The sequence below is a fragment of the Ambystoma mexicanum genome, chromosome 1p (assembly GCF_040938575.1).
Source record: "Ambystoma mexicanum isolate Mex_15411 chromosome 1p, UKY_AmexF1_1, whole genome shotgun sequence".
Lineage (NCBI taxonomy): Eukaryota > Metazoa > Chordata > Amphibia > Caudata > Ambystomatidae > Ambystoma > Ambystoma mexicanum.
In genome coordinates, this window is record NC_090921.1 from 39,855,846 (window position 1) to 40,144,203 (window position 288,358).

Sequence of the window (288,358 nt, forward strand, 5' to 3'; positions counted from 1 at the left end):
AGGTCACAGCAGCGCGAACCAGGCCAGCGCCTCCGTGGGAGTCAGGTGAGCGTTACAGGTGGTTGATCGTCATCTAGTGATCAATCTCGGAGAGGCATGAGGACAGGTCCGGGCAGCTGGGTCCTTCAGGATTTGGGATTTTGAGGATGATCTGGGTATCATCTGCGTAGTTGTAGCAGGTAAGAATGTACGAACTGATTCCGGGGATAGGTTGTATGTAGAAATGAAAAATTAGTGGTGACGTGGATGCTCCTTGGGGAACCCCTTTGCAAACTGGACGTGATATGGATGTGAATTGGTCAAGAAGGATGATTTGGGACCAGTTAGAGATGAAGGAGGAGATCCACGAAAGGGCTGTGCTTGTGATTCCTAGTGTTCGTAATCTGTCTAAGAGAATAATGTGATCGATGGTATTGAAGGCTGCGGAGAGGTCTAGAAGGATGAGAACTGTGCAACCATCTGCGTCAGCTGTTCTTTTTAGGTCATCCCAGATGGAGACTAGGGAGGCTTCTATTCACCTTAGTGGTCGGAAACCTGATTGTGCTGGGTCTAGGAGGTTATTGGATACAGCAAATTGTCTGAGCTGTTTGTAGGCCGCACAGTCAATTAGTTTGGCAATGAAACGCGTATTGGATATGGGTCAGTAGTTTTGGGGAGGAAGTGGGTCAAGCTTTGGTTTTTTGAGGATGGGTTTGGTGTAGGAGGTAGGGTAATGCAGAAGTCCTGAAGCACCCCAGAGTGGGCTGGTATCCTTGGCGGTGTGCAGCACCCGATTAAAACTACTGGCTGCACAGTGAAGTAACACATCAAAGTGTCCCAAAGAATTGGCACACTGTGACCACAAAAAAAGTGGGCTCCAATAGCATTTTGGGCCTGCACTTCGGGTAATGCCCTTTAGACCAGTCTGAGGCCTGCCCTCTCCCCCCCCCAGCTTCCCATTAGGGATACAGAGTGGAGGCAAATCACTCCTTGGAGGTACCGCATGGTGTGTGGAAAATCTAGGAGCAAGCAATAGCCGTTTAGGAGGCTGGTTATGCTCTAGGCAGCAGCGTGGCCCCTTCAGGGCACAACTACAGTGAGTTAGCCTTGGACACAATTCAGGATACCCAGGATAAATACAGTGGACACCACCTGTGCCTACCCGTTGCCATGGGTCTGAGAAGGAAAACCCCCCTTGTACCTCACCAGGCAGCCTGATTGTATTGGATCCCAGCATTGCAGGTTATATTGCAGTGGTATGCGAGAGTAGGACCAATACGCCAGAAGAAATGTACAAAGATGTGTTCAGAAAAGTACTAGGGTGCTTGAAGAGGCATCACCACCGGATTAAACTGAAGTTGGGGGCAAGGCCAACAGTGACAAAAGTCAATCTCGATGAGGAAGGAGGATGCCTCAGAGATTAAAAGGTTGGAAATTGAGGGCATGATTGAGCCTGTAGAAGCCTCTGAATGGATTTTTCCCGTTGTGGTGGTTAGGAAGCCAATTAAGGAAGTCCACTGGTGCGTAGACGTCAGTGGATTTAACAATGATTTTGTAGTGGATGGGATTCCGCTACCTTACATAGGGGAGATGGTGAGTTTAGCGGCTGGAGCAAAGATATCCAGCACACTAGACTTAGCCTCAGCGTATAATCAAGTGAGGTTGCATCCAGATTGTCGAGAATTGACTACATTTGTGACCCCAGAAGGGACATTTAGGTTTAAGAGAATGCTGTTTCGGTTGGTATCATTGGCAGCATTTTTTCAAAAGGTGATGCACTCAGCCCTACATATAAGGTGTGTATTGGCTACGTCTATGCCCTGAAAATATGCATGGAAACATATCCATCTAGACTACGTGGGTCCACTACCAAGAACAGCAAAAGGACACAGATACATATTGGTGATCATTGACACATTCAGTAGATGGACAGAGGCATTCCCAACAAGAAACTGCTCTGCAAAAACAACGGTAGACATCCTACTACAGGACATAATAGCAAGGTTTGGCATCCCATCAAAAATGACATCAGACAATGGCGGTCACTTCTCCGCTGAACTAACAAACATTGTGTGCCAAACTACGAATAGAACAAAGATTTCACATTCCATATCGGCAGGAGAGTGCAGGAATGGTGGAGAGACTTAATACGGAAATTAAAAAGGAACTGTTCAAAATAATGGATGAAGAAGGATCACAGTGGGACTTACTGCTTCCATTCGTACTACACGGAATACGATCCAGACAACACTCAGCTACCGGGTACTTGCCCTATGAAATTCTGTTCAGAAGAAGCATGCCCAGCACTGAAGTTATTGCTGCCACTGACAACGGGGGCACCCAAAGATTATGAAGTTTTAGATGCAGATTACATATCAGCATTGGTAAATAGATTACAGGCCATCCGCAAAATGACAATAGAAACATAGGCAGAAACTGACATTGACACAGCAAGAAAACACAACAAAACAAGAAAGGAGATGATACTACACATAGGGGACACTGTGATGTTACGTAATGAGGGTAGAACTGCAAAAAGTCAACCTAAATGGAATGGACCCTACACTATAACAGTTTGGATAAGTAACGTTGTATACTGTATTGACCAATGGGACAGTAAAGGTCTAGTTATGAGACACCTCAGTCAACTGAAAAGAGTGAAAAAAGGAAGGGAATACATGGAAAGCAATGTGCACGACAGGGGCAGAAAGGAGGGTGTGAGAAAAGTACGGAAAGTACGTACCAAAAAAGGTACTACAGAGGCATCTGGATAAATGTCTATTTTTGTCTTCCAGATGCGCCTGTGCATACGGCTCATGATCTCACTACTGTCGATCTCCACTGCAAAATGGCATATGAACGGCTTCCTCAACATCACCCAGGCGGTGGCCGATACTTTCAATATATCCTGTTGCTGGTTATGTTCACAGTTCCCTACGGATGCACAACAAGGGACACCACTGGTGGCAGAACCATTTACTATGGAAAAATGGGTGGGGGGTGCAAGGGCAGGGACTAGAAAGGATGAAACAGGACATGGTGTACCTTCATTTACGTTCCAAGAATCACTGTTTGCACCATTTTACATTAAATCAGGGGGTGGGGGAGGAGAGAAACCACAGGACTATGCGGTAGGAAGATACGAGCACTGTGCCATGACAATCACAATAGACGCAAGAGAAAGTTACATATATGGATTTAAAAGAGTAATATGCACGTATTATGATGAGGATGGGCGCAGAGAGCAAAATGTAACCATGTATGACATACACAAGGATATAGTGGATGCAAGGGGATGCCTCATGAGACAAGATGATTGTAAGTGTAAGGACACAGGGAGTAGAAATGAAACAAGCTACTTTGTGGGCCTGGCGATATACAACGGGTTACTGTATAATGGAAATAGCTACCGAATACACCTATACACACCAGGGGTGTATTGGCTATGCGGAGGGCGGGCCTATAAAACATTGCCAAGACAATGGGAGGGGGTCTGCACCATAGGGCATTTGTGACCAAATGTGACCATTTTGGTATTAAATAAAGGGGTACACAGGACAAAAAGGGACAGCAGGGAGAACCTACTGGTGGTACGTAAGGAACAAGTTACTTACCTGTAACTGTTGTTCTCCAGCATGGGTCTGGCATGGATTCACATGCTCATGAATATTCCCCGTCAGGCTCGGAATCCTCGGTAAAGAAAAAAATCAGTATCAGTTTCTTTTCTGATCTGTCTTTCTTAGTAGTAACCAATCACTGATCTCTGGGTCATACTGCCCCCAGCCAATGACTGCCCTCTCCCTAAGCCCCGCCTCTGGCAGCCATCCTCAGATTTGGTAGCACGCCAAGTGGCAGTATGACCAAGTGAAGAGCCGCAGAGGGGTAGGTGGGAGGGTTCGCATGTGAATCCATGCCAGACCCATGCTGGAGAACAACAGTTACAGGTAAGTAACTTGTTCCTTCTCCAGCATGGGTTCTGGCATGGATTCACATGCTCATGAATATAAGAATACATAGCAGTACACACATGCACAACCACGGGAGGTGGCAAAGGCTCAACATTAAGGATTACATCCAAAACTCAACATTAAGCAATTCTTACCTCCTCACCAGGCTCACCTTAAGCGAACAGGTTGCGCAGCACTGCTTGGCCGACCCTGGACTCCTCCCTGGAGTCCCGATCGAGGCAGTAGAATCTTGTGAAGGTGTGTGTCGACCTCCACGTAGCAGCCCTGCAGATGTCCAGCAGGGGCACACCAGACAGGAACGCCGTGGTAGCAGCGATCGCTCTGGTCGAATGGGTTCTCGGACGGCCGAGCAGCGGTCGGTTTGCCAACCGGTGACAGTGCATGATGCAGCCGGAGAGTCATCAGGAAATGGAAGTCTTCGAGAGAGCCTTCCCTTGGTTCACAGGTCCAAAGTTCACAAACAGCTGTGATGTCTTCCGAAAACTCTTTGTGCGGTCCACGTAGAACTTCAGCGCTCTAGCTACATCCAGCGAGTGCAAAGTCCTCTCGGCTGGCGTCTAAGGCGACGGGAAGAAAACTGGTAACACCAAGGGCTCGTTGAGGTGGAAGTCCGACGGCACCTTGGGCATAAATGAGGGGTGCGTCCTCAGCACCACCCTTTTGTCATGGAAAGTCAAGTATGGAGGCTTGCAAGATCGGGCCTGGATCTCTCCCACACGTCGTGCGGAGGTGATGGCCATGAGGAACACTGTCTTCCATGACAGGAACTTCAAAGGCGCCGAATGCATAGGCTCGAATGGGGACCCCATGAGCCTGGTCAGCACCACATTAAGCTCCCACGCCGGGGCAGGAACCTTCACCGGCGGGAACGATCGGAATAGTCCCTTCATAAATTCCTTCACCAGGCGATGAGACCACAAGGACGCCCGTCCCGTAGTCCTGGTATATCGGGAGATAGCAGCCAGATGTATTTTTATGGAGGCGTGAGCCAGACCAGCTTTGGCCAGCGACAGTAGGTACAGCAGTACTTGAGGGGCCGTAATCCGCAGAGGGTTAATCTTCTGTGCACGGCACCAGACAGAGAACCTCTTCCATTTATGTCCGTAGCACTTGAGAGTTGACAACGCCCTGGCCTTTGCAAGAACCTCTCTGCAGTCGGCCGGGATGTCGTACCCTCCAAACTCTAGTGCTGCAGGAGCCAGGCCTGCAAGTTCAGCGACTCCGGGTTGTGGTGAAGAATGGCGCCTCCTTCTCTGGAGAGAAGGTCTGCGTCCGTAAGCAGCTTGATTGGTGGGGACGTTGACAAGTCCAGAAGGTCCGGGAACCAGATCTGCCTCGGCCACGCCGGTGCGACAAGGATCATCCTGCACCGGGACCTCTTGAGCTGGTTTATGAGCCGGAGCAGCAACGGCAGCGGAGGGAACGCATAAAGAAATAGGCCGTCCCAGGGGAACGAGAAAGCATCGCCCATGCTCCTCGGCTGGGGGAACCTGCTGACGAACCTCCGGCACTTGGAATTCATCGCCGTCGTGAAGAGATCGATTTGGGGTTCGCCCCATCGTCAGAAGAGTCGATCCACTTGATCCCGGTGTAGTTCCCACTCGTGGCACGAGCGCAGTTCCCTGCTGAGTGAGTCGGCGATCGTGTTTTTTATTCCTGCCAGATGAAGAGGCAACAGAAACATCCCTTGGGTGATGGCCCAATGCCACAGATCCTGGGCTTCATTGGATAGGGCCGGGGACCTGGTTCCGCCCTCCTTCCGGATGTAGAACATCGTGGTGGTATTGTCGGTGAAGATCCTCACCACCTTGCCCTTGAGGGACGGAAGAAAGGACCTGAGGGCCCAGAACACCGCGCGGAGCTCCAAGATGTTGATGTGGAGAGACTTTTCCTCCGGGAGCCAAAGGCCTCTCGCGTGAAGATCTCCGGAGTGTGCTCCCCAACCTTCCAGGGAGGCGTCTGTCATCACCGTCACCTGGTGAGCTGGGGTCTGAAAGTCCATGCCCGCCGACAGATGGGCGCGGGTACTCCACCACCGGATCGCCTGACGGAACATCTCGTTGAGAGGGATCCTGTCCTCGAAGCTGCCCGTCGACTGGATCCAGCGGGCGTCGAGGAACTCCTGTAAGGGTCTCACCCGAAGCCTGCAAAGGCGCACCAGATAAATGCAGGAGGACATCATCCGAGGAGGGACTTGATAGATCTTACCCTGGCCATGTCCGTGGCCAGCAGACGCTGCACTTTGCCCAGAATAGTCCTGGTCCTTTCCTCCGACGGCGAGGCCAGCCGCGCCACTGTGTCGAGCTTGGCTCCCAGAAACAGGGCGACTTGCGACGGAACCAGGTGGGATTTCGGAAAGTTGGAGAATCCCAGGTCTGTGAGCAGCTGGACGGTCTTCGCAGTGTGCTCCATGGCGAGCTCCCTTGTCCTTGCCCGGATGACCCAGTCGTCCAGGTAGGGGTAGACGTGGATCCCATGTAGGCACAGCCGCACCGCCACCGGTGCGAGGCACTTGGTGAACACCCTGGGTGCCGACTTCAATCCGAACGGGAGAGCCTTGAACTGGTAGTGCCGCCCTTGGACCACGAACCTGAGGAACTTTCGGTGTCTTTTCAGAATTGGGATGTGGAAGTACGCATCCCCCCCAAGTCCAACGACGACAGGAAATCGCCCTCCTCCAGCTGTCCCAGCACATGCTGGAGGGTGACCATACGGAATTTATGTGCCTTGATGTACTTGTTCAGTCGTCGTAGGTCCAGGATAGGGCACCATTCTCCTGTCTTCTTTTTTACGAGGAAGTACCTTGAGTAAACTCCGGAGCCCCGAAGCCTCTTTGGGACGAGCTCGATGGCACCTTTCTTGAGCATCGCCCTTACTTCCAACAGTAGTTGAGGGACGTGATTTTCCTTCCTGGCCACGGGTGGAACGCGAGGGCACTTCTTCTGAAACTCGAGGGCGTGCCCTTGGGCCACAGCGTCCAGCACCCAACGGTCGGTGGAGATGGACTCCCACACGCTGATGAACCTCGCCAACCGGCCTCCCACCGGGGTGCTTCGGCGGGGGCCCGACCCCACGGTCGGTTCAATCTTGTTTGGAGGCCGCCTTGCCTCCTTAACCTCCTTGTCGAGGACGACGGGCACCACCTGACTTGCCACGTCCCCTGTAGGCTTCCTGGGACGAAGATCTTGCCGCTTGGCGGTAAGTGGAGGAGCCACTGCCGGATCCCTTGGAGGCACCTTGTCTACCTCCGGAACTCCGAAAGGACGGCCGTCGTTGTTGGAGCACTCCCAGTGCCCGGGCAGTCTCTGCGTCTGTCTTGATGGCCTGAAGGGACTCATCAACCGCCTTCCCAAACAGGTTGTTCCCGTCGAAGGGCATGTCCAAAACCTTGGTTTGTACGTCTTGGCGGAAATCCGTGGCCTTGAGCCATCCTCGTCGTCTCATGCAAACGCTGTTGCCCAACTGACAGAAACCGGTGTCGGCGATGTCCGTTGCCACCGTGATGGCGTGGTCCGAAGCAATCTCCCCCTCCTGTAGGATTTCAAGGGCCTCAGCCCTTTTGGCGGCCGGAAGGAAGTCTAACAGAGGGGCGATTTTGAACCACAACTCCCTGTCGTAGCGGGCTACGAAAGCCAGGGCGTTGGCCGCCTTGCTAGTCGTCGCTGCGGATGAGATGATCCGTCGTCCCATCGTGTCCAACTTCCTGCCCTCGCCGTCCAGCGGGGAAGTTGATGTTGAGGCCGATGCCCCCCCAGCTTTCTTCTTTGCCGCCGCCGAGACGACCGAATCCGGATTAGGTTGTGCCCGAAGGCACAAGGGGGCAGTGTCGGGGACCCGGTACTTCTTCTCATACCGGTCCCTCTTTGCCGGCGCCGTGGCAGGGTTCTTGAGGAGGGCGAGCCCCTCATCCCAGATGTCATCAAGAAGCGGTACGGCGAGGACCATCTTCCTTTTAGCCTCGCGCCGTTGGTATAGGAACCCTTCTTTCTTCTTTTTTTCTGGGCAGAGCTGGAAAAGCTTGGATGCCCTGGAAATCATGGCATGAAAGGATCCAATCTCGTCGGGCGGAGACGCCCGAGCAGGGGGCGATGGGGGAAACGTCCCGTCGTCGCCTCCGTCGTCATCTGTACCTGTCGTAGCCGTGTCTGTGCCTGTATCATCCCGTGGGTAGTAGACCGGGGGGAAGGCAGAGCAGGCCGCAGAGGTGGGAGAGGTGGCGTAGGATGCGTCGTCCTCCTCTTATGCGGTGGACTCTCCGAAGGTCCTGGCTCCGGTTCCCCCGTCGGGTCTGGCTCCGGTTCCCCCGTCGGGTCTGGCTCATGTACCTCCGTCGGGGGGAGGGGCAACCTTGTCCTTATCTCCGAGCATAAGGACTGAATCGCTGACAAAATGGCCGCCGAGGTGTCCTGCGGCGCCGGAAACAACGGGCGCGAGGGCTCTTGAGGAGCCAGCTCTCGTCGTCGTCCTCGTCGGGATCCCTCCCGATGGGCTGGGCCTCTTCCACGACTTCGATGAGCTCTTCTTCAGAGGTCGTGTCCGTATCCACGATGGCCACCAGCCCCTCCCCCACCTTTTCCAACGAGGACTTCGTGGGGGTCTTCTCAATGGGCTTGAATGACGACTCCCTCCGCGGTGGCAGGGAGACTGGGTCCTGAGGGCGCCTCAACTGGTGCAGCCTCCACAGGCTGAGCCAGGGCTGCGGCGATATCCTCAATCGAGGTCTTAGCAGGGTGAATTAAGGCCATCGTCACCTTCTGGACGCCTGGGGCCTTCACCTTGGGGGGAGGGTCCGAGCCTCGCTCCCCCTCTGCCAGAATCTTCGAGATCGACCGGGGCCTCTCCAGAAGCTTCGCCGGGTTCTCGGACTTCCTCTTACCCGAGCCAGAGCATTGGCTCGTGGTTGATGGCGCCGGGGAGGATGCGCCCTGCCTGGCAGCCAAGGAGCCCGACCGTTCGGCGCTCCATGTGCCCGCGGACTCACAGTGCTTAGCCTTTTGTTGGGCCCCCGTCGCCGGGGCACCCTCACAGGACTTAGAAGACCGCTCGGACTTCTTTTTCTTCTTCTCGCCTGACAGGCTCTTCCCTTCCAGCCAGTTGGCGAGACGGAGGTGGCGATCTTTCAGGGTCCGCTCCGACATGTTCCCACAAAACGCACAGTCCTTCTCCTTGTGCGTCTTGTCCTCATGGAGACAGTAGAGGCATAACGAATGCTCATCCTCCTTGAAAACATTCTGAAGCTGGCATCCAGGGCAGGTCCTGAACAGCTTCCCGGGCGTCGAGCTTCCTTTCTCCTGGGCCATGTCCGGGGTAGGCCTCGGAACTTCTGGAATCCTCCAAAAGCGTAACTCGATGAAATCTTCACCCTTGAGGGGCGTAGAAAACTCTGAAACGGATCCCCGTTGATCGGATGTAGAAACGGTGGAGCTTGAGGCTCTATTTAACCGTAAAATGAGAAAAATCTCCTGAAAAAGCACGAAAACGCAGCAAAAGTTCGAGAGCTACAGCACGAGGACTCCCAACACTTGAACGTGTGGTAAAAATCTGAGGATGGCTGCGGAGGCGGGGCTTAGGGAGAGGGCAGTCATTGGCTGGGGGCAGTATGACCCAGAGACCAGTGATTGGTTACTACTAAGAAAGACAGATCAGAAATGAAACTGATACTGATTTTGTTCTATACCGAGGATTCCCGGCCTGACGACGGGGAATATTCATGAGCATGTGAATCCATGCCAGACCCCATGCTCGAGAACAACAGGTATGTCCATCAAAAATCATTGACTCCTTCAACAAATCAAAAGGGATGATCATTTCCAACATCTTGCCCTTTATCACCGGTGTCTAACATTGTCAACAATGTCCTGGAATTGTATTCTAAAGACCTTTCCCTGTCGCTCAGCTTTATCATCCCTAAACCTGCTTTGCCCCAATGCAGTGTTCCCAGAAGGATCTTGCCTGAAACATTTACAGTTTACCTGTGTAGACAGCCCTGTGATCCATGCGATGGACTTGGGAACAGGTAGAACTTGGTAATTGAAAGCAGTTTCAGGAAAGGAGAAGGCATCTTTAATTGGCCATCTCTTGGCCCTCGGGCACTTGCAAACTACTGCACCTGTGGGGGGTCTCCTCCAGATTGCCCACATTTCCCAATACCTCGTCACTAAACAGATGGACATGGTTTGGTCCCAAATGCAAAATGGCTAGAAATTCTAAACCAACACCGATGGGTTTAAATCCATACATTCTCTTTGCTGTTTTGGGACGTCCCTTCCCCACTCTCCCACTGGATTTCCATTTTCTTCACCCTCGCCCCACATTCTAACTCTGTTCCCCAAGTGTTAAATGTATTATTTGATTGCATTTCTAATTCTACACCTTTGCAGGGCGTACCTCTGATCTGTACTCCTCTCCGGAAGTCCTTCAAGGATGGAAACCTTCTCCATATTGCGACTCTAAACTCTCACTCTGCTGTCAAACACTCCTCTGATATCTGCCGCCTTCTGGAAGAACTTGACCTTGATGTCCTCGGTCTCACCGAGACATGGTTCACGGCCAGCTCTATCACGACCTTTGATACGCTCCTACCTGACGGCTACAAGATCCTCTCTGCACCCAGGGCCAACCGCTCTGGGTGGAGTGTAGCCCTGATCTTCCCCGAGTGGATTCCTGCCTCTGTCACTCCTACGCAGGCCTACTCCCCTTTTGAATGCCTCACCTGCAGGTTCTGTCTCTCCCCTAGCCATTCACTTAACAGTGGCTACTATCTATCGGCCACCTGGTCAGATTTCATCCTTCCTCTCTGAGTGGGTGGACCTCTCCGCCTCACTCCTGGCCTCAACTACTCAACTCCTCCTTCTTGGAGACCAACATCCACCTGGATGCCTCCTGTCCTCCCTCTGGACTCTTTCGTGACCTCCGCGACTCTCTCTCACTCACTATTCTCCCCTCTGGCCCAACTCACTCTGCAGGGCACACTCTTGATGTTCTGATCTCCTCAGACCTTCCCCTCTCTGTCCCTCTCTTTTGGAGTGATCACTTTCTCCTCTCCTCCCACCTCACCCTACCTACCCCTCAAGCAAAGCCATTTCCATCACTGCCACCCATCTTCTCGGTCATCCGACCCATGAAGCGCGTGTCAGCTGAGGCTTTCGCTGCCACCTTCTCACCCCCCACTACCACTCTGGCTGACTCTCATCCAGACACAGGCCTCTCCACGCTCCACTCTGCTATATCTGATACTCTTGATATCCTTGCCCCCGTCATGAGAATCTGCCTGAAGCCCAAAGCCAAATGCAACTCCTGGTTCGACTCAGACCTCGTCACCCTAAAACGCAAGTGTAGGGTGGCCGAGAGGAAGTGGCGTGCTTCATGTACATTCTTTGACAAGCTGGCCTGCCACCTGCTGCAAAGGAAATACCGGCTCTCTGTCCTAACCAAGAAGAGAGCGCATATCGAAGCCCGCGTCTCTGCGGCATCTAACAACTTGGCTGAACTCTTTAAAATCTGCAAGGAACTGGCCAATCCTGCCGCAGTCTCTACCTCTCCTTTCCCCTCTGTACGGCATTGGCTTCTCACTTCATCTCTAAAACTGAGGACATCCTGTCCTCTCTCGCCTCCTATCCCCCCTCCTTCCCCACGCTCCCTGCTTTTCCTCTGGCCTTTCTGCAGCCATCTCTCCGCCCTCCTTCTCTGCCTTTCCCCTGTTCTCCGCAGACAAGGTTTCTAGACAAGTCCGGTCTATGAAAGTCTAGTCGAAACAGGTTCACCCCTGTTCCTCCAAAACTATCAAGGACCACATCGACTCCCTGGCTCCTGCCCTGGCTGATTTCTGCAATCACTCATTCGCCACTGGAGTCTTCCCATCCCCCCTGAAGCACTCCCTTGTGCACCCCCTTCTTAAGAAACCCACTGTCGAACCCACCCGGCTAACTATCGCCCATTCTCCATCACTTGCTTCCTGGGCAAGCTCCTGGAGAAACTGGCCATATCCCATCTTAATCTCCATACTGAATCTGTTGGTTGTCTTCATGACCATCAGTCTGGCTTCAGCGCTTCCAGAAGCATGGAAACGGCTCTCCTGAACATCCGTGAAGACCTGCTCTCCAAACTTGACTCTAACACCCCTTGTGTCCTCATCTTGCTCGATCTATCCTCTGCCTTTGACACTGTCAACCATGCCATCCTGCTCAACCGTCTCCGTATCACTGGTCAGGCTCTGGCGTGGCTGTCTTCTTTCCTCTCTGACAGACCCTTCCAGGTCCAACTGGGATCCTTCCTCTCTATCTTTTTCTCTACCTGTGGTGTTCCCCAGGGGTCTAACCTCTCTCCCTGGCTGTTCAACCAAAACCTGGCACTCCTGGCCCACCGCATAGCCGCTCTTTGCCCCAACATTCAGTGCTATGCAGATTACACCTTGCTCATCTTCAGGCTGCCCTCGGCCTCCTCCTCTAATTCCCTCATCTCTGACTGTCTGTCTGCAATCCAGGAGTGGTGTGCCACCAATGACCTCTGCCTTAATGCCAGTAAGACTGAGATTCTCCTCATCGGCACACCCACTCCCTCCTTTCCCGTAGCTCTCTGGCCGGCCTCTCTTGGCCCGCTTCCTGTTCCCACCTGCAAGGCTAAAAACCTCAGGGTCATCTTCAACTCTACACTCTCCTTCTCTCCTCACATCTCTGACGTCTCTAAGAAGTCACACTACTTGCTGCACCTCCTCAGAGGTATTCTTCGTTTCCTCTCCTTCCTCCAGAAGCTCACTGTCTCCAGAGCTCTTGTTCTCTCTAGGCTGGACTATTGCAACAGCCTCTTTCTAAATCTGCCTGCTTCTACTCTCCGCCCTCTGCAACTTATTCAGAACAGGACTGCAAGACGTGTCCTTGGCCTCAAGCCCCGGGATCGTATCTCTCCAGGACTGAAATCTCTGCGCTGGCTTCTAGTGGCTGAGAGGATTAAGTTCAAAACCCTCTGCATCGTCCATAAGGCCTTCTGGGGCCTCAATACCTTCAACTCTCTCTTCCTAAATACTTTCCTTCTCGAGCTCTTCCCTTATCTGCCTCAAACTCCCTCAGGGTCAGTCGCTTCTCCAAGCAACGAGTTGGTGGTAGATCTCTTTCTTTGGCTGGGGCCACCCTCTGGAACAGCCTCCCTGCCTCCCTGAAACTTGAGGAGAATCAACTTCGGTTCCGGATGCTCCTCAAAACTTTTCTCTTTGTGTCTGCTTTTTCTCCTCCTCACCCTTGCTGACTTCCTGGCTGACACTGAAACTGCACTGGTTACCTGGCCACCCTCTGATCTCGGGCTTAGTTCCCCTCCCCCGCCAGTCGCACTCCTGCACTGCCTTCCCAGCAACGCCTGCACTTCGGGACTGTTTTCTGTAGCCCTACAGTCCTACTACCAGCACTTGACACCTGACGTCTGCGCTTACCCTTGTACTTGCCACCTGCTGACCATACTTTTACTTGTTATTTATTTTCTTATCCCATGTACTGCACTGTCCTTTCCCCCTTTCTCCCCGCACTTCTCCTTCCCCTTCCCATGCACTTGCACAATCTGAAAGACACCTGGTCTAGTAGGATCGTTGTCTGTCTTCCCTCTGTTCCCCCTCCCTTGCCTTGTCGCGCCATGAAACACTAGGCGTGTTATAAATGCCATATCATATATCAAATAGTGCTCCTTTTCCATTACTTTTATCTGTTATGGGCATACACCCTACTGAATAACTACAAAAGTGTGTAGAACGTAATACTTACGGACACCTCTAAATAAGACATTAGACCCAAACATGGTACCGAACGAACACTGGTCAATGGTTGGGATAATATTCTGCCCTGAGCTGAAGAAACTACTCTCTATCCATGCTCATTCTCCTTGGTAGGTCTCCTGCCTTTAACATAGTTAACCCCACTCACCCCCTTCAATAGGTAGCTGGGTTGGCGGGAAGACCTTGAGATCATTTCTAAACCTTTTTTCCTTACCTTCAACACAGAGAGTCTAGAGGACTTTGCCAGACCCTCCTCTTTTGTGCCCTATGAACTACTACAGGGCTCTTCACTCTCCCCATTGCAGCTTAATCAGCATATACACTTGGAACCACTCATGAATTTCCTCTCCAACCCTCAAATCAAATGTCAATCTTAAGATGAAAACACTCAGATCTACCTATGAGTTCCCATTGATGAGAACCTATTCCTTAAACAATAAAGAGCTTTGGGTCATAACGCATTAAGCTGAACCATGCCAAAATGTTCACACACGTCAAACAGGATTCCAAAATGGCCACCGACGAGTGAGGACGTGGGGCCCTGGCCCAGTCCCGGACCGAAAAAAAGCAGCCCTTGCATGTCCATGCAGGGCTAGCATAGTGCTGGGGTCTGAAGCACAGTAGCGACAGGGGCGCAGCCTAACAAGCGGGGAGGCAGGGGTTGCACTCAACCATGGCACAGGTAGCTGACAAAGGTGCATATTGGGAGTTCGGGAGCCCGGAGATGGGTCCGAACCGAGGAGAAGCAGGTACACATGCACAAGCTGAGCTGAGGAACACAAGTGCAGGCTGATGCCTAATATTATGAGGCGGCACCCGGCATGTAGCATCTCCTCAGAGGACCGCCTGGCTGAGCCTCGGAGGCAAGACTAAGGAGCCGAGGGGAGTCACAGCGTGAACACTGGGCCAGGTTGCAAAGTGGGTGGTGGTGTCAGGAGGGTGGGGCACTGGACGAGAGCAGCACAGCAGGGCTAGGACCCCTTGAGGTGGAGGCTGTGTTGAGTGCTGGTCTCAGCCTGGATCGCCTAGAAGACATTACACTCTACTTAACCAAATGTGGCAATTTTCTCAGTCAACGAGATACCCTTGAATTTGGTCAATGTTTAATTTTACGTAATACAATTGGTTTATTCAATTTGTTGGTTTGTAAAATTTAAAACGTATTTGGAGATAATTTGCTAGGGAGCCCACAAAAGTTTGACTGCCTAGGGGCCTGCACAGGGTTTAATCCGGCACCGATTTTATATCTATAAACATACCAGATTATAACCAGCTCTGACCAAACCCCTCCTAATTCCCAGCAACCTCAATGTGGGTTTTCTGCCATCTTATAAAACACGACAAATGAGTAAAAATATGAAGATACTCTTTGAACGTGGCAGACGCGTCCTCGCCAAAACAGATTCTTTGATCGTTGCATACATTAGATATAAAGCTTTTAATACACTCTATATACTCCTACAGGCTTTCCTAAGTATGAATCCTCTTATGTTTGATAAGACTGGATTTCTTAACGTAGCTTTTCTCACATGCAGGTCACTTGTATGGCCTTCCCCCGTATGGATCCTCTGATGTGTGTCTAGACTGGATTTATGAGTGAAGAATTTCTCTCATGCACTCGACTGGAATGGCCTCCCCCCAGTATGGATTCTCTGATGTTTGTCTAGACTGGATTTCTGAGTGAAGAATTTCTCTCATGCACTCGACTGGAATGGCCTCCCCCCAGTATGGATTCTCTGATGTTTGTCTAGACTGGATTTATGAGTGAAGAATTTCTCTCATGCACTCGACTGGAATGGCCTCCCCCCAGTATGGATTCTCTGATGTTTGTCTAGACTGGATTTCTGAGTGAAGCTTTTCTCACATGCAATGCACTGGTATGGTCTCACCCCAGTATGGATTCTCTGATGTTGGTCTAGAGTGGATTTCAGAGTAAAGCTTTTCACACATGCCGTGCACTGGAATCGCCTCTCCCCAGTATGGATTCTCTGATGTGTGTTTAGGTTGGCTTTCTGAGTGAAGCTTTTCTCACATGCAGTGCACTGGTATGGCCTGTCTCCTGTATGTATCCTCTGATGTATGTACAGATTGGAGCGCTGACCTAAGTATTTTTCACACTCCTTACACTTATAAAGAGTTTGCCCTTTGTGCATTGTCTTGTGTATGTTTAGATTTGACCGATTAGAAAAGCACTTTCCACAGACCCGACACCCAAATGTTTGCTCCTGTACGTGGTCCCTCACATGTTCCATAAGTAGTGACTGACGGGTAAACGGCTTTCCACAGTACATGCATTTTTGGGGTATCTCTTTAATAGGAGATGCCTCGTGTCCTATGATGTTGGATGGATCTGTAAAGCTTTCCCCATGTTCGGTACATGCGCCGGATGTTCGACTATCCTGCAAGCTTGTTGATTTCTTGTCCCATTCAGTGGACTGGTCATGTCCATCTTCACAAACAATTCTCTTCTTCCTCTGGACAGCACTCCATCTTGGGTCAGCTCGCAACCTCTTAGTTTTGGTAATGGCCCAACTTTCTGTTGAAAAAAGAAAAGATTACAGAATCTATTTTACCACAATTGACAGTACAAAGGATAATTTGTGTTCAGTCACTACAACAGATTAAATAAATTACAACCTCTACTGACGCAACTATCACACAGAGACACTTTTGAATGTCTTTTATGATGCAATGAGTAACGCTTAAAAGGACAAACACTTCTTTGGGTGAGCGAAGGGCGACACCAACATGGCATCAGGTCTATTTTTTGTTTTATTAAACTGCATGGGCACACACATTTTGTTTGTGGGTGTGCATTTTTTTTATCCTTCTGGGATCAGCTACCAGAATGTGGTCTTTCACCCGTCAGTAATGCCGGATTGTGTGCTAAATGGTGGTGAATTCATACATATCTGGAGCATAAGAGGCAGAAACCAACAAAGATTAAACCCCGCTTCCAGCCGCACATGTCTACTGGTATTATCTGATCATTGGTGATATAGAAGCCTAAACCCTGCTTCCAACCGCACAGGTCTACTGGTATTTTCTGATCAGTGGTGACATAGAAGCCTAAACCCTGCTTCCAGCCGCACAGGTCTACTAGTATTTTCTGATCAGTGGTGACATAGAAGCCTAAACCCTGCTTCCAGCCGCACAGTTCTACTGGTATTTTCTGATCAGTGGGGCCAGCTGAGCAGTGGCACAGAAAGCCGCTCTGGTAATATTGCATTCTGGTACGAGTGGGCCCTTTAAGGGACACGTCCAGCTCTTATTTAGCATCATGTACTAGGTGCAAAGATGTATGGAATATAAACACATCTGTTCTAGAATTAAATATCTTTCCACTCACAAATAAGGGTCCCATGGGAATCGCGATTTACCTATTACTCCAAACTTCAAAAATAGGGAGTAAAATACTTGCACTTAATTCTATTTGATGCAACTGGTGGAACACGGTCATAGGAAGTGAAATGACTGGGCGCTCAACATGGACTACAGTGGTCTTGCCCACCCTTCCTCACTCCAGCATAAATAAGAGCCTCAATGAGTAACCCCAGGAAACCATTCAAAGAACTAATCAGGTTTGCCTTAAAAGTTAATACCTGTACTTCCCAGCAGAATAACTGATACAGTACCCGTTTCTGTAACCTGCAGTACTTCTGCAAATCATAGTTAACAGTTATACAAGATATAGTAGATGGAAGAAGCTTCACAGATGTGATTATTCAAACGCATCAGCAGTTGCACACAGGTAGAAACCAAAAGGTGCAGTATCCTAGACTGTTATTAGAGGTCTCCACCATCCATTAATGCAAACAAACAGCACATTTCCTTAATGGCAGTAAACTGCTGAAACTTCTGACTGCATTTAAAAAAAAGCTAATTTGTCCATCAGCACCAAAGATTGGGTCCCCAGCCTACATAATCAACCTCCCTCGATTGTCTCCTCCCTTATTGTAATTGTAATGGGTTATTTATAAAAAGCTTAATACCCGGAGGTTTCTAAGCGCGGACCCGGGTATCGAACCTGTGTTGCGCTGCATCGGCTTGCTTCCAAGATGAGCACGTTGTTCCTGAGCTATCCTCCCTTACTACTCAGCTCCTGTGTTGACCTACAATACTAGTTGACAGGGAACATGAACAGAGGAGATGGGCTCCCCTGGGGATTGCAGCAGTAAACCACTCACTGGGTATTTGCATACTGTGACGAATCATGGGATCACGTCACTTCTCCCCATGGGGAAGCCCTTCCATGTGAGGCTGCTACCCAACATTCCCCATAGAGGTGGTAAAATGTGGAAGGACCTCTCAGAGAGAGACTTTTGTCATGGGGACAAGGACTCGTATTCCATGGTGAAAATCCCTAGCCCTCTAACTCCTGAGACTATCTGATAATACTTCTGTATGTAATAGTAATGTTTCTTCCCTGCTTTCTATAACACCTGGCTGAGCGGGAGACCGCTGCTGCTGCCGCCGCCCCTCCTGCACTGGTGAGCCCCTCATGGGTATTTTGTTATCTTGTGGGCGGATTGCCTTGATTTTCAGGTGCCCAAGGCCTGCTTCCTTCTCTTCCCTCCCCGAACCTCTGTTGTTGTTCCCTGCCTCCTTCGTGATTGGCCAGTGCCTTATTCTTCCTGATCCACCCTGGGCAGCTGTAACGCTCACCTGATTCCCGTAGAGGCGCCGGTCTTGACTGGGCGTATACCGTATCTTCAAAGGTGATGTGTAACACACGGCTGGCTCTTTGGGCTGGACCTCTGTGCACTGTATGTCTGACTCGAAGGGTAAGATGTCTGCAGATAGAAAATATGGGATTAATGAACTGGGTTATTGAATGTCTCTCTCTTCTTCCCTTTCTCTTCTCCTGTAGAACCTTAGTTCTTAGTTAAGTTAGTTAGTTAAGTTAAGTTAGCACCTTAGGTAAGTGAACGCCGTGCTCTCCATCTGCCTCGGGGCAGGGTGCTGTAACCAGTTTCTTCACTGGATAAGGGGAGCAGGCCTCTTGACTTCAGAGGACTGCTGTCCGTCGTTTACTGCACGAACGGTAAGTTTCGAGTAATTCTAATGTCTTTAAAAGTCTTTAGTAATGATGTCTCTTGTTTTTGCAGGGTTCCGGCGATGGCGGATGACGGGCTGAAGTGAGTTGAAGATGGAGCCCGTGTGATGAATGGAAGCGCCTGGAAGCACGTAAGCAAGCGCTTGTTGCCTGCTTCACGATGCGCTCTAACTGTCTTTTTATTTTGCAGGTACAAGTTCGGAGCGACTGCAGGGTGCCGGAATACCCACTGGGTTAGATGTGGAAAGGAGTAATGGCACGTGAGTATTAAAGTTCTCCAATGTCTTTAAACGCACCTTGTTTTGACTTTCAGATGCGGGATGCAGCGCCGAAGGCCTCCGGAGCGTGCGAAGAGCTGGTAAGCTTTTGTCTTTCAGATGCCGGAATGCAGTGCGAAGACCTCCGGAGCGCACGAAGAGTAGGTAAGCCTTTGTCTTTCAGATGCGGGAATGCAGCGCGAGGCGTTGGTGACAGCCGATGGACCAGGTAAGTGAAGCGCTGTCACTGAAGACCATAATGCTAACCTGTTCTTTCTTGTCTTTATAGGTGTTGCTGAAGACTGGATTCAGGATGGTAAGCCTTTTTCCTTAGGCCCAGGATCAGATGCAGAAGACACGATGAGCGTTCTGCTGCAGAGGATGCAGAATAACGCAAAGCAAGATTCATCCATCGGGTGTGGTTTAAATAGCCTCCTGTAGTGCTTAGGTGTCTCCTTCCACAGCCACGCCTAGGTAAGAAAAGAGTTCCTGCTTTCCAGAAGAGTTCCAGTGTTCTGAACCTAGGGAGTGGCTCCTGCCCCACCCAACAGGAAAAGTAGTTCCAAACAGAAGAGGATCAGAGGCTCAACTGGCAGGCAAGTAAGCAGCATGGTCTGCTGGAGGTAAGTCCACCCAAGCATTATGAGCCCGGTGCCACCGGTATATTTATGAGCCTGGTGCCACTGGGTCCAAAAGGTCCCAATTGGGACTGGTTGGCACTCGGAACCTGGGTTATGGATCTGCTTCCAAGGGAGTTGGGAAAACCCTGACCTTTTGGAAGCAGAGATCATGACAGCAGCCCTCTGCCCGGTAGCCCCCTACAGTAGCGTCTCCTGTTGTGTCTGTTGGTGTACACAGGAGACCCCAGTTGTCAGTCTATCTACCAGAATAGCTCACAAGCTTCCCTGCCTACCCCCCCTCCAACTTCAGTCTCTTAATCCCAGGGTCCCCCCCCTTACTTGTATCTGTATAATATTCACCTATCAGTATTATATTGCATTGTGAAACCTAGGCCTTTCCTCCGTCTATTCAGGATTCTTAAACTTAGGTGCGTTATTCCCGTTGTTTTTATAATACGCATTGTATCACTATTTAAAATTGTTGAATTGTGAAACCTAGGCCTTTTCTCCCTCCATTCAGGACTCTCAAACTTGGGTGTGTTTCTTCCCGTTGATCTTATAATATGCACTGTATCAGTATTTAAAATTGCATTGTGAAACCTAGGTCTCCTCTTCCTCCATTCAGAATTCTCAAATGGTGGTGTGTTTTTCCCGCTGTTTGTATAATATGCACGATTTAAAATTGCATTGTGAAACCTAGGCCTTTTCTCCTTCCATACCGGATTCTCAAACTTAGGTGTGTTTTTTCCTGTTTCTATAATATGCACTGTAGCAGTATTTAAAATTGCATGGTGAAACCTAGGCATTTTCTCCCTCCATTCAGGATTCTCAAACCAGGTATGTTTGTGTGCTCTATAATCCTGCGCGTCGTTGTCTTGTCCTACTGCTCACCCTGCTTGCCCCGCACTGTCTTGTCTGCACACTCTATTGTCATTCTCTAGTGTTTCCCCCCTCCCTTCTACTTCTCTCCTCTCCCACCTACCCTATGGTGCTCTCTGTCTCCCCAAACTTTTCTAACTGCTTCTCTATCGACTATCCTGCTCTCCTCACTAAATCTGGTAGGAAGAAGTTTAAAAAGGATATCCTCGTCTCCAACCCAGGCCTCCCTATTGCCGACACCTACACCAGTGCTTCCACCAAGGAAACTCTTACCGACATCCTCTTTGTTGTTCCTTCGCCTGACCTTTGGACCCCTCATATGGTCTCTGTGCTCTCTCCCTTCTCTTCTCCCATTAATGGTGGCACCCGGCGGGACGCCCTCCTGACCTCCTTCCACTCTTCCAAGGTCATCATTAATGTTTACTCGAACGGGACCATCTTGGAACAAGGCCCTCAGGCCAACCGTCACCTCTTTGATAGACGCTTCCCGCTCCTCATCAATTTCCTTTCTTCTCCTGCTGTCCCCTCCCCCCTTCCTCGGCTACCTTGCCTCCCCCTTCTGCCTCCTCCGTGGCAACCTTACCTTCTCCCTCCCTTTCTGCCCCCTCTCAGGCTCCCTCTACACCTCCGAAGGGCGTACCTCTGATCTGTACTCCTCCCCGGAAGTCCCTCAATGATGGCAACCTTCTCCATATTGCCACTCTTAACTCTTGCTCTATTGTCAAACACTCCTCTGACATCTGCCGCCTTCTTGAAGAACTGGACCTGGATGTCCTCGGTCTCACCGAGACACAGTTTATGGCCAGCTTTGTCACTAGCTTTGTCACGCTCCTACCTGACGGCTGCAAGATCCTCTCAGCGCCCAGGTCCAACTGCTCTGGAGGGGGTGTAGCTACTACATCCGGTGGCCTTTTGGTCACGAAATTTCACGCCAGCAGAAATCAATTACGCCATTACAGACAAAGAGCTATTGGCCATTAAAGCTGCCTTCAAGGCCTGGCGACACTACCTGCTGGGGGCCAGGCACACCGTCACCGTGATTACGGACCACCGAAACCTCCAGTATCTGAAGGGAGCGAAGGCTCAATCGTCGCGGCAGCTACGCTGGGCACTTTTCTTCACAGAGTATGACTTTGTGATTACGTACAGACCTGGGGTTAAAAACGGCAAAGCTGACGCACTCTCCCATATGGGCACTGACGAAATGGCGCTCGCGCCTCCGGATCAGGTGACCATCATTCCAGAAAATAGAATTCTAGGCATCACAACCACCATGACCCAGGATGAGCTCCTATACGAAATTCGGCAGGTCCCAAGAATAACCACAAGAGTGGAATTCCAGGGGGGAGCACTACTGTATTAAGAATCAATTGCTGTATTACCGTAACCGGCTATTTGTACCGGTGAAGGAATTGCAAGAACAGGTAATCTCCAAATACCATGACTCCCTCATTGAAGGCCATCCGGGAATCGCCAAAACCTTGGCCAAGGTAAAAAGGAATTACTGGTGGCCAACTTGGCGGAAGGATGTAATCGAGTTTGTGTTATCTTGTGGTATCTGCGCCCAAAATAAGGCGTCAAACAAAGACCCGCCGGCCTTCTACAGCCATTGGATATCCCGCCACCCCCATGGCATACATTATTGTTAGATTTCATCACTGATCTTCCTCCGTGTCAAGGATACAATACCATCCTGGTAATCGTGGACCTATTTTCTAAAATGGCTCATTTCTTCCCATTCAAGGGTCTGCCGACTGCATCTGGCCTCGCCAAGGTCTTCCTTGAACACGTAGTGCGCCTGCATGGATTCCCTTCAGTCTTAACATCAGAACGTGGAACCCAATTTGTATCCAGCTTCTGGAAGAAATGCTGCTCATTGGCCCAGATTGACATCCGTCTGTCCACTAGTCACCATCCTCAGACCGACGGCCAAACGGAGAGAACGAATCAGACTCTCGAGCAGTACTTATGCTGCATGCTCCACCAAGGAGAAGGGGATTGGAAAGAACTTCTATGGGTCGCTGAATACGCCTATAAGAACTCTCTACATAGTAGTACTGGACAAACGCCATTCTTTACGGTGTATGGGAGACACCCACGCACTTCTGAACTAGATCTCCCCACAACCCTGGAAATGCCGGCTGTCGAGACTCTGCACACAACCATCACTCAGGCCTTCACTAAAGCTCAAGAACACCTGCAACAAGCTAAGGCGTGCCAGAAAAGGTGTGCGGACCAGCTTCGCTCCGAGGCCCCTGTCTATCAGGTAGGAGATATGGTGTGGCTAACCTCTGAAGAATATACCAATAAAAGGGAACACAAACGTTTCGCCCGCGGATCTTGGGACCATACCCAGTGGAAGCCATAATTAACCCAGCAGCTGTGAAGTTGACACTACCAGCCCGCATGCCAATACATCCAGTTTTCCATGTATCTGTCTTGAAACCAGTCAAGCCTGGTACCCGAGTAACTACCCCACCTGAGCCTGTCATCGTTCAGGGGGGAACCTGAATACGAGGTAAAGGACATTTTGGACTCTAAGTATGTGAGGTCTAAACTCTACTACCTAGTGGATTGGAAAGGGTACGGACCACAGGACAGAACATGGGAACCCAGTGAGTACATCCATGCTCCACGTTTACTTCAGCGTTTCCATTGAGAATTTCCTTCCAAACCAGGACCGGGCCGGAAGAACCACTTTGAGAGGGACCTTGGAGGGGGCCGGGGGGGGGGGGGAGTGCTGTCACGACCTTATCCTCACCGAGTGCTCATGCGGCCCTAAAGACTCTATTCGGTCCCCCTCTGATCCCTTGGAGCCAGTCCTGGCGCTGTTGGCATCGGAGGCGCATGCTAGGACGGGGTTTCAATGGGCAATGGACAAGTATGGCCGCCCCCATGAGGAACGTTGGGGAACTGCATTCGGCAGTCTAGCATCCAGGGCGGGGCTCGCCCCGAAGGCACCTGGGATACCTGCTGGGTATTTCAATCACACCCGCTTAGAGGCACGCGCTTCGCGTTATTCTGCTCTAGCAGCATGACGTTCACCGGGTCCTGCTCAGCATCCTGGCCTGCAAGGGCGAGAATAGGCAAAGAAGCATTGCCACCCTTACCTGTTCAGCGGCATCCTCCGACAACCGAAATCGACCAACGCTTTCCTCCGGCACCATCTCCGACATCGTGTGAGCTTCTTACCAGCCCATCAGGAAGACCATCTTCTCCACGACATTTTCCTCCTCCTTGGGTTCTTGAGAACCACTTGTCTTCTATTCTTCTCGACCTGCAAGACAACAATAGCACAGGTAAGCCATTAGCAAGGACGCTCTCAGCGACGCTTGGCGTTTCAGCTTACCTTCTCGTACCGAGCTTCAGCATCCACCTCAACCTCCAACATCTGCAAGAAAAGTGGAGAAGGTTATTTGCGTTTAATCCACTAAAGACATTGCTCTCATCTTCATCTTCAAAAAACGTACCTGAAGAAAACAACAGAGTCGCAGCCGGTCTGGACTCCGGCCCTCGCCAGTGAAGATACTTAGCAGAATGGTGCCATTGACGACGCGCCCCTGCCCAGCGCGGCAGGGTGGAGAGCTCATCCTTATAAAAATCAAGGTGAGAGTCGTTCCAGGGGAACCGCAAGGGGAACGGGAACCTGGGAGGTGGGTCGCAAGGGAAGGAACAGTAGTTGAACTTCACCTCCTGTCTTCTAGAGCCAATCCTCGACAGCACGAGCTCCAGGGAATGGGAAGGGACCGAAAAGCATCCCGGCCAGTCGAGAGGCGTCCCCGTGGATACAAGGTGAGCTGTACAAAAACTCAGGACATCCTGTCCTCACTCTCCTCCTATCGCCTCCCTCCCCCCATTCGCTGCTCCTCCTCCAGCCCTTCTGCAGCCACCCCCCCACCACCTTCTCTGCCTTTGCCTTTTTCTCTGCAGATGAGGTTTCTAGACAAGTCCAATCTATGAAAGTCTCGTCGAAACAGGTTCACCCCTGTTCCTCCAAAACTATCAAGGATCATATTGACTCCTTGGCTCCTGCCCTGGCAGATTTCGGCAATCACTCCTCTGCCACTGGAGTCTTCCCATCCCCCCTGAAGCACTCCCTTGTGCACCCTCTTCTTAAGAAACCCTCTGCCGACCCCTCCTGCCCAGCTAACTATAACCCAATCTCCATCACTCCCTTCCTGGGCAAGCTCCTGGAGAAACTGGTCATCTCCCAGCTTAATCTCCACACCGAATCTGTTGGTTGTCTTCATGACCATCAGTCTGGCTTTAGAGCTGCCAGAAACACGGAAACGGCTCTCCTGAACATCTGTGAAGACCTGCTCTCCAACCTCGACTCCAACACCCCGTGTGTCCTCATCTTGCTTGATCTCTCTTCAGCCTTTGACACTGTCAACCATACCATCCTGCTCAACCATCTCCGTGATAACCTGGGTATCACTGGTCAGGCTCTGGCATGGCTGACCTCTTTCCTCTCCGACCGACCCTCCCAGGTCCAACTCGGGTCCTTCCTCTCTGAGTATCTTTTTCTCTACCTGTGGTGTCCCCCAGGGATCTAACCTCTCTCCCTGGCTCTTCAACCAATATCTGGCACTCTTTGCCCACCGCATCGCCGCTCTCTGCCCTAACTTTCAGTGCTATGCAGATGATACTCAGCTCATTTTCAGGCTACCCTCAGCCTCCTCCTCTCCTTCCCTCATCTCGGACTGTGTCTGTTATCCAGGAGTGGTGTGCCGCTAATGACCTCTGCCTTAATGCCAGTAAGACGGAGATTTTACTCATTTGCACTCGCACTCCCTCCTTCCCTGCAGCTGTCTGGCCGGCCTCTCTTGGCCGTCTTCCTGCAAGGCTAAAAACCTCGGGGTCATCTTCGACTCCACACTCTCCTCCTTCTCCCCTCACATCTCTGATGTCACTAAGAAATCACACTACCAGCTTCACCTCCTCAGAGGTATTCTTCCCTTCATCTCCTTCCCCCAGAAGCTCACAGTCTCCAGAGCCATGGTTCTCTCCAGACTGGACTATTGCAACAGCCTCGATCTAAATCTGCCTGCCTCTGCTCTCCGCCTGTCTTGAAATGGGGAAAACTTCCTCGGGACCAGCCCTTGAGAGCAAAAATTACCCAATTCAGCCCAAAATGCAGGTTCTATTGTGCCGAGCAGTGAACTCATGCTAGTGACAAATGACACCTTCAAAAAGTTTAGCATTTATTAGAAACAGTGAATTTTAGCAGCATCTTGGGATTCAAGTTAGAGAAGATTACAAAACACAAAACTTAGACGAATACAAAATATAGAGAAACATAGAACTTAGAGAAACATAGAGAAACACAGTCTTACGCCCCTTCAATCAGCACTGGGAGACCCTGGCCCTCATAAACTAGCTGTTGCCAGCCCCGCTCAGAGGACAGCGCTGCAGGGTGCTGACAGAGCATCAGGTTCCGGACACTCGATCTTGCTCGAACCAAGTCCACGGATCGATCTCCCACCTGAGTCATGTGGGCATGCATTTTTGTAATCTCATGCTGTCAGTCCATGACACACAGTTCCAGAACTTTCCCTGTGCAAAATATAGGCTTGCTCATGGAAAAACCCAACTCTGTGATGCTCCCTGCTCGCTCCTACCCCTCCCTTGGAGCCCTCTCTGCGAAAGCACTGGAATGTTCTTATCAGCGTGTGGGCAAGGCCGTACCAGGCCTTCTCAGGGAAACAGGATTTGTTTACGAAGCCATGCAGGGCTACAGTTAGAAAGGCAGAATATTCTACGAGAAGCCGAGATGAATTAACCCCATGTGAGCAAGCTCTAAAAGGCATGTACTCATAGCTTAGTGTTCATAGCGCTTAAGATTGGCTATCTAAGCGCTATATAGGTGCCATAATGCTCCAAACACTCCAATAATGTCTCTATTAGCTACAGAACTGGGGCCTTCACCCTGCCTGTCTATCTACAATGCATAATGTGACCTACCACCCCTACTAGGCCTGCATATTCCTTGTAGCTCACTACTGCGTAATGGAGGTGCTACAACAGACTACTGTCAGCATTTAGCACATACTTTGAATAAACTATTGGCTTTCAGCGGCTAATGCGGTCATTCAAAGCCCCGATTGGCAAATTTCCATTTTGTGTATCACAACACCGCCCTCTGCAACTTTTCCAGAACAGGACTGCAAGACTTGTCCTCGGCCTCAAGCCCAGGGATCGTATCTCTCCAGGACTGAAATCTCTGCACTGGTTCCCAGTGGCTGCAAGGATTAAGTTCAAAACCCTTTGCATTGTCCACAAGGCCTTCTGGGTGTCCGGCTCCAGTTCCACCTCCCCTTGCTCCTCACCTGATTCTTCGGAGGCTTGTTCCTTGAGAGAACCTTTTGTCCTTGGAGGCTTCTTTTTCTTGTCGACAGTCTTGTCCTTAGTAGTACGAACCTTTCGCTCGTGTAGATGAGGTCTAGCCACTCTGGAGGCCACCTTGACAGTAGTGGGAACCTGTGTTCGGAGGCTCCCAGGGGGGCCAGCCTCCCATCCAGGCAAAGAGCCAATAGGCAGAAAAAACCCTGTTGATCTTGATTGGAGGAGATGGCGTGATAAGTCTTTAGGAACCAAGGGTATGCGAAGGAAACACCTCTAATCAGCCGAGTTGCCAGAAGATTACACTGAAGGCGGATGGTGGGAGCTGATGAGTAGACCTGGACGAACTTATCGGGGGTAGAATCCTCTACTAAGGCAGATGACTGGGGGTTGTAAGAAAACACTATCTCTCCCGCAAGTAAGTATCAGGAGAGGAAAAGAGACTACAAGGAATAGAAGGGATAGAGAGGAATACTGCACAGCGACAGAAGTTAAGGAAGACTAGTACACTGAAGAAAATAGAAACCAGACAGAAGGCAGTATCCAGGCGGAAAGGAGGAATGGCAAGATGAAGTGCAGAGGATCAGTCAGTGGAGAGGCGAAAGGTAGGGCCGCGCACTGCCGGAAGACCGCAGGAGGGGAGCTGGAGACAGCGAAGTACACCGAAGCAAAAAGGTAAGGAAGCAACTCTGCGCGCTGTCGGAACAACCGCCGACTGAGAGCAGAGAACGGCGAAGGACGCCTAAGGCAGAGAAGGCGAGTGTGTACAGCCACGCCGATACAGAAGGGCAGAAGGAGGAAGGTAAGAGATGCCAAGCAGGTAGGAAGAATGGGTAACACTGCGTGTAGTCAGAAAACTGCAGACGGGGAGTTGTGATCGGCGAAGGGTGCCGAAGAAGTAAAGTAGACAGACAGGAAAAGGAGCGAAGGAAAACGAAGTCAAAATTACGTACGAAAAGGCACCGAAAGGAACAGGAAACACAGGCTGGAAAGCAGACAGGCTAACCAAACGGCTACGAAGAGCCAGAGGAGAAAACACGAGCACTAGAGTAAACGGAGCCTTAGCATGAATAAACAGATTCAACGCACCGGACCAGGGGGTGGAGTCAGAACTTATAGAAGACTCCGCCATGTTGGGTGAGGACTAGAGCGAGCAAGCAGCTCTCTAGTACTTCCAGCGCCTCCATATCTTCCACCCTTGGTTCCCGACACTAGGGCCTGGGGGCAGCAATACCTTCAACTCTATCTTCCCAAATATCTTCCTTGTCGAGCTCTTCACTCATCCGCCTCCAACTCCCTCAGGGTCCGTCGCTTCTCCAAGCAACGAGTTGGTGGTAGATCTCTCTCTTCTGCAGGGGTCTCCCTCTGGAACAGCCTTCCTGTCTCACTGAAACTTGAGGAGAACCATCTCCGGTTCCGGAAGCACCTCAAAACCCTTCCTCTTTGCTTCTGCCTTTTCTCCCCCTCTCCCCTGCTAAATTCCTGCCTGAAACTGCACTGGCTACCTGGCCACCCTTTGTGACCTTGGGACCAGGCCCCGCCATTTGCACACATGCACTGCCTCCCTGGAAACCCTCGCATTTGGGGACTGTATTCTGTATCCTTACAATTCCCCACCGTGACTTATGTCTGCTCTTACCTTGCACTTGCCACAATCCGGCCGTTATTTATCCAAATATTCTACTATCCCATGTACTGCACTTTCCCCTCTCCCATGTACTGCACTTTCGCCCCCTCCCTTCCCCCTTGGACTTTCCCCCTTCCCCTTTCCCATGCACTTGCACGATCTGATTGACACCTGGCCTAGGAGGATGGTTATCTGTCTTCCCTCTGTTCCCCCTCGCTTGCCTCATCGTGCCTCGAAACACTTGTGTATAGGCGTGTTATAAATACCATATATCATATCATCCCTAATGTTGTATCTTTTAAAAGTACTGTGAAGAAGAATGAAAGAGTTGTGCTGGTCACTCCTTTAGTGACGATTGGAAGTAATGGTAAGAGGCGGCCCCAAGGAGGCCTGAAGAATGCATCACAGACACAAACAAAGGACTATGAGTCTCCGCTGGGGTAGACCCAGCCAAGAAGAATAAAACTGACAAAGGGCTGCAAATAGGAGAGCGCTGCAGGGCTGAGGCCTGGTGAACCCGGGAACCCTGGAAGTTTGAATTCAAAGAGAAGACCGCTGTCAAGAAGAAGCAAGTCTGTACAGCCGCAGACTACAGAAGTCTTCCGCAAGCCAGCAGAGGACTCAGCGATGTGGAAGCTGAAGACTGGGAACCGGTGGTGCGCCCGGTTGAGGTGGACCCAGCGATCTGACAACTGCGCCAACACAAGATGCCTAGAAGACATGGAGCCAACCGGTGATGTATCCCGATCCAGAGTCAGGTAACGGGAGACCTGGTGTGGGCTTGGGAAGACACAGAGACTGTAACCAAAGGGGGCAGAGTCTCAGGAGTAATCTCCCTCAATTTAATACTTGCCCCAAGATTGAACAAAGTGTGACAGTTAAGGAGTGCATCGGGTGTAATCTCCTTCATTGCAGTGCTTGCAAGGAAGAGTGCATCAGGAGTAGTCTTCTCCTCCCTAGTATCCCGTCGAGACTACTGTATCAAAATTTTGCATGAAGAATAATCTCTCTCGATATAGCAGTGACACCAAACCTGTTGCTATTGGGAAAAGGCTCAGGAGTAACCTCCCTCATCTCAGTACTTGGAACCAATCTGAATAAAGTCTGATACATGGTAGAAGCAGTGGGAGGAAGTTCCCTCAGAGAAAGATGGAGTGTATTATTTTTTTAAAGAACTTTCAAAGAAGCTTGGAACAAGTTGCAATGTCTGATAAAAACTATACTAGGAAGAGTGATTAAACCAGGAGAAGACGAGAAAGGTAGAATGGACCATCTGTGGAAGTGACTAAGATTTTACTAAGATGGCGAAGCATTAGGACGCATGTCTCCGTCCATCCTGCTCTGACCACCAGCCCATAAAGATGCTGCGTGGCGGTCCAGGTGAGCTACAAGCGCAGGGAAATAGCCGTCTGCGTTACAGAACGCTGTGGTATGACACAGCTTTCTTAAAAACCTCGAAGCTGTGATATTGCCAGCAGTGGAGTGAAGTGGAAGGCTTAGCGAACCAGGTTGGAGGGTGCAGCCCCAGGGCTAGTGTTCCCGAGCCCACACTGAAGCCATGCAAAGTGCAGCTGAACATAGGAGGCTGGAGGCAAGTGGCGGGTGACTGGTTGGCAGCGTCCTCGACCCTGGGGGCTGGGCGGTGAGTTGGCACCTGCACCATCAGAGAGCAGGTGGGAGCAGTAGCTGTTGAACGCATGTGTGCAAGTCGCAAGACGGTGGCCCGCTGCAGAGTGAATGGAACGTGGTTGTGAAGGAGTGGCAGTAAGCCAGCATGACCGAAGACAGTGAGTGCTCGCACTGGACATCTTGATGGTGATGTGTATGCCCCTCCCCACCCGCAACGGTGCCCCAGTGTGCTCTGCTGAACTCCGATGGCTGAAGCTCCTGCTGATATCGGAGGAGGAGGTGCGGAGTGTCTGGTCTGCTGCTGTCAGGCGGCCACCGATCTGAGGAGCAGAGGTGTTGGAGGTACAAAGCAGGCGAGGGAACAAGGGATGGACTGCCTAGCGAGTGCGGTCAGGGTGCACAGAGGGTAGGAAGGTGATTGTGTGTGCTGAAGTAAACACTGGACCTGGGGTTGTGGGCCCGATGACCACTCGAGATGGTGATGTTGCCTGTAAGACCTCATGAGGGGGGCTGGCGGTCCACCGGGCACCCTATATAAAGAAGGGTAATAATTATCACAAAACACTGTGCAATCAAACAGTTGATTGTGCCCCTCAGAAACCGTTTGGAAGAACATCAAAATGTCTGCTATTACAACATGCAAGGGAGAATGTGCTATGAGGTAGCCGGTGGTACAATGAGCCGAGCCATCACAGTGGCAACCTGCTGAATAGTGCACGGCACTGCGGTGGCCACCAGATGCTGAAGGAGCACCAAGTCACCTGATTTGTCTGGCCTGTCTTTCTGCTAGGCCGCTGTGCATTTCTCTGTCCGTCTCCCTCTTTCCATAGCTCTGCTCTCCCTCTTCCATGGTGCTCTACATCTCCCCCAGCTACTCTAACAGCGAATCTATCATCTACCCTATCCCTCTTTCGAAGTCTGAAAGGAAAAAGTTCAAGAAATATTTCCTGGTCTCCAATCCAGACCTGCCCATCGCTGACACCTACCTCAACGCTTCTTCCAGGCAGACTGTCACCAACATCCTCTTTGACGTTCCCTCCCCAAACCTGTGGATTACCCATATGGTCTCAGTCCTCTCCCCTTGCTCTTCTTTGACCATTAATCCATTAATGGTGGAACCCGATGGGTAGTACTCTTGGCACACCATTTCTCCTCTAGGAGCATCATTAATGTCTATCAGATTGGCATTGTCATGGCCCACTACGTGCAGCCCAACCTCCCCCTCCCCGATAGATGTCTTCCATCTCCCTCATCAACTCTCCCCCCTTCTCCTGCCACCCCTCCAAGCCCTTTGCTACCACCAACAGGGGTACCACATTCCTATACCCCTCCTCGGAAGACCTTCACAGTTGGCAACCAGCTCTGCTTGGCTACCCTCAACTCTTGCTGTGCCGTTAAACACTCTTCTGACATCTGCCATCTTCTTGAAGACTTTGACCAGCCCTCTAGATAAGGTGGTTATCGTGCCTTTTTACGCATCTAGTTGTAGCCAATACAGATTATTTCATTTTCTACTGTGTACCGTGTACGCTGTATTTATTCATTTAAAAAACATACTTTCCACCACTAGATGGCACTGTAGCGTTTCTTTTGTCATAGCCTTTCTTATGCATGATACTTTCCAACTGAAAGACCACAAGTCCCCTTGCAAATGTGTGACAGTTAAAGAGTAACACAATAAAGCATGCACTCTTTCAAAATGTGTTCATACCATAACGTCTAATTTCTTCATATGCTAAAAAGTAAAGTTTACTTCAATGTCTTTAGTTGAATGTTCTTTAACCACACATAACACGGTGGAGGTTTGTGACGAATCACCAAACCTAAGTGAGTTTATGGCCGAATTCATTTTTTTGTGTGTTTTTAAAGCGCTGAAAATAAAGTGGGTGAATCAGGATGTTTTGCCTTTTGCATTTTATAGTTTTCCCTTCAGGATGTGGAACAGTGATATTATTTTGGCCCAACATGCTGCTATAAGGATTTACATGTTGTCATGATGCTTTACTATGCAATTTGTTTATTTTGCAAGTAAACACTATAGGACAGTATTATTGTAGGTTTTGACACCCAAAATGTAAATTTTTGTTCCAGGTAAAACGCGGAAGAAGGTGGCTGTTCCCAAACTGAAAGAGTGGGTTAAAATCAAAGCTTTGCTGTTCAGCGTAACTGTGTGATCCTGGGCAAATAATGTAATCTCACCCTGACTTCAATTGCAAAAATTGGAATGCTTATAAATGATAAAGTTTACACCCTTACAATAGGACCGTTTTAATATGTGTAGGGACACATTGGTGTATCCTGGTGCTCCTCTGCTACTGGCTCCAATACTGCTGCATAGAATTGCATTATTGCTGCACTAGCCCTCCCAGAGTCTTGTAACACTATATTTGACAGGCCGACATAGTCTCACCAGCCAATCAGTGCACCAGAGATTCTACTATAGCGGACTGTGGTAGAACCAACATTACATTTTCTCCCCTGTTGCTCCCAGCCACTGAAGATGCTTGGGCCGTGCAGAGTACTGCCCCACACTCTGCAACGTCCTGTTTTGCTATGATATTGAGTATTTCATTGCACACCATCACCCTTTTTCACATTTCCTATGACCTTCAAGATCTGCAAGAAGTGGGTGTTTCAGACTCAAAGGAGAGAGAAGTTAACTGATTGTAACATTGAAGCTGCACTAGAATAGTCTTATATTAAAGGTTAATAAAGGTAGATCCCCTACACAAGTAGGTTTGCCACTCCTCCACAGTCTCTGAAGTTAGTGCCTCTCCCAACATTTGAAGGGTTAGCCCATCCCTACATTTTAGCCTAGGTGCACTCTTGGATGGGTGCACTTGCATTTTGTTAGGCAGAGACTGGCAGCGTTAAAGTTTTATTGTGTTTGTTCAGAAAAATGTACTTGAAAGTAACAGCTTTAAAGTTTTACTGCGTTTGTTCAAGAAAGTCCTCCATCACCCCTCTGCATATTGCGCTTTAAAATATACTAATCGATAGTTGGTCCCCACACCAGACATTGGGGGGGAGGTGGGTAGAACAGTGGGGGCAGAGCCTCCAAGTTTGCCTTGCCTATTTTAGTGGCCCCTTCCATCACAACCTAACCCCCCCCCCCATCCCCAAAATGTAGGTTTTGTTGGGCACCTGCATGGGAGGGAGGTCAGGTAGGTTGGCTAACTCTCACAAGCCACCAGCCACCCCAACCGCTCCCCTCACAGTGCTGAAATAAAGGGACGGGAGCCAACACATCTGCAAGGATTCCTTTACTTGCTGCACCATGGCCTGTTGCAAACCTGCTCTGTAATGTATAATTCATAAAGTTATGCTGGCTGTAGTAAGACGTGTGCTTGCTGGTTGGCTATACCACGAGGGATGGGCTGTTACCCCATGCAGGAATGAACGGTTCCATTACCCTGCAGGAGAGATGCGGGGCAGCCCGGGAACTGTATATATTTGCCATTAGCACATGCAGGGAGGCCATGTGCCACTAGTACATACAGAAAAGAGATGCTCAGTTAGCATGTGCAGAGAGGAGATGTGCTGCTGCATGTGTACGGGGGCTATGCCAATAACATGTGAAAAGGGAGTAAGTGTTCTTACACATCGCTTTTAGCAAAATTCCTTCAGCTTTTAAGCACTGTGGTAACAGTTATTATCCCAGTTCGAATTTTATTACAGCAAAACCAAGCAGAATGCCAGGGGAGCACTGTTGGGCATTGTGGTGGGGGCTGGTGAAGACATGTTCGAGTCAGGCTGAATAAGGAAAGGGGTGGGGGGAAATCGGGTACATTTGGCCCCAGTACATTTTGTCCATTTCCAGCACCAATATTAACTTATGTGAACGGTTATTCTTAATTATTGCATGTCTTATAAGAAAGAAGAAGTGACTCCTCGGCAGTCTTCCCTCTGTGCCACACCCATCAAGTCTGCGTCAGCCCTCAATGTTATTTTAACTTGGGAAGTTCAGGCCACCCTCCTGCCTGATAGCTTTCCAGCCTTTCTTTGGATGCAACGTTAGCATCTGCTTTGCCAACATTAGCCTGTGCAAAAGGGAGCCCTGCAATTAAGACGGTCAGAGAGGAGATGAGCCATCATAGCATGGGCAGAGGAGATGCTACGTTAGCACTCACAGAGAAGAAATGTCCCCTAGTATGTACTTAGTAAAGATGTGTCATTTGTATGTGCCAAGAAGAGTTGTGCCATTAGTATGGAACAGAAGTGCAATTGGCATGCAGAGCCGAGATGTGCCGTTTAGCATGTGCAGAGACAGGATGTGGAGCTTGCACATGCAGGGATGGGATGTGCGGTAAGCATGTGCAGAGAGGGTATGTCCCTTTAGCATATGCATAGAGAAGGCGTGTCGTTAGCATGCACATCTACTCTGTGCACATGCGCGCAATTAGTATGCATGTATAGACAGCTGTCCCACTAGTTTGTGCGCAGAGAAGATGCACCATTAGCAGATGAGAAGCGATTTGAGGTCACTATGGGTAGAGATATGGCCTGTCAACGTGTACAAATATCAGGCTTGCTAAACAGAACATGTTCTATCAATACGTGAAAACAATGTCTGCCATTAGCATATGCACAGAGATGTGCTTGCTAGCATGCGCACAGTGTAAAGGTGCAATTTACACATGCAAATGATACAAATTTGCTCTTCAAATGCTAACAGCACATCTCTGAAAATGCTGAAAGAAGATGTTCTTTTGCCATGTGCACAGAGTACATGTCATACTCGTTAGTATGTGTCAAGAGGAGATGTGTAGCTAGCATGTTCAGGGAGGATGTATGCCATTATCAAGTGGAGTGATGTGCTGCTATTATGTGCCCAGACGGGATGTGCCGTTTGCAGATGGAGTGAAGGGCTCTGCACAAGCCAGACAACTTTGATCTATAACTCTTTTGGTCCACGGGTCTGATTTTACGTATGCATTGGGTATATGTGTTGGATACGTTTTACTCTTGCAGATGAGAAAACTCATTTTTACTCTCTTGTTTTTGCATTTACTCTCTAATCTGAAAAATCATGCGTAAAATACTCCCACCTCAAAATCCTATCTGGAGCACTGACTTTGGCAATGACATATTTGCTCTCACCAAGACTTGGTTCACTGCCAGCTCTGTCACTATTTGTGACACACTCATTCCGGAGGGCTACAAGATCCTCTCTAAGCCCAGGCCTCGTCTGCAGGCTTGGTGATCCTCTCGCTGACTCTTGCCACCATCTACGGGACCCCTGGTCCGGTCTCCCTCTTCCTCTCAGAATAATCCACTGCCCCCATTATAGTGTGGAATTGCCCATCCTTAGGGAGATCTGTTAACAATCCATGGATATACGAGTCTAGAGATCATCTGGAGTCGGAAGAGGCTGCAATAATCCTCTCTTCCTAGCGATTAGCTTTAGATTGCATACATTGCTGAAAGTAAGCACAAGTGTGAGAATTAATTCCTGCCCATCAAAGATCTCTCTGCACCATCCTCAAAGTTTTCCTTTCACCTGAATGACCCGCCAACCGAGACTTGTGGCACCAAAGCAGGGCCTTCGCTACAGAGACTGGGTAGGTAGATACAGCCTGCCTGCTTGGTAAGGTAAACCATTCCGTGTAATGAAGATTTCCCAGAATAATTTATAGAAGAATCTTGATTCTATTAAAGACACAGAGGCAAGCATTATGCTTCTCTTTCTTTAATTCCACTTGAACATCAGAGGCTCAGCAGTAAGAGTTTAGCAAGAGAAAAGTCCACAAATAAAAACTTGCATATGTGGTAAAATCCGAAGAAAAAATGTCCAAAAACAGTACAAAGGTAGCTTGAAGCTCCTGAGAAAAACTTTTTCCTAAAGGTCCTTAAAACAATGAAGTATGGCCACCAAACATGTGACTTAAAACCAGCCAACCCAACATCCACACGGCCCCTCTTCCTCCACTTCCTCTTTCAATGCTGCAAATTCTGAAAACAAACTTGGTAGCCCATGTGCTGTAACCATTCGCCAGCTTTCGCTGCTGCGCCAAGTTCTTGCTCACTTCAACTGGGCTTATCGGACGTTCCGGACGGAAAAGAGAAAATAATCAAAGAGTCACTGAAGGAGAAAATAACCTTGTATCAGATGACCAGATATAGAGATTAAGGAGGGGAAAAATTCAGACATTACAAGCATGAAATAGCAACCTAGATGCTTTGCAACATATACATTAGGAGATAACAGGCTAATTAGCCATATCCCCTCCCAACAAATGCAGTGGACTTTCAACCTGAAGTTATTGTATGTCGAGACCGGAGGCTCGCATAAAGCTTGTTTAAAGCATACTCGCAACTAATGTTGCTGGTTGCTCCACTGGTTTCAAGTAAAATTCTTTAAAAATTGATTCTCCGGCCCAGGCGGCCTCATGATGTCCTCCAGTCTGGCCCCAAACTGGAAGGCTTTGGAGGTCATGGCGCCCCTGACAAGAGTGCGTGCTGAACTGGGCGATATCGATCCCCGCCTGCGAGAGCATCCACCATACCCAGCGAGCTAGCGTAGGTGTGGAAACTGACCTAGGCGGTTTCTTGGAGAGTGATCAGTAACTGGCCCCTATGGTCAACCCTTAGGGCAAAAGTCACCTCCTCAGAAGCCTTCAGGCACTTGCACATCCTTTAGGCTGCTTGCTGGATATGAGATCACTCTTGAATGACATTTAGTCCTCCTGGACACATGAAAGACCACTCCATCTGGGGAGAATACCATGCCAGCCAAATCCAGGGCTTTGACATTGGAAGCTCTCCTGCAAGATACTAGGCACGGCAGAGTCATGACCTTGCCGGTGAGAGCCCTGCAGGATCATTCCTTGTTGGGCGGGCAGGAGAGGAAGAGGTTATTCACATCCCAGAACCTGTTGTTAAGGGCCGGCAGTGGCACTGACACCCGTACGCCTTTAAGCATCCTGCATAAGTGGTGATGCTCACCGATGAGAACGCCTTCCACAATCTGAGCGATAGGCATTTGCGGTCCTGTAGGCTAAGCCGCGCTCAACCAGACCGGCAATGAAGTTCAGAATCTTGGTGCTGAAACTAGATGGAGAACCCGTTCCACGCATCAGCGTGTCCATGCACCCAAAGAGTTTGCATATCTCTTGGACGTTGAGGGAGCCCAGCTCTCCTCAATGAGGCCAACAGCCTTACATGAAATGCTGGGGACTCCATCTTGCCCTGAAATCCCTGATGCTGCTAGAGAATCGAGGACCCACACTGGAGCAGGGGAGGGTGTTCCCTGCTCGGAGCCAACAGCAGATCCTGGGTCTGGGGTAGTAGGATTGGAAAATCCAACGTAAGTTCCAGAAGAACTGGATTCCAGGACTAAGATGCCCAGACTGGGGCTATGAGGACTAGCTCCGCCTGCTCCTGATGGACCTTTACCAGGGTCCTCGCTATCATCTCGAAGGGGGGAAGTGTACGCGATCCCTTCGCTCCACACAGCTGCTGCTGGGTCCAGCCTTCCGCTGAAGAATACTGGCAACTGGGCGTTGAGGCGAGAGGCGAAGATGTCCAGGGCTAGAGGATACCACCTTTGCTGTAGGTGAAGGAAGACCTGTCTGCAGAGTTTCCAGTTGCTATAATCGAACAGGTAGCGTGAATGCCAATCTGCCACTCCATTCCTCAGCCCAGGGAGGTACTCCACTGTCACCGACATCTGCTGTTGTAGACAGAAGTGCCAAAAACCCTTGGCTAATTCTGTCAGAGGCCACGACATGGTGCCACCCAGATGATGGATGCATCTTGCTGCAGATACGCTGTATTGTTTTGTTTATTTATATAGCGCACCTGACCCTCCGGTATCTGGGCACATTACGTAGGTTACAGTGTTAAAAGGTTAGTTGCGGGCTGCATATAAATTATAAACAGCAGTAGAACTATCAACATATACACATTAAAAGTACAGGTCTGATCGTAGAAGATTAACAGTTACATAGGCTGGCAGGAGGGAACAGACATTTATCAGATCTCAGGAGTAGTTAGCCAGTTTTTTTACATTTGTCCTGAATCAGGAGAATGCCTGTTCAGCTCTTAAAGCAATGGGTAAGGAGTTCCACAGTTTTGATGCTAGGACAGGGAAGCTGCTGCCTCCTGCCTTCACTAGATTAAATCTAGGGACTCTGAGAAAATGCAGTTGTGCAGACCTGTTAGGTCGGTCTGAATGACATGTGGTGAATCGACATGTCCGGTATTTGGGTGCTGAATTAGACACGCACTTGTGGGTGAGAGCAAGAGTTTTGAACGTGATTCTATTCTTGACTGATAGCCAACAGGAGTTGTGTCTGATTACTGATATGTGATGGGATCTCCGTATATTGAGGGGGGATCTAAGCGCATTATTTTGCAGTATTTGTAGTTTTTTAAAGTTTTGCTCGTTAGTTCCTAGGTATAGTGCGTTGCAGTAATCCAATTTGGATAAAAGGAGTGCCCCTGCTAAGGTAGAGCACTTGCTGTTGATAGGAAGGTTCTGCGGGCGTTTATTCATTTACAGGTATAGTCTGTGGCAGAGGCTGTTGCATTCACTTGTCTGGTCAGGGTCAGGGATGAGTCAAGATAGAATCCAAGTGTCTTAACTTCCCTGGACACCGTATGTTGGTGTCATCTATGTTGAAAGATTTAAACCTGATGTCAAGTTGATTTAATCTGGTGTAATTTGGTCTTCTCATTGTTAAAGCAGAGGCCATGTGTGGCCATCCATGCCGGAACGGTGAGGTACATTTTATTCAGTAGTTTAGTATCAAGGTAATGGGGGATGAGGACTTAGGAGTCATCTGCATAGTTAGTGTAGGTGACACCCAAGTGGTCAAGATCATCAAACAGGGGCTTAGTGAAAATATTGTACAGCATCGGTGAGTCACAGGACCCTTGTAGTACTCCACATGTCACTGGTACTGGAGTAGCCGATGCGGTTGGTGAGAAAACTCTCATTGTTCTATTGTAGAGGAAGGATTGTATCCAGGCCGTCGCTTTGCCAGAGAAATTAGCTGATGAGGTAAGGTGATTACACAGGACTTCATGACCGATGAGGTCGAAGGCAGCAGAGAGATCCAACAGTAGAAGGAGTTTTATGTTACCTTTGTTTTTTTGGTTGTCTATTTGCATTTTCAGGTCTATTAAAGCAGTTTTGGTGCCGTGTCTGGGTCTGAACCCAGATTGTTGCAGTCCAAGAAGATGGTTAGTTTCTAGGTGTGCTTGTATCTGTAGATAGGTATCCCCCCGTCTAAAATCTTCAACAGGAATGGCACTGTGGCGATAGGTTTGTAATTTGTGGGAATTTCCAGGTTGAATTTAGTTTTTCTTGTAACAGTGGAAGGACCCAAGCATCCTTCAGATTGGTTGGGACTATGCTAGTTTCAAATGAAGTATTTATAAATGTGGTGATGAAAGGGGCAATTTCTGTTGCTGCCTCTTTGATGATGTTGGCAGGGCATATGTCACCCTGACATCTTGAGAATCCTAGTTCTGTGATCGAGTTGGTTACAGTAGTGGCAGTGTCATCATTTGCGTCTAGGAAGCCTAGGTTGAAGTCTCCAAGCAGCAAGATTTGTGAACCTGGTTTAGTGTTGGTGGAGAGGAGTTATGAGATATCCTCCTGGAAGGTGGATATTGGTGCAGGTGGTCTGTACACAAGGTGTATTTTTAGTGTACGTGAGGCTGAGAGCTAGTGCTTCTTAGATGGGAGTTCATCTGATGGGAATGGTAGGTGCTGCAGGGCTCTTTTGCCAAGGTGGGTCTTAGAGATAACAGCGACTCCACCGCCTTTTGAGGTTTCTCTGTCAAATCTGGTGATGGTGTAATTATCTGGGATGGCTAACGAAAGTATTGGGTCTGCTGCAGGGTGTAGCCAGGTCTCGGTTATGGCCAGGAAGTCTAGTTTGTTTAAGAAAATGAGGTCAGCAATATCTAAAACATGTACTATTAAAGACCTTGCATTGATCATTGCCCCTTTGATGGGTGTACCTGTGTAGTTAGATCTGCCTGGAGGCACTGTGATATTGGTTGAATGGATAGTCATTTTGGGCAGTTTTTTTGTATGAGTTTAGAGTCTTTTTCCTAATGGGCGTGGATTTGGTATTGATTAGAGTTTTACAGTTAGATTCGAGTGGGTAGGGCTGTTTAAGTCTAGTTCTTAGTCTGAGGTTCCGGATTGTTGTAGGGCATGGTTGGTTAGGTACGGGTTGAGAGGCATAGCGTCAGAACCCTAGGATGGGTGTAGGTAAGTTGGTAATGTTTGCTGTTGTTGTGGCAGTAGAGCTGAGTTTGGTAGGTTGTACAGGCCAAGGTGGTAAGAACTTGGTAGGTGCTACAGTATCGTAGTGGGGTAATGAAATAGACATAGTGAGTGAGATCCTATTCTTACTAGTTATGGGGGCATGGTTGCATACTTCTCAATGCTAGCAGTAGTGGCTGAGGCAAGCAGGATCAGTGTGGTCAATATGGCGGCTCTAGAAGCTGGCCAATTGAGCATAAGTATGCAGTTGTGCATAGGCATGACTAGCCGGTTGTAGGCTGGTTTAGGTTTGAGCACTAGACAATTATTTGGTCAAATGAGGAGGAGATAACTGCTAGGAGTGTCCATGAAGATGGTTCAGGTACTTGCTGGCGCTCCACGTGGCTGGCAGTGCACAAAGGATGTCTGCGGCAGCGAAGTACTAAGGGACCTGCTTTTAGACACGAGAAGCAGGAGTCTTACGCAATTGATGGGGCCTCCGAGGGTCAGTACGTGTGGATGGCTTCTTGCTGTAGGAGCTGAAGGAATCCTCTGCAGTGTCCGCTCCAGCAGTAGTGGAGGGTATTGGGGCTCTAGCCCTTGATGCAATAGTGATCAAAGCAGGCTCGGGACAAGGCCTTTTATGGCGGGCATTCGATGAAGGGCCGACTTCCGCCTGCCGGTGGCTGCCAAGTAACTGGCATCACAGCTAGTTGCTTAGCAACCTAACAAAACAGCATCACAGTGTGAAAGGGTCGCATCGAGTGTGGCGTGGCCATCTTAGATCGGTGGCGAAGTACTAAGGTACCTGCTTTTAGGCACGAGAAGAAGGAGAGTTACACAATTGATGGGGCCTCCGAGGGTCAGCACGTGTGGATGGCTTCTTGCTGTAGGAGCTGAAGGAATCCTCTGCAGTGCCTGCTCCAGCGGTTGCAGGGGATTTGGGGCTCCAGCCCTTGATGCAGAGGTTGAAAGGGCAGCATCTACACCACAATCTATCCTATTTGAAGCGTTGTCCATCTTGAGTAGTATACAACAGCTTACTCTGTCTCTGGCAAAAGATCCAACTGTGAGGGAACCAGTGAGAAGCTCCAGGCAGTTGATATGCATCTCCAGTTGTTGAGGGGACCACTTCCCACCCGTGGCTACCGGACATTACCTTGCTCCCTAGCCGGTGCAGCTTGCCTCCGATCCTTTAACTAGGTCGGGTGCCGAGCCAAAGATCACCCGGCCATTTCAGGCCTCCATGTGTGTCAACCAGCAGTGTAGCTCCATTCTTGCTTCGGGCGCCAGGGCTAGCCACTGCAAATAGGATAGACTAAGGCGTAGATGCTGCCCTTTCAACCTCTGCAGCTCGCGATAATGCAGTGGCCCCAGAAAGATGGCCTGAATTGAAGAGGATAGCAGGCCAATCGCTCTCACCAATTCTCTTAAGAGAGATGGTCTCCTTCTGCAGGAGCATGCGTATCTTGCAACATGTAGTGTGCACTTTGGAGGACGGGAGCCGGAGCTGGCACTCCTGGGTGTCCACAACAAAGACCAGGAACTATAGTCACCTTGAGGGGAATAGGGCCGATTTCTCCCAATTGATGATAAATCCCAGGCTGTGCAACAGCTCTATGGCTGCCTGGGCTTGCTCTCTGGCTAGTGCTTTGCTCTAGGACATGATGAGAATGTCGTCCAGGTACACGATGAGCCTTATGCCTTACTCCCTGTGGTATGCGACTGCCGGCTGCATGAGCTTGGTGAAAGCCCAGGGCACCGATGAGAGCCCGAAGGGCAGGCTCGTGCATTCCCAGTCAAGACCTTTCCAGGTGAAGCTCAAGTATTTCACATGCTGTTCACAAACTGGCACTACTAGATAGGTGTCCTTGGGGTCTAAGTGAACCAGCCAGTCGCCGAGCCTAAGAATATCCCAAAGCACGTAAATTCCCTCCATCTTGAAATGATAGTAGAGAATAAAATCGTTTAGAGATAAGATTTAATACAGGATTGACCTTCTCCTTCCTACTCACCAGGAAAATGGGGCTGAAGAATCCGCCATGATCCCTGCATAGAGGAATTGCACCCTTCCCTCTGCAGACTGTGCACTTCATCGTCCAGCGCTGCACTGTCTGCCCTTGACATCTCTATGGGAATGGGGTGGCGTGATTGGGCAGGGTAGGAGAAGAAGTCTAAGTGAAAACACCTTGTGGTGTACTTGACCCAAGCATCTCCTGATAAGGAGTCCCACACCTGTTCCAATTGCGCGGTCGTGCTGCCCATCGCACTTGTGGTGCTGGAGCTACGCAGATGACACCCACCTGTATTCTGCTGTGCTGGCTGTCTCGCTGCTCTCCTCCAGCCGCGACCCCTGCCTCTTCCTCTGGAGGTAAAGACGGTGTTAAGGAATGGGGCTCTTGGGATCATCTGTCCAAGGAGTAACTGCCAGAGGAGCAGCACCTGCCTCTTCCAGTCCGAGAAAAAGCAGTGAAGGTTCCCAGGAACTTAGCAATATCCTTGACAAAAGGATCACTGAATAGTAATCCCATGGGTTGGGGTGTCTTCTTGTCCTATATATTACACAGCCACGATAGTGGCTGTGTAGTTCTGGTTAAGTTGCTGTTTCCATAGGAAGAGCACTTTTTGGGCGGCCTATAACTCCCCCTGGACAAATCCTCACCAAACTGTGCAAAAAAAGTATATGGGCCACTCTGAATTTTTTCGCAAAGTCGGCTGATATTTGGTCCAGGGGACGTCTTTTTTTTCACAGATTGAATGGGGGAAAAACTTTGCGCACGCGTATAGGTCAAACAGCTGGACGGATTTTCGCCAAATTTGCGACAGGGGCTTGGTCCCGAAAGCGTGCTTTTGTAAATTTGGTGACAATACGTCCAGTAGTTTCCTTTAAAACGACCAAAAATATGTCTAAAAAAATTAGTGATATCTATGTCCGCTCCGCGGTCACACTTCCCTGTTCGATCCGCGGACAAAATACCGATTGGCTAGGGGGTGGCATCATGACCGCGGACAAGCAACGTCTTCGCTGATTGGCTGCAGTGAGCTGTGCTGTGAGTCCGAATGTGTGGATGCGCCCGACATCTTGGATCCAACGACAGTGCGGTCGCAACCAGAGGCGAAATGCTGTTTCGGAAACTGTTTTTGTCTGCTACAGTGTTTGAGGAGGTCCAGAGAGTAAGGGATGGGTGAAATACTGTACTTGTTTAGGCGGCAGGTGTTAATGATGTATTCGCCATACCCGCCTTGTCTGGGCTGTTTGTAAGTAGTGAAAATGAGGGGTCTCATAAGGCTAGTACTTCAGTCCGTGCTGTGCGCAGGCAACTTCAAAGCAAACACTACAGTTGAGTACATACTGTAGTTCCCATTTTTGTTTGTATGGATGTGCTACTAATGTATGCGCCGCCATGGGTGCGATATGCTGCGGTGGTTGTGGCCAGGGCCTAGAGTCTTGGGTGCATGGCCATAGGCCGTAGGCCATACCCCCAAGACGCTAGACCCTGGCCACAACCACTGCAGCATATCGCAGCTATACCTACACCTGTAGTCTCGCTTGTTGATCAGGTGTTTGCGAGGAGGGACTAGAGTCTTGGATGCATGGCCAAAGGCCATGTACATAAGATCAAATTTGTACGTAGAGAATTTATAAGGCACTATGGGTGTGATATGCTGTGGTAGTTGTGGACAGTAAGAGTCTTGGCTGCATGGGTGAAGGCCATGCACCCGAAAACACAGTTATAAGCACTGCAGTTATAAGCCACTACGGGTTTCTTATAATGAACACCCATGCATTCACATATATATGGCCTTACACCCAAGACTCTAGCCTCCGGCCACAACCACTGCACCATATCACAGTGTAGGGATTTGGTATTATCCTGCATCCTAATGGAACCTTTGGTCAGTGTCTTGATTGACAATGGAGTGTTAAGGGTTAGAATGTTTATGTGTGACTGGGGTTCTATGTGAGTCAGTTGGGAGATGTAAGCCTACCTGGGAGGATGCAGGTGTATGTTGCCCTGTACCCAGATGTACCGGACATTATATTACCATCATAATGTGCTGGAACTAAATAAAGAAGTTACTGGAACTTCACCTGAAGTCATGGTCATCTGTGGGGAACAAGGAGTTCTACATTGGCGACGAGGATGCTGGCTGTGCTAGGGGGACAGCATTGAAGATGGCACATACACCTCCCCCCAACCCAAGAAGAAGACCTCCCAGGTAGGGCGAGCGCTTAAAGCTGTAGGCGCAGAAGGGCCCAGCGCGTGGAGCTCAGGGGCAGAAAGGAAGGGGCTGCGCCAGAGCCAGGGGCCAGCTGGCCTGTCACTAGCAAGACAGGTCAGACAAACAGGAAAGCAAGAGTCTGAGGAGGGGATTGAGGGCCCAGAGACCGATGGCTTAAGGGGTCTGGGACCACTGGCTGCAGCATGGAGGGCTTGGTGCCCATGGCAGTAGCAATTTGAAGAGGCCTGGGGTCTAGTTACGCCTGGAAATTATGAGGAAGCCATGCTGGGCAGCTGAGGGATATAGCCAAGGCAGTAGCAACAGGAGAGGCTTGGAGCCTAAGCTGCGCCTGGAAATTAAGCAATGAGGAGGCATGCTGTGCAACTGAGGGCTATAAGCCCAAGGCAGTAGCAACAGGAGAGGCTTGGAGCCTAAGCTGCGCCTGGAAAAGAAACAAGGAGGAGTGATGTTGTACAGCTTGAGGCCTGGAGTTGGGGCAGCAGCAATAGAAGAGGTTAGGAACCTAAGCTGCACCAAGATCTGACAAGGATGTAAGATAGAAGAGCTTATGGCTAGAGTGTATAACGCATGGAGCAGAGGAGGGTCCTGGGGACCATCCCAGCGTTAAAGGGGGTTTGGAAAGCATACCCGCACGTAAAAGAGACATAGCCAGTGAAAAGGCTTGGAGGGTTGGAGCCGATAACACTGTTGAAAGAGTTGGAACTCGTATATGTATTTATGTAGGGGCTTGGAGCCCATTTGCAGCATCATTGTGCAGTGCCTGGAGGAGCTAGGGGCTAGCATACAAGTCACAGCGAACATGCACAGGTGTTTGAAGGAGCATGTGCAGTGTGCAGAGACTTAGCTTATAAAGTTGCAAGGTCCATGTCCTGGGTGCTGCGGATTTGCTTGGAGCAGGCTGTGGGAGCGTGGCATAAGTCCTGTTGGGGAAGGGAGACACATTCTCCCTTGCAGGCAGCCAGAGAGGTGCTCAGCTGGAAAATGCTCTTCTTTATAAGAGAAAAGGTACTGTAAATGTGCTGTGAAGTGGCTGGGCGAAGAATGCTGATATTCCAAGTGAACAAATGGGAAATCAGTTGGAGCCGTGTTAAAAGGGAAGTGGCAAGTAGGGGTAGCCTCAGAAGAAAATTATGATCAATTTTCTGTGAATATTCTGGGGGCACTGCTTCATGTGCGCAGACAATCCTGAATTATGGCACCCCAGATGAATTATGGCACCGTCGCAGGATGCAGTGTTCATTCAACTTATGGAACTTCACAGTGGAGTAATTATCGTGAGGGGTGAGGTGTTTGTACCGAGCCTCAATGACCTTTCACAGTAATGACATTTTTTTGGAGCGCGCGCTCACCCTGTGAATGTGGGACCACTAGGTGACTGGAGCGCAGTTCAAGTGGAACGTTTGGTGTGGCCGTTGGGAACTGTCCCTGTATGGAGCTCTCACCAGTTCATCAGCTGAAGATAAATGATGACGTGTTTGAATGTGATGAGTGTTGGAGGAACTCTGAACGCTGTTGCCTGAGCGTTCCCAACACAGTGTTGCTTCTTCGTATGAATAAAGGAGAAAGGATGAGAGGAAAGGCCATGCTAACATGACCTCAACGCGATGATGAATGCGGAAGTAATGTAAAAGAGGAAGTCAAGTTTCTGACGCAGGGTCCATTTGAAGAGCGTGGAGTCAATGTGGTTACGTCGGCTGTTTTAGGTTTTCCTGTGCAGCAATGAAAAGACGCGTTTTTGACTTTAAACATATTCCGCATATTAGAAGCTGCATAAAGATTAAAAGGGCTGCGGTTGGAAAAGAGGATGAGTGAAATATGTGAAGTCACCTTCCAGGTACCCATGAACAACTTGAATTTCACGGATATGTTGTTTCTATGGAACTGGTTTAGACAATTTTTAATGGATGTGTTCTGTCACGGCAGCGAGCAATTTATGGACATTGTGCAAGTTATATGCCGTTTAAGGAGCAGTGAAATTCGGTTATCTGATGCATTTTGCCAGTAATAGAGTGACGCATATTAAGTGTGTTGCAGCAAATGAAAATTTGGCTTATTTGCGAATATGTTGTAGGTACATTGGTATGAGAGGTATCTTGCAAGTGGTAGTTAGCATGTTTGATAGGTGTGCACGGATGGTGTGTAAAAGTCGTGGCCTCTGTTACCTCTGTCAACAAATACTTGGTAATGATATGATGCAAAGACAAAATGTGGTACAGTCATGGTTAACTAACACGCTTTCCTTCCACAGATGGACTTTTAATTGATGTATAAGTTGCACATTCAGCATTGATGGAGTTTGGTATGTGGAATCTGAAGTATAGTTATGTGCACTAATGTTTTATATCCATAGGTGGGACTTTTGTAATCCAGATGTGTAGAGACCTTATTTAATACTAAAGTTTAGAGTACTAAGTGCTAAACAAAGTTTGGTTTGCTGTGTTTCATGATGATACAGAAAAAACTTTAGTAGAGTTATTGATGTTTGTATGATGCTGGTGTGAATGAAGTGGGGTTTTCCCTAATAGGAGCTGTATTGTATTGAGGAATACTTTCAACATGGTCAATTTAGGGGTAATGGTGGCACTAGTAGTAAAGTAGTTACCCGGGTATCTGGGATACTCAGTCTAGTTGGAGGTGGTGTGTGTTTAGGTACATACCGGTTTGCATTGTTGGGTGTGAGGGAGAGGTGTGTGTGTTCTTTTGTGGGACGACAAGTCAAGTTTAGGAAGAGAGGTATGGGTGCCTCTAATTTGTAAAGGTATTAGTAAGGATGTTGAGCAGTTGGGTGCCTTTTCCTCACTTGGTAGAAAGAGGAAGGGGCATTGATTATAATTGTGTCCCACGGCTGTGAGGACGATTTTGGAATATGTAATGAGACTAGCAGAATGTTCTCAGTTAGGAGTGATGATGCAAGTGCATTGAACGTGGGGTTGTTTGTGTGCGTGTTGTTTTTAGCCGTTATGGTTAAGTTATATACTTGTGTTATTTATGTCCCTAAGGAAGGGAGATATGTAGGGATTTGGTATTATCCTGCATCCTAATGGAACCTTTGGTCAGTGTCTTGATTGACAATGGAGTGTTAAGGGTTAGAATGTTTATGTGTGACTGGGGTTCTATGTGAGTCAGTTGGGAGATGTAAGCCTACCTGGGAGGATGCAGGTGTATGTTGCCCTGGACCCAGATGTACCTGACATTACATGACCATCATAATGTGCTGGAACTAAATAAAGAAGTTACTGGAACTTCACCTGAAGTCATGGTCATCTGTGGGGAACAAGGAGTTCTACACACAGCTATAGATACAACTGTAGTATCAAACATCAATTTATATGTAGTAGACTTACAAGACACAATGGGCCTCATTCCGAGTACGGCGCTAACCAATGGCGCTATTAACGCCTTGGTTGACGCCGTACCCGGAACGGCAGCGCCTTGGTGGATGGCGGAATCACCGCCCTATTCCAAGGTTGGCGGGGCGGTAATTCCCCATTCACCAAGGCTCTTCCCCATTCCCAAATGAGCCCCCATAGGCCTCAATGGGAATGGGGAAGATGCAAATAACGGTGACCGTTCATTACGGTCACCGTTATTGGCTTGAAGGCCCCTTTGCGCCCTCGACTTTAACACCTGCTCAAAGCAGGCGTTAAGGGCGAGGGCGCAGAGGGAACTCGGAGTATGGCGGTAAGGGAATACCGCCACCGGTCTCGTTACCGGTGGCCGCTATCCCTTACCGCCATACTTGGAATGAGGCCCAATGGGTGCAATATGCTGTGGTGGTCATGGCCAGGATGTAGACTTTTGGGTGCATGGCCTTTTTATAAGCAGTGAAGTTATAAGGCACCCTGGTTTTCATATAGTACATTGATTGTGGGCAGGATGTACAGTTTTGGCTGCATGGCTGCAGCCCGTGGGCCGTGCGCCATACTTTCAAAACTCTAGGCCCTGTCCACAACCACCACATCATAGCACAGAAATGCATACACCCATACTATCGTTTATCGCACGGATGGTTCTGGGGAGGGTGTACAGTCTTGGGTGCATGGCCAAAGGCCATGCACGCAAGAACAAACTTATAAGCACTGGAGTTATAAGCCACTGTACACCCATACATTTAAATATCTATGGCCATACTCCCAAAACTCTAGGCCCTGCCCACAACCACTGCAGCATATTACATAGCCACGGTAGTGGCTGTGAACTTATGGTGAAGTTGCTGTTTCCATAGGAAGAGTACTTTTTGGGTGCCTTATAACTCTGCTTCCCCATGGACGAATGCTCACCAAACTTTGTACGAAACATTTATGGGACACACTGAATTTCTTTGGAAAGTTTGGGGATGTTTGGTCCAGGGGGGTCTAGGGGGTGTCCCAAAATGTCTCTTTTCCCCATAGACTGAATGGGGGAAAAAACTGTGTCGGTTGACATGTGGCACTTTCACTTATTGGTTGTGGAGCAGTGTGAAGTACGTCTCTTCGCTGCCCCCGGCATTTTGCAAAAAAAGTATGTGGTGCACTCATTTTCTTTGGAAAATTCTATGGCCTTACACCCAAAACTCTAAGGTGTGGCCACAACCACTGTAGTATATCATAGCTATAGATGCACCCGTAGTATTAAACATCAATGAGGTGGTTGTGGGGAGGGCCTAGAGTGTTGGGTGCATGGTCTTAGGCCGTACGCCATACTCCCAAAACTCTAGGCCCTGGCCAGAACCAGCATATCATATGACAGCAATGCATACACCCGTAGAATTGCTTAGTGGTCAGATGGTTCTGGGGAGGGTGTACAGTCTTGGATGCCATGAATCCAAGAACGACCTTATAAGCAGTGGAGTTATAAGGCAATGTACACCCAAAACGTCTCTTTTCCCCTTTGACTGAATGCGGACAAAAGTTTGTGTCCGCAGAATGTGGCGCTTTCCCTGATTGGTTGTGGAACAGTGTGAAGTACGTCAGCTTTCTTCGGTGCCTCCGCCATCTTTTATTCATGTTTTGGTGTATGCGGCGATCGCCAGAAACACAAATAAAACAAGACAGCATTGCACTTGTCACACTTATGAAATACTATTTCAGAAGGTGACCTTTAAGGAGGCTGGGATGGGATGTGGCAGCACAAACTGAAAAAGTGGAGTTTTCTTGTCACGAAAGTCATACGGTTAAATGGAAGTTGGTGCTCACTGTACCACTACCAATTACTGCGTCTGGGTTACAATGTTTTTGGAATAATATTGCCGTCAGATTGGCGTCTTATGTTTTGAAACTAAGCCCGCCATCTGCACGGTTTGCTGGAAACAGCGATTCTGGAGGTGTATGGGAGTAGCGGTTCTCATAATTGGATTTCAATATGTTGTTGCAAAGTAAGAATGTATTTGCCTTCTGAGTGAAGGTCACACAAGATGTTTTTTTGGTTGCACACTCAATAGGCCCACGCATCTGAGTGAATGTATAAGGGGCAATTGTTTTTTGACCTTGAGCGTAAGGGAAACTTTAGAAGCAATTCAAGGAATGTAAGGTTAAAAAAAAAATTTGCAATTGATAAGGTTATGTTTTAATAATGTTTGTAAGGCACATGCAATATCAGTCAACGAAGATTCTTCGGTGCAAATATGTTGGTGTCTGATTCGGCGAAAAAGAATGGAGGCAGTACATATTATGTAAGTTTACTTTTCACCACTCTACACCGACCCACATTTTAATTTTAAATTACTGAAACTGTACTTGTGTCAATATAACTGAAGTATTATCTTTCTGCGCTGTTTTTCCTCCAATAATGGAGAGAGCAGAGTTTCCGCGTTTGCAGGGTATGACTACACTCACCTTTTTTTAGCGTTATTATTTCTTGTTTCAAACGTTATGTTTGCCCACATAGCTTTGTATATCACTTTGAACGTTCTTTAGGTCTTGTTTAAAATCACGAGATGTAATTTCTTTTTACGTGTCCATTCATTTTGCCTTCATAACTAATTTATCGTCTTCCTGTGTAGTTGCCATTTTTTATTTTACCTTACGGCACATGCAGAATATCGGCTTTTGTAACCTGTTACTATATTTACACAGGATCAATAGCAACATTTCACAAAAATGTCATGTTTGACCACTTACATTTGTGTATTACTTTGCACATTCTTTGTGTCTTTTTTGCAATTTTTTGCTAAAGTTTGGTTATCGAGGCATATTTTCTGTTACGTTTTCCACCCAGGTACATCTTGCCATACTGTCCGTGCCATGGTTTCCAAATGCCGAGTGACAACTTTTTGGACGGAAAATACAACTGCTCGTGAGCGGTTACCTGTCCATCACAATTCTGTGGGATGAGAGCCCAGGCCCGCTTTGCCCGTACGCCGAACTTGCTATTCGGAGCATCATTTATGGTGCTGTAGGCCGAAGGTCATGACGCCTTCTTGGAGAGCACTCTGGAAACAAAGCGGCTGCTTTAACGAAGAATGCATAATTTTTGTATGGGAAAAGACCAAAGTGTGCCTCATCTTTAACTTTTGCAATGACGCCCTTAGAACCATTGTTATCATTCCATTAAAAATGGGATTACTCCGATGGTCTCTGACAGTTTTTTGTTAAATAAACCTACTTTACGAACTCTAAAATGTTAACGTTTTCTTTTACAATCCAGTGTATTATTTCAAAATGTAAGTTACTACGTTGTACGTCGCTGTATGTTTATTTACAGGTTCTGCGTCACGTCACGTACTTGTGCTTTTTTCAGGCTACCATGGAAAGGGAAGAGGGGCTATGTATGAAACAACCGCCTTCCCTTTCTATGGTGGCCATCTTGAAAAAGGATTTTGTTTTGTAATCCAACCCGCCAAAGCTGCGCCGGATTATAACCAGTAATCCTATTTTTTAGTAGCACACGTTACTGCTTTGCAAACCTAGACTATTACTGGCAAAGATTATTGCGTCTTTGTACTTTACTGAGAAATAGGAAGTACATGGAGTGTATGCAATTTTTTTTATTTAAATGTATTTACACTGTGAAAGGTCGCTCTTAACGGAATATTTACTTTGCTTACGGGTGGCTTTATTTTTTGGTACGACAGCTAATAAGGCAATTTGCAAACGGCAATGAGGAAAGAGACAAGAAACGATAATATGGGTTTCTTGGGGAGGAGGGATGGCTTTAGCTGATGTCATTTTCAGATAAGTAGAAATTTTGCTAAAAATATATAATGTGTAGTGCATTGCTAATCACTGCGTACCAATACGTGTTGGCTCTGTGTAAGGAAATATTGAAGGTGGACGTTCCTACATCAATATAAAATCTATTTCCACACTGTCCATGAGGCATAGATCTTACTGTTAAGTATGTACTGATTCTGGGACACGTCACCGTGCTGTACGCCAGCATACTGTCATGTGACATTCTTCGCAAGGTGTATACTGTGTAGCAAAAGAACCTTGTTAAAGGGAAGTTATGGTTACGTTGCCCTACTGAAAATCTGACATTCAGTAAAAAAAATGTTTTATTAAAATACCCTACTAAAAACCTGTAAAATTCACTAAAAAAAAAACTTTAAGGGGACGCTATGGTGTGTCATGTCCTGGGTGTTAGTGTTAGCAGTGCACAGTGCGGGCAGGTATGGTGGCTTAGGCTACCATAACTGGCGAATTTCAGGAGTTTTTCGTTTTTACTTTAAACCATAATGTCACGTTTCTAAAGTTTATTTAGTGAATTTTACAGGTTTTTATTAGTGCAACTTAACCATAACATCCCCTTAACATTTTTTTAGTGAATTTTACGGGTTTTTAGTAGTGCAACTTACCCATAACGTCCCTTTCACAAATTCCTCCTTACTCATTTGGACATGTTTTCAGTACAACAACTTAACCATACCGTCCCTTTTGCAAAGTTTTTTTGGCAAAGATGATCAGTTTATAGTAGTGCCACGTAACCATATTGTAATGCAACTTCTGACTTATTTGTACTCCTTGTGGAGAATACCACTTGACAATATGCTTCTGCACAGCACAGTAACGTGTCCCAAAATGCGTAACCACTTAAGAGTAAGATGTTTGCCTCGTGGACAATGTGGAAAGAGATTTTAAATTCATGTATGAACGTCCACCTGCAACATTTGCCTTGCACAGCGCCAACACGTAGTGGTGTCAGCCTGTAACGAAGGAGCATGACAAACAGTGCCCCAGCATTATAAATAACAAACACACAATATTTTAGCACTGGCCTCCCACCCCCCCCCAGATCACTGTTTGATGCGTCTTTCCTCATTTCCGTTCGCAAAAAAGGCGTTATTAGCTGTCTTACCAAAAAATAAACCCATCCGTTAGCAAAGTAACTGTTACCTTATAAAATACCTTTCTCAATGTAAATGTATTAAAATAAATATTCCATTCACTCCATGTACTTTAAATTTCTCAGCAAAGTATATAGACGCTATAACATTTATCAGTAATAGTACAGATGCGCAAATAAGTAATGTATACTACGAAAAAATAGGATTTCTGGTTATAATCCAGCCTGCCAGAGGCGGGCCGGATCACAAAACAAAATCCTTTTTCAAGATTGCCATCATCGAAAGTAAAGGCGGGTGTTGCATACATGGGCCGTCTTCATTTTCCATGGCAGCAAGCTAAAAGCAAAAGTACGTGGCTAGATGCAGAACCTGTATGTAAACATACAGCGATTACAAAGCAAAATCCTTTTTCAAAATGGTCACCATAGAAAGGGAAAAGCGGTTGTTATATAAACTGCCCCTTTTCGCTTTCTATGACAACCTCCAAAAACCAACAGTACGTGCCGTGCGGCAGAATATGTAAATAAACATACAACAACGTATAATGTGGTACGTTACTGAAATAATACTCTAAATTTTAAAAGAAAACGTTAACATTTAAGAATTTCTAAAGTACTTTTATTTAACAAACAACTGTCAACCAACAGACTAATTTCATTTCCAATTAACTTGTAACAATGGGTCTAAGTGCAACATTGACAATGTTTATGGTGAGACAGATGTTGTCCTTTTCGCATACACAAAGTATGCATTTCTGTGAAAGTAACCGCTTTGTTTACACAGGTATTTGCAATACGGCACCGTGACCGTTGCCTTACACCATCATAAATGAAGTTACGTAACTCAGTTCTGCGCAAGGACAGAGGGGGCCATGCCTTTCATCCCATAACATTATAATGGATAGGCAGCCGGTGACAAGCAGTTGCAGCTGGCGGGGAAAGAAGCCGTCACTTGGTAATTGGAAACCATGACATGCACAGTACCGGCAGTATGTAGCTAGGCGGAAAACGTAAGAAAGAATCTGTGTCAATAACCAACCTTTAGAAAAACATTTCAAAACAGACAAACATTAGGGAAAGTAGTACACAAATGAAAGTGGACAAACATGACATTTTAAGGAATTATTGGCGTTGACCATGGGTACATATAGTGCAAGCGTAGAAAGGCAGAGAAACGGCAGTCGCCGTAAGGGTTTAAGGAAACGTCAACTACACAGTGAGAGGGTAATTAAGTTATGAAGGCAACATGAATGGGCAGGTAAAAAAAATGTACATGTCTTAATGTTACACAAGACCAAAAAAAGTGAAAACTGATAGACAAAACTATGTGGGCAAGCATAACATTTGAAAGACGACGAAATAATGGTCAACAAGTGAGACTCTACTCATAGCCTTCAAAGGCCAACAATGTGCATTCTCTGTGATTGAGAGAAAAATATAAATGCGCAAAAAAAAAAAAAAAAATCCTTCAGTTACATTGTCACAATTAGTGTTGGGTAATATAAAATTAAAACGCGGGTTGGTGTACAGTCGTCAAAATTAAACTTGCATGATCTTGACAGGCTCTATTACTTTTCGCAAAGTCAGACAGCAATGTATTCGCTGCAAAGAGTCTTTGTGAACTGATATTTTACGTTTCTTACAAACGATTTTAAAACATAACCTTATCAAATGATATGTTTTTCAAAGCTCTCATTCCTTGCATAGCTTTTGAAGTTTCCCTTTCGCTCAAGGTCAAAAAACAATAGCCCCTTATGGATTGACTTGATGTGTGGGCCTACTGAATTCACAACCAAAAAAGCAAATGAACTGACCTTCACTCAGAAGGCAAATAAAATCTCACTTTGCAACAACATATGACAATCCAATCATGAGAACTGCTACTCGTATACGCCTCCGGAACCACTGTTTTCAACAAACACTCCAGGCGGCGGGCTCAGAATTCAAAATGTAGGACGCCAGTCCGACTTCAATATTAATTTGAAAACATTGCAACACAGACACAGGCATTGGCCGCCGTACATTGAGCAACAACTTTCACTATAACGTACGAATCTGGTAGGGAGCAAACACCACTTTGAGTTTCCGCTGCCACTTTCCATCCCAAACTAATTAAAGTTCACCTTCGGAAAAAGTAAATCAGAAGTATAACAAGTCCATAGGTGTCTTTTGTGTGTATGTGTTACCAGCAATGTCCGTGTACACCAAAACATGAACGTGAGATGGCGGGGGCAGCGAAGAAATGTGACGCACTTCACGCTGTTCCACAGCCAATCAGTGAAAACGCCACATGTCCGCGGACATGACGCTACAGATTAGCCAATCGATTTCTTGTTCACGGAGCGAACAGGGAAGTGTGACGGCGGAGCGGACATAGATATCACTAAATTTTTCTGACCTACTTTTAGATAGTTTAAAAGGAAACTACTGGACGGATTTTCACTATATTTACAAAAGCACGCTTTCAGGACCAAGCCGCTGCCGCTGCCCCTGCCTCAAATTTGGGGAAAATCCATCCAGCGGTGGTTTGGCCTGTAGGCGTGCGCAAAGTTTTTCCCCCCATTCAGTCTATGGAAAAAAAAGACGTTTTGGGACCTCCCCCTATAACTCCCCCGCCCCCCGGACCAAACATCACCAAACTTTGCAAAACAATTCAGAGTGGCCCATATACTTTTTTGCAAAGTTTGGTGTGGATTCGACCAGGGGGAGCGGAGTTATAAGCCGCCCAAAAAGTGCTCTTCCTATGGAAACATCAACTTAACCATAACTACACAGCCACTACCGTGGCTGTGTAATATATATATCTGGTTCATGTCATGCAGAGCTGGCTTCTCATTTAGTTTTCTGATTTCTATATTATTTTCTTTTCTTTTTAAACTGTTCTCCAAATAGCTGCACGTTGTACTTCTTTTCCGTGTGTGCGATGAAAAGGAACATGCTGTGATAGCCTCCGACATTCTGTGAGTCCTTTGAAAATGAAACGAAACACATCACTGAGCACCAGAGTAGGGAGGAAAGGAACCACACTGTGTGCGGGCTCCCTCTATTGGGCGCTGGTCCCGATGCCTGCTGAGGAAAGAATCTGGTGGTCGTGCAAGAGCTTCTGTGTGTTCTCCCTGCACCGTGAGACACGGATCTGTTGGCCCGAATATGCTATAAGGCCCATAAGCCTCCAGGGGTGAAATGCACGCCGAACACGGACACACTTACTGCAAAGAAAACGGTGCAACGCATTAGGATTAATGACATATCGAAGGTATACGATATTATTCACAGTATCACACAGGATACTATTTGAAATCCGAAATATATAAAGAGAGAGTAAAGTAGCACTTCACTCTTGCTGTGAGCAACAAAGGAAGAGGAAGTGGAGGAAGGGCTGCGCCCATTTGAGGGGCCATGAGGACATTAGATTGGCTGGTTTTAGATCACGTGTTTGGTGGCCATAGTTCATCATTTAAAGGACCTCTGGGAAATTGAGTTTTTTTTCTCTCGGGAGCTTCAAGTGGACTGTTTTTGGGCGTTCTTTCTTCAGATTTTAGCACTTATGCAAGTTTGGTTTATTTGTGAACCCATGTCTTGCTAAATTCTTGCTGCTGAGCTTCTGTTGTTAATGTTTAATTAAAGAAACAGAAGCATAATGCGAGCCTCCGGTCTTGAAATGGAATCCTATACTCATTACTGTCCTTTCAGTTCTGCAATTCTTTTGTGGAGATACTTCTCCGCATCGCGTACCTCTGTTAATATGTCTCTAGTAACTGCCCCAACTATTCGGTCCACTGCTATTATATTTCTATTCTCCTGAACAGCAACCACAGCATTCCCTTGTCCAGTTACTTTCCTGACAAGTGACTACAAAATCAAATTCCCACAAAAAACTGAGGCCAACGCAGCTGACGTGGACTCAAGGTCGTCACAGATATCAAAAACTGTAAATTCTTGTGGTCTGTAAGCACTGTTACCGAATGACGTGCACCCATCAAATAATGCTGCCACTCCTGAAACGCTGCCCGCATTGCCAACAACTCTTCATCCGTAACGGCATCATTTTGCTCACAACTGTTAATTTCTTGCACAAGAATGCCACTGGATGCATTACTCCATCCTCTGTTCGTTACGACAAAATTGCTCCTTTGGCTAGGTTGGAAGCATCAGTTTCCACTTGAAAATGTTTCTCTAAATCTGGATGCCGCAGAATTGGGGCTTCCGTAAAAGCGGTCTTTAATTTCACGTAGGTGGCCTCAGCCTCCTCTCATCCCACCTGAAGCTGGTGCATTTCCTCAATAGTCGTGTTAATTGGGGTAATGATATGTGAAAAATTGCTCATGAAACGCCGGTAGAAATTGGCAAACCGCAACCAAGACTGAACGTCCTTCACACATCGAGGAGATGGCCACAGTGGGACTAGATGTACCTCCCATCTATAACCACTGCCGCTGGGGTAAGGAAAAACCCCTTAAACTCTACTCTGGTGGTATGGAATTCACACTTTTCCAATTTTGCAAATAGATGATACTCTTGCAATCATTGCAGCATGGATTTAACATGTTAGACATGTTGTTCCACTCACTAAGTTGGAGTAAATCAAAATATCATTGATGTACACAATGAAAGAAATATCCAAAGAATCTCGCAACACCTCATGCATGAAATGCTAAAAAAGCCACAGGGGCATAACATAATCTAGTGCGGAAAGCCATCTTCCATTCATCTCCCTCCTTTATAAGATCAAATTATAGGCCCCTCTCAAGACCAACTTGGTATAGTTCTTGGATGTCTTCAATTGCTCAAGTAGAACAGATATTAAAGGTAAAGGGAACCAATTCTTGATGGTAACCCTGTTTAACACGATGTAGTTAATACAAGTCCTCAATGTACCCGCCTTCTATGGAACAAAGAATAAAGGAGATGAGACTGGTGTTTTGAAGTGATAAATGAAACCGCAGGCTAGCTTCTCATCCAAATATTTTCGTAAAATGCTGTGTCTCCTTGTCAGAAAGAGCTTATATACAACTGCATGCTAACTCTGCATTAGGCTTAAGATCAATTACACAATTGTATGGTCTATGAGGAGATAAAGTCTCCGCCTTTCAATTGTCTAAAGGTTCTGAAAACTCCTGATCTTCGTCCACCAGTGCAGTAGTAACCACCACCCCAATAATAGCTTGAATCGCTCCCGTCACCAAGAATGAGGTCGGTCCCAAAGCCTCCCTTAAATGATCACCACACCTACAGAGTCAAACGTCAGTGTACGCTCCGCCCAATCAATCTTTGAATTATGTGTCACCAACCATGATATTCCTAGAATCCACCCATATTGGATAGCTGCTATTTAATCAAAGGTGATGTTTTCCTCATGTGCTGTTGCACACAACATTTTCAAAGGTTGATTTTGTATAGTTATTGGACCGGACAATAAGAGAATGCATTACTTACCGTAAAAGCATTTCTGATGGTTGTATCTGCTTAGATTCACATGCTGTGCATAGGTCCGACATCCAGTGGTCAGTGCGGAGTATTGCATTTTGTTTTTCGTAGTCGAAAAGGGGACGTCGACAAGGCGTGTCTGAAACACTATCCCTATAGTGACGTGCGTTGTACCCACAATCCCTCACGCGTCGAGGTCCCTCTGTTTGTATTTTTTCTGCCCTGAGGGAGCCTTCTAGACGTGAGTGAGTACAGAAAAGAGAGAGAGAGAGATATATAAAGGAAGTCTATGTTCCTTCCATCCGAGCGGGGAGGAAGGGTGGGCGCATGTGAATCTAAGCAGATACAACCATCAGAAATGCTTTTACGGTAAGAAATGCATTCTCTTCTGATGTTTGTTAATCTGCTTAGAATCACATGCTGTGCATAGACTAGCGAGCAGTACCCGGAGTTGGCGGTGGGTTATGAGAAGGAACAGTAGAGAAAAGGTGTCGTAATACTGCCTGTCCCACCTGGGAGTCAGATCTAGAGTGTGTATCTAGACAGTAGTGTTTTGTAAAGGTGTGCACAGAACTCCAGGTAGCCGCTTTGCAGATGGACTCAAGGGGAACATTTGCAATGAATGCTATGGATGCCCCCGTGCCTCGAGTAGAGTGTGCTCTTGGCTTAAAGGGCAGTTCTCTCTTAGCAAGAGTATAGCAGAGAGTGATGCATTGAACAATCCATCTAGAAATAGTGGATTTTGAAACCGCATCTCCTTCTCTTCCTGCTGCCACCGAGACGAAGAACTGATTAGTCTTCCTCAATGGTTTGGTTCTTTCCATGTAGAACATGACCGCCCTGCGTACATCAAGTGTGTGCAGAGTCCTTTCTCCCAAATTGGAAGGATTTTGAAAGAACGTTGGTAGTTCTATAGATTGGTTCACGTGGAATTTAGAAATAAATTTCGGAGCAAACCTAGGGTGAGTGCGTAGAACCACTTTATCTCTGTGAACTGTAACGAAGGGGTCTAGAATAGAAAGAGCCTGAAGTTCACTTACTCTCCTGATGGAGGTGATAGCTATTAAAAAAGCAGTCTTAAGAGTGAGGCGTTTAAGAGATGCTTTGTGCATGGGTTCGAATGGAGAGCCCATGAGTCTTGTAAGTACCACATTAAGGTCCCATACGGGAGCTGGGTCAGCTATCGGGGGGTGTATTCTTTTTACTCCCTCCATGAAGGCCTTTATAACCGGGAACCTCCACCACGACACCTTGAGTTGGGAAGTGGTGTATGCAGAAAGTGCCGCTAGGTGGACTTTAATGGAGTTAAATACTAGACCTGAATCTAAAAGGTGGGTCAGGTATAGTACCACATGTGTGGGAGAGCAGTCAATAGGGTTGATGGCTTTACTCCTGCACCAGATGACAAATCTTTTCCACTTGCTAGAATAGCAGTGGCGAGTGTTCGGTTTTCTGGCTTCCCTGAGGATGTCCATGCATCTTTGCGGGAGTTGTAGATGTCCGAACTCTATGATCTCAGGAGCCAAGCTGCTAAGTTCATGTTCTGGGGGCATGGGTGCAGAGTCCTGCCCTTGTCCTGAGACAGCATGTTTTACGGGCAGGGGAGTTTTACTGGGGGAGATAGAGACATCTCCATCAAGTGAGCGAACCATGGTTGTCGTGCCCACATAGGGGCCACTAGTATCATGGTCACTTGTTCCTGGTGCATCTTGTGCACCACCTTGTTGAGAAGGGGAGCCGGGGGAAAAGCGTAAACAAATTTCCCTGACCATTGCATCGACAGACCGTTCCCCTTGGATTGGTTCTGGGGGTACCTGGAGGCGTAACTTAGGCATTGAGAGTTCTCCAGGGTTGCGAACAGGTCTATCTCTGGGAAACCCCATTGTGTGAAGACGTCGAAGACGATGTCTTCGTGCAGACGCCATTCGTACTCTTCGGGCAGGGGGAAATCTCTGCTGAGTCTGTCTGCCAGCAGATTGAGTTCCCCGGGTACATGTAGTGACAGTAGGAACATGTCCCGTTTGAGAGCCCACTTCCATATATTCTGGGCCAGTTTGGACAGGCCTGGAGAGTGGGTGCCCCCTGCTTGTTGATGTAGTACATGGCTGTAGTGCTGTCCGTGAGGACCATTACAGTCTTGCCTTGTAGGTGTTCTTGGAAGGCTTTCATCGCCTTGAATACCGCTAGTAGCTCCAGTAGATTGATGTGTTTGGATGCTACGTTCGGAGTCCACACTCCGTGAGCAGTCTGATGGGATAGGTGAGCCCCCCATCCTGTAAGGGAAGCGTCTGTGGTTAGAGTGGCTTCCGCCGCGGGTGTGGCAAAGGGTTTTCCTTTTTCCATGTTTCCCTTTGTCCACCACTGTAGCGAGAGAACCAAGGCCTGCGAGACCACCACTAGATCCTCCCATAGTCCGCTGGCCTGACACCACTGGCTGTTGAGCCACTCTTGCATTGGGGGCATGCGCAGGCGTGCGTGAGGTACCAAATAAATACACGACGCCATCATTCCTAGTAAGCGCATTGCTTTGCGTACCGTCACCTCTTGGCCGGTTACATATTGGGGGATCTGAAACAGCATGTTTTGGACCCTCTCTCTGGAGGGGAAGACGAGGCCGTCCCTTGTTTGAATTAGAGCCCCTAGGAATTGTTTGATTTGACTGGGGTCTAAACTGGACTTCTTTTCGTTGATGGAGAAGCCCAGCTGGAACAAAAGGTCTACCGTCTTTTGGGTATTGGAGAAACATGTTTCGTAAGAATCCCCTGTTATGAGCCAGTCGTCGAGGTAAGGGTAAACTGGGATGGACAACCTGCGCAGGTGGGCCGCTGCCACTGCCAGCACCTTCGTGAATACCCTTGGTGCTGATGCTATACCGAAGGGTAGCACTTTGAACTGGTAGTGTTTGCCCTCTATCATGAACCTAAGGTATTTTCTGTGCGCTGGCAACATTGAAATATGAAAGTATGCATCTTTCATGTCCAATGTTGTCATGTAATCTCCCTGGGAAAGCAGTGGGATCACTTCCTGTAAGGTTACCATACGAAACTTTTGTGGTTTGATAAACTTGTTCGCTGGGCGCAGATCTAATACAGGGCGCATGGTTAGATCCTTTTTGGGTACAAGGAAGTACACTGAATAAATACCTTCCGTTACCTGAGATAGAGGCATGACCTCTATGGCTCCTTTTTCCAGCAGTTGTTGTACTTCTTGCAGAAGGATGGCAAGATGTTCCGGCGTCATGCGACGTCCCCTCGGGGGTCTGTAGGATGGGGAACTGTTGAATTCGATACAGTATCCGTGGGCTACGGTGGAAAGTACCCAACGGTCTGACGTTATCTCCTCCCATGCAGGAAGAAAGGATGTTATCCGGCCCCCGACCGGTGTTGCATGGGAGGGGACGCGAATCTTCGCGTCACTTGGAGTTGTTGGGGGCTTGGGAGCCTCTGGGGGTGGATCCCCGACCTCTCCCTTTGCCCCGGCGTTGGCCTCTTTGGCTGTACTGCCCACTATTGGTTTGGTAATTGGTGGCAGGGTATTGCTGATGTTGACTCTGTTGTTGGTGTTGGCGTTGGCCACGAAAAAAGCGTTTGTTGCCATAGCCGCGTCTGGTAGTGGGCTTAGAGATTTGGTCAAGAGTCTTGATAGTGTCGAACTCTTTTTTAGCCATCTCTAGGGCTTCATCTACCGCTTTTCCGAAGAGGTTAGCGTCCTCGACAGGTTTATTTATCAAAGACGCCTGTGTCTCTGGTTTAAAGACTGAGTTGCGCAGCCATACATGGCGCTTTAGGAGTATCCCTTGTACCAGGGAACGTCCTGCTGTTTCTGCCGCGTCCAGAGAGTTTTTAACAATGCTCTGGTTCACTTGGGTTCCTTCGCCAATAGTTGACAGTAGGCGTGTACGTAAAGGCTCCGGTGCTTCCTCGGCGTCCTTGCGCAGTTTGGCCCACTGCGCGTCTGCGTAGCTCGCAAGCAAGGAATTGTTGTTGGCAATTCTTGCTGAGAAGGCAGCCGAGGAAGTAACTCTTTTTGCAAGGGCATATAGCCTCTTGCCCTCCTTGTCAGGGGGTGCCTCACTGGTGGAAAGTGGTACCCCTGCCCGCTTTCTAGTATTAGATACCACTAGGGAATCCGGTATGGAATGTCCCCTAATGTAGAGCGGGTCTGAGGGTGAAGGAGTGAAAAGTTTTTCAATCCGTGGATTGACCCCTCTGATCATTGCGGGAGTGGACAGCGAAGGGATGATCCTTCTTTTCACTGAAGCAAGGAGGGGAATGGTCTGGCTAACCGGGGGTTTTTCTTTAATCACTCTTTCTACAAAGTCCAATTCTGGAGAGAGTTCCCCAGTGTCCAGTTCGAAATGCGCTGCTGCTCTGCGCAACAGTGCATTGAAAGTGGGCTGATCGTCAATTGGAGACGTGTTCCTAACTGGAGAATTGTCCGGAGGAGTTAGGTTTAGGACATCAGTGTCGGAATACACTGATGGTGATTGCCAGGGGTGTGAAGGTCCTTCTTCTGGGTCAACCCCGAAGCCTTCTTCTATAATGTCTGTTCTGTCTTCCAGACATTCCTCCTGGTTCTGTCCTTCTTCATTGTCCATGAAATCATCTTCTTCCTCGAAGTATTGTTCCTCCCCAGTGAGGTCATATACATTCTGGAAGTCTGAGGCTGTGTCCTGCTGGGGATCGGATTTTTGGCCCTGGGGTCCTCCTGAGGCCCTTCTCTAGTCCTCTTGTGAGCTTGAGAGGCCTGGGTATTCATAAACCTTTCCATCCTCTCCATACAGAGGTGGAGTCTTTCCATTGTTTCATGGGGTACCCCAGAGCGGTCTGGCGGGGGAAACAGAGTTATCTAACTCGAAATGGCTCGACCTCTCCCAAAGCGTCGAGGAAAGTATCCCGTTGCCCTCCGAAAAACCTTCAGGTGTGCCGGGTGACTCCCTGACTGAAGGGGGTAGTCCCTGCTTTTCTTCGGGCTTTTTCGGCGTATCCTTTAACTTATGCGTAACGCTCGACGAAATCTTCGGCGTACGCTTTTGGGCGTCGGCTACAGCGATCCTCGCTAAGCTATCGGCGACTCGCTTGTCGGCGACTCGTTTGTCGGCGGAAGCTTGAGTTTTCGACGCTATGGGTATCGAGCGCTCTACGGCGGTCTGCGCCTTCTGTTGATGCGCACCGGCCGATGGTTTGGTAGCGGCGCCCTTGTTTGCCGAAAGCCCAATCGCAGGTCGCGGCTGCGGTTGCGAGAGGGGCTTCGAACCCGAACGGTCCGAGGAGGCCGCCGGTGGAACCTGCGTCTCCTTGGGCGCCGAAGCTCTTTTCGACTTAGACGAAGAAGAGCCGTGGGTTGTGTGCTTATGTGCATCTTTGTGTGCGTCAGTGTCGCCGGGGTGTTCATCCCCATAAGCAGGGCGTGAGCCGAGCCCGTCGGGGCCGGGGACAGACGACGAAGCGCGTAAGCGCTCCTTAGAGGGGGTTTCGACTTCCGTAGCGGAGGTCGTGTTATCGCGTTCCTCGTCACTGTCGGTGGTAGCAGCGGCGGGTGAACCTTCGGCCTTCGACATCGCGTAGGCCGCCCACCTTTTAACCCTACGGTCTTTTAGAGTTTTAGGCTTAAGAAGCCGACAAGCCGCGCACCCTTCCTCCTTGTGATCGAGGGGCAAGCAGCGGTTACACCGTGAGTGCTTGTCCTTCCAAGTGAATTTGCCTTTACAAAGTGGGCAAAACCTAAACGGTGTCCTCTCCATAGCCGAGGCAATAAATTGCGATAAACACCCCAAGGGAAAGGAAGGGGAAAGGGAAAGGCATTCTCAGAAAGACCCAGAGATGTCCCACGACCCCACTCTCCCTACTGTATATGGCCAGCGAGACCAGGCCACGTGTTCGGCAGCGCCGAAGATTTCCTCCGCTCGACCCTCCGTCGATGATTTTGCTCGGCGGAGAACAGCTACAACTGCGTCGAGGGAGTGTGTATTAATATTATGCAAAGAAACGACCAAAAGGTCGAGGGTTGCAATGTCTCTCAAGGAGCTCCGCGTGAAGGCGACCAGAAGCTGGGCGGAAAAAAACAATCTGAGGGACCTCGACGCGTGAGGGATTGTGGGTACAACGCACGTCACTATAGGGATAGTGTTTCAGACACGCCTTGTCGACGTCCCCTTTTCGACTACGAAAAACAAAATGCAATACTCCGCAGTGACCACTGGATGTCGGACCTATGCACAGCATGTGATTCTAAGCAGATTAACAAACATCAGAAATAAGAGCCATCAACTGCTTCTGTCACCCCCTTCGGCCTAGTAGGTACCCCTAAATTGGTTGCCAGAGAGATATCTAGGAAATTCCCTGTCACTCCAGAATCCACCATTGCAGACAACCCTCCATGTTCGTGAATAGCAACGTCACAAGCAAATACAAATGGGGAGTCTTATCTTGATTTGGGTTTGCCACCAAACTCGGGCACCCATGTACAATAAGGCTCAGTGTAGTCGTTCCCCCATCTACTGAACAAGCTCTTTTCCTGAATCAATCTTTTTCCTGTCTGCACTACATGCAGGAGTATTGGGACAGTTTCCAATGTAATTACCTGATTTACCAAAATATAAACAGGTTATTGACCCTGCGAAGACAACAGCCCCCTTACACTGCCAATCTGCATAGGTGCCCCTTAGATGATTTTGCTGCAGTTTCCCTGCTTCTGTCTGGCCGAGCAAAAAGGAAACCCTTCCGACTTCTTTTCCCCTTTTCTCTCACTGATTCCATGATCCAGTCTGAATGCTAAAACAATCAATGTACTGCATGAATCAGGTTATAGGGCATGTGGGGCCATAGCATCCTTTAATTCATTGCAAAGGCCCTGGTAAAACAATACCGATTTTTTTAGGTTCGGCCCATTCTGTCTCGACCACCAAAATGTTGAAATGTGTGACGAAAGTTACCAAGTCACTAGTTCCCCGTCTCAACCCCAATAACTCCTCATCCTGGGCTAACGACACATTCCTTCGGTCAAACAAGCGATTGAACTCTTCCATGACTGACTCCAATTATACAATATCGGATCACCCTTGTGTACAAGAGGAATGGTCCATGCCGCTGCATCCCCAGACAAATGGACCATTTCAAAAGCTGTCCTCGCCTGTGTGGCCCTGAAGGCCGTTGGTTTAAATAGAAAGTGTAATTAGCATTGGGTCAAAAACATAGCATTTTCTTAGATCCCCTGAAAAATATTTTCGGGTGTAGCCAGTGGTACTCTCAATGATTGCTGAACTACTACGGTGTTCGACCAATTGGACGAGGCAGCACCCTGCAAAGGGGTACTCTGTACTAACAATCCCCAACCTGAGTCTAACATATTAGTCTACTGACTCGCATGTACTAGTTCTGTTTAAATCTCTTGTAATGCCTTTAGCACGTCGGCTAAAGGCGGAGTGGTGGACTACATTTGACTTGGGAGGCGTTTATGTTCCTGTATAGAGGGCTGGTGATTATGTCAAGCCCACTTGCGCAAGAACACAACTTCACCCTGATCACGGTACCCGAATGGAAGTCGACCCTCCACCCTAGGTTGGCACATGTTCCTGGTTATGAGTAATAGGGCACCAGGTGGCATCCAGAAGGGGGGGAAGAGAGTTAGGGAGAAGTTGTGGATAGGTATGGGGAAGTTAGGAACACCAGAAAGAGGTTTAGGAAACGTAAATGGATGGGTAGGGGAAGTGAGGGAAACAGACATACATAAATCCTAGTGACCTGAAGGACTGTTGCTAAACATACCCTCACACGCTTGCGCCACCTATGACCATATTTCCATCGGGCTGGACTTTTAGCCCCGTGGAGTCTAATACAGCTCATTCGTAACTGCCTCCGAGAGAGCTGCCTAACTGTTTCTCATTACTGCTTCTTAATACCTGCTCGCTCCCTGCCCATGCAGCCCAAATACGATCTTTCAAAACAAAGGGGGATCTGGGAGCCTCTCTGGGTGGATGGCCCCCGGGAGAGTCTCAACCAAGTCTTTAGCTCACTGTCCCTTTCACATAGAAGAAATATCCCTGCATATCAGTCTTTGTCCTGCTCAGGGGCAGTCCAGCACCGAAATGCTAGGCAATTCTCCTCTGAACAAGAGTACCAACAGCAACCCCATTCACGTGTTTCAGCCTTGTTGGGTAAGAACAGGTCAATGGGCTGTGTTCGTGCTGGTAGAGAGACTCCCAGAACCCCCTTTGTTTTGCATATTAAGTAACTTTGGGTCTCACCCTAAGTTACCAGGGGAATCCAGACGTGGACCCCTTGCTCACTGTTCTTAGAGAGGCACAGCTCCACCTCACTGATGATGCCTAACAAGGCTGAAACACGTGTATGGGGATGCTGTTGGTACTCCTGTTCAGAGGAGAATTGCCTAGCATGTCGGTGCTGGACTGCCCCTGGGTAGGACAAAGACTGATATGCAGGGATATGGGCTGTGTTCGTGCTGGTAGAGAGACTCCCAGAACCCCCTTTGTTTTGCAAATACGATCTTTATTGGAAGATCGCAGTCCGACCCTTCTATGCCTGACAGAGACATGGCTGCAGGCTACCTCCGCTCCCTCCCTTATGCAGGCTGTTCCTTCTGACTACTGCATTATGCTTGTTGACCGTTGGGCACCTCACCATGGAGGCGGGATTGCAGTTATCTTCAGGGCCGAACTCGCTATAACTCAGCTCAACTATCCCCATGATATTCCCATAGAGGCTCTTCTTTTTAGATGTGTTATGTCATCCACTTCCACTTCCCATTTATTGCTCATATTGTCCCCCTGGCACCCAAAGCATTTTTCAGGAACGCTTCCCTGACATATTAGTTAATCTTCAACTGCAATACTCACACCTGGTGATTCTGGGTGATTTCAATGTGAAATTTAACCTTCCCTGACCCCCAGCTGTTAATCTGTTCGTTGACAGTCTGTCAGGCCTTGACTTCTTTCAGCACGTGAAACGTCCAACCCATAAACTAGACAACATACTAGATCTGATCTTTGCTAAGGAATTATTCCTGACTATTCAGTCAATTGAACTTATACTGTGATCCGATCATTTTTTTATTTCCTGTACCGTAGAAGCTGACCACCCAAGATTTTAATGTGTAAAATCTGACAGCGCTCATGGCGCGCCGCAGATACCCAAAGTGTGGTCACTTCTATCCGTGAGAAATGCAGCACTACCAAAGTGGCCTCATTGTCCCTTCTCTCCCAAGCTTTTCAAGAGGCCGCCAACGTGGGCGCTCCTTTACATCTGGTGCAGCCCCGGAGGCTGCCATCAGCGCTGTGGTTTACTGATCATCTTAAGGACACCCGGCTCAAACTGAGACAAGCCGAACGTAAATGGCAGAGGGCATATGTCCCATCTCTAAAGATACACTATAAAGCCTGCTCAGTATCTTACTCTGCTGCTATTAAAGCGGCTAAAACTTCATACCAGAACACTAAAATTGAGTCTGCACTCTGTCAGCCTAGGGCCCTCTTCTCAGCAGTTAAGGCTCTTTCCTCTTCTGAGAAATTGACTCCTAAGGTTACTCTGACTCGGGAGTTATGTGATGCCCTCTCGCAATATTTTATAAATAGGATTGATATTATTCAGCGAAATCGCGATGACCATCACTGCCACTCGACTCATAGCAAGCAATCTCAGCGGTCCTGTGGATTCTTCTCACCTTACTACGAAGAGCTGGTCCACCTTTCCTAGGTGCAATGATAGTTCGGGCAGCTATTCAAAAGATGAAATTGTGTTCCCCTTCTGACGCAGTTCCACTTCGAGTCATGAAGGAGATCTCTCCAGACCTCCTTTTTGAGATCACAGCTGCCATTAATGACTCATGTCAGTCTGGACTGGTTCCGCAGGAAGCAAAAGCAGCTAGGGTTATTCCCCTTCTTAATAAGCCCTCCCTGGATCCTGCTGTTCTTTCTAACTTTCGGCCTATTTCTCTTCTCCCTCTTTTATCTAAACTTCTTGAATCACTGGTGTCCCCCTTACTTGCTACATTTCTCGAATCTTCCCACCTTCTGGACTCTGCCCAGTCCGATTTCCGACCTGGCAGGGGCACTGAGAGTGTACTAGTCGCTGTCCAGGATGATATGGCCAGGATGGTCGACTCAGGCGGAGTGCGGGCCCTGATTTTGTTATATCTATCAGCGGCATTCGACAGTCGACCTCTCAATTCTGTTGACCCGGCTTGCCCAGTTAGGAATATCGGGTCAAGTTCTGGCCTGGTTCACTTCGTTCCTGGCGGATCGAACACAGACTCTCTCTATGCCCCCCTTTCTCTCGGTTCACTGTCACCTCAGCTGTGGAGGCCCTCAAGGCTCCTCTTTGACTCCCATTCTATTCAACATCTATATATGGGCCCTTGTATGTTTTATCCGCTCCTTCGGCGTCAGATGCTGCTCGTACGTCGACTACACCCACTTCCTGATCCGATTAGAACTTGATCGGGCTGAGGTGTCGTCAGGCCTGCAAGAGTGTCTGGCAGCCTTGGGATGGTGGATGAACTACAACTGGCTCAAATTGAATAGAGACAAAACTGAGGGGATGCTGGTGGGTTGCCCTCCCGATCCCACCCTTTAGGTGTCCTCTTTCTGGCCTTCATCTTTGGGTTCTCGTCCTGTGCCGGTCGATAAGGTGAAAACCCTGGGAGTTATTTTGTCTGCGTCACTATCGATGGACAAGCAAGTCATTGCGGTTTGCCAAGCCGGCCACTTCCAGTTTAAGATCTTAAAAAAGGTGTTACCCCATGAATCCTGCCCCACTGCGTCCCCAGTGGTGGCAGCCATGGTGTTATCCCGGCTAGAATACTGCAATTCCCTGTACCTAGCACAACCGAAGGGCTTCATCCAGCGGCTGCAATGCTTGCAGAATCTAGCGGCTCGCGTGGCCACTGGCACATCTTATGGTGCCCATATTTCTCCTGTGCTCCGAGCCCTTCATTGGCTCCTGGTTTTGAAGCACTATGTTTAGTTCACCATGCACTTCATGGCCAGGGCGCTGAATACCTCCAAGCTAAGTTCACTCGATATCTTTCCAGACGTAGTCATCGCTCTGCCTCGACTAATCGGCTAGTTATCCCAATCTATAATAGGGTTCAGGTCAGTGGTCGGGCGTTCTCCATAGCTGCGGCTACTCTGCTTGCCATCAAGAAAACTACTAACTATCTATCCTTCAGGAAGGCCGTTAAAACTCATTTATTTTAGGCTGAGCTGGTTGTTGGTGTAGTTCCAGTCTCCCTCTCTTAGCGCCAAGATGCCCCAGGGCGACTGTGCACTTAATGCTAACATAACATGGATGTCCAGCTACTCTCTGTCAATATCTCTCGACACTACTGGCCACCTATGCAGCCAAAAAACCCTCCTTAATCAAGGGCCTCAGCTCTCCATTTTACACTCTCCTGTTCGCCTGTCTTGGCACACTTATTCCTACACAGCATAAGCAAATGATTGCGTGATAGTGTACAACACGTATTCTTACATAACATGACCAGAAGCAGATGCTGCAGTGACAGTGTACAAGCACATGTAAGCACATTCATTGGTCTCATAGAGACACTGAGGCAAGCAGCACAAGGACATGTAGCACAGTACAACATGGAAGCATAGCCATAAATTAGCAGTAACCGAGATACTTTATTGAGGTTGTCTCAGTGAATGACACCTTGACACTACGTAGGGATTCAGCTACCCATATTTCTGACCTCTCGTTAGAGTCTTTTGCCCTTATCTGCCCCCAAACGTTAAGCGTTCACACCACTAGAACAGTTTTCAACATGGTACTTGTCTCTGGCCTGGGGAACCGTCCTCAAGTGTCCCCAGGCTGTCAAGAAAGGCGTGTTTTGCGAACTGGACCCACCAGCCTGCGGTTGATGCTGCGATAAGCGAGCCTGGACTGCATCAGTTACCGCGTGAATCACGAAGCGGGATCAACAAGGAGCAAAGCTCCACATGCATGCGGTCACCTCACCCACTCTTCTGCTGCTCTCGCTCAACTTGGCCTCCTCACCTGCTCCTGCCATCCCAGCAGCCTCCTTTCATGTGTCCTGTCACGTGCCGCCGCCCAGCCTGATGGAAACTATAGTTTCCCTGGAAATAACAGGCTCCTGCCGCCTGATAGCTCCAGAACCTGTTGGCTCTGATCTCCTGACTCCTTCCACAGCACTCCAGTCCCGCACTCCACTTGGCAGTCCTCACACCCTCCTCACACTTAGCATGTAGACCCTCACCACCTGCACCCCATGCAATTCACTTGCCCTCCTGTCCTCCCCTTAGCACTCGCATAGGCCCTGTTGCCCTCCCCCCGCCCCTCACCCACCCCACTTTCACTTGCGCTCTCTCCTCTTTACCCTGCACGTCCCTTCCCACCCTAGCATATCACGTTCACGCAGACTGGCACTCCCCCCACCGCTTCGCTCCCTCGCCCTTCTTGTTACTGCCCTTGCATGATCTGAATGTCGCATGGCCTAGTAGGAACGTTACGGTTATAATTCTCCCTTGCCCCCCCTTTTTTTGTCTTGTGGCGCCTTGAGACACCATTTGTTGTATAGGCGCTGTACAAATATACAATAAATAAAAATAAATTAATCTTCCTGACCTTTATGCAATTGGCAAGTCAACTAACATGACAGCTCAGCAGTTTAATCAGACTCATTCCGCCATGCGTCCCCTGCATATTAATACAAGTACAGTACGTGTGTGACTAACCTCGCATGTCATTCCACAATACTGAATAAGGCATGCCACCAAGTATTTGTAAACTGTAAACCCCAATTGTTCCCTTTATAGCCCCCCTCACTGCGCTCCCACAACTCACAGCGACATTGCCCATCCCACTTCTCACTCCCACTAACAACAGGGTAGCGCTTTTCTTTGGAATCTTATTCCATAATTAGTAAATTCAGCCAAATTACAGCTTTATGCATTACCAGCTACCAATTATACAACAGAACCATTGGAAACTTAAGTAAAAACTCCACTTCAGGTGATGGGAGATCCTGAGACAGACCAGACTGGATAAACTTGACTGCCTCCCCAGGCACTGTAAAAAAGGCGCTGCCTGGCTGGATACAGCATAGCATGCTGTATATTGCGTTCACAAAGCAGTTTATTCACGCCCATGAATTGGCAGCATTCTCGCTGGACTGATAGAGAAGTCCGGAAACCAACGGATTACCTGAGACCCAAGATGCGATTCCTGGCTGTCCCGGGCCAGCTTCAACAAGAGAGCTCTGTCCCGGTAGTCTACCATTTTAGCTATAATTGGCCGTGGGAAGTCTCCCGGCTTGGGCTTTGGGGCAAGCACCCTATGCGCCCTCTCAACTGCAAAGAAAAGAGACAGGGAGCGATTTACCTGCAGCTGCCCGAGAAGAGTTTTGACCGCCTGCTCAAGGTTGCGAGACAAGGCTTCCTCCGGGACCCCCACTATGCATACTTTGTTTCTGCTGGATCTAGATTCTAGGTCATCACATTTGGACTTTGAGATGCTACATTTCCTTCACCTGGGTGCTCACTGTGGTTTGCACTTCATGTACAGTGTCTTCTGTTGCACCAATGCACTCCTCCAATTCATTAATATGCTGTACTTCCTAAACTAGCTGTGCCCGGATGGTGGTGACATTAACTGTAATATTGTCCAGTGTTTTGTGCACAGCCGTGAACCCCTTTTGCAGAGTTCCTAGCATTTGTTGGATTTCTGAGATCTCAGCACCGGCTGCGTCTCAGATGGAGAGGGACACAGATGTTTGAGCTCACCAGCATGCCGAGGGGGTTGCTTTGGTGAATCTGTCCATACTGACAGTTTCATTGCCGCCTCCTGCCCCCCTAGTCATGCTAACGCCCTCCATGCCAATCATCCACGTTACTTAATCAAAAGCGTTGGTGGTTCACTGCTGAGCTGGGGGTCTTTGGTGGAATTTCTGAACCGTTTCCCCATCTCACCTTTCTTGAGAAACCACCATTGGCTCCCAGTTAAAAAAGGGGTCTCATTTAAACTGTAATGACTGACCTAAAATGCCTTCACAGATAAGCACTTGCTCACGTTGGACACAGGATTGAGCAACATCACCTACCAAAGACCAATGCTCTGCTGATCAGCTGCTCATAACACCCATATCTAGATACTCCAGTAGAGGAGACAGGGGTGCCTCAATGATAGCAACAGCCCGTTGGAAATATCTTCCCACATACACAGGCATAAACTGTCTTATATTCCAGGAAATTCCTGAAGACCTCCATTCTTTGACTATTTATACCACTTCCTATTTTAATTTGCATTTAGAAGCAACAAACAACCATTATCGTGATGAGCCATCTCATCTGTCATGTAAACATATAGAAGGTTTGCAACAAGGACACAGCCCAATGCCATTTGTTTGTTTGTTTGTTTAGTATTTATTATGCGCACCGGACCCTGGGGTATAAGGGCGCAGGAAGTAAGAAGATGTACAGCTTAGAGCATAAATTACAGGTTACCGTTACATGTTACAGATAATTACCAGTTACAGATGCAAGTTTACAATACAAGTTTACAATCATATGGTACAGATGCTATGTAGCAAACAGGCGTGAGCATTATCATAATTTCAATTAGCAATAGCTGTCGTCAGCCAGTTAATTACAATTTGCCTGAATTTGGAAAGAGAATGTTCTAGCCTCGCGGTAGTGGGTAATTCGTTCCACAATTGAGCAGCTTTGACTGGGAAGCTAGCTCCGCCTATGGTGGTCAGTTTAAAGCGAGGTACTTGGAGGCGATTGGTGTAAGCAAGTCTGGTTTGTCTTGTGGGGTGTGATCTGGTGAATCTGTCCTTAAGGTATTGAGGGGCTTTGTTGTGTAGAGATTTGTATGTGAGAGATGCAGTTTTAAGTCTGATTTTCTCATGGGTGGAGAGCCATTTGTGTTTCCTTCTTGTTTCTGTAATGTGTTCTCTCCTGGGGATGTCCAGTGCCGCTCGGAGGGCCTTGTTTTGCTGTATCTGGATTTTGTTGATGATGGATTTAGTGGCTCCTATGTACAGTGCGTTACAATAATCTAGTTTAGAGATAAGGGCTCCATTAAATGAACAATCCTTATGGTGAATAGCAGTGCTTCGGAATACACCCACTCCAGTGCTATTCCTTACAACCGATCATACACACTTCATTCAGATAGCACCCTAGGAGTAGTCAGGATTACATATTTGGGCAATGAACTGGATGCAATACTGGAAATAATTTTGTTTAAAAGAAGCATTGTACTGGCCACCAGGGGGCGCACGGATGAGTTCTTCCTCCGTGTAGGCTCCAGTCCCGAGGTCCCAGAAATGATGGGAGCCCCTGTTTCTGGACCCCCCTAACACCCCATGGGAAGAAAAGTGACTCCGAGGTGTGTGCGGGTCCCCCCTCCCACACACGGGAGAAATTACAGAGAAAATCAGATGCGAGAAGCCACTGATATCGTCGAGAGACGGTGGGGACATCTTTGCGCGGTGCGCCCAATTGAATCTGAAACTTAGACTGGCCCTGGCTTCGACCTTCGGAAAAACCCAAGAAACTGCCTGTTCTGCGGCAAACTTAACTAAAACATAAGTGATGTCCGACGTCATCAATCATCCACCGCCACTATTCGGTGCAACGAAACAGTGCCATCGTGGACAGAGACAATAGCAGAAAGGCTGCAGTGGATGTACCCACACAGAATTCCTAACTGTTCCCCGACACGAACAAGGACTCCCTCAGGCCAGGAACACACCAGAGTCTGACGTCCTTAGGTGACCTGCTGTTTCCACAGGCAGGAGGGTGACCCTCCGTGTGGTCCCGCAGCCCCGGTGGGGGTGAACAACGCACCGCCCGGTGCCCAAGCGGTACCGCAGTAAGTGCTGACTGCTGAGAATCACGCCAGACTGCGGGCGCATCACGACATGTATGAACAGCGGCTCAGTCACAGCCCCCGATACGCGCGGTGAGTGGATTCCGCCAACCCCCTCCTGCCACTGTATAACGCTAACGGCGGAGGTGCCAGATATCCTCTAAAAGGCCCTGGGCTCATTGGGAATCACATTACGTAGTCAGGCGGTGTCACTTGGTTGACAGGGGACTGCGGATACCTTGGTCCACAGACTTCAGTGAAACGCATTACTCCAACACGAGGCACCCCCATGCAAACAGCCCCATATGGACCTCTGCGGAAATAAAGTGCGCCACACTGCACTGATCAAACAACAGCCCGGGTGGGGAGAGAACGAGTTCCCAACTCAGCACAAATTCAAATTGTGCCATATATTACGACCCAGGGGGCTCTTCACTCACATCTCGGCAACGGCCTCAGCCATAGCAAACGCCTTGTATCACATGGATTAGAGATACAAACTTTGTGAAAAGGCCACCCGTTTTTATCAACATATTTATTTTATTTGTATTTATATAGCGCGCCTACAGCTCAAGGGCATTGAGGCACCGTTACTTGCAAGAGCTTAGTTACAAGGACACAGGACACATAGTAGCATTCAATGGCACATTATGAATACTGCAGGCATAAAAATATGGACTCCCTTAGTGTTGTGTGCCACGATACACGATCTCACACGCCCCACTTCAAAAACACGTGGGAGATTCAGGTCTAGCCTCCTGATACTTGAACACCATTCTACAGACTGGGCTTGGGTTTGCTGGCACACCCACCAACATCAGAGAGAAGAGCACACGTGGACTATCACTCTCATGCCAAGGTGAAAAGGAGAATATATTCAGAAGCGCGAACAATCACGCTTCGTATGCATGTACACCGTACTGGTGGCCCTCAAATGCTTGTTTAGATAGCGGAAAAGGTCCGTGTATCTCTAAGGTCATCGAGACAGCACAGTGATCTCCCCCTGGAATCAGCACGACGCACTAGAGTTTGAGAGATCACCTGAACCTGCTAACATTCTTCTCTGCCCTCCCTGCGCTCATATTGATTGAAATTCCGAACAGACCGTCATCTCCCATTTGCTCTTCACGAACGCCACATCTCTGTCTCTGACAGACACCCGGGGTCCCCTTCTTCCAGGAATCAGCCTGGAGGCACATGAATACATCTCTGAGCAAGAGCAGCATCATAAGTGGCGACTTCCATAAAGGAAGAATACAACAGTCCTCCCCAAGTACAGAGGAACATAACAGCGACCCAACTCCCTTGGCGGGGTAGGGGTTGAGCAAAATGAATTAGGAGAACCCGTGCACTGTTCTTCGGCCTCTGCCCTACATAGACTTCTTGAATATCGAAACACTCATGGAATCATTTTGGGGCCATCAGCTGTGACTTCTGATATGCAAAGTAGGTCCCCCGATATTGGCTTGTGTGCCTTCTCTAGCATAGCAGATACTATATCGACACTAAACTGAAATTGGCCAAATACGCCTACGCCCCACCACCACCTGCCGCAGACAGCACAAATACGGTGAACATGGAGACCTCCGGGACAGAAGCAGCAGCGACAAAAGGAAACATTGCGGCTCTCCTGAATGAGAAAGATTTTGGGAACCAATGTAGGTGGGAAAATAGACACGATAACACAGCGAATCGATAAGATTGAGGAGAGACTTGATGGTGTTGAGAACAATCAAGCCTCCATAGACACCCTTGAAACCAAGATGGATCTACGATTAAGGGAGGTGGAGCAAAGGGAGGAGGAATTTCGATTAAAAATTGATGATTTGGAAAATCGAGAAAGGAGAACTAACCTATGCTTCTTTGGCATCCCTGAACACGAAGGGGAGACAGAAGGGGACCTCAGGAAAACAAACCATGATATTATCAAAATATTGGTAGCAGACGAGGAGATCGATCAGCCCAAAACAGAGTGGATACATAGGGCCGGCGGTCCATCGGGAGGCCCAAGATCTGTCCTTGCCAGGTTTCATAGGTACCAGGATAAAGCCAAAATTCTCAAAAAAGCTAGGACTGGAGGCTCTATCACCTTGCGAGGAGCACAGATCACCATCTTCCAGGACCTATCGCCATTGACCCTGACCCTGAGGCGAATGTGCAAGCCTCTTACGAAATGGCTTAAAGAACAAGGAACTCGATACAGATGGGGTTACTCTTTCTCCCTCTCCTTTGAACATGTAGGCAAGAAAATACGATTGAAATCAGAAAGGGAGATTCGCGAGTGCATCGATGAACGCTTGGAAACGCGTCCAGAAGATGGAGACTAGGAGGAGGCAGGACAGGGCACAAGGCATTGGGAGCTCCAAGGGCCACGAAGAAAAAGAGTCAAGGGATTGAGGAAATAAAGGCGAGGCAATGTCACACCCGAAGAAGATAAATGAAGGAAGTGATCAGTTAGAGGAAACTCTGTACATCTGTTACTGAGATACAATGACGGATGGTTCGAGAAGCCCTGAGTGACCTGAATCGCTTGTACCTCAGATACAGGCGGAACACATTCTATTTGAAAGCTTCTCCCTGAATTAACCGCCGACAGAAGACATGCAATGTCCCATGGGATGCCACATATCCTTCTAGAGTGTTCATGTTTTGATTGGGGGACGGGGAGGAGGAACCGGGAAGGGGGCTCATATGGTATTATGAATGTTTTTTTGAGAGGGACCATGAGATAACGGTTCCCACTGGTGGTCCGACACTGGGTCAACACTTCCACCAATCCTGATCGGACGCCATCAACAAAGCATGGGGGACATATGGGGGGGGGGAGGAGAAGGGGACGGGGAGGTGAAGGGGGGCGGGTTTGGAACAGAATCCTCATGGAAACTTGTAGGGGTGCACGCATGGTTGACCAACATCGCACTAGTGTGTAATTCATTACTGTAGGGTCCTTTGAAAATGTATGATCACGAATGGCGGTTGATATAGGCCAGAAGGTAGGAGACCTAAAAAGGTGGGAACATTAAATGTCAAAGGTCTTAACTCCCCGACAAAGAGGTCATTAGTACATCAGGAATTCCGTAGAGATAAACTAGACATTCTCTTTCTTCAGGAAACGAAATATGCCAAGGGAGAGGAACGGAAACTCCTGGGGCCATGAACGGGGCTTGAATTCTGGGGATCCGGACCTTTGAGAAGGGGAGGAGTGGGGATACTCATCAGAAAGGGACTGGGCTTCACGATATCCAAGACGTGGAAAGATGTTGAAGGACGTGCTTTGCTTGTTGCTGGTACGGTGGGAAAGGCTAGCATCACATTCGCAACCACATATGCCCCTAATACGGGACAAGATAGATTCCTCGCCAAGACGGTCCCTACAATGATTCTTGAAGCCACCGGACACGTCCTCCTCGGAGGTGACTTCATTATGTGGGCGGACCCTAACTTAGATAGGAAAACGGGCAAAACTGAGGTGAGAGACCCCACCGCGGGAGGAAGCAGCGAGGTCGTAAATATGTTCAAAATCTATGGCTTGAGAGACACATGGCTGGAACTTCGCCCAAACGATCGGGGGTACACCTTTTACTCTGCCCCACATAACACCTTCACTAGGATCGACTACATATACCTGTCGGAGGAGATGTATAATGCTACAATAAGGTCCGATATCGTCCCAATCACTTGGTCGGATCACGATATGGTCTCGGACAAAATGGACTGGGACAATCTACCCAAGAAAGGGGGCCACTGGCGGTGTAATGAGACACTCTGGAAGGATCCAGTTTTTAAAACAGATATGGAAACTGAGATTATGGAATATATTAAGGTTAACAACACGGGGGAAGTTTCCAAACAAATAGTGTGGGAAGCGGGGAAGGCCACATGGAGGAATCCCGATTAGAGAGGGAGCTAGCAAGAAAAGAGAAAGAAACCTAATCTTACAAATTGAGCGGAAGGTGCTGGAAATAGAAAGTCAGGACACCTCACACATTGAAACAAACCCAAACATTCCCGAGGCTTTGCCACATTCTATGAGACCCTCTATAGATCAGTGGTCCAGCACGAGGAGTCAACAAGAGGAGTCTGAGATTGAGCGATACTTATCCTCTCTTAAAATCCCACAGATAACGTATGATGAAAGTTATGCATTGGAGGGTCTGATAATAGAAGAAGAGATCAAGAATGCGGTTAAGAGACTTTCCTTGGGCAAATCTCCCGGGGAAGATGGCTTCACAGCCGGATTCTATACATCTTTTATCTCCTCCCTCCTTCCTCTCATGCTAGAACTCTTTAACGAGATCCTAGACACCGGTAAAGCACCAAACTTTTACACTCAGGCACTTGTTTCGGTGATCCCCAAAGAAGGTTGAGATCCTAAGCAATGTAGCTCGTATCGCCCTATATCCTTAAATATCGATGCAAAAATATATACTAGGATTTTGGCAGCCCGACTGGAGTCGTATATGCCACGACTAATACACATTGACCAGGTCGGATTCATACTGGGCAGACAAGGAGCTGACACCATGAGGAAGACCCTGCACTTAATTAATGCATCACGAACCATGAGGAATGAACCAGTTCTCCTCTCCGTCGACGTGGAGAAAGCTTTTGACAGGGTCGATTGGTGCTTTTTGAAGGCAGTCCTCCGCAAGGTGGGGATAGGTCCGAAATTCAGGAAAGGGGTTAAGGCGGTTTACACATCACCTACAGCCTCAGTCTTCGTTAATGGTGAACATTCTCGCTGGTTCGAATTAGGTAGGGGGACGCGACAGGGATGCCCGCTCTCTGCAATACTCTTTGCCCTCTCTGTAGAATCCCTAGCCCAGAAACTGCGAGACGACCCTCAGGTTGAAGGACTCATGCCGGGAGCCACAGAATATAAAGTAGCCCTGTATGCGGATGACCTGCTTTTGCATATCTCGAATCCCATATCCTCCATCCCCAAGCAATCCAGCTAATCAAGGAATATGGTGTCCTCTCAGGCTTTAAAATTAATAAGGCCAAATCTATATTGTTTCCCCTTTACGAGACCACACAAGCAGACATGGACAAACTCTTCCCCCTGGGCCTCATCCTGGAAACTGTTAAATTTAAATATTTAGGCATACAGGTCACAAGGGACATTACCAAACTCTACAAAGCCAACTTTCCACCCCTCCTCCTAAAGTTTCATGCGGACCTAACCAATTGGAAGAAGCTTACGATTTCGTTGATGGGTAGACTTAATGCGGTCAAGATTATATTTCTCCTCGCTTCCTTTATCCCTTCCAGATGCTCCCCATATGAATGCCAAAGACCTTTTTTTATGAGACCAAAAAAGCCATTTTGAAGTTCCTTCTGGAGGGCAAAAGAGCGAGAGTAGCCTATGACACTTTAACATTACCCAAAGATCAGGGTGGGATGGGGCTACCAGACCTGAAGAAATATTCGGAGGCTGCTCAGCTCCGAATTCTGATCCCCCACCTAAGAAACTGGAAGGAACCTCAGTGGGTTGAGATGGACAATCACTATCTCTCCCCCACAACGGTCTCTGAGTGGCTATGGGTCTCGAGAAACAAACTAATGAAGAGATTGAGAGATCATCCGATTCTGGGTACCATTTGGGAGATATGGAGGGTGAGAAGCGACATGCAGAAATACTTCTTGGCCGTCTCTTCTGAGTCATCTGTGGGCCCCTGGCTTTAGGGAACACATTCCCAATTTAGACAGATTCCAACCTTGGTTCGAAGCGGGCCTGGAGAGGGTGAGCCAGCTTTGGAAAAATGGGTCCTTTGTTACTATCGTGGAGCTATGGGAGAAACTTGGGTTGGGCCCTCTCCCTGTCTTCCACTTCTTGCAGAGCAAGGGGGTTTTGACAAGGAATGAATGGAAAGATAGAGTGGATAGAGACCTTACCCACTTTGAGAAATTGTTGAATTCCAGAGCAGAAATGAATCGTTTATTATCTGCAATGTACAGGGAATCAGTTGAAGCGGGAGGGGGTTCCACCTCTCACTTGAGGAATAGATGGGAGAAAGATCTGGAAGAAGAAATTGACCCGATCATGTGGGGTAAGATGTGCAGGCCTGCCCCTCATGTCTCTATAGCTAGCCAATACAAGCTCCATGCAATCAAATTGCTACACAGGTGGCAATAGGACCCCCTCAGGCTCTCTAGAATGTTTCAATCACTAAGCCTGCTATGATGGCGTAAGTGCGATGGGATGGCTGATTATTGGCACATGTGGTGGGACTGCCCCAGAGTTAAAATCTACTGGAATGAATCAAGGGCCTCGATTGAATCCAGAGATCTGCAGACCCCTTTTTGATTCTCTTTTGATTTGAACAGTGCGATGACGAAAGAAAGAGTCAAGGGACTAGCAGCCCACCTTTTATTGGCAGCCCGCGCTACAATAGTTATCAAATGGAAGTCTGAACACTTACCAGGAAAGGTTGACTGGGTAAACATAGCATCGAACATTGGTGTTATGCAACAAGTCACTGCAATCCTGCATGGAAAATCAGCTCAATGTGACACGTTATGTGAAGACTTTGTAAGTATATGCCGGAAACCAATCAGTGAATGGTGGTGTGAAATTCTGAGGCGGTTTTAAATAAAGACTATTTTCTCAATAGGGAGGTGAAAACGTTTCCCATACAGGGGAACCACTGTGTTTGTTGACCAATGTTTTGTAATACTCCCTGTTTATGACCTTAAAATTTCAATAAGGTCAAAACAAAAAAAAACAGGTACGGTACCTTACATTCAATCTGCTCCAGACCTTCCGTCAAATGAGGAACGACTATTAATTTGGTGGAAAGTGAACTAACATCAGAGAAAGGTAGTTCCCGATTAGAAGAAGGTATTGTGGTAAGTCAGAATCAGGAGACGGACAAGATGACATCTTTGGAAGTGTAGTTTTGTAAGAGCGCAACAAAAACCCCATGCTTTTCCTTGGTTTCAAGGCACTACACCAAGGACAAGAAAGTGTCCAAGCGGATCTAGGTCACCTGGCATAAGCCCCACATACCGTCTTAGCCCTGCCTCTTCCTCTACGCACTTAACTCTGAAATCAAGGGTGTCTCTCGCCAGGGCGTCTGAAGTGAAGGGTAGAAAAAGAAAAGGGCATTTCCTGTTTGGATCGGGAGGACCCAGGGCTCGAACCCCTGCTCAGAAAACAGGTAAACACGCACCGACATGTGTTTCTCCATTTGTCCTCACAGGCCATCCCCACCACCACTGAGCAACGCCATCGCCACTCCTCTAAGACATGGACTCCGTAATGCAGCAACCTCACCAACATCAGCCTCAAGCCCATCAACACCCCCTCACCGTCCACACCACGGAAGGTGATGATCGCCAATGTCTGCCCAGCTATCACCTATGCAGCAGATATCGCCAACCTCATCACTATCCATGACCTTGATGCCATCTTCATATCCGAGACCTGGCTGACACTCACATCCTAGACTTCCTTACGGCTACAGCATCCAACACAGAGACTGGCCAACAAGACAGGCGGAAGCCATGCATCTGTAATGTTGTACACCTCTATAAAGCGCACCGTTACAAATATGTATTGGTGTATACCTCTGTAAGGTGCTCAGTTGCTTCTCGAAGCTAGGTCTGTGCTCAATAAATAGCATAATAAAAAATAAGGTATGATTGCCATCTAAAACCTTATCCTAAAACCTTAACGAGTCACCCCTAGGCCCCCCTCTTCGGGCTGATCCTTCTCAATCGTACTCAGTTCAAAATAGGGTGATGGCCTCACCCCTGGGTCCCCCCCTTCAGGGCTGACCCTTCTCATTGGTAATCCACAAATCGTTATGTCTCTTGTACAGTTCCAAAACACACCGTTTCTGGGGACTCTATACTCGGCCCCTCCTGGGAATTTGCTTCCTGGATTTTCGGTCACTGCAGGATTTACTTCCCTTTCCCTCAAATACCTTTCGGATCAACGTCTTTCGATTGCACTGGGTTTTTGCTCGACCCTCACGTATAACCACTTTGCTTCTGTTGGTGGCCCTCCTATGGCCTTCAGGTTTCTGTAGTTTCTCAGTATGGGGCTTGACCAGGCTTTTGAGTTGGCACCCAGATGGTGTCACTTCCTACCTGAAGCTGGTCTCCCCATCACAATTTACACAGTTCAACAAAGTTCATTAGCTATGTTTCAAATTTAGCGACTCTACGATTCTTATTCAACACATCCTCGTTCATATCGATTCTCCCCTCGACTCACCGGCTGTCATGAACTGCTTGGCCTTCAAGCTTCTATGGAGTCAAGGCCGGTACTACGGGTGCGGGAGTCTCCTCTGCTCCGATTAGCAACATAAGTTTGACCTGTGTACCGCTGATATCTGCAGCAGGACACTTGTGCTATTGTTTGCGGTTTTTAATTCTCCTCCAGGATGGTCATGTGGTTATGGGATGAAAAGGGCAAGGTCTCTACTCTCCTCGCCACCCTCTCGCATCCCACCGCCTTTCTCCTTCTCTTGAAATGCCGCGTTGTAGCCGTCTTGATGTGCTGTTTGCTGTGTTCGCCTCTCTCGTACTGTGCTCTCTGGCTCCCCTGTGAGACAGGGAAAGGGCTGCCAGGTGTGCGTGATTCGGATCAATTGCCTGAATTTGCCTGACCCTGCTATTGGGACACGTAAGGTAAACGGCTCTTGCGTTAATCTGTTGTCCGTGGTGTTGTGTAAAAGTGTTTATGATGGAAAAAGGGGGGTCAGTAGTTTGGAATGTCCTACGTGAGAGGATGGGGAAAAAGTGTTAAAGGGAGGGGGATACTGCATCTCACGCCTCAGTGTCCCACTCCCACTCCCCGAGGACCCCACCATCCAGGTGAACCTCCCTCACTGGTCCACCCCCAGGAACTGGATTCAATAGTGATGTCCATGCCTGGCCACCTGGATGACAGATCCCCGGGTACTAGGTAGGGAGGCACCTTCAGGTTTCTCACACAGGAGACCAACGACAAATGGGGAAATCTCACTAAAATCTACACATATAATTTTGCTAAAGGAGATATTTGTTTTCCAACGTCAGAGAAGGTTGGCAAGTGTCAACAAGAAATCAGCGGAACTGTGTTTGAAGAACAACTATGTGCACGTGCCCCAAGCACATGCACCAACATGACCAAAACCATGACGTAATCCTACAATTGTAGCCGCTAGTCATGTGAACCATGTTAAAACGTCCAGTACGATGGTTGTTCTTGTGTGGGAATACTACCTTTACCTTCATTTCTGCTAATATCTCTGGAGGTCCAGGTGCAGTTACACGACTGGCACTAACTTGGTTTCCTTTCCAGGCAGCATTACCTAGAGTTAAGAGATACATTGTTGAATCTATAGGGCTAACCCCAGATTGCGATTCAAATGTGCACTAATTGCCAGAACCAGAAGTTCTAGCTCTTGCTTATTCTTTGGTAGGAGTCTGGGGATTAGCTACCGGGGGCTATACATCTCTAATTAGGTTAGCATCTTTAGCAGTGAAAGGGTTGACTCATACTTCTGAAGCCTTAGAAGAATTGCTTTAAATAGCAAAGTTATGAGAAAAACAGTTTTGTAGAATAGAGCTGCTATTGATTATTTGCTATTGAAACATAATTTAGGGGGTAATGCTTTTGAAGGTGCTGCTTTAACTTGAGTGACCATTCCCAGTCTGTGCAAAACCACATCAAAAAATGTAAGTATTTGAGAAAGGAGGTTACTTATTTTCATTCCTGGGATCTGGTGGGATTGGCTATTTTCATGGATCCCAAATATTGGCCAAGGATTGTTTTGAATTACTGTTTAATAACGCTGCAAGAAGCAATAGAGCCCGCAAGCGAAGATCTCGCTTGGATTCATGGAATACCAGGGGTTTTGGCCACTTATACTCTGGAGAAAGCAACTTCTTAGGAGAGTTTGAAATAACATGCTTACAGGAGTCTTGGTTATGAACAAGCCCACTCTGCGAGAAATAAGTTTTCATCAACCCTGCTATCAAAGGACCCTTGGGAAGGCCTAGTGCTGGGCTCTTGACTTTAATTAAAGAGGATAGTGATCTTCTGGTATTGGACCATCAAACTCCTAACCCATATGTCCAGGTGCTAAAACTGGTCAAAAATAGATGGAGCCACAAGATCAGACTCCTCTTAATCATTACTTAGTGGAGCAGTCATGACTGTGAAATGGATAAATATCTGGCAGATATTATGGAACCCATTAACAAATCCATGCTTGAAGATAAAAATAAATTGATCCTAATTTGCAGTGATATGAATTTAAAGCTCCTGGATAAAAAGGGTAACCTGAAACGAAGATCACACCTGGAAACCAGTGAAAAAAGATGGATTGCTGTAATAAGCACTGGAGAAATGACAATGCTAAATGGTCAGACACAGGGCGACTTGCCAGGAGCGGACACTTGGTTCTGTAATCTAAAAAGTGCCTGCCTAGATTATTGCTTTGTGGCAGGAAAAACTTCAAGTGGATAAAATCATTCACTGTAAAGAAACAGAAAAACAGCGACCATGCGCTGCTGCAAGTGGAACATCTGTGGAAGACCAATCAGGTGCATCAACATAACACACACCCACTAGAACTATCATGGGACAGGAATAGGCTACGAATTAAAGCACCCGCCATTCCCAAATTAGTGGTTCATCTGGCCAGTAACATCAAAAGTAATACAAATGCGGTGGAATACAGATGGATGCTGAAGGAGTTTGAAGTGAAGAGGGATCGGAGTAAAATGACTACAATTTCAAGGAAACATGCTTATAATATAGACCTGGTGAAGAGGAGCAGGAAACATTGAGCTGATCTCCGAAGACTTCGACGAAGCAACCTGCCTGATAAAGAGTAACGACTGAGGCAAACTAAACAACTGTATAAAAACTGGCTGAAATCCTCAAAGATCTGGAGAGCACAGGTAGATGCCTAACAAATGCTAGCAGCGATCAGCACCTCTAATGCACGATCCCTTTGGGAAATTATAAACCAAGAGGAAGATTTCCAATCTGCCTTAATTACTAATCAAGTCTCAAAGGAAGACTGGATAAAACATTACACGGCCCTCTTTAAAGCAAATGACACTCAAAAGAAGTGTAATTCATCCCTCTGACTCATTGAAATCAACCGGGAGGACATATCATCAAGAATCAAACAATTGAGCTCCTCAAGAGCGGCTGGCCCTTTTGGCAGCTCTAATTACATGCTTAAAGAAAATGGGGAAGCCTGGACTGATTTCATTCTGGCACTCTTCCAATAGATCATTAGAACCAGAACTATACCGCAAACCTGGAAGGAAGCTCTGATAGTTGCCATCTTCAAGAAAGGAGATCGTACAAACCCCAGGAACTATAGGCCAATTGCCCTCTTAGAGTCCATTGGGAAGCTTTTATCTTCTATTCTAGTAAGAGACCTTAAAAGCTGTGCCATCAAGGCTGGTGTCTTGGATAAAGGCCAGACTGATTTCATGACCGGGGTTGGCACCCCTTTGAACTTTTTTTCTTAAACTTGTTAAAGTTACGTGCACTGGAAACAAAAGGGAACAGTTATCTAGGATTTATCGGCCTCAAACAGGCCTTTGATAAAGCCAGTAGAGATCTCCTATGGGCAAAATAAAAAAAATTGCACTGTCCAGAAGACCTCCTGGAAGCTATACAAGCGCTTTATACAAATACAACAGTACAAATAATTGTCTCAAAGGGAGGCGACACGACCGAGGAGATCGTGACATTTAAGAGCATCAAACAAGGCTTTGCCTTAGCCCCCTTTTTATTTGCCCTATACCTGGCAGACAAAGGATTCCCAGGAAAAAATACGAGCATTTTTACCGAAGTTGGAGGACACTGAGCTATCCTGGGTCCTATATGCAGACAATGTTGTCTTCATTGACCAAACTGCTATAGGGTTCCAGAGATGAATTGTGAATTCAAGAACTATTTGGAATGAAAGAATGAAAATCAATACAGATAAATCAATGATCCTGATAATGCAATCTGTTCGAGGTGCCAGGAAAAAAAAGACCCCTTTCACTTGGACAATTGAAAATCAGGCCTTGGAAATAGTTGATTCAACAACTTACCTCGGGGTCAGAATTAATAAAAACATCAATGAACAGGCGCAATATAATTTTATCAGGGAAAGACTTATCAAACTTACAAACCAGGTGAGCGCCCTGCACTGAAGATATGGAACTTACTCTATGATCCCAATTATCTCCTTTTACAAACAAAAGGTTGTGCCTGTCCTGACCCATGGAGCGGAGTCACTCTTAAATTTGTCCTGGGAGTCATGGGGGAAATTCAAAGCATATTTCTGGCGAAAGATCCTTAGACTTCCAAATTGTTGGGCATGTTGCAATAATTACACATGAACGAAGACTTCAATCCATGGCCTCGATAGTACTATGGAAGACCATCTCTTTCTATCGCAAATGCATACTGGACACCCCGCCAATCCCTTTTGAGATCTTGTCAAATCCAAGGGTGAATAAGAAGGATAAATTCTTTCAGACCTGTAAAAAGAATTGCAGCGATATACTACTGCATTATAATATTCAAATAGAGACACTCCAAAGTAATCCAGCCAAAATCCTCAGTGGGCAAGACTGGATCGAAACGGACTCCCCGAAGGCCCAAAACAAACACTGTCATAACATCATTTGGGAAAGGAAAAAACAGAATTATCCCCCTCCGTACCTAACAAGATTTCCATCAACTCGTTACAGGGAGCTACTGATGCATTGCAGGCTTAACCTCCTGCCATCGAGGGAAGTGCAGTTTCTAAGAAGACAGATTACACTGCAAGACACTAGTTGTCGTTTCTGTAGAAACTCTGAAATCTTAGAAACAACTAGGCACTTGGCACTCTCCTGCCCCAAACATTTACGAATAAGGAGCAAGTATCTGGAGGGCAGTATTGCTCAACTGGATATAGCCACAGAGGAGGAGTGGTGGGAAAGACTTAGGACGGTAGATAAAGTCGGCCAGACATTGGATGCCCTTAAATTGGTGGAACTGATATTCACCACGTTAATGGAGGGTAATGAACTGTGACCAGATGATCTGTGTCACGAGGAGGACCCCTAATGATGCACGAGAGGGAGAATGGACTACAGACAAAAATGGTTTTTTGCATGTTAAAAGTAGAAATATATACGGCTAGCGGTCGCCCACCAGTCTGAAATGATGACGGCCATCCCGAGGGACCTAGACGAGCAGCGCTCCTACATCCAAGAGGCGGCTCTCCCGCACCTGACCCCGGAGGTTAGACAAGAGCTTGAAATGCCCATCACGAACGAGGAGGTGGAAGAAGCCATAAAAAGCCTGAAGCCTAGGGCCCCCGGCCCAGACAGATTTATCACCCGGTTCTATAAACTCTTCCGCCCTCAATTGGTGGCTCCCTTGGCCTGCCTCTTTAACTCGTTTGCGGCTACCAGAACGGTCACTCCAACAATGCAGGAATCCATCACTGTTCTCATCCTTACGCCTGGAAAGGACCCCCAAGAAAATAGCTCGTACAGACCCATTTCTCTGCTAAACTTGGACGCTAATATTTACTCCAAGATCCTGGCTAACCGCCTCGCACCTGTCCTTCCGAACATCATAGACCCGGACCAAACAGGCTTTATTAGCCACAGGTTGACAAAAGACAACATCTGCAGGGCATTGGGCCTCAGAGGTCGCCACACAGAAGTCTCAACAGTGGCCCTGCTCACCCTGGACGCAACCAAAGCCTTTGATAAGGTTGAATGGCCCTACCTGAGTCTTACCCTAAAAGCCTTTAGCTTTGGCCCAACCTTCAGGACGATGATTCTAGCGAACTACCAAGCCCCTAAAACCCAGCTAAGAATTAACGGCCGCCTGTCGGACCCTATCCCTCTTACATGCGGAACAAGACAGGGATGTCCACTATCCCCCCTGCTCTTCGCCTTGGCTATGGAGCCCTTGGCCCAATGAGTTCGGAAAAACTCTCAGATCAGCGGCCCGAGGATAGGCGCCACACAACACAAGATTGCTCTCTACGCGGATGATGTATTGCTAACCATCACAAACAACAAAACCTCCCTGAGGGCGGCCCTGATGGAGTTCCGGAGCTTCAGGGAGGTAGCAGGATTCGCCATCAATTTCCCAAAATCAATAGCCCTCAGAATGGGCCTGAGCCCAGACGAGAGGGATGCCCTGGAGAAGCAAAGCCCGTTCCAATGGAGCACTCAAGCAATTCCATACTTGGGGGTTCAGATCCCCGCTCATCCAACGAAAGTTTACCAATCTAACTTTCCCCCACTCTTTGAGGAATTGGAAAGAGACCTCACTCACTGGCAGTCACAGGAAATCGCCTTGTTGGGCCGCATAACGACATGCAAAATGAACCTTCTCCCCTGCTTTTTGTACGCCTGCGCCTCCCTTCCCATCTCAATCCCTCTTCCCCCCATACAGAAGCTCCAAAGGAAAATACCCGACTTCATAGGGAAGGGTAAGAAAGCGAGGATTCCTCGGAAAAATGATGGTGACCAGCACAAGACTGGGAGGGCTGGGGGCTCCGGACCTCCACAAGAACCATATAGCAACGCAGCTGGCCCACCTCCAAGCATGGGGACTGGCCTCAGGTCGCCCAAAGCGGGTAGAGATCGAACAATCCCGCCTCCCCCTCCCTCTTTGCTTTCTCCCGTTTTTCCCCAACGCCTTATGCCGGAACTGGCCAGATGTTCTGACTGACACAAAACAATCGATAAAGGCGTGGGAGTGGGCCCCGAGATATAAAGGTGTCCCTGGAGACTTGAGCGCCGTCTCCCCAATTTTTCACAACCCAGCCTTCTCCCCAGGAGCTCACCCAGCAAACTTCAGGAACTGGGTCGCAGGAGGCCTTGAAACGCAGAGGACACGCCCCTTACCTTCAAACAATGTAAAACCACCTTCCGGCTAGCAGAGACAGATAGATTTGCTTGCACCCAACTAAGGTACTGGTGTTCCAACCCCCGGACTCGAATGGCTGCAATCCGACCCCTTACCCCTCTAGAGCTCACAGCGACAGACCTGCGACCCTCTATAAACAGCTACAAGAAGACCCCTTCCACACTAAGCCCTGCTACATGTCCCATTAGGAGGCGGATCTGGGTCATGCCATAGAAGACCACACTTGGGTGGACATCTGGACTAGGACGCGCACAGCATCCCGCTGCATCACCAAAAGGGTATGCGCCCACAAACTGCTCTTGCAATGGTACTATCCCCCCCCACCCCGTGCCTCCATCATTTCCAACAGGCCCTGGACCCTCATTGCTGGCGTCTCTGTAACCATTCAGGATCTTACTTCCACATGTGGTGGAACTGCCTCAAGGTAAGGGAGTTCTGGACTCAATGTCTCGCTACCATAAAAGATATTACCCAAGTGGTTATCCCGCTGAAACCCGAGCAGGTCCTCCTGGGGATCCCGCACCCAGACGCTTACCCGAGAACAAGGAGGGGTGCCACGTTGATAACCCAATTCTTGTTGGCTGCCAAAATCACAGTGGCCCACACCTGGAAGACCGTAGAAAGACCCCTAATGACCCTATGGTGGATTAAACTCTGGGACATACTGATAGCTGAAAAGGTCACGGCAGCCAAAGCGGGCCGACTCCACCGATTCACCGACATCTGGGCCCCGGTCCTAGACTATGACCAGAACTACCCAGCGCTAACCTTTAAGCCACGTTTGATTGCGAGAGCTCTCCACTATATGGGGGACGCCTCGCCGCCTGGTCAAACCGAATGAGGCCCAGGACAATGACCTCCAGGGATGCTGGGGGTGGGGGGAGATGGGATTTTAAGTTTTGCATGTTGTCTGAGGTATATGCAATATCATTATGTATGTTCTCCTGTGTGCTGTTTATTAAATAAACAAGTTAAAAAACATTTTTGTTTAACCAATAAAACAATAAAAAAAAAAAAAGATAATTTAAAAAATAACGCTGCAAGAGCAAAAAGGAGTTCTTTTGGCTCCCATGAGAAACAGAGGGTGTTTACTTGCCACAGCATTCTGCAGAGTACATCGGCCGGGTCTCTGTGGAGTACTATCAGCAGGTGACCTTTTTGGAAAAGTACTGTACGAGGCTGGCAGAGAGAGACAACTGAGACACATAGCTTCAGTTGGACTGAGAAAAGGTAGACGCACCTTATCCTGTCCTGTCGGTCCCGTTGTGCTGTCACTCAATGCCAAGCCTGGTTTGGGAAGCTGTCCAGTGAAGTTCGTGGCAGAGATGAAGTGGTGCAAACCTATGCCAACGGTGATGTAACCTTTTTTCTAATTCTGCATCTTATTTTGTAATGCTTATTTGAGTTAATAAACAGCCATACAAGTGCCCGTTTTATAATCACTGAGAGTGGGTGAATTCTTGCGTTCCAAGTGTACATTGCCAACCTATTCAGTGTGCTGGAGAAAATAATAAGATAAATGGACATCCATGCATTGATATTTGGGAGAGCAAAACACCCTGTAAGCTGCCAGAGTGTTGTTGATCCCGCTCTTTGTTGGGTTCACATTGTTACGTATGTATGTCCTGCTCAAATCTTCTCACACCACTATCACCAACCAGATCACAGCCCTCCAAGCCCGAGCACTGATGCGCTCCAAACCAACACCCAGAACCCCGCCCCAGCCTCCCCTCCAATCCCCCCACCCCTCCCAAGTCCTCCTGATCCCACCAACAGCCTAATGTGTACCACTGCCATGTATACACAGTGCACCATGCCAGGCTCAGGAAGTTGAAGCACCCATCAGTGTGCTTGAAACACAGCTCAATATCCAGGCAGGTGAAATGTGTGAGGCCCGAAAGCACCCCGTTGCTCCTCCTCTGAAGTATTAAAATGGCGGGTGCTGCTCTGTAAATTTGACACTGGTAGCGTTCACAGTGCACTCACCGCTGGACGATTCAGTGGCCAGCCCTCCAGGAGAGACCGAGAAGTAAAGGGCAGGGGGGCCTCTTCCCATGAGGGAGTACGCACCCCTAGCTCAGGCTTGTGGACCCCACCGGTGCTCACACTGCCACCGTTGCCATTGTTGCAGGGCCATCCCAGTAGAAGATGCAGCGCTCTCTGGGCCTGAGTCACTGCTGTGTTCAGGTTGCGGCCCACCCCACCCCTGCAGCGTACCGCGCAGGACAAGCCCATCTCCCTGCGGCAGATTGTGCTGTGTCGTTGCAGGTAGTGCTCTTTCTTCCTGCCCAGTCTCCGTCCAACTCCACTCACTGCCCATCTCCTCCATCTGTGCACCACTCGGACAGTATTCCGGCGACCGCGTTCACCAATAACCCCCAGCACAGCAGCAACAGCTCCTCTCTGGCACCCCAATATAGAGGTGCCACTCACCGACAGAGCCCGCTTCTTCACTCCCCAGCGATGCCAGCAGCCCGGAGTGGTTGTTTAGGAATCTGCTTCACTTTCTCGTGCCAGGGGCTGCGACTTCTTGTCGAGTCAGATCTATTCAGGCTGAAATAATATCAGGATATTGTGCCAATGATAAAAGTGACTGTATGCATGTGACCAGAAGTGACTTTGGTCACTTTAGCCTTTTGTCTCTGGCATCAGACGAGCCTCCGTCAGCCATTTCTCCCCAGACTTCCGAGGGCTAACAGCCCTCATGGGTAAGGTTTTACTTTTTTCATGGGTTTTATGGCTTCACTTTTAAATGTGGCTTCCCTCGGTGCAAAATCCACTCGTCGGCTCAGGCCTGCTTCCCCTCCTCTCACTGCATGCCCTAATGGGGCCTGATTGATCTGTGGTTATAGAATTTAACCATATGTTACCATCTTCAGAGCCCCTCACAGGGCAACCTTGCCCGGACAACCAGGCAAGAGCCAGAGGTAAAGGGCAGCTCCCACCCCCTATTTGCGATGTTTGCCCATGGACGCCTGATGGAACATCCTACAGCTAGAACCCAGGTAAGGTGGTACGGGTGGTGAACACGGCCATTATTGTGCTCTGGAAAACCCTGCCACTCCGACATTATTTCCACCTGCTTCTAACAGTGTGTTGATTTCCTCTGTTCACTCTTTAGGCACCTACTGTACTGAAACTCATGCTCTGGAGCAGAGACTAGGATGAATTTGGGGGGGGTAGACAAAGTGTAGCACTTAGAAGTGGTCTTGAGGGTGGGATGTGTATTGCACTTGGAAGAATGTTGGGCGCAACCAATGTATTGAGCTTAGTTGAACATGATGCAGCTGTACACAACCCACTAACCACGCCCCAATATCCGGCTTACTCACCCTAAAACACAGAACAAACGCATCATACCTCGACAGCAGCGAAGCATAAACCAACACTAACTGCACACAACATGCAACACCGAACAAGATACAAAGCCAGTGCCACACAAATCTACACACACTCTAAGGAAGGCATAGTATCAAGAATAGACAGACAAGTGATCACAGTTCAAGGGTGTTTATTAAACGGTATAGGTAGGTGGGAAAAAGACGATCTAAACCTAAATCTAAGATGGGAGCAAGCTAAAACCATCAAATAATAATAAGGCAGCCCTAGTGGTGTCTTGTCAAATAAAAAGACCTATACTGGGAAAAACCTACTGCCAATCCTTACAACTAACACAAAAGGGTGTGGGATAAGATTCACAAGAAAGAAAGAAGTGTTCACAAATGAGAAGTCAGGATGTGGTAGCCGGTGTCTCCCTTCCTCATGTTTTGAGCATGGGACAAGGGAGGACTCTGGAGCACAGCACACGCTCAAGCATTCCCATCACGAGACGACAGTTCCGTTTTCCGGTATCAAGACCTTCGATGGTTAAGTCTCTTTTCTACATAAATTCTCTTGCCTCTGATGACCTGATAAGATTCCAACAATAGTAAACAAATAGTTCCTTTCCAATATACGTTGGGTGATGGCTTCACCCCTGGGTCCCCCTCTTCCGGCCTCAGACCCTTATTGAATCTCAGCCTCCCTCCATCGGATTCACTGTGGCTTGTATGCAAAGATATTTTCACCTTTCGTATTCACAAATCTTAATGTCTTTTTAAACAGTTCACTGTGGATATCCCTGTGTCGGGGTCTCTCTTTGTCCTCACAATTTCATCAGGCATTATGCTGCGCCCCATTCTGTGGGCATCCCTCCGTCGGATTCACTCTTGCCAATTTTACAGTTCCTTTGCTTCCTTTGGTTTCTATTTGTTTGCTAGTCAAAGACTTTCGACTGTATAAAGGATTTTTCAAGACCCCTTTGACCTTTCTTTTGTGGCTCTCCTACGGCCTTCAGGTATCAGTAGTTTCAAACAACGTGGGATCAACCAGAGTCTCTCAAGTGAGCACCCACGTGGTGCCGGATCCCTTTGCAGCTGTTGTTCCCCTAACAGTTTACAGTTCTTTGAACGTTTCTTAACTTGCCACTTTGCGACTTTCATTTAACACAGTTCGGTTTCTTATCGGTTCTCCCCTAGACTCACTGGCTGTGATGAACCGTTTGGCTTTCCTCATCTCTGTCCTGCTCATCAGCATGCTCCGTGTACCGTTGACATCTGCTGCAACACACTCAGGCTTTTGTTTGCAGACTTATTATTCCTTCCACAGAGGCTTCATGGGTCTGGGTCAGAAAGGGCAAGGTAATTTCTCTCCTCGTTACCCTTTCGGTTCTCGCTGCCTTTCTCCTCCTCGTTAGGGAGAATTCTCTGTTTAGGCTGAATTTCCTAACCTAGTGAGTCCCCCAGCAGCTTTGCGGGATTGTTGTTTTTTTTTTCTCCTGCCCAGAGTGAGACTCTTTTTCCCTCACTCTTGGACATGATTTGAGTGTGTTTCTTTGGGTCTAGATGTGTTTAATGGGCTATGGGGTCTTTTACCCGATAGGGCTTCATGTGTTTTTGTGATGTGTGTTACACAGTACCCTCAGTGCAGTGACACAGGGGTGTCATAGTGACCCCCCAGTATAGACTCCATACCCTGGGACTAACTACTGTCTCCCAGGGCATGTAAAGTCACCATTGACTTTACTAGTCTTAAATTCTGAACAGAACCAGTACAAACCATCATATTGTGGACGTACTGGCTGGGGCAATACGATTGCCCCAGAGTCTGTTAGTCGAGGGGGCACGTCTCCGTCCCCCCTGATTGAGTTTTGGCTGGTGGCAGTGGATACTACTTTTTATATTCAACCGCAAATATTTTCCTATGGTATTTCCCATTGTTTTAGGCTACTATCTTTATTTAATTATTTACGGTAGCCTCGAACATACCGGCGGTTTATTTAATTAATATTAATTCTCCGGTTGGTATTTTTTGCCAAAACTTGATTCTAAAATGGCGTTTGTGTTCTCTTCTGTGACTCCAACCCAAGTCAAGCCCTTTGTTCCACTTTTTGGCAGGCTTCTCCACAGAAGCCCTCCAAAGTGGTGCCACTCCGTCTGGGGTACTTAGGAGGGGTGGAGGGAAATTTAGGCACCCTGGACTGAGTTGCCTAGGAAACTCAAGTCGCACTCCATCCTGATTGGCCCAAGTGGTGAGCCGGCCGGCTCACCACTTAGCATGTTTGAGTGACAGCTAGGCTGAGTGAATGGGGGTTTGCTGCATAAAAGCAGGGCTTTGGGGTCTGGAACTTCAGAAGTCGCCACAGGACCTAAGAATCCGACGAGGGAGAAGCTGAGCCGACCTGCCATGACACCACCACCTGTGGAGCCCTGCTGGACTGCCTCACCACTTTTCCCAACGACAGAGGAGATCTCCCGCCGGAGAGTCTTCTTCCTTTGACTGGTGGGGATAACCAGTTTCACCGTCTTTTCACTTTCCCGACGTACCTCGTGGCCGCCTTGCCCGTGCCAAGCACCCCGGCAACCGGGATACCATGTTTTACCACGACCGCGAAACAAAGGTACCACCTTTAACCGGAAAACTCCGCGGCTGGTTTCTGCCCTGGCAGTGCAACGACCTTCATCTTTCCTCCAAGTCGAGATCTTCTCTTCCCCTGGACGACGACGCAACTTGCACCCACTACCAGGAACAACTGCCACCGCTGGAGGATCCTTCCCACTTAAGGTACCGTGTCCCACCTGGCTTCCCTTGCTACCGACTGTACGGGGTAGATTTAGCCCCCGGCTTTCGAACCTGGGTTAGCCTGGGACACCCTGGCTAAACTTTCTTAAACCTCTCTAAACTCTTTTTGAACCCTCTGCAAGACTTTTTAAGCCTAGTGTAACTGTGATCTTGGGCGCATTTGTGCTCTGCTCTCTCTAAGAGTGGGCCCAGCCTTTGGACTTTGGCTCACCAGTGACTTTTTTGCTCTTCTGCCTTGCTAATAGTGTTCCTGAATCTTAGAGTGGTGTACTTTTCCATATTCAGTCTTTTTCCCTCCCTTTCTCACAAACTTATTGGAGTGCAATCTAGTTAAGCGCTCACCTCTGTATGAAAATAAGTGGTGTTTTACTGTGACTTATCTGATAAGGAAAAAGGGGTGTATATATTACAATAGTAACTGTGTTTAGAATATTTTACAATAAGAGTGCTGGAGTGTTTCAAACTGTGTTTTTAAATAAATAATTATATACTTTGATACCAAAGCTCTGGCCAGTGTTTGCTTGTGCTATTGTATCTGAGGGCCTATTGTGTATACTTTGCATACTGCCTAACTCTTCTTGAGGGAAGTCTGACTGCTCAGCCACAGCTACCAAGTAAATCTGGGTGGTGCAGACTGCTACCAAGTGGGTTTACTGCCCAACACCTGTAGTCTTAAATCTTTTGCAGTGGTCCCGAAGGGAACTGCACAGGTTTCTGCCTAACACTCCTCTTGAACCGCCATACTTGGATAGCTCTGTCGTGTGGTCTCCCTTGCTCGTATTGTGCTCGCGTGCTCCACCTTTTATCCCCGTGGGGAAGGAAAAGGGCCATCAGGTGTGTGTGGTTCTGGTCAATTGCCTGATTTTGCCTGAACCTTGTGTGGGGACATGTCAGGTAAACGGCTCTGGTGTTAGTCCATTGTCTTTCGTACTGTGCTAAAGTGTTTGTGTCGGAAAAGAGGGAGGGTAGAGTATCCTACATAGCAGGATGGGAAAAGGGATTAGAAGAAGGGGGATACAGCATCTCACCCATCAGTGTCCCACTTCCACTCCCCAAGAACCAGTGATCCAGGTGATCCTCCCTCACTGGTCCACCCCCAAGAACTGGATCCAATAGCAATGGCCGTGTCCTGGCCACCTTGATGACAGATCCCCAGGGACTAGTCAGGGATACAACTTCAGGTTTCTCACATAACACACTCATACACCAACCACCACAAAACGACTACCAACTAAAAACAAACAAGCACATAGTGACTGTTTTTTTACGAACTGAAGCTACCAATAGCATATCAAAGCTCCTTTGCATTATTCCCCCTCAATCCCACTAAGCCCTCACAGCCCTCTTTCCTTTTCAGATCCACAACAGTGCCTGGAGACCACAAAACGTGGCAGCGGCACGCAGTACAAATCACAATAACGTGAACATCCCCTCTTGGGGTTGAATCTCTTTGCCCATTGTGGGCTCTGGTTTCTTCTACACCACCCTGGGGTCTCCACTTGGCTCCCAGGAGGAGCCGTGTACTTTTGCTCTTCACATTGTGTTCTTGAAGGTAGGCATTCTCATGGGCCAACATGGCTTCTCTGCCACCTTTGCGTGTGTTGGGGCAGCTACTTCAGTCCCACTGCAATTCTGCAGGATTTCGGCATAGGTCTCGGCTTCGCACAGTTACTTCTCAAGTGCCCTGTACCTTTGGAGATCTTCCCGGACTGGGCTTCTCTGCTCCGGACCTACACATGGAAGGTGGGGATTCTGCAGTCTTCTCCCTGTTTCTGCCAAACTCACCATGTGTATGCACTCCTCCCTCTGCCACACCTCCCAAGAAGAGGTCTTGCCTTCAGTCTTGTTGCACAAGTGTCTTCCCGCTCTGTGGCCCTGCGGGCTTCTCTAGATCCTGGTGCCACCATGATAGGATCACTTAACTCCTGTGCACAGACTGAGAGGGTGGAGTTCCCACATACCCACCCATTCTCCACCTCATGTAGAAGATGGTGCATGCAAGGGATCAGAAACCATAGCAGCCATGGTTGTAAAAAAGGGTACGTTATTACACACACTGTGGAGATGAGAGAATCCAAGGTATGGCCAGCAGTGTGCGTTGGGCCAGAAGTTAGAATGGAAAGAGAAAGGGATTCACACAGGTTGCGGAAAGGTCCTGAAGGGTCAGGAGAGTCAAGATGGATGTTAAGATCCACCAGCAGGAGGAGTTGGCAAGAGGAGGAGAGGAGAGAAGAGAAGAGGCCAGGTCAGCCCATTCCGAGAGGAAGAGGGTGGACTGGCCCGGCGGACGATAAAAGGTGGCCAGGGTAAGATAGGAGGTAAGTGAGGGAGAGTTCCTGCAGACCAGGCATTCAAAAGAATAGTAGACCTGAGTGGGAATGATGGAAACGGGTATCCACTCAGGTAAGATCAGGGGTTATTCACCTCCTGGCCTGTTGGTCCTGGGCTCAGAGAGGATTTATTTTATGTTTTACATTTGTAAAGCGCACTGCAGCCCGCGGGCATTGAGGCGCTGTAAACGGTGCGTAGGAAGGCTTGATTAAGGGTTACAAAAAAGCTGCCCCAGAAGTGTTCTTAGACAAATACAGTGTTACATATGCAGAGGTCCTGGGTTGTGGGCAAAAAAACAGGCACATTTATTTGAAGAGACTAGTCTTGATGGCCTTGCGGAAGGCAGTGTGAGAGTCAATTTGTCTGATATGCGGAGGAAGGGAATTCCAGAGGGTGGCTGCCATGGTGGGGAAGCTAGTGCCACCAGCACGCACTCTGCGGGTTTTTGGCACAGTGATCAAGTTGGAGTAGGCCACTCTGGATGGCCTGGATCCACTGGGTTTAGAGAATCTCTGGAAGAGATACTGGAGGGCCTGATCGTGGAGACATTTGTGCGTGAGGGCAAGAGGTTTGAAGACGATTCTTTCCTTAACCGGTAGCCAGTGGACCAGACACCTAAGGTCAGAGATGTGGTACCTACGTGATAGTCCAGTGGCGGCCCTAAGGGCATTGTTTTGGACTAGTTGAAGTTTAGCAAGGTTTTTACCTGAGGTCCCTATTAGAAGGGCATTGCAATAGTCCAATCTTGACCCAATGATTGCCCTGGCGATAGTGAGGCAATTCTGTTGGGAGAGGAACGGTCTGACTGTGTTGAGAGGTTTGGAGTAAGAGGCTGAGGAGGATGCAATGGCATTGACCTACCTATTCATGTTCAAGTTCGGGTCCATGTAGACACCCAGGGTCTTGGCCGTTTGGGAGACGGGGATGGGAATGCTATCTATGGTGAAGGAATTGTATTGCTTGTCCAGCTTGCCTAAGGTGGACGGGGAGCCGATCAGCAGAAGCTCGGTTTTCTCGCTGTTGAGGCATAACCAGTTTTCTGCCATCCAAGATTGGATCGTAGAGTAGATGGAATTGAGCGTGTTCAGGTCGGACAGGTAATCCCAGGAGAGGGGGATAAGCACCTGAGTGTCATCAGCATAGTTTGTGTATGAGATGCCCAGGGCGTCAAGGATCTTGAACAACGGCTGTGTGAAGAGGTTGTGAAGGGTCGGGGCGAAGCACGATCCCTGTGGGACGCCACATTAGATGATGCTCGGGTCAGCGAAGGAAGAGTCGGAGAAGACCTTCATTGCTCTTTCCTGCAGGAAAGAAGTTATCCAATTGCAGGCAGTGCGGGAGAAGTTGGCTGCGGTGGCAAGATGGTGGCAGAGGGTCTTATGATTGAAGGCAGCAGACAAGTCCAGAAGGAGGAGTAGAGCAGGTTTGCCTGCATCTCTGAGGTCATCCATCTGATTCTTGAGGTCAAGAAGAGCCGTTTCGGTGCCATGTCTTGGCCTGAAGCCCGACTGCCGAAGACCAAGAAGATGGTTTTCTTTGAGGAATTCTTGTACTTGCAGGTAGGCTGCTTTGTCCAGGATTTTTAGTAAAAATGGGACAGTGGTGATGGGCCTATAATTCCCTGGGACCGAAGGGTCTAGGGAAGGTTTTTTGAGAAAGCAGACAAACCCACGCTTCCTTGAGCTCAGCTGGAACCTGGCCAGACTTGAACGAGGCGTTAATGAAGGCAGTGATGAAGGGGACAAGGGAGGGGGCACAGTCCCCTTTACAGTTGGAAGGCTTAATGGATCAGCGACTTTGGTTTCAGTCATGTCCTTAAACTCAAACAGAGGGGATTGTCTGGTGTCAGCTGATGGAGCAGGTTAGCCATAGTTTTTGGCTATAAGGTTGTTAAGTGCCTTTTGGTGTGCAAGGATCTTGGCGTGAAGAGTGTCCAATTTATCCAACATGGCGGATTGAATTTTGTTGCGCCAGGCTTCATCTTTTAGGAGAGTGGGAGGGGGGAGGCAGGGATCTCCAGCACTCTAAAGATGGTGAATATTTCTTTGGTCCCTGATTTGGCTTCTGAAATCCTAGCGTTGAAGGAGGACGCCTTAGCCTTAATGATGGTGGTTTTGTATTCTGTGGAAAGGGCCTTGAAGGCTGCTCTGGTGGTGTCTTTGGGGTTATTCTTCCAGGCAGTGAGTGCAGCTCTTTTTTTGGAACGTAGATGTAAGAGCTCCTGGGAGAACCAGGCGTTCGCATGCTTTACTATTTTTGCTTTTTTGAGGGTGAGTGGGGATACAGTGTCCACGGCCATGGTGATGATTCTCTTGAAGTCATTGGCAAGTACAGTTGGATCATTGGAGAAGGGAGGCAATAATGCAGGTGCCAGGAGATGTTTAGTGAGGTTCTCCTTTGTGAGCTGCCGAAAGCTTCTGGTGTGTGCGGCAGGGAGCGGAATCGCTGGCCTGGGAGGCCCTTTAGATGTGGCGATGTCAAAATTGATGCAATGGTGGTCAGACCAGGGCATAGGGGAGGCGTCTTTGACCTCTAGGGTGCAGTTGTGGTGAGCGACCCTTTAGAGTGAGTTGGCCTGGAGATAGATTGGGAGAACCCAAGATCGGATAGAGCTTTTTTGAGGGTAGTGGCGTGGGAGTCCTTAGAATCATTGAGGCTGAGGTTAAAGTCACCCAAGAGGATAACTTTAGATGAGCCTTTTTAGATTGTCTGAAAGCGAGTGGATTAAGGCTTCCTGGAAGTCAGTGCTCAGTCCGGGAGGGCGGTAGACAACGTGGAAGGCAATGGTACAGCTAGCTGAGAGCTTGAGTTTGAGCAGGAGGTAGTCAGCTTGAATCCTCCGGAATGCGAGATTCTCCTTGGCAATGACAGCTAGCCCCCCACCTCTGTGAGTGGAGCGATCTTGTCTATGGATGAGTACCCTTCTGTGATGGCAAGTGAAAGGGCAGGGCCAGAAGCCTCCTTTAGCCAGGTTTCACTGATGAAGAGTAGGTCGAGTTTATTGGAGGTGATAAGGTTGTGAATATCAAGTGAGTGCGCAGGCAGGGACCGGGCATTCACCAAGGCACAATGCAGTGTGGTGTCAATAGTGGCAGTAGTGGGCAGAGTTGCCACAGTGTGAACTGGCAGTGCAGTGCAAGGCACATCAGTAGTGGCAGGGGCAACACTCATAGATGCTGGCAACATAGTACAGGGCAGATCAGTAATTGCAGGGGCAACAGACCTCGATACTGGCAACATATTACAGGGCACTTCATTAGTAGCAGGATCACAAAATTGCTTAAAGTGGTCAGAGGTAGTACCCATGCTATAGGTGACAGGGGAAGGGTGCAACAAAGTCTGTTTGGCTGATGAGGATGGGTGGTCCCAGGTGCAGAAGTGAGTCGGTGAGCATAGAACAAGTGACTGATGTGGGTATGTAAGGGCGGCAGACCGCCAGCATGTGTATCTTGGTGCGGGCCGATGGGCATGTGGCACCGGAGCAGTGTGCCGCACGGATCGTGGACGCTAGTTCTGCGGCGGCATGGATGGAGGTAGGTGAGTAGTAGGGTTGGCATTCCATGAGGTGAAGCAGGATTGCGCCCCTACAACAGTGGCTGGAAGGGAGAGAGGAGCCGTGCAGGATGCAGGAGCATGGCACAGAGAGGTGATGCTACTTCGGCACCGGGAGGAACGGGAGATCCTGGCCCAAGGCGGGCAGATCTGCCGGAGAGCCAAGGACAGGAGGTGGGCAGGGGGTGGGCAGATATGCGTGACCCGAGCCGCATGTTTCTGTTAGCGAGCGGGCACGGTAGCATGGCAGGAGTGTAGTGAGAGGAACATGACCCTTACCTTGAGAAGTAAGCCTGGAGGCCGCGGTCTGCACAGTCGAGCAGTGTGCCTCCACCCCATATGAAGCAGGGGTGGAGGGGCGGACCTGGTAGGCGGACCAATGGACTGTGGCTGCCTCATATGGCCGGAAGGTCGTCCTGGCAACGGCCATGGCGGCCATCTTCTTTTTTGGGACTCTCCACTCCTAGTGGCTGGCGGTGGAGGCAATGGGGGCAGAGGGCATCAATTGGGAGCGCCTCAGTGTAGATTGGGTGGGATGGGAGCAGTGGGTGGCTCTGTCGGGCATTCTCCAGCGCTCCTGTGCTCTGAGGTGCAGTGCAGGGGATGCATGGAGGGGCAGCTGGTGCAAGTCCCCTCACAGCGGAGCTGCTGAGAGCGAGCTAGGCCTCTGCTCCTGGCCTTCGCTCTGCTGCGGCTTCGCCCGTCGGTGTGCCTCCACCCCATATGAAGCAGGGGTGGAGGGGCGGACCTGGTAGGCGGACCAATGGACCGTAGGATCATGTAGCCTTCTGGGAGAAGTGTGTCAAAATGGTCTAAGGTGTCGACTCTCTCGAGAGGAAGAGGCCCCTGGGGTCTTCACTCTTGAACTTTATGTTCTTGTACTAAAGGGGGCTGAGGGCATTGACTGGGAGATGGATTATGGATACCAACAGAAGGTTTCGAGGGTTGAAGTTGAGGGGCTGGGTAATTGGTGGATGGGGGAATTGGAAAACATAGCAGGGCCGGGATGGGGGCGGGTTAAGGGCGCCTAGTGAATCCACTCTGTGGGCTTTAGGATGCACTACTATATTGAGGGATTGTTGCCAGTCTATCCGAGATTTAGTAAACTCTGAGGCTGATTTGGGTTCGATGAACGGATCCCCGAAGATTTACATTTCTATTCTATTTTTGGTTTATGAATAGGGTGGGAGAATTTCACAGTGGTAATGAGGATTTGATTTGCTATTTAGATAGCGCTTAAGACTAAGTGCTGTACATAGAACATACTTACATACATAAGTTAGTACTCATTTATTGACCTGGGAAGGATGAAAGGCTGAGTTGGCCATTCTGGGATTCGAACCTGCGACATGCAGACGACAGTAGCGATGATCAACATGCTGAGCATCCTACTGGCTAAGAAGGATCGGCTTTTAGCTCCATCGCTTTATATTTTATCAGAGACCCAAAGATATGGGAGGAAGTTGTCACAGGCAAGGTGGAGAAGGGTCACAAGAAGCACTTTTACCGGACATGTCTCATTCGAGGTTCTCAGCCAAATTATTAGGGGTCATAACTCCCGGCCAAGAGAAAGAAGGTGGGGTTTATGTTGGCAACCACAAAGCCTGAGGTGGTTGCCTTTCAGGAGACCAATTTACTATTAACGGACTTTAAAGGAGCAGAGTGTGGGTTTGCTCTTACACCCACCTCTACAATGCAACGGCATTGATTAAAACTGCAGGCAGTGGGGTGTGGGATGGTTGCTGGGGATAAGGGAGTGAGCGCGGATAGAAGTGCAAAAAGGTATTCAAAGATAAGAAAGGACGTTTTATTGCTTTAAAAAAGCGACCTGGGGTGGGAACCCGATTACTAATGCTACAATATGTGCTCCAAACACTGGTCAGGATGGATTTGTGCGCAACCTTAAACTCGCTTGGAGGGATTTTTGCTGAGGGAGAAATTATTCTGATGGGGGATTTGACTTGGTTGCCCTTTAGGGCGTGATTCCCTGCCCGGCCCCCTCGGTCCCTAGATAGGGCTGTGAGGAGTGGGCACAGAATCACAAGTCTTGAATTATGATGAGGCGCCTCAGGGGTTCAGCCTAGCGTTTTGACAGTTCCCCCAAGCTCTGCACCCCTTGTCATACTTGACAAGGATACAGCCAGAAAATATTGTGTAGTTCGTTTTGACTCAGAGACCTTACTATGAAGCATTGCTCAAAAATATGAATCTGACACTTGAAGGTAGCAAGTCAATATATTTATTATCACTTCTGTTCTCTACCAGCTTTGATCATCCTTAAACCTGCTATCATAAGAGCAATAAAAACAAAACATACCGTCATGTATATAAAGAGCGTTATTGCATAAGCTAAAAACATGATACGCGTTTTAACAGCGATAAAGTACAATTCATCCTTTTAAAATACCAGCTTTGAGCAATCATGGGGTTCATGTTATGTTGTCTAAGCTATGCTATTGTATGATCAGGAGTGGAGTGACATAATAAACCATGCCTTCAGTCTTGCATATGCAAAAAAGTTCAACCAACACACTTAAACTCATGATTTCAAGGCCTTGCTGTTCTGCATGCAAAGTGACCACGGGGACCTGCTGCTCTGACCTGCGATCGAAGGCTCTTCCCACCCCCAGGATCTAGTTTGCGCTCTGCTCGCTGCCGCTGAGTTCTCCTTTATCCTTAGTCTGTTGTGCTTTTTTATTAAAAGGCGTGATTTAGTCTACATATACAATGTGCGTCATTTCCTTCACTTGGAAAGAATTGCTAGAGTCTGAACCTGCTTTTGTTCTTTGGGTCGCACTGTTTATATGTGGCATTCATGTAATAATTCAAGTGACATGTGCTGCTATTTACCCTTGATTATTTCCATTCGAATGAATGGGCTTCCGCTTGACGAACAGACAAGGCGCAGGGTTTCTTCCTAGCCTACATCATATTCCATTATATCGAATGCATTTTCTGAAGGTGTTTAAGTGCGACAATAGCTTTGGACGCTTTTTACCGCATATCATGATTCCGGTCCATGGCTGCTTTTCAGTGCAGAAGCATCTCTTGACTCTGCTACAAGCTCATCTACAACAGGAAGCTGTCCCTTGTGGTTGGCTTATGTGCACCTGTGTACTTCTATTTTGGTATGGGGTTCCCTGACTTTGGCCTCTTATCTGATGTGCCAGGCGCAAAACTTAGCCATTGAAGACAAGAAGCTGCTATCCTGTGGTTAGAAAGAGGAAATTATCAAACCGTGTTCATCGCATTTGTTTAGAGCCAAGAGACAGATTATGCACTTACTCTTTGCTGACTACGCTTCAGTGTGTGGTCAATGGAGTTTCTGCTCTATAGAGCATGTGTCGATGCCTGTTCTTTGAAAACGGCTCCTGTATTAGAAGTGAACGTGTGTTTAATACTCTCCTCACACATTTGGCCTCATCACGACTTTGGCGGTAAATGTGGCGGATTATCCGCCGGACCTAATAAGCGCTAACGCCAAGGCCCCCGGCGGATAATCCGCCAGATCACGAGTTATCGTGCACGCACCCCGGTCCATGGCATTGGCGCGAATAGCGCAAACCTTTCTATTCGGCACACCGTGCACTACCGTCATGTCGCGCTCATAGCGTGCCCGTAGCGCACGGGAAACGCATCACCGCAGGAACGGGAAATAAAGTGGCGGCCATCTTGGAAATCACAATCCGTCGGATATCACAGCTTCTGGAAGCCACCCACGCGATCCAAGGCCAAAACATGTCTCAGGAGCGCACTAGGAGCAAGTCTGCCCTGGACAGGGTGAGGAAGCCCAAATTCAGTGACCAGAAGCTAGCAGTACTGGTCGAGGAGGCACAGATACACCACGAGGAGCTGCAGCAGCGAAAAACTAGTGGCCAGCGCAGAGCCCAAATATGGCGAACCATAGCCAAACGGTCAGTGCTGTGGGGCGCGTGCCCTGGGATGGGGAGGATTGCCGCAAGCGCCTGAATGACCTGCGCGTGCGAGTCCGTGGCATCCTGTAACAGCACAGGAGTGCAAGCAGGGCAACTGGAGGAGGCCCACCCCCACCCCCACCCGAACTCACACCTTGGGAGGAGAAAATGACAGCCCCGATAGACGTTGGAACCATCGAGGGCATTGGTGGAGCGGAGGCAGGGACTGGCATCGACCCAACGGCAGTTGAGTCCCATCCCCAAATACATGCAGCTGAAAGTACCACACATGCAGACCCTTAGTGAATGAAAGCGAAGACATGTGTCTGAGGTACTGCATACACCCATAAGTGAGGCCTACATCCCTAGAACGGTAGTGCTGCCTAGACGACCCCGTATGTGCAGTGCATGAATGACAGGGGCAGGGCATAGACTTCCATAGCCATAGGACAGCTACGTAGAGTTGGAGTGTGCATGAACACACCCCCAAAACCCAGAGCGCAGTGCACCCCAACCACGCATTCCCATGCAGTGTACCTCCATACACATTCACAACAAGCACCACATGGCGACTGAACAGAATGCAAGTTGAATGCGTCATTGTTACTGTCTTCAATCAGACTTTTTGGCATGACCTGCATCACACAAATATATGTAGCATTCAACTCAAACCACACCCTATGTACCCCCAGGCACACGTCGATCCCAACGGGATGAAGATGATGGGGAGGAGGCCACACCAACACAGCGCCCACAGCACCGCACCTCCACCAGCACCCCACAAAGAGGCTGCACCGAAGGGAGACGACCCAGGCCAACACCCACCTCACCCCAATGCAGCCCCGCCAGACAGCAGCAGCCACATGGCCGCAGGGAGGCAACCGCCAGCTCACCCAAGCCATCATTCACAGCCCCTATGCTGAGGGAGAGGTCTGCATCGGAGCCCGACGTGGGAGCAACACCTCCACGTGGCCATCATGCGGTAGGACAACACTCTCCCGGAAGTAGTGAGGCTGAAGGGATGATCACACCCCAGGGAAGCCCAAGCCCAGGCACACAGCATGCAGGGAGTCGACATGTGCCTGTGCGTCGTGTCCGCACACCGCAGCCCGACCTGGACACGCCATTTTATGGGAGCCCAGAAGACCGGCACTCTGAGCCAGGCAGCCCAGTCCAGGCTGGCGCCATGTCACCATGCAGCCCCCCCACCCCCCAACAGCACACAAGTCATATGCGACCACGTGACGCACCAGGGGAGCCCTTCGTCACTGGGGCAGCAGTGATGGGCCGACTCGACATCATTGAGGCCAAACAGGCCAGGGTGGAATTGATGGCAAAGGTGCAGAGCAGGCACATCAAGGCAGTCAGTCAATCAATAAGGCATGGGTGCAAGTACATAGCGCGGGACAATGCGCGTACACGCCGAGTTGTTGAACAATGTACCGCTGCCCTGACAGGCTTTGGCCAACGAGTGAGGGAGTTGACGGAGGCAGTCTCAGCACTTGCTGAACAGACACGGGAGGCAAACAACCTCATGCAACAACACGTGATGGGCACCGGTTCAGTCCCCTCGACATCGACCAAACCCACGGAGGGTTCCATAGAGCCATCTCCTAGGCGCCGGTCCATGCACCACCTAAGGGCACGCACACCGGAGGGGCCCGGAAAAGGGAAGCGCCCGCGACCATCCTAGTGGTGCATGGCATCGTTGTTGTTGCCCTGATGACACATGTGCCCATCTGCACAGTTGGGGTAGTCTACTGGGGGGAAGGGAGGATAGTGTGCTGGGTGTTTACTGGGGGGAGGGGGGATAGTGTGCTGGGTGTTTACTGGAGGGAGGGGGGATAGTGTGCTGGGTGTCTACTGGAGGGAGGGGGGAATAGTGTGCTGGGTGTTTACTGGGGGAGGGGGGGATAGTGTGCTGGGTGTTTACTGGGTGAGGGGGGATAGTGTGCTGGGTGTTCACTGGGGGGAGGGGGAGATTTTTGGATGTTAAATAAATCACGCTAGAAAATTAACAATGCATGGACAGCAGTGATTGTCACTGATGCAATTCAATGTTGAAGTGACATATTTCCGATCTACCCATTACCCATTTCTAAAATAATCCATCCATCAATCCCTGTCTGGCCAACCTCCCCTCCCTCAGCCCAATCCTTTGTGCACGTGCAACACCTTCAGGCACGTCATCATCTTCACTCCCATCCTCAGGTGGCTGCACATGAGCATGGTGCATACATCATTGCCCCTCCCGTGCGGTCGAGGCACCGGAATCATGCCTTTGCCAGTCCAAATGCTCTCTCCACGCAGATCCATGTACGGGCATGGGCAAGGTTGTATGCCCGCTCCACCGCCGTGTGTGGGTGACGCACAGGGGTCATGTGCCACGTGTCTTGGGGATATGCAGATTCACCTGCAGGGGAGAGGAAGACGGTATGGGGACAAGGTAAGTCCAGTGGGTGTACAGGGCTCTGTCATCAGTGTCATTTTGCCTTTTATATCATTTGGCCTATAACATTGTGGAGTGTGCTGTCCTACGGGCACGATTGAATCAATGGGGTACTCTCCACTTGGTACGCCTATGTATCTGTATGCAACAGTACTCATTCATTGTCGCAGGATAAGGGGGCACTTCCATCTACTTCTGCATGACAGAAGTGGCTGCCTCATGTGTCAATGCAAATCCATTTGGCTACAGTCGCATTTGCTGGTTGTCACTGCTCTGTATTGTTCTCCATGCATTTCCCTGGCCATTTTGGGGACAGTGTTCGTGGGATGAACATTGTCATTACTCGGCCTACTTATGTGTGGTGCGTTTGTGGTTGTGCAAGCTTATGGTTTGAAAATTATTGTCGGGTGGGAATTCTGTACTGTGTCAGTGTTGGGAGCCATGGTGCTACGCACACAGGAGGCTTTATTGTGGTGGGGCTTCCATATGTCACTGTGCCGCCACATGTCCTACATCCTGCATGGGTGTGTTCTGCTGTGTTGGACATGTCCAAGGTTTATCGTGCAAGGTGCTTGAATGTGAATGCTGCAGTAATGCTGCTGCCTATTGTGAATGATGGATTCTGTGACAGGCACAATCTGTTGTGGATTGACATGCTTTATGGTATACATTTGTACTCAACTAGTAGCCATGTGTTTTGCCCTCGATGCCTTTTCATGTACGCCGGCAGGGTACTGTTGCGCAGGACCATGGAGTCGTGGGTGGATCCTGGGTAGCGGGCAGAGAAGTGGATGAAGGTGTGGTCGGGACCACATTTCATCTGCACGTTGAGGGAACAGTACTGTTTCCGGTTTCTGTAGGCAGCCTCATGTGCCTGGGGTGGTACGAGTGCCACATGTGTGCAGTCCAGGGTTGCTATTACATTCGTGACTTGGGCAATGGCATAGTATTGACACTTCAGCTGGTGCAGCTGTGCCTGTGTAGCTGGCAATGCAATGTGTTCATTCACATGATTCAACAGTGCATCAAGCACCTGTCCCAGCATGGCACTGAATGTGGACTGGCACATTCCACGCATCATGGCAACAGTATGTTGGTAGCTGCCAGTCCCAAGAAATTGAAGCACAGACACGAGCTTCACTAGGGGAGGTACTGTCGTGCTGGTGGCTATGCGGCTGCATATGTCACCCTGGATTGTGCCCAGCTACTGGCTGATGGTCACCCTGTCCAGCCGATAATCTGTCACCAACTGACCATCAGTCAGGGCCCAGGGTGTTGGCCTGACCCTGGGGATGGCTGGCTGCCTTGCTGGTGCTGCTCTCCAACTCCTTTTCCTCATCCCCACTGACCCCTGCACTCCCAGGCCCTGGCCTGGTTGGCTGGCCTCTGTAGCTCCAGACGCAGCAGCTAGAAGTCAACATCAAGGCTCCCAGCTCCAAATGGCAGCATGGTGTTGGGGAGGGTGTGTTGTGCATGGATGGCTCCCTTGTAGGCCTCTGATTTGCAGTGTTTCCACCTGGGTCCTTATTGCCGTCTCCTCCCTGCTCCTGCTGGTGTTGGGGAGGGTGTGTTGTGCATGGGTGGGTCCTTTGAAGGCCTCTGGTGTGCATTGTTTTCACCTGGGCCCTTATTGCTGTCTCCTCCCTGCTCCTGCTGGTGTAATGGTGTTGTGGAGGGGGTGTTGTGGAGGGTGTGTTGTGCATGGGTGCGTCCTTTGTAGGCCTCCGATTTGCAGTGGTTCCACCTGGGTCCTTACTGCTGTCTCCTCCCTGCTCCTGCTGGTGTAATGGTGTTGGGGAGGGTGTGTTGTGCATGGGTCGGCCCTTTGTAGGCCTCTGATTTGCATTGTTTCCACCTGGGCCCTCATTGCTGTCTCCTTCCTGCTCCTGCTGGTGTAATGGTGTTGGGGAGGGTGTGTTGTGCATGGGTGGGTCCTTTGTAGGCCTCTGATTTGCAGTGGTTCCACCTGAGTCCTTATTGCTGTGGCCTGTGTTCTGTTACCTCCAGCTTTTTGTTGGAGGTATTTTCGGACGATTGTCCGCCGCTTTTATGGCGCTAATAGCGCCAACGCCGGACTTGTGATTGCTGATGTTTTAGCGCGATTGGTTCCTGGCGCTGTTATGGCCGGCGCTTGTACAGCCGGCTGTACTTGCGCCGGCGGTATTTGGATTCGTGATCCGACGGATCCTTAATATCGGCGCGAATAGCGTTACCGCCGATTTTAAGGGTTACTGCCAAAGTCGTGATGAGGCCCATAGTCTCTTGCTTAAATTCGCATGGTCTGAGCGATATTATACATTCTATTCCAACGTCCATGGGACGTATTCAGGGATAGATTAGGTCTAGATTTCTGCTCCATTATTGGGGAGTGTTAGGCAGAATCCTATGCAGTTCCCTTATGGAGCACTACAGAAAATTAAGACTACAGGTATATGCAATAAATCCCCTCTGGTATCAGTCTGTACCACAAAGATTTAGTTGGTAGCTGTGGTTGAGCAGTCAGACTTATCTCAAGAGGGCGATGAGCAGTATTCAGGGTTTACACAATAGGACTACAGTACTATGTGACAAGGAAACACTGACCAAAGCTTTCTATCAAAAATAATATATATATTTATTTCACACACTCTTAACACACAAATCACTATCATTAAAGCAAGTTAAAACAGTCAAGAAAGGTATACACAACTCCCTATTTAAATTGTAGACAAGTTTGAGCAAGAGTGAAAACTGAGCAAAATGGCACAGTGTAAACCAAGCAGAAATGGAATTTCTTCAGAGGGAGGGAAAGGTCAAGTTATACAGACTCCTAAACACACCAGCAACACTACCCAATTGGATTGTGAACAAGTTATGCTAAAGTACTACCTTGCCTAAGCAATACTTAGGTAAAAACCTAGCAAAATGGCACTTCAACAATATATAAAGGGGAAGGAAAGGTGGTTATTGGCGTGATTTTCACCAATTACGCTGATGATACCCTTCTAATATTTGGGTTAACAGGAGACCATGCTGTGGACAGTGCGAAGATCGAGAAAGTTTATAATACTATCAACATCTGGATGCAGAAGCACTGGATGTGCCTAAACAACACCAAAACGGAATTAATGATATTCGGATCGAATCAAGCCAGGTCCAAGTTAGATCCTCAATATAAGAATTTCCGAATTAAAGATGCAGTCATAACAGTGGTACCTAAGGTAAAAACCCTAGGAATGATGGTCGAAGCCTCACTAGGATCAGGTGCACAGGTTAGTTACTTATTTAAAAACAATCAGTACTACCTGCGTCTCCTAAGAGCTATCAGACCATACATTAATGAGACCAACGCAACCTCCGTTGCCAGAGCTATTCTGCTATCACGCCTGGACTACGGAAATGTGCTGTTATTGGGAGCTTCAAAAAGGGAGCTAGCTAAATGCCAGGTCATGCAAAATGATGCCGTTCGCATCATTAAAAGGAAGAAACAAAAAGGACCATATATCAGACAGTAGGAGGGACTTACACTGGCTCAGAATCGATGACAGTTTAAAGCGCTAACGATTGTCCATCGATGCCTTTTTGGAAAGGCGCAAGCCTACTTTAAAAAGCACTTCTCCTGGTATGCCCCCCGTAGAGGCCTATGATCTGCTGATACTGGCCTCCTAATCATCCCAGAAGCCAAACGGGCATCACGAAGGGGCAAATCCTTCCCCGTCAAGGCATCCAAATATTGGAATGAGCTCCCCATGCACTTAAGACAACAAGAAAATTACGCTACTTTCAGAAAAGCTCTGAAAACTAGACTTTTCCAATAAACTTAGCGTAACCTTGGGTTTTTTTTCGTTCACCCCAGCGTAGTCCAGTTTCGAGCGAATTATTGAGAGATATAAATTGCAAGTGACCATAATTGCGCTTCACCGCGCCCTGATGCCTGCGGGCTTTCGGCGCGTAACAAGCATAAAGTAAAGTAAAGTTATTAGAGTTTAGGTGCACCAACACATTTCTTGATGAAAAGCAATCTAGAGAAGGCAGTTGTAACTGAAATAGCCAGAGTCAATAGGCCTGTGCCAGAGTCAATGGTACAAGGCAATGCGCCCAGGATCAAACGGTTCTAGTAGCTGCAGTCAAGTCTTTATTTAATGGTTGAAAAGGAGGGTGCAGAAGGTAAAAAGACAATGTTAGACAAAAGGGACGGCCAGCCCAAAAGGTAAGTAAAGGATTTAAAACATGTTTAGCAGTACCCAACGAAACGGGAGGCCTGGCGGAACAATGTACCTTAAAAGTGGATGAGGCTCCTGCGGTGGCGGTAGTTCCTAGCAGTTCCTGCAGGTCGGGAGATCCAGCAGAGGAAGAGAGGCAGGTTTGAGTCACTGCACTGCCCAGGGAAGTGGTGGACGGGTGCCTGGCTATCCGGTCTCCTAGTGCTTGGCACTGGCGATTCGACCAAGGCAAGTCCTGGAAGGCGATTGGCGAACTGGTTGGCCCCACCAGCTCAGAGGGAGAAGACTCTTCCAGCAGAAGATCTCCTCTTGTCGTCGGGAAAGTGGTGAGGTCGTTGCAGCAGGGCTCCACCGGTGGTGTCGTTGTTGCAGATGGCTCAGCTTCTTCCCTCTTCGGATTTCTTAGGTCCTGTGGCGACTTCTGAAGTTCCAGTCCCAAAAGCCCTGCTTTTATGCAGAAAACCCCCCATTCAACAGCCTAGCTGTCACTCAAACATGCTAAGTGGTGAGCCGGGCGGCTCACCACTGGGCCAATCAGAATCGAGTGTGACTTGAGTTGCTAAGGCAATGCAGCCCAGGGTGCCAATTCCCCTGCCCACACATCCTGTGGAACCCAGACAGAGTGGCACCATTTGGAGGGCTTCTGTGGAGAAGCCCTCCAAAAAGTGGAACAAAGGGCTCGACCTTGGTCGGAGTTACAGAGACGAACACAAATGCCATTTTAGAAAAGAGTTCTGGCACAAAGACCCAACCGGTGATTTAATATTAAATAAATAAACCGGCAGCATCTTTAGAATTACACCAAAAAGTGGTGTTTAAAATCAATGGGAAAATCCCATAGGAAATATTCTGGTGGAATATTTTGCGTTGTAACCACTGCCACCAGCCAGAAACTCGACAAGGGGGGGACTGGACAGTGCCCCCTTGAAAACAGACCCAGGGGCAATATAATTAACCCCTTCCAGTACTTCCACAATACGATGGTGTGTACTGGTTCTGTTCACAATTTAGGACTAGTAAAGTCAATGGTGACTTTACATGCCCTGGGAGACAGTAGTCAGTCCCAGGGTATGGAGTCTATGTTTGGGGGTCACTATGACACCCCTGTGTTACTGCACTGAGGGTGCTGTGTAACACATACACAAAAAAACAGATGATACCCTATGGAGTAAAAGACCCCATAGCCCAAAAGCACACAAATAGTCAGAGACATACCTCAAATCATGCCTAAGAGTGGGAGAAAAAGAGTCTCACTCTTAGCAGGAGAAAAAAACAAACCCCTAAAATCCAGCAAATCTGCTGGGGGACTCACTAGGTTTGGAAAATTAGCCTTATAAGGAGAATTCTCCCTAACACCAGCCTATCAGAGCAGAGTGTGACTTGGGTTGCTTAGGCAATCCTGTCCAGGGTGCCTATTCCCCCTCCCACACATCCTGTCTACCCCAGACTCACTTGTGCCTGAAGGAAGGCTTCTGTCCAGAAGCCCGCCAAAAGGATGAACAAAGGGCCCAGACCTCGGTTTGGATTACAGAGAGAGACACGAGAAAGAAATATTATCAACGATCTGAAAAAAAAAAAAAATACACCGGTGTCAAGTTAATAATAAAATGACCCGGCGGTATGTTAAAGGCTATCATAAAAAGTGGTAGCCTCGAACAATGGGAAAATCCCATAGGAAAATATTTGCGGTCGAATATTAATGGTAGTAACCACTGCCACCAGCCAGAAACTTTGAAGAGAGGGACTGGACGGTACCCTCTCGAAAATGAACACCAGGGAAAAACTATTAACCCTTCCCAGTAGCTCCATAGTAAGATGGTGTGTACTGGTTTTGTTCATAACTATTGACTAGCAAAGTCAATGGTAACTTTGCATGCCCTGGGAGAAAGTAGTCAGTCCCAGGGTATGGAGTCTATGTTTGGGGGTCACTAGGACACCCCTGTGTTACTGCACTGAGGGTGCTGTGTAACACATGTAAATAAGATGATGCCTATGGGGTTGAGAAAAACCCCTTAGACCATAAGCACAAAAATAGCCTCAAACACACATCACAAGTATCCCTAAGAGTGGGAAAAAGAGGCTCACTCTTAGCAGGAGAAAGAAAATACACCCTTGAAATCCAGCAAAGCTGCTGGGGGACTCTATAGGTAAGGGAAATTAGCCTTTGAAGAGAATTCTCCCTAATGGGGAGGGTACGGGAAACAGAAATAGGTATAATTTCACTCTCAGATCATGGCACGGTTAGGTGGAAAAATCTATTACTGAGGAAACTATTATGGAATTGGAGCTTCCCCAATGAATCTGGGATGACAAACAGGTTGCAACAGATTAGGGCAAGGATTGAACGTTTTTCCGAGGACAATCCTCCAGAGAAAACGTCAACAAATATGCGGGATGCGTTTAAGGCGGTTATTGGGGGGGAGCCCATCTCTACGCGATTTCATAGGAATAAATAGATGCAAGTCTTGGAACGGGATCTTGAGATGGAACTGAAAGATCAGCAAAAGCACCTGCTGAATCATCACTCCAGAGCTCAATTAAGTAAGTTGAGCAGGATAGCAGGCCTGCTGGAGCTGGTTATGGCCCGGAAAGCTGAGAAGGCACTTTTATATACCAAACACTGTTTTTATATGAAGGACAACAAGGCAGATAACATGTTGGCCAAAGTCCTTAGAGGGCAGAAAGGTGCGCGGTAGATTAAGAACCTATTTGTGGGGCAAGGGAAGAGTATTACCCGCACAGAATAGAAAGGGATAGGTTTACCAAATTCAATGGTCATTTATACGGGCCTGATCATCTGCTGAAAGAAGATCAGTTACATTACCTCTGAACAATTCCCAGTCCTCCAATGCATGCTGCGGATAGAGAACGGTGGGAAGCGCAAATCTAGGTAGAGGAAATTGAAGGGCTTATTAAAAGGCTTCCCCTTAATAAGGATCCAGGACTCTTCTCAGCCGTGTTCTATTGGACATTTTGGGATTTCTTGGCTCCCAAGTTGGTGACCCCATTTAACTCATTCCATTCCACAGGGTGCATATTATCTTTGGAGGAAGCTAAAGTAGTCCTGATTCCCAAACCAAATAAAGACCCCTGGAAGTGTGGAACCTACCACCCGATGAATTAGATGCTAAGATCTATACAAAGATCCTGGCTAATAGATTACATCCACTTCTTCAAGAGCTGATCCCCTTGGACCAGTCACATTTTATACAAGGTCGCCAAACATTTGATAATATTCAGCGAGTTGCCCATCTTATTGAAAAGGTAGAAAAGAAAAACACTCCTGCAATCCTTTTATCTGTAGACACTGAGAACACGTTTGATCGAGTGGAGTGGTCCTTTACGTTTGAAGTTCTGAAACGTATGGGGATAATTTCTGATCGATGAGTCAAGCAAATTATTTCTTTCCTTTTACAAGATTGCAGATAAACCAGGGATTGACTGAGAAGATTGATTTTCATAGTAATACTAAACAAGGACTCCTCTTGTTTGCAATCTAAGGTCTCGGCCGCTGCAGAGGATATACTGCTGAGCTGGCTAGCCCAGCAGACTCGCTGATAGCGGTACGGAGAGAACGCGATAGGTTTTTTTTAAACTTTGCTGGCCTGAACGTAAATTTTGATAAATCAGAAATTCTCAATCTTACACTTTATCATGAAGAAGCTAGACTGCTTCAAACCACTTCGCCGTTTCAGTGGACATTGGGTACTATTAAATATTTAGGGGCACAACTTACTACAACCATTAGCAAGCAGCTTTTATGAGGGTAATTTTCCAGCTTCATCATGCAAGTTGAAATGGGACCTTTCTAAATGGTGCACGCTTACTGTCTCACGGCTGGGTAGGAATGCAGCTGCTAATATGCCTAGGGTGTTTATTTTTATTTCAAGCCCTTCCAGTCCCGATACCAGTGTAGTTCTTTCAAAATGTACAGAAATGATCATTTAAATTTGTGTGGAAGGGAGGGAGACCCAAGGTTGCTCATAAAGTGCTCATGGCCCCCAGACCGCCCAAGGAATATGTACAATAGTCCAGTCACAAAACTAGTTGGGGAGGTATGAGATTCCCTGCCTAAAAAGTATATCATGACAACATTCCCTCCGCCGCGAGTCAAGCTACCACCTGTCCCAGCCCCTGCCTCTCGGCGCCCCCTTGATGCTCTTGACTGAGTGTCCTGGGGGTCCAAAGCGTTTACTTGGAAATAATTAGAGTGTCCAAAGCAGGCCGGTCGCCTGAATACTTCAGCTAGGAATAATGGAATAGGACTCCGGTACTATTTTGTTGGTTTTCGGAACTGGGGCCATGATTAAGAGGGGGAGGCCGGGGGCATTCGTATTGTACCGCTAGAGGTGAAATTCTTGGACTGGCACAAGGCTAACCAAAGCAAAAGCATTTGCCAAGAATATTTTCATTAATCAAGAATGAAAGTCAGAGGTGTGAAGATGATCAGATACCATTGTAGTTCCGAGCATAAACAATGGCGACTAGCGATCCAGCGCCATTATTCCCATGACCTGCCGAGCAGCTTCCGGGAAACCAAAGTCTTTGGGTTCCGGGGGGGGGGGGTATTGTTGCAAAGCTGAAACTCAAAAGGAATTGACGGAAGGGCACCACCAGGAGTGGAGCCTGCGGCTTAATTTGACTCAACACAGGAAACCTCACCCGGCCCAGACATGGAAAGGATTGACAGATTGATCGTTCTGTGGGTGGTGGTGCATGGCCGTTCTTAGTTGGTGGAGCGATTTGTCTGGTTAATTCCGATAACGAACGAGACTCCTCCATGCTAACTAGTTACGCGACCCTCATCGGTCGGCGTTCAACTTCTTAGAGGGACAAGTGGCGTTCAGGTCAACAGGTCTGTGATGCCCTTAGATGTCCGGGGCTGCACGCATGCTACACTGAACGGATCAGCGTGCGTCTACCCTTCGCCGACAAGTGCGGGTAACCCGCTGAACCCTGTTCGTGATAGGGATTGCAATTATTTCCCATGAACGAAGAATTCCCAGTAAGTGCAGGTCATAAGCTCGCGTTGAAGTCCCTGCCCTTTGTATACTCCGCCCGTCGCTACTACCAATTGGATGGTTTAGTGAGGTCTTCGGATCGGCCTGCCGGGGTCAGCAACGGCCCTGTCGGAGCACCAATAAGACGATCAAACTTTACTATCTAGAGGAAGTAAAAGTCGTAACTTTGAAAAAGTTTGAAAAAAGTTTGAAAAAGCATGGCGTGCCTTCGCTCTGCCCCGGGGCACTGGGCCGTGCCGTGTGTGCCTGTCTATGGTGTCCCACGGCTGCCGCGGGGGACGCCCCCGGAGCGCGGGCCTCGCAATCAAGGGGCTTCGGCCGTGGATCGCTCGGGGCTAAGGGCTATCTGCCCCCCCTATTCCCCCCCGCTATAGATCCCCAGGCCAGGGCCGGCCAGCCCACAAAGCTCTTCTGCTCCCTATGACTATGACCTCAGATCAGATGTGGCAACCCGCTGAATTTAAGCATATTACTAAGCGGAGGAAAAGAAACGAACCAGGATTCCCACAGTAACGGCGAGTGAAGAGGGAAAAGCCCAGCGCCAAATCCTCGTCTGGTGGCGGGCGTAGGAAATGTGGCGTACGGAAGACTCCCCAGCGGCGCTCAGGGGCCCAAATCCTTCTGATCGAGACTCATCCCGTGGACGGTGTTAGGTCCGTAACGAACCCTGACGCGCCAGAATCTGGTCTTGGAGTCGAGTTGCTGGGGAATGCAGCCCAAAGTGGGTGGTAAACTCCATCTAAGGTTAAATACGGGCGCAAGACTGATAGCAAACAAGTACCGTAAGGGAAAGTTGAAAAGAACTTTGAAGAGAGTTCAAGAGGGCGTGAAACCATCGAGAGGTAAATGGATGGGGTCCGTACAGTCCTACCGGAGGATACAGCGCAGCAGGCAGTTCGGTCGCCCGGAGCGGTGGATCCCCTTGAGGGACTGCTGCCTGGGTGCAACGCCCCCCGCAGGGTGCATTTTCTCTGTGGCGGTGCACCGCGCCCAGCTCCGGGTCGGATGGGAAGGCCCTGGGGGGCAGGCGGCTCTCCGCTCTGGCGGAGAGTGTTACAGCCCCCTGACAGCAGTTTCGCTGTGTCCACGGGCCGAGGGAGATTGACCGCTGCCGCGCCCTGCTCCCGGTGCGACTGTCGACTGGGTTGGACTGCCCTCAGTGCGCACCAACCGCATCGCGCCACTGGGCGGGGAGGCCCACGAAGTGCGCCAGGGGTCTGCGGTGATGTCAGTTGCCCACCCGACCCGTCTTAAAACACGGACAAAGGAGTCTAACACGTGCGTGAGTCGGAGGTCTGAACGAAACCTTGTGGTGCAATGAAGGTGAGGACCGGCGCGCGCCGGCTGAGTTGGTGCGCCCGCCACAACGGGTTCCCACCTCGCCTTTTACATCAATACTTGGGAATCCGCAATTCACCCCAGGTATGGAAACAGGAGCACTCTCGGCTTGGAGTGCAGCAGGGTGTAATTGACTACGTGACTTGTATGAGGGAGGGGAGATTAGATCCTTTAATGATTCTCAGTGGGTCTTTCACCTACCTGAGAAAGGACAACTTAGATGTTACCAGCTCAGTCATTGGGCTTTTAGTCCTGCTATTAAACAAGTCGCGCTCAGACCATTTACGTCCTTTGGGATTACACAGTATTTACATGCATGTATCAGACAGATATTGGAGAAGGTGTGGAGAGGGGGCGGGGGCTCGCTACATTTATGGTAGAGTTGCCCCAAGATTGGGGAATTTTGGAAGGTGTGGGATTCGATACGGAGTTGCCAATTCCTTGCTTGCTGTCATGAAACCATCGGACGCGTCCTTTCTGGACTTCATGGTCCCTGCCCCACAGGGGCCTGCACTCAGCAGTACTCCCAACATGGCCGCCGAACACGGAACGCTGTTTACCAGTCTCTGCGTCGTACGCACTACCTACGTTCTACAAAGCTGACACGCCCCTGCGGCTCTGCGCGTCTCAACGCTACCGCTTGCAGTAGCCAGACGTGTGCTGCCATAGTTCATACAGCAAATTCCTTTGATTCCCGGTTCCCTAAGTTCCTCCTCCTTCATCCTTTCCTTTCTTGTCCTCAGTTGCTTCCCGGATCTCCTTTGCACTCGTCTCTCGAGTGCACTGCTCGCCGTTTCCTGGAACTTTCCCGGACCTCTGAACGTTTCCTGGAGACGGGATGCAGAACGCACGCTGGAACCCGAGGACCTCCGCACAGGGTTGTACAAGACCCAAACTGTGCGGAAGAAGACTTCATCGAAGAACTCCAACGAACAACACAGACAGGTGACAGGAGGGGAAACCTGTGACACTTACTGAGTATTGTGAGAAACCTGAAGGTGTCTCAATCACTGGTCCCCAAGGATCTGTCATCCAGATGGCCAGGATACAGCCATCGCTATTGGATCCAGCTCCCGGGGGTGGACCGGTGCGGGAGACTAACCTGGATGGAGGGTCTTCAGGGAGTGGAAGTGGGACAGTGAAGGGTGAAACGTGGTATCCCCTTCATTACAACAACTTTTCCACATCATGCCCAATAGAATCGACCCCCCCTTTTTTCCAACACAAACACTTTCTCACACTGTGAGTGACAGCGGACTAATAACACAGCCGTTTACCTGACATTCCCCAACACAAGAGTCAGGCAATTAGCAACAACTACACACACCTGACTGCCCTTTCCCTTCCCCACTGGGATAAAAGGCAAGGCACAAGAGCACACTGTGAGCAAGGCCGAACGCACAAGGAAGCAGCTATTCCAGGACGGCAATTCAAATGGAGGAGAAAGGCGGCGAGACCTGAAAGAACGTCAAGGAGGGAGTCACCTTTGCCCTTTTTAACCCAGACCCGCGAAACATAAGATCGGGAATCGCAGCTGGCGAATGGTGGGACAAATGTCAGCGGTACATGGAACCCTCCCGCACAGATAGCCAGGGTGGGAAGATGCGGTTGCCATCGTGGTACCATCCTTGACTCCAGCGGCAAACAAAACGCCAATGAATACAGCACAGTCGGTGAGTCAGAAGAACCCGACAGTGGGCCGGACTGTGTTAGGCTCAAGATTGCAGTGGCAACAGTAAGAAGATAAAGATACAGAGGTCTTTTGGGAACAAACTTGGTACCAGAGATAGAGTGGTCCAGAGCGACATGGGCGCTCGTTCGAAGGTCTCTAGCTAGTACCCTTCTCCTGAACAAGGAAAGTATTGAACTGAAAGATAGAGAAACTATAAGTACCAACAGGCCATAGAGAAAGCCAGCGTGAGGTGTCAAGGTAGTCATACAAGGGTTAAGCCAAACCCCTTGTACAATCGAAAGTCCTTGACACGTAGAAATAGTCAACTATGGAAAGTGTGAACACAACTGAGGGGATTGTGAAACTGGCCGTTGCACTCGGCTGAAGGGAACACCGTACAAACTGATATTGTGAAGCACGCACTTGCAATAGAATAACAGAGTGACCCAGTGAGATGTTATCGCCCTTCGGAAGCCTATGTTTAAATTGTCAAGTACTTTGAGAGGCTCACGCTGACAAGAAGGATCAGAGCCAGGCTGAGGGGGATCCTAGAGTGAAGAATAATCACCCGTGTGTGAAGGAGTTGTTTGTTTCGTTATTTCGGCATATCAGGCCCTCTAAAGCAAGAGACTTTGCATGAGAAGAGGCTTATGCACAAAAGACCCTGATATAGAGAAAATGAATTGTAAGCTTGTGCCGGAGAAACCCAGGAGTATGCTGTGCTCAAGAGTCCCATCTTGTCCCGTGCTACAAATGTGGGCAAGGGAGACCCCGGCAATAACATCCTGACTTATCATTTGGTAAACATGTTTTTCCTTTCTTGTGAAACATTACCCTGACACTATTTTGTAGCATAGCAGTAAGGATTGGCAATAGGTTTTTAGTATAGGCCCTTTTTATTCGACTAGACTCTGCTAGGACTGTATTATTATTTGATGGTCATAGCTTTCTCCCATCTTATTTAGGTTTAGGCGCCCTGATGTGCACGGGCTTTGGCACGTTAGAAATAGATAAATGAAATAAATAGATTAGGTGTTTATCTCACCAATTTTACAATTTAATAAACACCATTAAACTTTGATCACTTGTGTCTGTCTTGCTTTGATACCACCCCTTCCTTACAGTATTCAGGAGATGAAGTCAAAACCTGTGGAAAAACAGTGGAAGAAGGCCTGAGCCACTATAATTATTGCAGCACGTTTGGTTTCTGCTCCAAGGTGGAAGGGTGTGTGTGTTTACACCCACAACACACAGATGGATACGGATATTGTGGAGTTTGGTTGCGTTGCAATGGGTGACTTATAAACGTACAATACGATTCTACTGGCTTTTACGCAAGACATGCAGCTCGGATTGTCTTATTTGAAGGCTGACTAAAGAATAGCGCTATGACCTCAAAACGTTGAAACTGTTGGACAATGACTGATTCCTAGATTGTTTTTTCAGACTATGTTCACGTGAAGCTCCGAGGGGAGGAGGAGGTGGAGAGGTTGGTAGCAGCAGGTGAGGGGTGGTTAGTTTATATGTTTTAACAACGTTTCTTCTATTTTGCTTGTTCATTCTTTTTTATGGTTTATTTGGATGTTTGTCACTATGGAAATTCAATTAAGAGATATTTTAAAAAAATCGGAGAAAAAAGGGCTGGGGAAAGGAAAGAGCAGCAAAATGAAAAGGGGCCAATAGATTAGCAGAAGTCACGTGACCTAGATCCACTTACACCAGATTGCAATCTCCCCTTTGCAGAAAGCTGATTGTGTAAACAGGACAAAGGTGTGTTAACAAGGACTGTGTTGATATTGCGACTATTGTAATTTTTCACGCTTAGAGCAAATGGTCCTCAAGTGGTCCTGTTAGCTGTGGCTGAAACCGAGTGCTGCCTGAACAACCTTCTGTTTACTGTGTTCACGTGGCTTTGGTACTTCTCTCAACTGAATTTAAAAGACTTATATCGACTTTTAATAGAATTATTGCTGCTTGTGAACATTTATAGCATCCTAAAACACGTGTATTTGTATTTTTTGTTGGGCCATACTTGCGCTCCAAGAAGGTGGTCCTCAAGTGGTCCTGTGAGCATGGGCAGCAGGGGGTCCTAATTATAGGCCGTGTTCAGTCCATTTTGCATAAATTCCTGACGTGAACTGTGATTGCTGTGTGATAGCTCCATTGCGCAAGAATCTACTGGTTTTCCGGCAAATGTAAGTTCGGTCAAACGTGAGCTCTAACGGTAGTTGCCACAAGTGTTTGATGGGTGGAAAGAAAAAGCTTGCAATTCATTCAAAGCCCGTACTGTTATTTTGATGCCGAGCGTGTGAAATCCTCTTGAGCGTTACGCGTATCGTCACTCTTGTACCCTCTTATTGTCTTTGATCTGTAACTAATAATTGACCCTCAGTCTTTACCACACTGTAGAACTCCTTGTTCCCCACAGATGACCATGACTTCAGGTGAAGTTCCAGTAACTTCTTTATTTAGTTCCAGCACATTATGATGGTAATATAATGTCAGGTACATCTGGGTTCAGGGCAACATACACCTGCATCCTCCCAGGTAGGCTTACATCTCCCAACTGACCACATAGAACCCCAGTCACACAAACATTCTAACCCTTAACACTCCATTGTCAATCAATACACTGACCAAAGGTTCCATTAGGATGCAGGATAATACCAAATCCCTACACACACCCTTCACCCATAGAAAAAGGGCAAGGGCAAACGCACAAAAAAAAGAAGAAAAAATAAAAAAATAGGAAAGAGAATAGGTACTAACCGTTCATTCCTGTGTACGGTGCTGCCGAGTTCTGCTTTCTCTCACCCACACGCTCGTCCATTTTCTTCAAGAAAAGAATCCGTCTGAAACACTTTTGCCTCTGCGTGTAGCTGCGAGGCTGCAGCCGAGGGAGCATAGCCTGCTCAGACTGCCTAATCATATGCAGGGCAAGCACGTCTGACATTTACAAGACCCTGATATCTTTCATCTTTTCGCTGTAAGCTCGCTCTTTATAGTCTGTGGGCACCCTAGTAGGGTTTTGTTTAGTTTATTATTTGTATAGCGCCGCCTGGCCCTGGGGCATCCAGGCGCTTAGCATGGTTACAAAGTAGCCAAGAAATTACAAGGTAAGTAGGTAAACAATACAGGTTGTCAGGACATTATGAAATAGTTGCTGATAATATACACAGTTATCATATATTTACAAGGTTAGAGTTTGTGCAGGATAGGCAGACATTGATTACAGTAAATACAATGATAAATTGGTGTGCTAGGCTTCTTTAGCCGGTATCCAGGTTTTGGCATTGTGTCTGAATCTATGAAAGGATGGTTCGGATCTGACATTGGTTGCTAGAGAGTTCCACAGTTTAGTGGCAAGCACAGGGAAGCTTGTGCCGCCTGCTTTTTGGAGCTTGAATCTCGGGATGGTTAGGCAGAGTGATTGGGCTGATCTAGTTGGACGGGATGGGGTGTGGTGTGTGAAGTTGTCCGAGCGGTGCATGGTAGGATAAACATTTGTGAGCAAGGGACAGGGTTTTGTATTCGATCCTCTGAGGTATAGCTAGACATTGACAGGATCGTCTGGCGTCTGAGATGTGTTCATGTTTGTGTATGTTCAAAGCTGCTCTTAGTGCGTTGTTCTGGATAACTTGCAGTTTATTAATGTTCTTTTGGCTAGTACCCAAATAAAGGGTGTTGCAGTAGTCAACTTTAGAGAGTACCAGTGCTCTAGCTAGGGTGATGCAGTTGGGGGTCGAGAGGTAGGGTCTGCTGGCGTTGATGAGCTTACATGTGTAAGCAGAGGTGGATGAGATGGCGTTGATTTGTCTTGTCAGTGTGAGGGAGGAGTCAAGGTAGATCCCAAGAGTTTTGACGCTGTTGGAGATGGTGATGGTGTTGCCGTCAATGGTGAAGGTTTGGTAAAGTTTGTCAAGTTTAATGAGTCTGGATTGGGAACCTAGAAGCAAAAGCTCGGTTTTGTCGTCGTTGAGGCACAGGCCGTGTTTGGCCATCCATTCTTAAATAATGGAGTAGATGATGTTGAGTACTGTGTTGTCAGTGGCGTAGTCTCCTGTTAGTGGGATGAGTATTTGAGAGTCATCTGCGTAGTTCGCGTAGATGACACCTAAATGGTCCAATATGTCGAAGAGTGGTTTTGTGAATACGTTGTAGAGCGTGGGTGAAACACATGAGCCTTGGGGGACGCTACATGTTTGGCAGAGGCTGTCGGGGCGAAGACCCTCATGGATCTATTGTTCAAGAAGGATTGAATCCAGGCATTGGCCTTGTCAGAGAAATTGGCTGCTGAAGCTAGGTGTTTACAGAGAATATCGTGATTTACTAAGTCAAAGGCAGCCGACAGGTCAAGGAGGAAAAGAAGGGCTAGCTTGCCGTTGTCTTTGAGGTTGTCCATTTGTGTCTTGAGATCTATCAAGGCTGTCTCAGTGCCGTGTTTGGGTCGGACACCTGACTGTCTTAGTCCTAATAAGTTTTTCTCTAGGTGGTTCTGGATCTGCAAGTAGGCGGCTCGGTCAAGGATTTTTAGAAGGAAGGGTACTGTAGTAATTGGTCTGTAATTCGTGGGGACGCTGGGGTCTAGCGTGGGTTTCTTGTGTAGAGGTAAAACCCAGGAATCCTTTAGGTTATTGGGTACTATGCTGGAGGTGAATGATGTGTTTCTGAGAGATGTGATGAATGGGGCAAGATGTTTGGCCGCGTCTTTGATAACTGGTGCAGGGCAGATGTCGCCTTGGCATTTGGAGGGTTTCAGTGAGTTGATTATGTCTTCAACCTCTTGGGTGGTGATGGTGGAGAATTCTAATAGGTTATTTCCCTCCAGATGCGAGTTGTGGGTGGGAGAAATGGGCTTGTCAGCGAATGTAAGACTTTCTTTAACTCTATTTTGGCTTGTAGCATGGCAATTTTGCCTAGGAGTGCTTCTTGTATTTTGGTACACCAGGAGATGTCTTTGGTACATGTGTCTGGGATGGGGGTTGGGGACTCCAGATCTCTCAGGATATTAAAGAGCTCTTTGGTGTTGGATTTGGCGTTGCAGATTATTTAATTGTACATTTTCTTTTTGTTTGGATGATGGCTGATTTGTATGTATTGGTGGCTAGGGAGTAGGATATTTTATTGTTGGCGGAAGGAGACTGTTTCCACGCTGATTCAGTTTGTCTTGATTTTACGGAGGGTTTTTAGTTCAGGTGTGAACCAAGAGTTGAGATGCGCGCGGGGTTTGGCTGGTTGTGTTATAGAGCTCTACTAATTCAGTGGGATTGGTGATGGTGGGTGAAAAGTCGATGATGGGTTGGAGTAGAGGGAGGAGTTTCTCTACTGTGATGATTTTGCTGTTTCTTGTGACTGTGGGTGGGGCATTGGGAGGGGGCGTATTGTTTTGTTTGTTTTTGTTGATAGTGAAAGTGATCAGATGATGGTCGGTCCAGGCACATGATGTGTTGGATAGGATGGTGGTGTTGCAGTTGAGGTCCGCTATCCAGTCGAGGATGCAGCCTTTGTTGTGTGTGGGTTGGGTGATGTGGTGGGCAAATCCTAATTAAGAGATGCTATTAGCTATGGTGCTTGCTTTGTCGCCTTTCACTTCATTGAGCCCAAGATTGAAGTCGCCTAGAATCAGTACTCGTGAATTGGGTTTGGTGGTGTTGGAGAGCAGGAGGGCTATATCGTCGTTAAATGAGGATAAGGGACCAGGCGGTCTGTAGATAAGATGGGTGGCGATTATGCTTGTGTTAGTTATGGATAGTTTAATGGTGAGTAATTCCACAGATGGGAGTGATTGGTTTTGTATATGTCGTATGTTGAGGGAGCTTCTTGCGATAATGGCTATACGGCCGCTTTTGGCTATTTGGCTGAAATGGGTTAATATTTGGTAGGAATGGAGTGGGACACGGGATCGGGTGGTGTCTCGGGCATGCTGGTCTACTAAGGCCGTAAGGGTGGGAGATTAAATGCGGTCCTGTGGAAGGTAGGTCAAGAGGCACCAGACAGAACGGAAACATGATGAAGATGGACCAGGTTAGCATAGCTATAGTTACAGAAAGCAGTGCTGTGGATGGTAGGATACCAGAACCTTTGGCGGTTCTGTTTGGCGTACAAAAACTGCTTCTTCGCAGTATTTCTCTAAAACATGTCCAGTCCTTTGAGAAGCAGCAAAGTGAGATCTATCATGATGAATAGTAAAGATGCAACGACACATATCCACGATAATGCCTGCACAGAAGGCACCGAAGCCAGCTTTTTGGATAACAGTGGTGAATCTGAGCTTGTCGTGTCCATTCCTATAAGCTCCCAACAATCCGATCATCAAATCCCAGTGACTCTCGGTGACAGAGAGACTGGTAATGAGAATACACTGCCTAATGTAATTCCCTTTAAGGCTGTTCTTGATCCTGAACTTTCTATTCAACAAAGCTATCGAAGTATAAAAAACTGCCCTCACGCCCTTGGCTGGTCCCCCTCTACAGGAAACTCTCCACCCATCTCCCATCTTGATACATCTGTGATGGGATCTGTGGTGAGCACTGAGCTGGATAAACGCATTTGCCTATCGCTTGGTCCTTCAACCCCCATACAACCCAGAGGGGGTGGTATCGACAAGGTTCATTTTCATAAAGTTGAGTTTCCCCAGCCCCATCGATTTCACCCACCTTTTGAAAAACCTTCTGTCCCTTCCCCTAAAAGCAGCAGTTCTAAGCAATATGAAATAGAAGAACCTGACTTTAGGCAAAAGATGCGATCATGTTCAAGCCCATGCCCTTCTCCTCCGCCTGGAAATTTCAACTTTCCTCCCAGGACAGCACCTCCTTTTGATTCTTCATTCCTCCAGGATCTCCAGGAAGCTGAAGCCTCTTTTCCAGTCTTTACACGGATTTTAAATCTTCTCAATGAAGGGCACGAGCGTACACATCAGGACATAAAGAATGTTAACAACAGGCTTATAGATGTACTTCCAATAGTAAATAAACTTGAAGCCCTTAACTTCTCTTAGGACCTTCTGAATATCAACAAAATCGATTCAACTTCTGACCGTCGCAAAACATATAAACCATCAAAAGGCTCTCAGACCACTGATAGTTTCTCACACACAATTTCCACCCAAACAGAGCCTCTTCTAGGATTGAACAAATCTTTTCAACCAAAGGTTTTATATTCTGATCTTAATCGACCTAGCTATACCTCTGAACATCTCGCCCTGATGGAAAAATTGGGCAACCAAAATGTTGCTCAATCAGCAATATTGGAAGCAATTTACACTCATTTAGAAGCTTTTGCCACAAAACCAACTCCTACTGACAACCCATTAAAGACCGAATCAGGAAGTTGAGAAAAACCCGACAGCCCTTCTACATTGGTTGACATTATAGAAGAAGATGCTCGAGAACTTGCCAGAAAGGCTGACTTGAATCCAAAAACAGAGGACACAAATGGTGACTGTAACCCCAAATATTTTGTTTCACAAAAAGAAAAAAAGACTTTAAATGAAAGCCCTAAAACGAAAACCCAGAAAAGTTTGTTCACTTGAAAAAGAAATCATCTTGGCACCTAAGAATAAGAAAAAAGCAAATCCTGAGGTTGATATCTGAGAAGAGGGTACCTTGGACCTATCCCAACTAATTGAAGCAAGTAACAAAGCTTGGGGTTGGCCAATAACAAACACACTTAACTCGCCTATAGCCACCACTCAGACCAGAATAAAGGAAGGGCAGAGGGCATCTTTCTATGTCCAAGAGAGGGGGGTGAATTGGCTACTGACACCCTCTCCTCAGCCTTGAAGTCAAAGACTTATTCCAAAATTCCAAAGGGAAAACAAAACACCTTACAGGTGGAACAGTTATTGAATATCACTCAAATAAAATCTACTTTACTTTTTTTGAAAAAAGTAAAAAGTAACCCACTGAAAATGAACAATCCAATGATCGAACATCTTTAAGACATGTTGCTTTTGAGGACAGGGATATGGCATGTCCGCTTTTGGACCACTCTCTACATAGACCGTTGCAATCTCATTTTGCCTCCTTACCTTCAAAAACTTAGAAAGCCTAAAAAGTCCTTGTCAAAACCTGGAGGACAACAGAGCTCACCAGATTATTGCAGGCAACCTCCCCAACACATTGGAGTTTAACCACTATCCTAGCCCATCACCTGACACTCGGCATGAACAAACTCCACTTTTAGAAGCTAACATTGATACTAATATGAAGATTCCTGACATCATAACTCACGCACAAAACAAACAACTGAAGATGGGACAGCCTGACGAGTCGTCAAATGTATTGGCGATGAATGGAGCAGGCTTGTCTAAAACTCTTAAAGAGCCGGCCGAAAAAGAAACAAAAACCATGATAAAAGCAATTCTCCAAGTGTCACTCCATGAACAAGAGACAGAAAAAAACTCTAAGGAAGAGTCGACCCATTCGATCAGGCCAGTAAGTCGCGTGCCGCCTGTCCAACTAGGTGAAAAGTCTCCAGACCACCAAAGAGCACTTAAAGATCTGACTGAAATAGAACCAAAATTATATATAACAATCGTGCAGTCGTTACTTCAAGAACAAGAGACAATTAGAAACATCAAAGAAGGCCCACCTCACTCCATGAGTGTTTTAAGACCCGGGATGTCTGACAAATTAGGAGCAAAGACTCCACGTTTTCCAACGAACAACTCTCAACCAACTAATAACTCAACAGGGAGAGAACCTTTAGTTAAGGACACTTTTGGAAATTGGCCTCTGTCTCAAGTTTTTAGGCGTGAGATAGGAGAGCTCTCCCACAATGCTCAAATAGCTAACAACCTACCCAAAATCAACATGGATCAGGCGCAATGGAGAAAGCCCATTCACCCCGAATATCCAAGTGTCATCTTATACTACTTATTTGAGCATGATGGTCCGTCCTCTTGAACGAGGAACAGAATCCTTTCACTCTATAACGAAATTGAATCACTGAGAATGATCTCTTCGGCAGACATCAAATTGGTGGACTTTATACACCCAGAGCGACTTGACTGTGTTCGTTTAGTTCTATACATTAGAACCATGGATGATTCATTCTTGCCAGCCACTGATGATTTCAATAGGATGGGCTATGATTTAATATCCTTTCTTAAAGGCACCAGATCAACCCATCAAAGTGAAAAGTTGAATAACAAAATGGACCGAACAACCCAAAAAGTCAACCAACCCATTCTGACTGAACCAAATAACGAGGAAACAAGTTGGAGATGGTTGGCCTTGTCCCTGAGAGACTCCATTGCCCAACTAAGGGATATGAAGGCTCCTCCTTTTTAAAACAAGAACCTTCTCAGTGCTCTCTGGAATTCCAGGGGGCAAATTAACCTTTTAAGTTCGCATGAAATCTGCAAAAAGCTTATACAATATTCAGTAATTTGCCTCCAGGAGACCTGGCTGACAAGTTCTTTCATATTAGACGGCTATCAATGTCATCAGGAAATGGCCGCGCAAGGCCCCATCGGCCGCCCCTATGGGGGTTTATTTACGGCTATACAGATCAAGGACAATTTAAAAGTTTGTAAATGCATATTGGTTACGACGGGTTTCTTATTCATACTTATGGATATTACCGTTCCTAAAGATACAGGGCCTCATTATGAGGCTGGCGCTCTCGGAATGAAGGGGGCCGGTACAGGACCGGCCCCATTCATTCCGGGAGCGCCGATTACGAGCTTACCATCGCGGGACCCGGATCGCACGCCTGGTAAAACCAGGTGTGCTTTCCGGGTCCCGCGTTTGGAAGAGGGAGGCAATAACGGGCCGGATGTAATCTGCCCGTAATTACCTCCCTCCCCATTCCCATTGAGCCCTATGGGGGATCAAATGGGAATGGGGATGGGTTCCTGCAAGGAGGAATTACCGGGTCCTCCTATGTCGGAGTAACCCGGTAATGGAGCCTGGAACGGAGGCAGCCATGAAGCTAATAGCTCCATGGCTACCTCCATTCTCGTAATGAGGCCCACAGTCTTTCTACTAATCATTAACATCTATTGGCCTGCTAAAGCCAATCTAGAAGAAGCCTTATTACTTCTACAGGAACATGTTTCAGAAGAAATGTCCCTTCGGGCTGGCCTGCAAATAATTATTGTTGGCGACTTAAACGCAGACCTGACTCCCTACATATACCCTGATCAGGAATTAAACTCTTTCTATCACTTATCATTTACTGCTATAGGGGGCCACCAGAAAACTAAGTCAAGGGAATCAATGGTTCAAATTTCTTTTCGGACTGGGGCCTCTCATCATCTTGTACGACCACAACCAAGGGTCGCACTGTCCCCACCTGGTCAAATGGGACCCACTCCTCCACAATAAATTACATATTTATTTCGCAATATTTATTGGATTCAGTCGCAAATTTTGAGACGCTTAAATCAAGACCCAGTGACCATAGTATGCTTGGATTATCCATTCAGTTAAGGGGACAGTTCCCGGAAGAGCAAATAATTTCTACACATTTTGCAGTTAATCCGTCAAGAACAAGAGTCAAATGGCATGAAGGTAACATTAAGTTAGCCAACAGGCTCTTTCAAAATTTTTTAGACAGAACTACAATTGAAGAAAAGCAGATTTTTTTAGTTAGACCACAACAACTTCAAGATCTTTCTAGGATCCACCTTGGAGACAATTCTAACCAAAAACTCCAGAAAAGTTCCAACAATGACTGGCAAGCACCATCATATGTACGACGAGGTTGTTAGCAAAAAAAAAAAATCTAGCCTTCAAAAAGAGATTAGATTACTTAATAGATTATCCCCAGACATAAAACTTTGTAACGTCAAAATTAAAAAATTGAAACAGAAATATAAAAACTGGTTAAGAGGTTATAAACATTCTCTTTACAAAAGTGATAATGAAGGCATGATTTCTGCTTTAAAAGACAATTCCTTGCGACAGTTCTGGCTAACCATTAACAACTTGGAATTGCCATAATCTTCAGTGTAAACAAGTTCGATCTCGGAACAGGATTGGAAGGACCACTTTGGTCTGATTTATAATAAAGTGGACCAAAACACGAATTGGTCCAAGTTACAATCTGCCCCATGGCAACTATGTTTTGGTGTTACAGACATCGAATCACAAATAAAGTTATCAAGCGTCTCAGGATCTGCAGGACCAAATGGCCTTTCAAATGCGGTTTTCAAACCGAACTCGATGAATTGGGCAAAGGCCCTGTATTTCTTATTCAAAGACCTTATTGCAACAAGAATCATCAACAATTTGGCACTTATCGTATATTATTCCGATTTTTAAAAAAAGGGATAGGAACTTGCCCAAAAACGACCGCCCAATTGCCATACTTGATGCGGACTCGAAGATTTTCACGGGACTAGTACTTTTAGAAATAAACAAACGCCCCCCCCCCCAACTCCGTAGGTTTGCTGCTTTACAGTCTTTATATGCAGTTCTTATGTTCCGCTTAGTTCGAATAATAATGTCTTGCTCATTTCCTTTCAGGTATGGAAAGGTATTTTGGTGTTGTCATGCAGTTTGAAGATGAGCATGGGCGGTAGGCGAAAGCGCGGTGTGCGCGATGCTGTCCGTGAGTAATGCGCGATGCGCTGTGCTGTTTCGCCTTTTATATTGCTAACCTGTGTCTTTTCTTTTCTTGCAGGTTGAGATGTTCCTCGCCAAGCGCCGTAATGTTCCAGCAATGATACTGACCAGGAGATGACTACCCAGGTAAGAATTGTGTGGCTTTCTTCATTCGGGAGGAAACATCAGTAAATGCTTACTAATGCCGTCTTTCTTTCTCCTCTTTCCAGGTTATGGTATTCCAGGATGCATGCAGTGCCAGATGATGGAGTTCGTACCTTCAGGTGAGTGGAACTGAAGTTGGCGATGGATTGAAGACAGGATACTGTTCCAGGTAAGTTTCGTAGTGTTCTTTCTCTCTCCTCAGGTCCTTGGTTTCAGGTAAACTGGCATCAAAGAACTGGACACAGCAGAATAGCGCAAAGCATGTCCTGCTGTTTGGGTGTGGTTTAAAAAGTCTCAGGTAAAGAAGTCCAGGTAAAATAGTCCCAGGCCTGCCACACCCAAAAGACTAGACCACATAGCTCAGTGCCTTGTAACCGAGCTATGTGTGGGCCTCCATGTTGGCTGAACCCCTCAAGTTAAATAGTCCCAAGTAAATAATCCCATTCTAATGTTGGTCTTCATGATGGTTATAAGCCTGGTGCCAGGAATGACTCCAAGAGAGTCTTGGGTGAGGTTTTAAGGCCTTTGACCTGGCGCTAACTGGAAGGCTGACTTGCTAATGAGGGCCAGGGGCAAGGGTCATGACAGAAACTTCTCCAAAATGCAGATTGGGCCAACACCTCTGCAAAGGTGACTGGCTTCAAACTATATGGTCACTTAATAACACACCAGAAAGCACACGACCATTTGGAACCATACCTAAAAAAGTACCCGTCTATGCGCAATGAAACAATGCGTTTCCATTTAAATGTCTGCCCTACCGGTGAAATCTTGGAAATCTGTTTTGGCAGATCCCTGAAAGATGTGGGAAAGGCTGACTTTTCCAGCAGGTTGTGCCACCATCCAACAAACAAAGAAACATTGCGTCACCTACTCATAGACTGAGTCTCTTATGACAGAAAGAATCGAATATTTTTCTAAGTTTGTTAATTCAATTGAGTGGGTTATATCTGAGATGTTATGGTGGGAGATGCTTCATGGATCTGGGATTTCACTTAAGATAGCGGTTATTTGTTAAAAAAAATGTTTGCAATATTTCATAACTCATTAGTGTATTGTCATTTTGGACTGGATTGAATGCACCCCCCCAAATAATGCATCTCTGTCGAGATGACTTGTTTAGCACCCCCTGTTAACTAAACGCGTTTGCTCATTTTGTCCTGAATGACGGGATCTTCTTATGATTTAGAAGTAATGTAATGCATCTTAATGAATACTGCAATGATGAGTTTATTTTTATGTTACTTTAAGACATACATTCTGTATTTTATTTCTCTTAAACTTTTGTAAAGATTTGTTTACAAGACAACAAACAAAATAAATTATATATATATATATATATATATATATATATATATATATATATATATATAAAAAAAAAAATACGCATCCAAAAAACAAACTGTAACAGCGCCTCGATGCCTGTGTGAGCACTCTAAAAATGTAATATATATATATATTCCCCTTTAAAACATTACAAAAGAAAATAACCCAATGGGACAAGCTGCCTAGTGTTGAATATGAAGAGGACTCTTGATGCCTGAGTGGGTCCCAGTTGATGTGCATTGCCCCTGCCTACTGAATACCATTCTGGTGGCAGTCCGCACGGTGCCAGTGCTCTTGCAGTTCAGAAAGGAACTTCATTCAATACATAGGTGCCACATAGTTTCCATGGCTTCGGTGTGGGTACACACTGCCCAAATCTGAGATCAGGAGTCACCTTCCCAGTGGAGATATCCGTGCCGGGGCTGTGTGTGAGTGTGTGAGTGAGTGAGTGACCCGCTGCAAGCAGTCGTTGTGCAGGGAGAGGCCGCCTCGGGGGAAGGGGAGCCAACTTCTACCGCAGCAAGGCAGTGCACCGAGTTGGGGCCGCACCGGTACTAGGCTTTGGCCAGAGACTGCTGGGAGCCGTATACCAGACGCTCAGGGGAGCGGGACCGGCAGTGAGACCTGCATTGGAAATCCGACCAGTCTCCAGGACACGCCCGCTTGCCTGCCGGTGGGGATCTCCGCTTTGAGGGCGGGAACAATTGGAGAAAGTTTGGATGGTGAGTGGAGCTCTGGGCCCCGTGTTCGCACTGAGGAGGCCGGCCAGCCTGCGCTTGGTGTGCAGTGTGGAATGGGGAGACTGATCCCTGGTGTGGGCCGCAGCACTATAGACTCCAGTGACTGGTGAGGGAGGGTGGCTGTGGGGAGCCCTGGGCAGCGGGGAGCTACCGGCAACAGCCACATGGGGCCTGGACCCTTCGGCCCTGATTCTTGTGGACTACATTCTCCATGTTACAGTGGGGCAACGAACCCTGGCCATAACACAGGAGCATAATCTTGGATGTTTTCCTGCACAATGTTTAAACATATGGGGGAGGTTTATTTTTTTTTAGATTTTCCAACCTGATGGGACCATTGCTTGTGGGCTACATGAGGTAAGCCCACTGGGGGCTACTCCACGCCAGTGCAACCATGTGCACTGGAAAGATGACTGTGCCTTTGTCGGAGGTAGACCACCTCATCCCTGAGCCCTGGGCCTGCCTTAAAGCCCGTTTGGCTGTTTTTTTAATTCTTGTTGGCCAATTGAGGGAGCCGGCGTGGTGCAGCTGGCCCCCAGCGCCAGGGTCCACTCCTAAGGCCCCTGTATGTGCCAGTCCGGGCCTAAGATGGATGGGAGGGCCCCTCCCCCTGCACCCCGCAGCACCTCATGGGACAGCCATCAGGCATGCAGCCTGTACCCCCTCGAACTTGGAACTCTGTGCACCCCTCAAGAATAGCTGCGAGTCAGATTCCAAGATGGTCGCTGCAGCTTGAGGATGTGTCTGCACGTCTCTCCTCCACTTTCTCGGCTCCGGAATGCTGCATTGAACTAAAGGAACATATGGGAAGACGTGGAGGTCGGCAAAAAAAACTTATTGGGAACTATATGTTACTGTTAGAGCACAGGCCTATAGCGCACCTCACTCACATAGGGCGTGGTTCTGGGCACTCGCGCTGGCATAATCTATCCTCATAAATGCTGGGGTCCCAGTTGGACATCTGATCCTTTTGCATCGCCGGGTGGAGGTGTAACAAGAACTATTGGCAAGCAGGGACCCAGGCTCAATCCGAGTGCCACAGGACAACACTGGTGCCCGCAGCTGCAATCTCGGAGCTGGCCTCAACAAGGAGCTTCATCGCCAGCCGTGTAGGAGAGGCTTCTCATGTGGATACGGACAGTAAGTGCAGTGAATCAGCAGGAGAAATGTAATGCAAGACATCGGGAAACACATGGAACAGGGACAGTCCGGGGGTAGCAACACGGTGGGCGACCCTATCGGCACGTTTTACCCTCTCGGTGTTCCACCCTTTCATCCAAGCCTTTTTTTCACTTTGATCAGGGAAGATGGGACTCATGGACAGATTAATGGGCAAAGTATGCACTATTTATACACGAACAACGGATGAGACGGGCTGCATCTCTTACATCTGCAGTGGCAGGAGATTCCAGTAAGACTGTTGCTTTGAACTGCATTTTCAGCGCTGGCTCGCATAGACGCTAAGGGCCACCAGATTCTTTGCAAACTATATAACTCTGCGCAGGCAGGGTCAACAGGGAGATTGCCAGGCCGGGGACAGAGGCAATTTATGGCACAGGGCTTGGTATGCGCTTGGGCGTTACCCCCCAAATATCATAGCCTGGTGGGGATATATGGGACATAAAGAACAGTACTGCTCTCAGGCCTCTGTGCCGTTTTGCGTATCGAGCAGCATACTACAGTGCCAAAAACGCTCTATAAGATAATGTAGGTCGAAGTAGAGTCCATTTGCCACTCGCCCACGGAGCAAAAAGAATGCTAGTGTCTGCATAGGAAATTTAGCAGAGGACAAGGAATTGGATGGTATTCCTGGAACTGAATTAATCAATGCTTTGAGCAACTGAGCTCTACTCCAAGACTGCAATGACTTATTTTTACATGGGACTCAAATTATGAACAATATCTGTACAAAATATACTCCTTTAAGATCTACTGTTCATAAAAGTTCATCTAAGGTATGGTATACTCCGCAACTCATGGAGTTAAAAAAGGAACATAAATACCACGAAAATAGATGGTACATTTGGAAATCACCTGAACCTACGGCATCAATAAGATCAGCACTAACTATAAAAAGGCTGTCTTCAGAGCTAAATCTGATTTTTTATCTAAAAGAATCATTGTTGCAGCCAATGGTCAGCAAGAATTATTCAAGACAATTGCTAACTTTGTCAACCCTAAGACTAATACCCCAGTAAAAGTCTTGTTTGTTAATTATGCCAATGGGCTGAACATATTTTTTAAAGACAAAATTGTAAATATTCAAAACAATATTCGGCTTCACAGAGAGCTAGTTCTAATATCGCAATCAAATGCTGATATTATAGATAAAGATACTGTTAGTATACTAACAATGGCAATGACAGCTCCATTTAGCTTTAAGCAAGTGTCAGAAGACAATATCTCTACTCTTATGTCCCAACTAAAGTCCACAAATGATCTACTTTTCCCAATTCCTGCTCTAGTCGCTAAGCGGCTTTCTTCTGAACTTACTCCGTTTATGACTAAATTTGTAAATCTGCCATTAACCCAGGGGGTAGTTCCTGACACTCTGGAATTATCAGTTGTCTCTCCATTACTAAAAAAAAGCCAGCCTTGACCCAGAGGACTATAATAACTATCATCCAATTGCAGGTCTTCCATGGCCAGGAAAAGTCCAGGAAAAGGTGGTCACTAGTCAGCTACAAAATCATATCGAAGACAGTGGTTTTCCATCCTCTACAGTCCGGCTTTCACCCCAAGCATGGGACCGAGGCGGCTTTGTTGGTGGTATGGGATGAGCTACTCCAGGCCGGACACGCAGGCAAATTATCTATGCTTGTGATGCTCGACCCGTCCACCGCATTCTATACGGTGGACCATGGCATTCTTTTTGACAGTTTGAAAAATCGTGCGAAGGTAGATTCTTGCCATCTGGATTGGTTTACTTAATTTTTAACTGGGCGTAAGCAATGTGTCCAAACGGGTGGTTTCTTATCTGAAATTCTTTTGCAGAGCTGTGGCGTCCCACAGGGATCAGCACTCGCCCCACTTCTTTTTAATATACATCTTCGGGTTCTGATGAACATTCTGGAGAAATATAATCTTCAATTTCATTCCTACTCTGATGATACTCAGTTACACATTTACACTCGATGATATGGAAGATGCCATCACTGTGGTCAGTAGGTGCCTGGAAGAAATAGGAGTGTGGATGGAAGCAAATTGGTTACAACAAAATCCCCAAAAAGCAGAAGTGATCTTATTTGGTCCTAAATATTTGCTGGAGGGAAAAGCCCCCCACCGCCCCACTTTTTGGGGACCAGTCTCAAATACGCTGCCAAGGTTAAAAACGGCCAGGTCTCAGCAAACATACATCAGTTTTCTATAATATCCATCTCCTTCGCCAAGCACTATCCTATGTACCTGATCCCAACCGTGCGATATTTGTGGGAGCCTTGGTTAACTCTAAATTAGATTACGGCAACAGACTTCTGGCTAACGCCCCGGCTAAGCAGATTCATCAACTTCAAAAAGCCCAAAAGGCTGCGATATGGTCGGTCTTTGGCATCACCAAGAACACGCCAAGCTCAGGTCTTCATCAGTCATTGCACTGGCTAGCGGTAGAAGACCGCATGCAATTTTAAATTGGGTGTCTGGTGTACAAATGTCTTAATGGACTGGCCCCGATTTAATTGATGAATAAATTAAGGACCGAATCGGGCGATATTGCTTTAAGGTTGGAAGACCAATACCTACTTATTATTCATAGGACCAACTGTGTTTCTCGAGGAGATTGTAGCTTTTCAGTCGCTGGGCCAAGATTATGAAATAGCCTCCTGTTTGACCCAAGGGCAAATTCCCTACCAATCTTCAGAGCAGGTTTAAAAACTTTCCTGTTCAAGTAGATGTGGTTAAATTTGTCGGCCTTTATACTTCTTCATCAGCATCTACACCTATTTGCACTGTTGGCCTTGTTCTCAGTTTTTGATTCCAACTGCGCCAAGATACGATTCAGTTTGTTGTGTGCACGATACAAATATTTCAAATCAAATCGACAGTGTCACATCAGTGGTCCATTTGTTGGCAAATTAGCAACAAACGATTTACCATTTTTGGGTGGGCAGCATAATCTCATCATACACTCAACCTGGTGGAATCTATAATCTGAGACCAGTACATTGAGGTCTGTGGAACTCATTGCCATACACACCTTCATACCTTTCTGTATGGTATCCTTGGAACAGATATGAGAATATGTTTGAATATGCGGTGTATAAGCTAACTAATACTTCGGCAGTCAAGTGGGTCAGTTTAAATGTTTTACATTGAACATTCAGGGTTTGAACATGCTGCGAAGTGTAGGAAGCTTGATGCTCTTTTGGGACATCACCAACCGGATTTGGTGGCACTCTAAGGGACTCATTTTTGTTTTTCGGATAAGCACAGACCACGTCTTTGTCAGTATCCACTGGTGATGCAGGCAAATGCGAAAGGTAAAAGTAGCGGGCATGTTATTGGCATTGAAACCTGGCTCCCAGTCTAAAGTATTGAAATCGCACATCCATAAAGAGGGACGTTATACATTTGCCAATTTGGAAATAGGCTTAAAAAAAAGTAACAGGGATTCCAAGATGGCCTTCGGCGTGGGGAGACGCGAGTGAGACTCGCTCCGGCTGGGCCTGTCATTAGAACCACAATTAGCCTCGATCCCGAGGGTACTACTATCAGCGACGTGTGGTCCCGAAAGCCCAGAGACTGCGGGCTTGCTTGGGAGGCGGATTCCCACCAGTAAAACCCAGGCAGCGCAGCGGGAGCGGAGTGCCCCTCCCCCACCGCGGCAACAGCATTCCTGGCGCGGCCCGGAAACCAGGGGCAGCCGCGTCGGGGAAACCCGGAACCTGAGCGGAGGAACGCCGTCGGCGGCCACAGAGACGAGGAGGGGCAAGCTATAAGGGGTCGGCTCCGTCGGCGAAAAATGACGCAGAGGAGCAGCAGCGGACCGCTCCCCCCCTATGCACCTCCCACGGAGATCACAGCGACCTACCCAGAAGACGGAGCGGGGGGAGTGGAACGCCACAAAGCGGGGACTCCGAAGCGGACAGCTGATAAGCACGGGGACTGGGTGGCGGGGCCCCCCCTCTCCCTCTCCATTCGGGGAGCGGCGGCTCTGGAGACAGAAAATGCCCCGGCCCAGAGAGTTCAGCGGAAGCAGCTCCCGAACGGTGGATGTGCAGGTGAGCGGCTCCCCTCTCCCCGCCCAACCCCTCCACCCTCCAGCAATTTTTGGGACTCATTGAGCACCGCACAGGGGACATCCTTACACCCCTTCATACAGGCCAAATAAGGCCGGTGACCGCAGAACCAAGGTGGGGGAGGAGCCCACCCTCTACCAACAGCCGGTATATTAAAAGTTGAACAAGAATAGGCCATTGAGAGACGGTAGCCCAGTGCACAGCGGAGGCTTAATTACATGAAGCAAAGGTCATGTCTAGAGTGAAAGGGAAGGGGGGGGTCCCAACTGAACTCACTACCCCCCAAACAGGACTCGAGCCTCCTTCACATGTGGGCTTCATATACCCCGGTGACCACCAGGGGAAGATCACAAGAAGAGCCAACAATGCCAACATCAGACTCCACCCGGACCACAAGTGGCAGTCAGCCCCCAACAAGGGACGACATACACGCCTGGTTCATTGAGTTACAAGACAAGCTCATGTCGACAGTGCAAGATCAATTCGCCTCAATGAAAAATGAACTGAAACAGGCAGTCCAGGAATGCAAGCATGACATTGCCAACCTCGAAGAAAGGGCAGACACCCTAGAAAAAATAGTGCAGAATGTAGAGGACGAGGCGACTCAGTACAGCAAAACACAGGAGCACCTGGTGCGATTAACCCACAATCTGGAGATACAGTGCGAAGACCTAGAAAATAGGTCACGCAGATCGAACATTCGCATAAAAAATATGCCAGAATCAGTACTGGATAGTGACTTGAACAAAGCGGTGCAGGAAGTGTTTGGGGAAATCATTGACGCACAAGAACCGGACAGCATTGGGATTGACCGCATTCACAGAGTGGGCCCGAAACTCACAGGGGCACCCGGGGAAAGACCGAGAGATGTGCTGGCCGCTCTCACATCGTACCCGCAAAAAGAGCTCATCCTAAGGAGGGCGAGGCAGTTGGACCAAATTAGGATGAACAGTGTGGACATTCACCTTTATCAAGACCTGTCCGCCGTGACACTCCTAAAGAGAAGAGAAATGGCCCCACTAATAAGAGAGCTGGTCTCGAAAGAGAATACAAGTGGACATTCCCCTTTGGTCTGTTTGAGTGGGAAGGAAAGCAAAGAAGGGTGACCACCTGGGAAGAGGGACTAAATGTCATGGACATTCAGATCGAGGAGGCTCCTTCCAGGCGCGAATTGGCAAAGGGGGACCAACAGAAGAGGCCGAGAGGTTGGGAAACGGTGCGGCAAAAAAAGAAACGGATTGGAAGGGGAAAGAGCATGCCGACCTCAGCAGAATAAATGCAGTAATCGCTGTAGAGGCAAGATTGGGACCAATAACACATCCAAGGCACGCAGAGAGGTATCCATTGAAGGGAATCGAACGCTATCGCTATGGGATATACAGGCCCGATGCGGAGTAGGCACGACTCGCAGTCAAGTCTGAGGAAGATGCGTGGTTTAGGACTACCCCCCCCCCCCGCAAAAGAAATCTAGAGCATACTGAGGGCAGGGAGCGATAGACGGAACGCCAGAGCTACCATAGGAACCCGGGCCCTCCTCGGGAGCAAAGTTGTTATTTGGTTATTAGTTGGGGGTACTGTTGGGGCGTTGTGGAGGGTGGGGAGGGGGGGGTTATCCAGAAGAATTTGAAGCCTAGTGCTCCCGGGCTAAGGGGAAAGTCAAGTAGGGCAAGCAGATATGGGGAAGATTAGACCGCTTACCCTAAATGTTAGGGGTCTTAACTCCCCTGTGAAAAGGAGAAAAGTAGAGAATATGCTCAGGAGGGAAAGAGCAGAAGTACTCCTATTACAGGAAACACACAGAGCCGTGGATAGGGGGAAAATACACATTCGTGGGTATGATATCCTGACGCAATCAAATGCATCAGAGAAAAGAGCAAGGGTGTTGATAGTAGTAAAGGGGGGACTGGAAGCAACAATGATAGATAAACAGGCAGACAAAGATGGGAGATATGTATTTGCCAATATCAAGATACACAACTCGGTATTTACCTCTGCATCCATTTATGCTCCCAACACGGGCCAGGATGGCTTTTTGCGGGATACGATGGGGAGACTGGAGGGGTTCGCAAAAGGAGAACTAATAATTGGGGGGGATTTTAATATGGCATGGCAACCACAGCTAGACAGGAGTGCGGGGGTCCCCACATCCAGAACACCCCATCGGGACGTCCAAAAAAAAAGAATGGACTGCATGGCACTTTGTGATGCCTGGCGGGAACTGAAAGGTCTAGATAAGGGGTTTACATATTACTTGCACGTGCACAACACAATGTCGAGAATTGATTATTTCTGGGTCTCGGCGGGAATTCTGGGTAAAGTTCAGGGATTGGAACTGGGCCCCATAGCACTGTCCGATCACGGGCCACTTTGGCTAGATCTATTGACCCCTGGGAACGAGGGTGGCCTTTGGCGCTGGAAACTACCGCAGGACCTGCTCTCAGACCCATTGATGGGAAAGGCTATTAGGGATAAAATCCTAGACTTCTTTGAGCACAACGATACGGGGGAAGTCCCTCTGGGCATGGCATGGGAGGCGTTCAAGGCGGTAACCAGGGGACACTTCATAGCTCTGAAAGCCACTAGGGACAGTCAAAGGCATGGATGGGAACGAGAAATAGAAAAGAAACTAACTGAGATCCGAGAAGAACTGCTGGCCCATCCCACCAGAAAATTAAGAGGACTCTACAAAACACACAAGGGCAGCTGGAATTCCTCCGCAACAAAAAGGCAGAGAGATCACTCCTCTACCTCAAACAGAGATTCTATATCAAAACCAACAAAGCGGATCGACTCCTGGCAAGGCAACTCTCCGCAAAGCAAAAGTCCAAGACCATCCTCAATATCAAAAATCCACAGGGAGTGACACTAACGCGTACCAAGGATATTGGGGAAACTTTTAAGACATTCTATCAGGAATTATACGCAACAGAACATCCAGATGAGGAGGACCAAAATCGCTTCCTGCGGCCACTCCCCATCCCAAAAATATCAGAAGAGGATAAAATTGCATTAGACGCCCAGATAACTGAAAGTGAGGTAGAGAACACAATAAAAGATCTCCCTCTCAATAAAGCACCGGGCCCGGACGGTTTCACAGCCTCCTTCTATAAAAAATATGCGGACATCCTGACCCCATTTCTCACGAGATTGCTTAATTCTTTCAAAGATAATGGAAATGTAACACCATCCATGAACGAGGCAAAGGTCTTGGTATTTCATAAAGAAGGGAAAGATCCCTCCCTCCCCACCTCGTACCGACCAATCGCACTAATAAATTTGGACTAAGATATACACGAGAATACTAGCGGCAAGGCTTTCCCCGCTGCTGCCCTCTCTGATACACCCGGATCAATCGGGTTTCATCCCAGGGAGGCAAACTCATGATAATCTCAGAAGACTAATACACTTGATAAAAAAAATAAACATCACCCACACCCCAGCAATTTATTTATCACTTGACGCCGAAAAGGCATTTGATAGGGTGGAGTGGTCCATACTCTTTAAAAAGCTGGAACACATGGGATTTGGGAACAACTTTATAAACATGGTCAAAGCCAACTACGCTTCCCCCTCGATAAGAATAGCGGTTAATGGGGCAGTCACAGAGAGGGTAATGGTCACTAGGGGGACGAAACAGGGCTGCCCGCCTTCCCCCCTCTTATACGCAATTTTTTTGGATCCACTCTTAATTAAAATTAGGGAATCTACCCAAATTAAGGGGATAGAGATGGCGGGCAGACAACAAAGTGATAGCATACGCAGACGATATGCTGTTAGTGCTAGAGGAACCAACAGACAGGTCCTGGAATCATTTGGGGACATCTCGGGCCTGAAGATAAACAAGAATAAATCAGAGATTCTACATCTAGCAGGGGGTAGAGATCCACTAGACAGGGGGGCAGGAGCACTGGGGCTAAAGATAGCAGGTGAAGGCATAAAATACCTAGGCATAACACTCACACAAAAGGCAGAGGGGCTATATAAACAAAACTACCCCCCTCTTTTAACCAAAGTAAAAAAAGACCTGGAACGCTGGTGCCCGCTAAATATCTCGTGGTGGGGAAGAATTCAATCGTTAAAAATGAATACACTCCCCAAACTGTTGTATTACTTCCAGGCCCTTCCGATTGTAGTCCCGAACTCGTTCTTTAAAGAGCTGGCAAAGACGGTCTCCCGGTTTGTCTGGAATAGGAAACCCCCATGAATTGCCAGAGCAGTACTGACATGGCACGTCAGAGAGGGGGGGGACTTGCTCTCCCTCACTTCAGAAACTATTATCAAGCAGCGCAACTTTGGGTACTGAAAGAATGGCTGGGGGACAGCCAAAAACCGGTCTGGGTGATGCAGGATAGGGCGGTAGCGAGAACCCCCCTAGAAGATCTCCTGTGGAAACCTAAGCAACATAGACATCCAAACTTTCGAATCAGCGAAATCATGAAGGCCACATTGAATACCTGGGACGAGTAAACGCGGAAAGGAAACATTACCACGTCAACCGCCCCTTTTACTCCGATTTGCAGGAAACCACAGTTTCCACCGGGACTGGAACACAGGGCTTTCGAAAAGTGGGAAGAGGCAGGCTGCAGGAAAATTGGGGAAATGTTCCAGGACAAGGAAATTAGACCATTCGCGGAATGCAAGACCATGTGGAATCTAACGAATTCGGACAGGTACAAATATGAACAACTCAAACACTGGTTAACGACCCTGGAGATGACCCAGGCGGCAACCGGGGATCTGACCACTTTTGAAAAACTCCTACTTACCAACTCAGGAGACAAGAAACTAGTCTCCACTCTATACACCTTCATTAACAAACAGGAAGAAGGGGTAAAATGGGCATACATGAAAAAATGGGAAAGAACCTTAGGGGAAGAAACCACGATCCTCCAATGGCAGGCGCTGTGGGCGGACATCCCTAAACTAACAAGAGCAGTCCAGACCAGGGAAATGTGGATAAAGGTAGTCACACAATGGCACTACACGCCGGAGAGGCTGCGCAGAGCCAGGCACATTGAGGCACATCTGGTGGGACTGTCATAAGGTTAAGGGGTTCTGGACAGAAATGATCTCGGAAATGAAAAAGATATTCCCAGAGGTGGAACTGGTAGGAGAAAAGGTGTGGCTGTGCGGAATGTAAGACCAACAAACTAGGAAATACTCAAAGGCGCAACAGAGAAGTTTCATGGGTCTGGTCATTGCGGCATTGGCCACAATAGCGCAGAACTGGAAGCAGCTTGATCCTCCAACGATATACACATGGCTACAAAAGGTCTGGTCACATATGACCATGGAAAAAATCATGCATAATCTTCAGGGAACACGGGACTCCTTTATGAAAGAATGGGGGGGGGGGTGCTTGAATATTTGCAATCGGACTACATGGTGCAATGGTGCCCACATAATATTAGAATATCGGACATTTTCGCCGCTTAGATTAGCCCGAGGACAACTGCATCACTGACACATCTTCTGGAAGGGGGGCGGGGGGTAGGGGGGAGGTAGGTGGGGGAAGAGGGAGGTGGGCTGGGTGGGGGGGTTTGTTGGTATTTTGTAACCAGTTTATACTGTGAAAACAATACAAATACGTTTTTTTAAAAAAAACAAAAAAAGTAACAGAGACGTCGAAATATGCTCCAAATAAGGGCCAGGAGAGCTTTTTGAAATCAGTTATTACTCAGGTTGAAATGTTTTGTGAGGGGGCATTATACTACTAGGAGATCTCAATATAGCTTGCGACCTATTTGCGGGATTGTAGTGCAGTTACCTTCTCGGCGCATTCTGCCCCCTCAAACTTTTTAAAACAAAACTTTGCTCAACTGGCCTTGGTAAATGCGTGGCCGGCCCTAAAAGGAGAAACGAAAAAGATATACATTTTATTCGCATGTCCATCGTTCGTTTTCCCGCATTGATTATGTGTCGCACTAAAACACTCATGGGCGGGATTAGGACTATGAACTGTCATCCAATCGCGCTCTCTGATCATGCGTCACTAACAATACAGATATATTTAGAAGGGATGACCCCAATCGGTGTGTACATGGTGATATCTGTCAGTAGTAGTTCCGGATACAATGGTTAGGGAGAATATTGAGACAAAGATAAGTGTTTTTTTTTAAATATCAATACGACACCTGATGCTTCTGCTAATGTGGTGTGGGATGCATTTAAGGCTTCAATCCGTGGCTCTCTCATCGCAGAGGCGGCAATTAAACAGCGACAGTTAATAGCTCTGGTAGAAACACTGGAAGTCAAATTGCAACATGTAATGAGGGAAATGGAAACTTAAAGATCTGGCAATTTCTAAAGCAAATAGAATTGCAAGCGCAAGAGTGCCTCACAGACCATCTTATCGATAATATTACTAGACGGGGTAGTGCTACTGAATCTTCCCAAAGAATTTCACAATTGATTTGGTCCTCAGTTTAAAACAAGAATTAAAGTAAATCATAATCTCCCGGTGGCCCGTTTACTAATATATGACAACTCTCTGCCCCCATATCCCTGCAGCGAGGTACAAAACAGGGTTGCCATATGTCACTATTTTTGTATGCCATAGCTTTCAAGCCTTTTCTAGCAAAAATCAAACAAACTGAAGATATCCATGTGTTAAGTTGTGTGTCCCGAGGACGGGGCGTACCTGTATCTCCAGAAGTCTTGCGTGCCGAGGTAGCCAGGTCGTGGTAGAGGTAGACACGTAGCTGATGAAGTCTTCGCAAATGAAGAGTAGCGACGCAAAGAACTAACCCCGGACCCGTCCTGTAATACAGGATTGAACTGGGGCCAGCTCCTGACGCCACGAATGACGCTTCCCAATATTAACGTGGCGTCAGAACAGTGCAAGCACTGACTGGGAAGGTCGTAGATGTTTCTGGCAGGTACCGGCAAAGTATCCCAAGCAGCTATCCAGGATAGTGAAAGTACAAAAGTAGCCAGTACAGGTAAGCTGAGAGTCCAAGGTACCAATGCCGGTAAGCAAAGAGTCTATGGTACAGGTACAGGTAAGCAGTGAGTCCAATGTACCAATGCAGGAGAGCCGGAGAAGCAGACCAGGACCACAGGAGACTCAGCAGGAGGCGGGCAACTCAGGCAAGGATGAAAGCAGGAAGATTCCCCAAGGAAAGAGGCCAGGGTACACAAGAAGACAGGTAAGGGAAAGGAAGGGAATCCAGACAAGGGTAGGGGCAGGGAAGGACACAGCCCAGGCACAGGATCAGGACTCAAGAACCACAGAACCAGGGAGCGAAGCGGAAGGGAACCAACCGCGTTGAGACGCGATGGGAAAACTAATTCGGATTGCTTAAGTAGCGGTCCTGTGTGAAAACGAGGCTTGAACCGCGCTGCAATGCGCAAATGGATGTCGCCGCGCGAACGAGGTATGGAACGCAAACACGTTCGAACAGCTGCGTGAACGACACCCATGCCCCACACGGGCCAGGACAGAGCAAATCCGCCGGGGAAACGTGCCCGGGGCGGCGCGTCGTCTCCACAATCTGAGACGTGGGTACAGCCGCCAGGAACCAGCACGCCCCCCAGAACCCCGCCGCCCAGCACAGGTAGGTGTCCTAACACCATGTTATATTTTTGGGGGGACAGAACACAAAATCATGGCGTACGCTGATAGGTCAGCAGTTTCGGAACCGGCTACATCTTTACTGGTAATAGAAAGGGTACTGGAGCAGAACGGTTTGGTTGCGGGTCTAAAAATCAACCTTGCCAAATCAGAAATATTTAATTTATCTTTGCCCCCCCTTGTATCGTATCCTTCTTACACACACAAACTAAATTCAGATGGGCACAGGGGCGTATTAAGCTTTTGGGAGTTATAACTCTGTATTTGGACAGTTTATATAAAGCTAATTTCCCACCTATATTGAAAGCTATTACGAACCAATTCGGAAACTGTGGTCCGTTAACGATTTAATGGCTTGGACAGATGAATGTCATAAAAATTACTAGTCTTCCCAACATTTTTGCAGGCACTTCGAATTCGAATCCCTGTGGCACTTTTTAAAACATTGGAATAATAAACCTCTGCAAGTGGCTTATGAAGTCTTGACGGATCCCACCAAAAGAGGAGGAATGGGGCTCCCTGATTTTCATACATTTTATCAGGCAGCGCAACTCAGAATAATTGAAGACTGGTGGGGATCAGACAAAGAGAAATGTTGGCTGCAGATGGATTAGGCATTGGGGGGTTCAAAGCTAGGGGAAGTTCGATGGCATACAAAAATAAAACACCCCCCTAACATCCATAGGAGTAAAATTATGCATTTAGTTGAAAAGACGCTGACATCGATCATATGGATCAAATCGATTAGGCAGCAACCATAAAAACCACCATTGTTAGAGATGCCATGACGACATAGCCAACGGACTATAACACATGTGCCACCATGCACACTGGTCATACCCACAACAATCCACACGAAGAACCTACTCAACACCATGACGTAGAGAACCGCTATACTCACTTATGCATCATTGTTATTTTTCACATAGGCTAAACTACAACACTGCAGAAATGCAAGAAGAGCTTGTGTACATGCTTGCAAACGCTTCCTTGCTACTAAAACCACGGTGACGTAAAACACCTATGTATAAGGACCCATGTCACCCTGCGCGACCCCCGTGTCGTGAACCATATGCCGCCATCCACAAACGAGGCCAGAGTAGGCCTCAGCACCAGAGTAGGTTGCAAAACCAGAGCCACAGGCCCAGATCAGCTCAGACGGAGCTGCAAGGTGCAGAACGAACCCCGACGAGCGCCTTACAGCCAAGGCCACGAAGTTGCAACTTACACGCCGCGCGCCCTGAGCCAAGGTTACACTTGCCACGGCTAACCGCCCCTCAGAGCCGAAATACAAATCAAATGCTCATAATTCTGCTCCAGCCACGGTCTCACAACACGTGACCAGGCCGATCTGATGCGATGCCAAGGACCAGGGAAACTCTGGGTTCTCATGTTTGGGGCATAGACTGCAACAATGAAGTGACAAATTGGACACTGACGGCGGTGAGAAAGAAGCGCTCCTGCAGCAAATGGCAGACCTGTCCATTGACCACCACTGACACATAGTCATACATTGTTTCTAACACCAGGTACACCGTGAGCTGGGAACAATGACGGTCCCAGGCTTGGGGGCTCGCGGGTGAACCAATCAGGGAACGGGGGGCTAACCACTGACGGCATCACAACCTAGCCAATTACTAACCTTCCCTATGTAACCATTTTGGTGTAACAAAATTCTAGGGACGATCCAAGCGTACCACCTGACCCCTTCTCTACCAATCACTAACCTTTCTATACATATCTATACTAACCCTATCACTCGGGGAACCAACCCGAGGTGGCGTTAGGTTTTTGGGGGAAGTTTTCCAGGTGACGCACAGTGTGGTGTCCCACAAGCAGAAAAAGGGCCTTCGAGCCCACTCTTGCTGAGAAGTGTTCCCAGATGACCTGTGATCCCAGAACCTATCCCTGCCATTTCATCTAATAACCAGCAGTAATACCTTGCTCTTGCATGTGTCTCATACTCATTGGGGACTGCTGGAGGAGTTGGGGCCTCCCCAACCCCAGAGGTCCGCGGACGGCCCTGCCGACCCCTGGTATATCACCCCGACAAGTTGGAGGCAAGGCTGAGATCTAATACTAAGGGAGAGGTCAGAGGGAGGCGCAGCCTGCGCTAAGATGGCCCGGCAACGTGGCCCCCTCCGCCGTTGCCCCCTTTGGAGGACTACAGGACCATCGCGGAACTGCGAGACGACCGGACTGCGCAATCCGGAGAGTGGTCGTCGGGAGCCGAATTGAGAAGTATCACGTCCGTGGTTGGCGAGTGTCCAGACGAGGGGAGGTGGCGAGCAGATTGGGAGGGGTACCCGCAGCCAAGCGACACCGGCAGGCGAAAGCCGATGCGATTATGGCACACGCAACCAGCAATGTGAAGTTGTGTGGGTGGTGGGAGGGACTGTAGCGAGAGTGGCAGGTGGCTTTGCAGTGTGTCCAGAAAGATTTTGGCAATTGAGCAGCGGTTGATGTTTGAAGTATTGTGGGGACCGGCACGAGGGCCGCCCCGTATAGTACTGCAGAGTGAGTAGGGTGGGGCTTAAGGCACCCACATGCGACTGGTGAATCGCGCTGATTGGTTTTGATCGTGGGCACCTGTGTAGAAGGGGAGGGTGGCATTCCTACGAGTCAGCATTTTTGATCGATGAGTAGATGAGGATTCCTATTGGTTGAGTGCTATAGCTTGGTGAATAGATGACGTATCCCTGTCTGAGGTAAATTGATTGCTTCTCGCTGCAGAAGATAGTGGGCTGGTTAAGTTCCCCAGTGAGGGAGCGTATCACACGCGAGGCGACGCAGCACGTGCAGTTTACTATAATAACAAAGAGATTAATGAATACTCCACTCGAGGTGCAGTGGGAAGACAGCTGTGGGGATTGTGGGGAGTAACATTGTAAAATAGCACGCACTTCATTTTCGTGTTGTATTTGTACGTACCTCTATCCAACTGTCTTAGTAGCTGGTGACGTCACCCATAGAGTTGCATAGGATTACGCAGTGTTTTCTGAATTGCAATCGGAGCAAGGGCACGCGGTAAAGGGAGGAGTGAAGGGGAGAGGCGACAGCACACGGAGAACGCTGGCCTGCCTCAATAAAGGATAACTCTGAGAGGTGGTGGGAAAACAGTGGGGGAGAGAAGGGGAGAACAGAGACGCTATTGGTGGTGGAACGAGAAGAGAAAGGGGGAGGAGTTGAAATTACAATTGAAGGAGCGCCGAGTAGCGGCGGCGCAGGAAAGGCGGGGCGGCTCCAAAGCACGCCGCGCAGGACGCAAAGTTGTAGGGGGCTTTGCGCACTGCGGGCGAAGGGGGCCCTAGTTTTGGGAAGAGAAGCACAGGGAAGGTGACCCTATAGTAAGGGAAAGGAGGGCGCTGGCACCCAGCACATCAGTACTGTAATAAAATTGTTTTTCCTTGCAGCGGAAAGTCGGAAGACCCCATTTTACAGGGCCTGTTACGGTGGTACTGAAAAAGTTAAGTTTTAAGGATGTCTATGTACAATGGAATAGGGGCAGAGTATAGGGCCAGCACACTAACAACACATATGCGCCATGGTAACACCGCATAGAGATAAAATAGTAAAATACAGTATTGAATGGACACAGGGGACAAACAAAATAAGAATACCATGGCCGCCCAACGGCAGCTTTGATATGTACACCCAACACTCACTGCTAGCATATCTACATAACACATATAAAGGAAAGAAGCTAAGTTTTTCGATCTCTGGAAACTGTTTCAGGGATGCGTGCCGAGGGTAAGGGGGATATTAACAATGCAGGGGGTGAAAGAGGAGAAGTTGAAAGAAGAGGGCGGGTGTAGTGCACCTCCAGCACCTCCCAGCGCAGAGGAAAGTGAGGAAGAGTCAGAAGGATCATACCCAGTAGCAGAGGTAAAACAGGAAAGCGAAGGCGAGACGCCCATAAATAAGGAGGTAAAGAAGGAAACCGAAGGGCTGTATCCAATAAGAGAACTAAGAGAAGCGTTGCAATCACAGTTGACAGCTGCCGAAGGCTATTCAAACCCTATGTTCAACCCGCCGCCATACGCACCAGCATATAGTTACCAAAAGGGGCGGAGTGTGGGGAGCGCCACAGACGCACAACAGGCACAGGTGAACACGGGGAGTGCACAAAGGATATATGATATGATAAGATATGGCATTTGTAACGTGCCTATACACAAGTGTTTCAAGACGCGACGAGGCGGGGGGGTGACAAGGGGAGACAGACAACGATCCTACTAGGCCAGGTGTCATTCAGATCGCGCAAGTGCAAGGGTAGGGGGGAGGGGAAAAGTGCAAAGGGGAGGTGGAAAGGGGAGAGTGCAGTACAGGGTTAAGAGCATAAGGATAAATAACAAGGGCCAGCTAGTGGCAAGTGCGAGATAAGTGCTGAAAAGTGCTGGGAAAGGGGGCTCTAGGGATGCAGACACAGTCCCGTGGTGCGAGATAAGTGCAGAAAAGTGCTGGGAAAGGGGGCTGTAGGGATGCAGACACAGTCCCGTGGTGCGAGATAAATGCAGAAAAGTGCTGGGAAGGGGGGCTGTAGGGATACAGACACAGTCCCGCGGTGCAGGGGGTTGCCAGGGAGGCAGTGCAGGGAGTGAGTGGCTGGGCCAAGGACCGAGAGAGGTGCCCAGTTGCAGATTCAGTGCAGTTTCAGTAAGTTTAGCAGGGGAGAGGGGGAGAGAAGGCGGAGGCAAAGAGGAAGGTTTTGAGGTGCTTCCGGAACCGGAGATGGTTCTCCTCGAGTTTCAGGGAGGCAGGAAGGCTGTTCCAGAGGGAGACCCCTGCAGCGGAGAGAGATCTGCCCCCAACTCGTTGTTTGGAGAAGCGGCTGACCTTGAGGGAGTTGGAGGCGGATGAGCGAAGAGCTCGAGAAGGAAGATATTTAGGAAGAGAGAGAGTTGAAGGTATTTTGGCCTAAGGCCCCAGAAGGCCTTGTGGACAATGCAGAGGGTTTTGAATTTGATCCTCACAGTCACTGGGAGCCAGTGTAGTGATTTCAGTCCTGGAGAGATACGGTCCCTGGGCTTGAGGCCAAGGACAAGTCTCGCAGTCCTGTTCTGGATGAGTTGCAAAGGGCGGAGAGTAGAGGCGGGCAGATTTAGATAGAGGCTGTTACAGTAGTCCAGCTTAGAGAGAACCAGGGCTCTAGAGAGAGTGAGCTTCTGGGGGAAAGAGAGGAAAGGAAGGACACCTCGGAGGAGGTGGAGCTGGTAGTGAGACACACGTGGACTTCGCAAATATAGGACCAGATTAATGGATAGCTGCACAGGTGTTACTGAAACTACGGGGGATACTAACAGAAGAGGAAGAAGCGGTCAGCAGAGTAGAAAAGGAGGAGGAGGGAGGAGCCCAAGGAAGATGCGAGGTAGGGACAACAGAAGACAGAAGGATGACAAGGGCAGAGGAGGCAGTGATAGAAAAGCTGGCAGAACTGAGGGAGGCTCAGAGTGTGCTGATCAGGCAAAACGCGAGAAACAGGGGAAGACGATGGGAGGTAAGGGTGGTAGAGCAGGGATAAACAAACAAGAGATAGAGAAGAAAAAGCAGGAGGAAGACCGCCTAAGGGGGATTGCGGAAAGGGTAGCAATCAGGGAGCAGCGGGAATTTAGGAGGAAAGAAGAGGAGCAAGAAGAAAACGATAGGGAGATGACGCTATGGAAAAGGAAGATTACAGCAGAAAGCGCACGTAGGTATGAGGAAGGGAGAATACTAGAGAGCTTACCGGAAAAGGAGGGCGGGCATGGTATGAAAAGGATAAAGGTGTCAGGGGACTTAAACAGGTAAGTGACACGATCAACAAACTTTGCAGGGCAAGAACAGAAGTAAAGGATGAAGGGAATAAACAAAGAAATACGGGATCCAGAGGATCAAGTAAGACACATGAGGTTAAGACACCTACAAGTAACACAGGGGAAGCGACTATGGCACAAGTGAAAGGGACAGGTGAGTACGGGATATAGATTTGGAAACAGTAACTGTAGGGGGGAAAAACATAACTACGAGGTTGGCATTCTCGGACGGGTTTTGCAGCGAGGAAGAAGAAGGATTGTGTGAAGGACAAAGCGATGAAAGCGGGGAAGGACTAAGTACACTATACATAACGCGCACAGACTGCGGGTCGTCATGGGAGTGCAGAAAACAAGAAGAGGGAGAGGTAGGAAGAGCGAACGAGAGACGACAAAAAGGAAGGACACAAAGACCACCAAAACCACCAGCACAGCACACGCCATATGTTAACAGACTTGGGGACCTCCCAGGACGTCGAATGGAGGAGTCGGCAACACAACATAACAAGGACCAGGTAGGCAAATGGAGGGGACATGTGGCCGGAGGAGAGAATAGGCTTACACAACACCTTACCGACTTTATTGAGGAACTTTCTGACATGGAGGAGGATAGCGAATACACCCACATAACACCACACAAACACACCAGGGGAGGTGAGGGAATACACACAAATGCCATTACTAGAAAGAGGGGGAGCAAGACCACAATATGTTCCATGGAAGCACGCGGATAAGGAGAACATTAAGTGTAGACTGACATCATTGAGCGGATGGGCTGGGAAATGGATATACGAAATGGAAAAACAAACTGCTGGACTAAAGCTAGCAGTGGGCGATGTAAAGGGGTTGTTAATTTTCATATTGGGTGACGCAGCAGATGACATTTGGAAGACAGTGGGAATCCCAGGGGGGACCATTAACGACACATCACATGATGTAGCAACATTTGCAAATTGCAGAAACGCATTATGGCAGGCACTGAGAATACAGTACCCAGACATGTCAGACATAGTAGCAATAACATCACGCAAGATGCGCGAGAATGAAGACCCGGTTAACTACATCCAGGAAATTCAAGAGAAGTGGCGCTTGGAAACGTGGGACAAGACGCTAGCAATTTTTTACCACATACTGATAAAGGGCCTCTGTTACACTTCGGGCTTCCTTGCAGAATACGACTCCTTTACAAGCTCCTCTGTGGAGCAGGTACAGGTTGCCATGGCGCCTGTACAAACTACGACGGAGTCCGTGTCAGCTGACACGTCCTGTACGTGGAAGGCGTACGGCAAGACACACCCTCATACGGCTTTAAAACCACCGTCTGTCAAGGGGCTCGTTGCTGCTAATTAGCGTTACAAACTACAGCAGTTACGTCAGTTTACTCCTTCGTGTTTTCTCCGCACAAATTCCTTATCTGCTTACCTGGTTTTGACCCTTGCCTGGCTTCTGGATTGGCTTGCCGCCTCCTTTATTCCTGTTGTGCTCGCCTGGCTTTTTGACCCGGAACGTTATTGGATTATTCTTCTGCTTCCTGCTGTAATTGGCAATTCCACACCTGCTATTTAATCATTTCTCCACGGCCTTGATTGGATCTTTGCCTTTTGTTGGATTCTGGGACATTGAGTGACTGTCTTGTGAACTTGTCTTTAAGTGCATATAAACGCTTTGCTGATACTGCACCAACCCGGCACTAGTGCGACCCTCGTGCCGCTCTGGTTTATTTCCCTATACTAATATTCCTGTTTGTTATTTTCTCCTATCGTTGTCTTCTGTTTTATGGACTATTTTCCATCCTCAAAATACCCATATTCAGGTTAGTTGTCATTGGTTCGATACTTTAGGAAGTCTCTAGAATTATTCCCACTCATTGTACTTATTCATATTTTTGTAGATTCACCCCGGGGAAGCTCCACTCCAATACTTGCCTAGGTATGTTCTGTATTATACTGCTGTTCTGATTACTTGGTTTATTTTCAACACTGTATAATATCTTTGTTTTCCTTTGCAGCATTGGTATTGGCGGTGTGTGTTCTCCCTGCTCTTTTATTCAATTGACACCTCTGTCTGTCCCAATCGAAACAGCGGAGAGGTACATTGTAGAAGAGAGCCCCTCTTTGAGGAAGCCGGAGTCTTGTATTCAGGGGAGCTGGGATGGAAGGCTGAATATCGATTCTTGTACAACCATCATCTCCAAGGTCACTCATCCACATCTTGGGTCTACTTCGGAGCGGTGAGTAACAGCCTCCCATAGCAGGTTCAAAGACAGCTAAAGAAACTAGTAGGAATGGAAGCAAAGGCATGGCCATAAATACAGCTAACAATAGTTCACCATTGCAGGTTATGGCAGGAAAAGATGAAGCAGAAAGAGGATAGGAAGGCAGAAGAGGCAAAATTGGTACAAAAGAAACTGTCCAAATACGCAATGGAAGGTGCGCCAATAACAGGCCCCGCACAACTAACACAAGCAACAGACGCTGCACAACAGCACCCAGTAGCACAAATTCAGCCAGCGCAGATAACACGCCACCGACCACCACCATATAAAGTACAACACTCCTATGCTCCTCAGGTGGGAGGTGGATACACACAAATGGGAAATGGCCAAGTGAACAACTATAGAGGAAGGGGCGGGGTAGCAAGAGGGCGGGGATTTGGACCAGCAGCACCACAGCAAGGGGGAGGGTTCCAAGGATACAACACATATGGACATCAGGGGTACATTGACATCACTTGGGGGTACCCATGGCAAGCACAAGATCCGCCAACATGCTGGACGTGTGGAGTGGTAGGGCACGTGTCACGCACATGCAGGGCAAGACCGGCACAAGCAGGATGGGGAGAGCAGGGGCAACAAGGTTACAATGGGGGACAGCAGTATTACCAACAGCCACCGCAACAACAGGTGATACAGACAAAAATACAACAACAACAAATGCCACCACAGCTTGAATACACAACGTCCCCTACAAAACAGGTGCAACATCAACCAGCACAGCAGCAAGCGCAACAACAAATGACAACGGCACAACAACAACACGTCCAGAGAGTACAACTACTAACACAGATGCAGGACAGTAAACAATCACCTGCAGAGGAACCAATGCAAAAGACACATTTGGGGAGGGTGACAATATTGGGTCACAACCCATACACAGGGAACAGACAATCACTATACCCCCAATAGGACAGCCCACGGACGCCCTTGTTGTGTCCCATCCTGTCGGTAACACCTAACCCTGCGGAGGAACCACGCATAAAGGTGGCGATAGGTGACAAAATATTTTCCTTCTTAGTAGACACAGGTGCAACTAGGTCTTGCATCAGGGAAGGGAAGTTCAAATTATCAGGCGATGCCATGCACACTCAAGGATTCTCTGGGGCTAAAGGGCTGGTTCCTTTTACTGATAACATCTCCTTATCTGTTGGAGAGCACGACTTATCTCTACCCTTGTTATATTCAAAGCAATCACCAGTAAATATCCTTGGAAGAGAAATCGTGAGTAGATTGAACATGACTATCCCCCTTCACTGACAAGGGAATAGTGTGCTCCACACCAGGCATAAACATGCTTACAGCCCGACACATACTACAGGCTTACTGCGGCAAGAAAGTGATCAGGGCAGACAGTGGGCGGGGACCTTTTTCAATATGGGACAGACATGGCAATAGCGTGGCTACCAGGAATAGAGGGCAAGGTGTGGAGGAGACCAGCAGCATATCTCTTCAGGCTAGAGACCCCCACTGATGAAAAGGAAGGGGAAATAATATCAGAGGACGTGGAGAGTATTGTCGCAACACCAGACTACATTGCAGTACATGCAGGATGGGGAAGGGAAGGCATGGAGAGCAGGGATAGCATTGGCAGAAGGATGCAGGCTTACACAGGTATCAGATGAGGAGGTGTTTTCTGATAGGAAAGGAGATGGGGAAATGGTGTTTGAAATGAGCGTTTACATTTGGCTGAAGGCAACAATCGAGGACGTAGCTCAAAAGATGGCAATGGCGCTGGAAGCGCCTTGTCCTACGAAAGTACCATTCTATGAGGAAGACTTAGCTGTTGTACCCGCCTCCTTATGGCTACTAGTCCCTATGACGTGGGGTGCATCAAAAGCATTGGAGGAGTGAAAATTAAGCTAAAAAAGGTGCAATGCTACACAGGGTAAAACAGTACCCACTATCCAAGGAAGCTGATGAGGGATATATGAGACAATATCTGCCCTAGTGGATCGGGGAACACTAGTACCATCAGAATCACCATGCAACGCAGCAGTGTATCCCGTGCGCAAGGCAAAGGGAGGGACATGGCGTTTCATCCAGGAATTAAGGCCTCTCAACCACATTGTGGAAGCAGAGTACCCTATTGCAGCTAATCCAGCAACAATACTGTGCGGGATTCCAGCGGAGGCATGACGGTTCACCGTGATCGACCACAAAAATGCTTTTTTCTCCATTCCACTGCACCCTGATTCACAAGATCTAACTAGTTTCACATACCGCAACACGAAATGGAAACACACTAGGCTAACCCAGGGGTACTGTGAGTCACCATCCATCTTTAACAGAGTTATACAAATGGATTTGGGCAACATAGAAATGGAAAGCATGGTTCTGCAGTATGTGGAGGATATCATAATATGCAGCACCACTGAAGAAAAGTGCAGGAGGGACTAAGTAAAAATGCTCACAGTGCTGGCTGAGAAAGGATACAAGGTTGACAAAGAGAAACTGCAATATTGCCAGGAGCAGGTACTTTAAATTGGACAGATCATTTCACAGAAAGGAAGGAACATTGCACCACAAAGGGCACTAGCAATAAGGAACACCCCACAACCGCAGACAGTGAGAGAACTGCAGCAGTTCCTTGGCCTGTGCAATTACTGCAGAGCATGGGTTTTTGATTACAGCTCATACATAGCACCACTGCTCGAGGCACTCAGAGGCACAGAGGGGGCAGAGGAAATTGGAATGGACACAGGAAATGACAGATGCATTTAATAAATTAAAAAATGTTATTTCAACTGCACCAGTACTAGTCACCCCCAATTATGAAAAGGAATTCTATATTTTCTCACATTGTGACACTGCAGTAATGAAAGCAGTACTGACCCAAAAGACGAGCATGGGGCACAAGCCAGTGGCATTTTACAGTGGCCATTTAGACCCAGTAATGAGGGGACATTTCCCATGTGAATAAAGTCTAGCAGCTGCAGCCTTTGCAGTGGAATAATCATCCTCCATCACCATGGGATGCCATACTATACTGACCACTCAAAGAGCAACAGGGTATGAGATAATATTGTCCAGATCAGAATTGACAGTAGTGAGATGCAGTAATGTAAATCCAGCACGATTTATAGCAGAGGAAGTAGTAAATGGAGAATACTCACAAGACTGCCCAGAAGCTATTGAAAATTACTCGGGAGCAAGGAAAGCGGAGGAAAATGTCTTAGAGGGGGTGGGATTGTGTACATAAATGGGTCATCAACTATTGACCAAAGTGATGGAATAAGAAGAACGGGAGCAGCTGTAGTGTGGCTAATAGAAGACTGGACTTTCGTTCCAGTAAGATGTGTAAAATTACCCCAGCACTACTCAGCCCAAGCAGCTGAGCTAGTAGCACTTATCTTGGCCCTAGAAGAAGGAAATGACAAAAGAGTAACAATATACTCATAGTGCATGTGTCACTTCAACAGTACACTCAGGATTAATAAAAATGAGAAAGGAGAGGATTTAGAAGAGCTGATGGTACTCAACATGCTCTCCTACTGGCCCAACTAATGGAAGTAATTAATTACCCGGTAGAAGCAGCACTTGTGAAGTGTCAGGCACACTCCCATGGTGATGACCCAATATGAAGAGGTAACGAAACAGCTGATGCTCATGCCAAATATGCGGCATACTTTGGCAAAATATGGACCCTCCCAGAAAAAACAAAAGAAAAGGGGGGGGGGTGTAAGGCAACTGTTAATGAAGGATGGGTACACACATATCCCAGAGACACAGATCATGGAACTGCAGGCGGCAGCACCAAAGGCAGAAAAGGAACTGTGGGTAAAAAGAGGGTGTACCATGTCCCCCACAGATGCATTATGTCGGCAGAACAATACTGGGAAAGTGGTGATGCCCCTGGCACTATTTAAAATAGCAAAACAGAAAGGTGATGGCTGGAAGTTTTTGAATTAATCATAACCACGGGCAAAGCTCTGGGCAACCCTCCAGACCATCATTTTTCAGCCTGACAAGCCATTACAGAAGAGGAAAAGCCATATGCAAATCAGGCTTGGTCCTACCCCAAAAGGGGCAGTCCAGCTTTGTCACCCTGAGTGGGACGGGTATACCCAGATGTGGGTCCTGTGCCTGCTGGGCCTAGAGACCCAAGCTACTCCTCACTGATGGGGCCCAACAAGGCTGAAACATTTGGGGATGCTTGTGGTCTCATGCAGAAGGGATGTGACCTAGCAGTTCGGTCTGGACTGCCCCTTTTGGGGTGGGACCAAGCCTGATTTGCATACGGTCTTTCCCCTTCTGTAATGGCTTGGCAGGCGAAGAACAATGGTCTGGAGGGTTGCCGAGAGCAATGCCAGTGGTTAAGATTCACTCTAAACTTTCCAGCCATCACCTCTTTGTTTTTACTACTGAAAATAGCCCTGACCCAATTACACCATCCCACGCACACAGGAAAAGAGGTAATTGCAGCATGAATAAAAGAATCCTGGCTTTGACCTGAGCTAAACTCACATGTTGCAAATCTCATCAGCGGCTGCCTTACATGCCAGCAATTTACGGCCGGTCACACGTTGCAAGTGAACAAAGGTACCATACCCCGGCCTGAAGGACCCTTTCTACACCTTCACATTCACATGATCAATGTATGTCAAGGCTAGAGATAATTGACTGTAGTGGTGTGCCCATTCTCACGCTGGATCGAGGCTGGCTCATGCTCCCATGCTGACACATTTAGAGCAGCAAAGTTCTTGGTGAGGGAGGTCTTCCTGGGGTGGGGGGTATGCAAAGTATTACGGTTAGACAATGGCCCCAATTTCGCTAACGAACTGTTCCAACACGTAACTACTCTCTTAGGGATCAAGCATAAGTTTGCATGTGCGTACCACCCTCAAGCAAATGGCATCTGCGAACGCCTCACCGGCCTCCTAAAAGAAGAAATAGCTAAAATTAAGCAAACAAAGAAGAGTTGGCCGTACTGCCTTCTTTTGGCTTTGTTTGAATTAAAGAAGAGACCAGGGCAGACCAAATGCACCTCCCACTCACACCACCATCAAGGGCCACAACTGACTGCCAAGCAACCAGTACTGTTTTTGGTGATGAAATGGACGAATATGTCTCTTCCTTGGTTACTAGTGCCGCTTTTATCTCTCAACAGATCAAACGGGCACAGGGTGGGTCGAAGAACGATCAGCAAAGAGAAGCCACAAACGAGGAGCAGGAGCATACTACACAGTGGACAGTGAAAGAGGGAGACGAGGTTCTCCTGAGTATCTTCCGGCGGACTTGGAGTAGCCCAAGATTTACAGGTCCTTATCTAGTGGATAAGGTAGCCCCCAGGGCGGTGAAGCTCAGGGGCAAGGACGTGTGGACGCATATCCACGACATCAAGCCCTGCAAAGCACCGACCCACCCTCTTCTCAGCGAAAGGGCCAACGTTTCAGCAACGACACTGGAAATCGACACAGCGCAAGATCAAAACGCCTCAAAAGACACAAACAATCAGCGCCCTATAGGCCACCCCATGATTACAAGGTCCCAACAAAGCAAACAGACTTAGCATAAATTACCACTCCCTAGCCACCAGCTAATAAAGGACGTTGACAAGATTATCTGTAATATACACCACACTGTGTAAACACGTGCATGCTTTCTTTTTTATCTGGCACATGCAGGTATCGCATATTGTTACTGTATTTACAACAATAAGTAAAGGTACATACAGAATAGAAATAAACGTCACTGCCCAGGGGTAAATGCTGCCCGCAGACGATAACACTTCAGAAGCACTGTCACACCAGTTTGTATATGTTATATAAAGGCCAAAACATTTAAACCGAAGAAGGATACGTGTATATTATAATACGTTCCTTATGATAATTACTCAATCATTTCCACACCTCCACGAAGCACTACCAGCCCTACGAGATAGGACGGTAAGGAAAGCGTGGGAAGAGCTTTTCGCCTGGGTATTGAATGATTACCTAATACGCAGGGCTTGAATAAAACACTAACAATAATAACGCTTAATTTCAGAGATTTTCAGGCGGGCACCTATATCATCTAAAGTAACGTAGCTGCAGAACCACAGCAAAGGTAAGAGTGAGAATGCCAGTGGTCTTAGCAACTGTAATTAAAATGGTAGGAATATGTTTTACCACTGGTCTGATTACTGCTGCTGTCTGGCAGGCATACTATGCTTTCTATGTGGCTGCAGTTCCCACTACTAATATATCCACCACAATGCCTGCAAAGAGCACTGTGCCAGGTGGTACAACTAGTACGGGGCAAAACATAAAGAGGAATAAACATAGCGTGTCCATTGATGTAAATGGGGTGGACACATATCTCACAGAATCCGCACACGTTTCTAACAACATGTGGTATAAAACATGTCTAAAATTGGTAAGGACACGACAAAGAACAACTGCTATGTGTGTTCATTCATCCCATACGCCATGAGCGCCTCAAGAACATTTGTCGCAACTGAAGTGCCTGCAAGAACTACTGAATGCTTGCTATATCTAGCATTGTTCCAAAACTGAGGAAGATTCCAGGGGAAAAGGGCGACGCGCCGATGGAAATCAAGATAGACGTACCCATATGAAAATAACTTCATCAAAACACTTCCCATTTATGACTCGTGGCAGCAGACGAAAGGACTAAAGTATATAGCAGAAGGACCAGAGAAGGGAGAAACACAAGTGGTCACATTGGACTACCTACTATGCGAATGGTACGCAGGTGAACCAGGATGCTGGGAAAGACCACCAATACTGATATACGGAAAAGTATACACGAAGAATGGATGGGTGGACGGAGTTGTAGGGAGCAAAATGCTGACATTGGCAAAGTCACCAGTGATAAAAGTGCAAGAAGAAAACGACAAGTGCTATAAAGAATGGACAAAGAGTGCAGCACAGGTGACATGGTTAGATAAAGAAGAGGAACCCATAACAATACTCCCACTGACAGCACCGGCACTGTGTTACCAACATGACGGAGAAATAGACATTGGAACAAACAAAGGATACAAGAGAACAATCAAGCGCCCTGAGGGGAGTGCAGGAACAGCAGTGCTGATAGACCACTATTGGGTCTGTGGAGCAAGAGCCTACAGCAGTTTGCCACCAATGTGGGATGGAGTATGCACTATGGTACACATCAACGTACCATCACTAGTGGTGCCGCAAAAGCACGTTAACTTGGAAAATTTCCCTAAGATGGACGATAGGAATAAAAGGAAGAAAAGGTCACTAAAGACGGTAGGAAGCAAACAACGGAACGACACTACACACTTATCAAGAGTGAAGAGACAAGGAGAACCATCAGAAACAGCCCTGAGCGACATTCCACCAGCACATAAGACTATTCAGCAGAGCAGCAATGTTCTTCTCCTCCATCATACATCCAGGAGTGCAAGCATATGCCAATGCAAAGTGGTTGCAAATAATTAGGTGGGAGCTCATGCTGACAATCAACTCCACGGTGAATGGATTTAACGCGATAAAAGAAGAATTGAGAGCAATAAGGATGGTAGCCCTACAAAACCGATATGTACTGGACCTTTTGACAGCAATAGAAGGTGGTGCTTGCGCAAAAATTGGAAGCTCATGCTGCACATTTGCCCTGCCAACGATGAAGACAACGGTACATTATCAGAAGCTGTATCGCAGCTGGCTCGGATGCATGCAAAGATGGAAAACGAAGCAAAAGGAGTGAAGAAAAAGAAGCAAAAGGAATGAAGAAAGACGCCAGCTGATTTTCCTACATCTGGTCCTGGATGCCATCTTGGCTTTCAGATGGCCACAAAGTAGTAGCAGGGTGTGTGATTTTAGGGATGGCTGCTAAAATGGGGGTGAAGGTATGGAAGACAAGCTCTAAACACAAAGCCGAGGAAATGATTGGCATGCACGTCTTAATGCCAGCTGAAGACGATTAGAATGCAGACATTATCATCAAGGAACATGAACGACTGCGCCAGCAGGTAATAGAAGCAGACTTGTACCCACCATCAATTAAAGTTGAAAATCCAAGGAACCCGAAAAGCTACGTTGGGAAATGGGTTTATTGCAAACCCGGTGGTGGATGCGTATATATGTATTGGTCTTTTGAAGATCATGTGGACCTATACGGACACCTGGCAGGAATAACGAAGGTATGACGAGTGCGAGGAGACAAGAGAGTGGATCATTTTGTGGTTGACACGTCGACCAGATGGGGGGACTGAAGAGGGAAAATGGGACGTTCCCTTCCCCCGATTCTCATCCAGACCATGGCCTAGAACGTCACGACCCAAGCACCCACCACGAGAGGAATTCGACCCGCTCACTGATGCCCCAGACGTCAACATCCACTGTGGCCACGCCCCACACAGCCAGGGGAACAACCCGCAAATCAAACCACGTGTCGGAACCTTAGGTGACGCTGACATCGATCATATGGATCAAATCAATTAGGCAGGAACCATAAAAACAACCATCGTTAGAGATGCCATGACAACCTAGCCAACGGACGATAACTAATGTGCCACCATGCACACTGGTCATACCCACACCAATCCACACGAAGAACATACTCAGCACCATGACGTAGAGAACCGCTATACTCACTTATGCATCATTGTTATTTTTCACATCTACAACACTGCAGAAATGCAAGACGCAAGAAGCGCTCATGTACATGCTTGCAAACGCTTCCTTGCTACTAAAACCATGGTGACGTAAGACACCTATGTATAAGGACCCATGTCGCCCTGCGCGACCCCTGTGTCGTGAACCATTCGCCGCCATCCACAAACGAGGCCAGAGTAGGCCTCAGCACCAGAGTAGGCCGCAAAACCAGAGCCACAGGCCCAGAGCAGCTCAGACGGAGCTGCAAGGTGCTGATCGTGCAGAACGAACCCCGACGAGGGCCTCACAGCCAAGACCACGAAGTTGCAATTTACAAGCCGCGCCCCCTGAGCAAAGGTTACCCTGCCACGGCCAGCCGCCCCTCCGAGTCGAAATACAAATCAAATGCTCATAATTCTGCTCCAGCCACGGTCTCACAACACGTGACCAGGCCGACCTGATGCGATGCCAAGTCCCAAGGACCAGGGAAACTCTGGGGTCTCACATTTGGGACGCAGACTGCAACAATGAATTGACAAATTGGACACAGACGGCGGTGAGAAAGAAGCGCTCCTGCAGCAAATGGCAGACCTGCCCATTGTCCACCACTGACACATAGTCACACATTGTTTCTAACACCAGGTACACTGTGACCTGGGAACAACTACGGTCCCAGGCTTGGGGGCTTGCGGGTGAACCAATCAGGGCACGGGGGCTAACCACTGACTGCATCACAACCTAGCCAATCACTAACCTATGTAACCATTTTGGTGTAACAAATTCTAGAGACGATCCTAGCGTACCACCTGACCCCTTCTCTACCAATCACTAACCCTTCTATACATATATATACTAACCCTATCACTCGGAGAACCAACCCGAGGTGGTGTTAGGTTTCTGGGAGTAGTTTTCCAGGTGACGCACGGTGTGGCATCACGCAAGCGGAAAAAGGGCCTGCGAGCCCACTCTTGCTGAGAAGTGTTCCCGGATGACCTGTGATCCCAGAACCTATCCCTGCCATTTCATCTAATAAACAGCAGTAACGCCTTGCTCTTGCGTGTATCTCATACTCATTGGGGACTGCGGGAGGAGTTGGGGCCTCCCCAATCCCAGAGGTCCGCGGGCGGCCCTGCCGACCCCCAGGACATCACCCCGACAGGGCAGTAAGAAGGCATAGTCTTACAACATTCCCCATCAGCTCTTACTCCAATATTCTCTAATCCTGAATTTGCTTGGGCTGTGATTATCTGGCATTTCCTAAATGGAAGCAAGTAGGATGTAGTAAAATCTGCGACTTGTTTACTGGCAGGGACCTCAAAACTTTCAACCAGTGCAAGCGCGATTTCGGGTTGGGCGGTAGAGAGTGCTATCACTATCATCAGGTACGCCACTGGATACTAGCCCCCTGAGTTAGGCAGGTGGCAGTCAGGGAGCTAACTCCCTTTGAGAGATGTTACTACCAATCCAGGTAATAAGGCTTTAATATAGAACCTCTACAGAATTTTGATTGGGTCATCTCCTATTCTCCCCTTGCATTATAAATCCAGATGGCAGTTTACATTGGGGGTACGAGTCACAAAGAGTGGGAAGGACTATGGAAGGATATACCTAAATACACTGTTTTATACAACTGCGGGAAGATAAAATCCTCTTTGTCGGAACAATGCTGGAGACAATGTGGAGCGATTGGAGATTGGGGTCATGTTGGTGGCATTGTCAGGAACTGGCGGGCTATTGGGCAGAGATTGATAAGTATATGCAACAATTATTTGGTATGTCGAAACCTAATTCCTTGAAGGGAAAGCTGTTGTTGATATTTGATTCCGCTATGCATAGTAATTCAAAGCAAAAATGTACAACATTTGCGGTGCTACAGTTGGCCCTTATTGGGGATTGCTCAAAAGTGGAAGTCCAAGGATCCTCCGGCGGTAATCGAATGGTTCTATAGGATCCGGAACTTTGTAGCATTGGAATGGACGCATATGCAATTCAAGGTGAACAGAATCAATTTTCCTTAGACTGGGCAGAGGTGCTTGAATTTTTACAATCTGACTTTAATTTACAACACTGCCCCCAACGTTTGCGTATTCTTGATATCTGTTGATTTTGTTTATGTGTAATATATAACATGTAAGGGCTTCTGGGGGCGGGCATTAATTTGGGGGGAGGAAGGGGTTGGGACTTTGTTGTACAGTTTTTGAATAAGAAAATAACCAAATAAAAATAAAATAGAAAATAAAAATACAATACCTGCGAGTCATGGCTGGACTTTGTGATCTCTCTTTCTCCACTTAACCTCGCAGCCTTGAACCAAAGCTGTGCCCATGCTAGTATGCTTTCCATGCCTCATGTAATCCTCCTTTCAAGCATTTCTGTGCCTCTGGTGCAAGTTCGATTCTCTGCGAGTGCATTATTTTTAACATCCCTGCACCCCTTTCTGTACTGCATTCTGCATTTCTGGTTTTAATTCAAATCCTGGTATGTTTTTTTAACATCTCTGCGCCCCTTTTTGCACTGCACTCTGTTTCGGGTGCAATTCGAATACTGGTGTGTTTTTCAACATCTCTGCACCTATCTGCGGTACTAAAGCATTGCCAGCGCAACTGTTTTCCTGCTTCCCTTGGCTACTAGGCCACCTGGTGAGATTGTGCTCTTACTGTGCAGCCCCTCCTCTTTCTTCCTCCTATCCTACGCTGCCCCTATGGCACTCACCATCTCCACTATCTTTTCTAATAGCTATACTATCACCTATCCGACCTCTCTCACCAAGTCTGGAAGAAAAAAGCTTAAAAAAATACATCCCGACCACTAACCCTCTCCTACCTATCGCAGACACATACGTCAGTGAAACTTCCAGACAGATCTTCACTGATATTCTCTTTTCTGTCCCCTCTCCAGATCTATGGACTCATCCCTCCTCTCTCTCCTCTCACATCTTCACCCATCAATGGTGGCAGTAGATGGAAAGTACTCTTGGCGGGCTTCGCATCATCCAGGTGTATCATTAATGTCTATCACACTGGCACTATCTTGGTTCAGAATCAACCCAACATCCTCCTCTTTGGCCGGCTCCTGCCGTCTTTTATCAACTTCCTTTCCACACCTGCTTCCACTCGCTCTGCTCCCCCCCTCCAAATGGTGTACCTCTCCCCCGTACCCCTCCTCGGAAATACTTCCAAGATGGAGGACTCGTGCACCTAGCCACGCTTAATGCTCGTTCTGCCATCAAACACTCTGCCGACATATGCCTCCTCCTTGAAGACCTTGACCTGGATATCCTTGCTGTTACCGAGACATGGTTTAATGCCAGCTCAGTCACTGCTTTTGACCGCCTTCTCCCTGATGGCTATACGATTATCTCCAAGCCTCACCCTAACTGTGCTGGCGGTGGGGTTGCTCTGATCTTCCCTGAATGGGGCCCTTCTTCCCTCATACCCACCCAGCCTTACTCTTCCTTCGAGAGACTGGTTTGAAAGCTGTCATCTCTCCCTCCTCCTCTCTGACCATTGCCACTATTTAAAGCCCACCAGGCTACCACCCTGTTCCTCTCTGAATGGGCCGATTTCTTGTTCTCTCTCCTCACAACCACCTCTAAACATCTTCTCCTGGGTGACTTCAACATTCACCTTGACTCCTCAATCAAGGCATCCACTCTCTTCCGTGACCTCTGCACCTCACTCTCCCTCGCCATTCCTCCTTCTGGTCCCACCCACTGGGCTGGACATTCTCGATGCCTTCATCCACACAGTTCTTTCACTAACCCCCACTGATCACCCCACTCTTCTGGTCAGACCATTATTTCCTCTCTTCTCACCTTGTTCCTCTCAGCCCTCTGACCGCACCTCCCCCAGCCCTGCCAACCTCGTTCACGGACATCCGTCCGATGAAACAAGTGTCAGCTGCTGCCTTCGCATCTGCATTCATCCCTCTCTCCCCACTACAGACTACCTCTGACTGTTCTCAGCAACCTCCATCTTCCCATCACAGATACCCTTGACATTCTTTCCCAAGTCATGAGGATCCGCCTGAAACCTGCCTCCAAGCACAACACCTGGTACGACTCCAAACTTGCACTCTTGAAACACAAGTGCAGAGCTGCGGAACAGAAGCGGCAGACCTCAAACTCACCCTCTGACAAACTGGCCCGTCATCTGCTCCAAAGGCAATATCGACTCTCCATTTGCTCTAAGAAAAGGGCCCACATCCAGGCTTGTATCTCAGGTGCATCCAACAACACAACTGAACTCTTTACAATCTGCAAGGAACTAGCCAACCGTTCCGCAGTCTCCTCCTCACCTCTTCCTTTCCAGGCCCTCTGCAACACACTGGCCAGATGCTTCAATGCAAAAATATCCTGAGCACCCTCGTGTCCCTCTCCCCCCCCCCCCCTGCTTCCTATGGCCTTCCATCCCACTTTGCCTTTCTCTCCTCCTTCTTTCCTATCGCACCTGATGAGGTCACCAAACGTTGTCCATGAAGGTCTCTGCCAAACAGGTCTTCGCCTGTTCCTCCAGAACCATTAAGGACAATATTGGTTCTCTTGCCCCTGTACTTGCGGATTTCTGCAACCACTCTCTTGCTACTGATCTTTCCCCTCTTCCATCAAGCACTCCCATGTGCGCCCGCCCCCCCCCCCCCCGGATAAAACCTTCTGCGGACCCATCTTGTTCAGCCAACTACCACCCCATAACCATCACCTCCTTCCTTGGGAAACTCTTGGACAAGCTGGTCTTCCCCCCAACTGACCCAGCACACTAAACCTTTTGGCTACCTGCACGACCATCAATCTGGTTCAGAGCATCCAGAGGCATGGATACTGCTCTTCTGAACACCCATGAGGAACTGCTCGCATCTCTTGACTCCAACTCTCCAGCTGTTCTCTTTCTACTTGATCCCTCCTAAGCATTTGATAATGTCAACCACTCCATCCTCATAATATGGCACCACGGCACCCTAGGTATCTCGGAGCAGTCACTGGAGTGGCTGACCTCCTTTCCTCAATGACCATCCGTCCCAGGTTATTCTGGGCTCTTTCTTTACCCTCCCCGCCCCCCATCTCCATCTCCACCTGCAGTGTCCCCAGGGCTCCAACCTTTCTCCCTGGGTCTTTAAAACCCATCTTGCACTGCTTGCACACCTCTATTCCACCTTCTCCCCCAACATCCAGTGTTATGCAGATGACACACAACTCTTCTTCAAACTTCCCTCTGATCCCTTCCTTACTTCCTCCATCATTCCTGACTGCCTATCTACTTCCAATTATGTCTACCTCAATGCCAGCAAGACTAAGATACTTGCTATAGGGACCCCTATCTCCCTCTTTCTTCCCCACACTCTGGCCATCTTCTATGGGCTCTCCCCCTTCTCCTTCATCTGGAGCCAGAAACCTTGGAGTCATCTTCGACTCCTCTATTTCCTTCCTCCCTCACATTCAGGACCTTGCCAAGAAGGCAGACTTTCAACTCCACCTCTTCAACAGAATTCGGTCTTCCCTCTCTTTCCTGCAGAAGCTCAATGTCTCTAGAGCTCTCATTCCCTCTAGGCTAGACTACTGCAATAGCCTTTTTCTTAATCTACCCTCTTCCTTTTTACCACCCATCCAGCTAATCCAGAATAGGGCAACAAGAATTATCCTTGGCCTCAAGCCCAGGGACCGTATCGCTCCAGCCCTAAAATCTCTCCACTGGCCTTCAGTTGCTGCAAGGATCAAATATCAATCTGCATTATCCATAAGGCTTTCTAGGGTCGGGGACCACGCTATCTACAACTGGCTCTAACTAAATACACTCCCTCCAGATCTTTACGTCCCTTCAGCACCAACTGTGTGTCAAGCGCTTCGCTAAACAGCAAGCCAGTGGCTGATCTCTTTCATCTGTAGGCTCACTCCTATGGAACAGCCTACCCCTTCCTCTTGAGCCAGATCACGTCAAATTCTGGGATCTCCTCAAGACCTTCTGTTCCTCCTCCTTCCTCTGCTCAACCTCACAATTGCTGAGATTGGTGACCAGGGCCCTTATGTGTCCTCCTGGGTCCTGGCCTCCGACACCCAAACGTTTTCAGCCTCTGCCAGCTCCCAGCACTTGCCTTGGCACTCACTGGCCTATGCCACCATAGGCCTGCACTTATTTATTGGCAGCTGACCACGCCCACCAAGTCACTTAACAGCTGCCTACTTCCTAGCACTTCCCTCTTTGGTAAACCTAGCACTTACTCAAACTCCCTCATCCCTTCTCTCTCTCTGCACTTGCACGCTCTGAATGTTCACAAGGCCTAGTAGGTCCGCCTCTATCTTTCATTGTCATATTTGCATTCTTTCCCATGTCGCCTCCCGGTTGCCCTGTGGGCGCTTTGAAACACAATTGACTTGATGTATAAGCGCCTTACAAATGCACAATAAATAAAGCTTCACATCCCACATATTGTTACACCCACTTGCCTCATACGTTAACCTCTATGATGTGTGCAGGGCTCTGCCGCTTCCCAGGTAGATTTGCACTACATAAAATCCAAAACTACAAATGCATAACAATTGATGAAACATACATACCTGGGGTGGCTTTCAGAACGCTGGATTCTGCATTTCTTCTCACCAGTGAGTCTGTGAAGACGGCTCCATCTACAGGAAGTGCATCTGATCCCAGGGAGGGCAAAGCATCAAGTGAACAATTACCAGTAGGGCACAGTGCTGTGGAATTGTGCTCCTGACCTGCAACTGGACCATCAGGAGACACTGGTTTTAGCTGGTCGTCTTTATCTACATCATGCCCAACTGGTACCACTGGTTCTAGCTTGTAGTACTGACCAGGGCCCTGCTCATCGGCGTGCAATGGTTCTAGTTTGCAGCTCAGTTCTTGACTCGGTTCATCAAAAAACATGCTCTGACGCACTTGCGTCTCTTCTTGTTCCTGGTCATTAGGACAGAGTGGTTCCAGCTTGAGGCTCAAACTGGGGTTCTGTTCATCAGGGAACATTTCTTTAGTGCACTGTTTTTGGTGCTGGTCATCTCCATCGGGGAAGACTGGCTGCATGCACTGGTCCCGTTGTTGGCTATGCTCATTAGTGCACACTGTTTGTACACACAGAATGTGTTGGTCCTGGCCAGTGGTCATCCCTGATTGTACACACTGGTCCTGTTGCTGTCCTGGTACAGGAGGAAACCCTGGTTGAGGACACCAGTGCAGGTCCTCTGGAAACGTGCTCACATTACGGTCTCTGGTCGTCACTGGACTCTGAACCTCCACTGATGCTACATTATCCTTCAAGTGCTCCTCAGCCCTTATTAGCCAGATTTTTTTCATGAGCTCTGTAACCGTAACGGGCATGCCCTCCATGGTATTCTGCAAGTGATCTATTTTTCCTTCAAGGCGCTGTAGTGTGGCCAAGAGGGCCATGTTGGGGACTTCAGATACAGCAGGCACAGATTTATGGATCCTCCAAGCACCTGCGTTCCTGCTGGATGTCGCCAGAATATTGCCTTTAGTTGCTATCAACGTGATTGCTTCATGCGTTTGATAATTTTTGGGGTCAGGGTATAGACAACGAGAGCTGGTCCGGCTTGCAGAGGCTCCAGGCTGCGAGATGTGGTCCAGCTTGCAGAGGCTCCAGGCTGCGAGATGTGGTCCGGCTTGCAGAGGCTCCAGGCTGCAGGAGCTGGTCCGGCTTGCAGAGGCTCCAGGCTGCAGGAGCTGGTCCGGCTTGCAGAGGCTCCAGGCTGCAGGAGCTGGTCCGGCTTGCAGAGGCTCCAGGCTGCAGGAGCTGGTCCGGCTTGCAGAGGCTCCAGGCTGCAGGAGCTGGTCCGGCTTGCAGAGGCTCCAGGCTGCAGGAGCTGGTCCAGCTTGCAGAGGCTCCAGGCTGCAGGAGCTGGTCCGGCTTGCAGAGGCTCCAGGCTGCGAGAAATGGTCTGGTTTGCAGAGGCTCTAGGCTGCAGGAGCTGGTCTGGCTTGCAGAGGCTCCAGGCTGCGAGAAATGGTTTGGCTTGCAGAGGCTCCAGGCTGCGAGAAATGGTCTGGCTTACAGAGGCTCCAGGCTGCGAGAAATGGTCTGGCTTACAGAGGCTCCAGGCTGCGAGAAATGGTCTGGCTTACAGAAGCTCCAGGCTGCGAGAGCTGGTCTGGCTTGCAGAGGCTCCAGGCTGCGAGAGCTGGTCTGGCTTGCAGAGGCTCCAGGCTGCAAAAGCTGGTCTGGCTTGCAGAGGCTCCAGGCTGCGAGAGCTGGTCCTACTTGTAGAGGTTCCAGGCTGCGAGAGCTGGTCAGGGCTCCAGGGGATCCAGGTTGGTAGAGGTGCTTTTGTTTCCAGACGATCTGGACTAGGAAAGGGGATTTGGCTTGGATCTTGTAGCAGTGTAGTTAAAACTGTTCTGCCTGGCGGTGTTGCTTTTCCAGGCCCAGGTAAGTACTACACTTATAGGTTTTCTTTTCCCTTTAATTGTCCAAGTTCCAGGTGTCTAAAAAGAGGAGGAATTGAAAAGAAGTTTGTAACTAAACTGCCAGAGTAAATCGGTCCAAACGCTATGGTATGTCCCCTTCCCATGAACCCTCTTTTCTAGTTGTATCCATCCAATAAATAACCATTAGTTGCCTGAAATAATCCATGAACTGTGACAAATCCAGGGAATATGTCCCTCCTCCCCAAGACTAGGGAGGTGAGCCTACTATGCAATACCCTCCTAGGCGGACAGTGCCAGTTGGATAACCATTGAGGGTGACCCCACCCAATGGAAACAAGGAATGTCAAGTAGGGATTGCCTTTCCCCTTCCCAGTGCAAGGTCCCAAACACCTACGGGCTATACGGTCGATAAAACATAGGACACACCAACATCCTATTCCGCCAACGCCAAGACACAGAAGAGGAGCCGCAGAAGAGCAGACCGTGTGAACCAGAGAAAATGCACAGACACAGATCCACAAGCGCCAGAGCGACCTACTGCGGAGCAGCACTATTGTAAAACATTTAAGAGGCGGCACCCAAGGAGCAGTTGGAGGGCATTGAAGCCACAACCGAACCCACACTGTGCTGAAGGTACGAATGCCCCAGGAGGGGCTGAGAAAAGCAACAGACCGCACTGGCCTGAGAAGACCCAAAAACCATATAAGTAATTTATAACGCGCCTGTACACAAGTGTTTTGCGGGGTGTGACAAGACAAGGAAGGGAACACAGCAGGAGGACAAAACAACAATCTTACTAGGCCTTGTGTCAATCAGATCGCGCAAGTGCAGGGGGAGAAGATGTGCACATTAGGGGGCAGGGGAGGGGAGAGGAGAGTACAAAGGAACTCATAAGTGCTGCCAGGAAGGTGGCTCAAAGTGCAAAGAGTCACAGGGCTGTAGGGTTGCACATACAGTCCCTACATGGTTGGGAGGCCCAGAGGCAGTGCAAGGGCAACTGGTTGCGCAGGAGCCTGGTCCCGTAGGTTCAGTGGGTGGCCAGGTAACCAGTATACGTAGCAGACAGAGACATCAGCAAGGGAGAGGGGGAGAGAAAGCGGAAGCAAAAAAGGAAGGTCTTGAGTTGCTTCCGGAACCTTTGGTGGTTCTGCTCAGGTTTGAAAGAGGCAGGGGGGCTGTTCCAGAGGGAGGCCTCAGCCGAGGAAAGATATCTACCCCCCACTCTCTGCCTGGAGAAACATCCAGAGTTTGAGGAGGCTGTGCAAAGGGCTCGAGAAGGAAGGTGTTTTGGAAGAGAGAGTTGGATGTAGTGCTGGCTCCGGCCCTAGAAAGCCTTGTGGACAATGCAAAAGGTCTTGAATGTAATCCTTGCAACCACTGGGAGACAGTGGAGAGATTTCAAGGCTGGAGACAATCCCTGGGCTTGAGGCTAAGGACAAGTCTTGCAGTCATATTCTGGATTAGTTGTAAAGGCCAAAGAGTAGAGGCAGGCAGATTTAGAAAGAGGCTGTTGCAGTAGACCAGCCTAGAGATGACCAGGGCTCTGGAGACAGTGTGCTTCTGGGGGAAAGTACCTCTGAGGAGGTGCAGCTGATAGTGTGACTTTCTAGAGACGTTAGAGATCACAGGAGAGAAGGAGAGGGTGGATTCGAAGAGGATACCAAGGTTCTTAGTCTCACAGGAAGGTGCAGGTTGAGGGACCAGGGTAGGCAGCCTGAAAGAGACGGAAGGTGGGAGCAGGTGTCCCAATCGGGATCTTTGTCTTACTGGCAATGTGGCCGAGATTGTTGGAGGTACACCATTCCTGAATTGTGGACAGACGGTCAGGTATGAGAGAAAGAGCAGAAAAGACTGAGGGGAGCTTGAAGGAGAGCCGTCTGTCATTCGCATTACACAGAAAGTTAGAAAGTAGAGATGCACTGGGTCAGAGGAGCCAGGTAGTGCTTAAAGAGCCAGGGAGAGAGGTTAGACCCCTGGGGAACAGCACAAGTATAGAGAGAGATAGAAGAGAGAAAAGACCCAAGTTAGACTGGGGGGCGGGGGGTAAATCTGTGAGAGAGGCGGTCAACCAGGCTAGAGCCTGACCAGAGATAGCCAGGTGGCAGGGTGGCGTGGTTGACCATGTCGAAAGCAGAGGAAAGATCAAGGAGAATGAGGACAGAAGGAAGGTTAGAGTCAAGATTAGAGAGCAAGTCTTCACAGAGCTGCAGGAGAGCTGTTTCTGTGCTTCTGGCTGCTCTGAAGCCAGGCTGGTGGTCATGGAGACAACCAACAGATTCACTATGTAGATTAAGCTGGGACATGGCCAGCTTTTCCAGGAGTTGGCCCAGGAACGAAACAGATTTCGCCATTTTATTGTTGTGGCGTGCCCATTCTCTTGTTGGATTGAGGCAGGACCCTGTGTCCATACCGATGGCAAATCAGCAGCTAAATTTCTAGTGCCTGAGGTTTTCCCTCACTGGGTTGCTTCATAGGTGTTCAGGTCAGACAATGGGCCAAATTTGTTTAACTTCCCTATTGGGCATAAAAACGAATTATGCTGCCTGTACTACCCTCAGGCCAACAGGAGCACCACAACAGCTTGCTTAAAGAATATTTTACGAAGAGATGCGAAATCGCAAGAGTGAGCTGCACTGACTGCCGCTGGCTTTTTTTTTTTGCTCTGTGTAACCAGCCTAGGTCTGGCCACCACCTTGCACGAGATCGTTACAGGCAGGAGATTGCAAGCACTGCTCACTCTTGCACATACGATCTCAGATGCTCACAGCTCTGAGGTTCTGGGGGAGGAATTTCAGGGATATCTTAAAGAACTTACCAATTCCTTAAAGTTTATATCAAGACAGGTTACACCCCGCAAAAGCCGGCTGGATCATCTCCAGGCACCCCCACACCACAAGAGGAGGAGTACCTACTGCAGCAGCTGCCACTGTATCTGGGGGCTAAAATCTACATAAAGAACTTTACAAGACAAAGGAGCGAGCCCCGCATGGTAGGACATTTTCACAGTCACCTGTGCAATCCTGATGCCAGTGAAAGTGGAGGGCCGGCTGTTATGGGAATCATATCACGGACATCCGCAGGGACAAAGGCAAAAGGGGGAGGGGGAAGAGGAAGTATACTCCAATTGACTGTTACATTGCTAACATCATTTAATCTTTTCAGGAGGCCAGACTATTTTTGGATGAATGAGGAAATGTAGGGATTATGTATTATGTTTCCTTGCTCGTCCTTTCCTTTTATTCAGAATAAGAGTGGAGTTTGTTAGCACTTCCCATCGTTGATGTCGTTGTAGCAAAGGCGGTTATATCATTGATCACAAGTCATAGGGAGATGATAACATCAGAGTTATATTTGGGCAGCACTAGAGGATAGCATCACACCGACAATGTGTGGTATAACCACATGCGGGCCGTGGGAAGAGAGGGCAAATGACACGTCTAACGTCTACTCCCTTAGACCCCATGTGACTGGCGCACCCACACTCTTTATCCCCCCAGGAAGTGGATGGAAGAGGGAGATGGTTATTATGATAACTATATCAAACTCAATAGGATGGCAGAAAAGGAAGATACAAAAAGATGTAGTAGTACGATTTGAAACAAAGGGGGTGAGAAGGAAACTATAATTTACAACACAACACACACTCTCCTGTCAGAATGAAACAGGTCCTGCCTTGCCCTGGTGTAGAACGAGGCCACGGCTACATAAAGAAGGTGCAGTTCTGTATAATTTGTGGGTGGAACGGTTGGTAGAATGTAGTGCGGAAGGATTAGTGTGGTCTTCCAAAGAAGTAGATGTACATATCAACCGTACATGTTTATCCTGGATTGATGACAATAAGCAACTAGTACAAATAAAGGCCTCTCACAATCTTCCTTAAGTTTCAGATCCACAGGGAACATCCACTCAGGCACCAACAAAGCCTTCCAGAGAAGAATGGAGCTACTGAGCCTGCAAGCAGGGACAGCGGTGCTTATGGAATGCTATTGGCGAATACCCAGCTCCCACCACGCTGGTGTGGTCTGTGTTCACTGGTCACCCTACATTCCCCTGCACTTGTAGTGCCACACTTGGACCTTATACCATTTTCTGAACATCCTGCTCTTCAAAATGTGCATCACAACTTGCAAAGGCACAGGCATAGTAATAATTACTGGTCACAGGAATCCACGGACAGATTAGCAGCTATACCCCTGCCTCCAAATGGCTGCAGATAACCCGCTATGAATTACTGCAGCTGGCTAGAATGGCTGGCTGGCTGGCTATAATGGCACAGAAAGAGGTTTGAACGCCATCAGGAAGAATAGAGGGTAGTTAGGTTGACCACTCTGCAGAACAGATGTGTTAGACATGATAACAGCGAAGAAGGAGTGTGTGAGAGTATCGGAAGCAGTTGCTGCACGTTCCCGATTCAAACGATGCAAAGAACAGAAGTTTCTCATGCAATAGATGCACTGAACACACTCCACACAACGGTGGAAAAGGACAAAAGAAGAGTGGTTGAAGAGGACTGGTTTGATAAAATATTTGAGGGTGCCAGCGAAGTTAACAAATATCGTAAACATGCTCATAGTGGCTCTCATTGTTCTCTGTGCATGCCAAATGGTAAGGTGGGGGTGGGAATAAGGGTAAATGCATGTTGCTGCTCACAGTGAAAAGGTCCCAGGGCGCCACGCCCCTGTCCAGAACTATACATACACAAACGGACCAATGGACAAGATAACCGCAACGTTCTGACAGGTGATCCATTTGGTTACCACAGGGACACCGTCTAGCCTTCCTCCAGACTTTGAAATTATTAAGAATATTTGGTGGATTCTCATGGCGATGGTGGGTGTTTTGTGTGCAGTTTACATGGGGTTTGTGAGATATGGATTCCGAAAGGGCAGGGAGAAAGAAAAAAGGAGGGGTTATCAGTTAATAAATGAACTGAAGGGGCAGTGTAAAGATGCAAATCCATTGTCTAAAAGGGGAGCACAGGTACCGGCTACGAGAACTACTTAAGCAAGGCCTGGGTAGTGGCGCAGTGGTCATGTGGTTTGGGGACATCATAGGGCAATTGGAATGTACATATAGTTGTGACACATAAGGGGGCGGTTAGCTTAGGGGCTGTCCAGAAAAACACGTGTAGGGGTGGTTTTAGAGGGAACTTGGGTCAGTACACTTACATTGTCAGGTAAAAGGGCAGGTAGGTGGGGCTTGGTTTTATTATGTAGGTTCAACTGTATTAAGTAGCAATCTCAGTTGCTGTGGCGAGCCAGAGGACTGCCATATTGGAGCCAGTCATTGTTGAAAGTTTAAGAGAATCATGGTTTAGCTAAAGGCCACAGTATCCGTTTAACTGGGCTGTGTAAAGAATGACACCCACTGCATATTTTTCCAGAAAAGAGCAAACTCTATAAAGAATAAGGCATTCCTAGTTTCTGATCACAGTTTTAGAGGAAATGAGAAACTTGTTCGCGTTCGGGGAGAAGGATGGAACCATTGAAGCAATGGAAGCCACATGTTGGTTGAGTCCAGAGGTTCTGCTTATTACAACAACAGAAGACATAGGTGCTCATTAGGAGTTTGCCTATATCCTGTCGAGTTTACCGGCAGGATACAGGCAAACGGACCTAGCATTCCCAGCTCCTGACATCACAGTAATAGCAGGATACTTCAGGTGGCGGCAACGGTGATCCTTCGCCATTCCATGGAATTGCTGGTAATACCTGCAATTTTTTGATGCAGGGGGCCTGATTTACTAATCTCAGTGACCAACACCGGCAAACTTGTAGTTATGCAGTGCGATAAAAGTGGTGGTAATGGAATAGCCACCACTTCCCCTGCACCGGAAAACCTATATTTATCCCGGTAGCAAGCTGCGCATGGGCATGGATTCCAGGTGTCTCAGACATATTGAGATGGGCAATTACTCACTTCCCAACATATCAGAGCTCATGCTTATTTTTATGATTGAACATTTGCATGGCACCTATTCGCAAAAAAGTGTTCCCAGGTGCCACAAGACAAAAGTGGGGACGGGGGGGGGGGAGACAGAGGAGAAATAAAACAATAACATTCCTACTAGGCCTTGTGACAATCGAATCCTGCAAGTGCAGTGTCAAGAGGGGATGGGGGGAGATCAAAAGGAGGGGAAGGGATGGGGAGAGGGAGATGGGCTGAAGGGAGGGGATCCAGGGCTGCACAAGTGCTAAAGGGTGCCCATGAGGGCAAGTGCAAGGGGGGAAAAGAAAGGGGATGAATTGTGAGGAGGGAGTGGACAAACCTCAGAAGGCTAGTCAGGAAGGGTGCTCCAGGGCAGGTGCTGGTAGGAAGGAGTGCAGGGGGACTGGTCAGGGGAAAGCCTGACCCTAGTACGACTCATAAAGGAGCACAGGCAACCAGTCGCAGTAGCAGGAGACTAGCAGGGGAGGGGGAGAGAGAAGGAAGAGGAGAAAGAAGGATGAGGATTAAAGGACGTTTTTGAGAAGCTTCCAGATCTTAAGGAGATCCGTCTCAAGTCGGAAGAGGGGCAGGAAGGTAATTCCAGAGGGGCAGGGAGGCAGTTCCAGAGGGAGGCTCCTGCTGAAGAGAGAGAGAGAGATCTACTCCCCACTCTCTGCTTGGGGAAATGTCTGATCTGCAGAGAGTTGGAGCTAGAGAACGGAAGGGCTCTAGCAGGGAGGTATTTAGGGTGAGGGAGTTGGATGCAGCACGGTCCCAGGCCCCAGAAAGCCTTGTGGATGATGAAAAGGTTCTTGAATTTGATCCGGGAGCCAGAGGATGTATTTTAGGGCTGGAGAGATGTGGTCCCTGGGGCTTGAGGCCACGGATATATCTTGCAATCCTATTCTGGATTAGTTGGAGAGGCTGTAATCAAGCCTTGAAAGAACCAGAGCTCTGGAGACATGGAGTTTCTAGGGGAAGGTTAGGAAAATGAGAATGTCTCAGAGGAGGTGAAGCTGATAGTGGGCATTCTTGGCAAGGTCCGCAATGTGAGGAGAGAGAGAGGAATCAAAGATGACACCAAGGATTTTAGTTCCTCCACCTACCGGGGAAGGCCGTAATATTTTCCAAGTTAGACATGCAGAACGTACATCACCAAATACCACTTCACAAGGGTTCCAGGAATCTCACAGCATTTATAATGTCACTATAAGTATCCCTGCAGATAAGGGGTGTATCAGCCATTTTTACTCGATAAGAATAGGCAAATACTCCCCAAAAATAAAGAAGGGGGGTAAAAATACTCCCAACCAAAAATAGAAAACAAACACAAAGATCCTTTTGCCTATGCTTTCACCCAGCGCCATGGATATGTTTGAACCAGTAATGCACATAGTACCATAGGAAGACACTTCTATTATTACTGGCTGACTGGAAGAAGTGACCATGTATTTCTTTTAATCTGTATGAATAACTATGTGCAAAGGAATAATTATTACAAAAAAATTTCCAGTTCACACATTTTTACTTGCTTATAAAATACTCCCATTGGGACTTGGACTTACATTTGTACTCATTTTACTCCCAAGTTTAAAAAATAAGGAGTAAAATACTCCCACTTGGAAATCGTATCTGGAGCACTGACTAGAAGTAGATCAATTAAACAGACTGCCATTTGGTCTCCAATCAGCAGCCTCGAATTTACGCAGACGATGGACCATTTGATGAAAGGATTAAACAATGTCATTAACTTTCAAGATAATGTACTAGTAGGTTTATAGTGATAGCACTGAAAAAAAAGTGTTGACAGACAAAGGTTTCGAAAAACAAAAGCAACGAAAGAAAAAGTTTCAACATCAAATAGAAATCATGTAAAAAGTCATTCCGTCGAAACAAAAGCTTCGAACATCAAAACCAGATAGTCCTAGCAAAACCGATCAAGTAAAGGTTAAACCACTAGAAACTAATGACGAGTAAAAAAACCTTATGTAGACACCAACACACAGCTGACAGTTGAAAACAAACTGCCAGTGTGTGAGAGAACCGGAGAAAGAAAACACCTGCTAACACGAACATCGTATTGCGCGGCAGAAAACATACAGGTAAAAAGAATGAATAATGATAACGAAATGACTAAATATGACCTATAAGAAAGACACGAAAACAAAATTAACCAGTAATTTCGATATTGCGGATACGTGATGAGTGCCACGATCGAGTATGTAAAATCTCAAATGGGAGGAAGCCAGTTAGTATATGGAGGTTACACGTAAAACGTATTGGAAGTGTACAGAGTACCACAAATCAAAGTGTACGGCAAGAGGAATTACTGAAGGGGAAAAGATAAGAAGCACTGGAGAGCACAATCATATGCCAGATAATACTGCTATACAGATTACAAAAAAGACTATAAATGAAATAAAGAAAAATGCTGAGACACATCAAAATGAGGCAAGTGGATCGATAGTAAGCCAAACATGTGAAAAAATCCTGCTACATGTAGCGGCTCAGATGCCAAATACGAAACTGCTGCAACGTAGCATTAATAGAAAAAACACCTAAATGAAAACCTACCAATGGCACCACATACATACGCTGAAATAGATATACCGGAAATATTTTTAAAAAACTGAAAAAAGGGAAAAGTGGGCCTCATTACGACCCAGGGGGTAAGGGGTTTACGGCAGCGTAAACAGCGCCGACCCTTACCGCCTGAGTACGAGGTCCCTTAGCGCCATGGCGGACTTAACACCTGCTTTTAGCAGGTGTTAAAATCCATGGCGCTAAGGGACCATGGAGTTAATTACGCCACCGTAATTTACGGTGGCGTAATTAACGCCTTCCCCACTCCCATTATGCCCTATGGGGCAAAAATGGGAATGGGGAAGGGTAAATGGGGATTGGGGACTTACCGCCCCGCCAAGGACGGAATGGGGCGGTAAGTCCGCCAACCACCATGGCGTAAACATAGTTTACGCCATGGTGGTAAAGTCACGGCCCAGGCGGTAACTTACCGCCTGGGTCGTAATGAGGCCCAGTTTCTCTTTGCCACAATAGAAATAAAACAAGAAAAATGACTAATGTTTACAACTGACAATGTATTACATCTTGGAAATTCAACAGTATGGCATGGCGATGCAACCTTTAAATCATGTCCTGAACCATTTCTTCAGTTTTATAGTATACACGGCAGCATAAACGAGACAGTAATACCGCTGGTATATGTATTAATGCCGAATAAAACCAAGGAATTTTACAGATGTCCATTTGGAAAGGTAAAAGAGGCTATTCCAGAAAAAACACTTAATAGTGATAATGGACTTCGAGCAAGTACAAATGACATTGTTTAAAACAGTATACCCAGACACAAATATCCAAGGATGTTTTTTTCATTTTGGCTAGGCCATTTCGAGAAAAATACAAAAACTGGGACTGCAATCAAAATACATAGAGAACAGCGAATTTCAGCACAACATTAAACAAATATTTGCATTAGCATTTGTTAAGAGGACCAAGTAATTACGTATTACGAAACACTAATTGACACAGAATACTTTAAAATAAATGAAGAACAATTTGCAGATTTACTAGACTACGTAGAAAGCACCTGGATAGGGCAACTAACACGAAATGGGACAAGGAGAAAAGCAAAATATGCAATTTCGGTATGAACTGCTACCAAGCAGTCAAAGAAAACAGAGCAAGAACCAACAGCATTCAAGAAGGATGGCACAGCAAAATAAAAAAACATTTTAACGTAAATAACCCAAATCTGTGGCATTTTATAAAGCACCTAAAAATTGAACAATCAGCACAAGAAATTAAAATAGATCAAACAATTTCAATGGAAAATACACATAAAAAATACAGAGATTATGAAAAACGCATAGTGAGTATCGTGAACAAGTTTGAAACAATGGATGCTATGAATTATTTACAAGCACTATCATATAACCTAAAATGTTGAAAAAAATAAGTAAAAACACTGTGTATCAGCGTAATCGAAATCGCCATAAAAATCCAATTTCACCAAAATTCCCCAATCCAAGCAATCCAGTGTACAGAATCCACATGAAAAAAATCACCATAAAAGTCTGAATTGTCCTTGTCCATAGTGATCCAATCAAGGAAATCAGGAATCCAGAAACCAACCATTAAAAAACGAAATCCACCCAGTAGTAGAAAAAATATCCAATCCACGATGCAAAATAGAGTTAAAAGAAAAAAATTCACTCCAAGTAGAAGAAAAAAACAGGATCCAAAATAAAATGGAGAGAAGCGACCGACGCGAAGAAGGAACTCGCAAAATGGTGTCAACGCACGTATTACGTAAACGTCACATGTTGCACATTGGACTGCAAAAATATACAAAACAGAAAACAGAGAACATTACAATAAATGATCCAATAGCGCCATCTACTGGTCAAATAGTATAAAAGTTCAAAGTTAAGAAAAGTTATTTAATACAGTATTTATATATACACTGATAAATTAAATCAAATGAAATGTTAATAAATTGTGATTAGATTTAACATTATTAGATTGCTATATTTGAAAAAATACATTGTTATAATAAAAAAACATTAACTTTTAACTACAAGCCTCCATGAAATTTAGCATAATTTAGAAATAACCGTCGAAAAGAATTCACATAAATGACTATTCGAAAAAAATGGCCATTAGGAAAAATGTCTTCTCAAATATTGCATTCGAAACTGGCTTTCGAAAAAATGATGGGACTCTGTACTAGTATATGGGAAAGACTGAACAGAGCATAAAATAATAACACTTAACACAATGATGGAGGATATGAAAGACTGGGTTAAGACTGCGCCAAGCAAAATGTTGTTTCAGAGCATCACCAGTGCATACACGGTAACCAAAAGAGGCATCGAACCAAAAAATAATCTAGTTCAGGAAATAGAGCAAGCACCTGCCCCAGAAGATAAAGAACAGATGAAGTTGTAAAAATGGATTTGCATCTTATGTGTAAAAATCGTTTTTGACTGAATAGCCTGTCTTTACTTATGTGTCCATGTTACTCTGGCAACACATATAGCAATGCACCACACCCATGTAGTGGTGCTGCATAAAAAATGCTACCTGTGCAGTAGTGCTGTATTCTGTGCTGTAACACGCCAAATATCCTTACATAGAAATTTTCTATGGAGATACCCGAACACTACTCAACATTTCACCGAATACTACTTAACGTTTATAGAAAACTTCTCAACAAAGACTGAAACAATGAGACAGTTGTTGAAGAAAGGGGTTGTCTTCCATTGGTCCAGGACCGGTCATGAGTCCAAACAAATTAGCATGACATAGCTAATGCACTGTGCATCAGATGTTCCATAATTTGATGGCTACCTACATCACTGTGGATGCCGGCACGTACAAGATTGGAGCTATACTGACAAAGAAGCGAAGTCAGCAGGAGTAGGTTCTTGTCTACACTTCAAAATTGCTGAAAGCAGCTACTGTGTGAGAGAGAAAGGAATGCGAGTAAGTGATTAGACAACAAAGAACTTTTATGCGGGGAAGAAGGTTTCACTTCTTAACAGATCACAAACAACTTGTAAATATACTTTAACCAAAGGGAATACATCTTTTTTCCAAAACAGTCATGCTCACACTTCAATTCAGGTTGATGGCAATGAGAAGTGATGTATTAATTGGCTTGCAAGACCTGGAACACAGCACCATGCCCACAATGGAGCCTATCAAACTAACATGGCCGCCTTACAGACCCCCTTACCATTACAGACCTCCAGTCACTGACCTCGGAATACCTAGGCTGTCAGGCACATGTTTCCCGCCTCCAGCCAAACAGTGAGCATATTCATCTGTGGCACAAGTCCTTCTTCAATCTCCATGCATGGAAGTGACGTTTACGGAAATGTGCTTTCGGTGGAGCGTAACCTGATGGACGGCGGAGACTACCTCCTGGGGAAGTGCTTTCGGTTATGCCTCATCAGAGGAGGGGTGTAGGTCATCCACCTCTGTGATGACTTCACTTTTATTAAAACAGTCCAGCTTAGACCAGTTTGTTTCACTGTGTTCAGGCTTGTAGTTTTGCTCCAGTAACACCGAGAGGGGAGGAAGCCTCCAGTCCTTAGTTTCTGCGCATGCATCCTTTAACAAGTGTTGGAGCTAGCCAAAAGCAGGAAAACCTAATAAAAGTCTGTTGAAAGGAAACAGATTCCAAGGGTGTGAAAGGGCACAATATCATAGGGGCAGGACCAACTGTTGCTGCAGTTCACATGGGATAAACGCTGATCACTCCTGCAATTGAACCCCCCCTTCACTCATTGTTCTGGTCGGTCTGAGAGAGGTTTTTCTGCTGATTCTGTCGGTGAGGTATGGTGGTGCACTATTATTGAGGCACTTGTATGTGAGGGAGGCAATTTTAAGTTGGATTTTATCAAAAGTAGATAACCATTTGAATTTTCTTCTAGTGGAAGAAATATGTTCATTTCTGTTGATCTTAAGCGCTGCTCTCAAGGCATTGTTCTGGAGTACCTGTATTTTTTGGATAATCTGTTCGCACCAATGTAGAGCGCGTTACAGTAATCCAATTTAGACAGTATGAGGGCTCTAGCAAGGATAAGGCAACTGTCAGTGGAGAGGAATTGTTTACTAGCTCGGATTAGTTTGCACGTGTATGCGGTAGCTGAGGCTAGGGAGTTGACTTGTTTAGTGAAGTTCAGGGTATCGTCTAGATAGAAGCCTAGGGTCTTCACTTCTTTAGCTACTTTTAGGTCACTTCCATCAATGGTGAAATTGGCATAATCTGGGCTTAGTTTAGATAGGTGGGTCGAGGTGCCTAGGATAATTAGCTCAGTTTTGTCATCGTTCAGACATAGTCCATGGGTGGCCATCCATGCCTGAAAGATGCCATAAATTCTATTCACCAGAGCCAAATCCACAACGTAATCTCCAGTAAGAGGTAGGAGGATTTGGGCATCGTCTGCGTAGTTCGTGTAGGTGATACCCAAGTGGTCCATTTCGTCAAAAAGGGGCTTAGTACATTGTAGAGAGTCGGTGACACACAGGATCCCTGGGGTACACCGCAGGTTAAAGGGATATGGTCTGCTGAGGTCGATGGCGAGAAGACTCTCATGGTCCTGTTGCTCAAGAATGACTCAATCCATGTTATAGCCTCCTTAGAGGGGGCGTGGCCAGCACGCATGCTGTAAAGACAGGTTCCCGTGGAGCTCCGTCCGAGATCCTGCTGAAAAGACCTATTAATGCTTAAATAGCCCTGCTACACTCGATCTAACTGCATAATCCAGCAGGGGAACCAACCCCCCATCACTCGACCAGACTCCTGATCCAAGTCGCAAAGGAGAACTCGAAAAACGCGGAGCCTAAAGTCGAGCCCCAGGGGAAAGCAAGATGGCGCCGCCCGCCGCGAGACGAGACTGACGCGGCAGCCGACTCGAGGCCCCGTGGAGCCCACAGCAGCAACCGACAGACTGGACCAGCTGATCCGCGGCCCATCTCGGCGCCAAAGGCCGAAAGAGCTGAACGCTGCGAGCCGCGGACCCTAAAAGGCGAAAGCGGACACGACTATCCGGGGCTCGCCACGCGGGGAGACCTTCGGCCCCGCAAGCAGCGCCTGCGTATTATTGCACACCGCTGGGGGCGCCGGGCCTGCAACCCGAAGTATCGCCCGAGCCCCAACCCAGGAGCACGTAGCGGAGGCCGAGAGTGAGCACTGAGCCACCCGGATACACCCCCCGGCGAAAGCGACGGTGTGCAGACCTTCTGATTTGGGCCCACGGTGAGACACTGGGCCGCGCCGCAATCCGCAGAATCTGAAGACCATCAACGGAACGGTACCTGCGGAGCTGACACGATTCAACGTGACCACATCTGAGGGACACACAGCGAGAGGGGAGAGACCCCCTAACACACGGAAGGCCACCCAGCCGAGGCAGGACAACACAAGGGGCCCGCACCGCGAACATTGGGGGTGCTAGCCACAGGCGGGCCGCGGAGCATCGATCAAAGACCCCAACAAGTAACACCGGGACCGTGGCATTAACCGCAGGAGATATCCCAGCACCACATAACCTGTGAGTCGAGAGCAGGAACAGGAGGGACCCAAGGGGATGTCACCCCCCAAGAGCAAACCGAAACTGGCCACAATGGACTCATTTACGACGGCTAGACCCCAGAGACAACCCCAACAGGACCAGGAACCTGCGAGGGAACCCCCACAGAAGGAAGAAGACCTCAAACACGCACAGGTACTCCAGGCAATATCAGCCCTTCGCACATCGGTGGAGGGGAAGATAGAAGAGGTGAAATCGGACATACAGCTCATGCGTCAAGATGCACGGAATCTCACGGAAAGGGTCACGACGGCGGAAAGCACACTAAAAGACACGGTGGAGGACACCCAAGAACTGCAGTCGAAAGTACTGGAGCTTGAGCAGAGGGTGGTGAGGCTGGAGGCACGGTCAGAGGAAGCAGAGGGCCGAGCCCGCCGAAATAATGTTCGCATATTAGGGGTTCCCGAAGACATGGAAGGCCCGGACCCGACCGACTTCGTCGAGACGCTACTACTGCAGGAGATAGGCCCAGGGAAGCTCTCCCAAGGGTTCTCAGTGGAAAGAGCCCACAGATCACTCCAAAAGCGCCCACCGCCAGGCTCGCACCCACGACCAATCATAGCCAAAATCCTGAATTTTCGAGACCGTGAAACCATACTACGATACTCAAGAGAAGGAGGAGAAATCAAACGAAACGGCTCAACGATAGTCATTTATCCAGACTACACGCCCACTGTGCAACGAGCAAGGAACTCTTTTATCCCAATAAAGGCGCAATTACGAAAACACAATTTAAAGTATATGCTGCTCTATCCGTCACGCCTCAAGGTCCTCTACAAAGGAAGAGCAACATTCCTGGAGACACCTGCTGCAGCAAGCCTATGGCTGGAACATAACAACCTGGCCGACGGCAAGGAAGATCCAGCGAAATCGGACATGGGATAGCATCACACCCACCAACGCAACAAACAAGGGGAGACCCCCCCGCACAGAGCCAACAAAGCAGTCACTGAGACCCCAGAGACATATCATTAAGCAGATCGCTATACCGGACGGAAACTCGAGGGACCACACGAACACTGAAAAACGACCCACCCCTACGGAAACTGTGTGGGTAACCCACCTACACACACCCTGATCCGGAAGGCCAGGAACGGCCTGGAAGGCTCGGGACCCCCCGAGCGTTGCAAGTTGGAAGCAACTGCTGGGGACAGTTTAAAGTTACATGGTTTGCTGTTCCCATTCAGAAGAATGGAAGTTACTATTGTTGGTAAGTCTCCGAGATCGATCAGAAGGGGTAGAGGAGCAAGATGGAGGGAAAAGGAAAATCGCCTCTTGTCACACACAGGGGAGGGGCCACCTACGACTGCATTTAGCACACGAATACCGGGGAAAAGGGAATTGAACGGACACTATGCCCACTCCAAACCACCATGACCACAACAGCAGTTAAAATAATGACTTGGAATGTGCGAGGTTTGGGGACATACATTCGCAGAAACAGAATTAAGACTTACCTGAATAGAAAAGGGGTGAAGATAGCACTACTACAGGAAACTCACTGCACGGCAGACTCACTAACCAAACTTCAAACGCACTGGGGGGGGCAGGGTTTTGGTACTACATACTCCAAATACGCCAGGGGAGTATATACCTGGATACACCCACAGCTCCCTTTCCGCCTGAGAAAATCAGTAGTTGACCCAGAGGGTAGATTTGTTATATTATGGGGACATATAGAGCAGACAGAAATATGCATAATCAACTCTTACTTCCCCAACAGCAACATACCGGCTCACCTGGACTCACTATACCCCAAAATTGTGCAACACAGAGATAGCTTACTCCTGTGGGGAGGCGACCTCAACTGTGTATGCGACCCGACAATTGGCAGATCCATCCCCCACCCGAAAGGCCCATCGGCAGCGACAACGGCACTGACTACAATGATAGAGAGACTGGACCTAGCAGATGTGTGGCGTGAAATGCACCCAATGCAGAGAGGCTACTCATACTATTCATCCCCCCACAAAATATACACGAGAATAGACCACATCCTCATAGGTAGAGAACACCTGCCACAGATGGAAGGAGCGCAGTATTTGGGAAGAACCATATCTGATCACTCCCCACTAATGGTGACATGGAACCACAGTGGCCCCAGGCCCCCAATCCCCATGTGGAAAATGCCAACAGAAGCACTCAAAGACCCAGGCTTCAGGGAGGAGCTACAAGAATCCATAGACAACTACATAGACAAAAATGTGGGAAGTGTGGAACACAGCAGCACGATATGGGATGCCCTGAAAACAGTAATAAGGGGAGAAATTATTGCTAAGGCCGGGGGAATGAGGGGACAGCTCAGGAAAGAACTAGACCAGCTGGAAAAAGAGATAGAAAGACTAGAGGCAGCCCAGGCAGGCAACCAGAACAGGGAAACGGAACTTCGAAAACTCAGGGGAGAAAATGATTTGGCGTGGAATAGGCTGGAGAAGCTCGACCACGTGACAAAAACAAATAGGGCACACATAGAGGCGGACAGACCGGGAAGGCTGCTGGCCTGGTTATGCATAAGAGAGCACCCTAGACACTCCACCACGGCATTACAAGACGAGGAAGGGAACACACATCACACACAACAGGGCATAAACGACACCTTCAAACAATACTACACAAAACTCTACTCGCATGCAGAACAGGTCCCTCCAGAACAGATCTCAGACACACTTGAAGAGATAGGACTCCATAGGATATCACCCGAGCAGGCCCAAATGCTAGATGCTGAAATCACACTCGACGACATAACAGAATCTATCCGGTCTCTGGCAACGGGCAAAACACCCGGCACTGACGGCCTGCCCCCAGAATTCTATAAAGCATATGAACCCTCCCTCACACCCCTACTACATGAGGTATTCCAGGAAGCCTATTAAAGGGGAGAGCTGCCCGAAAACATGAGGGAAACACTGGTGGTTCCGGTCCTTAAACCGGACAAACCTGCGGACCTGTGTGATTCTTACCGCCCACTAGCAATGCTAAATTACGACGCGAAAATACTAACATCAATACTGGCAAAGAGGCTATCCAGAATCATAGAGGACATAATACACAGCGATCAATGCGGCTTCATACCGGGCAGGAACACATCAATGAACCTGCGTAGACTACAACACATTATGACCCAAACCAATGAGGACAGAAGCCCATATGCGCTGATGTCCTTAGACGCCATAAAGGCGTTCGACTCCATCTACTGGGAGTGGCTGGTGGCGGTACTTAGAGAATTTGGATTCGGGCCCGGGTTCATCAGATGGGTACAGATATTGTACACCGGACCAAGGGCTAGAGTGAAATCTGGGAAACACATATCAGAAGCATGGGACATACAGAGAGGGACCAGGCAGGGCTGCCCCCTATCCCCAATGCTATACATACTTGGGCTAGAACCTATAGCGATCTATTTTCGGAAACAGTTTTTCGATGCCGGCATAAGACTGGGGGGGGTAGATCACATCATTTCGCTCTATGCGGACGATGTCCTCATATATGTTAGAGACCCACACCTCAACGTACCAGTTATGCTGGAGGTCTTGGACAACTACTCCAAGGTGTCCGGGATCCAATTCAGCAAGTCTAAATCCTGTCTGTTCCCCCTGGCGGCCTTGCAACATGTTGAGATAGAGACACTCCCAAAGGTAGGGATAAAATGGCAAACCACCAAATTCAGATATCTAGGGATCCAGATACTGCACACCCCCACGCTGATGCACGAACATAACACGATGATGACGCTACGGGCCCTACGCAAATCCACGATCTTCTGGTCGCGGCTCCCCCTGTCAATGATGGGAAGGGCCTCCATAGTTAAGATGGTTGTCCTACCGCGCTTCCTGTATGGGTTTCAAAATATACAATGCTATATTAAAAAACCCTTCTTCAGACTGCTGGAGACACTGATAAAGGAATTCCTATGGGGAAAGCACAGACATAAAATAGCACTGTCAACATTAACCCTGCCATACACAAGGGGTGGCATTCAGCTCCCTAACTTAGAAAAATACTACCTAGCAGCACAGCTAAGCTTCACGACCAAATGGTTATCAGACGAACCGACTGAGGAAAACTCCCTACTACAGGCCATGAGCCTGCCACACCGCCTGAAAGAATTGGTTTGGATACCACCGAAACTGATGGGAGAAACACCGCACATAGTCAACTTGGGGAGGGAGATCTGGCGCAGGGCGAGGACACTCACCAATACACAGAGGGCCTACTCACCGGAGATCCCACTGCTCGCAGACTTATATACAGTAGCCACAGACCTGAAACAAATCAGATTATGGGAAAGAGAAGGGGTCTACACCTGGGGAGACCTATACGAAGAAGGCACATTCAAGGACTTCGACACGCTGCGAGATAGAGAGGGCATACAATCGGGTCAGTTTCTCTGGTACCAGAGGACCCGTGCCACTGCGCGAAGCAAATGGGAGACATGGCCCGAAGAACCGGACACAGACCCACTACTAACACTGCTATATAACCTGGGGGAGGGTAGTAGACCAATATCCCAAATATACAGGCAACTGAACGACACACCTAATCCCCGAAGCGCGGACATGAAAAGGAAATGGGAAGTGGATATAGGCAGGGAGATGACAGAGGAGGAGTGGAACCGGGCGCTCACGTTCCCCAAGGAGGTGTCGAGAAATCACAGGTTTAGGCAAATACAGATGAACAGGCTATACCGAACCTACCTAACACCGCAGCGGATAGCCAAATTTAACAAACAGACACAATCGAACTGCACTTGGTGCAACATGGAGGAAGCAGACCTAATACACATGATGTGGGAATGCACCAAAACAAAGACACTCTGGGGAAAGGTGAAACAAGCATGCGAGAAAGCAGGCATGACCAAGTATAAATGGACGCTAGAGGAGTGCTTACTGGGAACCTACCCTAGATTGGCCAAGATAAAACACTTAACCAGACTTATGGACATAACGTGCATTTTAACCAAACGGTCCATAGCCATGTCCTGGAAAAAAACAGCCGGACCACAATACAAAGCATGGCATGGAGAAATGATAAGATGGCTCCCGGCTGAGACCAAGGCCTGGGAAGAAAGCGTGGCCAGATCAACTGAAGAGTCCAGCGGAGCCTTGGAAGCATGGAAGGAACTCATTGGACATATGCTTCTCCCGTCGGATGACAAGCCCCCCTGAAACAGCGGCTAGCACGGATATGCCTGAGAGATATAAAGGATGGCTAGAGGAGAGCCACCAAGAGACACCACAGACCTCTGGGAAGCTTCCCCCTCACACCCTGTTAACAATATGAATGCTTCCCCACATCACCCCTACCCCTCAGTGAAGAGATGAGCCACACAAGAGGACACCATAAGGAGACGTTGTTATCGTTAGTTAAAGTTGAAATTAAATCAAATATATCTTGGTTTGCATGAGAATAAAGCACAATATGGAAATATGTAAAAGATTTTATTAAAAATGCCAATAAACAAATTTTTAAATAAATAGCCTCCTTAGAGAAATGAGCTGCAGAGTCTAGGTGGCTGCATAAGACTTTATGGTCAACCAAGTTGAATGCAGCCGAGATGTCTAGTAGGAGGAATAGGGCTGATGGGCCCTTATCTCTGAGCTCATCTATTTGGGTCTTAAGATCAATTAGAGCTGTCTCCGTACCATGTTGGGGACAGAATCCGGATTGGCGCAAGCCTAGTAGTAGGTTAGATTCCAGGAAGTTCTTTATTTGGATGTAGGCCACTTTATCTAGAATTTTTTAAAGAGAAATGGCACAGTCGTGATGGGTCTGAAGTTAATGGGTATGGCGGGGTCAAGGGTTTGCTTTTTGAGTAATGGTAGTACCCAAGATTCTTTCAAATTATTTGGGATAGTACCAGTTGTGAATTTTAGTTATGAAGGGCGCGAGTTCTCTTGCAGCGTCCTTACTAAGTTGTGCCGGGCATTGGTCATCCTTGCAATTGGATGGTTTTAGTCCCAGTATAACCTTCTCCACCTCAATGACAGAAACTTTAGAGAAGCTGAAGCGAGTTTCATGTTTGCAGTGCGGCAACAGAGCTATACTGTGAGAGGTTCGAGGTGCTAGAGAGGCTTTCTTATGGGTAATTTTGGTTTGTAGGTTGGAAACTTTGTTAGTTAAGGCATACTGGAGCACCACATTTTATCTTGGGTACAGTTCTCTTGTGGTACGATAGGTGTTTCCAATTCTTTTAGAATAATGAACAATTCCTTGATACTAGATTTAGATTGTGATATTTTGTTATCATATGTCTCCTGTTTAGCTAGGAGGATGTCTTTCTTATATTGGGTTGAGATGTTAGTAAGGTTTAATTTGTTTTCTGGTGAGAGTCTCCAAGCAGTTTCAAGCTTTCTTTTGAGTAGTTTTTAGATGAGGGGTGAACCAGGTGTTAAGGTGTTTTTTGGGTTTACTCTTCCTTAGTTTCGAGGTGCAATATTGTCAAGGGCCGAGTTCATGATTTCGTTATACTGTTCAACTAGGAAGTTGGGATCCAAGTTGTCTGGTAAGTAATTAAGATTGGGTAATATGTAGGGCAGTAGTTTGTCAACTGTCATATATTTTTTATTCCCCGTGAAGGTAGGTGAGGCAAGCAGGGAGGTCTGGGCTGTGGCTAGATTAGTTGCCAAAGTAAATGCTAGGAGATGGTGGTCCGTCCAGATCTGGGGAGCAATGCACGTGATGTTGACATTACAGTTGTACTCTGCGATCCAGTCGAGAGTTCGACCTTTGTCGTGCGTGGGTAGGTTTACTTTCTGAGCGAAGCCAAGTTCTGTCAGTGTTGTGGAAATGACAGTAGAGTGGGTGTCCTTGATATCATTGTAACCCAAGTTAAATATCACCTAGCACTAAGGTTTGGGAGGTGTTTTTTAAATTGTTGGATAAGGCCGTGGATATGTCTTCCGAGAAGGTTCCAATAGGGCCTGAAGGTCTATAGATAAGAAAGATATTCAATGTTTGGGAGTTGGCAGTGGGTATTTTAACCGTGAGGCACTCACAAGATTTCATAGTGGGTGTTATAACTACTCTCATATCTATGTTGGTCTGAGCTATAATTGCTATTCCTCTACCTCCAGAGATATATCTATCGGTTTGCAGGATGGTATAGTTATCGGGGAGATAGGGCAGGGCCTGCAGCATCGACAACCATGATTCTGAAATGGCCAAGAAGTCAAGGTTATCTGTTAGAATAATGTCCGCTATTTCAGTTGCATGAGCAACTAGAGACCTGGCATTTAGGAGAGCTCCTTTCAGGTTCGGTAGGTGGCTTTCTGATGTTGGTACTAGGACTGTCTTTAGTCGTCTGTCTAGGAGGGTTAGGTGTGGGTCTTTTATGACTGGCGAGGCTTGTAGTAGGCTCTGTGGCTACTTTATGAGGTAGGCACCTTTTTAGGTAGTTTAGTTGCTCAATTTTATTTGCCGGTAGTTCACAGTTTATATAGGCGAGCACGCAATCTTAGGCTTCTATCAGCAGTGCTGCATGGAGCCTGTGCGATAAAGTATTCTTGTTGCAGGCTAGTTTTGTATGCAGTTTTGTGCATCTATCATCATGGGGCAGGTATGAGTATTGTATAGGGTCTAGTGCGAGTGTTGGTGAACAGGCTATTGGTCTGTGATACTAAGAGGAAGGAGAAGGCAATGTGAAGTGTTAGCCAAACTATCTTAGGTAAGGCACTGGTTAGGAGTCTGTATGTTATGTTAGCGGTACTTGTATAGCACACCGTCACCAACGGAATTGGTCCCCAGGTGCTCTGGCGGATCTGAAACAGGAAGGGTGGGTAGGGTTAGTCGGGAGGAGGGGCGAAGGAGAGAGGGAGAAGTGGTGTGCTGTTGGAAGTTTCAGCTCGGTATACACAGAGTGCTGGGCTTTGGTGCTAGTATCGGAACGGATGAAGGCCTCGAGTGCTGTGGGTGCAGTTTTATGTGTTGTTGGTGCGGTGTGGTAAAGTGCGTGCGGATTGCTGGGAGAGAGATCGTTGTGTGGTTTTGCGTGGGTTTAAGCATACAGAAGATTGAAGGTTGGGTTAGTGGGGTCTGTATCCTGGTTTAGGTACTTATGATTCCGTTAGAGTTGTATACCTGTGGATTCGGATGTTGCTAGTTCCTCGTGGGCCGACTCAGTTTGGTGGTGTTGCGCTGATCCAACTGTATCCTATTGAGTATAGTTTGGATTGGTGGGTGCGTCTGAACCTAATCTTCAGGTGTGGGACTGGGAGATACATATCTATTCTGAGGTGATCTAGTGTGACCCTGGTCGGTTAATGCTTTGGGTGGTTCATGGTCGGGGTTGTGTTGAAGTGTTGTCCTAGTGGATCCGTCTTGGTGAGCGTGTATATTCAGACGTTCGTATCCTTCTGTCCCGAATGGTCCTTTGATTTCCGTGGGGTGAACATCCCTGGGACTGTTTAGTTGTAGTTGTGTGGTGGGGCATTGTGCTTCCTGCTTTGTATTGGTGGACCGTGTGTAGTGATGAAACATTCTGTTTCTCACCAATTGGCCCGTGGTGCAGTGCTTTCTTTCCCTATGTTTTGTTCTAAGGGCTGTAGGGGAAGGTCATAGTTAGGTCCTGGTCCTCTTGATGATTCGTTCTAGTCCTTCTGTCTTAGTTTGCTACGTTTACTGTCTTTGGTCGTATTGCGCCCGTCTCCTGTTTGGTCCTTTAGTATGCCATGGGATATTTACTTCAGCTTTTCCCATTGATTGATCAGTGCCTATCACGGTCGCTCTACTTTCATTGATGTTTTTAGTTATGTCGGTGCCCCTGTGGCCAGTCTTTCTAGTTATGACGTGAAGAGCCAGGTTTTGAGTAATTTCCTGAATAATAGGTGGTTTCTTGTGTTAAGTATCTACTTTGGAAGGTCATTCCAGGCTTTCGGGGCTTGGTGAGAGAAGGAGGATCCTCCAAGTTTTCTTTTGTTGTAGGGCTTTGGTTCCAGGCGGATGTCCATGCTTGATCTGAGCGTTCTTGTTGGTTGATGTAGGCGCAGTTTGTCTCTTAGGAACTCAGCGCCTTCGTTGTGTACTGCTCTTTGCGTAATGCACATTGTTTTGAATTTTATTCGATGTTTAATTTGGTAGTGATTTCAGTGCTGGTGAGGTGTGTTCTCTTCGGGGTAGTTTCAGAAGTAGTCTGGCTGCTGCGTTTTGAATGCGTTGTAGTTTATTTTAGCAGTCGTTCAGGCATGCCTAGGTATAGGCTATTGGCGTAGTCTATTTTGGACATGACGAGGGCGATGATGGTGGTCGTTTTGTTGGCGAACGATAAAAATGGTAAGATTCTCTTTGCCGCTCGCAGGAGGAAGAAGCATTTCTTGAGGAGAGCGTTTACTTGTGGCTCTAGCGTGAGATTATTGTCCATCAGAACCCCCAGGTTTTTTACAATCGCCGAGGGTGCTGGGGTAGTTCCGAGTTCCCTTGGCCAAGGGATGAATTGGTTTTCTCCTCCATTTTTTGTGACGATCATTATTTCATTTTTGCCTGGGTTGATTTTGAGGGAGTTGGAGTTCATCCAGAAGAATACATCGCAGAGGCAGTTTTGTAACGTTGAGTTTCTTTCCGGGTTGTCTTGTATTTTGAAGATTTGTGTATCGTCAGCGTAGTTGTAGCAGGTGAGGCCGTGGCTTTTGATGATTCTGATAAGTAGATACAGGTAGATGTTGAATAGTAGCGGCGAGAAGGATGATCCTTGTGGTACTCCACAGGTGGAATCTCTTGGGCTGGATTTGAAGGGTTTCATCCATAAAGTTTCCGTTCTGTTTGTTAGGAAAGATTTGATCCATAGTAGGGCGGTGTCAGTTATTCCAAGTGCTTCTAATCTCGTTATGAGGGTGTCATGGTCGACTGTGTCAAATGCTGCCGGTAGGTCTAGGAGTATCAAGGCAGTGCTGTTGTCCGAGTCTGCGTTGATTTTTAGATCGTCCCATATTGAGAGTAGAGCTGATTCCGTTCCTCTCAGTGGCCGGAAGCCAACTTGTGCTTGGTCTAGTAGGCCGTGCTCTTCTATAAACTCTTGGGTCGTTTTGTATATGTACGTTTCGAGCAGCTTGGCTGTATACGGGATGTTGGAGATGGGTCTGTAGGTGGAGAGGTCCTCTACGTTTCCTGCTGAATCTTTGAGTAGTGGCCTGATGTATGCAGTTTTGAAGGCTTGTGGCACTTTCCCAGTTGAGGACGTTCCTATGATATTCCATGGACGTTCCTTGTTTAAGAATTGATTTGTATATGTCTGGTGGGCATGGGTCTTCGGGGGACCCTGAGTTGTTGCTTTTATTCACCAGTTTGACGAATGTCTCCACTGATATTTCTGGAAAGCTTTGTAGTTTGTTAGGGTGTTCCTCGCGGGTGTAGGTTGGGGTTGTGGTCAGATCAGATGGTCTGCTTTGAATGGTTTGTTGGATGTTGGTGATTTTGTTTTTGAAGTGGTCTGCAAAGTCGTTGCAGAGTTTCACGGACAGAGTTGGTGTGTTGTTACATCCAGGAGGGTTTTTGATTTAGTTTATGATTTTGAAGAGCTCTTTTTGGGTGTTTGGTGCTTTGAATATTCGGTTGTCGTAGTGTTTCCTCTTTGCTTTTTGTATTTCCTTTTTGTAAGCCCGATTGTGTTGTAGGAATTTCAGTTTGTTCGCCGCGTCATTTTGTTTTCTCCAATCAAGTTCTAGTCTTCGTTTTTTTCTTTTCATGGTGCACAGTAGTGGGGTGAACCATTTTGCCATAGACCGTTTATTAGAAGAAGCAAAGGGTTTTTCTTTGGCGATGTTGTCAATAGTACTTATAATCCAGGAATGCAGCAGAGTTACCTTTTTGTCCAGGTCATTTTCTTCCATGAATGTTGTGTGTGGTTTGTTTAGCTCAAGGAGTTCAGGCAGGTTGGAGTTTTTGATGGTTCTCCAATTTCTTCATGGTTTTCGTTGTTTTGTCCGGTTGATTGTTTGTTGGCCTGGTCATTTTGATTACGAATGGGATGATGAGGTGGTCGCTCCAGGGTATTTGAATTGGGGGTGCCGTGGTGAGGAGTAGTTTGTTAGCGAAGATTGTGTCAAGTGTATGCCCTGCCGAGTGGGTTGCTCCTTTGACTAGTTGTTGTAGGTTCATTGCTGCTAGTTGGCTCGTTAGCGATTTTTGTATGGTTGTGCTTTCTCCTTCAAACCAGATGTTGAAATCGCCTAGGACTATCAGGTGATTGTTTTTAATGGCTAGGACGGTGATTGCTTCGGTGAAGGAGTCTACGAAGGTTGCATCGTAGGTTGGTGGTCTATATATTAGTACGAATTTCAAGTTTGTTTTGGATGTTACTGCTAGACGTATGATTAGGGATTTGCATTTATCGATGATTAGTGGGTCTTCCAGTTTGATATCCAGGTGTTCCTAGTGAATGATTGGCAGCCCTCCCCCTCTTTTGGTTTTTCTGTTTGATTGGACACATTTGAAGTATTCAAGTAAGCAGTTGTTGAGGGTGATCTTGTAATTGTCGTCTCGCCAGGTTTCTGTTACAAATAGGATGTCGATCCCTCCGTCACAGAGCAGATCGTATATCTCGGTGGCATGTTTCGACATTGATCTTGCATTGATGAGGTTGCAGTGGATCTTATTGGTGTGGTTTTGCTTGTTGGTTGTACCTTGTTTTTGTTTGTGGTTGTTTGGTTGCGGTGCATCATTGTTGCCATTGATTGGGGGTGGATGAGGATCAGCGATGGTTGTATCTTCATTGTAGGAGGGCGTATGAGGATCAGCGGAGGCTGAATCTTCATTGGGGCGGTGTGCTAGATAGAAAACTTGGCTGTACAGTGGTGTTGCTTCTATGTTTGTGCTGGTTTGGTGAAGGTCTGTGAAGGGTTCTTCTTCGTTGAATTGGTCAGTTAGGTTCACGTTCACGTTTGCGTTGTTGGTTATAAGATCTTCATCGTCGTTCTGTCCGGTATGGCGCGGGTGTTGGGGGTGTCCTTCTGTTCTTGTGATGTATGGGTTGATGGGGGTCGGACTGTCTTGATGTCTCTGTGTCGTTGTGGTATCCTGGTTCTGGGGTTGTTGCGAGGTATGGTGCGAGATATATAGGGAGTTTTCCCTTTGGAGTTTTGTTCTGGTCGTTTTGGTTTTTGGCGTTGTGCATCTTCTATTTGAGGTTGTTGCTTCAGTGGTAGGTAGGATTTGTGTGCCTGTTTCCAGTGTGCCTTGTCTTGTGCCCTTTCTCGGCTTCCCTTTCTTGTCCAGGGCATTTTGGTGCTCAGTGCGGAGGTGCCGGTTGAGTGGTTGCTGCTGTGTCTTTTGATGAGAGTGTTGGTATTTCTTCTTGTATTGGTAGGCTTGGGAGATTTTGTGCCATCTGTTCTTCCGGTGGGTCGGTTTGCGTGTCCTCCGAGTGCTGTCTGGTGGGGTTTTGGTGCTGGGCGTACTGTTGTCAGGGGAGTAGGTCAAAGTTCAGTGCTGTCTGTGTAGGTCTCTCTGAAAGGATAAGGGCGGCTACTCTCTGGGAGTATGTTAAGATGGTTAAGCTAAGTTTGTGCTTAGGGCTAGTTCTGATTAAGTTCTAGAGTCTCGTGTGGTAGGAGGGACCCAAAAGGAGTATTGTAATCCTTATGAAAAGAAAAGAAAAAAAAAGAAAATACGGTGCGGAGTCCCTGCTAAATTTGGGAGACCTGTATAGTGGGAGAGAGGCCTATCAATGTAAACTGAATATCACAAAATGTGGTTTGGGACCAGAGCCCCTGCTAAAATTGGGAGATCTGCACGGTGGGAGAGAGGCCCCCCAATGCAATCCGAACCTGCCAAACCTGGGCGACCTGTGTTGTGGGAGAGAGGCCCATCAATGCAATCTGAATGTCATACAATACAACTATTCAAAGCGATCTGACTGTCATACAATGCAATTTTGGAATAGAACCCCTAATAGTTTTCGGAGACCTGTACAGTGGCAGGTTGGTCCCTCAATGCAAACCGAACATCATGTAATACAACTTGGGGACAGAATCCCTGAAGGACTTGGGGGAGCTGTATACTGGGAGAGAGTCCTAACTATGCAATCTGAATGTCACACAATGCAATTTTGGGGACAGAACCCCTGCTAAATTCTGGAGAACTATACAGTGTGAGAGAAGCCCATCAATGCAGTCCGAACATTATACAATGCAATTTTGGGGACAGAACCCCTGCCAAGTTTGGGAGACCTGTGTATTGGGGGAGAGGCCTATCAGTGCAATCTGAATATGATACAATACAGTTTGGGAGCAGGCTTGAATAGTGGGTGGGTGGCCCACCAATGCAATCTGAATATCATACAGTACAATTTGGGGTAGAACCCCTGATACATTTTGGAGACTTGTATAGTGGGAGAGAGGCCCATCAGTGCAAATTGAATATGATACAATACAGTTTGGGAGCAGGCCTGTATAGTGGGTGGGAGGCCCACCAATGCAATCTGAATATCACACAAGACAATTTGGGGTAGAACCCCTGATACATTTTGGAGACTTGTATAGTGGGAGAGAGGCCCATCAATGCAATCAGAACATCATACAATACAACTTGGGGACAGAACCCCTGATCAATTTGGGGGGCCTGTATAGGGAGGCCTATTAAAGCAATCAGAATATCATACAATGCAACTCGGGGACAGAACCCCAGTCTGTATGAACAATGGAGGTACATAATGACAATAGGTTGTAAGTCTAAGTCCTAGTTGAGCCCGAAAGGCTGATAATGGGCTAATTCAGTGGTAGGTGCAATGGAGTGCAGAGTAGGCAAGCTAGTACAAGTGTACAGTTGGCAGACTTGTTTGGAATCACTATAAGGCACAGTTGGAAGGGTTAACTTTTAGTCTGGGCTAGTACAGCAAGGTACATCAACTAATATAACGCTAGGCTGGTATAATAAGGCACTTCAAGGGGTGTAGTGGCAGGCTACTACAGTAGGGTCAGCACTTCACATAAGGCTAGGCTAGTACAATGCAGCGCAGCCGATGCTGGTGCAGTGGGTTAGCAACACACTAGGGTGCAGGCTAATGCAGTGGCAACAGCAATATGAGGAGGCAAAGCTAATGCAGTGTCAACAACAATCATGAGGAGGCAAGGCTAATGCAGTGGCAACAACAATCATGAGGAGGAAAGGCTAATGCAGTGTCAACAACAATCATGAGGAGGCAAGGCTAATGCAGTGGCAACAACAATCATGAGGAGGCAAGGCTAATGCAGTGGCAACAACAATCATGAGGAGGAAAGGCTAATGCAGTGGCAACAACAACCATGAGGAGGAAAGGCTAATGCAGTGGCAACAACAACCATGAGGCGGCAAGGCTAATGCAGTGGCAACAACAACCATGAGGCGGCAAGGCTAATGCAGTGTCAACAACAATCATGAGGAGGAAAGGCTAATGCAGTGGCAACAACAATCATGAGGAGGCAAGGCTAATGCAGTGGCAACAACAATCATGAGGCGGCAAGGCTAATGCAGTGGCAACAACAATCATGAGGAGGAAAGGCTAATGCAGTGGCAACAACAATCATGAGGAGGAAAGGCTATTGCAGTGGCAGCAAACATGCGTCATGTGCCGCCCCCCGTGGACATTATGGTCCAGGGTGCGGCTTGGGGGCCGCCATTGCAGAGTTCCGCCACGTTTTCAAACGTCGCTGTAGCAGTCTAGTGTTTTTCTCTGCGAGCCGGGACGCTGATCAGCCACGCCCCCCCCCCCCCCCCCCAGCACAGTGCGTTGCAACCCACTTGGTCAGCTCCCTGACTGCTTTCTTTTGGTTGCTGTTACGCTAGTTTTCTTTCCCTTTTCCCCTCTCTCCTCTGCCGCCCTTCGGGCCGCTTCTTGCCTTCCCGTTTTCCGGGACCTCTTGTTTTCCTTTCCTCCTTTCTCTGGCTCCTTTCCGGTTCTTTCTCAGCTCTTTTATCTCTCACTGGCCGTCATTATCGGCTACCTCAAGGTTCCTTCGGAGCCTGCTTTCCACCCGGAATCCTTACGACGGACCTCCGATGTTGCTGTCCACCCGGAATCCTTACGACGGACTTCCACTGTTGCTGTTCCACCTCTGGGGTTTTTTGTGCCAGACGGCTTCTCCCCCAGTTTGTCCCTCCCGGAAGAGGGGCCGCAGGTAGTGCTATTCACAGCAGTACACTGTGGCTTCCTTTCGTGAGAAAGACACTTTCTCAGAAAAAAAAAGAAAGAAAGAAGGAGAAGGATTATTGTGCTAGAAGACCACAAATATCATCCATTCAAGACCAATCTTCAGGTGAGGAGGAGGAAAGGGGAGAAAGGTTAAGGGTGGAGATTGAACATTCTCAGAGGGCTGACAACATGAGGCAGGGCTAGTGCAAAGGGCCGTAACATAAATATGGCTGGGCAATTATAGTGATAAGGCGCAGCGGTTAGCATGAGGCAGGGTTAAAACAGTGGTAACAACAGTCGTGAGGCAGGCTGTTACAGTGAGGCACAACGACTAGCATGGGGATAGACAGGTACATTATGGCCGTAGTAATCATGGCGGAAGTGGGATGCACCTGTAAATAGTGCAGACAGGGTTTCATATAATGCCCATCTTGTGGCAAGATAAAGTGTAAGCAGGTATGCAGTATTCAGAGTCTCAAAAAGTGGTCTGCGGGTAGGTTTACCGAGTCTCAGAGTTCATGTTGTAGATGTCATGAGCAGGTGGGTGTTGCGTTGCTTGGCTGGCGATCCTATAAATTGAAAGGTGTGCTGGTGCCAGCAGCGGAAGGCCGGGTCCATGAAGGGCCTGGGGTTTCTTACCATTGAGCAGGTTTTGGGGCCAAGGCCACTAGTCACCTGTATAGGATGCAGGGTCTGCGAAGATCGGGTAGGCTCCCAAGTGCGCCCGTTAGGATGCTGGTCTAGATTTGCTCCTGTATAGCCGTGGTTGCTGCAGACTCAGGTTGTAGACTTTGATGTTGTGACCACAGATCTGGTGAGTCGCACAACCCCGCTGCTTACTGGCGTGGCAGTCTCCGCAGCAGTTGTTGATGCAGGCTTAATGCTTGATGCCGAGTGCTGCAGGGCATGTCTGGGGTGCTATCAGCCCGGCCGTGATGGGAGCGGCCGCAGGAGATGCGAGCACTGGCCCAATGACGGCGCGGGGATGCCAGCGGCTGGTGGAAGTGCCAAAATGAAAGCTTCAGATGCACTAGGGTCTAGTCTTCAGGCCTATGGAGACTCAAAAATAAAACTTCTATTCAACCCAGCCTGTTTGCCAACAGGTGTCCCAGGTGCCCTCCTTCTGGACATACAGTCTCTTTGTGTCTTGTATGTATTATTGTACTATACATGCAAACCTTAATGCTTAGTAGCATGTTCAATTAAAAAATATTCAGTACTTCGAAGGTATGTAGGAAATAAATCTGTAATTTATTATGCGAGTGTAATCCCACCCAAAATTCATTCATATAGAAAAGAAATTCATGCAGAAAATAAATATGTTGCCAGATTGTTTCTAACAAAACATTTCACAAATCCAAAGCAAAGTAAACTTCACCTCTCCTCATTATAAGGCAAGATACTTTCATAATCATGATATTAACAGTCAACTCCAGTATGACACTGTTGCCGATGCGTTTCGGATACGGAAATCCATCTTCAGGGCTTGAGAATTGATCCTTTCACAAAAAAAGATTTCCGTATTTATATATTGCTTTGTATGCCTAAAGTAATATAACAATGACAGTGTTACTATCTAGGTAATTTCTCTCTTTAATATATTCACCTTCTAATACTATACACTTATAGTGGACACTAACCTCGACGGTTGCATGTTGATCTAAGGAGGTATTGAGCCTGCGAAGTAAAGTATATACTGAGTTTGTTAGCTATGTGTCTCCTCATGCCAGGTTAAAAGATCTTGCAATACTATCAGTACAGAAAAAACTTATAACCGTTCCTGTGTCACTTACCCTGTGGTCTCGGATGAAGGAGCCACTGGGAAGTTTTTTGTAAGTACATTCCAGGCTATCTCGGACCGGTCTGGTCTCTCTCTGAAATAGACAAATGTGAACAGGCCCATATTAAAGCCCGTAATACTCAGGTGTGTAATAATCCCCATGTGGAAATATACGTGTGCTTGTCACCAACTACTGTGCATTTCTGCCGATTCGCACACTTTCAAAATCACAGTATCGGCTGTAACCATCTAATCCCAAGCGGATGTAATCCTGGTGGTCGCAGTGAAGGGCGTGTTCGTATGATCCAAAGAGATTCATAAATTCACGTAATCTACGCGTTCTGGTAAATAATGACGTGTTCCATACAGTAGAAGAAAGTAAAGAGTACTTGATGATTTCTTAATCACAGGACGTGAGGCAGTGGACCGGGTTACCGGTCTGGTGCCTCACTCCAGTGTATATACTCTTCGTGGCAATGGCAACCCTGCGCATGCTTGACGCACGCGCCTCTGGGTTTGCAGCCATCTTGCTATGGGAAAATACATGCCGTTGAAAGTACACAAAGGTAATGACAGCAAAACATGATGTAGTTCCAAGGAACGGATAAGTAAACAGTCAAAAGGTAAAAAAATACCAGAGGTTGCCAGCACTGCCCCAGGCCCCCTTTCCCGGACTAGCCCAACTGTGTTCTCCCTGTCCACCACACCCATCTTCCCTTTCCCCCAGGTACTTGCCACCTTTGCTGGCCCAGCACTTCCCCGCCCCCTTCCCCTGGGTGCACCCCACTCCTTCCCTTCTCCCACTACTCCCTCCCCCTTGCATTGACCACCTTTTCAAGCATTTGCACGGTAAGATTTGTAGCATTGCCCAGGATCACATGACGAAAGACATGGCGGTGCGCGTGTTATGGTCACCCGACCACAGATAATGTGAGCTTGCCAGGCGTGCAAATGAAGCAGATTCTGTTTAACCCCCGCCCACAAAGGCCAAGACATTACACTGGCGACGACGGGGCGAGCCCACAGTGTTGTCTCGATGCAGCGTGCTGCTGCTCCTCTAAGCAGCCCCACTCCCTGCCGGCTGGGGAGAGCAGCGGAGCGGGGAGGGATGGATTTCCAGCTGTCCCAGCAGCCCTCCGTAGAGAGAGAGAGGGAAGCGTGTCCAGGCCCCTAGGCACCCACTTAATGTGAACGACACACAGCGAGTGCAAATCTGGAGGCACAAAACAGCACCAATAACAAGGTCCTATACCATGAGGGACACAATAGGTTTACAAAGGCCTCGGGATACAGGGGAGAGGCTGGGAAGTGACAGGTCTTCGCGTTAGCCCACACCAGTCCATCACGACCCCGACCAACAAATCGTTGAGAAGAACCACAATAAAGACTCATACATTGATTCAATAACCAAGGGTTGCGCGCCTGTAAGTAACTCATGGTGGCAACAGTAAAGACACATGCAAGTGATCACAGTTCAAGGGGGTTTATTAAACTGTATTTGCGGGTTGGAAAAACGCCTAATCAGAGCCAAAATCTAAGATGGGAGTAAGCTACCACCATCAAATAATAAGGCAGTCCTAGTGTTGCCTTGTCAAATAAAAGGGCCTATACTAAAAAAAAAAAAAAACTATTGGCAATCCTTACGCTAAATACAAACAAAGAGCGTAGGATACGTTTCACAGGTAAAGAAGAAGTGTTTACAAATAATTCATGATGCGGTAGTCGGGGCTCCCTTCCCTACGTTTTGAGCACGGGACAAGGTGGGACTCCTGAGCAGAGCACACGCTGGAGCTTCCCCAGTACGAGCGAACAGTTCCGCTTTCAGCTTATCAGGGCCTTTGGTGTTTAAGCCTAGTTTCTACAAAAAGGCTTGTGCCTCTGAGGGCCTGATGTGTGTTCCCAAAATAATTTTAAAAAGTTCCTTTCTGCTTGCATGTTGGGTGATGTCTTTTCACCCCCCGATATCCCTCTTCAGGGGTCAGATACACAAGAAGTTCTTAGCAACATCAGGGCTTTTGGTTTTCAAGCTGCTCACTTCTGTTGGTCTGATGGGCTCCAAAAGATTAACAAAAGGTTAAGAAAAATTCCAAAGTTCTTCTCTGCTTGTGTTTGGGTGATAATTCACACCTGGGTCATCCTCTTCCAGGCTCAGACCGTTTCCGATTGTTAGGCTCCCTTTCCGGATTCACTATGGCTTTCAACACAATCTCTTCTGTGACATCTCCTTCACAAATCTTATTTTTTTTTAAACGGCTCACTATGGAAATCCCTCTGCCGGGTTCACTCGTGTCACACTGTTAATCATGACTTTTGGCTTTGCCCCTTCTTTATCTGTATCCCTCCTTTGGGTTCACTCTTGCCAACTTTACAATGCAGGATTCGCTTCCCTTAGCTTCACAATCATCTGTCAGTCAAAGACTTTAGACTGTACATAGGATTTTACTAGACCCCATGTATGACCACTTTTACCCCCTTCTCACCTTTCTCCCAAGGCCTTCTGGTAACAGTAGTTTTAACAACAGGGTAATTGTCCAGAGTTTACCGAGTGAGCACCCACGTGGTTCTTGACTTTTCTATAGCTGGCTTTCCCCTTGGGTATAAACAGTTCTTTGCACTTTCTGTAATCAGCTGCTTGCTACTTTCGTTCAACACAGTTCAGTTTCTTATCGGCTCTCCCCACGACTCGCCGGCTGTGATGAACCACTTGGCTTTTCTTGTCTCGGGTGTCAAGACTGGTACAACAATCACAAGCGTCTCCCATCAGGTTGGTTATCAGCGGAGGAGGACCTTGTGTACCGTTGACACCTGTTGCAACACAAGCTGGTTTTTGTTCACGGTTTTACGATTCCTTCTGTGGAGGTTTCACAGGCCTGGCTCAGAAAGGGCAAGGTCGCTTCTCTCCTTGCCACCCTCTCGGTTCGCGTCGTCTTTCTCCTCCTCTTGAACTGCTGTACTGAGTTAGCAATCTCGTTGTGTGGCCTGCCTTGCTAGTATTACTCTCTCGTGCTCTACCTCTTATCCCTGTGGGGAGGGAAAGGGTTGTTGGGTGTGTGCGATTCTGGTTTATTGCCCGACACTGGCTGACCCTGGCGTTGAGACAGGTCAGGTAAATGGCTTTGGTGTTTGTCCGTAGTCTTTAATGGGGTGCAAATGTTTTCGTGTCGCAAAAGGGGTGTGAGGGGGTAGAGTGTTTCCAGTATCCTACGGGGTAGGCTGGGGGAAAGGTAGTATAAGAAGGGGGATATCGCCGTCACCCATCGGTGTCCCACTTCCACTCACCGAGGTGATCCTCCCTCACTGGTCCACCCCAGGAACTGGATCCAATAGCAATGGCTGTCATGACCCAGAGAACGCGTCCCTTTTGGACTTCCTGGTCTCTGTCACAACGGGGCTTGCACTCCTTGGTACTTCCAACATGGCCTTCTAACGTGGTAGGCTCTCCACCAGCCACCACATCAGACGTAGCTCATTCTACAAAGAGACCACGCTCACGCGGCCCCGCGCACCTCAACGCTACCGCTTGCAGTGGCTAGACGTGTGCTGCATAGTTCGCTGTAACTAATCTCTTGTTTCCTGGTTCCAAGACCCTCGATTTCCCCCTCTTCCCTTTCTCCCTCCTTACTCTGCCTTGATTCTCGGATCTCATGTACCGCCTCCGAGTACACCTCCCTCGTTTCCTGGACATCCCGGAGACTCCAAGTACCCCTGGACGCTGAACGCATGCTGGAACCAGAAGAGGCTTGCACGGGCTTGTACAAAACTGTCATGATGCCTACCCCCGGGCATCCGGAGCGAGTCCATCAGCCCGGGAGCAGGCATCCAGATACTCATTAAAACCCCAACAGCCCCGGCTGGGGGCTGTTTGGATTCAGTCCTGGCGCCATAGGCGCCAGGCTCATAGACTTTACTTACCTTATCCAGACCATGCTGCAAATGAGTCCAAGCCAACGTGAGGCCTGGATGGGACTATTTTTTACTGGGGTGTGGTTCTGGGGATCTTCTTACCTGGGACTACTTTGCAGGCTATTTAAACCACGCCCGAACAGCAGCTCATGCTTCGTGTTATTCTGCATCCAGCAGCGTAACGCTAACCGTGTCTGCAAGTCAGCATCCAGTCTTCTGCCACGCCCGCCTTGAATCCGGAGCTCCTAGACAAAAGGAAAAGAAAGGAGAAGGTTAGATCACGGACATTATTTGATTCTTTACCTGATTCCGGACCCAGCACATCTCCGAGCCTGGAAAGGACATTATTTCAGCATGCGTCGCTTTGCCAGCAGCAGCGGCGCGTTATACTCACCAGTCCACCGCATATTTCAACTCGGCGCTGCCTCCATCTTCTTCGTCGAAACCCAGCACCTGGGGGGAAAACAAAAGGAACAACAAGGTGAGCCGAGAAAACCGACAAAGACAATCTCTTTGCCACCATAGGCTTACCTGCTTTACCACCGGAGGTATTATCCTTTAATTCGCTGCATCTTTCTATGCCGCACCTATAAAGGGAGAGAAAACAGCAAGTTAAACTCATGCAACTTTTACCGGACAGTGTTTGGTAATACAGACTCTTACCTGAACGCCATCAGCTGCCTCCAGGCAATATTCTTTTGGACCCAGCTGCAACCTAACAAGGGAATGGAACAAGAGTGAACATCGGACATATTGAACTCTTTGAACTTTATAGACACTGGAGTCAATATTCCTCCGGAACTCCTCCAGTACCTTCAAACCAGTGAAGTAACTGGTATCTACGCACCCCTGCATGCCATGCAGGATGGAGAGCTCATCATTTAAAAACATAAGGTGAGGTTACCAAGAGGGGATATCGGAGGTGATTAGTGGAGAGAACGAAAACAGTTGGGGGGGCCCATATCTAAAGTCCACGGGGGGCTAAATCCCTTTCTCCACTTGCAGGAGAATACTTCTGCGAGTCCAGCAGACAAGATTAGGCGGGCCAGTCCAGACTGTCATCTCTTCACTACGCATCACGTTGATGGAGGCAGCAGCTGTCCGGGTCCGATCGACGCCCCTGTGGGAACCAGGTGAGTGTAACAAAAACCCAATCCGTACGCAAGAAGGCTCCTTCCGAGAATTCCTGCAAGGATCGAACTCAGGTGAGAACGGGGGAAATCCGTGACAATGGCCGTTTCCTGGCCACCTGGATGACAGATTCCCGGGGACTAGCAAGTGAGACACCTTTTCTCACAGCGCCCCAACACGCCACAAAACCATGTCTGACCCGGTGCAAGGCCAGGACCAGACATGCCAGCTCCCGGCCCTGCCCAAATAGGGAGAGATGTGTTCCCGGAACACTCGATAATGCTGTTTGACACCATTGTCACGACCAGTCTAGGTCCGAGGTGGACCAGGTGCATGAAGGAATTTTCCCTGCAAGAAGATAAACGCATCATTGGGTTGTTTACCACCATAACTGGCCAAGAGGTACGGGATATCATCTTCGAATTGCCAGAGGATGTGGAATATAAATATGAAGAAATTACTGAAGGAACATTTCGCAACCCACAGAAACATCGATTATGAAAGACACGTGTTCCAAGTTTGTTACACACATCAGATCCAGAGTCAAACACTGTGAATTCCTCTTGTACAACAATGAGGGTGCGAGTCCCCAATACTGAAAAAGGAACTGCTACAGGTATCACACACGTTAGCTGAAAGAAAAATCCTCATACTGGCAAGAACATCTTCAGCCTTGGATCTTCAAAATATCCACGTTGACCAAGACCCACATTTCGAACACCAACCATCAAAGAAGAAGCTCATGACTCAAAAACATGCTACACAAGGCGGCCGACATGAAAAAAACGTGATCTCCCTCATGACGGGTCGTGCCCGGCCATCAGCCAAATATGTTCCTCATGTGTTGGTGAAGACTATTTTCACATCATGTGTCGGTATCCAAAAGGTGGGGAGAGCTAGCTCTTCAGAACAGGAACCACACCGGCACAAAACCCCACCTCGGCAATATCAGGAAGAGAGGATGAGGATCCCTGAGAGACGGCACTATAAGGAGAGACGCCACATGAGAGGAAAGCATTCTCTGTTACTGGACAACAGCCGCAAAGGTAGGAGGCAGATCCACCATCTCCACACAAACACGCCATCCACAAGCAAGTCTTAATCACAATCTAGCACAGAGGGGAAGAGAAGAGGATACTTATATGCCCTGGGTAATCCCACTGCATCGGAACATAGTCCCACCCTGCCACTATCCATTCAAGGACAAGACTTTGAGTTCCTCGTGGCTTCAGGAGCAACCATCAATGCTATGCCGAAATCAGAATATCTGAAACTCACAAATAAACCCAAACTGAAAAGCGTGAGTGGCCATTCATGCATACGGGGCCAAGGAACCTCTACCGGGCCTGGGATATTAAAAAACCCCCTGCCAACACAAAGACAAGCAAGATTGCATATTAGTCCACGTTCTGGCGACAGAAGCTGCGAGTAGATGTGTACTAAGTTTCAAGTTGGCTGTTCAAATGGGACTGATACACATCAGATCATGGCGAATAAATATATCTCGCCCACTGCCAAGATACCAATAAGCTTTCCCCCAACTCTTCAAAGGAATCAGGAAGCTAAAAAGGGCGAAAGATCTGGCTACACATTGACCCAACAAGTGAAACCCATAGCCCAACACTTCAGGCGTATTCCTTTCAATATTGAATACCAGGTAGAGAAAGTACTGATCGCTCTCATAAATGCAAACGTAATCGAACTGCATCAGGACCAACGCCATGGGTCTCTCCGGTGGTGCCAGCACCAAAAAGGGGCCGAGAAGGTCAAATTAGGCTGTTTGTAGACATGCAGGCACCCAATCAAGCCATCCTCCGGGAGCATCACCAGTCACTGCGCATGACCGACATGATATATCTACTCAACTGGGCCACAGTCTTCTCTCACCTAGACCTAAACAAAGACTACCATCAGATTGAACTCTGTGAAGAGTCGAGGTGCATCATGACCGTCACCAGCATTTCCACACGCTCCTCTATACAAAAGCCTTCACGATAATTATAGACCATCAGGCTCTCATCACCATTTATGGGAAACCGACAGCTCAGATGCCGCCCAGGATAGCAAGATGGGGGCTGCGCCTACAGGAGTACAAATACATGATCATACACAAGCCCAGAAAAGACTAAAATCCAGCAGACTTTCTCTCTCGTCACCCGCTTGCTAGCCCCTGTTAGGAAAGATTTCTCTTTACTGCACCTTTCCTTCCATCTTTATGGAACCCGCAAACTTTTTGCTTTTATTTTTGGATCTGACCTGTACATTTTGCAGTGCAGTGAATCCTTAAGCTTCACTGCACTGGCCTTTGCTCATATGTTATTGGGAAACTGATATGTCCTTCGGGCTGTCAGTACTAGGAAACCTTGTTTCCCTTGGTTGTGCTACTACTTTATCACTTGTGGTATCTTTTTATCATTGCGCAAAGCAGTTTACACTGCAGTGCAATGGGGTGCATATTTGTGTTGTCCTAGACTAACACTCAGAGGATCTTTGGTTACTCTGGGTGTGCTAAAAAGATGGGCTGGTGCCTGCAGTGACTTTTCCCCCACTTTCTGGAGAATTTCGTTTTAGCTTTACCGCGTTTGGCTACTAACTGTGACTACTGGTGAAAACACTCAAGCTGCATTCATCAAGATCGTCACTAAAGCCAGAGAAGTTATAGTAAGCGCCCAACTTAACAAAATCAAGTACCAACAACCTCACATGAGTAAGTCATTAGACCATCTTGACAAATTCTGCTTTCAAGAGATCACGACTGCCGACATGCTCAACACTATGGCATCTGTGAAACCCTCATCATGCGCAGAAAACATTCTCCCTCCTTAAATCATACTTGACAATATGGTTATATTTGCACCAGAGTTTACCTAAATGGTTAATGCCTCTTTCAGAGACCAAGTGGTACCCAAGAATATAAAAAAGGTGACAATCGCCCCACTGGTCAAAAAGCCTAACCTAGACCAACGGGAGCCAGGGAATCGAAGACCCATAGCTAATTGCAACTTCCTTTTAAAAATAATGGACAAAATTGCTACTGCACAATTGCAAGCATATGTTGAGACCAATCAAATATTACATCACCAGCAATCGGACTTCTGTGCTGCCCACAGCACTGAAACGGTGGTGCTGGATTTGCAGACAAAAATGCTGAGTATCATCGAAAGGGGCAATACTGGTCTGCTTATCCTGCTAGACCTTAGTGCCGCTTTCGACTTACTAGACCATCAGCTTCTACAAGAAGCACTAGAGAAAATTGCCAACTGCTCTAGGGAAGCCATAGGATAGCAGATCGAATCTCTAGAGTACACTGTGGGGGATAAATTCTCTAGTGAGTCCAATATCTTCTGTGGTGTTCCCCAGGGAGCTAGTCTCTCCCCACTACTTTTCAACTTATACCTACGCCTCCTGTGTGAAGCCTTAGACAACATAAACGCCTTTTTTTTACTAACTATGCTGACGACACACAGCTGGTAGTAGAACTGAGTGGAGACCACACGAAAGACAACAAAATGGTGAACAAACTTCACAATGTCATCGAACAATGGATGGATGGATCACAACTGGATATGTTTGAATGGGAAAAAAACTGAGCTGATGGTTTTTGGGTCCAATCAAGCCAGGGTCAAACTACCATCCAGCTACGAGTCCTTCACAATAAAAAAAAGAGTCCCACATCCAAGTAGTGGTCAAAACCCTGGGCGTGACACTGGAGGCTTCCCTGAGCTCAGATGCTCAAGCCTTCTATGTGAGCAAAAATTGTGATTACTAGTTGAGATTACTAAAAGCCATCAGACCTGTACTCAACTAATCTAACTGCGCTACCATAGCCAGAGCGACCATACTTTCTAGATTGGACTATGGCAACGCCCTATTATTGGGTGCAAGTAAACAATGTCTAACTAAATTCCAGCACATTCAGAATCATGCTGAGCGTATAATCAAGCATAATCAGTGAGGCAAGGAAGGAACTACATTGGCTAAAGGTTGAAGACCGTGTAATGTTCAAACCAATGACACTCAAGTGCCTACACGGTAAAGCACCGGCTTACCGTAAGGCTAAGATTGTGGGCTACATTCCAACCCACTCCCTTAGATCTGAGGCCCAAGGGCTCATTACAACTAACCTCCACAGGAAAGCAAACGGTTTGGGCAGAGCCTTTCCAAACTGGGCCGCTCTCCACTGGAACAAACTGCCGAAGAGCCAGAGAGTTGAATCCAACCTCCTCAGATTCCGAAAGCAATTGAAAACCTTTTTATTTAAATGAACTAAACAACCACGAGTAGTACATGCCTCTACGTGTTCTCGACGTGTCAAGCGTCTTGTGCTCGGTTTTGTCTAGTCTGTCTATTATATGTTTCTTACTGTCTTCATGTGGCGCCCTGATGCCTGCGGGCTTTCGGCGCCTAACAAACAAATAAATTAAATTAAATACTGGTGAAACATGGGCGTGCCACGAGATTTCTTTTTTCACCCTTTTCTTTTGCCATCTTGTTCTTTAGCCTCAGCGGCCAGGGAAATCCTTATAAGGACTTCCAGTGCCAGGGAAAGCAGAAGCTTTTGGCGGGCTACTGGAGGGCTTTGTGTGTTTGCAGGCAGGATGTGGGCTGGGTCAGTTTGACCCCAATCCATATCCTGGTTTCTGTGTGTCTGCGTGGTATGCATGAATGTTCCCACCAGCGGTCCTGATTGGGCCACTGCAGGGGTGCGTGTGTGGGCTAGTCCTGCTATTGGGAGTTCAGCTCTTACCTGGCTTTTAGGATAAGAAGAGGACCCCTGCACACATTCTTCAGAGATCCTGGAGAAACCTGAAGGAGCCAAGTATCCTATCCAGCTGTGAGAATGCCACCCCAACTAAAGGAGGCAACCAACTTCGGCTGCTGTCCTGGAGCAGCCCTGTCTTGCTTTGATCTTTAGTAGTCCTACAAAGATGCTACAACCCTTGGAGTGGAGCGGCCATCCATTCCCGACGTCTGCTTGGTGCCCTGCCAAAGGAAGCCTTTGGAAGTGCCGTGGAACTGTCCTGTGGCTGACCCGTTTAATTTTTGGGCTACCGTGCTGCTGGTGTCACTGTGGTGGATCCTCAGCTGGCTCTGCAAGACTACCTTCTGCGAAATGTCAGCTTCCTAGCATAAAAGGGACCCGAGATAGACGGGAAGGTCCGACCGTGGCTACAGAATCCGTTTGCATCGGAGTGCGCAGAAAACTGCTTACCTGGCCCGAGTCCAGTCCTGAGAGGGGTGCTGCATCAGGTTTTTCTGCATTCTTCAACCGAGAGGCCTTGCACCAGCAAAAGACACCAACTGGAGTTCAGCTCGAACCTGCAACCCCTGGGAATGAAGAACTGTGGATTTCGGCGGTAAAAAGAAGAACTTAGCCTAGACCACCTGTCACTGCTACCTAAACTGGTTTGGCAACAGCTTCCCAGAGTTGTTGCTGTCACAATATAAGTTGGACTTCGATACATCTGTCCACCAGGCCAGAGTATAGAAAATCAGTCCTAACAGCCCCCAGACAACGAGCAACCGGGCTATAGAAACTCCATTGTCCACGACGTGGTGCCAACAGCCATCCCAATAGCGGAGCTGATAAAGTGCACGGCGGACGATGCAACACTCTCTCATCACATCGTGCATCAGAAACAGTGTTTGGAACTCAGCCGAAGCTTCCATTTGAAATAACCATGCTTTTGATGGGCACTTACTCAAAACACTCCCCAAGTACAAAGACGAGCTGAGCTGTCCATGTATCCCTTGTCTCTGATAGTCAAGGGTGACTGATTCGTACTGCCACCAGCTCCCCACCAACATGCAGTTCACATTGCGCATGAAAGTCACAGAGGCATCGGGTCTAGCAAACGCATGCTAGGGAGGAAAGTATGGTTCCTAGGCATGGACAAAATGATCGAGACAACGCTGAAATCGTGTCACATAGGTCTCAGCTTGCAACCTCCAGCATTCCCTGAACCTCTGCACATGACTGCACTCCCAGAAGGGGTGTGCGAGCAGGTAGCAATCGAGCTTTTTGGCCCACTGAGATCGGGAGAATATGTACTAGTAGTAGTAGATGAACAGATTAGTCCCAGGAGGATAGCTCAGCAGCAACGTGCATGCCTTGGAACCAAGGCGACAGGAAGCAACACAGGTTCGATCCCCAGGTCTGCGCTTAGAAAAACCTCTGGGTATTATTAAGTGCATTATAAATACACAACTAAGTCATATTCCTGTAACAGCACCTCGATTCACCAGGGCTGTGTGAGCGCGTTAATGCAAATTAAAAAAATTAAAAATAAAACACTTGAGGTATCCCAAAGCAGAAATAGTGTCCTCCACAGTGGCCACAGCCATTAACCCGTGCTAAATCAGGCCTTCGAGGCACTCGGAGTCCCCAAGGTGGTCAAGTCGGACAATGGCCCCCCATTCACCAGCAAATACTTTCGTGATTTCACCACATACATAGGTTTCCAACACTGCAAGTTCACGCCACTGTGGCCACAGCCAAACGGGGCTGTGGAGTGATTTATGGCAAACATTAAGAGGGCCATATGCATAGCAAACATCACCCACATGCCCGTGGAACAGTCACTGTACCAGCTCCTGTGGGATTACCCGAACATGCTGCATGACTCCACAGGAACGTAACCAGCTGAACTGGCGTTTGGTCGACGCGTACGTTCAAGATTGCCTCAAGAATGTCAGTGTAGAAGAATATGAAGTAAGGAGAAGGGACGGCCAGGCAACGGAGAGAATGAAAACGTATGCTGACCAAAGGAACCGGGCACGAGTCGTAGAACTGGGAGTAGGAGACCATGGGCCTCATTACGGGTCCGGCGAGAACCGTGCTGGTAAAACCGGAAAGTAGCCGCCGGACCCGTAATTAATTACCGGTGCCTGACCTCCCGGTGCCACCAAGCTATTCCAAGTCTCGTTGCCGGGAAGTCGGACGCTGGTAATTTAGTCCCCATTCCCATGAAGTCCCATAGGCCTTCATGGGAATGGGGACACAGGAGCACCTGCACCGCTAACAATGGTGCTCCCGTGAGAACGCTGCGAGCGGGTGCCGCCCCACCCGGCAGGTCTAACCCTGGCAGGCAGGACAGCACCCGCCCACATAGTTGTACTGTGCCGGTCCGGTAACAACGTTGCCGGTATGCTTACTGACACAGTTGTTACCGGTCCGGATGAGTTGTAATGAGGCCCCATGGATTAAAGCGCTATATAAACACAATAAATACAATGTCATAGTATGGCAGACACAGTTCCACAAGGACATCCCGCCTTTCGACCCGCTGCCTTTGAGCGCCACTCACATGAAAGGGTCCATATGGCTGGGGTGCACAACATACGGCCCTCTCGCCATATGCAGCCCGCGGTATTGTGCTTTGCGGACCCCTAAGGATATGACTTTCATAATGAAGTGCGGCCCACTTCAAGCAACATTAAACAAAGCAGGCCGCACTTCATCACAAATGTCTTTGGGGGCCATTACTGATAAAAGCAGGCTACCTACATGGTTGGCACACTTGATTTCCAAATGTGCAGCTTACACTTGTCTAGAAGAAAAAAAAAAACAAAAAGAAAAATAATAAAAAAGACATTTACAAACTTAAACATGCTTCTTGAACTTACATTCATTACTTTTCTTTGAGATGTGTTTATTTTTTTGTCGGACTGCCACACAAATACCCTGTGATTTGTGTGTCCCTTCCTTTGTGTTTTTATGCTTGTCAACCTGCTTAATCACTAATAAATGCTTCTATTACACTGATAGCGGCTATTATAAAATTAAACGGTGGGTTCACGGGTGCAAACTTGATTTTCATTGCGTGGCCAGAAATTCCCCCACCCTCACCCTGAATATAAGCACGCTACCAGCCCAACACATCCCCTGGCCGAACAGATTTTATAGCACTTGTTTTTATAAGGAATTGCAAAAAGTCATAGATTTGAAGCCAGTTTTACATATATAACATCGTAGCAACAGTCACTCAACCTGCACAACCAGCTGAGCTACCCCGAGAGCTTTCTTCTGTAGGGCATGTCTATGAGTCCATTAATGTGATCAAAATCACTGTATTACTAACAGTGCAGTTTGTGTACATTCCTTCAAAGTCAACATTATTTCAACTCCAGCCACACTGACCATTGTGCATACATTCTTTGACGGTGCACTAGTGGTGATTCTCTATAATCGGCAAGATTGCGCCGACCCACGGGCACCCTCGCCCATAATCGAGGAGCAAGCCGTTTGTAAACACTGAGCACTCACTCAGCTGCTTTATGCGGCTGAGGAATTGCTCCTCGGCTTGCTTGAACTGTCAAAGGGAAATGCGGTTTTTCATTTGACAGTTCTGTTCCTCAGTCTTGCATATTTATTTATTTATTGTGCATTTGTAAGGCGCTTGTACAGTAAATTGTGTTTCAAAGCTCCCACAGGGCAAAGGGGAGGGAACATGGGAATGAAATAGAAACATAACAAAGAAAGAGAGACAGTCCTACTGGGCCTTGTGAGCATTCAGAACATGCAAGTGCAGAAAGAGAGAAGGGACGAGGGAGGGGGATTTAGGTGCTAGAACTTCAACGGAGTGAAGTGCTAGGCAGTGAGTTGCAAGCAGCTGTTTAGTGACTGGCCGATATCTTGGTAAGAGTGGCCAACTGCCAACACAATAAGTGCAGGCCTGTGAGACAGTACAGGTGGGTGCTCAAAGGAAAGTGCTGGGAGTGGGCGAAGGCTAAAGGTGATTGGGCGCAGGGCGCATAGCGCATAAGGGTACTGGTCACCAATCTCAGCGACTGTGGGATTTAGCAAAGGAGGGAGAGGGGGAAGGAGGTGAAAAGGAAGGTTTTGAGGAGCTTCCGGAATTTGAGGAGAACCGGCTGAAGATGGAGAGGAAGGGGGAGGCTGTTCTAGAGGATGGTGTTACACATCGCTGCAAGTGGTCTTTGTGGGCACGGACCCGCTTGTGACGCACTCTACTTACGAACATTTCCAAGATGCCCGTGATTCTCCCCATTCTGCTTGTAGCGGTCCAGTTGTTGCACGTTCATTTGACGTACGGCCAACTGCTCACGTGATCCTTTATCCGGAATCGAAGCGGACAGTGCTTTGCGTCGCTTCTGCCTTTGGCGCTCCGTGAGTTCGCTTCTGAGAACTCACTCTCACTTCTGCTAGTTAATTACTCGTGCTTACTGTTCCTTCTAACCCTGTTTTGCATCCCCTATTCAGATTCACCCTGCAGCATTCTCCCGCCTCTTTCTCAGTCTGCCATCTCTGGCAGACCTATTTGATTCCCGTTCCTGCCAGACTTCCATTAGAGTAAGTTCAGATCCGTGAGGGCTCCCCTTCCTTTCGATTAGGATTCTTACTTGCTGCTTTCCTTCCAGAGTCTCCCGAAGCTTCACTACTCCTCCGGTCTCCAGCACTGAACATTATTCCTCCAACTTCGTTCCTTCGTTGGTGAGAAGATTACTTTCCGTTTCTCATTCTCTTCTTTCCCCTTGATCTCTCCTCTAACCTTCTACTATTTTCTTCCTCTCCCGTGTACCTAGAAGAAGCCTCCCGAGTGACATCCTGGTTCTGCCTTCGGAGACGCTTAACTCTTCAAACTTCTTCCCGATCCGCACGAGTAGAACTCGTCCAGGGTTTTCTTCCCTTAGAGGGTTTCCCTGGGAGTCCTGCCCTCTCCCCTGGGTCCCTTTATCCTGGGTGGAGAGGCCAGGGCTCTCGCAGGGGAGCCTTCCCAGCTGCATTGGTCCTCCCATTTGGAGCCATCGATCTGTCAAGGTGAGCTGGTTGTAGACATTTGTTGTATAATCTGTGCTACAGCAGCTTTAATTATCTGTATACTACAGAGTGGTAATAGATGGAGCCAACCGAGGAAAAAGATCTGTCACCAGCTCGCTGTTTAGAGAAGCGATCGACACGAGGAGAGTTGCTGTTAGAGAGAATTCTCAAAAATGTGTTAATTCCCTCCACCTTAGAGACCCCCAGTAACTTTGCTGAATTTTTGAGGGCTTGCTTTTTTTACCTGGAGAGAGTGTGACCCTTTTTTCCCCACTCTCTCATGTATTTCAATGTGATTTTATACACGGTTTCTTTTTGGTTGTGGAGTCTAACCAATTCCATAGGCATCATCTTTTACAATTGTGTCACAAAACACCTTCAGTGCAGTGCGACAGGGAAGTCTTCCAGATTTTCCCAAGGTTAAAATACCTTCTCTGGGATCAACTACTGATTGCCAGAGCAGTAAAGTTAAATTGGCTTTACTTAGCATTGTAATTGCTAGACCCCGCAAACCCTATCTTACAATAGAGTGCTGGAGGGGTTACTTAGTATGCCCTGTGTCTAAATGCTCTTGGAACATTTTTTATGTTACCCTTTCATCAATTGACTGGCTGGTGGAAGTGGTTTTGTTTTGAACTACCTAGGTTTACATTTACTGGGACCGTTCGCGGACCAGGTAACGTTAACCGTGGGAGCCATCTTTTTCAAAATGGCGTCCAGCCATCTTTGCTAAAATGGTACCCAGTCTTTTTCACCAGGTCTTTGTGGAAAGGTCCTTCTAGAGAGTTTCCCCTCGCACCAAACCAGGTTTGGTCTCTTTGTTCATTTCACCTTTGGCAGGGTTTATGAGATAAACCCACCTCTGGCGCCTGAGTGTCTGGGGTAGGCAGGAAGTGAGGAAGGTGCCCGAAACTCCCCTTGTGTAGTCTCCTAGGAGACCCAAATGCACTCTGTGGTGATGGGCTGGCTGACTGTCCAGCAAGAACAGCCACCCTGCTGGGTGAATGACAGCTAGGCTGGAATGAATGGGAGAGAAATGAATAAAAGGCGAGTCTTTTGGTTTGGAAGCCAGAGTCGACCACTGGACGAAGGAACAGAAGAAGAGCTTGAAGGGGACGCCTGCTGCAACTCCTGGACCTTTGCCCGGTGAAGCCCTGCTGCAGTGACTACTTGCCAAGTTTGCATCGACAGAGAAGACCTGCAAGGACGACCCTTTGAGTTGGTGGGACTAATCAACTCCCAAGTAAGCCACCTGGACACCCATCTCGCAGCTGGTTGAATTTGCTCAGAGTTTCTGCAGGAAACCATAGAGCCAGGGAGAGGGACACCAGATTGTGTGTGTTGCTTGTAAGCTGGCCTAAAGTTTTGGAAGATCCTCCGGACTCACACGAAGCAGAACTGACCAAGCCTGACCACCCTCAGTCGGGTGCGGGGCCTCAGATGTGAGGAAAGTCCACCTTGACAGCCAGAACAGCGCTTATTGCTATTTGCTGTACCGCAAGGAGCTGAAACGCGAAACAGCCACTGAAAGTAAAGTTTGCCAGGTTGCCAGTTTTGACAGTCTCAGTGTAGTGCAGGAGTCCCCCGATCTCCTCCCTCTTGTCCCCACGACTGAGGCCCAGGAACAGTGAGATCTGCACAGGAAAAGAAGTCTTCAGCTGCATCCTTTCTTCTTTACCAAAGTACTGTAAAACAAGTATAAGAGAACTTACCTCTTACTGTGGAAGTGCTTGTAACTTCTACAACTCAAAAGCGTAGTCAGCTTGTGGCCCTACATTTGATTCTTCTTTTTATCAAAGACTCCTAAGAACTTGTGCAAAGATTTTTCCATTTGCTTACCCAAAGTGCTGCATCCTATACAAAGACTTATGCCCATTGACTTTGGCATAACTTATTCGAATTGGATGACTCTTCTAAGTGCTATCTGAAAGTATTTGCCCTGCTTATGAATATTTGTAATTTCTTGTGTTCTAATAACCTTTGCTTTTTACCAACCTTTTAAGAGTATTCTGAATGCCAACATGTCGCCAGCACCCTTGTTACTGAAGTCACCTGTGGGTGTAGGTTGTGTTTGTGGGCCATCTCAAAAGGGTCTTGTCTGATTCAGAAACTCAGAGTGTACAGTATTGAAGTATATTTGTGTGTTACTATTCTATTGCTCCCTTCTGAAGAAGGCTTTATAACTGACTGATAAATTATTAATTGTTTATGCAAGAAATCTTAAGTGTAAGAGTTTGAGTACCTGTAACTGTGAATCTTTGTGTAACTCCACCACTGCTCACATTTCCCCTCTTCAGATAGGCCTGGCTGCTCAACACGCTACCAAAACTGTGTAGTACAAACTTATACCAAAGGTATACCAAAGGTTGGGTTGCCCATCCCTGTAGTCATAGTTGCTTGTAGTGTTCCCAGAGGGTACTGCATTCAAACTTTGCCTAAAAGTTGCTGCCCGAGGAGCATAGAAATCTGGAGGGAGAGAGTTTTTAGCAGGAGCCAGTTGTAGATAGCATGGTACCCAGACAGCCTTATGGATGATGCAGAGGGATTTGAAATTTGATCCTTGCGGCAACCAGGAGCCAGTGGAGAGATATTAGGGCTGGAGAGATGCGGGTCCTGGGCTTGAGGCCAAGGAAAAGTCTCACAGCTCATTGAATTTTATTTAAAGAGCCATGTAAAGCCAAGGGTGTTTGCTTCCCCAACCTTGCCTGGCCCATCGGGGATGCTAGCTGAAGAACTGCATTATTGTATGTGCGAGGGAGTAGCTCCCGCCCCTCCTCCCATATACAAATGAAGCAGGGCTCTTCGTCATCAGCGCTCCGACTCTTGTGCGCATGTACATGAAACAGGAAGCACCCTTTGCTTCCTTTTCATGCTATGCGGGAGATGTAGCACTGAGAGGATATATCAGGATGTCCGTGTGTATTTTTGTGTTTTAAAATGTTCTCTGGGAGGAAGCCACCCCCGTCCCCCAACACCTCTTGATTGATTCGGGCACCCTTGTTACGCTCCATCACACTGGCATATTTGGGGGAAATATTTATGCATCTTCAAATTACTACACAATTTTACCAACACCAGTGTTGTAAAGCATGGTAATAAGCAGTATAGAAAACAAACTAGATTGTTTACATTTTCTTTCCATGACCTGTACATATAACCTTTGTATGATCCTTAAGAGCAAAGTATTGTAAAGAGAACATTAATTTATTGCCCTGTGGCAAAGCAATTTTGACAGTGGGTATTGAAGTCTTTTGTGGCAGTACTTATGAATGCAGATGTGTTTTGTGGTGGTGTGTGGAGGATGCAAATGTAAAGGTTTTTCTGTAAATGTGATGGTGTCCTATGCTGCCGGGGGGGGGGGGGGGGGGGGGGTGGTCCCAGTCTGCCCATACTGCAATTTTGTAAAGTTCAAAGGGTTAGAGCCTGCATTCTCTTCTACGATCCAGAGGTAAAGCTTCCTTGTGTAGTCATTAATGTGGGCAGATCACTTGTCAGCCAAATCTCCACATCTCTTTTTCACCTGTAGGACAGCTAGTTCTATTAGGTTATTGCTCTGGGGCTGCGGGGATGATTTCGTTCTCACCCTATTGTTAACATGTTGAAGCCAAGGGACAAATCAGTTTTTCTCCTCCTAGCTTGATGATAATGTGTACTGCAAATTGCAATAAAAAGAAGAAGTAACCTAAAAATGCCTGTCACCCCACGTCTGAGGGGGTGGCTGGGTTGTAAATTCACCACATGTCCCGCCCGGCTATCCCACACAAACAATCCATCCGGCCCCCTGTAGACAGCTTGTAAAAGATGGACAGTGACAAGGAACAGTTCACTTTTCAGGAAGGCAGAAGACAATAGTCCACAAGTCACTCAGGCGTGGGCTGAGGAGGAGGACTATGCAAATCAGACGTCAGGTTACTCAGGAGACGAAGATGAATCAGAAGAGGGGGAACAGAGCACAGCCGAAGCAGTTCCTTAGGGAAGCAATGCAGCATAGCAGACCAACACTAGACCCTGCAGCACCATTACACAAACTGAGACGATGGAGCGAGGAAATGGCGTAGGACAAAGTTACATTGGACGAAATGTAGCACCGCCCATGATCACCTGGCAAGGGACACTGTACACAGTGCGCGTGTTATGGCCAGCTGGTCACAGACAATGTGAACGCCATGAGAGCGCACATAAAGCAGATTAACCTCCATGGTGCGTGGTTACAGGATTATCACAAGTCAATATAATCATTCTTTTGTTGTTCTACCTCGTGTTTCCATGTACCCTCGCCGCCATCTTTTCTTGTGCCACCTTGAAAACTAGTGAATAGGTGCCATACAAACGCCCATAAATAACCTACTATGTATGTGGTCCATGATGCATGCTGTTCTGCATCTTACTTTTGAGGCCAATCCGCGTTGTTCTAGGCGTGCGCTTGTAGTTTGGCTGGGAGGCCGCTAGATTTGGGCTTGTTTTGAAGGAGCGTTGCGCTTATATTTACCTTCCGACCCGGCAACACTGCGCATGTCCTGGTTTTTTATTCTGAAAATCTGCCTCAGCCCCGTGCGCTCCAGGCCGCTCCCCGCAGCTTGGTGTAGCCACATTAGATACATTAAACCCTTCTCACCTATTTCCGTGTCTCTTCCCGGGATGGAGCTGCAGCCCGGATACCCGGGACTAATCCCGCCTCCTATTGGACAGCTCCTCCCGTGGCTGCAGCACGTGACACGACGCGCGAGCCTCTGGCCGAACTTCCGGGGAAAGCCTCATTCACACCGGAAGTGAATGTGAACTTTTCACCCGGAAGCGAAGAGCCGCTTCTAAAACAGAAACGAAAGACTTTAAACAGCAGGAAATAAAGTGAAGTGAATAGGAAGCTGTAGCAGACGCATGTACACCCCGGACTCGGGGCTTGAACCCCTCCCTTTATCATGACCAGTGGCTTTGCTACCCTCCCCCCCAGAGAACAGTGTCTCAGGCAGAAGCAACAGAGCACCGAGCAGAGCTCAGGTGGAGCGCCTACCCCTAGACACCTGCTCCTTCATTGCTATGTCAGTGCAGGGAGGGGGGAGTGTATAGTGCTCATTATAGAAGTGACAGACACCCCCCCTCTCTGCCGGAGATCAGTGTCTGAGGCCTCCTCATGCTCAGGCAGAAGCAGCAGAGCACCGAGCGGAGCTCAGGAGGAGCTCCTACCCCAAGACACCTGCTCCTTCATTGCTATGTCAGTGGAGGGAGGGGGGAGTGTATAGTACTCATTATAGAAGTGATAGACCTCCTCCCTCTCTGCCGGAGATCAGTGTCTGAGGCCTCCTCATGCTCAGGCAGAAGTAGCAGAGCACCGAGCAGAGCTCAGGAGGAGCGTCTACCTCCAGACACCTGCTCCTTCATTGCTTTGTCAGTGGGAGGGGGGATTGTATAGTTCTCAGAGAGGGAGGAGTGTATAGTACTCAGAGAGGGAGGACTGTATAGTACTCGGAGAGGGAAGAGTGTATAGTACTCAGAGAGGGAGGAGTGTATAGTACTCGGAGAGGGAGGAGTGTATAGTACTTAGAGGGAGGAGTGTATAGTACTCGTTAAAGAATTGACAGACCTCCCACAGCTCTGCTAGAGACCAGTTGTAGTATAATGAATCTCAGGAGGCAGGAAGCTGCGGGTTGTCCAAACAGGCTTTATTGCATAAACATGGGTTGTTCTTACAAATAACCCTAGCAGTGGTGCTCTAACAAAATGCCAACGTGGCCAACAACATATGGGGCTGCGAGTGCAGTGTCGGGTGGTTCGCAAGTCCTCTTGATTTCCCGTGCTCGGAGGAGCCCCGGGGAGACGCTCCTCTTGCGTCCTCCGCTCGTCCCGTAATCGCGCGTAGCGCGCGGGGGCGGGGCTTCGTTACGCTCGAGATCTCGCGAGAGCGGGCGCTCTCGCGACATCTCTACACACCTCCCTTTATCACAATGGGAGAGGGGTCACTGTAACACAAAGTCATTGAATCTTACCGGTCTTTTATGCTCCCTTCTGGGCCTCTCACTGGTTCCCGGGCAAGGTCCCTGCGGAACCGGTTCAGGGCTTACATAGGGTTCTTCCGGTTGATTCTCTGATTCTTCTCTCTCTCCATCGCTTCTCCCTGGTTCTGGTTCTTCATTCCCCACATCCTCCATTTCTGCTTCAGTGCGTGGGGTTTCTGGAGTCTTAAGTCTTTCTTGTCTGCGTTGATACAAAGCTACTCTTTCGAAGTTCCACGCGCGCCCGTCTTCTGTGCGGACGTGATTTGTCCCTTTATGAGTAACTTGTATGGGTTGACTATACCGGGAACCTGTGTCTTGATCTTTTCTTGGTAGTTTGATTTTGACCCAGTCCCCTCTTTCGATGCTGGGCGCTTGCTTCGTTCTCCTTCTTCTGTCACTCCACAATTTCATGCGTGACTTGTTTCTTGTAATGCGCCATACTACGTCTGCCATATCTACCTCTTCATCTATTCTTATTTTAGACAGCCAAGGCGGGATAAGTGTTGATGCCGCACTCCTCCCTCTCAACATTTTGAATGGGGATACATGGGTAATGCCATTCGGAGTGAGTCTATGTGCTGCTATGGCTTCCTTTGTAGTCTTGAGGGGGTCCATGCCCGAGGCCATTGCAAGTTGGATGGCCCCTTTAATGAACCTGTTCGCCCTTTCCACGAGTCCATTTGCTTGAGGGTGATACAGGGCCGCCTTTTTTTGCTTGATGTGGTTCTTTTTGAGAAACTCCTCCATGTCTCTAGAAACTAGTTGCACCCCATTGTCCGTGACTACTTCATTGGGGAGCCCTTCCCTTTGAAAAATTTCGGTAAGCACCTCTATAACCGTTTCTGTAGTTATGTTTGGAACAAACTCTGCTTCCACCCACTTGGATAGGTAGTCGACTAGTACAATTCCGTATTTGTGTTCTGCTGACATCGCTTCCAGGGGTCCGATAAAGTCTATGCCCACTTTGGACCATACTGTTTCCGGTATCTCGGTGGGTATGAGAGGTGCTTGGCGAATCTTCAATCTTTTGTCGCTGTTTAAACACTCGTGGCATCGCTCTATCATGGAGCGAATCTCCTGGTCCATGGATGGCCACCAATATGCTTCCCTGACTCTGCGGCGAGTCATCGTGTTTCCCAAATGCCCCGCATGAGCCCTGCATAGAATTGTGCGTCTCATTCCTGTGGGGGGGACGATTTGATCCGACTTCATGATTATCCCTTGTGTTTCGGACAACTCTTCTTGTACTTTCCAATATGGCCTCATGCCCTCGGGTAGCACCCTTTCATCTGGCCAGCCTTCTTTGATCCATTTACGAATGGCGGACATGGTTGGGTCTTTCCCTTCTTCTTCTTGCCAGTGCTTTTCACTGAGTTCCAGATATTCTGGCATTCTTATGTCCGAGATGGAAGCAACAATGCACTCCCCTTGTAGAAACGGGGCAGCCTTTTCTTTGTTTTCCGGTAATCTCGACATGCAGTCAGCCTGCGAGTTTTTCCAGCCAGATATGTGGTGGATTTCGAATGTATATTCTTGTAATTTCGCGGCAATACGAGCTAGTCTGGGAGTGGAAGCTTTGGTGCCTCCGGGACTGAGCATATGGATGAGTGGTTTGTGATCTGTCACCAGCTTGAACTTGGTGCCCCACACATAAGTCCTGAAGTGCTCCACTGCCCATGCACATGCTAGCATCTCTTTTTCGATGGTGGAGTAGTTCTGCTCTGCTTCAGATAGTGCCTTCGATGCAAAGGCCACCACATGCTCGGTGTCACCCCTCCTCTGCGTAAGTACTGCTCCCAGTCCATACGCACTGGCATCAGTGGTGATGACTGTTTCCCACTTGGGATTGAACGGTTGAAGGCACGGGGCTTCCATAATGTGCTGTTTTATGGTGTCTATCGCCGCCTTTTGGGGTTCCTGCCACAGGAATTCGGACCCTTTCTTGAGAAGATCCCGTAGAGGTGACGTGGTCTCAGAAAATTTGGGTATGAATTTTGCGTAATATTCTGCTAAGCCTAAGAATGATCTCACCTCTTCCTTGTTGGTGGGATTGGGTGCTTTGATGATGGCTTGCATAAGGTTCTGTTTGGGGCTGATGCCCTTTTCTGAAATTTTGTATCCCAGGTACTCGACTTCTTTTACTCCAAAAGAACATTTCTCGTATCGTAGGCGGACTCCCGCTTCTTGTAACTTGTTGAGCACTAGATTGAGAGTGGCATCGTGTGTCGGTTTATCACCTGCATACACCAATATGTCATCTTGGAAGTAGACCACATTTTTGACTTTTCGAAAGAGGGCATCCATCATGCGCTGAAACGCTGAGGCAGCTGATGATAATCCGAAGGGCATTTTGGTAAATTGAAATGTGCCGAACGGGGTGATGAATGCCGTGAGAGATTTTGATTCTTCATGGAGCTGGATTTGGTGATATGCGTTACGCATATCTAGTTTTGAGAAGATATTGGCTTCTTTCATCAAAAGTATGAGTTCATTTATGCTTGGAAGTGGATAATTGTCTGTGACGACTTCCAAGTTTAAGCTGCGCAAGTCTATACATACTCTTAATTCTTGCGATTGTGGTTTCTTTATGAGAACGACTGGGCTCAGCCATTCGGACGCTTCAATCTCTTCTATCACCCCTTCATTCTTCATTTTGTCCAATTGTTGTTTGAGGGTGTCTCTCGCTGTGGCTGGTACTGGCCTCACTCGGTGTTTTACAGGGATGGCATTTCTTTTGAGGACAATTTTGTGTAGAAAACCTTTGATGTGGCCCGGCTCCTCCGAGAACAGTGCTGGGTAATCGCTCTTGACTACGGTTTCAGTCCTCACGCCTATGGATAGGACTTGCTCTTCTGTGCTGGGGTCGAGTCTGATCTTCAATTTGTCTTGGTCATCCCACCCTAGCACTGGAGGCCCTTCGTGGCTGAAGTATATTCTGGTGTAAGTTTCCCTCCCTTTAAATTCGACTTTGGCGTTGATGTAGCCTAGTAGTTCAACTGATGCTCCACCGAAAACCGTCGGCTTGTGTTTCGTGGTGAGTACTTTTACTTTTTCTTTCCCGAGCATATCTTTGTATGTTTGTAGGGGTAGGATGGTAAGGTCCGAGCCGGAGTCTGCCATGACCCTTGTCTCTCTGCCGTCGATCTTGATCATGCAGTGTGGCTTCTCTCTCCTGGCTCTAGTACTGTTCACCATGATTACGGTGGGCCTTCCTTCTTCCTCCGACGAGGAATCCCTTTCTGCCATGCGTTCTGAGGTCAGACTTGTGACTTTCTTATTTCGCCACCTGCACACTATTGAGAAATGTCCTATGCGCTTGCATACTGTGCATTCTTTGTCTCTGGCTGGGCACTCTCTGTCGAACGCTAGGTGCTTTGTGCTGGTGCACCTATGGCACTTGAGGGGTTCTTTCTTGTTGGTTCTCCCTTCTCTTGAATCTGGAATGAACTTTTCCTTTCTAGGACGGAACCCTACTGCTTGTACCTCAGGGGAACTTTGGGTACCTGCAAACTCTTTTCTTCTTCCTGCTGTTTCTTCCACCGCTCTGGCTATTTCCACTGCTTTCTCTAACTGTACTTCTTTTTCCATGATGTATTTGTCTTGAACTTTCCGGCTGTTGGTGTGGACTATTAGCATGTCGCATATCTGATTTTCTGCATTCGTGCCGAAGTTGCATAAAGCTGCCAGTTCTCTCAATTTCGTGATATAATCGTCGACAGGTTCAGACGGTTCTTGTTTCCGCGTATAAAACCGAATCCTGTGGAGCACTGTGTTTTCCTTACTGGCGAACCTCTTTTCTATTCTTCTGACAGCCTCCTTGAACACATCATCATCGTCGTCTTCTACCTCTATCAGCGCCAGGCCCTCGAATATTCTTTGTCCTTCTACCCCAAGGGCGTTTAATAGCATGGCTCTGCGTCTTGCCGCCGTGAATCCTGCTCCCCCCATTGCCTCCACATACGTTGTAAACAGGGGCTGCCATTGTGGCCAGGGAATGGCAGGCCTACCTGGCGTCTGTAAAAAGGGTGGTGGCGGTGTTGCTCCCTGCATGCTTCTGCGCGGTTCCAGGAGGTCCTCGTCGCCAATTTATGTAGTATAATGAATCTCAGGAGGCAGGAAGCTGCGGGTTGTCCAAACAGGCTTTATTGCATAAACATGGGTTGTTCTTACAAATAACCCTAGCAGTGGTGCTCTAACAAAATGCCAACGTGGCCAACAACATATGGGGCTGCGAGTGCAGTGTCGGGTGGTTCGCAAGTCCTCTTGATTTCCCGTGCTCGGAGGAGCCCCGGGGAGACGCTCCTCTTGCGTCCTCCGCTCGTCCCGTAATCGCGCGTAGCGCGCGGGGGCGGGGCTTCGTTACGCTCGAGATCTCGCGAGAGCGGGCGCTCTCGCGACATCTCTACACCAGTATGTCTCAAACAGAAGCAGCAGAGTGAAATGGTCGTGCCCACTGCCTGCACCACTATAATAACAGTGCTTTCAATCCATATCATTGGATTGAAAGCATTATTATTACGGCGGCGGTGCCACGTTCATTTTGCTTACCATAGCACTGAAAATATTTCATTCAATGCTATAGTAAGCAAAATGAAGTCAGCGCCGCAGCTGAAATAATGCTGCTTTCAATGCAATGACATGGATTGAAAGCACTATTATTTTAGCGGCGACGCCGCCTTCATTTTGCTTACTATAGCATTGAATTAATTATTTTCAGTGCTATAGTAAGCAAACTGAAGGCTATAACAACCGAGTTTACCTTTTCGACAGGTGGGCGGGGCATGTGGGCAGAGCCGTGTACAAATGGGTGGAGTCTTGTGTGGCTGTGGGCGGGGCATACATCTCAGGATTTTTGATTTTCAAATGTAGGCAAGTATGAACAGAGCAACGAGGAGAGCTCAGGAGGAGCGCCTACCCCTAGACACCTGCGCCTTCATTGCTCTGTCAGTGGAGGGAGGGAGGAGTGTATAGTCCTCATTATAGAAGTGACAGACCTCCCCCTCTCTCCGGAGATCAGTGTCTGAAGCCTCCTCATGCTGAGGCAGAAGCAGCAGAGCACCGAGCAGAGCTCAGGAGGAGCTCCTACCCCCAGACACCTGCTCCTCAATTGCTCTGTCAGTGGAGGGAGGGGGGAATGTAATGTATAGTACTCATTATAGAAGTGACAGACCTCCCCCCTCTCTCCGGAGATCAGTGTCTGAGGCCTCCTCATGCTCAGGCAGAAGCAGCAGAGAACCGAGCAGAGCTCAGGAGGCAAGTCTACCCCAGACACCTGCTCCTTCATTGCTGTGTCTGTGTCTGTGGAGGGAGGGAGGAGTGTATAGTACTCATTATAGAAGTGACAGACCTCCCCCCTCTCTCCAGAGATCAGTGTCTGAAGCCTCCTCATGCTGAGGCAGAAGCAGCAGAGCACCGAGCAGAGCTCAGGAGGAGCTCCTACCCCCAGACACCTGCTCCTCAATTGCTCTGTCAGTGGAGGGAGGGGGGAATGTAATGTATAGTACTCATAGAAGTGACAGACCTCCCCCCTCTCTCCCGAGATCAGTGTCTGAGGCCTCCTCATGCTCAGGCAGAAGCAGCAGAGCACCGAGCAGAGCTCAGGAGGCAAGTCTACCCCCAGACACCTGCTCCTTCATTGCTGTGTCTGTGTCTGTGAAGGGAGGGAGGAGTGTATAGTACTCATTATAGAAGTTACAGACCCCCCCCTTCTCTGCCGGAGATCAGTGTCTGAGGCCTCCGCATGCTCAGGCTGAAGCAGCAGAGCACTGAGCAGAGCTCAGGAGGAGCTCCTACCTCCAGACACCTGCTCCTTCATTGCTCTGTCAGTGGAGGGAGGGAGGAGTGTATAGTACTCATTATAGAAGTTACATACCCCCCCCCCCTCTCTGCCGGAAATCAGTGTCTGAGGCCTCTGCATGCTCAGGCAGAAGCAGCAGAGCACCGAGCAGAGCTCAGGCGGAGCGCCTAGCCCCAGACACCTGCTCCTTCATTGCCATGTCAGTGGAGGGAGGGAGAGGGGGGAGTATATAGTACTCATTATAGAAGTGACATACCTCCCCCCTCTCTGCTGGAGATCAGTGTCTGAGGCCTCCTCATCATCAGGCAGAAGCAGCAGAGCACCGAGCATAGCTCAGGAGGAGCTCCTACCCCCAGACACCTGCTCCTTCATTGCTATGTCAGTGGAGGGAGGGAGGAGTGTACAGTACTCAATATAGAAGTTACACACCTACCCCCCTCTCTGCCAGAGATCAGTGTCTGAGGCCTCCTCATGCTCAGGCAGAAGCAGCAGAGCTCAGTAGGAGGTGCTACCCCCAGACACTTGCTCCTTCATTGCTATGTCAGTGGAGGGAGGGAGGAGTGTATAATACTCATTATAGAAGTGACAGACCTCCTCCCTCTCTGCCGGAGATTAGTGTCTGAGGCCTCCTCATGCTCAGGCAGAAGCAGCAGAGCACCGAGCAGAGCTCAGGAGGAGCTCCTACCCCCAGACCCTTGCCTCTTCATTGCTATGTCAGTGGAGGGAGGGGGGAGTGTATAGTACTCATTATAGAAGTGACAGACCTCCCCCTCTCTGCCAGAGATCAGTGTCTGAGGCCTCCTCATGCTCAGCCAGAAGCAGCAGAGCACCAAGCAGAGCTCAGGAGGAGCTCCTACCCCCAGATACCTGCTCCTTCATTGCTATGTCAGTGGAGGGAGGGAGGAGTGTATAATACTCATTATAGAAGTGACAGACCTCCTCCCTCTGTTAAATGCAGCACTCCCGGAGGCCCAGCATGAGGGGCGGGCTCCGGTCCAGTAGGCCGCGCGGCCTTGATCGCAGCCTGGGCATGAGCGCTAAATAAAACACACGCACACGCTGGTCTGCCTTCGCCCGGAACTGCCTCCCACTCTAGGGGGCGGGGCTTTTATTTAGCGGCCCTACGTCACCGCGCTGCGGGACGTAGGGCGGATATAACATTCCTCCTTTATTTCAAATTAACCTAACAAACAACACAAACAACATGCTCAACTATAAACTCCTGCCGCTGTTCTTGGCTTAGCATACATAGTCATTCAGCCTCGGAGGCGGTCTCGTGGTCTTCCTCAGACTGTACCGCTTCGCTTGGGGGCTGTCCCCGCTCGGTTCGTAAGTTTGCTCACCTTCGCTGCATGTGTCCTCACGGCTGGGCAGTCTCGGTGATTGCCAGCTGCGATCCCCTGCGGATTCTTCCTCAGGGTCTTGCGCCGGCACGTCGCTGCTTTGTTGGTCGTTGTCATCGTGAGGCCCCTCGCAATCCGTCCAGAGATGCTGGGGCACGGGCTTGAACCAGGAGGCGTTCCTGGTTACTTTCTGACCGCCTCGGGTGACAGTTATCATGGTCCCGCGCCGGTTGCTAATAGTCCATGGCAGTTCTTCGTACCTGGTGTCTAGCGTGGATTTCGTGGGGTTTCGCAACATGATGACTTGGTCACCCACTCTGTGGTTTGAGGGCCTTGCTCTTCTCTTGGCGCTCATGTGAGCATTGGCACGTGTTCTCCTCGTTTCCACGCGTGCATGGTCGGCGTCGTCAGGGGTCCTGCTTGGATGATGGGGAATCGACGAGTTGATGATAGTTCCAAACATAAGGTCAGCAGGTGGTATGCCCGTGGTGCTGTGGGGGGTGACCCGATAGTTCCTTAGGAACCAGAATAGGTCAATCCTCCACGGGCTGGCGTTTGCCTTTGATACTCTGAGTACCTTGTTGATGGTCCTCATGAATCGCTCGACGTCCCCATTAGCTTGTGGCCACCGTGGCATGATGTGGTGGTATTTAATGCCCAGTTCCTGTAGGTATGACCTGAATTCCTCCCCTGTGAACGGGGGTCCATTGTCACTCTTAATGGTCGTGGGCAGACCATGGGTGGCAAACATCTTTTCTATCACCGGGATGACCACTTCCGCGGCGGTGGATTCCAGTATCTCGACCTCTGGATAGCGTGAGTGATCATCGATTGCCACCAGTAGATGTAGACCCTCTCTGATTTTGCAAAAGTCAATGCTGATCGCTTCCCACCGTGCCCGGCCACGCTCGGCCGATAGGATTGGTTCTGGGTCTGGTGGCCCACTCGTTATTTGGCAGGGTAGACATGTGTTCACTCGGTCCTCGACACGATCGTCGATGTGAGGGAACCATACCCTGTGTCTGACCAGGGCCTTTGTTCTTGCGAGCCCTTGGTGTCCTTCATGCGCTAGGGCAACTATCCTGTCTTGTAGCCTTGGGGGTATGATGATGCGGTCACCCCTTAGCAGGAGCCCTCCCTCAGTGATTGAGAGGTCTTGTCGAACCGTGAACATGCCTGCTAGGAACTACTTGGCCCCCTCGGTTCTGTTACGTGTGTGCGACATGAATTCTTTCCAGTTGCCTGACATGATGGCATCTTTTACCAGATCGCAACAGGGGTCATTCTGGGTTTCTGTTGCAATGTCCTCAATGTTTATCGCTTTGGGCCTCATGGTGTGGACTACTTGACAAATGTGTTCCTCCGTTTCTTCGGCGACTAGCACTTCCTGCTGGGTGGCTGGTCGTGGGTGTCTCGACAGGAAGTCCGCGGGGTTGCCGCTGCCCGGTTGGTAGACAAGTTCGAAGTCATATTGCTGGAGGTGTAGCAGCCACTTGGTAATTCTGGCTGGTGGGTGTGCCGATGACCCAATGAAGATTGGTATTAGGGGCTTGTGGTTGGTGATCGCCGTGAACTTGCGCCCATATAGGTACATGTGGAAGTGTCGACACCCCCATAGAACGGCGATTGCCTCCTTTTCTATATGGGAGTACCTTTGTTCCGTTGCTGTGAGCGCCCTGGATGCATATGCAATCAACCTTTTTGTGCCCTCTTTTGTGACCTGCATCAGGATTGCTCCAAATCCGACTGGGCTGGCATACACAAATAGTTCTGTCGGGAGGTCCGTGTCATAGTAGGCCATCTTGGTATCCGTTGATAGGGAGTCTTTTATGCTCTCAAATGCTTCATGGCATTCGGGCCCCCAGTCCCACTTGGTGCTGGCCTTTGTTAGCTCCCGCAGCGGTTCGGATAGGGTTGCTAGGTTCCGAATGAATCTGCCACAGTAGGTGGCCATTCCGAGAAAACTGCCCACCTCGGTGGGAGTCGTTGGGGGACTGGCAGCTTGGATGTCCGCCACTTTCTGGGGATCAGGTGATATGCCGGTGCGGTCGAACCTGTATCCAAAAAAGGTTATTTCTGGTTTTAGGAATTCGCACTTCTCTCGATGAATTGTGAGTCCGGCGTCTTCCAACCTGCCCAGTAGTGTCTTGAGTCTCGTGATGTGTTCCTTGGTGTCCGGTGCATGTATTAGGATGTCATCGCTCACGTTCAATACCCCTGGTATGCCTCTGATGACCTCCTGGATGGTCTGTTGAAAAACCTCCGCGGCCGATGATATGCCGAAACTCAGGCGCTTGTACCTCCTCAGAACTAGGTGGGTTGAGAACGTGGTGATATAGCGCGACTCTCTGTGGAGCTTGAGCTGGTGGTACCCCGCCTTTAGGTCTACCTTCGAGAACACACAAGATCCAGTGAGGTCAGTGATGATTTCATCAATTGTAGGTGTTATGTGTCGCTCTATTTTTATGGCTGCATTGGGCAGGCGCATGTCAATGCAGATCCAAACTTTTCCTGGCTGTTTAGGCTTCCTGGTGACCACCATCGGGGAGACCCATGGTGTTGGTCCCGTGACTTCTTCAATAATGCCAGCGGCTTCGAGTGACCTTAACTCCTTCTCAACCTGTTCCCTCATGTGGAACGGTGTCCTTCGGTGTCTCACCGCACGTGGTTGCACTGATTGATCAATATGTAGTTTGATGGTCTTTCCCTTGAGACAGCCTATCCCCTTCTGTAGCTTGGGGTGTTGCCTGAGGAAGTTCTCGACCTCGGACGTGTCATCAATGTGGCATATGAATTTGACCACGCCCAGGTCTTCAGCCGCATCTCCGCTCAGCAGGCTTTCAATTCCCGCCATGACAACATAGATCTTCGACCACAACTTCTGTTCGCCATGCTCAAGAGTGGTGCGGAACCTCCCGATGACTGGTAAGGGTCTCCGACTGCCGTAGGCAAACAACCGAGTGTCTGTGGATTTTAGCTCGGGTCGTGGTGCGAGGGTTTGGAAAACGGTGGTCGGCATGACGTTTACGGAGGCCCCCGTGTCAATGGTCATCTGTATGTCCTGGCCCTGTATGTTGACCATGCATTTTCGTCGCCTGGCGGTTCTTTTCGACGGTGCTGGCCCTTGGTTTAGTGTCAATACTAAGTATACTTTTCGGCCCTTTCCTTCGTTCTCCATGCCTGCTGTTTGTCTTAGGGCTGAGAGGTCATCGCCTTCTTCTTCCGTCGAGGAGTTGACTACCGCTACCCTCCTCGCGCTGGCTTGTTTCTCTTTTTTCGATGACCCTTTTTCCTGGGAGCCTTACGGAGGCTGTAGTGGCGTGTTCGCTGATCTGCACACTTTCGCGTAGTGATCCTTCCTGCCACATGCTCCGCACGTGGTGCCTTGCGCCGGGCAGTTTCGCCTTTCGTGCCTTTGACCACCATACCATCCACATTCCGTTGGTTCTGGTGCTCGAGGCTGCCACCTGTTCTGGGTGTAACCGCTGCCACTTTCGCTTCTCGTTGATTGTCTGTCCGAGATTTGAGCGACCATCGCTGTGGAGAGTGATGGCTGGAGTTTTTGTAGGGTCGCTTCCATGTTGGCGGCCCTGGAGTGGGCAAGCTCCCTCTGTCGACCCAGTTCCAGGATGCGTTGTAGAGGGATGCCCTTTTCACTGAGCACGAGACGCCTCAGCTTCTCCGAGTGAATTCCATTTATGATTTGCCTCCTAATCTCTCTTTCAGGGTTCGTAAACTCACACGACATGGCCAGCTTCCTCAGCTTCGTGTGGTAGGCGTCGAGAGTCTCATCGGTGGCCTGGATGGTCGTGCAAAAGATAAAGGTTCCATAGTCTGGATTGAGTTGCGGGAGAAAATGTGCTGTTAAAGCGTCCTTTGCACTCAGGTATGCGTCTTGGCCGTCATCCACATCCAGGGAGTTGAAAATGCGCAGCACCTCGTCGCCCACACTGAGGAGTAGGTGAGCTTTCATCTTTCTGGATGATGTGATGTCCTTACATTGTCTGTCCGAGATTTGAGCGACCATCGCTGTGGAGAGTGACGGCTGGAGTTTTTGTAGGGTCGCTTCCATGTTGGCGGCCCTGGAGTGGGCAAGCTCCCTCTGTCGACCCAGTTCCAGGATGCGTTGTAGAGGGATGCCCTTTTCACTGAGCACGAGACGCCTCAGCTTCTCCGAGTGAATTCCATTTATGATTTGCCTCCTAATCTCCCTTTCAGGGTTCGTAAACTCACACGACATGGCCAGCTTCCTCAGCTTCGTGTGGTAGGCGTCGAGAGTCTCATCGGTGGCCTGGATGGTCGTGCAAAAGATAAAGGTTTCATAGTCTGGATTGAGTTGCGGGAGAAAATGTGCTGTTAAAGCGTCCTTTGCACTCAGGTATGCGTCTTGGCCGTCATCCACATCCAGGGAGTTGAAAATGCGCAGCACCTCGTCGCCCACACTGAGGAGTAGGTGAGCTTTCATCTTTCTGGATGACGTGATGTCCTTACATTCCATGGCCATCTCGAACTTTTGTAGCCATAGCTGCCATCTGGGCCCACTGGATGATGGGTCTGTGAATGGGTCGAATGGTTGGATTAACGTCGACGAACTCCCCTGCGTGCGAGGCGGTGGTGACGCCATTGATAGGTTTGCCGCCATCCTGTACGGTGTTGAGGGTCCAGGGGTAGATGACCCAGTCGCCATGGTGTTGCGTTCGCCTGGTCAACAATTCTCCGCCCTCTGGGTTCGTGCGCACCCTGTGGTGTGGCAGTGTCCCACGTGGTGAAAGCTCCTACCGGCACTTGTGCTCCGATTGATTTGCGCTTCGTGGCCTGTGTGCCATGCAGGAGACGTCGTGCAGGTGATGACCGGGATAAGATGAGAAAAAAACTTTCACCCCCTGAGGATGAGGTATTGAGGGGGAGGGGGTCACGTGATCGTGGGGGCCCCCACCGGGTGTCCAAAAATGTGTCCAAAAATTTACACGGAGCGTCCGTGTGGCATCCGCGTGTGAAGTGGTGGTGGAGCGCGTGGATGTTCGCTCACTTCCTCGTCGCCATTGTTAAATGCAGCACTCCCGGAGGCCCAGCACGAGGGGTGGGCTCCGGTCCAGTAGGCCGCACGGCCTTGATCGCAGCCTGGGCATGAGCGCTAAATAAAACACACGCACACGCTGGTCTGCCTTCGCCCGGAACTGCCTCCCACTCTAGGGGGCGGGGCTTTTATTTAGCGGCCCTACGTCACCGCGCTGCAGGACGTAGGGCGGATATAACACCCTCTCTGCCGGAGATTAGTGTCTGAGGCCTCCTCATGCTCAGGCAGAAGCAGCAGAGCACCGAGCAGAGCTCAGGAGGAGCTCCTACCCCCAGACCCTTGCCTCTTCATTGCTATGTCAGTGGAGGGAGGGGGGAGTGTATAGTACTCATTATAGAAGTGACAGACCTCCCCCTCTCTGCCAGAGATCAGTGTCGGAGGCCTCCTCATGCTCAGCCAGAAGCAGCAGAGCACCAAGCAGAGCTCAGGAGGAGCTCCTACCCCCAGATACCTGCTCCTTCATTGCTATGTCAGTGGAGGGAGGAGTGTATAGTACTCATTATAGAAGTGACAGACCTCCCCCCTCTCTGCCAGAGATCACTGTCTGAGGCCTCCTCATGCTCAGGCAGAAGCAGCAGAGCTCAGGAGGAGCTCCTACCCCCATACACCTGCTCCTTCATGGCTATATCAGTGGAAGGAGGGAGGAGTGTATAATACTCATTATAGAAGTGACAGACCTCCTCCCTCTCTGCTGGAGATCAGTGTCTGAGGCCTCCTCATCATCAGGCAGAAGCAGCAGAGCACCAAGCATAGCTCAGGTGGATATACTACCCCCAGACACCTGCTCCTTCATGGCTATGTTAGTGGAGGGATGGAGGAGCGTATAATAGTCATTATAGAAGTGACAGACCTCCCCCCTCTCTGCCGGAGATCAGTGTCTGAGGCCTCCTCATGCTCAGACAGAAACAGCAGAGCACCAAGCAGAGCTCAGGAGGAGCTCCTACCTCCAGACACCTGCTTCTTCATTGCTGTGTCATTGGAGGGAGGGAGGAGTTGATAGTTGTTGTATAATAGTTGTAAGGATGACAGGAGGCGTCTTAGTTGTTGTGATGTCCTTTATTCAGCATACGACATCAGTTGTCACATATAGATGTATATGTGGGGAAATCCAACTGGGCAACATGCCTCTTAACTAATGTGTTGCAGCTGGGAGGCTGTCTTGTCTCTTGTTAGGCTGAGGGCCTAATTCTCGGAGGAGCTGGGAGGACACGTCCTCACGCGTCCTCTGCTGCTCCCGTAATGCCGAGCACGCGGGGGCGGCCCTAGTGGCCGCGGCCGAGATCTCGCGAGAGTTGCGGCTCTCGCGATATCTCTACACACCTCCCCCTGATAATGCAAAGGCAGTTCATTGCAATACATAGTCATTGTATCTCACCGGTCTTCTGTGTTCTCTTCTTGGCCGGTCACTTTTCTCGCTGTGGGCATCCTGATGTTCCAGTTCTCGTTCTGCTGTGGGTGCATCCGGTTCCATCTCTGTTTCTTCCCTTTCTCTGTCATCATTCTCTGGCTCACGTTCTTCTTCTCGCTCGTAGTCTATTCCTCCTTCCGCTTCTGATCTCTCTGGGGTCCTTGCTCTCTCTTGTCTCTTCTGGAATAGGGCTACTCTTTCCAGGTTCCAAGTGCGCCTGTCTTCGGTGCGGACGTGGTTGGTTCCTCTGTGAATCACTTTTATGGGTCTGCTGAACCGAGAGCCTGTGATTTGATCCTTTGTCGGTAGTCGTATTTTGATCCTATCTCCCTCTCTAACGTCTGACGCTTGTTTAGTCCTTCTTCTTCTGTCACTCCATGTTTTCATGCGTGCTTTGCTGTTTTCAATTCTCCACACCACCTCTGACATGTCTACTTCTTCATCTTCTCTTACTTTGGTCAACCATGGTGGTATAAGCGTTGAAGCTGCTCTCCTCCCTCTCAACATTCGAAACGGGGATATTTGAGTGATCCCGTTGGGAGTAACCCTGTGGGCCGCTATGGCCTCTTTAGTTGTTTTGAGCAGGTCCATTCCGGAAGCGGTTGCTAGCTGGATAGCACCTTTTATAAACCTGTTGGCTCTCTCTACCAGCCCATTGGCTTGGGGATGATAGAAAGCTGCTTTCCTCTGGTGTATGTGGTGCTTTCTCAGGAATTGTTCCATGTCCCTTGAAATTAGTTGTACTCCATTGTCCGTTACTACTTCGTTGGGGAGTCCTTCCCTTTGAAAAATTTCGGTGAGGACTTCGATTACCGTCGCGGTGGTGATGTTTGGAACAAACTCAGCCTCAACCCACTTTGATAAGTAGTCTACTAGCACTATGCCATAGCGATGTTCGGGCGCCATCGCCTCCAAGGGTCATATAAAGTCTATACCTACTTTTGACCACACCGCTTCTGGTACTTCTGTGGGAATCAGAGGCGCCTGTCTGACCTTTAAGCGCTTGTCACTGTTGAGGCATTCATTACATCTCTCTATCATGGTGCGAATCTCTTGATCCATGGACGGCCACCAGTAGGCTTCTCTCACTCTGCGACGGGTCACAGTGTTCCCTAGGTGGCCCGCATGGGCTCTGCAGAGAATGGTCTTCCTCATACCTACGGGTAGGATTATCTGGTCCGTTTTCAATATTATTCCATCGGTTTCTGATATCTCATCTGCCACCTTCCAATAGGGCCTCATGCCTTCTGGCATCGCTTTTTCATTCGGCCACCCTTCCTTGATCCACTCTCGTATTCTCGCCATGGTTGGGTCCTTTCCGTCTTCTTCCAACCAGTGCTTCTCACTGAGTTCCAAGTAGTCTGGTGCTTTGAGATCTGTGATGGATGCCACGATGCATTCCTCTTGTAGAAACGTGGTGGCCTTGTCTTTACCCTCTGGCAATCTTGACATGCAGTCTGCCTGCAAATACTTCCATCCTGAGATGTGCTGTACCTCAAATGTGAACTCCTGCAGTTTGGCTGCTATGCGTGCCAATCTGGGTGTTGACACTTTAGTGCCTCCTGGGCTGAGCATGTGGATGAGGGGTTTATGGTCGGTTACAACCTAAATTTTGTGCCCCACACATATGTTCTGAAATGTTCTACCACCCATGCACACACTAACATTTCCTTTTCTATGGTGGAGTAGTTCGGTTCGGCCGAGGATAAAGCTTTCGAGGCAAAGGCTACCACATGTTCCGTGTCACCTTTCTTCTGCGTTAGGACAGCTCCTAATCCGTACGCACTGGCGTCTGTGGTGATGACTGTACCCCATTCGGGATTAAATGGTTGTAGACACGGCGCTTCCATTATGTGGCGTTTTATGCTTTCTACTGCTTTCTTTTGGGGTTCTTGCCACGAGTACTCTGACCCTTTTTTGAGGAGTTCGCGGAGGGGTGCTGAGGTTTCCGAGAACTTGGGGATAAATTTTGCATAGTACTCCGCCAGTCTAAGGAATGACCTTACTTCATCTTGGCTGGTGGGTTCCGGTACTTTAATTATGGCTTGCATTAAATTTTGTTTGGGACTTATCCCTTGCTCGGATATTTTGTACCCTAAGTACTCAACTTCTTTCGCTTTGAATACGCATTTCTCATAGCGTAACCTCACCCCCGCTTCTTGCAGCTTAGTCAGGACTGTTCTCAATGTGGCATCGTGTGTCTGTTCATCCCTTGCATGGACAAGGATGTCATCCTGAAAATAGGCCACGTTTTTGATTTTCCGTATTAGGACATCCATCATTCGTTGAAAAGCCGATGCAGCAGAAGATAAGCTGAATGGCATCTTGGTGAACTGATAGGTGCCAAACGGAGTGATGAATGCTGTGAGGGGTTTGGATTCCTTGTGCAATTGTATTTGATGGTACGCGTTTCTCATATCTAGTTTTGAGAATATTTTGGCTTCTTTCATCATAAGAATCAGTTCATTTATGCTCGGTAGCGGGTAACTGTCCGTAATGACCTCCAAGTTTAAACTGCGAAGGTCAATGCAAACCCTTAGCTCTTGTGAGTTGGGTTTCTTTATGAGCACGACTGGGCTCAGCCACTCCGAAGCTTCAATTTCTTCAATGACGCCATCCATCCTCATTTTGTCCAATTGACTCCTGAGTGTGTCTCTCGCGGTTGCTGGTACTGGTCTCACGCGATGTTTGACTGGGACCGCATTCCTTTTGAGCATTATTTTGTGGACGAAGCCTTTGATATGTCCCGGCTCCTCCGAGAAGAGTTTAGGATAATCACATTTGACTATTGGCACACTCCTCCCGCAGACAGAGAGTACCTGATCTTCTGTGCTGGGGTCCAGTTTGATTTTCAATTTATCTTGATCGTCCCATCCTAATACTGCCGAGCCTTCTTGGCTGAAATATACTCTGGTGGTGGTTTCTCTTCCTTTAAACTCCACCTTCCCATTGATATAGCCCAGTAGGTCAACTGACGCCCCTCCAAAAACCGTGGGTTTGTGCCGTGTGGTGAGCACTCAAACCTTTTCCGTCCCCAACATTTCTTTGTATGTGCGTAGGGGTATTATGGTGAGGTCAGAACCTGAGTCCGCCATGACTTTTGTTTCCACCCCGTCGATTTTGATTATGCAATGGGGTTTTTCTCTTCTGGCCCGTGTACTGTTCACCATGATGACTGTGGGTCTCCCTTGATCTTCCGAGGACGAATCCCTCTCCGTGTTGCGATCCATGTTGACGTTTGCGACTTTCTTGTTTCTCCACCGACACACAATCGAGAAATGGCCAATACGTTTGCAGATAGAGCACTCTTTATCCCTGGCTGGGCACTCCCTGTCAAACGCCAAATGTTTTGTGCTTGTACACCTGTGGCATTTCAGTGGTTCTTTCTTGCTCCATTTTTCTTCTTTCGTGTTCGATACCTGTCTCTCTTTCTTCTGGCGAAACGCCACTGCTTGTATTTCAGTGGAACTATGGCTTCCCGTGAGTTCTTTTCGTCTCCCAGCTGTTTCTTCGACTGCTCTGGCAATCTCAATCGCTTTCTCTAGCAGCAGTTCCTTCTCCATAATGAATTTATCTTGCACTTTCCTGCTGTTGGTGTGAACCACCAGCATGTCGCAGATGAGGCTCTCGGCATTGTTACCAAAGCTGCACAGCGCTGCCAATTCCCGCAGCTTGGTAACATAGTTGTCAACGGGTTCCGAGGCTTCTTGTTTGCGGCTATAGAAACGTATTCTGTGCAGAACCGTGTTCTCTTTACTGGCAAACCTTTTTACAATTCTTCTTACAGCTTCCTTGAAGACGTCATCGTTGTCACCAACCACCGGGCTCGGGGTGAGACTTTCAAACACCCTCTGTCCTTCTACACCTAGGGCGTTAAGTAACATTGCCCTGCGCCGTGCTGCCGAGAATCCTGCACCGCCCACAGCCTCTACGTATGTCGTAAATAAGGGTTGCCATTGCGGCCACGGGATGGCAGGTCTACCTGGAGTTTGTAGGAAGGGCGGTGGTGTTGTCGCGCCTTGCATGGTTCACGTGGGTTGTCGCGGTGATCCTCGTCGCCAATTTATGTTGTACAATAGTTGTAAGGATGACAGGAGGCGTCTTAGTTGTTGTGATGTCCTTTATTCAGCATACGACATCAGTTGTCACATATAGATGTATATGTGGGGAAATCCAACTGGGCAACGTGCCTCTTAACTAATGTGTTGCAGCTGGGAGGCTGTCTTGTCTCTTGTTAGGCTGAGGGCCTAATTCTCGGAGGAGCTGGGAAGACACGTCCTCACGCGTCCTCTGCTGCTCCCGTAATGCGCGCCGAGCGCACGGGGGCGGCCCTAGTGGCCGCGGCCGAGATCTCGCGAGAGTTGCGGCTCTCGCGATATCTCTACAATAGTGCTAATTATAGAAGTGACAGACCTCCCCCCTCTCTGCCGGATAACAGTGTCTGAGGCTTCCTCATGCTCAGGCAGAAACAGCAGAGCACCAAGCAGAGCTCAGGAGGAGCTCCTACCTCCAGACACCTGCTCCTTCATTGCTGTGTCATTGGAGGGAGGGAGGAGTTGATAGTGCTAATTATAGAAGTGACAGACCTCCCCCGTCTCTGTCGGAGATCAGTGTCTGAGGTCTTCTCATGCTCAGGCAGAGGCAGCAGAGCGCCAATCAGTGCCAGGAGGAGCTCCTACCCCCAGACATGAATGTAGAGAGAGGGAGTTCATACTGACTGTACATTTTCAAACTGGAACACTTTATTTTCTCGCGATAGTTTCTTCATAAATTGCAATCCTATACCATTAAAGAAATCGTGAGCATAGAATGTTCCCATTCGATTGAATTGGGGGTTACAAATATTTTAAGAGGGATAAAGTGAAAAAAAGAACACCGTTTTTGATGAAAAAATTATGAGTCTCCTGCCCAAATCGAGAGGGTTGGCATGAATGAAAATACAAACAAGCATATAGTAAATGATGAGGGAGGGGGGTTTCTGTTTCAGGAGAGATTGTGACTCTCCCATATGAACTTCAGAAAGGAATATGCCCCGGCGGCCCTGGGATGTCATGTCCCTCATGCCCCAAGTTAATTTTCCTGAGCAGACGCATTAGATTTCCATTTCCCTCGTTGGCTGATGCTAATACTTGTATATTTATCTTAGTCTTATTTGTAAAGCGCATATGGCCAAAATACATCGAGGCACTAATCCATGAAGGTGAAAAGAGGATGAGAAATTGTATTGAAACAGGTACGTTTTCAGTTTGCGACTAAAAGAAAGAAGCTGTTCTGTGGGAGCACAGGGTCTTTCAGGAGAGTGTTCAAGAGCTTTGATGTTGATCAATTATCTATTCTACTAGGTGAGCTTAGAGCGGCGGTACATGTAGGTAGGTCAGAGACAAATGCTCTGAAGAGGGAGTTAGTGGTCAATAGAAACAAGACTGAAGAATTAGATAGGTGGATAACACAAACCCAAGCGGGTCAAGCTCCTCTACTGGCTGCTATAGCCCCAACCCCTATACCTCCTGTGCCTGCCCCTATTCAGGTAATTTCTCCCACACCTATTACACTCGCTCCACCGGATCGCCTCACTAGGGATCCTCTAAAGTATGCTATTTTCATGAACCAATGCAAGCTACACTTCCTTTGTAGGCCAGGTACCTTCCCTAATGAGCAGGCTAAGGTGGTTTTGGTTTTGTTCTATTTGGGAGGGGGGGGCACACGCAGCCAATTGGTCCATGCCAATTATGAAACGGGATGATCCGTTACTGAGTATTTTCCAGGGCTCCCAAAGGGAATTAGAGAAATAATTTGCTAGGAATTCACAGGCACATGTGCTAGATAATTAATTATTATAGAGGCCTTCATGAGGAATTAAAAGATGTCCTAGTTCAAGTTGTGAACCCTCCAACTTTTTGTGTTCTGACTTCATTGAATTAGTAGTGCAATTAGATCATTGCTTGCAGGAAAGAAGGGCTGTGTGCTCCAGAGTCTATGGGAGACCCATGAATCTTCGGTCAAAATAGAATACCCGCCATGCAGAGGCTGCTCCAGAGCCAATGCAATTGGGAGGAATTAGAGCACCCTTAACCAAAAAAGAAAGGAACCTGAGGCGGCAATTGCAGTTGTGTCTGTATTGTGGTAAAGCATGTCACTTTCTGCGAAATTGTCCATACACCACGCCTCGCACCATGTAGCAGTGATGTGCTCTAACAACAAGACTGGGGGAGAACTAATGAGCACGCAGGTGTAGAGACCCAGCTGTTGAGTGTTGAGAGAGAATCAAAGGTCTCCCATTTTGCTATTCCAATCACCTTAATCTGTTCCAGTGAGCCTCAGAAGATACATGCTTTGGAAGCATATATTGATTGTGGAGCCATTGGTACTTACATGGACCTCAACTGGGCCAATCGCAACAAAAGGAGGTGATGGAGTATGTGGTGGCAGTGGATGGCGCTCCTTTGACTCCTGGTCCAATATTAATAAACACTTTCCTGAGCAGACGCATTAGATTTCCATTTCCCTCGTTGGCTGATGCTAATACTTGTATATTTATCTTAGTCTTATTTGTAAAGCGCATATGGCCAAAATACATCGAGGCACTAATCCATGAAGGTGAAAAGAGGATGAGAAATTGTATTGAAACAGGTACGTTTTCAGTTTGCGACTAAAAGAAAGAAGCTGTTCTGTGGGAGCACCTAAGCTTAATGTGTAAAGAGGGACACCAAGAGTTAATCACCTTTGATCTCATCGACAAACCAGAAATGCAAATAATCCTGGGTTTGCCATGGCTGGAGAAACATAATCCTCAGATTGACCAGAGGAACAAGTGTTTAACATTTCCAAGGAAATGTTTAAAGACATTTTACATTCCACAGTGTGTTCCTGCCATTACTATTTTTGCAATTCCTGTACATGCGGCAGAGAAAGTACTGGGTCTGGTCAGAGAAAGACCAGTTCTTTACAAGGAGTATAAGGATGTCTTTCGGAAGGAGCAAGTTGAAACCTTGCCACCTCATCCTCCATATTTATTTATTTTGGATTTGTAGAGCGTGCTACAGCCAACAGGCATCGAGGCGCTATAAGGATATGTACGATAGCTTGCTTGAGGGTTACAGGGGTGCGGCCCACTGAGAAATGCTTAATACAATTTGAATGGTTACAAAATGCTTGGTTACAGGCTCATAAGTTACTTTACAGAACAAACAGTAAGTGAGCAACAGGAAGAACACAGATACAGGAATGCATAGCATGATGTGAAAGGGCCATTCAGACAAATAGCCTGGTTTTGATCGCCTTCCTGAAGGCTGCATGGGAATCAATCATCCTGGTCGGGACAGGGCGGGTGTTCCAAAATGTTGCGCCCATGGCTGGGAAACTGGAACCACCAGCACGCACTCTACGTGTGGGAGGAACAGTGATACGGTTGGCATATGCAGACCTAGATGGCCCGCAGGAGGTCTGTTTGGTGATCCTGTGTGGTAAACAGGGGGGCGCCAGGCCATGAAGACATTTATGTGTGAGGGCCAGCGTTTTGAAGACAATCCTTTCCTTGACAGGTAGCCAGTGTACCTGCCTCCTGACCTCAGAAATATGGGCCCTGCGTGAGATGCCTGTAGCGGCCCTTAAGGCATTGTTCTGAGATATTTGGAGTTTGGCCAGATTCTTCTGGGAGGTCCTAATAAAGAGGGCATTACAGTAGTCCAACCTTGAACCAATGATGGCCCTAGCGATGGTAATGCAGTTCTGTTGGGAGAGGAATGGCCTAACTGTATTGATCAATTTAGAGTGATAAGCTGCAGAGGATGCAATGGCATTGACCTGCCTATCCATGGTAAGGCTAGGTTCGAGATACACGCCCAGAGTCTTGATTACTTGAGACACTGTGATGGGAATGTTGTCAACAGTAAATGAACAGTATTGCTTATTCAATTGGCTTAAGGTAGAAGGGGAGCCAATTAGAAGAAGTTCAGGTTTTTCACTATTGAGACATAACCAGTTTTCTGCCATCCAGGATTAAATTGTGGAGTCGATGGAGTTGAGGGTGTTCATATCAGTTGGGTAGTCACCCGACAAAGGGATGAGCACCTGGGTGTCATCTGCATAATTGGTATATACGATGCCCAGGGCATCCAGGATTCTGAACAGAGGCCTGGTGAAGAGGTTATAGAGAGTGGGGCCAATGCAGGAGCCCTGGGGGACTCCACATTTGAATGGACTGGGGTTGGCACTAGAGGAGTCAGAAAAAACCTTCATCACTCTTTCCCTAAGGAATGAGGTTATCCACTCACAGGCCTTAGGGGAGATGTTGGCTGTGGAAGAGAGATGTTGGCAAAGGGTTTTATGATCTACCAGATCAAAGGCCGCTGAGAGCTCTAGGACAAGGAGGAGCACAGGTTTGCCTCCGTATTTTAGGTTATCCATTTGATTTTTTAAGTCAAGCAGTTCCTTTTCGGTGCCATGCCATGGCCGGAAGACAGATTGGCATAGTCCAAGAAGGTTGTTATCTTCAAGGAATTTTTGAACTTGCAAGTAGGCTGCTTTGTCCAAAATCTTAAGGAGGAAGGGGACAGTGGTGATGGGTCTGTAGTTCCCTGGGACCAGTGGGTCAAGGGAGTGTTCTTTTTTTATGAGCAGTCAGACTCAAGCCTCCTTGAAGGCAGTCGGGACCTGGGCCAAGTGGAATGACGGATTAATGAAGGCAGTGAGGAATGGGGCGTGGGCTGGGGCACAATCCTTGATGATATGTGCCAGGCAAGCATCCCCTTTACAGTTGGATGGCTTGATAGACTTGATGAGGGCAATAACTTCAGCTTTGCTCATGTCAGAGAATTCAAATATCGGAGTCTGCCTGGTAGTAGCTGCTGGGGGGGTTCCGTGTGACAGCTAGCTAGAAGAGAAGATAGAGCCTTTTGGTGAGCTAAAATTTTGGAGTGCAGGGTGTCAAGTTTGTGGAGCATGGCAGTTTGAATTTTGTTGCACCAAGACTCTTCCTTAACGAGAGTGGACGGTGGGGCTGAAGTAGTCTCCAGTTCTCTGAAGATAGCAAAGATTTCCTTCGTCCCAGAGTTAGCATTGCTAATCCTCGTGTTGAATATGATTACCAGATAGATTTAATAGCTTGAGCTCAAGTGCCATCCATCCGAGTTTATGCTCTCACGGAAAAAGAGAATTAACATTTACGAAGCTATCTGGATCAGTATTTGGCTAACAGATTCATGCAACAATCGAAATCTCCTGCAGCATCACCCCTCTTTTTCATTTCTAATGAAAGAGGGGGATCTTCAGACATGCATTAATTACAGAAAGTTAAATGAGGTGACAGTGAAAAACAGATATCCTTTGCCAGTAATTCCAGTGTTGTTGGATCAAGTGAGAGATGCTACGATTTATACAAAGCTAGATCTTCGGGAAGCATACCACCTGGTGTCGCATTAAAAAAGGGGATGAATGGAAGACACCCTTCCATACCAAATATTGACTCTTTGAGTATTTTGATGAGTATTGTGAGGCAAGCATGGTATCAACAGCAGACACAGACACAATGGAAGCAAGTTTCAAAAACCTTTACTTAACTCAAAAGGGTTTTGGAAACGGTCTATCTTGCCCTATCTCTAGAATGGGAGTAATCTCAACCATTAAAACAAACATAGTAGTCCAAGTCAGTCTGGTCAGCATAAATGGCCTACATTAAGAAAACCTAACCTTGCCCTCCTTCTTAGAATAACAAATCTATTAAGGGATTACAAAATGAAAATAGTGTCTAAAAAGGAAATGCCAGAATGGCTTTAACACTAACCACCCCCGCCCGGTTCAACCCCGCAGGGTTTTAGAGAGTCTCTCATAACCAAAGGATTGGTCTATGAGACACTTCTGTCAGTCTTGCACACTTTTATTTACTAGCACAAGTGAACAGTTCACTCTTAGGCTTTCATCTTCTAGTAATTGTGAGAAATCTGAAGGTGTCTCACCCGCTAGTCCCCGGGGGTCTGTCATCCAGGTGCCAGGACAAAGCCATTGCTCTTGGAACCAGTTCCTGGGGGATAACCAGTGCGGGAGGATCACTTTGATGGGGGGGGGTCTTCGAGGAGTGGAAGTGGGACACTGAAGGGTGAGACAGGGTAGCCCCTTCCTTATGACACTTTTTCCCCACCCTACCCAATAGGATATTTAGAAACTCATCCCCTCCTCCCCCCTTTTCCGACACAAACACTTTCTCACACCGTGAGTGACAATGGACTAACACCAGAGCCATTTACATGATATGTAATCCTACGAAAATTGGTAGATAAGACTGGGACTGAATGATCCCTTGGACCCTATTGGACCCTATTTGCAGTAAGGGAAACCCCTCAGGCTCTACAGGATTCTCTCCTTTTGAACTGATTTATGGTAAAGAACCTAGAGATGAGAGACCTGGAAAGAACTAGAAGTGGAACCCATTCCCATTTCGCAAACCGCTACTAGAATGGGAGAGCATATGAGAATCGTTCCAGATCTATTCTGCACTCATATGCCCAGAGCCAACAAAAATTCACTTACGACAGGAAGGTGAGCTTAAGATCATTCTCCATAGGACAGAAAATACTTGTCTCTAAGTGGCATGGACCTTATGAAATATTAGAACGAACAGGAACCTGTACTTATAAAATAGCACAACCGAACAGGAAACAGAAGGTCCATTTATATCACGTAAATCTCTTAAAAGAGTTGAAAGAGAATCCGTCAGGCACCCATGCCGAAGTACTATCCTGTTTGGTTCCAGAATAAATAGACAGTTTTGAATTAATTCCTCCAGAGCTATCTATTCAACAACAAGAAGATCTAAAAGATGTAGTTACATCATTTCACAATGTATTTTCAGAAAAACCAGGAAGAATAAAAGGCACCTACCACTATATTAGAACACGCAAGGGGAAAGTGGTTCATTTAATACTGTATAGACTCCCGGAAGCCTGTAAACAGATAGTGGTTGAGGAAGTAATAAAATGTTGAAAGCAAATATTATCGAGTCTTCTTCGAGCCCATGGTCCTCCCCTATTGTATTGGTTGCTAACCTGACCGTTCCTGGAGGTTTTGCATAGATTTCCATTAGGTTCATGCAATTTCCAACTTAGATGCCTACCCCATGCCACGCATCGATGACCTAAATGATAAACTCAGAGCAGCCACCTTTCTGTCCACCCTAGTACAAAAGGGTACTAGCAACGCCCAGTATATGGGCCAGATAAGGAAAAGCCAGCCTTTTCAATGCCCCTAGGACTGTTTCCATTCAAAGTCCTCCCTTTTGGCTTACACAGCAAGCCAGCCGCTTTCCAACACCTCATGGATAAAATATTGCACCCCTATTCTGATTTCCTTGGAGCTTATATTGACGATATCGTCATTTATAGTAAAACCTGGGAAGACCATCTTTTCCATCTGTATATTATTATGAAAGTCCTCAGGGAGGTCGGCCTAACTGCTAACCCATCTAAATGCAGACTGGCTCAATCAGCTGTGAAATACCTCGGCTTCTTTGTAGGGAATGGGAACGTATAGCCTCAACATGAGAAAGTAAAAGCCATCCTAGATACACCTACACCTAAAACTAAAAGAGATCTTAGAGCCTTTCTAGGGTTAATAGGATATTACCGTAGGTTTATCCCAAACCTTTCGGACAAAACAGCTAGACTGACAGATAAATTCAAGAAACCTCATTGGACAGACAAGGATGATATATTTTATAACACTTTAAAGCAAATCCTGTGCCAGAACCCAATCCTAAAGGTAGTAGATTTCTCTAAAGATTTCATATTGCAAAAGGACGCCTCCCTTACAGGGCTTGGAGCAGTCCTATCTCAAGTTTGCGACTGATTATAACATCTCATCTTGCTCACAAGTCGCAAGCTTTTCCCACGTGAACCAAATTACCCTGTGCTGGAATTAGAGGTCCTGGCTATCAAGTAGGCCACTATCCACCTTAGATATTACCTCTTAGGAAGGAGGTTCACACTTGTCACGGACCATTCTCCCCTAGTTTAGATAAGCCATCGGAGGAGAGCAGGTAAGTGTGTTGCTACTCCTCCCGTTTACTGGCTTAGCATTGCGTTACCTGCCTTCCTCCACGTATGCAGTTTTTGCCTTTTTTTCGTTCCTGTCTTCACTCCAGTCTACCCTGCTTTTCCTCCATTCCCATTCTTATTGCGTTCCTTGTTCTGGGTTTTTGTTCTATCATTCTGTCCTTCCTAATTCTATCATTCCGCAGCCTTTGTTTTCTCTCCGTCATTCCCTTTTGCTTTCTGTGGCCACCGCTTTGCTTTTCTTTAATGCGGCCGCCTCTCCTTCTCCGCGGCAGTCCAGCTCCTCCCCGCAGCTGCCTCTCCTTCTTCCCTGCGGTTGCATTTCCGTGGCTGCCCAGCTCCTTTCCGTGACAGCCTCGCTTCATTCTCGGAGCTCGGCTCTACAGATCCCAGCTGCACAGGCTCCCCACGGCTAGCCACTTCAAAATACCTACCTTGGCCACGGCGTCTTTTACCTTCTGTTGGTGACCGCCGTTCCTCCTCCTATCCGGAGATGATCTGCTTTCCCTGGCCTCTGCCCGGTTCTTCTTCACTAGTCTTGCACTCCCCTAATGTTCCTCTTTGGAAACCTGTGACAACTCCTGGCGACGGCTGTGCCTCCTTCCAGATTCCAATCACTTGACCCCTGGAGTTGGTGCTGATACTTGCAGTGCACATTCAAGAATCCTCGGCCGTCCTTTCAGCCACTTCTCTGCCTACTGGGTTTTTTGCCCCAAGAGGGTTTCCCAAGGGTGCGACCCCCGGGAGGCACAAAGCCCAGTTCTGGCCTCTGGGCATATAGGGGGACATTCCTACAATTCTTCAAGGATCTGTTTCCCAAGAAGAGGAGAACTGTGAGTACTTCATTCATTTGAAAAACTTTTTTAGTGATTGCTAAGACCTTTTCCCCATCCTTCCCAGTAGCACATCTAGAAATTCTACCCCACCTTTTCAACACAAACATTTTCTCACACCGTGAGCTACAACAGACTAACACCAGAGCCGTTTACTTGACATGTCCCAACACAAGAAGGGTCAGGCAGAGTTAGGCAATTGCCGATAACTACACACACCTGACTGCCCTTTCTCTTCCCCATAGGGATAAAAGTTGGAGCACGAAAACACACTCTGAGCAAGGCCAAACGCACACAGAAGCAGCTATTCAGGGACGGAAGTTCAAACGGAGGAGAACGGCGGTGAGACCTGAAAGGATGACAAGGAGGGAATTGTCTTTGATGTTTTCAACCCAGACCCACAAAGCCTCTGAGAAAGGAAACGTAAGATCGGGAATCGCGGCTGGCGAATGGTGTGACGGATGTCAGCGGTACATGGGACCCTCCCGCACTGATAGCTAGGGCGGGGAGAAGCGGTTGCCATCCTAATACCATCCTTGACTCTAGCAGCAAAAGAAACGCAGAGTACAGCACAACCGGTGAGTCGGAGAGAAACTGATAGTGGACCGGACTGTGTCATGCTCAAGGTTACAGTGGTTACATTAAATATGAAGATAAAAGATAATAGACAGAGGTCTTTTGTGAGTGAAAATGGTACAAGAAAGTGGCCCAGAGCCACGTGGGTGCTCATTCAAAGGACTCTGGCTGGTACCCCTCTCCTGAACGAAGAGAATGTATTGAACTAAGATGGTGGAAACTAGAAGTACCATAACTCAATCACTTCTTTAGGCTTTGCTCGCCTTACCATCAATACCCCGTTCATATATTGTCAATTTCTCACAGTCCTGCACAGGCTTCCCTCTGCTGGGTTGGAGCCTGTTCCTCCTTCGTGGGGTTCCCCTCACCACGTGTTTATCTACGAAATTATTTCTCTGTCGAAGTCTTTCGAAACTGCAAAAGAATTTGCATAGATCTCTGCATGACCACTTAGGCCTCTTGCTCAACAATCCTTTGGTTCACAACTTTCTCTGGTAGCACCAATGGCGCTTGGTTCTTGTAGTTCTTATTCTGTAGTTCCTATTCTCTCTCACTTGCCATTCTGGCCTTTCTCCACAATCTTTATAATTGTATGTTGCCTTCTTGGCATATTTCACAGTTCACTTTATTTTGCCCTCTTCACAGTTTCTCCAATATCACTTTACTCTTATTCTGCCTTCTTTCCTTATTGCAGTTTCCTTTGACCTCCGCTTGCAATATGATTCAAATTCCACAAACATTTCACAGAGACTTTCGAATGTGCGACTGTCTCGTAAAACCACTCTGCTACTCGGTATCCTCGTCTTTTACCAATTGTTCTCTTCTTTCGCATTTTATCGGTACACGCGTAACCTTCAACTTTCAAACGATAGTCACTTTCCCCCTTAAAAGCAACCAGACTTTTGTTTCCCTTTGATAACTTACCGGCTATGTTAATTGGATTCTTACGTCTCTTTTCTGCAGCTTAAGGCCGTTACCAACATGTCTTCTGTTCCTCCCCAACTCTGCCATTGACCGGGGAGGGTTCCTCTCCAGCTTGGACTATTGTAACAGCCTCTTTCTAAATCTACCTGTCTCTTCTCTCCGCCCTCTGCAACTAATCCAGAACAGGACTGCGACACTTGTCCTTGGCCCAAGCCCTGGGTTCATATCTCTCCAGCTCTGAAATCTCTCGATTGGCTCCCAGTAGATGCAAGGATTAAATTCAAAACACTCTGCATTGTCCACATGGCTTTCTGGGGCCTGGGTCCAAAATACCTTCAGCAATCCCTCCTTGGCAAATACCTCCCCTCTCGAGCTCTTCGCTCCTCTACCTCCAACTCCCTCAGGGTCAGTCGTTTTTCAAAGAAACAAGCTGGGGGTTGATCTCTGTCTTCGGCTGGGGCCTCCCTCTGGAACAGCTTCCCTGCCACTCTAAAACTTGAGGAGAACCATCTCCGGTCCCGGAAGCACCTCAAGACCTTCCTCTTTCCTTCTGCCTTTGCTCCCCTTCTCCTCTACTGATCTGTTCTCTCTTGGCACCGTGCACCTGGCCACCCTCTGTCCTCCGGGCCCAGGTACCTGCTCACCCTGCCACCCCCACGCACTGCCTCTGGGACACCCCTTGCACTGGGGTCTGTATCTGCACTTATCAGACCTACCCTGTCTGCTGCCTTAAACCTAGCACTTGCAAATTGCTGGCTGCACTAAAACGGTTTGTTGCCTTTATTATTTATTTATTGTTATTTATCTGTTTCTCTTCTGTTTCGCACTTTCCACTTCTTCCGCCTTGCATGCACTTTTCCCCTCCCCCTCTCCCATGCACTTGCGCATTCTCAATGTCACTGGGCCTAGTAAGATCGCTGTTTTGTTCTCCCCTGTTCCCCTCCCTTGCCTTGTCGCGCTCTGAAACACTTGTGTACGAGCGCGATAGAAATACAATATCATATCATATCTTAACTCTGCTGTTCCCCCGGGATGACTTCTTCAACTTTCATATTTTGAACTCCAAGTCCCACAATGCATTACTGTGGTTTAGCTCCCACTTGGCTAGCTCCCCTTGGCTGCATTCTGGCGATCATGATAGCAGAAGGGTTCTTTAAGGGGATGTAACTGAGGTCAGGGTCTCACCACCTGCACCTCAGGCGCCTGGGCTTCAATACCTCACCCAGGGAATGAGCTCTGGCTTAGATGCTGCCAGGAACCTCCAGCTGTCCCTGGTTTGGCTCCCTGGAGACATGGCTCCCTGGCCAAAATGTTGACTCGCCTTTACACACAGGTTCAGTGTCTTGGAAGTCTGTCCTCCTCCAGGTTCTCCAAGTTGCTGTTCTCTCCTCCTGGCCTCCATGCACCATCCAGCATCCCCAGCTCGCTCACTGTGCCTGTATGCTCCACCTTTTATACTTGCTGGGAACGTTAATAGGAGTCAGGTGTGAGTAGTTGCCCAGCCCTGCCTAACTCTGCCTGGCCCTGTTAACAGGGTAACCTAGCGTTAGGTGTAAATAGCCTTTCTTCTGTGTCTCAAGGTGTTCTCCAGAAGTAATCCTCATAGCTCATAGCCGTCTCTTCTTCATCTCAGTGCTTTGCCAGCTAAGTGGGGAAATGGAATTATGGGAGTTGTAGTGTTCCCTAGTGATTGTGGATAAATGGGGTAAATTACTATTTGGAAAGGGGGAATACCATGTCTCTCAGGTGCTTTTTCCGCATTCCCCAAAGACCCCCTGCCCAGGTGATCCTCCCTCGTCTACCCCCAGGGTTGGGATCTGAGAACGGCGGCCCTTCCATGGCCACCTGAATAGGAGATTCTCGGGGTCTACATGGGAGAAAATCCTCAGGTTTCTCACAGTATCAAGGATTATGCAACGCTCCATCTGCCTTTCAATTCTGTATGAATTACTTTTTAAGAGAATTACTGGATGTATGTGCAGTTGTTTACATTGACAACATCTTGGTGTATTCCAGTAATCCAGAGGAGCATGATACACACGTCAAGGCTGTTCTTGAACGCCTTAAGCGGCATAGATTATTTGCTAAGGCTGAAAAATGTTCTTCCCATGAGAGAGAGTTAGAGTATTTAGGATTCATCGTTACTCCACAGTGAGTTCAAATGGATGACCAGAAGGTGGAGACGATTCTACAGTGGTCATCACCTATATCAGTAAAGTCAGTTCAGAACTTTATTAGTTTTGCCAAGTTCTACAACAGTTTTATTCCAGATTCTTCCGAAGTGGTACATCCAATCACGTCATTGATGAGGAAGAATCGAACATTTCAGTGGAGCCTGAGCCAGAACAAGCTTCTCAGGATCCGAAGATGAAATTTACAACTGCTACCATACTTAGACATCCGAACCCAGAGTTACCCCATATTGTGGAAACGGACCCCTCGAATATAGGGATGGGGGCCGTCTTGTCACAGAGAGATCCGCTGTCTGGGGAACTGAATCCAGTAGCGTTTTGGGCAAAGAAATTCAATTCCGCAGACAGGAACTATGCCATCTGTCAAGAGGAGTTCCCCCCTTCTCACCTGGGTCCGGTGTTTGCCAGTGTCTTCGATCGCTGCCTTCTTGCGAACGCTCCTGGTCTTGAACAGTGCTGCTCGAGTCTCGTGTGGTTCCAGGTTGCGTTTAGTTCCGGGATCGCGGAGTCCAGGATTCCCGGAGTCTGGGAAAGGCTAGAAATGCTTGGAACCAGGAAGGGGGAAAGGGACAGGAGTGGGTAATAGCACTGGGACAAAGGAAACAATACCGCAAGCTATGAACACACGTCTGGGCTACTCTGCAATAGCATTGAGACGCGCAGAGCCGCGGAAGGGCTGGTCTATAAATAGATCACGCCGCATTCAGCGCATGGAGCGAGTAAGGGCTTCAGCTCTGGACGGCCATGTTGGAAGTAGTACGGAATGTAAACCCCGTTGAGACAAGGACCAGAAGGTCCAAAAGGGGCGTGATCTGAAGTTCATGACACCATCACTGATAAAGAATCGTTGGTAAGCAATGCAGCATTCAAGGAATGGCAGCATTAACTACTGGGAGCTAAACATCAGATGACAGTGTTTACCGACCATCGGAATCTTCCACCCCCCAGGCACTTTAGAGTAAGGGGAATCCCATAACTATACTTGTGATGTACCAGGGGGAGTGCTAAGAGACCCTGCGCGGGCACAATATTATGTGAAATGTAGCTGTTTGGACTTAGTACGCACATATAAGTAGGCACCATATCTATAGCTATGGTAGAAACATTCGGCCCTGTGTGGCTGTGCGGTAAACACAGACCCAACAAAGGAACCTGAATAGGCCCAAGCGCTGATGAGAGAGAGACCCACGCTACTAGCTCCCATAGAAACTTTGTTATTCCAAGAAGGAATGGGCCCTGCAAGGCCACAAGACAGTACCAGATGCCTCACAAGTGCACGTTTATCGCAGCCAGGCCAAAGCATACCCCCAACCCCACCCAGCCAACCATGAGTTATAACCCCCACAACTGCCCAAAAGGTATCAGGTAATATTGTCCCCATATATATGGTTGGCATACATAATGTCACTCGGAAAAGGTCGTGGTGACATTATGTATAGTGACCATATATATGGGGAGAGGGGCAGCGGGGGTTGCTGGGGACGTCCCCCGACTGAATGAAAAACGTTTTGGGGCTCCATATAATAATGTCTCAGCAAACAACTGGTGTTTTACGGCAAATCCTTTGCAGGGGCATCATCACATGGAACCGCCAAAGACCCTTGAATTTCATGATACTAGGTGACCACAGACCACCAACCATAAACTTGCTGGCCATAAAAGATCTAAAAGATACCACCACTGTGCCAAAATGTGTAATGCGAGATACAGGGTGGAATACATTATAGCCCAAAACGAGGGTGTAAACCTTGGGTGCGGATAGTGTGATACTGAATGAGTGAAGAATGTGTGGGTCAACTCGATCGTAAGCCTCCCCATGTGCCAGTATGATACAGTAACTAATTGCAAACTCGACCATGATCCCCCTGGAGGTGTTGAGCCCAGCCGACCACACGTGATGGAAGACGGATGGATGGGGCTGGGACCAATAGCAGCCTGGTATCCCCTATGGAGCAGGGTGCCAATGTATAGGGTCTCACCAACCAGTGTAAGGAACTCATGGTGGCAACAATAAAGACAGACACAAGTGATCACAATTCCAGGGTGTTTACTAAACTGTAAAGGTAGGTTGGAAAAACACCTAATTTAAACCTAAATCTAAGATCGGAGCAAGCTTCGACCATCAAATAATAATAAGGCAGTCCTTGTTGTGTCTTGTCAAAATCAAAAAAGGCCTATACTTAGAAGCCTATTGCCAAATCCTTACTCTAAATACAAAAGAGGTGTGGGATAATGTTCGTAAATAGAGGGAACTGTTCACAAAGAATATGTCAGTATGCGGTAGTTGGAATCTCCCTTCCCCATGTTTTTTAGCACTGGACAAGGTAGGATTCTGGAGCACAGCACACGCCCAAGCTTTCCCAGCAAGAGCCGTCAGTTCCTCTCTCAGCGATTAGGGCCTTCAGCGGTTAAGTCTCTTTTCTACAAAAAGTCTTTAACCTCTGAGGACCTGATTGGTGCCAACAATAATAAACAAAAGTTCAAAGTTCCTTTCTACTTGCACTTTTGGGTGATATCTTTTCCACCCCTGCATTTCCCTCTTTTTGACTCAGACCACTCTGGTATTCACAATTCTTAATGTCTTTTTCAACAGTTCACTGTGGACATCCCTCTGCCAGGTTCACTCCTGTCAACACACTGTATATTGGGACTTTAGACTTCGCCCCCTTTTATCGGCCTCCCCCGTTCGGGTTCACCCTTGCCACCTTCATCAATTGCACATCTTTTCATTCACCTTCTACGATGCAGGATTCACTTTTCCCCAGCTTTACAATCATCTGCTGGTCTAAGACCTTCGACTATACAGAGGATTTTTACAAGACCCCTATATGACCACTTTGACCCCGTTCGTGCCTAAGTCCTTCTGGTTCAGCAGGCAATGGTACGTTCCTCCTGATGCACATATTATGCAGCTTCACACACACAAGGACTATCTTCCCAACCTTCTCTGGACTGTACATAAGTGCCCCTCTAGTCAGATGGAGGCACCGGAAGCGACCTTTCAAGAATCTAAGTGTGCGTTCTATGCATACTCTGCTCCTTTTTGTTTAATGTGTTCTCCCAGGGTTCCTTATTGGGGTCATGAGCCATGGTACTTGCATGTAGCCAGAGTCACCTACATGTGGAATGAAACTGTGTCACTTACAAATAGTAAATGTTCATACTTCCCTGTCCTGACTAAGTGGAGTTCGCTTTTCACTTCCATCCAGTTATTTGGGTACACTCTAGTGCCATCAGGCTGCATTTCCCTTGCATTTGTGCCCATCGTGCTCTGAATCTTATGTATGTACCCCAAAGTCTGGATACCCCAACCGTTCACGCACATCCCAATTATTACTTTGCACGGTGTGGCCGGTGTTGCCTTTTTCTTTCCCTTTGTTGTGTGTCTGCTTTGTGTTTTGTATGTCTCCAGACTGTTGTGAGCTACAGGGAATGGTGGGGTGCTTTCCATGGGTGGCCACCTGGGCCCAGCATCATATCTGAGGGGTAGGGCAGGGGGGCACTGTACCACAAAAATGCATTTTCAGTTATAGTGTCCTATGCCTTCTGGGACTTGTGGTCCCTTCAACCCAACTGCTTTAGTGCGGAGAGGGCATGGCATGGGGTGTTTTCGAGGCCATGTGCATCATGCCCCAGGACACTTTGTGCTACATGTGCTTGTTAGCTCTTTAGCCCCTCCACCCCCTTCACTTTCACATTCACCCTGTGTATACATTCCTAGGATCCAAGTGTGCTTACACGGCGGGTCTTCTTGTACGCAGGAAGGGTGCTGCTCTGTAGAACCGTGGCGTCATGAATTGAACCTGGGAAGTGGGCACAGTAGTGGGGCACAGTGAGATCTGCATTGCATGTGCATTGCACATTCATGCTCTGATACAGGGGGTGCTGCCCCAATGGCACATGCGTGCAGTCCAGAGCTGCTACTACATTGGGCAAGTGGGCAGTGGCGTAACATCTGGCCTTTACGACATGGACCTCTGCAGGTGTGCTGGGCAGAGAGATGTGCTGGTGCACATGTACCAGTAGTGCATCCAGCACTTGTGAAAGTTTTGGTTGTGACAAACCAACAGTCTGTTGCTATGTGTCAGTGGCAGAGAAGTGCAGGACTGATGCCAGCTTCAACAGCAGTGGTATCGCTGTTCGTATAGTGATGGTACTCTTAATGGCAGGCTGGATAAGGGTGAGGAGGTCTGCTGCAATACAGTGTCCTCAACTGTGCATGTGTCAGTGGCCCGAGTGATGGTCTGACTCTAGGGATAGGCACCCTCGTTCCCACACATCTCATCCACCTTGGCCCTCATAGGTTCCTTTGCTATCCTCTGTAGGTCAATATATAGTAGGAGTCCCTGGTCATCATAGCTGCCATGGGCTACCTGGTGCTTGGAAATAAGTTTGGGGAAAGTGTGTCCTTTACATACCCTGGTTGAGTCAGTTGGGTGGCTCCATTTTCTTCACCTGGTGTCATAATCCCAGTCAGTGAGCATAGTCCTCATTCAGGCAGTCAGGCTAGGCAGGGAACATTATATCAATCAGCAGGTCAAAGGTGGGTGTTAGCCCGGCACATATGGCATTTACACCATTCACTGTATCTACTTCCATAGACTCCAGTGATGTTCAATAGTAATTTCATACACTTAACATGGCCGCCACAAAACCCATTTACAAGTAGCAGCACAGTTCTATTCATATTTGCAGAGGAGCTACTTAAGCCCGGCCTCCGCTGGAACGTGCGCTTCGCGTCTGCTCCGCTGACAGTGGGTAACGCTACTGGTGTTACTCCTCACATAACCTGTAAAGAGGAGATAATAGAGACATTAGTTTTACGAAAAGCTACAGAGTACCATAGTTCACAGAAGAGACTTACCCGACAGAAGTTATCTCTGACGCTGTTATCTTCAGTTAAGAACTTTTGCTTGTTCGTAGTCGCAGACTCTTCAGTCAGAAGTTTCACTCACAGTACCTCCTCACGGCCCACCAGGTCAGCTGTAACTCATTACTTAAATGTCCCTAGATTTAAGCTCCAAAGAGCAGGCGGCACAAGCTTCCCAGTGCTTGCCACGAAACTCTGGAACTCCCTACCACTTGCTCTCAGAACTTGAACCATCCCTCCACAGATTCAGACAAAATGCCAAAATGTGGCTACTCGCAAAAGAAGCCTAAGTCGCACCTACCGCTCACCTGTGACACATGTATATAGATATATAGCCACAACAACCCTGTAAACATTATCTTCTTCAAAGCTGCATGTCTTTTATATACACCTTATTTTCCCTGACTATTTCTGGCCACAATAGCTTGTATATATGTTGTATATCCTGTATAATGATAATTATGCAAATGTCATAAAATGTCTGTAACCATGTCAAGCGCCCAGATGCCCCAGGGCCAGGCCGTGCTATATAAATAATAAACAAACAAACAAGCCGCAGCATCTTCAGTCTGAAGTTTCTTCTGCAGTCACTGCATCTTCCGAAGGTCTATTCCTCAGCTTTCCGAAAACCTGCAGACAACACAAGAGGTATTTAATTAAAAAAACGAACTTAACAGTTTAACAGAGAAGTTTTTATAAGCGTTTACGTACCTGAAGGTTCTTCAAGTTTTCACCTCACAGTAGTTACGGCGTGCCACCTTGAAGGCTGCAGTTACTCCGCATTGGCGAACTTACGTTTTAAGAACGTTTTCTCATCCTGAGTATCTCCGCAGCCATCCGCAGCCATAATTCTTTCCCTGAATTCCTAGAACCTACGAAAAGGAGAAAAAGAACAAAAGTAATTAGAAAGAGAGATCTCCTCAAGGTAGGAATCAATTCAAGCCCTTAAAGATTACAGTATCTTCACCTGCTTACTAACCCAAAGACTCATTCTAAAAAGAATAGACATTTCCAAGCAAGAAGCTATAGAGTTCATCAGCAACCCAAGTTCCCATTGTTTTTCCATCTCAACACATCCCTGTAGAAAAGCAGGATGGAGAGCTCCACAATAATAAAACACAGGTGAGAAGGGATTTCAGCCCTACAGTTAGAAGGGAGTGATTTAAGGGAATACGCATCTCATGCAGTATAATTTCAGTTAATAGATGTTATAGCATTTCTATTGTTGTCATTTGTTTGTTCAAACAGAAAAATAATCCTGAAGGCTATATGGTATCAGGTCCACAGGCTGGGAAGGTATTACGCTCCCGAGGAGTCCAGGTAAGCGTTACACCTGGATGTATTTACCTCCTCCTGTTTGGAGGAGGTAACTGCAACCATTTTTCTATGGAATTCCTGGCCAATTATGCTGGTAATTCCACTTTTAATATGTGTGAGGGGTCAGCAATGCGAGGCAGACAACTGTTTGATGATTGATTAACATGTGCCATTTTATTAAAGAATAATTCAAGAGAAACACCTCATATATATGGTTGCCGTAAATAATATCGCCGGGAAAAGGTTGTGGCGATATTATATGGGTGACCATATATATGGGGACAGGGGCAAAAAAAATACAAATAAATGTAAAATAAAAAAAAACAAAATTGGGGATTGCGGGGGTGTCCCCCGCATGTTCCATGCAATAATGTCGCCACAAAAAACGGGCATTTTTCGGCGATATTTTTGCATGGTGAGATTTTTGTGGCAACATTATTACATGGAACCCTCTGCTGAGGATTTCCCTGCCCAACCAAAGCTAAAGGAAAACACCCTAACACAGGATGTACGGCCCTCACAATAAACAACAAATACACAAAGAAAATACACGGTAATTCAAAATACATCAACAGTTTTCACTGTTTCTTGATAACCATTCAATAGCCTGGGTGAATTCCCTTTAAAAGGATGCAAAGGGAATTTTGTTCCAATGTTCAAATAAGGATCTCCTTGTTTGTCAGATAGTCTCAAATCAGTTTTGTTAAGCAAAGTTCCAGCAATAGCAAAAGTTTTCTCCTTGGTCCAATATGGATTGGCAACTTCCTCAGAACAGCACCAATGGTATTCCCAGCCACGATGCTTTGCCACCACTTCCAGCATTCCAAGAAGACTTTCCACAGTTCAAAAGAAATACAACTTCCCTGACTATCAGTGAAACACAGTTCTTGGTTAACAGTTCAAATGCCATTTGTTATAAGATCAGGATTCACAGTAAATATATTTGTCGTGATGACTACACAGTGCTGCTGCTTCTACTTCAACAACACACTTCTACTCAGGTTTACCATGAGAACAATCCCCTTTGCCTCATAGTACTCCACTTTTTTTTAAGTCACTGACTACTACCATAGTTTCAGAACTTTGGACTTCAAGACAGTTTTGACAAGATTAATTCTCAGTATTTCAACACCTTCAAGTAGGCAAGGCACTCTTCCTCTGATTGTCTCTCTTCAAAAGGGGCACCCTCTTTGCCTCTTGTTTGTCTGCCACAACTGCAAATAATGTTCAGCAACTGCAAGTTTTCCAACCCCAACTTTGCCTTCACCTTTCTGCCAACTGTTAGCCCAGTAATTACCCAGTAGCCTTGGTGCCACTCTCTTGGCCTTAGGTAATGCTTGCGCACTTGTATCGCAGGCAATGTTGAACTGTTATTGGGTTTACAGTAATAGATAGACTGCTGTTTGGCTCAGAGGAAAGGCTGCTTTCAATATTAGTATGGGGAGAAGTTTGGCGTGGGCAATGCTTGCTCTTCTCTTCAAATGTGGATACAGTGTTTAACCGTGTAACTTCTTGTATAGGAAATGTATGCCTGCATGAAAGTAAAGGATAGAGTTCAGTCTTCCTTCCAAAAACACAGTTGGGCACACATAACCACTTCTTTAGGTAGTTTTCAAAGGATATTGGTTTTAACAGTATTCTTGTCAGTGTTCGATCTTCAGCAATGGCCTTCTCAACGTTTACTCTCCTTAACGAGAGACACGCAACCACTTCTTGCTAAATACTTACAGTCTTAAGGGTTTAACAATGCTCCTTCGCAGAGTTTGCTCTTCACGCGAGTAAAAGGAATTACCCAATACATGTGAGTTCTACTTTTCCATTGTTCCCTTATTAAACGTAAGAGAATAACTTCTGCTCACTTATGACTATACGTGAGTGAAGAGAAAAGTAGATACTGTTGCCAGCAGTGCTCGTGCAAGGAATCAGAAGGCCAGGTTTCATTCACTGGCTTCTGTGAACCTTGCTATGCAGATTACACTACTTCCACAACTTCTGCCACAACATCTACTGCTTCTAGCTTCACAGGGACCCACACCCTGCCGCACTGAAGCTGTCTCCAGTTTGGCCACTCGCTTAAGTAGCGCCCTTGGTCATGAGACACACTGCTTGACAACAGCTCCTTGCCTCAGTCTCCAACACATTCTCTGCATGGCAACCATGGCAATCAGGCTCACATGGGGAAAGACAGCATTCCTGCACAGCCTCCGCTGTGCAGCCTCTGCACTTCAGAGTTTGAGGGAACAGGACCCTAGTACAACAAGCTGGTGACCTCTGATGCATCCATGTTCCGGCGTCCCTATGATTCTCCCACTTCTGCTTGGTTTGCCAGCTTCATGCCTTCTTCTTTCTGCTCCACTACAACACTCACTCCAGTCACAGTTCCAGCTTCTTCTGATTGCCTGCACCCGAGGGGGTCTTTTATGCCTCACAGATTCCTTCAGGTGTGGGCTGTCAGGCTTAATTGCTTGACTACTGCTAGTACATGCCTCTTCAGCCCTCTTCCTTTTACCAGTACTTGTGGGCTTTTGGGGCTTGTAGCCACAACAACAAAGTTAGTTCTTTTAACTTCTGCTATTTGGCAAACAGCCATCATAAATGTGGGATTAGAGGAAAGTAAAAAAGGAGGTTTTCCCAGTCGTCCTGGTCTGGATTCCCGCCCCCATGTGATCCACCCATGTTAGGGAGAATTCTCATAAATGGCTAATTTACCTTACCTAATGAGTCCCTCAGCAGCTTTGCTGGATTTCTAGGATTTATTTGTTCCCCTGGTAAGAGTGTGAGCCTTTTTCTCACTCTTACATGTGTTTTGCTGTGTGTATTTACACTTTTTGTGTGATTTTGGGCACTGGAGCCTCACCTACTCCTGTCATGACTTCAGTCGGGCGGCGTTTCTTTTCTTTATGGAGACGCCATTAACAGTTCCACCACGTCTGACGGCCGTTCTGGGAGCACCGCTCTAGTGTTTTTTCCAAGATGGCCGCCGGCGTTTACTACTGCCGGCTCAGTGTGGCGTTCCTCGCGTTGCACCTTCACTGTACTCTGCGTCTTGAAGGTAACGCTAGTGTATCCTTCCTCCGTGTGTATTCTCCTGTATTCCTTCCCTTGTTTCCCCGTCTCCCTCTGGTCTCCCGTTGGTTTCCCTTTTGCTGACTCGATCTGTACGTCTCGTACTAGTCTCTCGCTCTCTCTCTCCGTTCCCTTGCCCTTCTGACTTTCAGCCTGCCTTTCCTTGCCCTTGCCCTTGCTGCTAAGCACTTACCTCCTGGTCGCTGGTAGTTCCAAACTATCTGGAGTCATTCGTGCGCCCTTCCGGCTTCCTAAGGTGCACATATCACAGCTGGTTCTCTGGCGTCTCCCCAAGTCTACTGGTGAATCTCCGTTTAGCCACCCTTTTGAGCCGCCTTCTGCTGAAAGATCATTCTACCGGACTTCGCATTTCCACTCACTCCTTCATCAGAACAACTCCTGCAGGGTTTTTTCTGCCCCTTCGGGCTTTTTCCCTGCTCAGAGGCCGGCTCCCAGGAGTCCCCGCTGTTCGTGTTCTCTAGTTACCCGACAGTGTGGCATCCCAGGGAGCTCGCCCCTACTTACGTCAAAAGAAAGAAGCAAGGAAGACTGACAAGACTCAGACCCGAAGACGTCCTGGAAAGAGGCCGGAGCTACAAGAGAGGTTCACAGACGATTCAGGTGAGGAGGAAGGAGGGGAACGTTCAGTCATTCCTGACAGAGTGCAACGCCAAACTACCTCCATGGCTTCTCTCGAACAGTACCAAGAATTGGTGGCAGCCATTCAGGGGCTTACCGTAGAAGTGCAATCACTCCGGTCCGAAAATCAGTCTCTGCGACAACAGGTAGCAGCTCGTGAGGACGCCCGTGGAGATCTACCACCCCTTCCTTTACCTTGCGGGAAATTCAACGGAGATCCTAAGACTTTAAAGGTATTCTTGGATGCCTGCCAGTTATATTTCACCTTCCGCCCTCGTACTTATGAGACCACCAGGGCTAAGGTGGGTTTCCTAGTGTCTAACTTAACGGGAAGTGCCTTGGCATGGGCTTCACCGTTGGTATTACAGGCTGATCCAGCTATTGCTCATTATGATCAGTTTGTGCAACTCTTTAAGTCGCGCTTTGACCGACCCGAGGTACAGTATGCCTCCTATGAAGCAATCATCGATATCAGACAGGGTACGCACGACGTACAGTCTTATGTTACCTCCTTTATGCAGCTTGCCGCCGATGCCGGATGGCATGAGACTGCTCAACAGACTTTGTTTCGTCGCGGCTTGCAAGAAGATATAAAGGATGAATTGGCACGTATTGCACGACCTCAGACGTTTCAGGAACTAGTGTCCCTCGCTCTTCAGATCGAGTATAGGTTGAGAGAAAGAAGACAAGAAAGGAGACGTTCACGACCTTCTCCCTCAACCTTCTTCCCAAATCCTTCCCGGGAACATTCAACCTCATCCGCTGGGGAAGAACTGATGCAAATAGGCACCACCCGAGGACCTTTAACAGCCGAAGAGAAGAAAAGAAGAAGAGAGCTAGGTCTCTGCATGTATTGCGGTTCTAGCAAACATCTGCTCCGTAATTGCCCTGAGGTTCCTCCACGCCGCCAGGGAAACGATTCACCCCGAACCTAAACAGGGATAGGTTCGGGGTTGTTGGGATGAATCCCTGTACCAACACTTTGACTTCTCTTCCCCGTGAAGATAATCGTCTGATGGTATTTCAGGTTAAACTGTCCCGAGATTCTTCTACCTTCTGGGAGGCTTTAGCCATGCTGGACTGTGGGGCAGCAGGGAATTTCATCGATGTATCCTGGGCTCAGGAGAATGATGTGCCTATTGTCTCAAAGAATCTACCCATTCCGGTGGAAGGGGTGGATGGCCAGCCTCTGTCCTCAGGACCTGTTACTCAAGAGACTCTGCCACTTCGGGTCGAATTGTTCCAACATCGGGAGGAAATGGCATTCGATCTCATTAAAGCAGCGCATTTCCCGGTTATCCTGGGGATCTCGTGGCTGCGTAAACATAACCCAAAGATCGATTGGTCAAACAATACTATTCAGTTTCAGTCGCAACTTTGTCTTAATGAATGTCTAAACTATAAATACTCTCTAGACTCCATGCATACGTGTGATTCCATGCTGGCGGCTTCACTCCATCAAGTACCGGAACATTATCAGGAGTATGCAGAGGTCTTCATGGACAAGCAACCCCATTCCCTTCCTCCTCACAGAAGAGAAGACTGCACCATTGAGATCCTACCAGATGCGTCCGTTCCCTTTGGAAGGATGTTCCCTTGTCCTTACCCGAGCGGAAAGCTCTTAAGGAATACCTAGACTGTAATCTACAGAACGGGCTCATCCAGGAGTCCAGATCACCCGCTGGAGCATCACTATTCTTCATCCCGAAGAAGGGGTCTTCGGAACTCCGTCCATGTATCGACTACCGGGGCCTAAATCGCCTTACCATAAAAGACCGTTACCCTATGCCGCTCATCAAAGAGATAATAGAAGCTGTCCAAGGCGCGTCTGTCTTCACAAAATTGGATCTTAGGGGTGCGTACCACCTGCCCCGTATAAGACAGGGTGATGAATGGAAGACAGCATTTAGGACTCCACTAGGGCATTTCGAATATCGGGTTATGCCTTTCGGTCTGGTAAACGCCCCTGCTATATTCCAGCGCTTTATGGATAAATTGTTTGCCGACCTCCTATTCTCTTCAGTGGTGGTATACTTGGATGACATCCTCATTTACTCTTCCTCTCTTCCTGAACATAGAAGACTGGTACGACAAGTGCTGGAACGTCTACGGGAAAACAAACTACTGGTAAAACCTGAGAAGTGTGTCTTTGAGGCCTGTTCGGTGTCTTATTTGGGTTTTATCCTCTCCCATGAGGGTATTCGTATGGATCCCTGCAAGATACAAGCAATCACCCATTGGTCTACTCCAAGAAACGTTAAGGAAGTACAGCGTTTTCTCGGTCTGGCCAATTTTTATCGCCAATTTATTTCAGGTTTCTCCAATAGGGTTCTTCCTATCACATCACTCTTGAAGAAGGGTGTTCTCTTCACTTGGACACAGGAAGCAGATTCTGCTTTTCAAGCTTTAAAGGAGGTATTTACCTCGGCTCCCATATTGGTACAACCGGATCAACTTTTCCCCTTCATTGTGGAAACGGATGCCTCAGGTGGAGCCATAGGAGCTGCTCTCTTGCAAAAGGGGAAGGACGGACTCGAACATCCGGTGGCTTATTATTGAAAGACTCTGACACCCAGTGAAAGGAATTACTCTGTCATCGAAAGGGAGTTGCTAGCCATCAAACACGCCTTTGAAGAATGGCGTCATCTTCTTCAAGGAGCCATGCATAAGTTTACAGTCCGTACCGACCACAGTAACCTTCGCATACTTCAGCAGATGGAATGTCGCAATGCTAGACATGCCCGTTGGGCATACTTTTTCTCTCAGTTTGACTTTGTGATTACCTATCTGCCAGGCAATCTGAATATTTTAGCTGATGCTCTGTCACGCAATCATGGTTTGGACTATGAGGCGAGTTCTAGCCACGAATTATTGTTAGCTGGCAAAGAGATCCGGACTTTTACGCGAAGTCCAGTGTGAACAGTACAGTGTACCGATGAAGACGGAAGTAGCCTCTAAATTGGAAGAAAGAAAGGGGATTCTTTTCAAAGGTCAAGCCTTGTATCTGTCCAACAAAAGACACCAAAGACTGGCCCTTTCATGGTGTCATGATTCACCCATGGCCGGTCATAAGGGCATTCGTGCCACCAAGGATCTGGTGTCCAGACTGTTTTGGTGGCCAGGCTGGAACCAAGATGTACAATCTTATGTATCTACCTGTGCTATATGTGCGACCAGTAAGTATCTTGCATCCAAACCCTTAGGTCTTCTGCAACAGGAACCTGCTCCCAAACAACCATGGACCCACGTTTCTACAGACTTTATTGTGGACCTACCTAATTCTGAAGGGAACACCGTAATCATGGTGACTGTGGATTCTCTAAGCAAACTGGCTCACTTCACTCCCTTGAAAGGATTACCTACTGCCCCTGAAACAGCCAAAACCTTTCTGAAAGAGATAGTGCGACTTCATGGTCTCCCAGAGACCGTGGTGTCAGATCGGGGTCCTCAATTCACTTCCCAATTTTGGGGTACCCTCTGCAAACAAATAGGGATTCAACGAGCCCTTTCATCTGGGTTCCATCCACAGAGTAACGGACAAACGGAAAGGCTCAATCATACGCTTGAGCAATATCTCCGATGTTTTTGTAGCAGAAAGAAAGATGACTGGAATGTCTTTCTCCCTATGGCTGAGTTTACTTATAACAATACCAAACATTCAGCCATCAATATGTCTCCTTTTTTTTGCACCTTTGGTTATCATCCAAAACATCTGCCATTAGCTGAGATCCAACCCTCAAAATCTCCCGCTCTTGACCACCTCCTGACGGAACTCAATGACACTCATGCACTAGCCAGTAAAACCTTGGCCGCTAGCCGTCATGATTATAAGGTAAGGGCTGACAAGAAGAGGAAGGCTGCACCTTCTTGGTCGGAAGGGGATAAGGTTTGGTTAGCCACTAAATTTCTACCTCGCTGGACACACATAGGGAAATTCGCACCAAGATATATCGGACCTTTTCAGATCATAAAGAAGGTAAACCCTGTTGCTTTTCGCCTTCAGCTACCTCCCTCCCTTAAACAGGTGCATCCCGTGTTCCATGCCTCCCTATTGAAGCCCTACCTTCTGGATCCATATAAGAGAAGATCCAAGAGACGACCCCATGATGTGCCGTCTGTACCAGCTGAATATGAGGTGTCACATCTGGTAGATTCCCGCTACCATCACGGTATTCTACAATATTTGGTTCACTGGAAAGGTTATCCCATCGAAGAACGGACATGGGAGCCTGTGAGGCACATTCACGCTCCTCGACTCATTAGAAAGTTTCACAGATTATATCCAGGCAAGCCCGGGGGCCCCCCGTGTAGAAGAGGGCATACTGTCATGACTTCAGTCGGGCGGCGTTTCTTTTCTTTATGGAGACGCCATTAACAGTTCCACCACGTCCGACGGCCGTTCTGGGAGCACCGCTCTAGTGTTTTTTCCAAGATGGCCGCCGGCGTTTACTACTGCCGGCTCAGTGTGGCGTTCCTCGCGTTGCACCTTCACTGTACTCTGCGTCTTGAAGGTAACGCTAGTGTATCCTTCCTCCGTGTGTATTCTCCTGTATTCCTTCCCTTGTTTCCCCGTCTCCCTCTGGTCTCCCGTTGGTTTCCCTTTTGCTGACTCGATCCGTACGTCTCGTACTGGTCTCTCGCTCTCTCTCTCTCCGTTCCCTTGCCCTTCTGACTTTCAGCCTGCCTTTCCTTGACCTTGCTAAGCACTTACCTCCTGGTCGCTGGTAGTTCCAAACTATCTGGAGTCATTTGTGCGCCCTTCCGGCTTCCTAAGGTGCACATATCACAGCTGGTTCTCTGGCGTCTCCCCAAGTCTACTGGTGAATCTCCGTTTAGCCACCCTTTTGAGCCGCCTTCTGCTGAAAGATCATTCTACCGGACTTCGCATTTCCACTCACTCCTTCATCAGAACAACTCCTGCAGGGTTTTTTCTGCCCCTTCGGGCTTTTTCCCTGCTCAGAGGCCGGCTCCCAGGAGTCCCCGCTGTTCGTGTGCTCTAGTTACCCGACAGTGTGGCATCCCAGGGCGCTCGCCCCTACTTACGTCAAAAGAAAGAAGCAAGGAAGACTGACAAGACTCAGACCCGAAGACGTCCTGGAAAGAGGCCGGAGCTACAAGAGAGGTTCACAGACGATTCAGGTGAGGAGGAAGGAGGGGAACGTTCAGTCATTCCTGACAACTCCATGGCCTCATATTTATCATGTGTGTTACACAGCACCTTCAGTGCAGTGACATAGTGTTGTCTTTGAGACTCCCCACTGACTCCATTTTCTGGGGCTGACTACTGTCCCCCAGAAAAGATAAAGTTGCCATTAACTTTATGATAGTCACTTTAAACCACAGAACCAATACACCCCATCTTACATGGAGTATTAGAAAGGGTTAATTCTTATGCCTTTTTGTCTGTGTCTCTTGGAGCATTGTTTCGCTCCCTTTATATCAAGACTTGGTGTCATGATGCCTGCCTCCAAGGAGCCAAACCAGGCCCGGCACCCTCAGAGACAGACACCATGCATTCAAGGGAAGTCCCCAGCAGCCCCAGATGGGGGCCCTTTGGACTCAGTCCTGGCGCCGTTGGCGTCAGGCTCATAGGGGACATCAGTCCTGGCGCCATCGGCGCCAGGCTCATACAGAAGTAGGTTGGGAGTAGTGCTTGGTGTAAACTTACCTGTGCAGACCATGCTGCAACTTCCAAGACTGGAAGGAACTATTTTTCTAGGGACTACTTGATCTCTAGGGTGTGACCGGTGGAGGAATACATATTTCTGGGGGAAGAATACATACCTAGAACTACTTGAAAGGCTATTTAAGCCACACCCAAGCCGCAGACCACGCTTCGCGTTGTTCTGCACTTAGCAGCTGGACGCTCACCGTGCCTGCTCCTGCCTTGGTCCTCCATCATGCCTGCCAGCATCCTGGAAACACCTAAAGAAGAAAAGGGACGAGAACAGGTGAAAACAAGAACCTTACCTGATACATCTGCACTCCGGATTCTGCACGCCGACGATCCTGCAAAGAAGGCAAACATTTCAAACGCGTATCGCGTCGCGCGCAGCACGCTGCATTTCACTCACCTGCACGTGGCGTTTTCGAGTCCTGCGACGTCCATCCAGAGCTTCCACCGCCATCCAGCACCTATTGGAAGGAAGGAGAAAGAGAGGTGAGAAGGGAAACACGAATCTAAGTAGAACTTACCTGTGGTTCAATTCCCTCTCCGCCTTCGGGTTTGTGCCATACCTTCGGCATCTCAGCACCCCGGCCCCTAAGGGGAAAAGAAACAGACATTGTATTAGTGAGAGCATGTGAGAACATTAGCAATACGCCCACTCAAGACTTACCCATTTGCAAGAGAGACACAGCAGCTCTTTTCGGGTCGGCGCCTTACCTCCGGCATTGCCGTACCCCGGCCCCTATGGGGAAAAAGACATTGGACATTAAAGGAGATACTTAAAACTGCAAAGAAATCTCTCATCGGAATTCTTACCAGAATTTGGCTTCTTCCAAATCGCCTGCAGCCCGGAATCTTCTCCAGCACCTGCGAAAGAAAAGAACAGATGAGTGAATATAAACCCAAACTTGCCATAAACATTTGCGGTACGACGGGAATGGACAAACTAGTTTAAACTCATCAATCCAGTGAAGTAACTGGAATCACAACGCGCCCCTGCATCAGAAGCAGGATGGAGAGCTCGTCATTTTGGTCCCTAAGGTGAGTCTTCGCAGGGAATCCCAAAAGGGTTTCACGGAGGGAGAGAAGGGAAGTGGGAGGTCGGAACATCACCCGCAGACTATTAACCCTTCCTTTTCACACACAGTGGGATATTCCTCTGAGCCAGAAAAGCCAGGTTGGGGAATCCAGTCCAGTCCATCTTCCGGGTCTTACGCATCTCTGCAGAAGAGGTCACAGCAGTCCCAGCCACGCCCGCGCCTCCGTGGGAGCCAGGTGAGCGTCACAGAACGCGAAGCCTACCCATAATTTCCCACCCAGGCGCCATGGAGACTTCCGAGACAAACCAACTGGCCCAATTATTGGGGGAATTACAGGCAGAAGTGCATGCCGCCCGCCAGGAAACTAACGCCCTTAGAAGGGAACTAATCTTATCCAAAGAACGAATTGATGATTTGGCTAAACAGCTTTTGCAGAGTCAGGCAGGACAAACGCCTTTACCCGGCTCCGGGATGAATTCCACTCCGATGGTTTCAACCAACCCGGTGCAAATTAACCTGCCAGGAAATATGCCTCTGGCCCCCCTGAGCGTTTTACTGGGGATCCCAAGAAATACGCCGTTTTCATGAATCAGTATCATTTACATTTCATTTGCAGACCTGGGGCCTTCCCTAATGACCAAACCAAGGTGGCTTTTGTGCTATCTTATCTCAACGGCAGTGCTGCCGATTGGTCGATTCCGTTGGTAAATCAAGACGACCCAATCCTTTAGGACTTTCAAGGCTTCCAGGCAAGCATGGAAAGATTATTCGCTCGACACGCTCAGGGTGAGGCCTTGGATAACGAACTTCTGTCCTTGCGGCAAGGAAACCAAGATCTCCCATCTTATATAGCCACATTTAACAGATTGGTCGTAGTGACTGGGTGGCCTGAGAATAAAAGAATTACATTATTCCACCGAGGTCTGCGTGGAGAACTAAAAGACGTTCTTGCTCAAATAGTGAACCCGCCTCAACTCTGCGCAGAATACATTGACTTAGTGGTCCAACTTGATCATGGACTCCAGAATAGAAAAGCGGATCGGTCCAGATTTGAAACCCGAGTTCTGATCAAAACCCACACAAGCCCCAAGGGTACCGACGCTTCAGAGCCAATGCAAATTGGGGGAGTTAAAGGACCACTAACTCAGAAAGAACGAGAAAAAAGAAGACAAAAACAATTATGTCTTTACTGTGGAGCTTCTGGACACTTCCTGCGGGATTGCCCGGTAAAACCACCTAAGAAGGTGGTTGGAGCCACAGACAGTAATCTTCCAGAACCTGATTCGGGTAACGACCAAGCCCGACAAGCGTAGAGGTCCGCTTGCCGAGCGTGAAGACAGACTCTTTGACCTCGCATTTCATCATGCCTATGGTCCTCATAGATCCAAAACAGCCTCAACGGTTGCACGGTATAAAAGCCTACCTCGACAGTGGGGCTATTGGAAATTATGTTGACCTTGAATTGGCTTCCAGGACTGGTCTCCCTCTCCGTCCAAAAACCACCAAGGATGTCATTACCACGGTTGATGGAACCGAAATTGCCTCCGGGCCGGTAACACACTCTACCACGGAAATGACACTGGTTGGCCAAGATGGCCATCGGGAAACCATAGTGTTTGACGTAATCAAGGCTCCACAATTTCAGGTAATCTTAGGGATCCCTTGGTTAGAAACACATAATCCTCGAATTGACTGGCGAGCAAAGAGCATAACCTTCCCTGATTGTGCACAAAAGTGTTATCCAGGAAATCCACAGATGGGTCTAGCCTCAGTAACCTCCACAACAGTACCATTACCTTTTGAGTATCAAGACTTTCAAGACGTCTTCCAAAAGGAACAGGCCAACACCTTACCTCCTCACCGGCCATATGATTGTCAGATCAACCTGGTACCCAATGCTCAACCGCCTTGTAGTAGAATCTATGCCCTTACTGAACCGGAGAACCTTCATTTGCGACAGTATTTGGATCAGTAACTTGCCAATGGTTTTATTCGCCCGTCAAAGTCACCTGCTTCCTCAGCTCTATTCTTCGTACCGAAAAAAGAAGGCGACCTTAGAACTTGCATTGACTACCGCGCCTTAAATCAGATAACGGTCAAGAATCGTTATCCTCTGCCCTTGATCCCTGAGCTCCTTGACCAGGTAAAAGATGCTTGTATCTATACTAAGTTAGATTTAAGGGGAGCTTACCACATGGTGCGCGTCAGAGAAGGCGACGAATGGAAAACTGCCTTCCGCACCAAATATGGACTCTTTGAGTACCAGGTAATGCCTTTCGGGTTGTGCAACGCACCTGCTGCCTTTCAATATTTTATGAATGACGTTTTTCGAGAACTCATCGATGTTTGTGTCATTGTATATATTGACGACATCCTGGTGTACTCCTCCTCGGAATCCGATCACCGAAAACATGTTAGAACTGTCTTGGAGAAACTGCGCCAGCACAAACTGTTTGCAAAACCTGAAAAATGCCTTTTTCATGTTTTTCGGAAGTTGAGTTTCTCGGATTCGTCCTAACACCTAAAGGAGTCCGAATGGACTCACGGAAAGTGGATGCGATCCTCAAATGGCCGTCTCCTAGTTCTGTGAAAGGAGTTCAAAGTATGCTAGATTTTGCCAATTTTTACAGAAGGTTTATCCCGGAATTTTCTCGAGTGGTTCAACTCATCATGGCGCTCCTATGAAAAAACAGACGCTTTGAGTGGTCTAAGGAGGCAGAACAAGCCTTTCAGGAACTAAAAACCAAATTCACCTCCGCACCTGTGTTAAAACATCCTCGTCCGGACCTCCCTTACATTGTGGAAACCGACGCTTCTAGTTTAGCCATGGGGGCTGTCCTTTCTCAAAGGGATCCAGTTTCAAATCAACTACATCCCGTAGCCTTTTGGTCCAGGAAATTCTCGGCTCCTGAAGTGAACTACGGAATCACAGACAAGGAACTGATGGCTATTAAGTGAGCTTTCAAAGCTTGGCATCACTACCTGCTCGGCGCAAGACACACCGTTACAGTGATTACAGATCACAGGAACTTGCAATACTTGAAAACGGCCAAAGCTCAATCTTCTCGTCAACTCCGTTGGGCTCTGTTCTTTGCAGAATTTGACTCTAATCACATATCGCCCGGGTTGCAAGAATGGCAAGACAGACGCTCTATCTCGAATTGGAATGGGTGACATTGCCTCAAGTCTAGAGCCAGTTCCGATTATTCCCGAACAGAGGATTTTGGGTGTAATCTCTTCTCAAACTATTGAGGATGTTCAAGGTAGAGTTAAATTGCTTTTCGACGCTACAGCTTTACAAGAATGGAGCCAGAAAGGCTCAAACGATTCCATTAATAATAATTTACCCTATTTCCAAGGGCGGTTATTTCTGCCTCACAAGGAATTGCAAGAACTCGTTATAGCACATTATCATGATACACTAATGGAAGGACACCCGGGCATCGCTAAAACAGAGGAAAAGATCAAACGGCATTTCTGGTGGCCATCCTGGCGAAAGGATATTAAATCCTTTGTGATGACCTGCGGAGTGTGCGCCCAAAATAAAAGTCAGAAGCAAAAACCAGCCGGTCCTTTACGGCCTCTGGACATCCCTCCGGCACTGTGGCACACCTTATCAATGGACTTTATAACTGACCTGCCTCCTAGTCATGGGTATAATACTATCCTGGTGATTGTAGACCTCTTCTCCAAGATGGCTCATTTTATCCCATTGAAGGGGTTGCCTTCAGCCCCCACCTTAGCAAAGGAATTTCTTGAAAATGTTGTTTGTTTACATGGCTTCCCATCCATATTGGTCTCTGATCGGGGAAGTCAATTTATTTCTCATTTCTGGAAAAGGTGTTGCCAAATGGCCCAAGTTGATGTGCGACTATCCACCAGCCACCATCCTCAAACCGATGGTCAAACCGAGAGAACAAACCAGACCCTGGAACAGTATCTGCGGTGTATGTTACCTCAATCTGAGGGTAATTGGAAGGACATTCTATGGATTGCCGAGTACCCGTTCAACAATTCTGTGCATTCTGGAACGGGTCAGACTCCTTTCTATACCCTATTCGGCCATCATCCCAGGACTTCGGACCTTGAATCCCCTCAAAGCCTTGAAATGCCCGCCGTGGATCATTTACATGCCACAATAACCCGAGCCTTCAAGGAAGCAAAGACCATTTACAACAAGCCAAAGAAAGGTACAAGGAAAATGCTGATTTACATCGAAGTAAAGTACCTCCTTACAAAGTAGGAGACCAAGTGTGGCTTGCAACTAGACATTTACTGCTTAAAGGTCCACAAACTTTTAACCCAAGATATATAGGGTCTTATCCAATCAAAGCTATCATTAACCCGGAAGCCTTCAAACTCGATCTGCCACCTATTATGCAAATCCATCCCGTTTTTCACGTAACACTGTTGAAACCAGTACCACCCGGAGCCAGGTTATGCAAACCACCAGAACCAATTCCAATAGATGGGGAATTGGAATTCGAAGTTAAGGACATATTGGATTCTAAGATGTCCAAGTCAAAACTCTTTTATCTGATTGATTGGAAAGGATATGGACCTCAGGAAAGATCTTGGGAACCAAGTGAGAATGTACATGGACCTCGACTAATACGGAATTTTCACCGGAAGTTCCCAAATAAACCGAGGCCTCCAGGTTGGACACCCTTTGGGAGGGGCCTTGGGGGGAGGTACTGTCATGATGCCTGCCTCCAAGGAGCCAAACCAGGCCCGGCACCCTCAGAGACAGACACCATGCATTCAAGGGAAGTCCCAGCAGCCCCAGATGGGGGCCCTTTGGACTCAGTCCTGGCGCCGTTGGTGTCAGGCTCATAGGGGACATCAGTCCTGGCGCCATCGTCGCCAGGCTCATACAGAAGTATATATAAGTATATATTTTTGCATGGTGAGATTTTTGTGGCAACATTATTACATGGAACCCTCTGCTGAGGATTTCCCTGCCCAACCAAAGCTAAAGGAAAACACCCTAACACAGGATGTACGGCCCTCACAATAAACAACAAATACACAAAGAAAATACACGGTAATTCAAAATACATCAACAGTTTTCACTGTTTCTTGATAACCATTCAATAGCCTGGGTGAATTCCCTTTAAAAGGATGCAAAGGGAATTTTGTTCCAATGTTCAAATAAGGATCTCCTTGTTTGTCAGATAGTCTCAGGTTGGGAGTAGTGCTTGGTGTAAACTTACCTGTGCAGACCATGCTGCAACTTCCAAGACTGGAAGGAACTATTTTTCTAGGGACTACTTGATCTCTAGGGTGTGACCGGTGGAGGAATACATATTTCTCGGGGAAGAATACATACCTGGAACTACTTGAAAGGCTATTTAAGGCACACCCAAGCAGCAGACCACGCTTCGCGTTGTTCTGCACTTATCAGCTGGACGCTCACAGTGCCTGCTCCTGCCTTGGTCCTCCATCACGCCTGCCAGCATCCTGGAAACACCTAAAGAAGAAAAGGGAAGAGAACAGGTGAAAACAAGAACCTTACCTGATACATCTGCACTCCGGATTCTGCACGCCGACGATCCTGCAAAGAAGGCAAACATTTTAAATGCGCATTGCGTCGCGCGCAGCACGCTGCATTTCACTCACCTGCACGTGGCGTTTTCGAGTCCTGCGACGTCCATCCGGAGCTTCCACCGCCATCCAGCACCTATTGGAAGGAAGGAGAAAGAGAGGTGAGAAGGGAAACACGAATCTAAGTAGAACTTACCTGTGGTTCAATTCCCTCTCCGCCTTCGGGTTTGTGCCATACCTTCGGCATCTCAGCACCCCGGCCCCTAAGGGGAAAAGAAACAGACATTGTATTAGTGAGAGCATGTGAGAACATTAGCAATACGCTCACTCAAGACTTACCCATTTGCAAGAGAGTCACAGCAGCTCTTTTCGGGTCGGCGCCTTACCTCCGGCATTGCCGTACCCCGGCCCCTATGGGGAAAAAGACATTGGACATTAAAGGAGATACTTAAAACTGTAAAGGAATCTCTCATCGGAATTCTTACCAGAATTTGGCTTCATCCAAATCGCCTGCAGCCCGGAATCTTCTCCAGCACCTGCGAAAGAAAAGAACAGATGAGTGAATATAAACCCAAACTTGCCATAAACATTTGCGGTACGACGGGAATGGACAAACTAGTTTAAACTCATCAATCCAGTGAAGTAACTGGAATCACAACGCGCCCCTGCATCAGAAGCAGGATGGAGAGCTCGTCATTTTGGTCCCTAAGGTGAGTCTTCGCAGGGAATCCCAAAAGGGTTTCACGGAGGGAGAGAAGGGAAGTGGGAGGTCGGAACATCACCCGCGGACTATTAACCCTTCCTTTTCACACACAGTGGGATATTCCTCTGAGCCAGAAAAGCCAGGTTGGGGAATCCAGTCCAGTCCATCTTCCGGGTCTTACGCATCTCTGCAGAAGAGGTCACAGCAGTCCCAGCCACGCCCGCGCCTCCGTGGGAGCCAGGTGAGCGTCACACTTGGCTGGTGGCAGTGGTACCTACCCTAACTTTTCTACCGCGATTATCTTACATAAACGTGGTAATGTTTTAGGCTATTATATTAGCCTCGAACATAAACTCGCTTGACCAAATACATTTTATTTTGGCTCCGGCTGGGTTTATTCGCCATTTCTTTTTGTAAAAGTCTTTCTCATGTTTTTCTCTATGCACCAAACCGGGGATGATTCCTTTGTTCGCTGTCTTTTCGCGGGCTTCTGCACAGAAGCCCTCTTTAAGGCACCTGAAAGTCTAGGTAGACAGGATGTGAGGGAGGAATCGTCGGACCCCTGCCATGGGTTCCCTTGGTAACCCAAGTCGCACTCCTGTTTGATTGGCAGAGGGGACTGTCCTTACCAGGACAGCCTCCCTGTTGTGTGATTGACAGCCAGGCTGTATGAATGAGGGAAAACTGCATAAAAAGCAGGTCTTTGGGAATGGAAAGGCAGAGTCGCCACTGGAACAAAAGAACCTACGAGGAACTGATGGAAGAGGACCCCTCCAATGAATGAACTACCCGGTGAAGCCCTGCTGCAGGTCCGAATCTTCAGAATCCGACGACAGAGAAGATCCTCCAGGAAACTTCTTCCCTTGAGCTGGTGGGTCCAACCAGTTCGCCCAAACTGCAAGCCAGGACCCCTCCTCTGGTAGAATTCACTGTACAGAGCTACAGTGGGCCGGATAGCCAGGAAGGTCAGACCCTGCTTTGGTTTTAAGGAGCGCACCTTTTATTTGTTGCTTTGCTCTGCTGCTGGTTACTTTCCTGGGTGGTGCAGGACCCTCCAGTCTTCCTACTTCGTGTCAGTCTGACACTCGCTTCAGGAACCGTGAGCCTGCAGGAACTACCAGGAACGTCCACCTCAGCTACAGCTCCCTCTCCGTTTTAAGGCACTGTGCAAATGCGGTTGCTCGTTTCGTTCAACCGCGGTGAAAGTGTTTGAAATCTTTCTCCAATCCGAGGGCTTGTCCTTCTCTTCTCTTTGAACTAACTTTTCTTTCAACCAACCTTGTCCGGAAACCGTGTGTTACGCTCACCTGGCTCCCACAGGGGCGTCGGTCGGACCCGGACAGCTGCGTTCTCCACCCACGTGATGCGTAGTGCAGCGATGACTGACTGGATCTGCCCTCCTAATCTTGTCTGCTTAACCCGTAGAAATATTCTCCTGCAAGTGGAGAGATGGATTTAGCCACATGTGGATTCAAGTGATGGCACCCCCACAGTCCTCCCCAACTAATCACCTCCGAAATGCCCTCACAGCAATCTCACCTTATATTCTTGAAAGATGAGCTCTCCATCCTGCGTGGATTTGCAGGGGCGCGTCGATTCCAGTACACTGGTTTGAAGGCTCGGGAGAGTTCCGGAGAGTATTGACTCTGAGGTTACTGGTGAGGACCAGTAAGTATTAAGTTCATAGAGTTCAATATGTCCGATGTTCACTCTTGTTCCCCCCTTCCGTTCTTGTCGTGGAGCTGTCTCGTGAAAAGATGCTCTTGTGGCAGCTGGTGGCGCTCAGGTAAGAGTCTTTATTACCTGGCGCTGTCCGGTAAATGTTGCACGAGGAAAACGTGTTGTTTTGTCTCTCTTTACAGATGCGGCACGTGAAAATATGGAGAGTCACAAAAGGATGCCTCCGGTGGTAAATCAAGTAAGTCTATGGTGGTAAGAATTATATTTGTTGGTTCCCTCGGCTCACCTTGTGGTTTTCTTTTGTCTCCTAGGTGCCGAAGTTTGGCAAAGAAATGATGGAGGCAGCGCCGACCCGAAGGATGCTGGGAAGACTGGTGAGTATGGCGCGGCGCTGCAGCTGGAGGTGCGGCGCATGCAGAAATGATTTTCTTTACAGGTCCGGAGACGAGATGGATCCAGAATCAGGTGTGGAATAGAAATAAGTTTGTTTTGTAGCCTTGTCCCTTTCTTTCCTCTTTGTTTTAGGAGCTCCGGATTCGAGGCGGGCGTGGCAGAAGACTGGTTGCAAGCTGCAGGCACGGTGAGTGTTACGCTGCTGGATGCAGAATAACGCGAAGCGTGTGTTGCTGGTCAGGTGTGGTTTAAATAGCCTCAAAAGTAGTCCCAGGTAAGAAGTCCCTAGAACCACACCCGAGTAAAAAATAGTCCCTGTAGAAAAATAGTCCCTTTCAGGCTTCATGTTGGATTGGAGTCATTTGCAGCATGGTCTGCCTGAGGTAAGTAATGACTATGAGCCTGGCGCCTTAGGCGCCAGGACTGATTCCTAATATGAGCCTGGCACCTAAGGCGCCAGGACTGAACCCAGATAGCCCCTAGCCGGGGCTGCTGAGGTTTTACTAAATGTCTAGATGCCTGCTCCCGGGGCTGATGGGCTTGGTCCGGATGCCTGGGGGTAGGCATCATGACAGCGTGCCACGAACGTTACCGCAAACTACCCTGAACTGTGTGATCTTGAGCAAAAGACTTTGGACCCATTGACTTTGGCCTTAAGCCTTTTCTATCTGATCTTCTCACTGTCGTTCCTCTTGTTCAACTGACAAGTTTTGCAAGCACACTGCGCAACAACACTTAATTAAAGCCAAAATGGTATAATGATTTTTAATGAAAGCTAGAGTAGCCTGACACGTGTTTCGGGCACTTGCCCTTCCACTGAGGCTACAAGGTTTTTTGTACATGCAAAGTAATGTAGTACAAGGCATTTGAACAATGTACATATATAAACCCAAGGTAACAGGGCAACCAAAGAGAAGGACCACAAAACAATTGTTTTGGTCATTCATGGCACGATATTGTACATTTCAATTCATGGTGCCAAAGCAGAAAATTATTAAAAGCAATTTCGAAATAAAAAAGACATCCAAGTATCACATAATTGCAAAGAAGTCCATACCAATTGTGTATTCGGAATTCATCAGGTAAATTAGGGAGAGAAGAGCGGAAAATAAACAAAGTTTGTTAGCTAGGGGTTCTTAGTGGGCCATACAAGTTGTAAGGGCTAAAATTAAATTTAAAACCATTACCTGTGGTTTGATTCTGTTGAGAACTGTAATTAGGGGAAAAGAAATTGTTAAGCCAATTGCGGGACATCAAATAAAACATGATGCAGTTTAAGCAAGAAAATTTAAGCTTTCCACTTACCCAGGATATGGTAAGTGATTAATTAACGATTTGTCACGGGCTCCGCTGTAAATTTAATTTGATGGGCATATTAGGCATATGTTCCAATGCATATAAGGAGTAATTGGACATTTATTGGACAATGGCAAGTGCCAAACCAGTACCTGTCACTTGCAGTTGCAACAAACTATAAGGTGGCGTTTCCGCGTTTACAGCTTTGAAGAACGGGAGGATTCCATAAACAATCGTATGTAGTAAGCCCAGCAGTGAGGTGAAGGAAGGGGGGAAGGGAAAGACATAAACAGACAGCATAATTAGCACAAGCTGCATGTCTGTCAGATTATTTAAGATGCGGGTAGACCCTACATACTACATACGATTGTTTATGGAATCCTCCCGTTCTTCAAACCCTGTAGCCTCAGTGGAAGGGCAAGTGCCCGAAACACGTGTCAGGCTACTCTAGCTTTCATTAAAAATCATTATACCATTTTGGCTTTAATTAAGTGTTGTTGCGCAGTGTGCTTGCAAAACTTGTTTTTTGTTTACTTACCTGGTGGTAGATTTGGCAAATCCCGCCCCCCGCATCCACCTGCAGCACCTCTCACCACACCTAATCCAACAGCGCCTTGCGCTGAACCTCGTTTTTTCCCCTCTTGCCAACCCAGTTTCTCTTGTTCAACTGCCCTGAGTACTTACCTGTTGGTTTGATTTAATGTCTAATAACTTTGTCTCTCCCTCCCTTTTAAATTGCTGGAGTGCCATTTTGCTCCCACTTCATTTTGTGAGCTTAACTTGTCTGGAATTTAAGGGATGTGGTGTGGTGTATTAATATTTTGATTTTTAACTTGCTTATAATAGTGTAATGTTATACAACTGAAGAGTGAAATAAATGTATAGTCTTTTACTTGAAAACCTTAAGTCAGTGTTTGCCTGAATCACAGTAATTGCTGTCCTTTGTGTAACTATTGATACTGCTCACTTACTCTTGAGATAAGTCTGGCTGCTCCGCTACTGCTACCACTCTAACTGTGTAGTACAGGCTTGTACCAAAGGTGAATTTGTACTGTCACTTGTAGTCTTAATTGTGTGTGTTGTTCTGCTCCCAAGGGTACTGCATATAATTCTGCCTAACAACCCACGGTACACCACCCCCAGGGTCGGGATCAGGAAGTGTCTTCCTTTCTTTGGCCACATGAGAAAGGTCCCAGACCAGTTTTCTGGAATAAATCATATCTGATTCATGACATATGGTAGAATTACCATTTTTATTCCTGGCATTAATTCCACTGGCGGAATTAGCACTGCGGCTAATTTCACCAGATTACAGCAGTAATTGCACAGATGCTAATGCCACAGCGGGTTTAGCGCCCATTTCCTCGACTGCTTAATTTGGCAGGATGGTTAAAGTGTAACAGAATTCCCACTACTTTTCCCACTTACTGCTGTACTTGTAATGAGGCCCTGTGTCTTTTTTCTAGATTTATAAAGGGAGATTCCAAAACGACTTAATTTTACTGGTCTTTACTCAAGCACAGTTTCTCAGCCCAGTGTTCATTGCACTGCAAGGCGGTGTGCTCAACCACTGAGTCTGCATAACAGGCTGGGAATGGGAATGCTCTTCAGGTACAGAAATGTTGATTATCTGGGTGAATGGAAAGGAGAGGGCCATTATTGGGGCAGAGGGGTGTAGTAAAGGTGTTAATGCTGTGGTTCAGTGCACAGTGGACTGATGTGTCTTTCCCTGGGGTGTGGGGAGTTTGTGCTAGAACCGGTGGTGCTGTCATGTTCCTGAGGTGAGCCATATAGATTTAGTTGAAAGGAAGACATACCACTACCACACATGAGGTTTTGGGGTGTTCAGGGCGATTCTCTCTGGGACCGGGTTCATAATTCGTAAAACTATCTGTATTTGGAGTTGTGTCACATTTGAAGCGTCAGAGGAGTGTTTCCCGACTCCATAAAAGTTAAAGATTCGGGGGCGTGGCCTGGAGCTCCAACAATGCGGTCACTCCTCTAATGGCCTCCGTGGGATGCCCGCTGCTTCCATTCGTAAATGCGGTTGTAGCTCTTCGCCGCAGGAAGAAAACCCCTGAGGTGATGCATAACACCTAGGGGCATCCGCCAGCTAACTCTCCGGTGCCTCAGACCTGCTGGGGGCGGAATTCAGGCGGGTTTCCCCCCGATCCCCTCCGCCCACCGCCTCAAGGGTTTCAAGATGGCGGACGGGACTGTAGCATTGAAGAGCATTCGGAGGGGGGGAGAGTGAGGAGTGAGTGCCTGCTCTGAGCCCCTCGGCAGCATCCTGTATGTTGGGAGCCCCTCATCCGCGGCTTTGGGCACCCGGACTAGCAGACTACTCTGCATCCTTACTGGGGGAAGTGCCGCAGTGCTCCCCCGCCCCCCTTGCACAGCTTTGCCTTCGCTGGAGGTGCTTACCTGTGATGCTGGAGTTGGGAGCCTGCCGGCTGGCGCAAGGAGAAGAAGAAGGAGGTTGAATCAGCGCCAGCGGAGGGAGGCCGGACCCTGGCGCCCCCCTCCTACCGGCATACCTGTGTCCTCGCAGAGATCCCGGCTGACACAGCGCGGAGGCTGCCGGTGATCTTCCCGCACACGAGGCTGCTCCTGAATCCTGCTGGGGGGCGCTGAGGCAGGCGTCCTCTGCCCCTGACCCTCTTTCTGTGGAGGAGTCTGTGGGGACTGGGGCTGGTGCTGCGCCTGGATCGGATCCCTCTGTGGGTGCCCTGCCTGGCCTCCACCTCCCCCCCATCCATCTGGGGACATCTCGTAATAAGTCCTTACGGTCGCGCCAAACCTGGTGGTCCGTGGGACCCCCCCTTGCAACTGAACCTGACGGGGAGAGAACTGGAGGCTGCGCTGGGGTGGGGGCGAGAGGCCCACACTTATTCAGCGATCTCAACGCAGGCTCCGCTTGAAGGATGGCCCAATGAGCTCCTCGCTTCCTCACTATATGGGGTGACCCATCCGGCTTTCCACCAAGGGAACCTACGCCTTCCCAGTGGGACCCCTAGCCTGGGACAAGAAGAGGTAAGCCCCAGTTGGCACCAATATCGCTCCCCCGGATTGACTGCGCAGTTCCCCCCACCTCTTTGAACACCTCCTGGGGTGCCCCGGCCCACGTCTTGACCACTCTTCTGCCCCCCCCTTGGACCCGGAAAGATCTTCTTACCGTTACCTACCTACTGGGGGAATGGAAAGCCCTCCTTTCAAGTAACCTTAGCATCCACACCGGCAGTGCGTCTCCACCCAGTCGAAGGTCCCAGGGTGGCCGCAAAGCAACCTACCAGTGACAGAGGAGGTTTTTTTCATCACCACTTTTCCCCCAAAGGGCGCAGAGCCATCCCTCTGCCTACGAACGGCACGATGGCCAAACAATCAAAGTCCGGCAAGAACCCAGATATTGCAGCAATGTTAATGTCATCCGACAAATCAAAGAAACAGGACCCCCCCCCCTACCTCCTTGCGGGAATCCCTAGATAACAAGGGATCTCTCGCAACTAAGGATGACATTTGAGAATTCATGGCCGACATTAAGTCTGAAGTTAGGTCCTGCATGACTGAACTTACCACCAAACTAGAAATCACTGTTAAAAGGGTAACGGAGGCTGAGCAAAGACTGGGAGAAGTCGAAGATAGCACCCAAGATCATACATCCACCCTGATGGAAGTACAGCGCTCAATCAGACTCCTCCAAGACAAATGCGAAATCTTGGAATTCAAACAGGAGGACTTGGAAAACAGGGCCCGACGTAATAATCTCCGGATTTGTGGAATCCCAGCCTCGGTCCCAGACAAAAACTTGGCAGAATATGTGGGCGACTTTTTTCAATCCCTCCTTCCACAATTAGAAAAGTCACAACTCCTCCTAGACTGCACGTATAGGCTGCGCCCTCGCCACGGGGTGGAATCAGACGCTCCAACTGACGTTATTACCAGGGCACACTACTTCACTACAAAGGAAGCCATCTCAGCAATTGGCTGCACCAGAGACAAAATAACCTTCCAAGGCTCTCCTCTTCAAATTTATCAAGACCTATCTCTTCTCACCCTCCAGAAAAGATCCCTCCATCCGCTGACCACCTTCCTTGAGGACCAACAAATCCGCTACAGATTGCTCTTTCCCACAGCCCTACAATTCTCCTACAAGGGCACCCTGAGGAGGATCAGCCACCTGGAAGACACCAAAGATTATGCACCTGGATTCGCCTGGATGCCCGTCGCCACCAACCACAGAAACTGTTACCGACTCGGACCTCACGGCCTTGCCAAAATCTAAGCAAAACTCATGGTCAAAAGTCCCGAGGTTTAGAAGAAAGAAATGATCGCACACAGAGACACAACAGATTAATCGAAATATCGGTGCTCGGTGCCCCGAAAATGTTACCCACCTACGAAAAAGCAGATGAACCCTGACCGCCGGAGCAGCGGGCCCTACCCCACGAACCATGCCCATTTCCAAGGCACAATCCACCTATGAGTCCTTGGAATGATCCACTAAGCCTACTCTTAGTTCCGCCATGTTGGCTGAAAACTGTTCCATGGCCCCGTTGGCCAGGGGGGAAATCCAGGTCCACATAAGGGCCTCCCCCCAGTTAAATCTTGGACCACCCGTTGGAGGTCTGAGCAAAAACTTCAAAGGCAGGTTAATGAGTGGCTGCAGACCCTACGACATGCTGACTGACCCTTCCTCGTCTCCCCCCCCCTCAGAGCCCACCAGACTTTGGGTGTTTACACTCCCAGTGCTTTCCAAAACAACTCCTCGCATCCGCATCAGGAATTACCAAAAAAGGTGGCACAGCGATCCTCTTCAGGAAAGGGTTAAACCCCCAGATATTGCACACTATACTCAGCCTGATGGCTGTTTCATAGTCGTAAAGTGCCTATTGCTGGGACAGTTATATTCCTTTGCTTCAGTATATGCCCCAAATGCAGGCCAAGCTGCCTTCTATGACTCTCTGAGCTCCACACTCTCCCCCTTCTTAGAGGGCCAGATAGTAATCAGTGGCGATTTTGATGGAGTTCCGGATCCCACAAAGGATAAATCACATCCACCCTCCTCTGGAGACTTCCCTTCAGCACTGGCACTCTTGCAGCTATTCAGGACCCTAGAGGTGGTGGACTCATGAAGGATACTTCACCCCTCGGAAAAAAAAGACTTCTCCTTTTATTCCTATGTTCATAGGACCGTCTCCAGAATAGACCTCCTCCTGGTATCCCCACAAATACTCACATTCGCCAATGACGTCACCATAGGCTCAAGGATCCTGTATGATCATGCCCCGGTATCCCTAGAAAATCGAGTACATGAGCCATCCCCCGCTGTGCAACGCAGATGGACACTATGTGACCCAATACTCAATGAGATGTCGCTCAGGGACTCAATTGCGACAGCAATTAAGAGCTTCATCAAGGAAAAGCCCAGCGAAGACACCTCCCCTGCTAACAACTGGGACACTAGGAAAGCAGTAATACGTGGGGAATTGATCGCCCAGGGAGTGGCCTTCCATAAGAAAAGGCGACAAACCCGTCTGATCCATGAGGAGGACCTCCGGAAAGCAGAGAAGACCCACAAGGAAAAAGGTTGGTCCCCAAAAACACAACAAGCTATTTGCATGGCACGAAAGAAGATCGAGGCCCACTACGCCGAACACACCGTGCATCAACTGGCGAAGGCTAAGCAATTTTATTATGCTAAGAATAATAAGGCGATCAAACTATTGGTGGCCAAATTCGCCAAAGCAAAAGACACAACTCGATCATTGGTCGGCGGGACTCGCAAGGCAGAATACAAAACGCCGACCAGGACAAACAACGCCTGGCAACAGACCACTTGACACAGGTGATGACCGCCCCAATACAGGATGTAGAGGAACAGAAGGAATATCTACGAAAGGCTGCACTCCCCCGACTAAAAGACCTAACCCGAGACACTTTGGATGCTCTGATCTCCTGCGAGGAAGTAGACGAGGCGATAAAGTCTCTTAAATCGTAAGCCCCTGGCCCTGATGGCTACTCAACCAGATTCTATAAGATCTTCAAGCCCCAACTACTCGCACCATTGGTACAATTGTTCAATTCATTCAGAACCACGGGAGTCATAACCCCCTCCATGCAAGAATCAATCACGGTCCTCCTAACGAAGCCCGGAGGCGATCCGAGGGACCCTGCCTCTTACAGACCGATTGCCCTACTCAATATTGACATCAACATCTACTCTAAGATTCTAGCGACATGCCCATCCCATATCTTGCCGGACATAATTCACACCAATCAGAGTGGATTTCTCAAGCACCAATCCACGTCTGACAACATTCGTAGAGCCCTGGACCTGTTAGATCTTGCTTCCCGGGACTCTCAAGGACTAGTACTCATGGCACTTGATCTGACCAAAGCATTTGATAAGGTAGATTGGACCTTCATGAGGCTCACCCTCGAAGCATTTGGGTTTGGACTGGAATTTCGTACTATGGTCTTGGCTAACTATAAATCGCCCAAAACCCTTCTTAGAATCAATGGCACCTTCTCCACCCCTATCGCCTTGACTTGTGGAACCAGACAGGGATGTCCACTGTCCCCACTCCTATTTGCCCTGATTATGGAGCCATTTGCCCAACAGATCAGGCTGAACTCCCTGGTCAAGGGCCTCCGGACTGGAACCTCGCACCACAAACTAGCTCTCTATGCGGATGACATCCTACTGACCATCATGGAGCCCCGCTCTTCCCTCGACGCATGCTAATGAAAGCGGAGACACTCATCCTCCATCCTGTAAAGAGCAAGAGAGCCAAGGAGACTACACAAGACAAGGCCGGAGGGCTGCTGTGTCATCCTCACACCGAACTCTGCGAGGATCAGCCGGAGAGCGAGCTCCTCTCATAAATAAGCGGTGCAGACAGTGCAAAGGCTTGCACCTCCTCCACATCAGCGGGACAACACAGCGCAAGGTCCAGAGAAGGTGGAGTGTGTCAGCCTGCGCTTTGGGCTGAGCCAGCAAAGGGGAGAACACCGTCCCCCAGAACAGAGGTGAGACCACCCCCTGACAACCCCTTCTACAAGGGCAAGAAATTGGCTTGGCTGTCTCACAGCAATGCACCCTCCTCCCATTGCCCCGCTGCATGCAACGAGAGACCTGCAGCGGCGACCGACTCAGAGATATTGGGGGCGGACCAGGGGTTCTTCTACCCCACATGTGCCATCAGGGTTCCCCCAATGGACCCAAGCGCCCGGCATCCCCCGAGGTCGGGTGCCCCTGTTCCTATATCCTCTGCAAACCACCATTGCATTGGGTGACCCGAAGGGTCTACTGATCCAGGCCCACAAAGAATCCTAATAAGGAGGAGCCGGGACGGCCCAGTGCACACTTGGAGTACAGTGGGGCGTGTGGGGACAAGCAGGACTCGGCCTGGGGAGAAGAAGTGAGCATTCCCTCAAGGACTCCCCGCCACAAATATTCAGGCCTGCCTTATACTCCTGCTGGTGGGCGACCTCCAAGGCTATACACAACAAAGGCTAGTCCAGTGGGCACCTAGCCCCCTATGATGCTGCTGGTCCCGTGCAACTATGCTGGTGGTAGGCAGACTTTCCTGATCGACACCTCACTGGGCCAGCGGTCTCGCCCTGAGTAGAAATACATCCCCCGGAAAGAAGGGAAGAGGTGACCCTGACAACAGACACCCTATGAATCTACAATTCAAAACTCCACCAGAGTCCTTGGTGGGGACAGCACAGCATTACAAGCAGAGTCACCCCAAGACAACATGTGCCCCCCTGCCCTAGACAAACTGAAATCCTACAACCCCGGTGGCTCTTATCCGGAGAACACTAAGCAAAAGGCATCCAGGAAGCAGTGTTATAATGGTCAACCCCAAGAAACAAGCAAAAATTGACCACTTTTCACAAGCCGACCAAACTCAACCGGCACCTACCCTTATGCAGAGCCAGACCTCAACACACATTGATAACACTGCCCTGAACCAGACTGTCCTTACCCTGAAGAGCAGCACGGAAAACCTGGGGGCAAAGATAGACGCCCTCACGTGCAAGGTGGATATCTCAGCCATACAGATTGACAAACTGTGCGGCTGCATGGCGGAAGCAGAGTAAAGAATAGGAGATGGATTTACAGCAATCGATCACAAAAGTACTGGCTAAAAATGAAGACTTAGAAGGCCGATCAAGGTGAAATAACATTTGCATCTTGGGCGTACCCGAGTCAACCGCGATCGACAATATGGAGACACTTGTGGCAGACCTACTGGTTGAGATTCTAGATGCCCCCCGTTGACAAACATGTATATGGTGGAACGTGCACATCACTCACTCGCACCGAGACGGCCACCAGACACACTTGAACGCCCTGTTATAGCGAGAAGCTTCAGTTGTAGGGACAGGGACATCATTTGTTGTTCAGCTACAGAAAAGAAAAATCTCAGGTGGGGATCCTCCATGATAAGGCTCTTCCCGGACTTCAGCCCGACAGTACAGGAGCAACGCAAAAGTTGTCAAGCAGTCAAAATCACCCTATGGAAGAAAGGCATACAGTAGGCAATGATGTACCCAGCCAAAATAAGGGTGCAATACAACGGAACAACCACCTTATTCACCTCGCCAGAAGCAGCAGAAAGATTTGCAGCTAACCTCCCAGACCCGGCAGGATCGCCACAATGCTCACCTAAACGCATGCTCCATGACCAACTACAATTAGGAGCAACAAAAATAGATCCTCCAAATTCTGAATATGCAACCCATGGGAGGGAAATCGGAGCCAGAGGGCAATATACAGTGGCCGTCACCAATAGGAGTGAAATGCCGCCCAAAGCGCTCTGTAACCCGCAGTCACTGTGGCATTTTTCAGTTTATAGCCAAGTTGGGGATTGAGGGGAGGGGGTGATGAAAAACATGTTATTGCGGGATGTTGTTGAAGGGGCGGTGGGAAGGGAGCCGGTAGTTTATGGTTTCTGGCGTGGGTGGGGCGGGGTGGGAGAAGGGGCCGAGAGA

The 288,358-nt window shown here is 48.1% G+C and overlaps 1 protein-coding gene across 2 annotated transcripts; it reads right to left on the reverse strand.

Moving 5' to 3' along the window:
* Positions 1–14,790: 14,790 nt before the first annotated feature.
* Positions 14,791–221,686, reverse strand: LOC138565670 (zinc finger protein 239-like). 2 transcript variants are annotated; one of them, XM_069642996.1, is made up of 3 exons: positions 221,568–221,686; positions 169,373–171,269; positions 14,791–16,240 (listed from the first exon to the last, which is right to left on the reverse strand). In XM_069642996.1, the coding sequence occupies exons 2-3, from the start codon at positions 170,214–170,216 to the stop codon at positions 15,483–15,485; spliced, it is 1,602 nt and encodes a 533-aa protein (XP_069499097.1). In that variant the 5' UTR covers positions 170,217–171,269; positions 221,568–221,686; the 3' UTR covers positions 14,791–15,482. The 2 variants fall into 2 exon arrangements, with proteins under 2 accessions (XP_069499097.1, XP_069499098.1); XM_069642997.1 differs by lacking the exon at positions 221,568–221,686 and adding an exon at positions 221,208–221,327.
* Between the last annotated feature and the right edge of the window lie 66,672 nt (positions 221,687–288,358).

Coding starts and splice junctions, on each gene's coding strand:
- LOC138565670 (XM_069642996.1), bottom strand. CDS start 170,216: ATGGCCCTCTTGGCCACACTACAGCGCCTTGAAGGAAAAATAGATCAC. Junction 16,241..169,372: donor CGTTCTGAAAGCCACCCCAG/GTATGTATGTTT, acceptor TTTTTTCAACAG/AAAGTTGGGCCATTACCAAA.